The 235,465-nt window shown below is 25.8% G+C and overlaps 24 protein-coding genes and 2 pseudogenes across 48 annotated transcripts; 12 read left to right on the top strand and 14 right to left on the bottom strand.

The window, feature by feature from the left end:
* The first annotated feature begins 2,277 nt into the window (after positions 1–2,277).
* Positions 2,278–11,452, top strand: LOC114125573 (aldehyde dehydrogenase-like). 3 transcript variants are annotated; one of them, XR_007603762.1, is made up of 11 exons: positions 2,278–2,572; positions 5,204–5,308; positions 7,787–8,054; positions 8,875–9,065; positions 9,152–9,265; positions 9,331–9,433; positions 9,528–9,712; positions 9,829–9,993; positions 10,137–10,310; positions 11,131–11,205; positions 11,271–11,442. XR_007603762.1 is itself a non-coding variant. In XM_050199516.1 (11 exons), the coding sequence occupies exons 1-11, from the start codon at positions 2,537–2,539 to the stop codon at positions 11,326–11,328; spliced, it is 1,458 nt and encodes a 485-aa protein (XP_050055473.1). In that variant the 5' UTR covers positions 2,278–2,536; the 3' UTR covers positions 11,329–11,452. The 3 variants fall into 3 exon arrangements, 2 of the variants coding, with proteins under 2 accessions (XP_050055473.1, XP_050055474.1); XM_050199516.1 differs by having other exon boundaries at positions 10,137–10,294; positions 11,271–11,452; XM_050199517.1 differs by lacking the exon at positions 11,271–11,442 and having other exon boundaries at positions 10,137–10,294; positions 11,131–11,206.
* Positions 11,453–13,519: 2,067 nt separating this feature from the next.
* Positions 13,520–15,219, bottom strand: LOC114125556 (uncharacterized). Its single transcript, XM_027989258.2, has 3 exons — positions 14,943–15,219; positions 13,757–13,910; positions 13,520–13,683 (listed from the first exon to the last, which is right to left on the bottom strand). Exons 1-3 carry the CDS (start codon positions 15,068–15,070, stop codon positions 13,615–13,617), a joined length of 351 nt encoding a protein of 116 aa, XP_027845059.1. The 5' UTR covers positions 15,071–15,219; the 3' UTR covers positions 13,520–13,614.
* A 105-nt stretch (positions 15,220–15,324) lies between these two features.
* On the top strand, positions 15,325–18,558 carry LOC114125555 (probable phosphatase phospho2). The gene is made up of 2 exons (XM_027989256.2): positions 15,325–15,734; positions 17,690–18,558. Exons 1-2 carry the CDS (start codon positions 15,663–15,665, stop codon positions 18,389–18,391), a joined length of 774 nt encoding a protein of 257 aa, XP_027845057.1. The 5' UTR covers positions 15,325–15,662; the 3' UTR covers positions 18,392–18,558.
* Positions 16,652–17,485, top strand: LOC126548824 (transmembrane protein 203). The gene is made up of 2 exons (XM_050199519.1): positions 16,652–16,820; positions 16,913–17,485. Exon 2 carries the CDS (start codon positions 17,000–17,002, stop codon positions 17,423–17,425), a length of 426 nt encoding a protein of 141 aa, XP_050055476.1. The 5' UTR covers positions 16,652–16,820; positions 16,913–16,999; the 3' UTR covers positions 17,426–17,485.
* Positions 18,559–19,441: 883 nt separating the features above from the next.
* Positions 19,442–27,092, bottom strand: LOC114125543 (dnaJ homolog subfamily C member 11). Its single transcript, XM_027989237.2, has 12 exons — positions 26,813–27,092; positions 26,625–26,754; positions 26,427–26,559; positions 26,238–26,351; positions 26,051–26,181; positions 25,863–25,959; positions 25,496–25,798; positions 25,311–25,427; positions 25,047–25,238; positions 24,729–24,984; positions 21,217–21,349; positions 19,442–19,608 (listed from the first exon to the last, which is right to left on the bottom strand). The coding sequence occupies exons 1-12, from the start codon at positions 26,879–26,881 to the stop codon at positions 19,574–19,576; spliced, it is 1,710 nt and encodes a 569-aa protein (XP_027845038.1). The 5' UTR covers positions 26,882–27,092; the 3' UTR covers positions 19,442–19,573.
* Positions 27,093–27,301: 209 nt separating this feature from the next.
* LOC114125542 (tyrosine-protein phosphatase non-receptor type 11-like) lies at positions 27,302–33,970 on the top strand. The gene is made up of 13 exons (XM_027989236.2): positions 27,302–27,825; positions 27,959–28,027; positions 28,109–28,231; positions 28,309–28,666; positions 29,001–29,177; positions 31,068–31,221; positions 31,286–31,365; positions 31,426–31,581; positions 31,643–31,810; positions 32,364–32,559; positions 32,634–32,785; positions 32,856–33,148; positions 33,412–33,970. The coding sequence occupies exons 2-13, from the start codon at positions 28,017–28,019 to the stop codon at positions 33,530–33,532; spliced, it is 1,989 nt and encodes a 662-aa protein (XP_027845037.1). The 5' UTR covers positions 27,302–27,825; positions 27,959–28,016; the 3' UTR covers positions 33,533–33,970.
* Positions 33,971–35,285: 1,315 nt separating this feature from the next.
* LOC114125597 (endoplasmic reticulum junction formation protein lunapark) lies at positions 35,286–38,933 on the bottom strand. Its single transcript, XM_050199518.1, has 10 exons — positions 38,743–38,933; positions 38,439–38,662; positions 37,932–37,973; positions 37,658–37,836; positions 37,403–37,601; positions 37,217–37,340; positions 36,979–37,140; positions 36,304–36,516; positions 36,155–36,238; positions 35,286–35,661 (listed from the first exon to the last, which is right to left on the bottom strand). Exons 2-10 carry the CDS (start codon positions 38,463–38,465, stop codon positions 35,612–35,614), a joined length of 1,080 nt encoding a protein of 359 aa, XP_050055475.1. The 5' UTR covers positions 38,466–38,662; positions 38,743–38,933; the 3' UTR covers positions 35,286–35,611.
* Positions 38,934–39,806: 873 nt separating this feature from the next.
* On the top strand, positions 39,807–45,169 carry LOC114125546 (sorting nexin-13). Its single transcript, XM_027989245.2, has 17 exons — positions 39,807–40,252; positions 40,309–40,420; positions 40,491–40,603; positions 40,679–40,977; positions 41,039–41,211; positions 41,291–41,404; positions 41,460–41,583; positions 41,683–41,841; positions 41,905–42,041; positions 42,102–42,227; positions 42,386–42,563; positions 42,621–42,716; positions 42,783–42,925; positions 42,989–43,366; positions 44,237–44,451; positions 44,521–44,633; positions 44,703–45,169. The coding sequence occupies exons 1-17, from the start codon at positions 40,113–40,115 to the stop codon at positions 44,897–44,899; spliced, it is 2,817 nt and encodes a 938-aa protein (XP_027845046.2). The 5' UTR covers positions 39,807–40,112; the 3' UTR covers positions 44,900–45,169.
* Positions 45,170–45,838: 669 nt separating this feature from the next.
* On the bottom strand, positions 45,839–76,408 carry LOC114125545 (uncharacterized). 7 transcript variants are annotated; one of them, XM_027989243.2, is made up of 17 exons: positions 62,532–63,650; positions 54,927–55,016; positions 51,102–53,009; positions 50,855–51,042; positions 50,592–50,794; positions 50,419–50,534; positions 50,247–50,350; positions 50,058–50,075; positions 48,683–49,990; positions 48,405–48,617; positions 48,198–48,327; positions 47,159–47,282; positions 46,995–47,090; positions 46,615–46,929; positions 46,466–46,551; positions 46,337–46,359; positions 46,025–46,204 (listed from the first exon to the last, which is right to left on the bottom strand). In XM_027989243.2, the coding sequence occupies exons 2-16, from the start codon at positions 54,976–54,978 to the stop codon at positions 46,355–46,357; spliced, it is 4,866 nt and encodes a 1,621-aa protein (XP_027845044.1). In that variant the 5' UTR covers positions 54,979–55,016; positions 62,532–63,650; the 3' UTR covers positions 46,025–46,204; positions 46,337–46,354. The 7 variants fall into 7 exon arrangements, with proteins under 7 accessions (XP_027845040.1, XP_050055472.1, XP_027845039.1 ...); XM_027989239.2 differs by lacking the exons at positions 46,337–46,359; positions 62,532–63,650 and adding an exon at positions 76,168–76,408 and having other exon boundaries at positions 45,839–46,204; XM_050199515.1 differs by lacking the exons at positions 46,337–46,359; positions 62,532–63,650 and adding an exon at positions 73,307–73,460 and having other exon boundaries at positions 45,839–46,204.
* Positions 76,409–83,943: 7,535 nt separating this feature from the next.
* LOC114125608 (Golgi integral membrane protein 4-like) lies at positions 83,944–90,088 on the top strand. Of its 2 annotated transcripts, none has more exons than XM_027989333.2 (11): positions 83,944–84,144; positions 84,218–84,405; positions 84,481–84,659; positions 85,854–85,979; positions 86,044–86,175; positions 86,244–86,321; positions 86,389–86,436; positions 86,526–86,627; positions 87,729–87,814; positions 87,880–87,959; positions 88,491–90,088. In XM_027989333.2, the coding sequence occupies exons 2-11, from the start codon at positions 84,237–84,239 to the stop codon at positions 88,553–88,555; spliced, it is 1,065 nt and encodes a 354-aa protein (XP_027845134.1). In that variant the 5' UTR covers positions 83,944–84,144; positions 84,218–84,236; the 3' UTR covers positions 88,556–90,088. The 2 variants fall into 2 exon arrangements, with proteins under 2 accessions (XP_027845134.1, XP_027845133.1); XM_027989332.2 differs by having other exon boundaries at positions 83,945–84,144; positions 87,729–87,820.
* A 7,645-nt stretch (positions 90,089–97,733) lies between these two features.
* On the top strand, positions 97,734–104,676 carry LOC114125576 (juvenile hormone esterase). 3 transcript variants are annotated; one of them, XM_027989293.2, is made up of 8 exons: positions 97,734–97,893; positions 99,782–99,968; positions 100,044–100,338; positions 100,413–100,795; positions 101,049–101,214; positions 102,964–103,151; positions 103,230–103,501; positions 103,710–104,676. In XM_027989293.2, exons 2-8 carry the CDS (start codon positions 99,789–99,791, stop codon positions 103,921–103,923), a joined length of 1,698 nt encoding a protein of 565 aa, XP_027845094.2. In that variant the 5' UTR covers positions 97,734–97,893; positions 99,782–99,788; the 3' UTR covers positions 103,924–104,676. The 3 variants fall into 3 exon arrangements, with proteins under 3 accessions (XP_027845094.2, XP_027845095.2, XP_050057222.1); XM_027989294.2 differs by lacking the exon at positions 97,734–97,893 and adding an exon at positions 98,726–98,916; XM_050201265.1 differs by lacking the exon at positions 97,734–97,893 and having other exon boundaries at positions 99,774–99,968.
* Positions 104,677–105,586: 910 nt separating this feature from the next.
* Positions 105,587–111,770, bottom strand: LOC114125577 (15-hydroxyprostaglandin dehydrogenase [NAD(+)]-like). Of its 4 annotated transcripts, none has more exons than XM_027989296.2 (7): positions 111,587–111,770; positions 111,260–111,446; positions 106,821–106,950; positions 106,617–106,729; positions 106,225–106,392; positions 105,909–106,090; positions 105,587–105,816 (listed from the first exon to the last, which is right to left on the bottom strand). In XM_027989296.2, exons 2-7 carry the CDS (start codon positions 111,371–111,373, stop codon positions 105,699–105,701), a joined length of 825 nt encoding a protein of 274 aa, XP_027845097.2. In that variant the 5' UTR covers positions 111,374–111,446; positions 111,587–111,770; the 3' UTR covers positions 105,587–105,698. The 4 variants fall into 4 exon arrangements, with proteins under 4 accessions (XP_027845097.2, XP_050057224.1, XP_027845096.2 ...); XM_050201267.1 differs by having other exon boundaries at positions 111,260–111,438; XM_027989295.2 differs by having other exon boundaries at positions 111,260–111,429.
* A 4,778-nt stretch (positions 111,771–116,548) lies between these two features.
* LOC114125584 (uncharacterized) lies at positions 116,549–129,932 on the top strand. Its single transcript, XM_050200203.1, has 15 exons — positions 116,549–117,397; positions 117,606–117,791; positions 118,426–118,702; positions 118,993–119,375; positions 119,457–119,622; positions 120,366–120,553; positions 120,642–120,910; positions 121,239–121,452; positions 125,515–125,703; positions 125,822–126,095; positions 126,229–126,611; positions 126,979–127,144; positions 128,688–128,875; positions 128,955–129,223; positions 129,530–129,932. The coding sequence occupies exons 2-15, from the start codon at positions 117,612–117,614 to the stop codon at positions 129,678–129,680; spliced, it is 3,297 nt and encodes a 1,098-aa protein (XP_050056160.1). The 5' UTR covers positions 116,549–117,397; positions 117,606–117,611; the 3' UTR covers positions 129,681–129,932.
* Positions 129,933–131,385: 1,453 nt separating this feature from the next.
* Positions 131,386–142,142, top strand: LOC114125585 (uncharacterized). The gene is made up of 18 exons (XM_027989305.2): positions 131,386–131,651; positions 132,626–132,811; positions 132,914–133,184; positions 133,855–134,240; positions 134,378–134,543; positions 134,727–134,908; positions 134,997–135,265; positions 137,182–137,397; positions 137,586–137,607; positions 138,390–138,617; positions 138,704–138,853; positions 139,153–139,312; positions 139,435–139,620; positions 139,693–139,886; positions 140,110–140,272; positions 140,778–140,959; positions 141,107–141,372; positions 141,436–142,142. The coding sequence occupies exons 2-18, from the start codon at positions 132,635–132,637 to the stop codon at positions 141,632–141,634; spliced, it is 3,417 nt and encodes a 1,138-aa protein (XP_027845106.2). The 5' UTR covers positions 131,386–131,651; positions 132,626–132,634; the 3' UTR covers positions 141,635–142,142.
* Positions 142,143–143,566: 1,424 nt separating this feature from the next.
* Positions 143,567–150,129, top strand: LOC114125595 (acetyl-coenzyme A transporter 1-like). 2 transcript variants are annotated; one of them, XM_050201266.1, is made up of 10 exons: positions 143,567–143,998; positions 145,258–145,443; positions 145,518–145,644; positions 145,796–145,955; positions 146,053–146,207; positions 146,655–146,845; positions 147,889–148,073; positions 148,913–149,039; positions 149,141–149,356; positions 149,488–150,129. In XM_050201266.1, exons 2-10 carry the CDS (start codon positions 145,351–145,353, stop codon positions 149,701–149,703), a joined length of 1,470 nt encoding a protein of 489 aa, XP_050057223.1. In that variant the 5' UTR covers positions 143,567–143,998; positions 145,258–145,350; the 3' UTR covers positions 149,704–150,129. The 2 variants fall into 2 exon arrangements, with proteins under 2 accessions (XP_050057223.1, XP_027845118.1); XM_027989317.2 differs by lacking the exon at positions 143,567–143,998 and having other exon boundaries at positions 144,170–145,443.
* Positions 150,130–150,407: 278 nt separating this feature from the next.
* Positions 150,408–155,260, top strand: LOC114125596 (acetyl-coenzyme A transporter 1-like). The gene is made up of 9 exons (XM_027989318.2): positions 150,408–151,175; positions 151,253–151,379; positions 151,543–151,702; positions 151,803–151,957; positions 153,157–153,347; positions 153,729–153,913; positions 154,428–154,554; positions 154,654–154,869; positions 155,001–155,260. Exons 1-9 carry the CDS (start codon positions 150,972–150,974, stop codon positions 155,193–155,195), a joined length of 1,560 nt encoding a protein of 519 aa, XP_027845119.2. The 5' UTR covers positions 150,408–150,971; the 3' UTR covers positions 155,196–155,260.
* A 5,542-nt stretch (positions 155,261–160,802) lies between these two features.
* Positions 160,803–168,339, top strand: LOC114125568 (protein scarlet-like). The gene is made up of 14 exons (XM_027989280.2): positions 160,803–160,971; positions 161,279–161,471; positions 163,825–163,873; positions 163,952–164,001; positions 164,066–164,199; positions 164,263–164,654; positions 164,716–164,875; positions 164,946–164,983; positions 165,171–165,276; positions 166,588–166,812; positions 166,882–167,005; positions 167,288–167,393; positions 167,473–167,573; positions 167,659–168,339. Exons 1-14 carry the CDS (start codon positions 160,951–160,953, stop codon positions 167,832–167,834), a joined length of 1,875 nt encoding a protein of 624 aa, XP_027845081.2. The 5' UTR covers positions 160,803–160,950; the 3' UTR covers positions 167,835–168,339.
* On the bottom strand, positions 168,328–170,860 carry LOC114125569 (uncharacterized). The gene is made up of 4 exons (XM_027989282.2): positions 170,196–170,860; positions 169,736–169,909; positions 169,089–169,252; positions 168,328–168,709 (listed from the first exon to the last, which is right to left on the bottom strand). The coding sequence occupies exons 1-4, from the start codon at positions 170,223–170,225 to the stop codon at positions 168,565–168,567; spliced, it is 513 nt and encodes a 170-aa protein (XP_027845083.1). The 5' UTR covers positions 170,226–170,860; the 3' UTR covers positions 168,328–168,564.
* A 1,454-nt stretch (positions 170,861–172,314) lies between these two features.
* On the bottom strand, positions 172,315–181,261 carry LOC114125557 (acetyl-coenzyme A transporter 1-like). Of its 6 annotated transcripts, none has more exons than XM_050202318.1 (13): positions 181,100–181,260; positions 180,836–181,026; positions 180,577–180,774; positions 178,704–178,926; positions 178,471–178,597; positions 178,029–178,188; positions 177,799–177,953; positions 175,981–176,171; positions 175,572–175,756; positions 174,926–175,052; positions 174,495–174,710; positions 172,701–172,894; positions 172,315–172,521 (listed from the first exon to the last, which is right to left on the bottom strand). In XM_050202318.1, exons 4-12 carry the CDS (start codon positions 178,908–178,910, stop codon positions 172,706–172,708), a joined length of 1,557 nt encoding a protein of 518 aa, XP_050058275.1. In that variant the 5' UTR covers positions 178,911–178,926; positions 180,577–180,774; positions 180,836–181,026; positions 181,100–181,260; the 3' UTR covers positions 172,315–172,521; positions 172,701–172,705. The 6 variants fall into 6 exon arrangements, 4 of the variants coding, with proteins under 4 accessions (XP_050058275.1, XP_050058276.1, XP_027845064.1 ...); XM_050202319.1 differs by having other exon boundaries at positions 181,096–181,255; XR_007604644.1 differs by lacking the exon at positions 172,315–172,521 and adding an exon at positions 174,152–174,297 and having other exon boundaries at positions 172,709–172,894; positions 181,100–181,261.
* A 2,007-nt stretch (positions 181,262–183,268) lies between these two features.
* On the bottom strand, positions 183,269–193,278 carry LOC114125559 (acetyl-coenzyme A transporter 1-like). Of its 2 annotated transcripts, XM_027989266.2 has the most exons (11): positions 192,596–193,278; positions 192,306–192,467; positions 189,553–189,853; positions 189,325–189,451; positions 189,007–189,166; positions 188,768–188,922; positions 188,215–188,405; positions 187,231–187,415; positions 185,703–185,829; positions 184,738–184,953; positions 183,269–184,619 (listed from the first exon to the last, which is right to left on the bottom strand). In XM_027989266.2, the coding sequence occupies exons 3-11, from the start codon at positions 189,757–189,759 to the stop codon at positions 184,404–184,406; spliced, it is 1,584 nt and encodes a 527-aa protein (XP_027845067.2). In that variant the 5' UTR covers positions 189,760–189,853; positions 192,306–192,467; positions 192,596–193,278; the 3' UTR covers positions 183,269–184,403. The 2 variants fall into 2 exon arrangements, with proteins under 2 accessions (XP_027845067.2, XP_050058274.1); XM_050202317.1 differs by lacking the exon at positions 189,553–189,853.
* Positions 193,279–193,421: 143 nt separating this feature from the next.
* LOC126550520 (acetyl-coenzyme A transporter 1-like) lies at positions 193,422–198,811 on the bottom strand (annotated as a pseudogene).
* A 263-nt stretch (positions 198,812–199,074) lies between these two features.
* On the bottom strand, positions 199,075–202,136 carry LOC126550521 (acetyl-coenzyme A transporter 1-like; annotated as a pseudogene).
* Positions 202,137–202,212: 76 nt separating this feature from the next.
* LOC114125599 (acetyl-coenzyme A transporter 1-like) lies at positions 202,213–203,725 on the bottom strand. Its single transcript, XM_027989322.2, has 3 exons — positions 203,236–203,725; positions 202,984–203,138; positions 202,213–202,528 (listed from the first exon to the last, which is right to left on the bottom strand). Exons 1-3 carry the CDS (start codon positions 203,328–203,330, stop codon positions 202,500–202,502), a joined length of 279 nt encoding a protein of 92 aa, XP_027845123.2. The 5' UTR covers positions 203,331–203,725; the 3' UTR covers positions 202,213–202,499.
* A 669-nt stretch (positions 203,726–204,394) lies between these two features.
* LOC114125598 (acetyl-coenzyme A transporter 1-like) lies at positions 204,395–209,933 on the bottom strand. Of its 2 annotated transcripts, none has more exons than XM_050202316.1 (9): positions 209,598–209,933; positions 208,701–208,827; positions 208,432–208,591; positions 208,181–208,335; positions 207,715–207,839; positions 207,387–207,574; positions 206,631–206,757; positions 205,677–205,892; positions 204,395–204,838 (listed from the first exon to the last, which is right to left on the bottom strand). In XM_050202316.1, exons 1-9 carry the CDS (start codon positions 209,805–209,807, stop codon positions 204,626–204,628), a joined length of 1,521 nt encoding a protein of 506 aa, XP_050058273.1. In that variant the 5' UTR covers positions 209,808–209,933; the 3' UTR covers positions 204,395–204,625. The 2 variants fall into 2 exon arrangements, with proteins under 2 accessions (XP_050058273.1, XP_027845122.2); XM_027989321.2 differs by having other exon boundaries at positions 204,396–204,838; positions 207,715–207,905.
* Positions 209,934–211,446: 1,513 nt separating this feature from the next.
* On the bottom strand, positions 211,447–219,511 carry LOC114125590 (acetyl-coenzyme A transporter 1-like). Its single transcript, XM_027989309.2, has 11 exons — positions 219,024–219,511; positions 217,771–217,966; positions 217,161–217,468; positions 216,835–216,961; positions 215,796–215,955; positions 215,557–215,711; positions 215,230–215,420; positions 214,982–215,166; positions 213,745–213,871; positions 212,473–212,688; positions 211,447–211,748 (listed from the first exon to the last, which is right to left on the bottom strand). Exons 3-11 carry the CDS (start codon positions 217,389–217,391, stop codon positions 211,584–211,586), a joined length of 1,557 nt encoding a protein of 518 aa, XP_027845110.1. The 5' UTR covers positions 217,392–217,468; positions 217,771–217,966; positions 219,024–219,511; the 3' UTR covers positions 211,447–211,583.
* A 2,313-nt stretch (positions 219,512–221,824) lies between these two features.
* LOC114125604 (acetyl-coenzyme A transporter 1-like) lies at positions 221,825–234,828 on the bottom strand. 3 transcript variants are annotated; one of them, XM_050201131.1, is made up of 10 exons: positions 234,652–234,828; positions 227,785–228,055; positions 225,174–225,300; positions 224,877–225,036; positions 224,649–224,803; positions 223,728–223,918; positions 223,337–223,521; positions 222,861–222,987; positions 222,392–222,607; positions 221,825–222,317 (listed from the first exon to the last, which is right to left on the bottom strand). In XM_050201131.1, the coding sequence occupies exons 1-10, from the start codon at positions 234,705–234,707 to the stop codon at positions 222,108–222,110; spliced, it is 1,698 nt and encodes a 565-aa protein (XP_050057088.1). In that variant the 5' UTR covers positions 234,708–234,828; the 3' UTR covers positions 221,825–222,107. The 3 variants fall into 3 exon arrangements, with proteins under 3 accessions (XP_050057088.1, XP_050057089.1, XP_027845128.1); XM_050201132.1 differs by lacking the exon at positions 234,652–234,828 and adding an exon at positions 229,385–229,764; XM_027989327.2 differs by lacking the exon at positions 234,652–234,828 and adding an exon at positions 228,515–228,840.
* Between the last annotated feature and the right edge of the window lie 637 nt (positions 234,829–235,465).

The following is a 235,465-nucleotide window of genomic DNA, read 5'->3' as shown; positions in this document are numbered from 1 at the left end:
AATATGGGTAAGTTAAATAAATATTTTTTTGCTGGTTATTGGGGCTTCAGTGTTGTAATGCCTAGGGGCGAGAAATGAGAATTGACAGTCCGTCTTTGAGTACGAGAATACGAAATTATACGACAGGAGTATCGTGTGGTATCGGCATTTGGCCCTAAGATAATAAAACAGTTTATCATTCCTTATTGTCGTTATTATATAGTAATATTTAACTCAGTAGGTAGTCAATATACCCAATATTTGTGACTACAAAGTACAAACTGGTTTTCATATTTTGTTGTTCATAATTTTTTGGGCAAACGAATTGTAAATTTTAGAAATACATCGCAAACAACTAATAAAAGTCTCCACACACTTGACTAATATTTGGTGTTGGTGGTTACTTGCCATGCCGTCGGATCGGCATATTTGTACAATTATTTGTCACTGGTGCCAAATATATGCCCCTCCCCTAGCATTTTCCCACCGACTGTTTTTAGCGTTGTAGGACATTTTCCCCACTTTTTTTTAAGTTTACTATTTGATAATACATCTAATATTATTTATTATTTAATAAGAAATTAGTTTTTTTTTATATAAAATATGCATTTTTTTCATAAATATAATAAATAATAGATGAATATATTTTTGATCGATTCAACTACCTACTATTGAAACAATAAAATAATACAAATAATTAAAATAGTTTCTAAATAAAATATAATAGTACTAGTATACTGTATTATCAGACATTAGCTAGTAAAATTGAAATCTAAAATTGTATCTAAAATCCGATCAGTTGCTGGGTTGTCAAAAACTAGGTATCTTAATAATTATTTGATTTAGACTATTAAGATGGTATAAGAACTCAGCATCCAAATATTTGGATGTTTATTGAAGCACTCCAAAAATCAAATTCAATAACATTAATTAATAAGTTATTAAAAATCAAAACTGGTACGGTTTTTGAAAATAAATAAATATGAACGAAGATTAAAAAATATGTGTTTAGATATAACAAAAGAATCGGAAATTATATGTTTTTTTTACAAAATATATCATTTTGCCATATTTTTTAACCTATAGATTAAAGTACATTATCTTATACATTTTGTATTACATTTATTATTATTTAATATTTATGAAAAAAAATGTTTAGTTATTACTTAATTATATTTTATATAAATATATAAAATTACATTTACAAATATAATTTAATATATTTATGAAAAAAAAAGTTTTAAAAATTGGGGGAAAATTGTTCGGTTACCATATATGTGACATTGTGACACTGTAATCGTACACTAACCAAATGAACAATTATTTGGCAAGTATACCATTCGTAGGAATCCAGCATTACATATCTTGCCTCGCAGTTAGTAAACAAAACGATTCGATCATTCCTCGTTTACTGACGTCATTATCGGAACAATCGTCGGCTGTAATGCCGTATGTTTCATATCACTTTAACGCCCTATAGTTTGTATTGTCAATATTAAAATAATAATAAATATTTTATACTTTCGTATTCATTTACATTTTTTGATTTTATATTATCTAATTAAAAATATCTTAATCATGTAATTAACCAACTACTTTATATATAGTTTGCATTCCAAATAAATAATATTTAATTTTTATAAATTAAAGCTATAATTTTGAATAAATATCCGATAAATTGTGTACTGTGTACATAACTTTTTAATATTGCTAGAAAAAGTAATTTAAATTACTATTATGTATTAATAATACAGAAGGGTGAATTAATTTTCAAAAAAATCATTGAAATTTGAAATATACCTAATCATTGTAATCCAGAATTCCAAACTTCCAGAGTAATCAGTAAACAGCGGTCGACTGGGTCCCGGCAGTGATGCCATTTCCATATTTCTCCCACTGCTGTTTTTCTAAAATTAAGAAAGGTGTCCTCGTCATAGATAATAAAGAATGGATAGGCCATTCGACCTTATCATACGTTCTCAAACAATTATGAATGTAGGTGCTTTTATTATTAATCCATATATATATATATATATATATCAGATTTTCAATAAGGGATAACCAAAAGTTGAGATAACAGGCACCTTTGTGAGACAGAAGATATCTGCTCTTTAGGAACGAGGAACCTAATGTTATAAGCATAGGCGTGGCCTATCCATTCTTTATTATCTATGGTCCTCGTAGATAATAAAAGATTTTTTTATTATCTATGGGTGTCCTTGATGTTGGTGATTATCAATATGAGTAATATATTTATTACTCATATTATCAGTTATATCAATGCCTATATATACCAATAGGCAACAATAGATGGTTTCAAACGCTTGTCAGTTTATTCAATGTGTTAAGTGACTTAAGTGTTTACTATCCAATATCCACTTTAAACTTGTATTATGTACTAGTTATTCGCATATTATTGTATCGTTCTGTAATTCTGCGTTCTGCTTAATAAGTAATAACTTCTCTGTACTCATAACTCATAAGTAAAGCATCAGTTTAAATATTTTACAAACTTCGTTTTTTTAAGGTTTATTCGATCAAATTAATAAATATAAATATGGCAAATCCACAAGTTAAAGTTCAATATAATCAGGTAGGTACTAAATACCTATTTTTATAATTCTTCATTTTATACAAATAGTTTAATAGTTATAAAGTTATAATTTTGGTATATACCTACTACCATTGATTATAAATACTATAGTATTTAAAGTATTTTTAGTCAGGGCTATTGTCTATGGCGTTTTGGACTTAGTTTAATTTTATATTTAATTGGAATAACGATTTTTTTTTAAAAAATTGACTTATTGGTTAATTATAAATTATAACCCTCATTAGGTAGTTAGGTACCTACAATTGTAGCAAATGCATATTTTTTTGATAAAATTATAGAAGATCAAAAGTAAGATATAACTTTGTTTCACACTTTCCTGATGTATGAGAAATTTTATTTTGCTAATTTATGCATATTTACATTTTGCTAATTAAGAGTTTTAAGTGCAAGTTGTAGGAATATTTATTATTTTTGTATAATATACGAAATAAACAATACCTATAACTTCAATAACAAAAACATGAATCCATTTTGTTTTTCAAAATTTTAAATATTTATTACTTTATCGGTTGTTATCACTTATCGCCATTATTTTCATTCATGGTTATTTTTAAAATAATATCGCATATAATATTAGATTAGGTACCGCCAAAAAATCATTTGTAAAAAAAAATTATAGTTGTTTATAAATATGGGTAAGTTAAATATATATTTTTGGCGCCAGTTTTTTAGTATTTTTTACCAGATGGTTTGATTAAATTAATAAAAAAAGAAACTAATATATAGGTATTCATACTCAATTATTCGATCTCTTCGACGAAAAAATATTCTGAAACCAAATTCTATTGGGCATACATGAAAACCGGTAAATATTTCTGAAATGTATAGTTTTTTTTTCAATACCTAAATAAATAAATAAATCACATCGAACTATTGAAGACTTATGGTCAAAGAATACATTTTTCATAGCACATTTGTGTTTTTTTTTAGTATACTACCCATGTAGAATGAGTATTACGATCATTGTATATGAATATGTTTTTATATTTAAATTTGTTGGTAAATTTTGTAAAGTACCTATTATAACTTTTTAACTCTTAAAGTAAATACCAACCACTAACCAGGTTCAATTTTGTAACAGAAACCAGTGCAGCTGCCCACCCTGTAAAAATTTGTGTCTACTTTAAATTGTTGATGAAAAATTGTTTTTATTTATTTAAAACTGATTATTGAGAGTAGGTTAGTGTAATGACGTGTAATATATAGTCGACATTTCGAGACCTTACTCGAACCTTGATAACTCGAAATTCTCGAAATCTCAAATAATTATTATTCCCTTTCAAATGATAATATATCACTTTATGTTTAAATAATCTTGTTAATTTGAAAATTAATTTGACAAATTTTCGATGTCTCGAATTTTTTTTATCCAAATTTAGTATCTAAGTACTAAAAATAGTTTAGCAAGGCGATTATTTTTTATTTATATGACTTATTTTGTAAAACCTGACCATTAGAGTCAACTAAATATTTGTAACTTCATACAACAGATTTCAGTTTAGTTTTATGTCGTTTGTTAAATGTTAGTTTAATCATTGTTCGTGTGTGTAACAGTGTTAATACAGTGGTTATTATGGCTTAAAATTAACAACATTATCACTTGCAGAAAAATTAACTTGCTTAAAATTATCGAAAAAGTTGAAAAGAAAAAACCTGAAATAGCCAAAGATTTTGTAATTTCAGCGAGTACATTGTCTACAATAATAAAAAATAAAGATATTATTTTAACAATCTATAATTTAAAATTAATAAATTAATAAATTAAATTTTAAACTTTATTTAAACCCGGCAACTTGGAAAAAAATGAAACTAGGAGAATACTCTGTTATAGAACTCTGTTTATTAAAATGGGTTCAACAATGTCTTGACAAAAAAATGAGAATGTAAGAAAACATTTTTTTTTATTTCTTTAATGTTAAAATTATTTAAAAATAAAAACATACTTTTTAAAAGTTTTTGATAACTCGAAATTTTTGGTAAGTCGATTTTCCCCCTTGTATTTTGAGTTATCGAGAGTCAACTGTAATACGTAAATTAATAATTGTTTTTGTTTTATACAATACCTTGTCAATAGTAATATTAAATTTATATCTTATATTATACTTCTATATTTTCATTATCAATAAAGCAGCGTCTAAAAAATTTTAATTTATTATAAACTAATTATTATAATATAAAAACATTATTTATCTAACTGAATTATAGAAGGTCAAGTAACCCATTTAAAATAATTTTACACACCCTGTGAAAAATTCCTGCGCACGCCTATGGGTTTTAATATTAATTTATTCGACTTACATCTTATAAATACATTATTAACAATAGATATTGAAATGAAGATATTAAAGAATTTTGATTGCTCTAAAAGGCGTTGACACACAAAAATAATTTTAAAAATAGACCTACATCAGTTTTGTAAATAATCAATATATTTATCAGTCATCACTCAGCCCAGAATTTTAAAAAAGTATTTTTTTAATATTTTACTAAAGCTTAGTAGGTGTAATGTGTATTTTAGTTAGCTAAATAGTATGATAAAATAATTATTATACATTTGACATGTTGGTTTTTTTCAAAAATAGTGACAACTTAATTTCTCTACTGTTTTAGATATTCATCAACAACAGTTTCGTCAACTCAGTAAGTGGAAAAACGTTTCCTACTATCAACCCGGCTAATAAAAAGATAATTATCAATGTTGCTGAAGGAGATAAAGTAAGACTACTGAATATTAACTATACATTAATAAATTCTATTTTATTCATTATAATTTACAATCGTCAATCAATAATATAATAAGATATATTATTATATTGAATCAGCCGAGTCAGGGTGATCAATATTTTTCATAAAAAATGTTATAATTTAATATAAATACATTTTATTATTAATTTATTAACATAAATTGATTATTTGGTTAGTGTGTTAAATTATGTCTAAATGTTTGATTATATTAAGTTCTGAAGATAAATACAACAGTTATATTAGTACAATGGCTTATCCGTGATTAGTAGATACCTAGTGGCAAGCGGCTAGCACCAATAGGTATCCATTATTTATATAATTATGTCTTAATAGTTATAACTTATAAAAACAAGCGCACGATGTATGCACTTGCATACCTAGCTGTCTAAGAGCACACATTTTTTATTTGGAAAATTACCCATCCAAAATAACACTTTTTAGAAGAATAACAATAATTTCATATTTGTATAGGTAATAGGTATGATCGATATTTACGGTTAAATTATGTTGTAATAATTATGAAATTATAACATTTTTAATAAACAGATATTTGTATTTTAATTTAACAAAAAAGGTAAGTGAGTGGTAACAGGTTTGGCGTCTTGTGTACAGACTGTACATTAGTTAGGTAATAGGTATCGAGTAGGTGCAAGCCAGATTGAGCCATCGAGCTACTTAGAAAATCTCGATGAGTCGGTTAGGAGTGTTTGGATGTTTGGTCGGATTATAATTTTTTCTAATAGTGTTACATAAGTACAAACATTAGTAGAAAATATAATAGAATTGAAAAATTAAATCGTACAATAGGTAGCTTTAGCTGTAAACAAACATTTTAAATGTCTGTAAGCCGATATTCGATTACTTATTGCTTACCTTGCTTGAAAAGTTTTTATAAATTTCCAACTATACAAAATTCCTGTTTTTCCTTAATTTTTTGTTTGTTTCTCTCGATTATAAAAAAGTACTGAGAAATGGGAATGTTTAATTTTGACCTTTTTAAAATACAAATTAGATTCAATTTGTTATCTTAAAGAACTTAAACCATCCTCAAAAGTTAAAATTGAACTGTTTTATCGTTTACTTATGGTGTACATCATGTCAAACTCAAAGTATCAAGTGGGCTAAATATATTGGATAGTTTACTACGAGGGCCGCACATAAAAATTTAATGAAAAAAAAATATTTTATACAAAATTTTTCTATTTTATTCTTTACGTTTACGAAAACAGTAGGTATAAAAAGAAAACAAAAATACGAAAAAACAACTACCTACAAAAAAATTTACACTAATATTAAAAAAAAACCATTTTGTTTAATTAAGAGAAAGGTGGCTATATTTGGCATCTCTTTTCTCCCACCAACTTTTCAATTTCAAGAGCAATATTATAGACAGTCAATTTTAATACTGAATTTAGATGTGTGTCAGTTAATCTTGATCTAACGGGTTATTAATCACTAATGAAAATAGTTGCTCACAATCACACATTGAAGTACCTACTACTAAACATAGAAATAATTTTACTTGCGAATTTAAAAGTTTCTACATATTGTACTAGCACAAATTTGTAAAAATCAGGTACACCCCCTCATTAAATATGTTTTTTAAATTTAAATAATTTTCAATCTCGATATTTTATTATGTTAATTTTATTTTTATTTTTTTAACCAATTAAAATTGGTAACCGTGGGCCGCAAAAAAATGAGTTAAGAGCCGCGTGTTTGACATGCTTGGTGTACATATTGGTACATAAAAAAACACACACATCGACACTTCATTGTAAAATTAATATATACATTCATCAGTTCACTTAGAATCTAAAATGTGTTTTTATTTTTTGATATAAAAAATTCTAAAAACCTTCAGCATTTTAAATAAGAAGGAATAGGTAATATATTATAATAGTTTATTTTTAGGCATTGATATTTTTGGGGAGCAGACCTATGCAATTCTATAATTTTATTAATCTATAATATAAGTCCGTATTGGAAAACATATTTTATCAGCTCTAAATTCCACGCGCCTATAAAATTACTAACGAATTATGCAAATACAAATTTTTAAAATAATGGACATTATTGTATATTACTATATCATGATTCATGAGTCCTTAACCTTGTAGCCTGACTGCAGCTTACTAGTTAAATTACAATATAATTTAATTATACTTATGATTTATTTTATAAATGCATATACATGTTATTCACTTATAAATAAAAATATAACTATATTATGTCTTTATAAGTACTTTTGTAATAACTTTTAACTAAAGACTATTACAGAATAAAAACACGATAATATTTTATTTATTTTTATTTGTATATTTTATTAATTTATATAACCATATAACTAAGAATAGTTTTATTTAAGACATTAATATATATATATAATTTATAGATAAATTAAAATGAACTAAAAGAAAAATTATGAATTATCTTGTTTTATTGTAGGAGGATGTAGATTTGGCAGTTAATGCGGCAAGGGCTGCATTTCAACCAAATTCTGAATGGCGTACAATGAACGCATCTGCTCGAGGGCAATTGATCTATAAATTTGCAGAATTGTTAAAAAAAAACACAATCGATTTAGCAAATTTAGAATCTTTAGACAATGGCAAACCATATAATAGCTCTGAATTAGATGTAAAGTTGGCTGTTTCAATTCTTCAATATTATGCTGGATTTGCTGATAAAATTCACGGAAAAACTATACCATCGGGTAGATAAATGCGATAATGTCTAATTATTTTTATATCGTTGATCCAAATTATTTAAAATACTAATTAATTTGTTTATACTTCAATATCTAGAGATTTAATTTTAATTTTATTATAAATAAAATGGTTTTAAATATTTGTGATTATGTCATTATGAATCAGTTATGCGGCATAACCTTTATGCGGTCTAAAAGACAAAATGTTCCTGTAAATCGGCACAATATTTTTTCTCTATCTCTAACCCATGCACAAAATAGATAAAATACATTCAATATTTTTTCTTATGGTTTTTGAGACATTTGCGTACCTAATCATAGAATAGATTCATCCGATATCCGCTGTATAAATTAAAGAAAATAATATTTTCGAGGGTTTTGCACACTAGGTATCTTTTTTTTTTTAATAATGCCTCAAACAAGTTTAACATGCCTATATTTTCATGTAAATTCTTTTTTTTCAAAGTCAAATTTAAAGTTTAATGATAAATAAAGCCAATAGGTATCTAGGTATGCCAAATTAGCTTTCGTAAATATTATTATAAATAATTGAATTTACTTAGATTGCTCAAAAAAATATAAATATAATTTTGTACAGGAATATTTTCTGTTCTTAGGGGTTTTTATAATAAGTTATCAAATACAATAAACCTACCTACGTATAAAGGTTAAAATATTTAATGCTGTTATATGTATCATAGAAATACTTAAAGATTGAACATTTGTGACTTTAATATTCAATAATTTTTGAAAAAGTTGCAACTTTAACTTACACTTTTATCAGTTATAATTTGTTAAAATATTTAAATACATATTATTTTTATAGATGGACCATATTTTACATTCACTAAATGCCAACCTGTTGGGGTAGTCGGATCAATTATACCATGGAACTATCCAACTGTTATAGCTGTAGGAAAATTGGCACCAGCACTTGCTACCGGATGTACTGTTGTATTAAAGCCAGCTGAACAAACTCCTCTTACTGCTTTGTATTTAGCTGCACTATCAAAAGAGGTAAAATATATACAATATACATACATATTATATGCATAATTACTATATATTTCATATGAGTTACATAAAGTATTTCAACTTCTTAGGCTGGATTTCCCAATGGAGTCATTAACATTATACCTGGTTATGGTCCAACTGCGGGTAAAGCTATAGCTAGCCATCCAGATATAAATAAAGTGACCTTTACTGGATCGACAGAAGTAAATATTAATCAATATTAATCTGTTTTTATGATTTAAATTCAATACATTTGTGTTTAAATAAGGTTGGAAAATTAATCATGGAAGAAGCTGCCAAGTCTAATTTAAAACGTGTATCATTAGAATTAGGTGGTAAAAGTCCTCTGGTAATTTTCGATGATTTTGATGGTAAACATTTAAAAAATTGTTTTGTGAATTACTAATTTAAGATTACATATTATAGGTAATATTATACTATAATATATATTATTATTATTCACAGTTGATGAGGCTGTTAAGATTGCTCATGATTCTGTATTTGTTAACATGGGTCAAAATTGTTGTGCTGCTTCTAGAACATTTGTTCAAGAAAATATTTATGATACATTTGTAAAAAAAGCTGCAAAATTGGCATCTGGTAAGAAAGTTGGAGACCAATTTGATGCCAATGCAGAAATATGGCCTTTAGTAAGATTTTAAATTAACAATATTTATTACCCATACTTTTTTTCAAACTTAAATAACTTTAATAAATCTTTTAAAATTATTATACTAAATATTATTTTACTTAATTACATTATTAGGTAAGCGAAGAACAGTACAACAAAGTTTTGAGTATGATCGAATCTGGTAAAAAGGAAGGTGCCAAATTAGAAGCTGGTGGGTCTAACGTTGGTGACACGGGTTATTATGTTTACCCTACTGTATTCTCAAACGTGACTGATAATATGAAAATTGCTAGAGAAGAAGTAAATATAGAAATTTATATACTGATTTTAACTGTTGTTTTTAACTGATAATATTAATTAATGTACCTACTTTGTATATACACCTAAGTATTAAGTACTATTTATAAAAAGGATATTGTGTTAATAACATATTAATTTTTCAGATATTTGGACCAGTTCAGCAAATCATTAAATTCAAAACTTTAGATGAAGTGATAAATCGGGCAAATAACACTAAATATGGATTAGCTGCTGGAATATTAACTAAAAATATGGATACTGCAATGAAGTATATGGAAAATGTTAATGCTGGTTCAGTTTGGTAATTATAACAATAGGTATTTTTAGATAAGGTGATTTTGGTTTTGACGGTCTTCCGATCTAGAGTGAATAATATACTTAATCATCACTTTTTAATAAATTCAAATTTAAGTAGAACATTTTTAAAAAGAAATTATTTTAATATACAGACTACCATTATGTACTTTTGAATATTTATTATAAGACTATCCTAATCAAAGTATTTAGAAAATGATAGTATTAATATTTGGTGAACATTTTAAATAGTTACGGTGACTTGTTTTAGAATTACAAAGAAATATCTATATTGAGGAAAAAATATAAATAGTTACTTCATGGGTAAATATCTATAATGTAAAAATGTATACTTTAAGCATTCTTAAAAAACTAATATGAATTACATTAAATATTCTTACATTTTTTTTATTATAGATAAAAAAGCTTATGTAGAATCTTCTATTTAAAAATAAATTTTTTTATGAATTTCTAATTATAAAATAATTCTGAAATTTTTTGACAAAATTCTTATAAAAATTATTTTGATCATGTATTTTTGATATTAATGCATTGGTAAATAAAAACTTTATGTAGAAACCTTGTATAAACCTAAAATTTAACAATAACTGGAAATTTCAAATGTCTACAAATAGGTAGCACAAGAATAATTAAAATATTTTAATTATATACTTAAAATGTTGATAAATAGAATTTTGTGACTCCTCAAATCATTTTTTTACTGTAAAATGATAATACATAAAAAAATTAATACACATCATTATAAAATTAACACATTTATGATTTATTACAACTGCGCTTAATCTAAAATATAATTTGTTAAATGTTCATAATTAATTACAGGATTAACAGTTACCTTGTCTTCGCAGCGCAAATCCCATTTGGTGGATTTAATCAGTCTGGAATTGGCAGAGAATAGTAAGAATTAAAAGTTAGACTTTTTTTTTCAAATTATTAATATTAAACAATTTTTGTGTTTACAGTGGAGAAGATGGTTTAAAGGAGTACTTGGAAATTAAATCTATCTCAATCAAACAATAAGTTTCATACAAAAATAAATAAATAATTATATATCATTACTCCTATGTAATTTAAATATTACTTTTTTTTTTTTTATTAATAAAAACAAATATTTTTATTAAATAAAACCAACAATATCATTGCATTTTTTTATTGTTTATAAGTTGAACTATTTAAGTACTGATTGATATGATCTATAATAAAATACTGAAATAAAAATTCTTAATATAGTTTATTATTGAAATTTAGCTGATATCTATTAATATGGATAGGAATTACTAAGGGACAGTTGGTTCCATGTCTTAAATCAATAGTTATCTAATCACTAGTACTTATTGTATTATATATATATATGTAATTAATGTTGGGATGTAAGGGTTTCATATAGTTATACACATTGATACTTCAATTTAGTCAATAAGTAATACTATAGTACTGTATTAGGTAGGTTAGTATAAATCATGATTTGTTATTTTGATACATCGATATTGAGTGTTCAATTTAAATTATGAATAACATCTACAGCCATGACTTATGAATTTAAATTATTGATGAAAAAATCTAAAAGTATAAAGTGTAAATTTGTATATTTTTGATTTCAAGTAAATACTTATTTGTTTTAAATTTACATAATATATATTTAATATTTTGATAACAAAATAATTGATCAATGTCTACATTTTTGCGAGTCAAATTAAAAATTTTTTTAGTTCAATCATCGATCGTCAAAAAGTTGATTTTAACTAAATATTCATGATCAATAGCCAATAGGTAATTAGATTATGACAACTTTTTATGGAACAGCAGTGTGCGGTAGTATTGAAAGCTGGGTAAGTGCCCAAAAAAAAAAATCCGTTACTTATAAAGTTATAAAGGTAAATTATTTAGGGTTTAGGTAAATAAAAAAAAGTTCTTTTATAATGTATAGTATTTATTTTCCTATTTATAAATAAAATCCATTTGTCTAACTTAATCATAAAAATTTGAACCTTTTTTTATTTTTATTAATAAAATATTATAAAATTATTATAATATTGTGAACAAAAAAAAAAACTCAAGTATCAAAAGTTTGGTATCAGAACAAGTATTTAAAAGTACTTGATGTAGCACTTCCAACTGCTGCGTAAAATTGTGGTCACCCCATCCAACTGTACTCGAACTCAACCATATATACTATACAAAATACGAGTCAAGTAATAATAGAAGTCCAAAGCGCTTCTGTCTATATATTGCATACTTATAAAACCTTAATTTATTAATTTTCTTACAAATTACTATAAAATTATAATAAATACAATGAAGTATAATAACTGATGAATATTATTATATCTAAAATAAAAAAACTTATATTGCTTATTGATACAATTAATTAAATAAATTTATTTTTTTATTTTTTGAGCGGGTATGCGACGCTTACTTCATCTGCTCTAACCACACACCACTGTTATGGAACATACTTTTTACATTTTTACCAAATAATTTGTTACAGCCTTTATTAGTATTTTAATTAGATTAAATTATATGATTAATGAGTATGAATATATTTTATATTGAATGTGTGAGGGAAGCAACTAGCAATAAAAAAAGCTGTAGTTCTTGTCTATTATAAACATTTTTTTGTTCTTTTTTTATCACCCCAAAGACTAGAATATACTTTATCAACTAATAAACATAATAATTCAGTTAATTAATACCTATAACACTAACAATAAACTTTTGAAATCATTTAAACATACATGGATATCGTCATATCGATAATACTTTGATATAATATAAATATAAAAATTCAATTTTTTTTTTATTAAAAATTTCTTTTTACAATTTGTGCTACAAAGTATAATAATATGTAAATTGTAAAATGAAAAGAATACACAACAATGATATATATGAAGAGGGAGACCACCTAGTGATAGAAGCCCAATGTTAATTTTTTTTTTTTTTTAACGGTTGGTTGATCGTTAATCAATACATTAAATCTCGACACTATTTTCAAGATGACATGTAAAAATATTATTGATGTGTATCATATTTTATTTTATCAATTATTTACATATTAAATATATTAAAGGATATTAGTTCTTTAAATTTTGTATTGAATTTTGAATATATTTCAGAATCATAGAACAGTATTTTTTAAATTTGAGTACTCTAATAATATTTTAACAGTTATTAAAGTAAAATTATATAGTTTTAATGTAAAAGCATACAACAATAACAAGCAATGTAATATTTATTTTTGGATAATTCACAATTTTTTTTCTGGATTATGTGTATTATACTACGTTAAATTAATTAAATGATTTATAATTATTCAATTGGTGGTACTCCCAATTCTTCATCAGTCCATTCCGAAGAATCAGGATATTCAAAATCTCCCTATAAAGATACAAATCACACAATAAATAAGTTTTATTACAAAATAATACCATATTATGTTGGAAATACTTACAAGTAAATGTTCAGGTTCAGAGTAACATTTGTATAAAACATATGCAAGAACTATTCCCATAGCAACGTCTGCAATAGTATTATTCCTTTTATCCTTTGCAGTAAATGGTATTTGATCACGATAATGAAAATCATAATGTAAATCCAAAACATAGCTAAAAAAAAAATCAACAAGTATAATATTTACATTAAACTATGATTCAGGAATAACAATAAAACATTACAATTTATGATATAGTTGACGATTTACCAGTGGTGTAAATATAAAATTTGGCTCCACTTAAAGAGCCTTTCTCTTTTTTGGAATAAACATAAAATAAAAATGTAATTTTATATGTCGAATGGGGTATTTTATAAGTCCATTATAGCAGTTTAAATTTTACTTAACAAGCTTTTAAATGTGCAAAGCAGTCAATAATCTGCATAATGTCCATGAGTATTGCTTCTCTTATTTTTTTTTAAATTTTAACACAAATATTTTTTGTAAATGACAAAAAAAAAGAACAGTATTCAGAAAGGCTTCCTGAACTCAGAACTTGAGAAACAAACATAGCCGCAATCTCATATTTATGCCTCAGCAATTTATTATCCAACGCGGCCGTCCACACGACGTCCTAAATCTTTAATCTACTATTGTATTATGTAAATATTGTCTTATATTTTATTATATTTATTATCCGTCTATGTTTCACAATCTTATCCTAATCAGTATATTTTAAACCATAGTTTTAACTATTTATACCAAATTTTGATCTAATTTATAAATTGTTAAAAAATAATTAATTTCTTTACACCTAAGTTTAGATGATGTCAAATGTCAGGAAAACTTTAAATTAATAAAAAAAAAAAAAAAAAAAAAAGCAATTTAGGTATTAAGTAATAATTATTTAATAAAAATTACTTAGTAATTATTACTAACATTTTTAAAAATAAGATAACATAATATTATGTCATTATATTTATACTTTTGATGTTTTTAACTAGTTTTAGTAACTTTAGTTGTCTACAACTGAATACCTATGTATATTACATTTTTTAATTCCTAAATTTATCAAAACAAGTAACTATGTTTTATAACAAAAACAAATTGGTAACAATACTACCTAAAATGTTTCAAAGCTTGCCCAACAGATCATTTTTACATATTTATGTGTTACAGTGATTAGTATAATTAATGTTGTACATACTCGGAGTTCAACGATTCTCGCGGGGCTACCGACTTGGTCCGTGCAGATGACACATGTAGAGGTCGAATCTGTTTTAATAAGCACACATTCCTGGGAACAGCTTTTTTTAACAAACTTAAACTGCTCATGGTTTCGAGTGATGAATGACAAAAAGATCAGACACACGTACAAATTTCAGACAACGAAAAATGAATTCACAGTTTTGGCTGTTTTAATCTGTACTCTATCGTCTGTATTTCTGTATCACAGAAACATACTATTTACTTAATGTAGGTATTATGGATGGGTACAGTTTGGCCTCGTGATAAGAGTTCGACCCAGTGATAAGGAATTTAAGGTTATTAGGATTAATTAGGAGTTGTTTAATCGTGGTACTCTGCTGCTTAATATGTTCTCTAAACATTATCATTTTATCAATAATAGCCATTCGATTAAATACATAATACATTTTTAACAATACATTTTTTTAACGTAAAGGTATATTATTGAGTATTATATAAAAAGTAAAAACGTTAATTTATAATCTGGTGTTTTGGTGATCAGTTACTATCTTGCTTCGTATTTGCGTCTTCGCGATAGACATAATAACCACGAATTAAGATATCTTAATTCGTGATTGTAAGTTATAACCCAGCTACCTATCTGAGCTATCACCATTCATCTTTAATGAGCATGACTAAATAGTAAATTCTAAAACCAAAACTTATAAAATAATTTTCCATGTCCTCCTTATCGGCATCAGACTCGGTTTTGGTGAAAGAACTATTTGTTTCTTCAAAAACACCTGTACAGGTAATTATAATTTATAGTTTGTACTAAACACTTAGTATGTAGTTATGAAAAGAGGATTACAAAAACCAACACTTAACCAATAGGTAGAAGAATATTTGTTTTTTGAATGATTTTAATGCAACTTTTTGGTTTATTTTTATCTGATACTTAATTGAATTAAATCTTTCATATTATGCCTATTCATTAATTGAAAAGTTAATTAACAAAATATTTAACAATAATTTCTATATTGTTCAAGGATTTTTACTTAAAATAAGAAAATGTATTAAAATAATACCTATTGACAGGGTTGTATCAAAGAGGGGGGGGGGGCTATGGCTCCGGGCCGCAAGTTAAAAGGGGCCACAATGTGTCAACTCATTTTTTTATATGTATAAAAATGGCGTAAAATAAATAAAATATTTTAATTTATATATACTATACTACAATATGAAATTATACTTTACTTATTTTAATTAATATTTATTAGAAATGAATATAATATGCCTCATCAAATGTAATAGCCCCCCTTTTACTATGACCATCATTTGGCCCTACCTTTTGTTAGTTGCTTATTATTAAGTTTAATGTATAAACACTTACAATTTATAATTATACAAAAAAATGTTGTTCACTTAAAGAAATAATTGTTGTACATTAAATTTGCATAAGTTTTAAATATCCTTTAGTTATATTACCAACGCTATTTAATTTTGTACAACCCATAGCCATAGCTAAAGTTGTATAACTGATATATTCTTATTTAGTACAGTAATTGTTATGGTAAAGTTATTATTTAATTGTTTAAATTGTGTGAACCTTACATATGTTAATTTAATTAGTGTACATTTAAAATCACGAACCAGAATAAAAAGAAATTATTTTTTAAATTATGAACTTACTTTTTGGTTTTAGTTATTAAATTTAAAATTTTTTAGTGTCATTTAACACGAGCTGCCAAACATCTAGAATTAGATAATTCGGTTTTAATATTAAATGGTCTTGGAAAAGCCATCAATACAACAATTGATGTAGCATTGAAACTTCAGGAAAAATTTCACAACACAATTAAATTGGATATACAAACATCTACAGCAGATATTAAAGGTATATGTTGATATCTTTTATATGCTCATCATTCACATAATTACTTATTCTATTTTTGTATTAAATATATACTTACATGTATATTTTTTTAGATATTTTGGAGCCATTAAATGAAGATGATGATTATGAAGCAAGAACACGTTCATTATCTTCTATACATATAAAAATTACCAAGTAAAATGTTATTTGCATTGCAAGAGTTGGTGAGATGGCTGGGGCTGACAGTGTTCGAAATGTTGGTGCATCTTATTGCCCTGTTGATATTTACCATTTTTTTAGCACTGCGTTTGGATGATGTTGCTTTTGCATCGACTTCACCTGGTTCATACGATATATGGATAGTGTTTTCGCCTTTATTTGTAGCAGATGCACTATGCACATATTTTAATATCATCGTTTTGATACGTCTTTACATTGAAGGTCACATTAAAGAAGCTATTGCAAGGACTATATGGTCATCAGCCTTATTATTTGTGTGGGCTTTATTTAAAGTATTACTCTGTAGAAGACTAGCAGGGCTTTCAAATCTGGATTATTCAGAAATTATGTCTCCTATATTTCTTGTGTTACAACTCATTGCAATACGTGCGTGTCAGCTACATTAATAACATAAAATATATACTTTTGTAAATTTAAAATTTAAATAAACCATTTTTTTTACACTACTCTTGTTGTTTTTTTTTTGATAAATCTCAATACTATATTTTAATATATTACAGTTAAAGTCTTATTGTGTTTTTATTTTTTAGTTATGAAGCAATAGACTTTTCTAGGAACAATATTACTTATAATTTATTCTTAAAAACTATTTTTTATGTTTATTATTTTTTTGAAAATAATTCTTAATAACATGCTCAATATTATTTTAGGAACTTGAAAAAATGTTGGCAGTTTTCGACTTTGATCACACAATAATTGATGGCAATTCTGATGTAGAGGCTATTGGTTTAATAAACCCTACCAGTCTTATTCCGGACAGAAAAATTTTTCCAAATAATTGGACTCAATACATGCAACGAATATTTGATGTACTAAAAACTAATGAAATTCTAGCTGAACAAATAATAAATGTTGTAACCTCAATGAGACCCAATTATGGTATGCCAAAGTTAATGAGAGCACTTAATGAAAATAATTTTGATGTTATTGTGGCATCTGATTCAAATTCATTATTTATTTACAACTGGTTGAAACATAATAAGTTGACAGATGTAGTTTCATGTATTTATACAAATCCAGCAACAATTGTTGATAATACCATTAAAATTGAACCTTACACTGTTCAAACCAAGTGCGAATGGTGTAATACAAATATGTGTAAAGGAGCTATTGTGGAGGAACATGTGTTAAATATTAATAAAAAATATGATAAAGTATTATATTTCGGTGATGGTCACAATGACTTGTGTCCAGTTTTGAAATTGACTAAAAATGATATTGTATTTCCAAGATTAGGTTACATTTTGGATAACTTGCTGAAGACTCACACAACACCAGCAAAAGTAATGCCATGGTGTTCAGGTGAATATATTTATGAGTTCTTAAAGTCTACTAAGTTAATTTCAACTTAGATCAATGTATAAGACTGTTTTCCAATTGTTACTAGCATAGTTAACTTTTGCAAGTACTTATTATTACGTACAAATTATATTTAATGTATTTATAACTTTTTATAATGTATTACAAATAATGATGTAAAAATACTGATTTTACGATGTATTATATTTATATATACAAATTGTTTTCTTCTTTCAACAATATGGGATTATCCACTCTAATTCTATACCTTCTTAGGGAACATTTTTTTCTTAACATATACCAGTTTTTTCCACGCCATTTTATCTTCTGTCTTCTACTTTTTTTCTTTTCTTCAATATTTGAATAACTACTCATATTGCTTTTGATGAGATACCTCAACTCTCCTTTTAATATAGATATAAAATAAAAAAAAACAATATTTTATTATTTTGAAATAAGTGTATTGTAATTATATATATTTTTTAAATGTTTTAAATGTATGTGATTGAACTGATACATTGAGTTATGAAAAAAAATTGAGAATCTATGATTCATAGGTATATGAGTGGCATTTCAGTAATCCTTATATATCCCGGTATTTATCTATTTATTTATGATTTAATGTTATACAAGAAAATAAATAATTTCATAAGATCGTATTTAAGAATAATATTCAAAGCTTAAATAATTTTATAAGATTTTATAAATTGATGGAGATAGGATTTATTAAGGTGATTACTGATCATACAAAATTCGGAAGAGATATTTCATTTACCAGACTATCATAATATTAGTAAATAAACAGATAGATAAATGGTAATAACATTGACTATACTGTTTATAATCAATGGTAATAACTAATAAATTGTTTTATTCAAATTATTTTTATTAATCTTGAGAATAAGTTGAACAAATCTAACTGCTTTGATAGACCTTTTTCTTTAACAATACTTACTTAAATTGTAATTATATTTTGTTATACATTTGCGTGAAGTTAGGAGGTTTATTTATTTAAAATAAACTGCATAATTATTTAATAAAAAAAAGTGTATTGATTGGTAGTGGTAAAGGTCATATACAATATACTAAAGAAAAAAAACATATTGTAAATTGAACAATTTTATTTATTATTATCTACCTATTAACGTATCAAATTTTAACAATAAATTCAACACAAAAAGTGAATAATAATGGTTTATTAAACTATTTTTAAAATATATCATTTGATTCTTCAATCAAGATGGCGGTGTAGAAGTTCTAATCAGTTGAGCTAAAAATAAAATAAAAATTTATTACTATTTAAATTATTTTGAGTTAAATATAATATAGTGTACAGTTATCAAAATATGTATTATTTAGTATTCTCTACATTTTATAAGATAATATTCTAATATACTTATTATAATATTTTATTAATAAATAAATTAAAAAAAAAAACCTATGATGAAATTTGAAAAATAGGGGACTATTGAAATAAATAAATAATGTAAAGATTAACAATAAAATTACAACATATCATATTTAATGATAAAAATGTCTTAATGTAAAACCTAATTAATGAAAAAAAATGCATAATATTTTAAAAACAGCTTACAACTAAAATATATACATACACTATACATATAATATTAAATAAGCTATAACATTTTAAAAATTACTTATTATTGTTGAGAATATAACAATCTATTTGCAATTATATTTGTATTGTATGTGTTATATCATACGGAAATGTATCATGCATGGGTTTCTGGCACTTGTTGCAAATAAAATGTAAACATTTTACATATATTTTGTTTTTGGAGAATAATATATTTATATGAATTAAATATAAACTAATATTATTTGTTATGTGTTAAACAATAGTAAAGAAATAATTATATTGAAAAAATCAAAATTATACCAACATAAAATTAAAAATATGGTACATGCAATAACATGCAAGAATTTGTACATCATCAAATCAGAATAGCACCACATGTTGCCATCAACAAATCTCACTACAAAAATGTTACTTTTGACTAAGATTTTAATTTAATAGAAAATCCTTTATTTTCATAATTTATCTGATTTGTATATACATAAATAATTTGTTTGGTGGAGATGATTAAACATTTCTATTGTGCTGTAGTCTAGATATTTTAAATAATTTTAAGCAATTCTAATCACATTTAGAGCTATTTATGTAATCTCTATGTAATATTATTTTTATTTTTATTAAATATAATATTTCATTGATTGTGTTGTTATCTTGACTTATTGTTAAGCAATATAGGTTTTAGATTTGGAGCATTGTATAATTGTAAGTTATGTTATTGTTAAAGAGCACACAACAACAAAAATTAAAATTCTTTACATATTTTTGAATGTAAAATTATTGTAAAAAAAATATTATTTTAGGGTATTAAAAAATTTAGAATAGTTAGGTGACATCATTGGGGCCTACTCAAAGTAATAGCTTAACCTATGAGTGTAAAAGTTCTTTGTTTAGCACAACGATTTACCTACCTAAAAATTTTATTTTTAAGATTTAATTTACTCATAAATATGTGATCCTGTGTTATAAATAATAATTATTAAAAATTAAAGAGATATTTAAAAAACTAAACATTATTTTTAAATTCTGATACTTGTATCGTCTTAAACACATAAAATCGCACATTTATATGTCAAGTAAAATTCAAAAATAAAATAAAATCACATATTTTTTTAATTCCTCATATTTCATTAAATAATATGAGGAGAAATCATCAACTTATATAATTTTTCTTAGAATTGAACGCTTTTTCAAATGAAAAATACTAATTTTTCATGTTTTGTGCTCTTTTAAGATGTATAAAGATGTTTTTCAAATTAACAAAAGAAACCAATTTTTACTTACAATGTGGTCTTGGTATTCGCAGAGCTTCATTATCATTAATTTTTACTTCATAGTTTTGATCTCTGTGAGTGTATTCAACAATTAATACTTTGTCTTCTCCAATACATGGGTCATAAAATCCAGGCAATTGGCACTAAAATATAGTTTTTACAGAAATGTATAAATTAAATGTAACACGGGTTAATATCTTTTCAGTCTGATTTTATTTTTTATTTACATGTGTGTAATAAATACAAATATATTTTAATTATGATATTATTCTTAGCAATAAGATAATTGTTAGAAACTAATGATATATTTATCTTTAAATATTATAATAGCCTATCTTGGAGACCAGAAAAGAATGTCAATGATATATTACTTCTATATGCCACATGCACTATAATATTTAAATCAGTTTATTATAGTATTTGTGGCTACATGGTTTGAATTATCAACATAATATAATCAATTTTTTTTTTTTGTTTTTTATTATTTACAATTTATATTAAATAATACAATAAGTAAATTCGATCAAAAGAGAAAAATGACATATGGAAGCAGTGCTCGACTTGGCAAAATTAAAGTAGGGGGACTTTGTAAACTTTTAAAAAAAGAGCGTCCCCATTACTTTTTAAACATAACTGAGCCGTGGAGGCTACGCCCCCACACCCCTTATTCTCCCTCTTTAAACATATAAAAAATATTTATAAATTATCAATTACAAAAAAAAATTACTGTAAATATTATATTGTATTTTATAGTTATACCTTTATTACATGTAACAACAAATTTAAAAGTAACTAAATAAAAAAGTGGGCAAGTGAGTACCGCTCTGCTGTACATTAGGTGCCGTATGGATCATTATTATATATTATAGGAGTGTTAAATTTGAATACAATGATAGTTATCATTGTATACGAAAAACGATTCTGAACGAAGATGATTTGTCAGCCTAGGATATAATTTCTAGTGGTTGGTAAAAAAGGTGGTTTAAAAAAACCAGCTTATATTAAAAAATATTTTGAAAATTAAATCACGTAAAGAAAACGCAAATCTTAATAACTGGTAAAATTTTCAAGTATCTACGACTTATACTTTTTGAAAAATAACAAATATTTAAAATCGTTTGAGGATAAATCGTTATCGTTACGCTATTTCGTTAAAATTTAAAATTCAAACGCACTTAAAATTTTTCCTATAATGATGCTTCGAGTTTTCTCTATAGATACTTGAAGGTAAACTTATGTAAAACTTAGTGTTGTATTTTTAATCCTTAGTTATAAACACAAAAATTTTTATGATTTTTCAACTTCAAATATTTCGCAAATATACATAATTTTGACGAATTTTTGTCAAAATTTGAACTTCAAATGCTAATAAAAAAAAATTGTGCCTATGTATTCTTATAATTTTTTAATCACTATAAGAATAACATATGAGGAACTTTGTATTAAATTTTCAAGTATTTTGATAGGGCCAAAAAAATGTTATCGACACTTCAAAAATATTTTTTCAGAAAAATTGAAAATTTCAGTTGTCTATAAATAGCTCAAAAAAAGTCAAAATATTTTGAAATTTAAATCACGTAAAGAAAACGCGAATCTTAATAACTGGTAAAATTTTCAAGTATCTACGACTTATACTTTTTGAATAATAACAAATATCAAAAATCGTTTGAGGCTAAACTGTTATTTAACGCGGTTTTTGTAAAAATTTAAATTTCAAACACTCATAAAAATTTTTTGTCTGAATCCGGTAGAGTTTTTTTTACAGATATTTGAAGAAAAATGTATGGAGAACCTTGTACCAAATTTTCAAAACTTAGTTATAAAAGAAAAAAATTTTATGATTTTTCAACTTCAAAATTACTTGCAAATTTTCGCGTTTTCGACAGATTTCGTAAAAATTTGAACTAAAAACGCTTATAAAAAAAAATTGTGACTAACGATTTTTAATTTTTTTTAGCTACATTAAAAACAACTCATAAGGAACCTTGTATTAAATTTTCAAAACTTTTTGGTCATCCAAAAATTTTTTATCGACACTTTAAAAAAAATTTCTCAAAAAAATAGAAAATTTCAGTGGTCTATAAATAACTCAAAAAAAGTCAAAATTTTTTGAAAATTTAACTATATACGGATACTACTGACATTAACATTTGGTGAAAATTTCAAGTATTTTCAGTAATTAGTTTTTGAATTACAACCATAAAAAAAAATCGATTTGGTCGAAAACTGGTTTTGCGTAAAAATTGCCGTTTTTCCGTCATTTTTTTTTTGTTTTTCTCGATTTTTTTGAAAACTGTTGGAAAATGTTAACTTTTTACCTCTATAATGCACCAAGGATATTCACTTTTACATCGGAAACCACCCCCATTGTTTGAAATTGGAGCATTATTTCGACTAGTTATGCTGTACACAGACACAAAAAAAAAAAAAAAAAAAAAAAAAAACACACATCATTGTAAAATCAATACATTCATCACTTCGTTCAGAATCTAAAAACAATCCATTAACTACTTATTTAAATAGTTCCATAAATTATTATCAATAAATAAATTGTCAAAATTATGATGTTATCTCATGCATTTTGATAAAATTGCAGAATAATGCAGCGTGCCAGCATTCCGTACATTCTCCTTATAAATATAAGAAGAGGTACACTTAAATTTCTGAAAAATTAGTTGGGGTACTCCGTCCCTCCCCAAATCGAGCACTGTATGGAAGACATGAGTAGAGAAAATATCTATTGACATTATTCTATAAATATAATATATACATAAGTAAATTAACTAAAAATTGAGTTCGAGAATTGATTTTTTTTTATATATATAAATTTAAATATGAATAATAATAAAATTAAAATATCTCGAGACCGTTATATTTTCAGTTGACAGGTTGTATTGAGTAGGTCTAAAGAGAAATTAAAACATTATATAGTTTATTTTGGAATTATTTGCAGAGTTTATAAACTAGAATGGAAATAGTTTTTATGTCAAAAACCTATTACTAAAAAGAAATGTTACTTAAACATTAAAAGAGAAGCTTTTATTTTACATAACATATTTGATTTAAAATTATGATTTTTGAAAATAAGTTATTGAAAAGTAGACATCTTTTTTCAAATTCTTTTGCACAATAGATATAATTTTATTTTATTTATAAATCCTGTTTAAGTATTTTTATTATTCTTATTCAAATTATAGTTATTATTTTAATTTGTTAGTATTACATTTTTATTACAAAAACCAAATACTTTTGGGGGTGTTAGAACACCCAAAACACCCCCCTGTGTACTACCCTGGATGGTCACATTTAATTAAATTACCAAATTCATTAATCGTTTAAAATATTATCAATATTGAAGAAAGTTTAACACAGAGGACTAGTTAGACAGAGGACTATATTCATTACTGGAAAAATTTTATCAATGGTTTATCAAGTTCATAAGCAAATGTATAAAAAAATTAAAATAATTTGTTATTTTAGTGGTCTCTGACATTATTTTATAATAAATATCTCAATAATTACTTTTGTAGTGGAGTGAAGTATTAATTGTGAATCTTTAACTAAACACTGCAATGGAACTGTTACATCAATAATGTTTGGTTGCAATGTATCACTATTATCAAATGACTGCACAGATTGATTTATTAGTTCAGCATTACCATACTTTGCAAATATAATAATTAAACCACGTTTTTCAGTCTCTTCCCTCACTATTCTTTCCATTGTGGCCATCATTAAATTGATAGCTGACAATGCTTCTTGACGTAGTTCTGCCATTCTAAAAACACAAAAAAAAAAATATATATATATATAAAAAAAATAACCTAACTTATATCCAACCTTTTTTTATTAATTTCACGCTGTTTGTTAATTTCTCGATTTTTATAATCCTTCATTATTGGATCCAAAATAACATTTTTTGCAACAAACCAGGAAACTATAGGTACAAAGGTTGCGTAAAATATTGGAGGTGTAATTATATCATGACTTAGAAGAATTGGAAAAATATATGTTTGACTAGCTCTTACAAACCTAAAATTAATTTGTAAAATTTACTTAGTATAATAAATAATCACTCATAGTTTAATAAAACTAATAGTTTACTTTATTTTAAGTGTAACTCCATTTATTACATCAATTTGGACAGTAGCTGCGAATGTATTTAGTTTAGATACTTTTTTTTCAACTCCATATTCAAGTTTAGAATTCAAAACACCAGCTCTAAAAATAAAAGAGGAAAAAAATTTTAATTTAATTTTTGTTGTACAATGTACAAGACTTATTTATACCTTGCATAAATTCTTAATAACAAATCTTGTTCGATAAATTTCCAAGTATATAACACACTTATAGCTGGAGCAAGTCCAATTTCTAGTTTACACATACAGTAACTTCTTTCAGTATTATGCTCTACTTCAGTTGACAAACTAGTATGTTTAATCGATGTTAAACGACCACCAAGAGAAATATAACCAGTGGTTCGGGCACCTAAACTTGTACCTAACAACACTCTGCCAATAGGTTTTAATGTACCACTCGACAAATCGTTTAAACTTCCTTCAACTGTTCCAAATATTGTTTTTGTTATCATTCTAAAGTAAAAATTGTGTATAAAATGGAGCAATAGAATAATTATTATAAATAAAATATAGTTACTTGAATATTTTAGCACCCACGTGTAGACCATTTCCAGCAGTAACATCATATTTAACCCATCCATTGGTACTCAAAAGTCTTTTATAGCTACTAGATACTAAAGTTATTTAAAATAATTAATTTTCCTGACTAATTTTTATATATTTTATTGATTATATTATAAATATAATATATATTTGATAGTATACCTGAACCTGAACGCGATGATAAATTACCACTAAGCACAATTGTGTCACGTAAAGTAATTGGTGCTTCAGTAGACATTGACATAGACATTGACGATACTTCAATGGTAGGTATATAAATATAACTATCGTCTCTAAATTAATAAATTAGTTAGTCAACATATTCATTTGGAGAGGAGGAAGACATTACTCATTGTCAAAATCTAAGTATTGGTTGGGTTCAAAAATATCAGTAGCATCAATTTTAGCAATAAATACACCTCTAGCATTTGTTCGAAGTCTTAACATTCTTTCTTCTCGATCCCTACCGGATAATTAATAAGATGATAATGTTATGATAATCTATGTTCATTGTTATATTTATTTTTATGATTTCTACCTGGCTAACGCTTCGTATTCTTCTCGAATTTCTTGTGGGGTTTTTGTTCGATGAACAATTTCCCATCCCTCGGTTTTTAAGCCTTTTACCCCAACACAGTCATAGATTGCCCTTTGATGAGGGTCTTTCAAAACTAGAAAAAAATGTACATTTAAAAATAAAATAAAACTGAAAAGCAACACAATGGCGGTGTTATACCTTCATAAGCCTTTTGAGTTTTGTTGAATAATATTTCAGCCTCTTTTTTCTTGTTTTCATCCACATGTTTATCAGGATGATAGATCTTACTTAATCGTCGATAAGCATATGTAATCTCTTCTGGCGATGCCTATAATATTCAGAATTAAAAAGCTGCGGAATATATGGGTATTAATTAACTGACTAACAGATTTGGGCAGATTCAATACTGAGTAATAGTCTTCTTCTAGAAAATCGTTTTCAGAATTGGAGTCCATGATCGCGACAATTAAAGACTGGAATACAAACAATACTAACGTTGACCAATAATATTGTGGTTCATATTTTTAAAACTATATTAGACTAAACGTATCGTATATGCATAATGATTAACTCTAGAAACAAAACAATCTCAAAAATATTAATTAATAAAAAACTTAAAAATTGTATTACATTATGAAATAATTTTTTTTTTTTTTAAATGATAACAGTTTTCCAATCGTTTCAATTCGGTCTTGTCGTATTAAGATTTATATTGTTTTTAAGGTTATCATGGAAAAATCAAATTTCAAATTTTGTCGACGGCGGCATACCTATTCGATGGTGCAATCATAGATATAATAATAAATAGGTACATCTGTGGGCGCCGCGCAAACGTTTGGTTGGTGTTGCGATGAAGACCTTCGACTTGCTTCAGTGCAGTTCCGCAGCGGGTTGTTATCAATGTTATCTCGTTACGAAATTTCGCTAATTTATTTTGCGAGTCGATAGTCAATTGTCAATACCACTACCACTACAACTCACAATACCATAATAATAATAATAATACGCGTATTATTATTATTATTGTGTTTTTATTGTTTTTAATACATTTTGTCGTAAACTCGTAACAGTTTTTTACTCTTTTGCACACGTTTGAATAGCGTTAGTTTTATTTATTATAACAATATTTAACGTACCGTTTAGACAATTGACTCTAAACACGCAGTCCGGCTGGGTATTTACAGATACTTTGTTTTTCACATCTTGCAATCGTTTCCTAGTTAATTATGCGTATTATGCGAGACGATTGTTCCGTCGTTGTTGTTGCGATGGTCATCTCCAATGAAGGACACACGGCGCATTAATATTCTAAATGTGTAGGAAATCGTTTCTGGTTCACGCATTATTCCGATCAATTTGACAAAACCACCAAAGCGCCTTCCGTAGGCTATGAGATTATGTGAGTATAATAAACTATTTTAAAAGAAAAATAAACTTACTTAGAAAATAATTCATAATTCCATGAAATGTTGTTGCAACAGATTTGTGTGCAATTGTAAATATTATTATTTTTTTTAAACTTATTTTTGCAGTACGTAAAGTGAAAACTAGAAATTTTTGCACGTTGTGCATCTGTTGTATTTCTTCACAATGTCCAGAAGGTTAGACATATTTTTTTAATCAATAATTATTATTAATTTATATTTTGTTCTATTATTAATTTTTATATTTATTTGAATCAGATGGTTCCACTCTCATTTAAATGGTATGGACACTCAGCGTATACTTTTAGATGAAGGCGTTGAAGGGTCATTTTTGGTTCGGAAATCATATAGCAGAAAAGGACAATTTGTCTTATCTGTTAGGTAAATTCAAGTACCGATAAAATGTTTTTATTTTTTTAAATATGCACAATAACTAAGTATTTAAAAATATGTTTTAGGCATGGTAATAAGGTTAACCATATAAAAATTCATAATGATGGTGAGCTTTTTGATCTCAATGGTGGTGAAAAATTTACTACACTAACAAATCTCGTTGAACATTATATGACACATCCACGAGTACTCAAAGAGCAAGGTGGTATACCATTACCTTTATTAATACCAATTGGCTCACCTGAGCCAACCAATGAAAGATGGTTCCATGGTCAAATGTCAAGAAAAGAAGCAGAGTATTTAATTTTAGAAAAAGGACGTCCGGGTAGCTATTTAGTACGAGAATCACAATCTGATCCTGGAAATTATGTATTGACTGTAAATGTTGATGATAAAGTAGCTGAGATTAAAATTAGGTTTAATGTAAGTATTATAATATAACAATTTGAATGTGAAAATACTTTAATAACGACTATTATTATTCATTAAAATTTAAAGGAGAACACAACTTATATTAGTTATATTTTGCACAAATACTAAATAAAAATAAAAATAATAATTTTGCTGATTACATATTTAATAAACTTTAATTATATTTATCTTAAAGACTGTGCTGATATTATTTATAAATTTTAATTAAAGCAATATTTAATTCATAAACTATTATTTTAGTCATTAATAAAAAAAAATAATAATTTTAATTTAGTATTTTTATTTTATTTTTAAATTCATTGTATAACTGTATTTTTATGTTTAGGGAGAAAAGTATGATATTGGTGGCGGAGAAGAATTTTTGTCACTTAATGATTTAATGAAATACTACAGTTTCAATCCGATGGTTGATCATAATGGATCTGTAATGCATTTAATGAATCCAGTAAATGTAACAAGAATAAGTATTGCTGGAATTGTGGATCGAGTATTTAAACTTAAGGTGAATGTTTTAATGGTTTTTGTTTTCATCTCTTAAGTGTTTCGGGACAACCCATTGTGCAGGAACTAAACTTCAATTATTTAAATTTATTAACATTTAGTTTCTTACTAAACATTTCTAATAGAATAACCAACATTGTTTTTATAAATAATAAAATGTTGTATAATAATATTTGGTACTTTACAGTTATCGTACCCTAATAGCCAAGAAATACCGATTCCATTATCATACCCTATGTGCTGTATGATATAATTATTTAATAAAAGTATAAAATTCTGATTTTCACCTAAAAAATGGCATCTATTCTGTTATTACGTATAAAAATATAGATTAAATACTAAAATAAGTAGAGTTGAGTACAATAACGGAATCAAAATTGTTGAGAAGTAATGCAAACATTGCCACTTACTTGCTGCGTTGTGTTTAGACAAAAAAAATCAAAAATATCCTCCGACTTGTTGTATAAAACCATCTTGGATAGGCCTAGGGTGTCAAAAAAAGAAGTATGCCAGCCGTTGGAACTAACAGTTCGTGATAAAACTTGACAATATTGAGATAAATATAATAGGGTACCATAATGGAATAAGAATTTCTGGACCGCCAAGGTGCGATAACCAAAAAGTACCTTATATTTTCCCAATTTTGTGATGACTAAATTTTGAATGGTATAGACATTTATTTTTTATTGTTATTGGTGGTCCTATGTAAAGCTGTGTAAAAATTTGGTGTATACCATTTAGGATTAAAATATGAAATTTTGATTAGCCTTTTTAACTATTTTTTTACTTTGAAATTATTTTTGTAGTTAATTTCATAAATCATTATTTTGTTTTAATAAAATGTATTTAAAATCTACGTATTTGAAATATTTCTAAGATAAATATTTATTTTTATATAGTATAATAGTAGAAATAGATCTAATTCATTTTAATTTAATTTTAAATACTAATTATTTATAAATGTATAATTTATTACAATCATTAAATCAAAGTATCTACATTCTATAATGATAATAATTTCTCTATCGCCTGACATGCAGCACATTATCTAAAAATACAGTGCTTATGTAAACAATTTGAATATACATTTTACATTTTCCGGCTGTTTTTTAAATGAAGCGAAAGATCTTTTGTTTTTTTTTTAGATTTAGCCATATTTTTTTAGGCCCTAGTGACAGTGTTTACAGTGCCAAGTGGTTAATACGGCCCTGCATCCTGCATTCTAGCCATTTAATGTTATGATATATATAATACATTATTGTAAATTTATATTATATTTAATAATTTTTAATAACAATAATATGTAACAGATAACAGTCATATATATTATTTCCTAAAATGTTCATTAAATTAAACAATTAATACAAAAATAGTAGGTAAATTGGATAATGATTTTTTTTTAAATGTTTTATTGAACTATAACATTCGAACCCTAATGATGACTAATATTGATAATTACATTTATTTTTTTCTATCACCTCTAGACAGTTTTTATTATCACTTATTGCTTATTGATAATTTTTTCTGTTACTCATTTCAGTTTGTAACCTTGTAATAGTTTTTACCATGTAAATTTGTATCTTGGGCCTGGTTGTACAGTCTATGATTAATCAGTGATAAATCATAGACTGTACAATCAGGCCTTAGAGAGCTAACCATTGTATGTGGTTTTCTAGTCATAAAAATATGATGATAAAATGCTAAAACTGCTGATTAACCGTGGAGAAGTGATATGATTTTTCCCTTGAAATTGATTGTCCTAGTTAATAAAAGTAAAATAAAATATAGGTATTTTAATTTGCCAAAGTGCTCTATACTTTATGTACAGGAGAGTGGTAACTTGATAGCTTTTTTTATAATATATTAAATATTTATTTGTTTTATATTATAGCATCAGAAATATCAACATTATTCTTTTGGAACTGGTGGATTTTGGGAAGAATTTGATGTATTACAACAATGGGAAACAAAACGAGATTCAACAAAAGATATTGGCTTTTTAGATGAAAATAAATCCAAGAATCGATATCGTAACATTTTACCATGTATGTTTTTGCTGTCAAAAAGTTATTACAATAATTTTCTTACTTATATTTATACCCATTTTAGATGACCATTCTAGAATTATATTAAAATGTTGTGATAAGAGTATACCAGGTGCAGACTATATCAATGCAAATATGATCAAAGTAATTATTTTACCTTTCTTAAAATAGGTCAAAAATAATAATTTTTAAATCATTTTCAAGCTTGAGCCATTTGCTTTGGCTGATAACTATGAAACACGTAATTATATTGTCACTCAAGGTTGTCTACATAATACAGTTGATGACTTTTGGAGAATGATATGGCAAGAAGATTCCCGTATAATTGTTATGATAACAAAATTGTTTGAAAAGTCCAAAGTATGTTCCCATTAAATACTTTAATTATTTTCAAACTATAAAAATAATTTTAATTTTTTAGGAGAAATGTATAAAATATTGGCCAGATCTAGGTCAGACAAATGAGTATAGCAAAATCACCGTTGTAAATCTCGGAGAGTACGCTCATCAACAAGATATGGTTGTAAGAATGTTTGACATATCTCTTCCAGGTTACAGACACAGAAGAATATTTCAGTATCATTATATGGTAAATGAATATTACATGTTATTATATTCCATGCTATGAGAGACTGCAATCAAAGCTCATGGTCTGTGTGTTACTTATTACTAGTCTCATGGCTGTAACCACTTGGTAGTGGAATTCTGTTATTTGGATGGGCCATGAAGTTGCCGTATCTCGTTAAGCATATTATATTTATAACAGATGCTGATTACCTACTATTAACATACAATCTTAAGTGTGGTAGAGCTTTTTAAACCTTTTTTTTATATGAAGAGCTTTTAGAGCTTTATTTTTACAAAAAAAATTTAACTCATTTGATAGATTACTGATTCTCAGTCTGATAATGTTAACTCATTGGTGATTGTCAATTGGTTATTTAGAGTCTTCAAGAAGTCATAATATACGTACAAAAAAAATATTTTAAGGTGCTGAAAAATAAATTAAATATCTAATTGGGGGTTGTCACTTAAAGAACGAGAATCACTTTTATGGATGTTATCTTATTTCCTGCTTCACTTGCCTCTTGAATATAACATTATTAAGTTATTTATTTTCACAAAACTACAACTTTTGGCAGGGATGGCCGGATCATGGAGTTCCTTCTGATGCAGGATCACTTCTTGATCTACAGTTTGTAGTTAATGCTCGTCAGTTTAACATAGAAGCTCGCTCTGACGTTTCACACCCTCTAACTGTACATTGTAGTGCTGGAATTGGGAGAACCGGTACATTTGTTGTTCTTGACCTTCTCATTGGTTTAATAAACCGTAAAGGTATGTTTTAAGACAAATAAATAATAGTTCAGTTCTAATGTATATTATGATTTTTAATTATTTATTTATATTAGGACTTGATTGTGAGCTGGATATTCAGCGTACTACACATTTGGTAAGATCGTTTCGCCCTGGACTAGTACAATCTGAAGCACAATATCAATTCATTTATACAGCTATTAATCACTATGTACAATCAATATGTTCAAGAATATCAGCTGAAAAGGTTAATAGTTAAACAAATAAATAAGTTTTTTTTCTGTTGAATAAAATGGTTTTTATTAAATTGTATTTAGAAAATTGAGATGTTTGGCCGTGAATATTTGAACATTAAGTATACAGACGAATTAGCAACAATTGTAGGTGAAGAAAATGTGCCAACCTTAAACCCTTGTACAGCTCAGAGGGTCTTAAAAAATGCTATTACATGCAACACATACCCTACAACTGATTCACCTTTAGTGTCTCCAACTCTAGACAAATCAAATGTTGTTGAACTCCTTGGTTATGATCCTGGAAAACCAAATATACCAACACCAGCCATACCAACTACTGCAGATTCATGTCCTAATTCGCCTACTTCTAATGTGTTAGTATATCTACATTAATTTTATGTTAGTGGTTAAAATGTATTACCCCAGTTTGGTGGTAAAATATAAAATATAACTTATTACTCAACGATAAATATTTAAGAAAATTGATTGCTCACTTAAGGATACTTGAGTTAGGATATTTATCCAAATCGCAAGTTATTTTCTTATTATTATTGCAATTATGATAATTTTCATTACTTATATAATAACTTAAACTATCCATACAAGTATTTATTTTTTTATTTTATGTCTGTTATAGATTTGAATTACATTCCTACGAAAACATTACATCACCTCTACCATCTAGTGATTGTGATATTGGACCTCCACCTATAGAAGCTCCTCCGCCACCCCCACAGTCACCTATTATAATATTATAATTTTAACTATGCACAAATTTAATTATGTTAAGACAATTTTATTTAATTTCATTACATTTTCATCAACCATTGTATCTCATATTTTTTTTTTATTTAATAATACATTTGTTTTTTAAATAACACATTATTTTTAAATGTTAATTTAATTTTGAATATTGATATCTAATTAACAAAAATGTAGTGTACTAAACATTCCTGGTTTTGGGCCAATTTAGATAAATAACCGCTAAATATGACTGTTAAATTTGATATAATTAAGGTTTGGCTACCCATTTTATGCCAATTAAGTTTGTTAAATTAAATAACTATTGTTACTCATATTCTTGTATTATTTATTTCTATTGTTAATAAATATAGAAACATTATTGTAAAATGTTATTACTTATATCATTATTAAGTTTTTAAATAATAAATGAATATAATTTACATTTTTATTAATTTTACGTTTTTATTATTTTTTTAGAATTAAATAAGAGATATATTTATTAAAATGTTAAAAAAATAGAGAGAAATATTCACTAGAATTGTAGGCATAAATGATATTCATGGAATTATTATCAAAACTTATTTCTATTTGTTATTTAAAAAAAAATCATACATCGGTTACTCGCTTCTTTAATAATTCATATTAAGATTCGGCATATTGAGTTGAATTAATTTTGTTTCTAGATACAGCCGGTTGATTGGAGAAGTTTTAAATTGAATAAAAATTATTGCTTTACTTCAAACAGATACTACAGTATCATGGTACACTTAATACTTGTCAATTGCCATTAATCATGAGGCATGGAGTGTATTGGTAAATAATGTTTGGAGTATATTATAATGAAATGATTTCCAAAAATATTTTTAACTTAGAAAATTACTCAAAACATACAGCTGTTTCTTATTCCTCAGTTATTAATCAATATAATATAAATAATATATGCTATAATAATTTTAACAGGCAATCCATTTACACATAAGCTATATTTATAAATACATTATATGATTTTTGAGTTGTAAATGTTGTGATGTCTTATGACTCACGAGTAACAATAGAAATTAAAAAGAATTAATATAAAAATATTTTAATTTTAATAATAGGTCAATTTGCTTTAATATTAAAATTAATATTAGACAATTGGTTCTACTGAAAGCAAATTGCTATGTAGATGAAGACAACATACTCAGTGTAGTAAGTAGTAACCTTACATTTAACATTTTTTCACTCTTTTCACCCATTTTTTTATAGTTATTAAGATAATACACCTTATATCAGCGGTCCTCACTAGGATTTTAAAATGAGTCAAATATAATTTTTAAAAATTAATTGCGGGCCACATACATTTTTAATGATAATAATTAAAAATATATATATTATAAATGTTATTAGGAAAGGGTACTGTAATTCGGGCCGCGTAGTGGGGACCATTGCCTTATATGATCCAAGTAATATAATTAAAAGTGTACAAGAATAATGGTTATTTTTATAAATTGCTAATATTTTAGGAAAATGAAAGTATTTTGACATCATCTGTATAATTTGTTTTTTTAAACATGGTGTGCAACAGTGGTGGACTAACTACGTTACTACGTATACCATGACAATTAAACAGCAACACTTTGTTTTATAGTTGAAACTATTTTGATTTTTATAAACAATCAAATATTTACCAAAACAATCTATATAATTAACCAATGAATTTATATTTATCAGTCGGTAATAAAAAAATATAGATATATATGTATTACATCAACCAGGTGATAGAAATTCTATCATAGAATACATATAATTTTCCTTAATAGTAAAGTATTAATAAACACTTTTAAAATACATTAGTTTTTAACGAACATTTAAAGTTATGATTGATTATATCATAAAAATTAAAAAACAATATTTCAATACCCTGTATACATTATTAAATTGTGAACAAATGTTATATAAGAGAATTAGTTACAAAAATGTTCTAATAAATATTCCCATTATTATGGAGTTAATTGCAACCTCTGTTTAACATTAAATTTAAACATCAACAAATATTAAATTAATTATTAACACCATTTCATTGATCCTTCCCCATAATGATTGGTTTTATTTTATTGTGATTGAAGTTGCAATGATTCTTCAGCTACTGATGTGGAGTTATCTAAAATATATAATACATAAATATAAACAATTAATTAAAAAGTATTTATTACATAAGAAACTCAGACTTAAAGGACATGACACCCACGTACAATGTATTTATCAGAATGGCAACAAAAACAATTAAACTTTTTTAAGGAATAGTATTTTTTTCAGATATGCATCTCATGATCAGACTAAAATACTAAGTTGTAGATAAATTATTAATAATGAATATTTTTTTCTTAACTTTCACATTTCTAGACACCTACACATCTACCTACATACTACACTACTGGTTTTTGAGTCGTACCTCAAACAATTACTTTCTCACTGCCACTGTTTCATTTTACTCACACATACTAAAAAATAACATACCAACATTGTCATTGAAAAGTTTCAATTTTTTATTAATTTAAATATTAATATGAATTAACTCAATTATCAAACTACAATGACATACATGTAGATATGATATTCTCTCAAATTAACTGTTCTTTTAAACATTAATTTACCTTTTGATTCTTCTTCGTCTTCAATTTTAGAATTTGAATCATGTGATGGATCCACCACCTCTTCAATTGTGGGACCTGAATCATCTAAAACAGAAAATACATTTCATGTTTTAAAAATATATAACAGAGCATATTATTGTTAGTCTTACTAATTATTAAATCTTTATGTTCAGAATGTTCACTCTCATTTGTGTCTGAATCAGTTTTTGATAATTCATCAGTTATTTCTTCGATAGTTTCAGAAGATGTAACACAGCCGTTTTGTGTTAATGCATTATTGACATTATTGACATAACTAATTGCTAACTGAGGTCTAGGCTTAAGAGATGGATTCCATTGAGAACAATATGCACATCTATATGCTATAATTAAACATTACTCAACATAAATTAATAATATATTATTTTCTTAAAACAATATGATTTCAATTACAAACAGTAAAAACTAATAAGTAGACACAAATACATTCAAATTTATATTATATAAAGTATAATGACACCGTTGCATAGAATACATATATATATTTAATTATATTTGATTTTAAACTAAGATTGTTGTTCTTTACCAAAATATTGGAGAGAAATATTACTACTTCTATGTATAACAAAAAGAGTATGTTATATTATACAGGTAGAAATTTCCAGGATATTATCATTTTCTTAATTGATAGAGATATTTATTAAGTGAAGTATCATTGTAGTTATTATTAAACTTGATATTAAGGAACAATAAGATGTTTGTAACAGAATCAACAAGTAAAATTCTGTTCAATAAACACCTACAGCTAGTGATAAATCAATATTCATAAAATGTTATATTCATACCTAGGAAATCAAATTCTTCTTTACGAGCCATTCCATTATGAGAACCACAAGTTCTACATATTAAAGCATATCGATTTTGAGGTCCATCACCTAGAACTTTATCAGCTAAACGATCAAATATTGTACGGTCCCTTGACAGTACTGGTCTTGGAAGAGCTAACCCTGAATAATAGTTTTAATTTAATATTTTAAATAATTTATATATTACAGTATTATAATAATAAAATAAAATGCTAACTCGGCTTAACTGCTGATGACATTATTGCTGGTGGATGATCCATATTCGATGCCCTAATTAATGGTCTACCAGAAGAAGTATAGGATGGCCTATTGTTTGTTGACGGAAGTGCTCTTTGGTTAATCTAAATCCAAAACATTTTCTTACATAATGAATGAAAATATAAATAAATTTAGATCTACTTACAAAGTTTTGAGAAGTCATGGATTGAAGTTGATGAGGAGCATATTTTTCTAAGATTTCTTTCGCAACTTTAAATGTTTCTTTTTCCATTACCTCATCAAGTATTTTTTTCTTTACAGATTTTAATTCTATTAATTTTTTTTTATATGTTACTATTTTTCGATTATAATACCAAACATCAAATTTATAATAATAAAGAGCTCTGAAACAATAATTGTTATTAGAACCAACCAAATATTTAAATTGTTTAAAACTTACATGATTGGATAGGCTGTAAAACCAGCTATTATGTAGTTATTTTTAAATAACTCATAAGAAATTATATCAAAATAATAAAGTATATAAATTAATCCATAAATAATGGCTGAATGGAAAACTATTTTATAATAATTTATTGGTGAAGTATTTGAGGTCATGTTTTCAATATACATAATTTCCTAAAACAATAGTTTAACAGTATAAATATTAAATAAACAAATAGATGTTTATTTTAAATATTAAAATGCAAAAATTGTAGTAATATTTAACTTACATCTTCTAAGGATTCCAAAATTTCTTTTGTATCTTTTTTTTTCTATAAAAAATATATTTGTGAAACATTAACATATTGCCATAAATGTAACATAAAAATACAAATTTTAATTGTTGGAATCAATAAATTTATTTGTTATTTTATAAAGAACAAAATTTTAAATTTCTAATCATAAGAAAATACAATAAAATACATAATATAATACAATTCGGCATAATATTCAAAATGATATTTTTTTTCTATAGGTAAGACGTAGACATTTTTTAAAAAATAATGAATACTAAATCAATATATTATATAATATTTTTAATTTCCATAACCAACCATTAATGATCATTGAAATGGTAACATCACAATAAATCAATTGGTTTACTAGATCAATCTAATTACCAGAACAAACTATGGTGCCTACATATATTACTTTTATTTATTTCTATTTAATTCAAAAAGAATATTTTACTAATAAGTTGTATAATATTATACTAGTTAAATACTTTTAAGACTTACTTTAAATCGCGCGAGTATAATGCCCATTGTTGGCGTTCTAAATATTACACTTTCTTGACATTGAACGTAAGTCAAACTTTAACTAACGTAAGTTAAGCCGTGAGAACTTAGAACGTCCAGACACTACAACTGTCGGCAGTCTGTTGCTATAAATATATTCATATCGCAACCGCCAATTATAATTTTTAACAATTGAAAAACCGGACGACCAACAAAAGCAAAACCTAGCAGAGTAACAAAAAAGAGAATGAAAAAAAGCCTTACGAATACTTAAACACAGCGACACCGAGTAGTGAGTACTGACCACAGAATAGTAAATAGTAAATACTAAACAGTAATGTATTAAATGAATATTGAATAATGACGTTTATAGTTGATTTGGAACCAAAAAGCAAAAATATGAAACCGTAAAATGATAAGGGCAATATTACGATAACGATACGTCATGAATATAAATCAAAGATATTCGAGATCATCGGCCGGAGGTTATCTGTAATTTTATTGTGGTCTACTACTTCTAGTCTGTATGTTTTTTTTATGATGAATTCTGTTCAAAGTTCATTATAAATTATAATATATTCTATTTTGTAGTGGCACATTATCATTCACAGATTTCTATATAACTATTTATCTTACATAATAGAAAGTATTAATGGGTATTAGGTGTTAATATCAAATATCAATGACATATCACATATAGATAAATGAATATGAATCATTTTTGCATAAACATTAATTATTGGTAGTCTAATGCTCATTATTTTATAGCACGGATGTAGATGTACAATCAAAATAATTATTATTCTATATCCGTGCATTTATATAAGTATTTTTTATCATATTGGATACATTTGGTTGTATACGCTTGTATGTTTCATAAGCAATTCGCCAAATACGGGTGGTCGTTGGATGACATTTTTTTATATGAACCATAAGTCCGTAAGGCGTAAGCCGTAAAGCAATAATTTTTATCATTTTTATCATTTCTATCCACCATACAGAATACAGTAGTCACTAGTCAGTAGTTCTGTGGTAGTACACTCGACCATTTCAACAAACCTGCCACCTATGTGCTACTAGCAACTTCCTATAGTAGTGAGGATGATAAGTAAATGTCCGAATCACAGACTTCTTAAAATTATAATATTATAATAATTATACAATGGTCCAAAATCGAAAAAAATATAACCAATTATTGTTAGTTTCCAAGTTCCCGTGCAAATAATTATCAAAAGAGTCAGCTGGCAACAACCACACGGATACAATTTTTTTTTTATAACAGTAGTCTTCATGCATAATCATCATTCATGATTCATCATTTGGTACTCTGATAAACGATAATAACTTGTTGATATAGAAAATAGATATTAGATTATGGTTATTATGATAATAATACAATTATTCGCTGTTCTTGGGCTGCGCCTGCGACTGCCGAAATTCTAGATTTTGACAATTAACATATCTCCCTAATACGAATAACTTATTATTTAAAAAAAGTAGTGTATGCGATGATTTGGATATCGGCTTTTACAAATGTCGTTAAATGAACGAATAAAATACCGCCTGTTATTGATCACTTACTTAAGTTACTCGAAATTTGATATGCCGTCGTTATATTAGTGTTGTTCATCATCTATACACTAGTACACTTGACATGATATTCGCGAACCACTGATGCCTCAAGTAGAAGAGGAAAGGTCGTCAACCATGATCCACTATTATTGGGTCTTGATTTTGACTGTGCTATGCGTAACAACTTTTGGTTTGTGGTTGACTACCATTGTTGTTTCAGTACTCTTAGCGTTTTTATTGAGGTAACTTTGAAGACACGTTTATCAAATTAAAGTATTTAAATTGATTTTTTGTTTAGTGTAATATGGTTTGCTTATATTACTGTCGAAAAAGAAGCTGCTCTGTACGTGGAGTCATTGAAAAAAGACTCAGAATACACAGTCGTCTACAGTCTCTTTGATCCCAAATCTGTAAATTCACATATAGTTAATTGTTCATCTTCAATTTTCTAATGTAATTTTCATTATGTACCTATTTAAGATTTCTACCAAAGAAATAAATGAAGATGATGTGAACTTAAGTGGGTCCGAGTACATAGATCACCAACTATCTGACATTATGGACTATATTCTAAGGGATTATGTATATCCATGGTAAAAACTTATTTTGTATTTAATTATTATATATAATAATTAAGTCGTAAAGTCTTAATATTATAATTGACCAAGGTATGACAAATTAAGCGATGATGAAGATTTTCCTATTCAAATACATAAATCAACTAGTTATTTGATCAGTTGTATGGCCAAACAGTTACAACAGATAGATTTTCTACAATTTGTATGTACAAACTTGTCAGAAGAAGTGGCTAAACATATCCGTATTTATAGAAAATCGTTGAAAGCTACATCTACAAAAAATTCTGAAGAAGTTGATTTTGAAACTTTATTTTTCCAACATGAACAAGATGTTGACCGATTTGGTACATCACATGCAAATGTATGCTTGGATGAAAACTATGAAAGAAGTATTATAATTGTATAAATATCTTGTTTAATGTTACTAAATTTATTATATAATTATTATAGAATGGCTTAGGGATATATCAGAAGCACTGATATACCATATTATTCCTGAAAATGATTTTAAATGTCGAACAATACGCATTTTGATACGTGAAATAATATCAAATAAACTATTTTTAACAACTATAAACATGCTTAGTAATCCTGATTATGTTAATCAATTAATTATATGGCTGGTAAGACTGATAAGTAACTTAATTTAATTTTTATTTTTTATTAATTATTTAATATTGCATATTTTTGTTATACTATTAGTGCAGCGACTATCCAGTAACTAATGAGACATTTCTTACAGTATTAAGGTCAACTAAATCAAATCAACAATTAAATGCTGTTCACAGTTTAGTCAAAAAAGAGATTATGAATCTGGTATGCTATAATAATAGTGTAATTACTTCCTTATTAAACATTACAAATGTTTTAGCGTTCGAGAGATTCTGGTGAATCAGATAGTAGAGCAAAACAACAATTGAGCAGTCTTATATTTTTATCTGATTTAATTAAGTCAATTGTTAATTCTATCCCTCAACAATCAGACAGATCTTTAGGTAAAATATTTGGTTATAGTAGTTCATAAAGTTATAATTTATGTATATTAAATATCTAAAATATTACTATACGTTGATTTTATTATTATTTTTTTTTAGACTTTTTATTATCATTTGAACATTCCATGTCTTCTCCTAAGAATGATTCATTATCTTTAAAGTGGATTCTAGAAAGTAAAACTGCTTTGCCATACTTCATTGATTATTTGACTACAATAAATTGTGATAGTTTTATATCATTTTATATCAATATTGATGGTGAGTTTTTAGTACATATTATATTATGTTATTGAATTGGAGTAAAATGTTTAACTATATTAGGTTGGAAACAATTTGTTCATGAACAAATGCAAAATGTTAGTGGAGATCCTAGTCAGTATTCATCATCTGATTTAGCAACAGTGGATCATATTAGAGATGAAGCAAAAAAATTGTATTCCTTATATATTGGTCAAAAGGTAATTTCAGTTAGTTGTAATTTATAATTTCATTAATAGTAAAATAAATCTATTAATTAGCCTGATATTCAAAACGAACTTGGAGATGATCTTGTAAAATCATTATCAAAAAAAATTCAAGTCGATCCAGTAGATGAAACATGGTTTGATGAAGTTCAAAATACATTGTACAAGACACTATTAAAGGTAATTGTATATATTACTATTCGGTTTTATAAAGAATTTACATAATATATTTGAACTTAAATACACATTTTAAATAACATCATTGCTCTTGATAGTTATTTTTTAAAATTATTGATTATAAATTATCCTATTAAAATTAATTAAAATTGTTTATTCAGCCTGAAAAAGGAATTATATCAGGTTTCGGTAAGCATGAATGTTGTTCAAGATTAATTACTGATTTGGAAATGAAATCATTAGGTTCAGAAGATATTTTCGAACCAGAATTAGCTATGCCTGCTACTGATTTTTTAATACCAATGGATGCTGTACAACAGCTTTTTAAAGGGACTGGTGGTAAGTTGAGTTATGTTTTGTTTTATTCTATAATATTATTTGTGTTATTTTTTTTAGACAAAGTAAGCGATTTCCTCTCAGGCGGTAAACCTGTAAGTCCTGGCCAATCAGAAGATGATAAGTCAATATTGTCAGCAGATATAATTGAAACTGGTTATTATTAAAAATAATAAATTCATATACTTAAAATTATTTTAACTACCACATTTCTTTTTTTAGGACTCGTACATGAGGGTGGCAAGACATTTGGTGTTTATGCAGTTTCTATTACTAGAGTTTATATGTCTGGAAAAGAAGAGAACTGGCATGTTTACAAGCGATATTCTGATTTTTATGATCTCTACCAAAGAGTAAAAGACAAGGTTAAGTAATAGGTTAAGGTAATCAATATTAGAAATTCATAATAATTTTAGTTATTTTTATAGTATTCTGAACTAGGCAAACTATCATTCCCAGCCAAAAAAACATTTCATAATGCTGACAGACGAGTTCTAGAAAAGCGGATGTTGATGCTAAATCAGTTTATACATAATCTACTGAAATCATCAACTGTAGCTAATTATCCTGGGATACAAACAATGGTCGAACAATTCCTCGAACAAAGACCTGAAGACAAAAAAGCACTTTTATCTGGTCATCTTGTTAAGACTGTTGATAATCTCTTGTTTAACCCATTGAAGGCTGTTGGAAACGTTGTGAAAACTGTACCTGATAATATATTTAATACTGTTGATGGTGTAATGGACAATATAAGCAAAGTACTTGGTCCATCAAAACCAATTAATAGAATGTTGGTCGAGGAAGTAAGTAAAATAAAAAAAAATTTAGACATGTGGGGACCCTTTTGATGTATAATTGTAATGATTATATTAAATTAAAATTAATGATATATCATTGTGTGCAATAAATAATTGTGAGCGATATCGGTCTTTTTTCCTATATTGTTAAGTATATTTCATTATATGTTTTTTTCTGAGCAAAGAAATGAATTTATATATATATTAATAAGGTTTTTTCTTGCATGTGGAATAATCTTTTAGAGTAGGTATTAAAAATTTCTCTATATTCAACGAAGGGCGATTTATGGTAGTAAATTGAATTGAGTTGTTACTTTGGGGTGAAAGAGGGGCTACTCAAACAACTAATTGTAGATACACAAACCATCAGAAGTCAGGAAATGTAAGTAAAGTTGAATAAAAACAAAAACTTATTCAAACTTAATATTTTTATATTTAATATTTTCTATAGAATATGCAATTTTATATATGATAAACTTACTAAAAACTTGTCTACAAAAAATATATATACTTTTGTTTAATTAGATTTTTTGATTGTAATTAAATATAATGTTCCTTATCAGTAGTATGAAGTACTTTCATCCTTTGTTATAATAATCTAACATTTGTTACATTTTAATTTCACATACTCAAAAAAATTCAAAATATTTTGAAAGTTATACCATTTGCAGAAAATTTTAATATTAACAATATTGTTAAATTATGAAAATAACTTTAAAATAATTTTTCAATTCATTTTTAATTTTCCTGATAATTTATGATTAAAATTTAATCATACGCATAAAAAAAAAAAAGGTTGACCATTGAAAATAAATACTATTGCTCTGCTCAGAATCTAAAAACATTTATACATTTAATGTTTCAATTTGTTTATAGGATGATGACAATATGCCAATGCGTGCAGTGTTACTGTTATTAACGGAAGTGTTTGAAGTAGATGAACAACAGCAATGGCTTCGAAAACGATTTGTCATGTTACTACAACATATTATTAGGGCTTCATTCGGTCATGTAGTTAACAGGAGGTTCAAAGAATATGTGGCGACTGTCACTGATCCTTATAGGGTGTCATTATTGATTGCTGCTATCAAGTATTATTATAATAACTAATAATATCTCTACATAAATACTGTTTTAATTATTATCAATATCCTATATAGAAATTCATTGTGGCCTGATGGTGTACGTGCTACAGAAGTACAATTTCGAGATGCAGAAGTACAGCTTAGAACACTAGTGGCAGCTAAATGTGCACTTATGTCATCTGTTTCTGGTAAATCATTAGTATCAAACAATATTGATTAAATATATTAATATTTGAAAAAATATATATATTATTTAGATGAGTTGAAGCATTTAATGGGCAGCGATGTCACAAGACGTGGTATTTATTTAGCCGTCGTAATGCTGCAGCACAAAACCCTAAACAAACGTTTGGCATATGTTTTGATTAGTTCGTGCTTCTTATTAATTTTTCCCAATTTTAGTGGCCTTATTGATAAATTACACAAAAACCCTCCCATACTAAGTCGAAATTAGTTAAATTAGTATTATAATGTATACTTAAATAAACTATGTATTTATCCCTTTTTGCATGTAATTAATTGTATGTAAATAATTACCAACTTGAAGAGAATCAGCTAATTTGCAACAACATATTAACATGGGATTAAGTGTATACAATATATAGGATGGCTGTGATCAATTTTTTAGTTTTAGGTTAACTTCAGTCTTAACAACTTTGTGATGGGAAAAAAAAAATATATTGTTGAACAGTTTTTACATAATATATTTCAAATCTAGTACAAACTTGTTTTTTTTTATTATTATTAATGAATAATGATATTTGTCTAGACAATAACAATTTTTTTATTTTTAGTATTAACTAATTATTATTAATAAAATAATAATTACACATAACATAGTTACCCAATTATACATCATAATTATTATGCTAAAATACAAAAGCCATAAGTGGAAGATTGACAGATGAAAATCTTGTTCTATCCTTGACAAGTTTAAGTGACTTTGTAAAATGATATGTTACAACAAAATGTGTAAATAAAAATATTAATAATATAATACAAAGGCACATCAGTTACACGATTTGTAGTTATAGATTAAGTATAATACATAATTAATTATCACTAAAGAAATAATAAATTAATTAGAAGTTAAATAAAGAAAAAAATTTATTCGAGTTAAAATAATTTTTTTTTAAGCTCATTAGATATAATAATTTCTTTGTTTTGTTAAAATCATGATAAAAAAGAACAACACTATTCAGTCTAAAATTGCCTAAAAAAATGATAAGCATTTAGGTAAAAATAAAAAAAAAATACCTTAGAATAAAAACAACAAAACAAAAAAATAATGTCTTTATAGGGAATATTTCAATGAACATAATTAACAAGTAGTAATTAACCTGCAATATCAATTATTTACAGAAAAAATTAAAACATAATAACCTATATATTATCATATCATAGTAATATTGACAAGAAATAAAATAAACGAGTTATGGGTGAATTGAACACAGTTTGGCAATCCGTTAACATGGAATTATTATACAAGGTGACCAGAAGGGCAGTGACAAACAGTCAAATCAATTGGGCGAGGGTTGATGGTCACCAGAAAATGTGTAATGTTTCAATCTGGACTTAATTTCTAGATCACGCAATGCTTGTTTTGCACGCGCTCGCACTTCTTCACTACAAGTGCTATTAAATTTTTTTAGTCCTCTACGGTTCATTGTACCCAATGCAAACATGGGCTGCACATTGTCAGAAGGTTCGGGTGTTTCTTCCAGTACAGTTGACTGCAATGACTGTAGTGTTGAATCGACTGTAAGAATAAAATATTATTTTATACATATATTTTTTAAAAATCTTAAAGATACAATAGTATGAAAATAACAAAATGATGAAACACTAATACAGAATATTATTTCGAATAAGTGAATAAATAAAAAATTACCGTTATCCATATAAAATGTCATACTTCATGCGGATAGAAATAAATCAAAAACAATATGCGTATATGTAGTGAAATTGCCTATACAATGCGCCTGCTAATAAAATGTTAAAAAATTTTCAGACTACTTACGTTGAACAGTCTCCACATGGTTTGATTTCTGTGGGCTATTGTGTGCTCGACTAATGTGCTTATTTCTAGTACTCGTAGTTTCAAATCTAAAATCGTAGGAAAATTAAATATAGATTGCAATAAATGTTTTAAACTTTTCTAATGCTTACCCAATGTCACAAATTGGACATTTGTAAATGTTGGACGAACAATCGGCACGAACTAAAGGTGTTAGTCGTTTGGCAGCCACTGACAATGCAGCCAGACGTGCATTCAGTTGGAGAGCATGAGCCGTATTTGATCTTTTAGATTGAGCTCTGGCACTAGATCCATTGTTGTTACGTCCAATTACTTTGCGTAAGTCTTTAGCAAGAGCAGAATTAGCAACACTACTCGATACAGTTGTGCCCTTTTCATTGTTTCGTAGAGCACACAGTTTGCCCAACAATGTTATTGCACCACCACTCCAGGTTTTGCCAGCACAACTAAAATTAATATTATTGAAATTTAAATATTTAGTATATAATTTTACAAATATTTATGTAATTACGGTTTTTGTGTAGAAGAAATGAGATTTTTTAAGGCCTGGTCCAATATTTCACCCAACTTGTTAACCATTTTATTTTTCAACTCCTTTCCGTTTTCACTAATTTAAAAAAAAATTTAGTTTAAGATTTTTTATTTTTTTTACAAGCTTGTAACAAATATACATACCTATTTGGAGTATCATCAAATTCATGGTCTTTTGCCATGTGCTCGTCGAGTTCTTCTGCTCCTCCTTCTATTATGAGCTTGCAAACCCAACAAACGAGTAGGTAATCAGATTTAATAACATTAACTGCAAAATAAAAATATATGTAAAAAGTATTATTCACGGCTTATACGTTATTAATTTTTTAAAATACTAAATTCTTAATTTTTCCAATAATTATAATAATTTAATGAATTGACAAATTCATTAAATAAATTTTATTATTTGACATTTTATTATTTAACAAAAAATGATCAATAACTATTGGAAACATTAAAAATACTTTTTTAAACATAAACTTACAATTTTTTTCTCGTCCAAATCAAGACATGATTAAAAACAATTTAATATTTTGTAAAAACAAATATATAAAAATAAATTAACATTTTTAAGTTCATTAATGCATATTATCACAAATAATTATAATAGTCAAGGTTAATAGAGCTGAGGTTTAAGGACTGATGTCCTTTAAAATAGTTAGCACAACACAGAATTTTTTCCATGCATAAAAAATAACTACTTATCTATAAACAGTGTACTCTCGATTATCCGCTGCCTTCCACGGAATCATCTACATACATATATGTATAAATACATATATATATATATATAAATCATTAACAGTTTAATTGGGTTGTGATAGCCGATTAATCGATAACAACGTAAAATACAATACGCTCGTTTAATATTAATACATTTTGGTAATTGTTGATACCATTAAATGAAAAAAATGATTATTCGTGGATTATTCGCAGAATTCACTTATATGTGGTCTGTGGGTGCCCTACCACCCTATTTTACGGATAATCGGGAGTACACAATAGTATATTGATATATTTAACTTTTTACTTTTATTTTAAATTTATACGAGAATATAACACATTCAAAATTTTAATTGTTATTTGGTCCAGTAGGTACTAATAACTACTATATTATTTTGAGTGCATACTAATTTTATTTTACATTAATCAACCACTATTTATCTTAAAATATGTCACTTACCTAATTCTGGATCTTCGATGCTATGAACATCAAGTGAATGAATACGAAATGCTGCAACACCTTTATAACATTGATCACATACTTTGCATTTGAAATTTAATTCACTATTAATTTGAGTATCTGTTTGTTCCTACAATAATAAATATTTGTTGAAGTTACTTTATTGAACCTGTATTTGTATACAATATATAAAAATAATTTATTTACTTGATTGCTATTGATATCCTCTCCACAGTCCATGTCTAATAGATTCAAGCAGTTTTCACTAGTTACATTTTGGCCTTCTTCAGATGAGTTAGAACCAAAATTTTGTAATATAGCCATTTCTTCATCTGTGGCCCCCATTGCACGTTGTAACTCTGTCCACGAATAATCATTTACTTCTGTATTCGCAACATTACAGTCAGGACCTTCCAGTATCTATTTAAATGTTAAAATTAGCATATATATATAAAATACTTATATTTTAATCAAAATTAACTAGCCTGATTAACTGAGCTTAATATTGATCCCAAACTAATAGCAGAAGGTAAGTCAAAAAAAGCATCAGACTGTGAATGCCAACGTGGTTCTGCGGCTTCTTCTGGTTCTTTTAACTCAGGAGTATCAGCACTAATTGGAGCTGTGGCTTTATTTTCTTCTTTAACAGTCGTTATTGTGGATTCATTTTCAACAGATTTTTTCAATTCTTGAGATGCATTTTGTACAGTATTATCAGTTTTTATAATTTCTGGTTGAACAGTTTTATCATTATCCAAAACTAATATATTTGAATCAGAATTCTCTAACTTTGGTAATAATAAAGGTGTATCATCAACTTTACTTGAAGTAGGCTGTTGTTTTTTATTATCAGTCTTTAAATTACGTTTTCGTTTTCTACAACCAAAAAAAACTCCTGGTTTTCTTCTGTTTTTAGCTTTTGGTTTAAAAGGATTTACTTTGACTGTTTTTTGTTTTTCAGGAACCTCAGATGAAGTAACTTCTTGACTAGACTCAAAGTCAACAAAACTACTAGAAGATTCATTATTTGTTAAAGAATCATCTTTACTTGAGAGTAATATCTCATTGGACATAGATTCCTCAGTAAAAATTTTCTTCCTGTTACGGGTTTGTATTTTAGAAACAAAATTTTCATCAATTGTTTTTTTTTTGAGGATTTTAGGTGTTTTCTTTGTTGTAACCTGTTTTTTGGGTTTCATAACTGGAGCGGATTCCACTATATTCTTTTTGCTATTTTCAAGATTTTCAGTTTTCAATTTTTTTGGTGGAACTGGCACTACCTTTTCAGGTACAGATGGAATTTCTCTCTTCCTCCTTAACCTATTTTGTTGTATCAATCCAACCTCTACTTCATTCATCAATTTTTTGCCTTTATTTTTTACTACTACAGGAATAGGAATAGATTCTTCAGTGTTGGCATTATTTTCATCAACTTTTGAATCAAGAATTTCATTATGGTCGTGCTTAGCTATTTTTTCAGCTAATTGTTTTAAGTCATATATTGGTCTTTTGCGTTTCTTTGGTAAAATAACAGGGGTGGGTGCTGGAGAAGCCATTAAAGTTTCTTTCATAGCAGCAATTATTTCTTCAGTTTCGGTTTTATTGCTAGGAAGTCCATGTTCAGCAGACTTTGGTGGAGCACGCATGATGTTAAGACTACGTAAGAAATCTGGTGCTTCGGAAATAAGCATAGCAGTTTCTGTTATAACTGGCAATGGCTTTTTAACTTTCTTACTAAATAATGGAGTTGAACTTGAAACAGTTGGATTACGGCTGCTCATATCAATAGGAACCTAAAAAATGTAAAAACTCAAGATAATGAATCAATTTTTAACTATCAAAATGTTTGTCTAAATATACCTTTGAGCATACAGACTTCTTTGTGTTTCAGAGCAGCGTGTAAATTTTTAATTATATATTATAAATCAGAGTACTAACCATTATCAAAAATGTAATAACAAATAGATAAAGAAAAACCAAGAAAAACTTCTGTATCATAATGATTGCATAGTTTACAATTTTATATTTTATTGACAATATTTTACTTACGCTATTTATTGTTGCTTGGTTATTCCCATTGGGAGCCTCAAATACTAAACGTCTTGTAACTCTTTTAGGAGGTAAATCTGCAATCATACGACTAACACTTTCAGCTGTAAAATAAAAAAAATTAGATAAAATAACTAAATAGTTAAACAATAAAAGAATATTGAGTATTTACCATCGCCAGGTTTAGTTTTCACAACTGGTAAAGGTGGAGTAGGTGGAGTACGTTTAAGGCCATGTCTAGCTCTACCATTCTTACGTCTTCGAAAATTAAAAGGCCGCCAATTTTTTCTAATACATATATCAAAATTAAATTTTTTTAAATATATAAAATAAAAGAAACCTTACCTAGACTTTTTGCTATTAGGAGACTTAGTTGTGTGGATCATCGTCTTGAGCCATTCAGTATCACCACCACAATCTAACAAATGTCTATGAAGCTGAGCAATATCATTTTCCATTTTTCCGCACTTTGTACACTGTGGCAAACTGGTTTGATACTCCTCACATTCAGACAACAATCCTACTCTGCTCAAATTTCTTTCTGGCCGCTTCAAATTTAATAATTATTATTAATGATTATGTTTCATAAAGTAAAATGATAAAATTACCCATTTCTGAGATGGAAGTTGATCTAATGGTATGTCATAATGATGGCAAAGTACATTAGGATGCACATTCCACTTATGGTAGAATATATCCCAGATATTAGAACACGTAGCTGGACATGCTGAACAAATATAACTACGTGGATACAACCATTCTCCGCTGAATCCTTCAAGTTTTTTCCTTTCATCATCTACATGAAAAAAAAAATTAATAATTTAAAATAACATTCATAAAACTATTTTTAATTACCGTGAGAACTTGGAAAACCATATGAAGAAGCTGCATCAACCTCTAATGAACTCATATCATCTTCTATTGGTGATGAACTAGGATACAATGATGGTACCATACGTCTGATTCTACTTTGAATCTCAAGGTTCATATAAGAGATATCAAACGGTACTCCTTGTTTTGTGACTAGCTCATTTTTATTATTCAAAAAAACATATTGAGTTCCTTTAGCTGATAAATCTTGAATCTCGTCTTTTAATTCTTTTTCTTGAGTTTTCACAAGTTTTTTGGATATAATTATTTTATTAGAAGGCTGTAATAACTTTTTAGGTTTTTTATACTCTAACTTTTTACCATGGCCTAAACTCATGTGTCGTGCTAAGTTTGGTTGTTGAGTAAATCCTTTTTTACAGTCTGGACAATAAAATGGATAGCTTTTGGTGGATTCTTCTTTCTTTTTTACTTCTTCTCTAATTGGTTCTTCGTGTTTTTTTGGTTCCTCTTTTTTTGGCTCTTCATTTTTCTTGAGTTCCTCTTTTTTAGGTTCTTCATTTTTTTTTATTTCTTCTCTTTTTGGTTTTTCATCTGATAATTCATTTTTAATACTAACATTATTAGGTTCATCTATTTTTAATTCTAGTATTTCGATTTTTGCAGGTTCTTCTTTCAAATGCTCTTTCTTTACATTATCAGATTCTAACTTAATACATAAGTTATTCAAACAAATGGTTTTATGGTTTTTAGCTAATTCTCTAGAAATAAATCGTTCTTTACATTCTGCACAGCCATAATACATGTCTTCATGAGTGGTACACATATGTTTGTGTAATGTGTACAAATCAAAAAAGTTTAGTTGGCAGTATGTGCATATGTGACATCTTCTTTTGGGTGGGTGCATCTTGGATAAATGGCTTTTTCGATCTTCTTCATTCTCAATTTTTTTATCACAATATAAACATAGTTCACAAACTTTGGTAACAATATCGGGTAGTTTTTTCAAAACATTAGATTGTAAAGCAGGAGGATGATTCATCACATGATGTCGTAAATCAATAGCTGTACTAAACGATATACAACACTTGTGACAATGGTAGTAACCTACATGACCTTTTGTATTCTTCCACTTTTCTATTATTTTTTCAAGTCTTTCACCTTTAAATCCAGCTATTTGCAAATCACGAGATGTCAAAAAATGATAATTAATATGTGCCTTTAAATAGTGTTTTTTTAGAGCACCTCTTCGTTGATATATGCCTGAACATACATTGCATGAGTATAATTTTTGTCCATTATTTGTTATACTTATTTCTGATTGATCAATTGAAAAAACATAACTTTTTTTTAGGTCTGTTTTCCCATTAAAACAAATATTTTGAGCTTTTGGTTTTGGAGTTAATTTCATTTCAAGTACAACAGAAGGCTCTGGTATTTTTCTATTATTGAACACATTGGTTTTTGGCAGAACTATGAGACTGGTAGCAGGAGAGTTAGTTTTGAAATTATTTGTTGGAATGCATGAAACAGAAGCACCTTGAGATGATGAAACTGGAATAAGACTCAGTGTTGTTTCATTTCCAATTTCTTCCATTTCAATGTCTGTTCCAAGACGTTTAAGTCTTTGGAAAACATCCAACGGTTTATCATTTATTGGATGGACAACAGGGTAACGTTGGATTGTTACTTCAGAAGTGAGTGGAAACAACGCTGGAGGAGCACGTAAGTTTTTCTTTTCTGAATTTGACGATGGAGCAGGATTCAATAAATTTTGTAAAATAGATAAACGACTTTCTTCAGAAGCTATATCTGAAAAAGTATTATCTGTTGAACATTGTTTTGCTAAGTGGAGTTTGTTCACTACGGCATTCAGTCGGCCACCACCCATTTTTTTACTAACGGTAGGAGGCATATTGTTATGTATCACAGAACCTGAAACATTTACAAAATATACAATAAAATATATTAGTTTATAATAAGAAATTTCTTATTAAATATATTATTAAACAAAGATCTAAAAAAATTAAATTGAACAGTACTCATAATTTATATAGGTATATTATTACACATGTATTATTATTATTATTACACAGTTAATTGAGACTTTTTATTAATTTATTTAACAATGATATATATATCTGTGTACATTGTCTTGCTATAAAATTATATCAGGGCTTAAAATATGAAGTAAATATTCTTTTTAACTATATTAAATATAGTCCAGTGGCTTAGCCAGCGGGTAGACCTGGTAGGCCTGGGCCTACCCACTTTTCTTCAAAAATAAATGTTTTATATCATGTTTTTTATTTAATAAAAATATTCATCAATAATCCTTATTACATCAAAATATCGGGCCTACCCAAGAAAAAATGTCTAGCTACGCCACTGATATAGTCTACACATAGTTTCATTGATTATTATTTTTATTGTTCCTAAACCAACATACAATATAATATAATTATGTACTGTTAACGCACCTATTTCTTTACTTATGAGTTATGATACATACACATTTTTGGAAGTAGGAACACGGTTAATCGAGATTCTTCTGTATTATATTGGTACATCAAGAATTTAATTAAAATTTAATAAGAAATTAAAATTTGTTATAATAAATAAAACAAAATTGAATATTAATTTAAAATCTTATCAGAATATTTAAACAGAAGCACAAACAAAATTAATAAAATAATAGAAATGTATAATAACATTTAATTCACAGACATTTTGATGAATATAATATTGCATTAATATTATCTGCTGAAACTGGCATAATTGATCATTAAATTCAAAATCCAATTATATATTATTTCATTTTTATTCTGTCTATACAGAATCTCTAAGTATGATAATATTATGAACAAGATTAACAATGATTTTTTTTTCATTATATTGATATAATTGTTAAAAATCTAAACAATTTATCTTTAAATAAATAATATAATATTATGTTATTAAACTATATAAATTATTTATAGACCAAACAACATAATATTGTTAATTTTAAATGATCATACATCATGAATTAAAAACTAATTAATATTCAATGCTGTGAAAAAGATTAGATTCAAATTATTAAAATCTAGTTAAAATACATTTTAAGCTTAATATTTTTATGTGTTTTACTGATTAACTAAAATAACAAATGATAAGATGCTAATAATATTGTAATACAGAAGATTTTTTTTATAAAATGGATCAATAATTAACTAATTTTATGTTCTATAATTCATATTCATAAGATAATATATAATTGTGTTTTTCGAGTAAATATAAAAAATAAAGTTAAACATTGTTATCACTATTTATACTAATTTTTCATCAACATTTTTAAATCTAGAAAACATATTATAAATACACTATACACACTAATTTTATTAGTATTTTTCTTTTTAACAAGAAAATTGTGTTTTATTTAATTTATGTGTATAACTCATAGAGTAATAATATAAGTAGTAATAACTATGCGATATACACGACTAACCTAACCTGTGAATAATATCATGGGGGCTGTACTCGACAACTATTAATAGTTAACCAATCTTTATTCTACTTTAGAAGGTTGCACAGTAACTTTTATACAACTCCAGTAAGTACCAAGTAGAAACTATCAAACTTATGATTTTTTTTATTATTATTAAATAAAAAAGCTCGTAAAAAGTTTAAAATAATTTTTAGCAATTACCAAAATAAAATTAAAAAGCAATTCAAAGAATATATTATCATGAGTTATTACTTATTACAATAATTCTAACTTAGATTATAAAAAATGTATACGGTAAAAGGATTGATAACTTAATAATTTATAAGTAATAATAACTTCAATATAATGTGTATAGGTGTACTAACCACCGTGGGGGAACGACATGTTCCGATGATGGTGCAAACTGCTTCCTAACATATTATATCTTTATTGAGTCGTTCGAAATCTATGTAAACCTAGAACATAAAATATACATATACGTAAGTAAATTGATCATACATTTTTATATAAACATGATGTAAACAAAAATATTAAAAATAAAATGAGCGTTTTAATAATAATAAATAAGATGTAGATAATCATAAATACGCTAAGGGAAATAGCTGTAATTTTAAAAAAAAAAATTGTTACATGAGTATTAAAAAACAAATCGATTAATTATTACAAAATGCCTTTGTACAATTCTATAACTTATTAACTAGGAATGATAGAATATATTGTATGAGTGCGACGTGCGGAAAACAATAATTGTTTTGAAAATATTTTTACATTGGTAGTTCACAACATACGCGTTTCATTAAATTCATACACGCCACTAACAGAAAATCTGTTACATAATGTTTTGAGAAGAGAGTAAATTGGAGAACGTCAACGCGATGCAATGAGGTCATAGGTATTTTGAGCTTTTGTTCTTTGTCGTTACAAGATGAAATACTCTAGGTTCAAAATGTCAAATTTAAACAAAACACTAATCTCGGACAGCAGGTTCATAAAAATAAATAGCTGTTTTCTAAAGGCCACCCGAATACACGATAAACCGACACATTATGCGTTTAAAAAATAACTCCCCCATTCGATTTTTTCACCGTCTCAGAATCAAAATACCTACAATAATATAATTTATACTGAAAATATAATCCAATCTTTTAATATCGACTATATTGTATAGTGAACAGGCGTATATATACGGGTATGCAGTTATGAATATGAATCACGTGTTTCTACGCGTGACCTAGATTTCAACAAGTCGGAAACACAGTATCATGAGTACTCCAGTCTCCAATACAATGAATATTGGTTCTTGGGAATTGGAACTGTTCATCCCGTGACGTATAATATTACTCAACCCTTACATTTACGAAGTACAAAAACGTGCATTAAAATTTCTGGATATTGTACTGACATGTAAATACATAGGTAGCCTAAAATAATTAATATTATCACCTTCAAATCTTTTAAATCAAAATAGTTCCAATTGTAAATTATTTTTATTGCGTTAAAAATATTGCAAATCGCTTTAAAATAATATTATTAAAAAACTAGATATAGATACCTAAATAGATTTTTTAAATATTAAAATAATTTAGAAAATGTTTTCTTTTGTAAATATTCATAATAGATCTAATAATAAATTAATAAATTAAGATGTTTATAAAGTTTTGGAATTTTTGAGGGAATTTTGTTATGTTAGTTTAAACTTTTAAAGTAAGATAACAAATATTAATGTGGGCACGTGCGACTAGAATTTGCTACTGATATGATAACATTATTTTTAAAATTAAAAATAAATAAAATAATTAATTTGCAATTTTATAAGTAATTGTAATAAGCAACTAAATGATTATTTGCAAAAAAAAAGTTGTTCGTATAAAGTTTAGTAGCTTACATAATTAATAAATTCAATTATATTAAAAATATTTAGAATGCGTTTAATGAGTGAAGGCATATTAAAAAAACATTATTTTCTGTGCAGAAGAATTCGTTTTACAAGTTGTAAGTTGTTTATAAATCAGTTTCCTGCCGACCAAATATTATGTTTATGTAATAAGTTTCAAAACAATCAGCTTTAAAATTCAATATAAATCAACAAAAGTAAAACTATTTTAACAGTATACTTGCTATAAGTAATATAAAAATATAAATATGACTATTAAACACACAAATACAAAATTATAAATAGGTAAATAATAATGCAGATAAAAATAATTATTTTATTTTTATTTTGAAATACAAAATAATTGTTTATATAAAAATGAAGCTTATCTACTTTATAAGAACTTCCATCTTTATTTGAAAGAGAATTAATAATAATTAAAAAAAATATTTTTTCTTATAATTATTTTTAAAACTGGTGATAAATTATATTTTTGTTAGAATAATATGAAAAAAACGTACGTATATTATTAATTATTCGAGATAATGTAAATAAATTGATGATAAATTTGCTGATCAAATTAAGGGATTGATACATTTTTATAATAAAATATAGTATAATTTAATAAATGATGATTTGAATGTGTGTTCTAAACACAAAAGGCCTTTTTTCTAGCAGAATATTATAACACAAATAGTGTACCTGTCCGGTTGTCTACTATCATGAAGGTCATTGTTACGTAATCATACTAGTTTTCTGTATATTATCCTATATTAATAGGTATATTTTATTTTATAATATAGGTAGAGATATATCAAGTCATATCGAAAATAATAACATAGCTACTTTTTTTTTTTATTAATTAAGGACATTTTTCTGATCTTCAAGTTGAATAAAATACATATATTTATTTCCAGGGTCATTTTCTACGAAATATAAATGAATGACTATTTACAATAATTGTTTTTATTATTTATGCACCCCATTTGTTTAAAATGACTTATCTTTAGAATTTTAATAAATGATATATATCATGAATGTAATTATTATGGGAATAAAATGAGCAACTCTCAAAAAAACAAAGGGGTAGGCAATTATTGATTTAAAAAGTAAAAATTCAATTCTAGCATTTTTTTTTTTAGTTCTGCCTTTGTGTCTCTTATATTCAGGAATTAATAAAATAAAGATGATAATAATTACTACACGACCATTATCAAAGTTATGACCAATCAACTTAACGTTTATTAAATCATTTATAATATATTTATATATATATATATATATGTGTGTGTGTGTATGTCATATGCAATCGTATTTTGAAACACATATAAAATATAGCACACACACACACGTACAATAAGAATAATGTTTTATATTTATTATATCTATTGAATAAACTAAACAAATATTAATATAAATTTACAAAACATAATATACATTAAGTATACAACTTTTATCAATTTTACTATATGCTTAAAGACGATACTAAAATGTAATTATAATTTATAATTGATTTCTCTCTGACTATGTATATCATATTGTTTTATTTTTAAACATTATAATTACACGAATAGTAAAAACAAATATTGGTAAATATGATTTAAAATGCACAAAAATAGCTAGGTTTCATCCAAGTAAGTTTTTAAGTTATTTAACAATTTGTTTAAGTATGAATGTATGATTATGAATAAAATGTAAATTATTTGTCTTTATTTCAAAAGATAATAATTTTCAGGAGTTACCTTCGTCCTTCATATCAGGAATTTCCAATTCCAAAATTATCTATATAATTTGTTTGAAATAAAAACAGTTAGTCCAAGAGTAAGTAAGTCCAGCCGACGGGTTATTTACGTATAAATTTGAGTATTATAGAAAACGTCTAGAAAATATTCATATTGTATAAATTAATAATTATGCTATTTAATAAATATATAAAAAGATAATCTCGACGTTCAAATATATAACAATATTTTATAATGAATATATTTTTTTTTACATATAAAACAATAATAATGGGTAGAACCTTTCTGGAAATGCGTATTTAAGGGGGCGAGAAAGAATTTTAATTTATAATATTTATATTAACTACAGATACTTCAAAGATGAATATAATGTCACACTATTTGTTATTCTTTGAAAAAAAATATATAATATATAATTAGGTTATACCTTTGTTTTTATCCAAAATATTTTATCGATTTACGGCTATGAGTATGAATACATAATATTGAAAAATAAAATTTTTAAAACAATGAAAAATAATCCTAGCATATTTACATAACTATCTATATGCAGTGGCGAAACAAGTATTTTTAAAGAGGAGAAGCGAGAGGGTCTTTTATTTGATGTCCTGAACGCGTTACGAAGCGTTGTTCATAATCGAATTATAATTTTTGGTACGTGTTAGGTACACAAAATTGTTTAATTTGATAATTAATGTATATCATATTATTTTTGATTAAATAAATTACTAATTATATTTTACGAACCAAGATGGAGAGGAGTGGTGGAGAGGTCCAGATCGGGGATTCAATTATTATAATAATTAGATAAATGAAATCAAAATAAACTATTAATATACATTTATTATTAAAAAAAAGTTAAGTAATGTATGTATTAATAAATTCTATTTAATTTAATTGATATTAAGAATTCAGTTAATTTATTTTCAATACCTAAAATCAGAAGTTCTCAAATGGGGTGACAAAAAAGGAAAAAAAAATAAATTTTTGCAGAAAAATCAAATTATTATATTCGTATTAATATTTTATATCAACGTTTTGGACCTTTTTTTTCTGTGTACTTTTTTTTTTTTTTAATAATAGAATAATTTTTAAATATAAAGCCAAGATTGTTTATTATTTTAATGTTAGTTCTAGTGGTCAAAGGTGACATGAATCAAAAAAGATTGAGAATATCTGCCTAAAATGGAAGTCGATTAAATAGATCTAATGTCTTAATAAAAAATATTATAATACTTCCATACTTAATAAATAGATAAACATAATATAGGTAATACTAAATATTGTATGATAAAACTAATATAAATTTAGTGAAAAATGTAGGTATTTTAAATAATAAGCTATATTATTTCTTGAATTTGGTATCATTACTTTAAATCTAAAAAGCATTGCTATTAAACAAATTTTTATTTATTTAATTGATTGCACCTATATTAATAAAAATTAATAATTAATTTAATAAACAAAATAAGAATATCAAAATAATATTTTCTTCCATTTTAATTTTATTTCATGTAGGTACATTAATATAACCAAGAACCACTGATAATCTAGTGGTGGTAATGAGGAATGCAAGGAGCGATCACCTCCCTTGGAAAATAAATATAAAAAAATATATTTAGAGTAATTATTAACGATAAATATTATAAATAAAGCTTTTGAAGTAAAACAATAATAAAACTTAAGTAGGTAATAATTATAGTCCCTAGCAAGAAGATAAAATTATTTTTATGTTTTAAAATACTAAATTTGCCCCTCCTCTCTAGAAGTTTTGTCAAAACTACCTTATGAATCTACAAGTTGTTGAAAAAAGAAACAATAAAAAATAATTATGTAAAAATATTTTTTTACATTAATATTGTTGGTATTAAATGTTTTTGGTTATTAGGTAGATATAATATAAACATATTATGTATAGTATACTTATGTAGATATTAAATATTAAACAAGTATTAAAATTATGGATTACCTATTGTATTTTCTATTCTAGAACATTATAAAACATAATTTTAAATTTGGTTTAAGATAGCAATTCTTAATCTTTTGGGACATGTAAATACTACATACCTACATATAAATTTATTTTTGTCATAAATCCTTTGATCCTATGAGCAAAAAATAATTGATACCTACACATGTATTTATTTATTATAATAGGTGACTAAATTACCTCATATTTTAATAATATTTGCATACTTCTTTATATAAAAATAAGTAAGCGCAATAAAAATGATTAATAAAAATTATAATTAATGGTAAAAGTGAAGTTGCATTTCTGCTACAAGTTTTAGTTTTGATATTTCAAGCTCAATACAAGTATTAACAACAGTTTCTTATGCACAACTAGAAAGACTAAGAGTATAGCGGACCACTCATATGAGTGTTATGTGTTATGTGTTAGTGTGAAACACTAATTTAAGAGATTAAATTAATAATTATTTTTTAAAATCATATTTAAGTAGTAAGCCAGTTAATAAAGATACTTGATAAGTTAGACTACTTACACAATTAAAACATTTTAATTTACCTACTATATATGTCATATAGGTATAATATTAGAGAATAAAAGAAAATAGTAAAAATTAATATCTAGTAAATACAACAATAAAATAATTATTGTTGGTAACCTATATGTATTTAATATTTATTGAAATGTTTTGAAAATTATAATTGCATTAACTAAAATCAAAATTTAATTTATGTACCTATCAAATTATCATACAATATTTCAATTAATATAAATATATATAAAATGAAACTCAAATAAAAGAAAAATTAGACAAAATCATAATAAATAAATTGAGAGATTAATAATTTATGATATTAAAATTATATGTTCCCCTAGAAAATAATATACCCATACAGCTGAAACTAAATATTATTTAATAACATAATAAAAAAATCATGTAGACAAATCACACTTAAGGATTTAAAACTAGAGATTATAAATATTTAATGAAAAAAAAAATATTAGCTTATAGATTTATTTAGTTTTCTCGAGTACAACAATTAAGTTATTTATATATAATCACCTATTTTAAATTTTGAAAGTTTAAATAACATTAAAAAAAGTTTTTTATACTTAATATGTGAGGGTGATCTAACAAAAGTTAATTTATAGACTTATAGTGTACCTTACCATTTTAATTGGCAATTCCTCATGAGAAACATGTTTAAGAAAACATAATTCAATAGATATAGTATCATCAATATATTAGGTATACCAACTATAAAATAATAAATTTACATTAATACCTAATATAAATAATTTAGGTATAGATAAAATGGAAGTTCACTACCTAGTTAAGTAGAATATATTCTAATATAATTAAAAAATGTAAATGTAAAAGTTATAACTTTATTAACTTCAATAACTTAACATAATTGAATATATGAAGAAATTATAAACATTATTAATCGTATTATAAACCTATTTAAACTGAAAACATACTTTTATACAGCTGACTTTTCTTTGTGCAATAATTCATAATATTAACCACTATCTTTAACAAATAACATACATACAACATAGTTGGTACTTTGAACTTTACAACATACACACAGACTGTAAAAAATAGTGACATCCATCCATAACACAATAAAAAATCTTTTAAATGTGATTTATATTGGCTTAATAGAAATTAGAATAATAAAACTAATTAATACAACTCAAATGCAGAGAACACCTAAAGATAGAACTATAGACTATAATTGTTGCACAGTACATACCACAGAACTAGTTACTGTCTTACTAATATAATAATAGCAAATTGATATTGAATTTGTGCCTATTTATCTAATTATAAGCCAAAAGTTTATTTAAGTTGGTTGTGTGTAAGCGAAAGGCTCAGTCAACGCAAAAACAATAACGATAGTGATTTTAAGTGGTAGTCAAACAGCAATAGAAAAATTGACAACAGGAGACTGTTACACTCAAGAACTCGGACAACATCCCTTGTTAGTGTACTATCTCCCCCGCCCGCATAACCTAACAGATATGAGTAGATCATTAATAGTCGCAACAAGTTTGGCAACACAAGATTTCTTGTTTCATTGTCAACGAAAATCAAAACAAGGGTAAAACAAGTAAGTACACGTTATAGGGGGGTTTGTATCACACGAGTGCGCAAGTCAAAGATCCTCGAGAAGACTACCACGAGAGAGCACACGAGGGAGCGACGCGCGAGTGCGCACGAATCGAGTGGCGACGACGTTAACGCGAAAAGCGAAAAATAAAATTCTACTACCGTTTGTTGGTCGGATGCGGCGAACAAAAACACTGACCGTCAGCAATCGAGTGAAAAATAATTAAGTCACTAGTTAAAAAAATAAAGAGTTAGACTTGAGAGTTTTACCTGAGAACCCTCGACGGGCTGTTCGCGGGGCACGGGGTGTCGTGTGTCAGCTTTGGACAGCGCGACCGCCGCACCAACAGCAGCAATGAAACAACGGCGACGACGATGACGACGTTATCACCATTTTTCGCGCACCGTTATCATCACCATCGGGCCGAAACCATTGCCAAGTCACGGCAAACGACGATACGACTTACGCGACGACGATTGTCGAGGTCAAAGTCCGACTTACGGCGCGGGGTGGTTGCTGATTACGACTGACGGGAGGGGCACCGGGAAAACGTCCCAAGGCGGTCGAGCGGCCCGAGGGGGTTGAGGGGATGACGGCGCACACGGTTCCTTTCTCCGAGATATGGGACGACGCGGTCGGGGCGTTGAAATCATACGCGGAGTCTGGCGCTGCTCGGCCGTCGGGCGGACGGTAGCGGGGTAGGTGCTACGGCGGCGAGGGACGGTTTTACGCGGCGCGGACGACGGAGGCGGCGGACGACAAAACGCCTCGCGGACGGTCGCCGTGGACGTCGGCGTACGTGGACATAACACACACGTTCACTCACTCACGCACACGATACGCGGCGTCGTTTACGCTCACCTAGGTCCCGTCCGTTGTAATAAAATCACCACGTCGGGATAATACGACACAACAAAAAAAAAATTGTTAAAAAAAAAAATTAAAAAAAAATAAAAATAAAATATTAAATTAAGCTTCGCGCACACGCACAAAAACGCACACGCGAACGTACACACACATACACACACACACACACACACGACGACGACCGACGGGCACCGCGCGCGCGCGCAGGGGGAGAGTACGATGTGCAGTATATAATATTATGTGCGGTGCGGAACGGCCGCGCGAACGGGAAACGCGTATATACGAAATAATATTATATATAATGATACGATGTCGTGTATGCGAGCACGGGCGGAGAAGCCGGGGCCGCGATACGTGGTGGAGTGCGGCGGCGACGGCGGCGGCAACGACGACGACGACGACGACGACGTCGACGGCGGCGGTGACGGTGCGTGCGTGCGTGCAGTGGCAAAGGGGGTGCGGGCGCGGTGTGCGCGTGGTTGTGTGTGTGTGCGCGCGCGGCCCGAGGTAGGGGAAAGGACCCGCCTTGACGCGTTGGAACACCGACAAACCGACGACGGACGATACGCGCCGTACAATAATAATATTATATTATTATTATTATTATTATATTTTATTATGGTATTATATACATATTATTATTATGATAATGGTTTCGTACGAAACGTTCCTGTTATTTCCCCTCGCACCGAAGTGGACACCCCCTCGTTGCGTTTGGTGTGTGGTATAACTGTTAAGAGCGCGAGCGCGTATCTCACGAGTGTTTTTCTGATTTTTCACGATCGTTCGGGCGCACCGGCTATGCAACAAATTTGTCGAGTTTCGAACCCGACGGGCGGTGGCACGCGGATCCCGCACGTCCGGCCCGGCTCGCCAAAACGACACGTCGTGTGGGCTTAGGATCGCTCAACGCGTGTCGGAGCCGTGTGCGAGGGTGGTGATGGTATCGGGAAAGGTGGTAGAATTAGGACCAGTAGGTTGATAAGTGCACAAAATCGTTGTTGTCGTCGGCGATGTCCGCGTGGCCGTCGTACGTTTTAGATATTTAATATTGAACGTAGTGGTCCGCGTACGCCCCACGGTCTGGTTAACCTTATTTCGATAATTCCGATTTCCTTCTTCCGATCTCGGTGCGCCGACTATATGCACGATGCACGACACGGCGGATACGTTTTCCGGCCAACCGTATCACTCACGCAGTCGGGTAACGCCGCGCGCACGGTTTGGCAACGTTGCCAGCTGCCGAACTCGCGGAGGGGCCGCGGAGGAGAAGTAGGAAGAGGTTGAGAAAAACGGTGATAACATCCCAATCGCGTACATTTTAACGCGTACGAAACAAAAAATCTGGTTGAAAAAATGTGTGCGTGTCTATAAACATTCGTTTACCCCGGCCCGATATTGAATTTGTATTGACGACCATGATCTTCTTGAATATCACCGTGCACAACGTGCACGATATTGGTTTTATAACAAATGTAAAAACAGGGTGGGGGAGGATAGATAATAATTCTTTGATTTGTTTCGGACCGTTATTGTTTTGGGTGTGAATGGTTATAACGTGAAAAATTGTGTTGCGCAGTTTTTTTGGGACTACGCGCCACATGATTTACGATTTTTCATGTAACCTACACGAGGAGTTTAAAAATCGTTAAGTAAAATCACAGATTGGTCGGCGAAAGGAAACTTCTGCAGTTTTGTAGTAAGTGTAAGACGCGCGTCGGCATAAAACTACTATATCTACTTATACATTCGAGCAGCGGGCACACTAGTGCACATTGGAAAGCGGCGTCCTACATTTGTCCCCCTTCCCGCCACAGCAACAAGATAACCTACCCTTTATTTTTAAGGGAAACGTGTTTCCAAACGCAGCACGAATCACGAACCGACCTGGAATAGAAAAGAAAATATATGCGAACGTATATACAGCACGCAGCGTGTGATTTCTGTACAGAGGACCAACAACAATTATAATTGTACAAGCGGTAAGGCATTAATTTCACGATGGCCTCGGAACTGGAGATTAGATAAGCAAACGGTTGTGTACAGGGTAACAAAAACCGATTGTATTTATCCCACTATAACAGTGCTGGCTACTAGCTTATTTAATAATTTGTTATTCCAATTAAGTATATTAGTGTATATTGTTATTAAATAATACACCTTCAATGAAAATATATTGGTAATATTTAAACAATCTCTTGTTCGTACAACCAGTAAACAACACGTGGTTGTAAGATACATAGACAGAACAATAAATTACCTAATATATATTATTGAATATTGGCTTTACTATAATACATCTAAATATTTATTAATAATTCATACAAAAAGTACCTATAAGGCTATAAATAACGAGAGCAGATATAAATATTTTTATTAGGTATGTGTTATATTGTATTCGTAATGACGATAGTTGGAAAATATTACATATCTATATATACATGACTGAGAGTACGTCATTGTGAATTCAAAACGTCATAATATTTATAAGAATTACGTAAATACGATATTAAATAAGATATTTTAATACTATGATTTATCAGTTTCTAGAAAGTTGGGTCAACATTAGAACTTTAGATAGGTATATTATTATATATTTTTACGATCCAAAATTTGTAAAAAAAAAAACTTAAGTCAAATCTATATCTTGCCAGTTTGTACGTCAGTATATTCATTTTATTAACTTAAAATACTCAAATCAATTATACCTACATAAAAATATAAATATGTACTTATATTTTCTAGTTAAATGTTACATATTACCTTATATTTACAATATTAGGTAGGTACTCTTTTAATTATTATCATTATAATATTACACATTGTTCAGTATATTTACTAATATAGATTATATTATACTTAAATTTCAAAAATGTTCAATCTTTTAAACTGGAATTTAATTTTCTTAGACCCTGTACAGTGTAAACTTAACGTATACTACATACTAGATTCATAACCTAAATCACACTAATCGGTATTTAATAGTCAAAGGTATAATTAAAATAACTAACGGAAATAAAAAAATGCATTTTCATGTACTATTAAATATTTTAGACTTGGTATAACATTAGAAATGTCAATTAAATCTGTTAACTTGACTGACCTTAAATAATTCACTGTAAATTTAAACAAAATAATGGTAGGTATACTAACAAATTTGTTTACCTACAAAAACTCGAAAAAATTGTAGTCAATTATTGATATAAATAAATACATAACATTTTTAAAATATAATTTATTAATGTTATTATTCTTAACTAGAACCATTTTTAGTTATCCTGTTTACATATATATGATTTGGTTTTTTATATCTATAGTTTAGTTTGAATTATATTTTTCAATATATCTACCTTTTATAAATATTTTAAAACCAATGATATTAAATGGACATTTTACCAGATACACACAGTGCATTTACTACTCTCCTAAACACAAAATATATGCTTAATAAGGTAAATAAAAGGTCATGAGTAAGCAGTTTATCAGCATTTTATCTTTAAATATACAAATCCGTTTAATTTAATAAGAATTATACTGTTATTATAAATAATGATCACATAATATCAACATAAAAAGAAGATACAAAGAAAACTATGGTACTAGCTTACTTATGTATATATATAAAAAAAATAAGAGTCTATAGCAATGTGCGGTACATTCAATATTAAAGTCTTTTAAAAATATTATCTTCGTTTAACGAATTTTAAATACTCACGAATGACTGACACAAAATATAATAAATTATTGAGGTTTATTATTTAATTGAAATGTACACCACATGAACCACGAAGATTGTTAGCCATTAGATCATAAAATAATACGACTAAAATGTTGATACATAACGTGAGATATTATGACAATGAATGATGAACGATTTTCAACTTGTTTGTTTATAGTTTATGCGAAGACTTCGAATTTTAAAGATAATTATTTACATACTAGATTGTAAAATATTGCCAAAATTACAGTTTTACAATAAACATAATGCTATTGTAATTAATTAATTAATAATTAATAATTTTAATTTAAAGTAGGTATCATTAGTTTAATGTCTTAATTACTTAACCTTTATACAATTACACACATAAACATAATATTGTATTGTATAATGTGTCACCTATAATCACCCTTATATAATATGTATTATACACATGAACGGCGTGTTATAGCCTATAGGTATGCATATCAATTATATATTTATAAAATTGCCAAAGATCCGGCGTCACAATGATTGTAAAAGAAAAGAATTTTTATATGTATATTGTACATAGTAAATAAAACTTTTCTCATTCCGTGTCGGTTTATATTAAACTACCTACACAATTAAAATATTGTGATATTGTCCCATTTTTAAATTTTGGAGTGTATATTTTACAGTTGGAATTTGCTTAAATACGAAATAAATTAATTTTAAGTGGATTACATTTTTATTACTCAAGAAAACCGTATGTGGTTCATTGCGAGATCTTGTCACACGTACAGAATCAAATGATTGTGATAAAGTGAGTACGTATAAAAACCCGTTATTAATTTTGATCTAACTGATCCAAGTCTTTAATACTTAAATCTAACTGTTAAATGGTTTAATCATTGTTAGTATTTTTAAAACGTTTTGAAGCCTATTAACAAGAAATTTAAACACATATTATACATAGTTCTTGAAAAAATTATTATGTACTACAATACTATTCATCTAGATCTAGAAAGCTTTTATATGTAATTAATGTCAACAATCAAGATATCCTAAGACAAGTCAGTAAAACTTTAATTCTAAAAAAAAGAATGTCGATAAAATTTTTATAATACATAATCGATAGACTAGTCTGACTGCGATAATGAGTTGGATTAATGAGCAGTTTTTCATAATAATAAAATCACAAGTACCTATTTGCATAGAAAATTATTAATGTTAAATATACAATTAATCAAGCTTGTAGTAAACTAAACGAATATAATAGAATAATAGATAGACCTATGCCAAAAAGTTTAAGTGGATCTAATTATGCTAATTTAATTTGTACAAAGTTTGTCGTTCGATTTCCTATGTATTTTTGAGTTTTCATTTATTTATAGGTACATCTACACAATTCATTTTTTCAAAAATGAACAACCTAAAATACAATTAAGAACGAAGTTATACAATACAATTTCACTGGAGTTTACTGACATCTTAATATAATATATATTATGTAGTATATGGTAATTTACGAGGGTTAAAACTTAAAAGTAAAAAACCCTATATTTTTCAAAACAATCAGGAAAATTATAAAAAAAAATACGGAAAAATGAATTTTCAATAAATTTGTACTTATATTTTAAGTTAAAATGTATAAATACAATACATATTTTGTAAATACATCGACCTACTACAGTAAGTCAGTAATGTATAGAACAATAATTTATTATTTCTTTATACAATGAAAATAATTGTGCGTTTGTAATCTCGGAAACTACTGAATCAATTTTCACTAAATTTTACGTAGGTACATGTTCTTTGAGACTTGAGGAGTGTTTATTTTATAACTGCATTTTTTTGTTTGTGTATAGAGTTTATATATTGCTTATAGAAATTAAAGAGACTTTTATATAATTTGAATATATAATTATATAAATTAATGTTTGATGTTTTTAACTTAAAAACTACTTGACCAATTTGACGAAAATTTTAGATTGTTCTCATAAATATAAGAAAAATGTAGAAAGTTGTCTGAACCACGTTCGAAAAGTTACCATGTGCTAAATCGCATCTCTGTTAATTTAGTTCAGTTAGCATTCCAATTTTCTGAATTTTAAAGTACCTACATCTTCTAAGATAGGTTAGACATCTAATTAAATAGTGCCATATTTTATATTTTCCCCAGTGAAGTAGTATTATAATATAAGAGCTAGTAAATGCGATGTTTTAAAAAAAAATAGTTCAACATAATATCATATCTATATCGTATTACTATAAGAGTAATAATATAAATAAATTATACTACAAAATATTTCTAGAAGTAGAGACTAACATACTGTCTTTATTAAAAATCGGGTATACTTGGTATGCATTAATTTATTATTAAAATTTAATTTAACACATCCATTAAAATGTACAATAATACGCCGTACACTATGACGAGATATCTATATTTATTAAACAAATACTAATTTTAAGAAACAGTTTATACAGTATATTAAAATATTATTGAATAAAAATATTTTGAATGGTTTAATACGGATTAACAAGTTAAATGTAAAACAAATATGTGATATTGTGATATGTATTATTATTATTATTATTATTTTTTTTTTTAATTTAACAAGTTCAAGTAGTTGAGTTAAATGATTTTTTTTTCTAATTAACAAATTAATTGTAATAATTTATGTATTTATAAAAGCTGTATATAATATGCATTTCTATTACTAATACAGTGTAAGTATTAATTTTTTGAGGGTAGGGATAAACTGTTATATGTATATACTGATAGATGAGAAGCTTAACTAGGATTTCTCATAAGTTTGGTAAGATGATATAAAATGTTAGACTTTAGCAGCAATTTTTATACAAATTACAATTTTTAAATTTACCTGACATTTCAGGGAAAGGGCAGAAATATTTGTTCACAACATCCTCTGACTACCGGCTCTATAATATACGTATTATACTACTTAGGTTGATAATTTTTTTTTTAATTATTTCTAATAATTACTTTATAATAGATATTATTGTATGACGGGTTTCTTAAAATTTTTCAATAATATTATACCATGTATAGTATAGTACCATATTATACTATAATGTCGACGTTGTAATATATTATATACTCGTATATTTAATATTTGCTTTTATACCCGCTGAAAGAGACGAACAAATACAATATATATAAACTCTACCTAATACTATATTATAATATTACTCAATAATATTACCATTAAAGTATGAATACCAGGTAAAAAATGTAAACGATAACGAGTATCCAACGGTCAGTGGTGTCAGTCCTAAATAAATAATAATAGTATATAGATATGAAATACTATACATTGTATAATAAACAATATTAATATTATATTATATTCTAAATTATTAAAATTCTTACATTTGAGATTATATTTTTCTTTAATATTCATATTATAATTAAAATAAATAACAATATATTAAAATACAAGAAAGGAAAATGTATTTATTTAGTGGAGTGTATACCTATTGTATATATTTCCATTAAATTTGTAATTGTAATACTAGTACTTAACTATAAAAATATAAAATCATAAAATTGTTATAGTTTGCCTATAACGTGTAAAACTCAAAGGTTCACTCTACACAATTCCTTGTCGTATGATTTAACTGTCGACATAGGAAAATATTATATACGTTGGTAAACGACCATGCTATCATATTAGAGCCGGATTTAAAGGATTCGTAGATACACTCATATACATTTTAAATTACTATACCTATATATACCTATACAGCTAAATTGTATCTGCTTATAGCGTTCTTAAAAATGTGAGTATAAAAATAAAATAGTTATTATAATTGATATTTAATTATATTATTTAACTTTGATAATAAAAAAAAAAAAACGGTGTTGAAAATTTGAAAATCGGTTAGGTTAGCATGTACATTTTGTAAATTATAGTTGAGTTTATTTATATTTAGATATAAAATAAAATAATTTTTTAGCTTTAAACTTATCATTAGTGAAAAATTACTACCTATTTTAGAATAGGGTTAGATAAGTTAGCAAGTTAAGGATTATCTAAAAAATACTTCAATACAATCATTTGGTTTCGATTTTATTTAGATAAAATATATAGTTTAAAGTTTATACTCACTAATATTATCATTTTAAAATTCAATCACAGAGATTTTTTAAGTTAGTTTCTATTTACATTGTAGCTTAAATTTTTTTTTTTAAATTTAGTCTACAAAGAAAAATATTTTTCCAAACTTTTAATGTATTTACCATTTATGTATAGAAAACTGAACTATCAATTATTAATGAATTATTAATTGAGTAGTGTATGCACTGTATGCCGTATGGTGTAGTTTCTTATGGAGCATTACTACCAATATGGTATCCCTGGTCTCATTTTTAGGGGAAGTGGATTTGAAAATATAAAACTTATAAAAAGCAAAAAATATGTGAAAACTAATTAAACATACGCAATCATAAACCACTAAGTATTAAAATTAAAAATGATAACCTGCTAATGTCCTATCGTTCGCCTCCACTAGCATAAATATACCCTTGACTTTAACTACTTCTTTCCGCTAATATACACTTAAAATAAGCATTTATAAATGATTAACTATTGGTTCTAAATTCATAAAAAGATTTTAAATGGGTATATACATGTATATAGGTAACCATTTGAATAATTGTAAGTAATCGATATCTTACAACGTGAGTTAATGGTATTTCCCTGTACATTTTCATATTAAATTAATATTTATTGAATTTATTGTATTATATACTGTAGGTGTGGTTTATTCACACTGTTGAAGAATGATAAAAATTATGTATAAATAAGTCATGGAAAAAAGGACGAAATATTATATAATAATACACAGTTGTCAGGTCGTTTTGAAATATTTTCCATATTCCGTTTATTGTGTTCGATCTCTGATGAAAATTGAATGTTACAAAAATAGTGGAAATCTTATAAGAATCAAATTACATCTTTTCATCTTTATTCAATTTAAATTCAAATTCACATTTTGAATACATATATTTCAAAAATTGCCACCAATTCATTATTATTCACCATACTATTGTTATATTAAATTGTATATAATCAAACTCAAGGGTTGTATTTAATACAAAGGAAAGTCTATATCATTAAAAATTATACCAGTGTGATCGAACTTGAGTAGGAGTAGCCATTTTACAAAGAATTTATGGTTACAAAGTACAAACATCAAAGTGTTTGGTTAGGGATTAATTTTGAGAACAAGATAAGAAAGTTTTAAAGTTATTGGATTACTGTACAAAACCTAAATAAGCACAACAAAGTTGGGATATTTTGTACACAAAATAAAAAGAATTAAATAAACATAAAATTAGTAATTAAAAATTCGTTGGTAAAGAACATCGAAATATAGATAATAATCGAGCGCTGTTTCAAAATCTGGTGTCATCGACAAGCGCGGACATTTTCTCATCGGACTGGTTAGGGAAACTCGTTTTAAAAATATTCATACATACATACACGTAAGACGCGAGGAACATCAAAAATAATAATAATATATTATTTTATAAATATAAATACGGGACGAACAAATTAGAATAACGCATTGGTCTTTTATACTCTTATATTTATTTTACTACGGAAACATGCGAGGAAATAGGCGCGGTGAACCCCCCCCCCCAGACGTAGTAATGCAGTAAAAATGACCTAAATCGTTTGTTCGACATTAAAGTCGTAGCCGACAATAATACAACGCGTATCGGTCGATCGACTGTCGCCGCTCAAAGCGAACTACAGGGCGAACGGTGGCGGTGGTGAACTGGCGAACGATGGGTAAAGCGTCAACGGAAATACGAAACTTACGGTGTCGGGACGTCCTGTCAAGTATTATACCAGTGATAATAAAATATCCAACCTAACCTAAGTGTGTCCGAGAATTGGATAAAACGAATGGTCACGATATCGGCGAGTATAGGTACCCACCGAACAATATGGACAAACGCCGTCCATCGTACATAGTGGCCCGACGGTCATCGTGGGCGCCGCCGCAGTTATCGTGTGGGAATGACAAATTATTTCGATGGTCCAACGACCCGACTCTACACGAGGTACACGGCCCGAAATTAGTAGATACAGTTAAGTCCGATCGCGTGGATCAATATACGTTGTAAACCATAATATACGAGCAAAGTAAAAATTACGACGACAACAATATTATGATGATGATGATGATATTAATAGTGTAACATTATTCGCGCGATCGACGACCGCGACCTTGTCGTCGCGTGTAGTCTTTCTCCTTGACATAGTACCTATTAAATACTAGCTATATGGTGGCGGACATGCCGATATCGCTCTGCTCGTCGAGCGGACCCGAACGCGAGTGACAACGGCGTTACAATATAATCACTGTTGCCACCGGGAAACGTGTTACGATTGTGATATATTTAAACAGTGGAAAACGTTAATTTGTACACATATTTTTATTTTATTTTACAAACCGTACGTTTTGCACAGAGGAGACTGCGGTTGGCGGCGGCGGCGACGGCGACGATGACGACCAAGAGCAATGTAGCGAGATCTGAACTATACGCATAACCTTGAAAATCACACTCTGTTACAAAACGAATACACTTTTAGACATGCGACACACACACACACCAACAAGTCGGGCGTTCCACCAAAAGTCTTCGAACGGCGGCGGGTTATTCATTTGCGACATGGGCAGCGCGAAATGTAGGCGGAGCACGACGGTTCGCAGTGCATTATTGTGTTTTATTCGCGGTACATTTCACTATCATCGATCCTGCGTGGCAGTAAATAATAATAAGCGTGTGTACCGCGGACGATAAATAATATATAAATACTAATATGTGCATATGTGCATATAATTATATTTCACAAATCAGAATACCATTATCGCCATCGGCGCAATGATAAGCCGTCGCACACGGTAGTTATCGCCGTCGTAGTAGTAGCAGTAGTAGCAGTTGTAGTAATATTATAGTAGTAGTATAGTAAAATATTATAGCAAAAGTATACCGTGCACGTCGATACGTCATTTGTACATTTTAACCGCACACACACACACACACATTAAAGTATTTTAACAAAGAGTACGTATTTGGCATGACGACGTTGCGACAACGGAACGATAGAGAGCGCTGGCCATCTATTATACGAATACACAGTCCACCTTGCGAACACGTCGCCGCCGCCGCCGTCGTCACCGCGGTCGGCTAAAAGTATTGCGTCTAATTGGTTTTTAATCGTCGTAAAAGCGCGAGACTCGTTTGCGCGGTCAAAAGACTGGTCTGTCGGCGCGCGGTTGTTGAGGTTATCGCGGACGCGGGAGTCGTACGAGTCGCGGCACGCCACAGTCGATACCCACCCCCGCGAGCGATTTCCAATCCGATATTCTGACGAGTACGCGCACGACGAGCGAAAAACGCACCGTCTGATAATTATACAGACAAGTGGTCGATGGACGTGTGAAGTGGGTTATCCGTACGACACCACCGTTCGACCGGGTGAAATATTCACGTGTTCCGATAAACCGAGTGGGTGGGATAGAACGGAATGCGTTCGCTCGCCTCCTTTAGATACTGTTATTATTTTTACGTCATCGTTGTTGACTATAGTTTTCCGAGTGGCGGTGGTTTTCGCGGTCGTTTAAAAGGGGTCGCTGGACGGATTTCTCCAAAAGTAAACTGCGACGATCCACCGCCGAGCGGAGTTACAGACTATCATCCGTACACACACGATCTGCTGCGCGACATGTGCGACGATTACTATTTATTTTTTTTTGTACATGACATAATACCGGTGGAATCGGATACTACCGTCGACCAGGTGAAGTCGATAAAGTGACGGACGACGGTGACGTATATTCCGCTGTTAGTCATAAGTCCGCGTAATTATTATATTTTGTTTGTCGGTCAGCGCGTGCGATATCTGCCGAACAGTATGCGTCGAGTAGCGCGCCGCAGCCGATGACTTGGCCGTAGCGGTGGGTGCGTTACTCCGCGGTGTGGGTACATAGTATGTATAACGTGTGCGGCGGCGGTGGTGGTGACGTAAGCTTCATCCGTGACGCCCTGAAGTAATCTCGGAGCACGCGCATGCACGCACGCACACTTTCATCATATTTATTGAAATTAATAAAATATATTCGTGTCGACGCGCAGAGAAATGCATTAATATTCGCGGCCAGACAATCGGATGGTCGGCGGCTTGGGGTGCGTGGGGGGTGAGGGATCAAAATCGGAAAGGGGCGGGTATAGCGACGAAAGAGAGAGAGAGAGAGAGTAAGAGAAAAGTTTTGAAAAATCTTCGGAGACGATCAACGTGTATAGTCACACTACACAGTACATCGGGGGCGGACGTGAAAATTCAGTAAATACAAATTAGGTTATGCAGACGCGCGCGGTTTCGAACGAACGTTGACATCGTAACACCAAATCCGTTCAAGGCCACTGCAGCTGCCGCTGAAAACTTGGTGTCAACGACACCGGGAAAAGTTACGATACGATTGCCAAAAAGGGATCTGCGCACACCGTAGTCTTCTAAAATCTAAAAGAACTACCATCGTGTAAATGTGCATTGTGGTACGACAACCAAACACTAACATTAACACACACACATATAATATTATACATTTAGGGGCATTTAGGCGACTTACGAGTGTGGCCTAGTGCGAGAGAGCGCGTGTGTAAGTACAGTACACATGTATAGGTATCGACCCCGTCGTTGAACTCGTAACCCATACACACCGCCGCCTTGTCGTCGTCATAAGACAGGACGTCACCGACGGTAACCCCAAATAATATATGCACAAAAACGATATCTGTTTACAGTGTATTGATACGTGATAATAGACAATAGACAACGGTGCAGAGAGACAAAGCCCCAGGCCCAGAAATATCGCAGGGTTGACGAAGTATTCGCTAAAGTTTAACGGTTAAACCTTCCTACTCAAAGTTTCCCCTACCCCCCACCGACCCGTTTAGCGACCGCCACGTCCAACTCCACCACCACGGCGATCTACCCCCTTCGGTTTAATTCGGCGTTTCCCACGCGCGTAAACCGCATTTGGACTGTTTATCGGATACGCCGTTGTCACGGGTATTACCATCATTAGTCACTATACAGGCATTACCTCATACAAACGTTGCCAGATATCGTAGGATATCCGTTTACAAGCCGACATCACAGTATAATATATAGACACATAACAACCGAGTGCACGTTATAATTATTATTGTAATAATATTATCATTACCGGGAAACGGTAACGGGTAACGTGTGTACATAAAATATTATAATATAATGTGTAGTATATATTATTATTATTTGTGTTATACTTACGACAAGCGCGACGACGATGACGACGTGTGCGATGGGGGGGAGTGTAAGAAAAAAAAAAACTGCGCGACTACGACGACGACCCCCCTGGCGAAAAGTGAGCAGCGTACTCACCACGGCTGTCGGTCGACAATAACGCCGAACTCGTTGCCGCGACGCGCACACAAAAACGTGAGAGCTGGTTGAACAGCAATGGCTTCCCTCGCGCGCTCGGGTCGGTGGCGGTGTCGGTGACGGTGTCAGTGACGACTGGGCGGCGGCGGCGGCGCTGAGGTGGTGTTGCGGCAACGGAGGAGGGCGCGCGCGTGTACCATCCGTGTTGGCCGCCCTCGGTAACACCGCAGAGACATCTGCCGGACGGTGCCGCGAGGTAATCCCGGACGACAGATAGCGTCAAAGTCATTATCTGTCCGTCGTCCTGCTACACCAGGGGTGGCCAACCCAAATGATCTTGCGAGTCACTCAGGAAACGCATTATAATCCCGTGGGTCACATATAAAATAATACATACGTATATCCCCGTACTAGACTCGGGACCGATAGAAAAAAAAAATAAAAATTAACGTATTTAGCAAGTGGTGGATAGATATAGATCTCGTGGGCTGTAAAATTATTCGAGTCGGTCCACGAGCTGCGGGTTGGACACCCCTGAACTGCACCGATACCGATAACCACGGCCTTAGACTATTATAACTGTTAGGCGGATCGTTTGTCGACCTTTTATTGTGAATAATAATAATACATTCCTACGATTTCAACGTAAACAGCGCAACCATTGATTGAATATATTCAAATATTTATATAACAAATATAATACAATATATTATTTGTTTACAAATGTATTGTGTATAGTATATATAATATATATATTGTTGCAAATATATATAATTATTATAATTATTATTTGTATAGTTAACAAATGACGCGATGAATAAAATATTTATTCGTGAAACTTTTATTTATATTGTAATACAAATTTGCATTTTTTCTCATTTTTCATGTTACAACTAAATAATTTTATTTTTGTAAAATAGGTTAAACGCTTAAACGTTCACATAGGTAGTTATGAAAAGTTTAACAATATCATGTCATAACACACCCTTTGGAAAATACAGGTCTAAAGACATAATATTTAAATACTGTTCTATAAATCGCAGAACTCATTTGATTTACTATAACTTAACAAATCTATGTACGTATTACACTTTATACAATTATGTAAATTGTAAGCAAAATAACTTCTAAATAACAGTCATGGAAATAACGTGTGAAACTACTGTTGCACATTCCAAGAGGAACCTGAGAATAATAATGTGATCAAAATGCGTCATGCCGATCTGTGTGTATTTCCGGAAACAAATAATAGACCGAAATCTGATAATGAATTTTAGAAACATAAATGAAAGACTCATTTCACTAGAAGTTAGTCAATGCACTATTAGACAATGGTCTCAAACTCAAATTACTAACGGGCGGCCCATATATATTTACGTCAAAGATTCGCGGGCAAAACCCGATTTACTCATTTTAATACTAAATCTAAAATCTAAAATAAATATAAATAATATAATAAAGTCTTAATTTAGAAGCAATAAATATTCATTGTTGGTCACATCGAAAGGGCTCACTGACCTCGATATGGCCCGCGAACCGCTTGTTATAGACCACAGCACTACATTGTGATAGTGAATAAAACTGTACAAAGTAACTCATTCTTAGATGCGGCAGGGTGAAAACAAGTCAACCTATTTATAGAATCAAGACTTCAAGACACTTATCTAAAAATCAGAAATACATGCTGAAACAAGTTTCGATCGACAATTAATGACAAATCGTATATACAGATATGATGTAATATACTGTTTTACCTTTTACAGACGGCTGGAATATTGTTATTTGTTACTTACTGATAAGTAGTTATTAATATAATAACATTAATAACATTATACCATAAATATAGGTATTACACATTTATTTTATCTAATAATCAAATAATGACCCTAAATTGCCTATCTAAAGCGCCGTCTTTAAACTTATTTATTTTGTCATTTCAAATTTCAATATCGGGGATAAATACTAAATATTCTCGTATGTTTTTTACTTCTTTATAATATTTCAGGAATGATGCCAATAATCAAATAAATTTATAGTTGAGTCATCTGTGTGTTTTTTAATGTATTTTTTTTTTGTATTGGCGCTTGTGCTACACTGGAAAGGATCATTTGAATACGTCTTGCTATCTTGGACAGGGACGGTGTTTAAAAGATTATATTATTATGAAATGTACTTATAAACAATTTAAAACCACCATATTTAGTTATAGGAGTTATAGGGAAATATAATTATTGTTTTAAAAAAATTGAACATGTTATTAACGACTGTAATAAATACAACTCTGTTTAGTTGGATTTTTATGTAATTGTATATATATTTTTAGATTTTGAAAGGAGTGATGAATTTATTGATTTTACAATGATGTGTGTGTTTTTTTTGTGACTATGTACAGCATAACTTGTCGAATAATACTTCAATTGAAAAACTTCAGGGGTGGTTTCCGGTGGTAAAGTCTTTGTCCATTATAGAGGTTAAAAGTTAGGATTTTCCAACAGTTTTCAAAAAAATCGATTTTTTTATATTGTTGTAACTCAAAAACTAAACATTGTAAATACTTGAAATTTTCACTAAATTTTTATATTAGCGTTATCTATACAAAGTTAAATTTTCAAAATATTCTGGCTTTTTTGATCTATTTATAGACAACTGTAATTTTTAATTTTTCTAAGTATTTTTTTTTTTTGAAATGTTGAATGTTTAAAGTTCAAATTTTTATGAAATTTGTCAAAATTTCGAAAATTTGCTAGTAATTTTGTAGTTGAAAATTCATAAAATTTTTTGTATTTATATCTAAGGTTAAAAAACTCAACACTAAGTTTTCCAAAAGTTTTCCTTCAAATAGCTATACAGTAATTGTAAAAGTATAAAAAATAAATTAGAATTTCTGTAATCGAACAATTATGAAAACAAGCTTACTTAGTAAATTATAAAATTCAATATTATTATTAAGATGATCATAAATAATTAAAAATTCAGATAATTGATGTCTAACCACACATGGAAGAATATAAATATGTAGTGTTTGGAACTATCGAAATAAGTCTCTGAAAATAATAGAATTTAAATAAAAATCAATTGATTTTAAGAATTTATAATAACATTGTTACCCAGTTTACTAGTTGAATGTTGACCCCAGATAAATGATTCAAGCTCTATATTAAACCTATCAAGGGTAAAATATAGCATTATACTAGTGTATTCAGTATTGACGTTATTTACATTTCCAAGTATTTCTTAATATAAAATAAAGCATTTTAAATGCTTTAATTATAAACATATTAGTATCATAGATAATAAAGAATGGATAGGCCACGCCTATGCTTATAACATTAGGTGCCTCGTTCCTAAAGAGCAGATATCTTCTGTCTCACAAAGGTGCCTGTTATCTCAACTTTTGGTTATCCCTTATTGAAAATCTGATATATATATATATATGGATTAATAATAAAAGCACCTACATTCATAATTGTTTGAGAACGTATGATAAGGTCGAATGGCCTATCCATTCTTTATTATCTATGATTAGTATTAATAGTGAAAGATAAATTACTGATTAGGAGAGTATCTAAATCTCTAATGATTCAATTCGATTAGTAATATTTAATTACTAATGATGTTACGCATTTTATAATTAAAATTTATATAGGATAGTTCTTTGTATCGAAAGAATTAGCGTTGAGTTTATTAATTATAAATAATTACTACTAATAAGTTTTGGTGATATCATAATCTAAACGTATCTAGATTTTAATTATTAATTGCGTTTGATTTTTTTTATAATAATTGAATACAATTTAATATCATCAGCAAACATTAACACATTATAACTGAAGAATTAAAAACCGATGACAAATCATTTATGTACTAGTTAAACAATAAAAAATCTAATTTCGAGATCTGGGTATACTAGAAGTTACAATTAAAAATGTATATTACAGAGAATATAACAATTTAACAAACTAACTTCTATCCATTAAATAAGAAGTTAATCAATTAGACAAATTACCATGTCTTTCTAATTTATATATTATGATAAATTTATGAATCATTCTTCAAAAACTTTTCTAAATTGATCGAGAGGAGGGGTGAGATACTAGGATATTAGTATATTAATACGCCACCGCGGATGATAATAGTAGCGCAATCTATACGTGTGAGTATAAAACATGAGTTTATGCACTATAATAATAAAAAACTATAAAGACGAGTGATATTATATACCATGATACTAAACAATTATTATTCTTATCATTTTGTCATGTTACAACATAGATAATAAAGATATGGATAGGACATATCGGTCTTATCAACGGTATTTAAGGGGTCCAGTTGAGGCCAAACAAGTATACCTATATAGAGTATCAATTATCATTATAAAAACGCCTCAATTGCCTTCCCCTCCAGGCACGCGGCCTCAAATATATTTAACATAGGCGTGGCCTATCCATATCTTTATTATCTATGTGTTACAATATTATTTGTTACTACAGAATATATAAAAAACAAGTTATTATAATAGTTGTTTTATGTATCTGTGTTTGCTACATAATATTAATTATTACAAAAATATAATTTGACCAACTATTCAAACGTAAAAATGAAAATAAAATTTTTTCAACCGTAGATACATTTATGTAAAAAATTATGGCAACTAAACATTATTAAACATTTATACTATATCACAATTGTAGTAGCTGTGACCACATTTATAATATATACCTATATAAAAAATAAAAAACTGTAAAACAAATAATTTTGGTACGGATTTAACAAAAAAGATCTCCAAAAACTTTAAAGATATTTTGGAGGTATGGTTCCTATGGCTGATAGATGATTAGATAAGGTCTGTTGATGAAAATTTGATTTTAATCGTGTGGGTTCATACTTCATAATAATATCATTACACTGTGCAATTTATGGTTTTTGACTAGGTATTCTAATGAATAGTAATGATTATTGGCCCTAGTAATATTGTTTGCCGTTCAGCAAAAACTGTTGTTTATTAGCTAGGTTAAGTTAGTTAACCTAACCTATATCACCTACTTTTGTCTTTGGTAATATTGTTTTATATTTGTTTCATTTAACTAACATAATATTATAGTTATATTAAAAGAACAGGATTTAAACAAAATAAACAGTATAATAGTGTCTTGTCCGAAGTTTCCCTGACAATGGGACAGTATGGTCAAAAAAAGAATAATCCCGTTTAATGATCAGTGGTCTGTCCATACTCATATCGCCGAATCTCTATTTTCCGAAAAATGTTTTAGTTTTATAATATTTTTTAAACATTCCTATTTCGCCGACGTTCCAGATTCTCGATAAATATTAAAATATATCGCTTTTATTATCTACTAGCTGTCACCCGCACGTGCTACGCCCAAGTGGATAGTTGTTTGCAAATTGTAGGGCTGTTTTTTGTCTTATAATTATTTCGATCATAAGATTCCATAAAGTGTACATACATTATATCTACGTAAAATAATAATAATTTAAGGTGTTAATAAATTTCCCTAAATATATTAATTATAGATAATAAAAACAATTTTTTTCTCACATTCATAGTATTATCTATACACCCGGGAAATATATTATATAATAATATTATAACGTCATTATAAATTAATAACAATAATAATAATTATAAAACAACAACGAGCATGGCTTTCTGTGGGTTTTCGCATCAGACAGCCAATCAGCGCGCTACTGACTTACTATACTACTTTTCTATTGGTTATTATTATTATTGGATACTTTTAAACCTATTTTAACTACTCGAGTCTCGAGATTAAGTCGTCAGTCGTAGTTAGAACGCAGTGATCTAGACTTCAATTTGAAGTCTTCAAACCCCGCAGGACCAAAGTACTGAGCTGTTGTCACATCTCTTATACGTCGACAATAATAATTAATTCATCGTCGATTCTATATACCGCACATGTCACATTCTGAGGTGGGTCGTGGGCGATTGCTTAATTTTAAACAATTATTTTAGTATAGATTAACGCTAGTCCTTATTCGTCTTAACGTGACAACAGTATTAACGAAACACAAAACTCTATGACAATAATGTCAATAGCAATTAAGTTAAGTTTAATATTTAAACGTTTTTCTAAGCATTGAAAATAGAAATTAAATAGAATCCCAACACTGGTTTAGTGTTAGTTAAATGATAAGTATTATTTTAGTTCATTCTTACTATTTTTATTGTGCATTACTGTTCGTTATTATCACAGATCGATTCATAATTAAATTCATCGGAATATTAATGTTTATCATATATTATATACTGGGCGATTCTTTTATTAAATATCACTTATTATTTCAAAATCTATTAACATTTTTTATAATATTATTTATATATTTATGATATCTTAAACTTCCATTTTTAATTTTATTTTCTGAAATAGAATATTTTTCATCCAATTTTATGTTGTTATTTGTTAGCTTTGTAATAATAGAATGAATTCACCTATTGGCCATTTACAAACTTCAACATAGGTAATAATATTTTAACTTCATTGGTTTTTATTTTAATTTTAATGTGAGCTTTGAGCATTTTAAAATTGTAATATTTTAATATAATTGTCATATTTTATTCTAATTTGTACTTACATTTATAATACATCTATATAGAATTCGTCCATCGAGCAGTCGAAGGTTTTTTCAATAAGGATAATTTTAGGAGTGGTTGTTTTGGTTTTAGAATTTTTATTGTCAATTGATAGATAGTTGATATACTTTTTTTCCGAAACTTTTATTCTAATATCGATAGACGATAGAAATAATATATAAATATTAGATACTGTTACTAGGTAACGTTGGGAATGAACAAAAGTAATTTTAGAAAATAAATAATATTATTACAAATCTTTGTAAGTGTATAGCCAGTACATAGCGTAGGTACCAGCGTATTTATAAAATAAATAATTATATATATTATTTAACATCCATGTATTTTCGTATGTCAAAATAAAAGTTAAAAAAATAAGAATAAACAATAACAGCTCGTAATTAAAAATACATAAAATATGTGAAATAAAACACAGCAATCACTCACACAACTGCTAATCATTTATTATTATTATTGTGACAACAGTTTGTCCTACCTACTGAAGTTCAGCACAAATCCTTATTGGTACTAAAAGAATGGTGAACAAATATTACGTACATAAGCCTTAAGGGATTAGCCGTTCAGGCACAGAATAGTGTTGAAATAGATTTCAACCATAGTTCAGGATCCAATAAATTGATCGTGCCCCAAGCCTTTTAAGAATCTTAGTTGCAATACTGGATAAATATGGTATTTATAACACGATAAGTTTTATCCACAGACTAAGATATATTATCTTAGTTAGTGGTTTTATCTATACTAAAATTAAAATAATTTAATCTATTCAGACCTCCGTGATTCAGACATTCAGTAGTAATAACAACTGTGGAGACGTGGAGTGTGGACTGTGGTAAGGCCATAATTTAAGATATTAAATATTAATATTATCTTTAACTACAAAGGTGATCGTAGGTAGTTTATGAAGATATCGTTACAAGGGGCGCTATCTCGTAATAACTTTTTGGATTTTAGTACATTAGCGTCAGGTTATACCTAATCAAATGTTTGGTGTTCCCACCGTTTGGCGACATAATGATAAAAAAAAAAAAAATAAACTACAATTAATTATTTCATATTTGACAATATTTGTTCATCTCAAAATCAAATATTTATTTTTATTAATTTAAATATTTTTTTTTTGTGAGTAGTGTGTACAGGCGATGAATATGGATCACAGATAATTAAAATATAGTGTACAAACATATATTATATTGCCGATTCGAACTATAGATACTTCCTACTTAGACACTGTGAAGGTAGATAGAGAAACTAAAATGATGTTGGTGTTGCTCTATTCTTATAATATAAACTGTAATTTCCATTTTCCAGTGACAAAGTTTTTTCCATCATGGTGGCTAGAGGAGGCAAAACTAGATTTATTGGATTCATTTGCATGGTTTTGGTTTTATCAGCCGTACTATACGTGTTTCATGAAACTCAAGTGGAATTAGATGGTGCCCGTCATTCGTCTTCATCGTGCACGCATCAGCTAGAATCTATATCATCTCAATTACAAGGTATCATCAGTGTTTGGCATGACTGTAGCTAACCAATTTGGTAATCAGTTATGTAGGTATATCATGATTTCACAGTTATTGTTGAACATAAACTCAAATTGGAGAGGTCATTAGAAGAAGAAAAACACGAACATCTAAAAACCAAGGAGGACCTTAATGCAGTGATTCAAGACGAGAAACAGTTGCGTGATAAACAAAATGTCGACTCTATGAATCGATATAATGAGTTAGAACGAAATCATGAAGTATTACAGGTAGAATATAGTTTTATCACGTGTGTAAACATTATCAACAATATTGTCAGTAAAGTATAGTTCAGTTTTGATTATAAATGTTAGTTTAATAACTTATTATTAATTTATTGTATGTATTATACTTCAATGTTTACTTACCTAGAACAATTTATGTATTAGGTACTGTTTGTGGTGAAAAAAATTATACTATTAGTTATAAAATATGAAATTATAGTTGTATTCTTATAATAATGATCAGTTTATTACAACTTACAAGGTATATTATTTAGTATGTTTACATTTCAATTGTATTTTTATGCATGAGTACTTTAATCAGTATCATTTTTTTTTTTTTTTTATTAAGTAATTAATTGTATATAACTGATTAGGTATTTAAATAATCATTATTACACAATGGCAAACAGGTTAATTGTCAAAGTTTGAATAAGAAAAATTTAAAAATTAGCACAATACATTTTTGACAAATCAGTCTTTTGAATTATTCAAAAAACTTTTCTTATTTTATTATTAACATTCAAATAGCTATTTGAAATAAGCTTACAATCACAGCTTAAAAATAGATAAAACGAAAAGAATATATTACATATTATAGAAATTAAACTGTTAGCAAAGAAATTAATGATGTTATGTTATATATTATTTTTAATATACTATTTTTTAGAGACATAATTATGCATATTATTTTTAATTTATAAAAAAATATTTTTCTTCTTTAATGTAGATAGGTACATTATAACTAATAGATGATAAATATATTAAAATCCAAAGTATTATAATTTCTTGATAAATTTTAAGTAACAATCTTGGAAAATATTTTGTTAAAACTGTATTGGTCAAAAATAAACATAAAATTAGTATGTTGACCTAGTCATTTGGTCTATTAGTAATATTCATTAAAAAATGGCTCGGATATTTGTGATTTGGTGTTAAAATATTATGTACCAAAAATATCCTATTCAAAAACATTGGATAAAACAATAATTTTTATATTATTATGTTTTTAGCTTTAATTGATTATTATTTTTTTATGTTATTTATCGGACCAAATGACATGGAACCTGTACTTGTTATTTTAAACTAGTTTTTAATAAATGAATTTAATTTTTAAAAATATTAATTGTTCTAATGCTATTATATAATATCTATAGATACTTATGTCTAATTTCTCTGATGTTAATTTGATATAATTTAAAGGAAGAAGAAAAAAATTTAAGAGAGGAATTGGAAAAATTGAAATTACAATATTTTGAAGAAGAAAAGAAAAATAAACAACTTACTCAAGAATTGAATGATGCACAAAACGAAATACAAAATTTAAAAGTCAGTAATATATTTTAAATTTTGAAAATATTATCAATTATAATTTTATTATTTTTATTTTAAGAATGAAAAAGTGAAATTAGAAAGTGGAAAAGAAAACTTAGAAAATGACCAAATTAATAACTTACAAAAATCAAATGAATTTTCAAACATAAAATTTATTCAGAAATCAATTGATGTTATGAATGTTACAAAAGTATGTTTATCATAATTAATCATTATATATATTATAATTAAACTATTATTCTTCTTAATTTTTTGTAGTTAAAAAGTGGTTCTGTAACTCCTGCCATTAATCCACAAGCAATTGATGGGGCTACTGCTAAGAGTTCAACACCAATGGTATAGCACTATCTAATTTTAGTTGACTGATTCCATTAATTTAACCACTCATTCTTATTTGTTTTAGATAAGTTCAAAAGTGATTAATACAAACAAATCATTACCTATTGAAAACGTAATTCATTTATTAACAATCTAACATTTTTTTTTGGTTTTAAATTTGACTGTTTTAAATGTATTAAGTATTGTTTGAATATTTTATAGGATGAAACCAATCCAATTAATCAACCTATTGTTTTAGACATCAGTTCTGATAAAGTACCTAATAATGTTTTGGTCTTACTAAATGAAACTAGTTCAACTCAAGTAAGTTACTAATGTAATTGATTTTAGATGCCCAATGCTAATGTCTGAAAGTATACTTTATAGGAATCATTATTTTGCTTATGGATTCAATTTAATTTATTGTTTTATTTTTTTCTGAAAAATGATGTGTATCTATTATACAGAATTTAAAATCTATGATATGTTATCCTCCATACACTTATATTTAATTTTTAAATTTTATCATTAATATTAAACTATTGATTTAAAATGATTTTTCAAACAATATTTTAAATAAAATTAAAAATCTGATCTTTGCGAAAATTTAATTTAATATATATACCTATTATATTAGTTGGTTAGAACTTGTAAAAACTCATACATTTTAATATAGTATACCAATAATTAATATAAGTACGTGTGATGGTAAATTGTATTTATGGGTAGATTAGAAAAAAAAAAAACGTTTTATTGGGGTAAAATTATAAATTGTTCTGTACATGGCTGTTATTGATAGTAAGCTTTTGATTCACACCATTTTTATTATCTAATGCATCAATGAAAGTCTGAGTCTAATTACGAAATTAAAAAACCAGAAATTATCAAAAATAAATAACAGTTTGAAATTTGAATATATACCTATTACCTATGCTAGAATAAGAAAATTACCAGGCGGCAGACATATTCGTGTTCATTTTCGTGGTGCTAGTTTTCGATTGCTTTGCATACCAGTAATAAAGTTTAGGTGTACTTATAAAAGTTGTATTTGAGTAATGCTTAATTTTTTAAATATTAAAAAACTAAATGTTATTTTGAAATGCTGATACTTTTATTTAAACACATAAAATCACACATTAATATTATGTAAAATTAATTTATAATATATACATTATACATGTAATTTTTTTTTATAATTTTCACTAAATCATTTCTTATAACTACAACAGCTTAACATTTAAAAACAATTAAAGAAATTTTTTTTTATTGTTTGGTCCTTTAAATTAAGGTAGGAAAATCTGCAACCCAATTGCTTTATTTTTTCCTTCTTTAGTGGAGGTAATTATATCCTTAACATTGTTATTAGATATTATTTGATTAAAATTAGTTAATATTAGAGTGCATTTATTATTTTGTTTGTATTAGGAATCTCAAGTTGGTGGAAATGAATCCATGAAAGCTATGCCTGCTCCACCCCAAGAAGAGACTGTTAAAAAAGATCCATTAAATAAGTATAGGTAATTTCAAACAAAACAATTTTAATTCTATTAATTTTATGAATAAAATAACATTTTAGTAATGAAGAGGAAAAATTATCAAAACAAAAAAATAATTCCTATAAATATGAGTATGAACAAGAACATAACAAAGAAGATGGTGAGATTAACAGTATTCTATATTTTGTTTATTTAAAAAAAAAGAAATAAGAATTGGAACAATATGTGCTTTATTAACTAAATTTAGTTCATTCATAAGTTTGTTTAAGATAAATTAAATGATATTGTATTTTATTTTTATTATCCGGTATAATGTTAACATGTACATATTTAGTCTGTCTATAGAGTGAGTTATAATTTTTTTTAATGTAGCTTAATGTTTTTAATTTTGAATAACTATCAAACAAATGTTATTTGTTAATTTGTGTCAAATTCAAAAAAAGTCACATAATTATATTAGTTGATCACATATTGTTCTTATTTTAAAAAATTAACTTATTTTTGTTTTTGCAATGTATAATGAATTTCAAAATTAATATTTAAATAAGCTTTATTAAATATTTCATAAAACAATATGCACAGAAAGTCAGTTGGAATATTTAATAAACCTACTTATTTAATTAAATTAATTACTTATTTCATTTCATTTATATAAGTTTAAATTATGTATTTATTATTTTTTTTTTTGTAGAAGACGATGAAGATTTAAATGATTTTGATACTAGAGAAGATGCACGTCAAAATTCGAATAATTAATTTTATTTTTATTTATAATTTAAAGTAGGTACCTTTATAATAGTGATGGGCAACTTAAAATTACATTGAAAAAAAGTAAAATTTACAATGGACATTAACTTTTTATTTTTACAATGTTTTAATACTAAAAAACTTAATAAAATACAAATAAACTGTAAAATGTTATAAAATAATTTGAAAATGTATCACGAGCCAGGAAAAAAGTTATTACTGTCCGCCAGTTGCTCATCCTTTCTTTATAAAAAACTTAAATATTAAAATTAAAATACTTATTAAGAATTAATTGTATTTTGCTTTTTTATTTAAAAGGATAATCTATGATCTTTTTTTTATAAAAGCTAATTTAATAAGCAGTTTATAAGATATTGTTTATTCAATTTTTTTTATTATTAAATGAAAAAAAGAATGTATCATTGTGTCATAAATTATTCAACCAGCTCAAATTATCAAACATTTTGGTTGTAATCCCTAAAATAATAGTATTAATTTATATAAGTGGTTTGTACTTTGTTCTATGATCTTTTAAAATAGTTTTATACTTTCATATATTTTTTTTTATTTGATGTAAATAAATACAACATTATAAAATATAGTAAATAGAGAATGTCAATGTATTATATTATTTATATTAAATGTTAATCTAACTATTACAAAATGTTTGTATTAGTATTCAAATATTAATCATATTATACTTCAGATTCTAAGCAGTTCATTATAAAGAAAACAATTGGTTTTTCAATAATATTGTTTCATATTTTTAATTTGTATTTCTTTTATTTACTTTTTGGAGTAGTAAAAGTGTTTTATAAATTAATATAAATATTTTATTGAAGTTCAATGCTCTTATACGATTAATAAATTAACACTTGAGTAAATATAATATTTTATAATATATTATTATTAATTATTGATTTAACCTAACATTATATTTTACCGATAGTGGCATAATATTATTTGTATAAGAACATATTAGTAATATGGTACCATTTATAGTTTTACAATATTAATGCACTGTTTTTTCTCTCTTTGGTCCACATGCAGTATTAGGTAAAATACATTCAAGCAAAATAATTTTTTTTATGGTTTGAGCAATCTAAAAGTAAAATTATTTTCTACAAAATGTACAGGGTTATTAAATTAATTCATGACAATATTCAAACAAATCAATGTCATACCCTTTTAAATTTTAAATGTTACCCTGAGATTACTTAAAAACATAAACAATAATTTTGCATGAATTGTCTATACTACATGTGGGCTAAAAAAAAAAACAAACAGTGTCTTCTTCTTAACAACACTATATGTGCACAGAATTTATGCATCTTAAATGTATTATATCTATTGCTAGTATTGCACCTATTCTGTGGTAATTGTAATAAATAATAATATACAAATCGTTATAGCATCCAAAATATTTAAACAAATTTAATATTTAATAATAGTTAGTTGTGTTTTTATGTGTTGTAAACTTATAACATTATGTAATAAGTTTGGCTGTTTGCTAATTAATAAATTTATATTAATTAATTATTACATTTTGTACAATTTAAATTTATGGAATTTTATTCATTTAAAATGTTTTTAAAAATTATCAGCTTGATAACTTTTAGCGAAATATTGTGGTTATAATTTATATAAAAAAGAGTCAATAATGTAACTGAACATCCATTAAATGGTATACAAAATCTTAGAATTTGAAATTGTTGCCTTTAAAGTAGATATACCTATATTAAAAAGTTTTAAAATTGAAGAATTTGAATAATTTACTTGTTAAATGATGAGGGTGTGAACACTGAGAAATTATCATTTTAGGTTTATAATTTTGTATACCTACTGACTAGGTACTGAGTAATTCATTTATCGAACAACACTCATTATTTCAAAATCTATAGACAGGTAATGTGTTTGAAAAAATATATTTAAATATTTTTTAGCGTTATACTCTTAAGGTTTTTTTCCCACGAAAACATACATTTTTAATTCATTATTCTGAAACTGAATATTTTTTGAAGTATTTTAATACATACATACATCGAATATTGACGAGTAGTTTATAAGTTATAAGTATTTAAAGTCTAGGTGACTTCTCAATAAGTCCAATTTATCAACCTAATTTAGTGGTTCTAATATTAAAAATGTTCAGGGTAATTCATCAAGCATACCCTTTACTATTTTCTTAATAAAGAATTTATTAAAATTCTGATTTTTAGGCTTTTAAAATTGTTGAGCATACTTAATTGTCATATTTTTAATAATTTAGATTTTTCTTCGATTTAAGAATTTTTTTTTTTTTGGCAGTATCAACTTATTTATTCTTTCGGATTTTGTCTGGAATCGTATACGATCTACCTTCTGACACATAGGTGATTTTAAGTCACTAATTTTCTAGATTACCAGGAGTCCTGGAAAAACCCTTGATTTTTTTTCATTTAATTTCTGTGGTTTTTATGAACAAAATTATTTGTACATCCGGAGATATTATAGTGTATACTATTTTGAAGTGCTTGAAAGCAGCTTTCCAATGATGTCCTTTGAATTTTTTTTTTTTATCATTATCGGTAATTTTTTTTATTTTTTACTATTTAATGGGGTTTTATTTATAAATGGTTCATTTCAAATGGGAATTTTATACATGCTGTTATGAATAAGTGTGTGCAGTGGCGTACATAAGGGGGGGTTTAGGGGTTCAACCCCCCCCCCCCCCCCCCCCCCCGAAATGTTTGGTTGGTATGGGCATTGATTTTGATTGTTATAATATTATCATATATATTTTTATTATTACAATTCAATATTTTCACAAAAATACTAGTTAAACGATTTACAGTAGAAAAATGGGAGGATCTCAAACAGTAGTTTGTATCTCTACAGCCAACCATACTCTATCCATCGAGAGAACGAGCCGCGGGCCGACCAAAATCTGTTTTTCTTCGCATTCCCAGACGTTACTCTGCCACAGGGGAACCGGTCTCGATGGCAGTGCGTGCAGGTGGATGCGCAGAATCGGTGCGTTCTTTCGCTGGACAAAGTTATAGGCTAGTAGCAGTTGATACTGGCAATGCACAAAATATTTTAAGTACCTAGTTTATGAACACTTAAAAAATTATTTTTCACACTATTATCTTATGCACATGTAATCTTGAGTCAAGACTACCTAATAGTGTTATCAACTTGGCTCTACTCACTTTCAATTAGTATTGTTGGAATATTTGTAAATTGTAAATGAATAGACTCAATAAGCTTTAGAAGTACTTATGATTGTACATAATATACGTTCAGACAATATTTATAAGTAGTTAATATAATAATAAAATCCCATGTGTATTTTTCAAACCGTTATTGGGCCTAATCTGAGAATTAATAACCTATTAATGTTATTGACGTCATTCGTCAAGTATTTATCCATTTACATCTAGGTACCGTTTTTATTTCTTGTATTATTTAAGTACTCATTTTTGAACATAATGTATTTTTTTTGAAAAAAAAATCACGAGGGAATCGGCCATTGTCTATATTATTCTCCATATTATCTATTTTGATTCGTAAAATAAAATTTCACGGTATTATAGTTGTGATGGTATAATGGTATATCATAATTTTTAATTACCTAACATTATTAAAATATGCAGAACATTGAAAATTGATTTCAATAATATATTTGTTTTCTTGGGAATCAAAAATGTATTTCAATCAAAATAGTACTGGGCAAGTATATTATTGTATATAGGTACTGTTATACTGTACAGTAAGTGTTGAATGGCTGAGTAGGTCACTGTAATGGATGTATTAATTTTGAATTTAATGTTATAAGTATTATTGTACATGAGAAATGATTTTAAGTGAAGACAATCTATCAGCCTATTTCATAAAGTAGGTATATTTTATTATTGCTGCAGTTAAAGTACCAATTGATATTATTATTACCTATTAACTTTTGAGTCAATACCACCTTATCGTAAAACAGTGTAAATAAGTTCAGGGTACCTCGGTACCTATCTATAAATGGGTAAATTCTTAAAAGTAGGTAATCTACATATTTTGAAAATGTAATTGTGTATAGTAAAATTTACAATTTACCATGTAAAATTTTTAGGTGCCCATGAATAATAATAAATCGTTATAAATATGCACTTTTGTCTAAATTTAAACTTCAACTGTTTATAAAAAATAATTGCGTTAATAAATTTCTTTTAGATCTTTTTAGACTTATGAAGAATCTAGTTTCAAATTTTATAAAAATTTGAATTTAAAATACCTATAAAAAAAAAAATGAGCCAAAGTATTTTTAATATTTTTTTACAGATATAACAACGATTTATATGGGCTTTAGTATTAAATTTTTAAAAATGTCGATCCATCGAATATTTCTTTATAAACATTTATTATAAAAAAAATCATAATGCCTATAAATAGATCAAAAAGATACAAAAAATTGTATCATGTATGGAAAATGATAATATAAACACTTGGTAAAAATGTCAAGTTTTTACAGTTGTTTGTTTATAATTTTAAAATAAAATAAATTAGTTTTGTTGAAAACCGGTTTGGTGTTTTCCTTAATTTTTTTTGCTGATTATTAAGAAGATAAAATTTTTTACTTTTAACTCCTTTAAGTACTAACTAGATCCAATTTGCTATCAGAAACCACCCTTAAAGCTTAAAATCGAATAATTTTTACTGCTCTAAAAGGTGATGATAGACACATGATAAGAAACTAACATATTATATAATAATTGTATCATCAGTAGGTACATTTATTGCTTCGCTCAGAATATAAAAGTATTGGTGTTCTAAAACTTTGTCCCCATAATTATATTTAAATTTTGTTTTTATTTTGTGATTAGTTATAAATTTTATTAATAAATTTAGCATTTATAAATTGATACAATTAAGTGTTATCCATACGAGTATTATTGTTTTGATTTTGTCTAGTTATAGTTTTTGTAATTTAATCTTTATTTTCTATTACTTAATTTTAGTACTCACCAGTTTGTGCAATCTGACTTTTTATGCTTTGAATATTACTTTTTTTCTTCGTTTCGGTGTGTGGTATCTATTTATAGAAATATCTAAAAATTTGAAAGTCCAGTAGATCAATTTAGTCAAGTAATATTTGAAGAGTAACTAAAAAACCCTGAAAATGTTATTCAGCAATGCCCTTGAATATTATAACCATAGGATATGACAACATACACATTATACTTGTTAAGTAATAATATAGTTAGTAGTTACATAGTCTTGTATATCTACTATGGTTGGCGCCTATTTTTGACCTTGTAACATAGGTACCTATAGATACAAGTATACAACATACTTCGTACAGTTTGTAAATGGTAAAAAAACGTTGATTTTATTTACAAATCAGTTACTTTTACTAATAGCTAGTGTGTTATTTGTCAAAACGAATTGTTGATATTTGGTGTTAAAATATTATGTTTTATTAATTTATTTCCATGTGCTTTATCACTTGTGTGCCTATTAGTATATCAAAGAATTAATACGACATGCACAAATAGAGTTACTGTGGCTCCAAACTAAAATTATTTTTCGTCACCCATAAACTTTTGTATCATACATGGCGATGGCCGATGGATATATTATAACTTACTAAAAAAAATATTAAGTTGTGTAGGTATGTTATTTGTCGGCCAGTTGTTTACTCCAATTTTTTACGGCTTGCTAAATATAATTATACATTTATAACTTGCATATAAATAGTATTTTGGGGTACCTACGGATCCCCACTCACTGAAAAAGGGGACGGTCACCCATTTTGGGTTATAGGTTCGGCGAAACTACATATTATAATAGTTGAAAGTCATAGATTCTACAAATACATAGGTACACCATTCACCTATTTACATTTTCAAAGTAAATTTTAATTTGTACACAGCATCTGAAGTTTCAAGGTTTACATTTTTACTTTACGTATTATTGCATATTAATAAGTTTTATTATTTTTATTATTTATAAATAGGGTGCGGATTAATATGTGTATAGTATATACCTACATATTCGTGACGAGTGATGGTAATCGAACGTTCTTTTATAGAAATACATCCTGGGACCATCTGAATCCTTCAAACTATTAACCTATGGTTAATGCTATATATTTTTACATATTCAAAATTACTTACATATTTTAACATAATTTAATTTTATTACATATTTTTGTTAAATATTCCCTTATGTTGAAAAAATCACCGTTTTTGCTGTTAAATCCGGTTTAAAATATATGTTTAAAACGTTCACAACGTCAGCGATACACAATCTTGCCGTGATTTCAGTGTTCAATCCTGCTGAATTAGGAACTTTCAAATTTGCACTTGTAACTTCTGTAGATGTGAAAAGTCTTTTAGTTGCTACCGTGGCTAGGGGGGAGGGGGTCAAAATAAAAATGTATTTTCATGTGTAAGATAGTAAAGATTTAATATTATTTTCACATATTATACAAATGTAAATATGCCATATTTTTTTTAACTATAGGTTCATAATATTTTATGATTAGGAGTGGAAAAGGGCTCTATATTGTCCCCCCAATGGGCGCCCATGATCGCTGCAAGACCATATTCTGCCCCAATCGACGTAAATTTATTCTAGAAAACTTAATTGTTTTTCTGACGACGAGATCCTAATATTGAATAAATAGTTTAATACAAACTGTAATAAATTTTAAATAAGTTTGTATACTTGCATGTGCGTACAATAATTAAAAACTTATGTTCTACTTATATATATTATACTTAATTAGCAAATTTGAATTTTCATTTAAATATTTAATACAAAATTTACAATCTTTTAAATTATTCTTAATAAATATTTAGTTTTGTTAAATATTTTTTTATTATTATTTCTAAACAGAATGAAACATTGGGTGTAACGGAAGTTAGTTAGTAATTCATAAGAATGTGAGAATTCAGCAGAATGAATTGTTGAGTGTTGGTGCATTTTATTTCGAATTATCGAGTGCTCCTATAAATGTATTTTACAGAGTGATTCGCAAAGGATAATTACACGAGTATTTGTACTTCGAATTAGGTATACCGAGTGTTTTGAACGATCGAAGGTTAATTATTATATGGTAAAAATAAAATTAAAAAAAAACTCACGCAATATCGAAATAAACAATAATTATATAATTATAATTATACTCATACTACTCAATACTCATAGAGTATAAAACAGTAGTCCGAAAACTATATTATATTGAAAAAAATAAAGTTTTCGGATTAAAATGGAAAATAGGATTATATTTTTTCAATATAATAGGTATAGTTATTGAACTACTGTTTTTTTTTTTTTAAATTACAACGGTTGCCAATTATCTAGATGAACTGGCCGGATTATACCTAATTATATGCAGCTTATGTAAATAAAATATTAGATAATAGTAATAAAATTATATGAGAAATAAATACCAAATTCAATGATGATATAAAATATTATTACTTGTATTGTTTTCGTACAATACTTATTACTTATTACTTATTATTGATATTGTCAATACAGTTCAAGATTTCCAATAGGTATAGTAGGTACTTAAGTTTAAATTAGTATAAATAAATTATTTATAATTAAATTTATGTTTATTTAACTTGCAGGTTTAAATAATTCAATAATATTGTATAAACATATTAAAGACCTATCATTATTTATATATTTTAATGTTACATATTAAGCTTAATGTACCTATATAAATATCATGAAATATTTTTTTAAATTTAAATTAAGTAAGAAAAATATTTACCGACAACTATTAAACTGAGTATTACATCAATATACTTATATTGTGACAACAGTTAATATGGCAGTATGTATATCATATTATTGTATAATATATTAGTAAAAGATTGTCTGTCAATAGATCGAGCCTTAACCTAGTGAAAAAAAAAGGAATAAAAAAGTGTTGTAGAATCATAAGGTCGCTACATTTACCAACAGATGATAATATTTAATATTTTAAAATTTTAAAATATTTTAAGTATAGTTTAAACTTTAAAGTATTTATACAATTATACCAGGGGTGGCCAAATCGCGTTCGGATTAGAACACATAGACTTTTGTGGCTCGCATCGTATCGTATTGTAACAAAATTTTTTTTTTTAATATGAATTTATTATAATTTATGTATATAATAATATGACCTTTTTTTTTATATATTTTGGCTCTTCCATATTTATTAAAACATTTGGTTATTTGGTATTAGTGTATTACATAATAAATTATAACAATTATTTATTATTATATAAATGTTCAAATAAAATATGTAAATTTAGGTGTTTCGAGACCTATCGAAAGTTCTTCAAGTATTCCGTAGTGTTAAAAACATTGGGAAACACTGCATTAGAACTAAATTCTATTTTTAATAGTTCACCTGAAACTCATGCCAATTATAATATATTTGTCAACATGTGTTTACAAGTACAGAGTACATAAAAATGTTGGTGTTAGGACACTTCCCCCTAGGTTATAAATTATAATCAATTATACCAGACATGAAATTTGTGCAGTTATTAGTTTATTATATTTATTAGAATTAACAGGATCTTCCTACTTAAATTTATTAATGTAGGCAATGTAGCATTAACCATTATATAGAATTACATTTCCCAGCCTACATATTTATTATTTTTCAATTCACTGTAGTGTTATAGACTAAATACTAAGTTAATAAATTATAATCCTCAATTCTAATTTTCATTGATCAATCAATCAATTTTAATGTTTGGTTGACTTAGAAAAATATTAACGGTATTAAAGTGCAAAAATTGACAAAACTGAACAAAGCTGATTCTAGGAAGTCATGCGTGTAATGTTATATGAATTTACGCAGCGGGTAATGTTCGATGATTACGAAAATAGTCAAATTATATTTAAAAAATTAAAATCATTTTTATTTTCGTATGGGAGTATTGTGATGAAGAGTTTGTAAACCACTAATCTAACAATATAATACATTGTATAGTTCCTTGAGTGTATATTTTAGCTTTAATAATCGTTGAAAATGATTATAAAAAAAATTTAGACAGAAATTCAATGGAAAATAATATTCATTGCTCCGCTTAGAATGTAAAAGAAAAAGGAATGATCAAACGGATTGAAAAATGAAGGTATGCGGTTAATGTATATTGTATATATCAAAGAAGATTTTTATTAACTATTTTAATTTGGATATGGGGCGGGTAAGACCAAGTTTTTTTTTTAATCAGACAACCATTGGCCGTCGTCGACAAGTGATGCAGATATCTATAAATTGTTCTAAACACTTTATAGTACCTACCAACAATGCCATTGCCATTCAGTACGAAAGCGGCAACTAAACGAATTACAACTCGATAATAGTAAGTAGTTTGCTAATGATTTACTCATTTACTAATTGTTTTCAAATTAATTTTTACTTTTGAAATTGTTATTTAAGAGCAATTATATTTTTACATGTAGGTTCTTGATTAATATATCAATGTTACATTTTTTTTATACGAATTGCTTTTAAAAACTTGGAAATTTAGACAAATTAAAATAAAGCCATTAAAAGCTAATTACTAAACAACAATAATATTTGTCTAATAATTCGTAAATTAAACTATTTTTATTGTAATTAATTAAAGTTATAAATTTATCTTTATCTATCACCTTTGTGTAATTGTGTTGTATTAAGTTTGATGAAATAAATATTTAATTGATATAATTGTAAGTTTATTTTTGTAAACTTGTGTATAACTATATGAGTTTATTATTATTATTATTATACAGTTTTTTTCTCTGTTAATAATGTTAGAACTGCATAATTGTGACATTACTGACATTTATATTTTAAATTTAAATTTGTTACATTAGATAACACAACATAAACAACTGTAATAGTTATTATTAATACTTAGGTAAATACGTAAAAGTGTATATAATTCATTAAAAAGAAAGAATCATTTTAATTTTCTTATCAAAATGTGTGTATCAACAGGTTAAATACTAAAACTTATTATTTATATTTTATATGCGTATATAAAATATAGGAACATGAAATAAAATTTAAATTAATTTAAGTGGTCGACACTTTATATTTTTTTTAAATAAAAATTGAAAGATAAAATAAAATATAATAATATTTTATCATAGGTATATTTATTTTAGTTTTACTTAGGGATTAAATCAGTTTTGCTTTGGTTTTGTGAACAAACCTGAAGTGCCTAAGGCTCAATAATTTGTTGACACCTGCTCTAAACTCCCCAGTTTTTGTTATTTTACCTTTAAATACAAGAATGCCTTCAGAATGTGGTTAGTTGGGGTCGTGACAGCAACGAAACCATTTTTCATCGTCTTTATGTATCAATATTCTGTGTGAATGTGTGTATGTGACTGAATGAGTATGTATAATTATGTATTAATTAAATATATTATTTAAACATTTTCACAAAATTCTTTTAACACCGATTCCTACAAAATTTTAAATTAGGTAATTATAATATTAAAAAAAAATAAATATTTTAAATTCTTCTTACTTAAAATTATCAATGTGATTTAATTTACTTTTTGTTTAAACTATACGTTGAATAGTTAATTTTTAATTGCAATAATTTATATTTTAATAGTACAATGGTTAATGGTATAATCAGGGTTTACACAATATTTATATTTTTTTTATTTACTTTTTTTCAACTTTATAACATCACAATATCACATTAACACATATAGATTATATTTTCAAGATGTATGTTGACATTTACTCCTGTAAGCAAATAGCTTGTGGTGGAATAAGGAGTCTATTACTATAAGACATACTTACTCTTAATCATGTAAAATAATAATAATAGTAAAAAACCAATAAATATCTAATGATTATAGTAAAATATTTAAAGAAATCGATAATGAGAATGATCGCCTGTATATATTTTTTATAAGTAACTTAAATTTATAATTGTTGTCAATTAGTTTAATATCTGGAGGTAGTTATTGATTAAATAATTTTATACTTTTATTACCTCTACAATAGTTTATCATTAATGTTATTTTAGGTTTACTTAATCTTAAATTACTCTATTCTCCTCCTTATATTATTATATTTATTTTTGTTAAAATATACTAGTTTATAGCGCTTAAAAGCATTTCATATTTTATGTAGAATACCTGAATACATATACACTTTGATAATATAGAAAATAAAAGTGAGAATGCTTGGGAAATCAATTTATATATAAATATATATTTATTAAAAAATTCTTGTATGTTTAGTTTGAAAATGTGGGCGGTTTCTATTACTTGCATATTATTTTTGAGTGCTGTAATTTGTAATCCAGTTGTAAGAATTAAAAACGGTGCAATAAAAGGACAAACTTTAAAATCAAGAGATGGCCGAGATTTTTATTCATTTACTTCCATACCATATGCAAAACCACCAATTAATGAACTTAGATTTAAGGTAAATTTTATTGAAACATTGGATGAGATACAATGAAATATTGTAATATATTGTAAATATTGTAATTTATTGTAGCCTCCAGAAACAGTAGATTCGTGGGATGGTATTTTAGATGCCACGAAAGAATCAAATATGTGTATACAAACTAACCATTTCTTTCCGTCAATTAGCCACCTAATACTTGGCGAGGAAGACTGTTTATATTTAAATGTTTACACACCAAATATAAATGGAAAATTTCCGGTTATGTTTTGGATACACGGTGGAGGATTTCTTGCTGGCCATAGCGGGTCTAACATTTTTGGAGCTGAATATTTTATGGACAAAGATGTTGTTTTGGTATCTATAAACTATAGACTTGGATTATTTGGTTAGATTTGTTTACGCCTTACTATACATTGTTTTGATATTAATATTTTATACGAATAATTTGTTATTATTAAGGATTTATAAGCACCGAAGACGACGTGATACCAGGTAACTATGGATTAAAAGATCAAGTCTTGGCATTACGTTGGGTCCAGGAAAATATTGCTAAATTTGGCGGCGATCCTGACCAGGTGACAATATTCGGTGAAAGCGCGGGTGGTGCCAGTACAGGATATCATTTATTATCTCCATTAAGTAAAGGCCTGTTCCATAAAGCCATACTCCAGAGTGGTACACCTTTGTGCCGTTGGGCTGTTGCTCCACCTGGATTAATTCGTAAGCGTACCGAAGCAGTTGCTGTTATCGCCGGATGCCATTTCAATACTTCTGAAGAAATATTGAACTGTTTAAAACAGCTTCCAGCTAATTATATTGTCGAACTTCATAATAAATTTGTGGTGAGTATTATATGTCTGTGGCTTGTGTGCGCCTTTATCTTTCCTGTCTCTCCAATCATTACTATGTACATATACTATTGTATTTAATTATATTATCAAGTGAGGTACTGATTACAATAAAAAATATTGCTACAGTATAAAAAAATATTATGTGCACGCATTCTTCTGTTGTCCGAACGTAATAATTAATTGTGTAACAAACTATATTGGTTGTTTATTATGTTAATTATCATTAAATTGTTTCATGTTTCAGGAGTGGATTAATCATCCATGCATAATATTTCCGCCTGTAGTTGAATCATGCGTTTCTAACCAAGAATCGTTCTTATGTAACCATCCATTTATTGACTTTAAACAAGAATCTTTTGTACCGACTATTATTGGTTTTAATTCGGGCGAAGGTGGTGTATTTGCTTCAAGTAAGTAGGATTACTTTATTATAGTTGACTTATCAATGTGTTAACTATATAGTAGTAATATTTTCATTAATGAAGATAATATATTCTAAAACAAATGATAATCGTTTATTAGCTTATAGTGCTTTAATTTTAATTTTTATCCCTTAAAAATAAACTATACCAGATACCTAATAGTATAAAACTAGAATATGTATATTTTATTACATTAGGTATATTTCATAAGTAACGTTATTGCGCATTATAACTGTTAGCAAGTTTGAGTTCAAAAACGGGTTTTCTCTTGTTGGTGAATGAAATAAAATCTATGAGGCCTTGAATATAGTAAACAAGTTTTTTTTAATATAAGATATTCAACGTAAGGCATTCATCATACTTCGTTGACTATTAGAATTTTTGAAAATATCTAATTTAAACAATTTTAAATCATTAAGAAACAATATTCTTGAAAAAAAAAATGTTTACGTCTAACAGTTAACAAAAAAATAGATTTTGTTTTACTGGTGTTATCAAAAAACGAATTATTGTAGATAGGTACTTGAAATGTATAATACACATCATAGTAGTTTTAAAGTAGGAAAGTTGCTTTAATATTTAACTTTGAAGATAACTATTAGTTTTAAATATTATATTATAAAATATAAAATAATAATATTATCACCTGTAGATACTCTAGCTACTATTTAGACATCTAGATATACTATTTACGCTATAATGATTATATTACAATTTAAATAACAAAATGTTCATAATGTTTATAATTTGATTATTACTACCTACTTTTACTCACTTTTTAATTTCGTACTGTGCTTACGTTTTAGTCCCAGGCTAAAAGCATTTCGAAATTCAAATAATGTTAGAAAACAACAAGTCGAATTAAAAAAATAGATCGGTATAATTTTTCGGCTTATGAAATATTAATTTAAGCAGCCAACTTTTTAAAACATTTTTTTTATTGTTGAGTAAATAAAGTGTTCTTCAGTACTTATTAATATACTTCCAATAAAATTATATTTCATGCTTGCTCTTAAATAATAAAGTATGTTACAGTTAACACTTATGAGTTAGGTATAATATAGTTTGAAACTTTTAATTTCATAATAAAACACTTCAACATAATACATAACAAATTATTATGGTTATTTCATGATTTTACTTCAAAAACATCTGACATTAACAGTGAAGAAAATTCAATCAATATTAGAGTAATAATCTTCTTGTTCGATAACTTCGTTGTTTTTTTCTGAAGTCATACACGACAAGTTATAAGTACAACATTTTCTAACATATCTTCAACTAGCGAACTTCGCATGAATCACATGTAAATTAAACTTCACTATATTGTTAATTATTAAAAGAACTTTAAAAATTGAATATCGATGTTGCATACTACACAATACACTTAGTTTTAATGTAAATATTTATAATTAGGTAATTGCAAAAATAGTTTAAGATATTATTCACCCGAGTTTAAGGAAAATTTAAAAAGATACTTATACGCAAATGTTTATTTTGGATATTCATTATTCATCGTTTTAAATCTCATACTATACTCTTTAAACAGATCGATTTTATAATTAATACAATTTCTATAAAATGTGATTTTAGAAACAAAATTGTTAGTTATAAATTACTAATTAAGTGGCCCACTTGAAAACTGTCTTATCTGAAAAGTATAGATAAGTCGATTGAAAAAGTTCCCGATTTATAAGTATGCCAATTTATCCCTAAATTTATAATTTATACTTTCAGATTTATTCAACGATACTTCTCTTCAATATCCGGAACTGGCTACCGATTTTAATCGTCTGTTACCTATTCTATTAATGTACAAACATGTGTCAATGCCTAAACATTTGGACGAAATTAGTAATCGGATCATAGAAAGATATTTTCCATCAGGAAAAATAGAAAACGACTCTCATTTGGATACAGTCAAAGTATTATATTATACATAATTTTATAGATAAATCAATTTTCTAAACATTACAATATGTTTTTTAAATAATTAATTATAGATGATTGGAGAAGGCACTTTTGTTACGTGTGCATTGGACATGAGCATTAAATTATCATCACCAGTCTATTTTTATTTATTTGATTATAAAAATAATGAATTTTCATTCAACCATGTATATGGCGATTGTAAAAAACCTCTTGGAGTAAGCCACGCTGATGAATTGATCAGCTTGTTTTCATTGAAGGAATTGAATCCCAAAGGATTAAGTGACAAAGAAATAGAAATGTCAAAGCTCATGGTTAATATTTGGGTCAAGTTTGCATCATCTAAGTGAGTATAATGTTTATTTATTTTTATTATATTTAAAAGTCAGTTTAAAAATAAATATAACAATGTTTACTGTATAAATTACTTAATGATCATAAAATAGTTCAATTTTTGAATAAGATAAAATAAGCTGCACTTATTATCTATAGTTGTGAATATGTGAAGGTACTAATTAAAAAAAAATACACTATGGCAAAATTATTTGTTCTAGAATACCTACGATTGACGGAACGGACAATGGAAAAACTTGGCCTGAATTTACTTCTATCAGGGAATCACTTTTTCTTTACATAGATTCAGTCCAACCAACAATTATAAAAAATCCATTTGAAAAGGAGTATACATTTTGGAATGGACTACCTTTAGTATCGCGTTTCAATAAATTGATATCACCAATCAATTTAAATGTAAAGGACGAATTTTAATATTATTATAATTTTTACCTAACTATAAACATTTTTTTTTTAAATTTTAAATTAACTAAATATCAGGTGATATACTTTAATATTTAAAATGATATTATGTGATACCAGTTTAAATTACCATGCTATATTTTTAACGTTCGATTCAACAATACTAGATATTGTTAAAATTATTTTCTATTATTTTATAGGGATGCTTTATTTGATTTATATTTTTTAAATGTATTAGTGCTGTTTATTTTTAGTTTTTTTTTTTTAATTATCTTATGCTTTAAAAATAAGAAACATGTGTATAATTCTAATAAAATCGTAATAATACATTGCGAAGATTTAAATGTGAACTACTTATATATAAGCGAGAAGAGAAAGAGAGTTGACATTATGCATTAAAATTAGTGTAACTAATATTATTAGTTTGTTAAAATAAGTTATCGAAGTACCAATAAGCAATAGTTTAGTTTCATATTTAGTAAATTGTTATTTATACATTTTTTGTAGTTATCATCATCATTGTTTTCATTGGGTATGGATTAATATTTATTGTGTTAACTGGTTTCAGTAATATTTAGTCGTTTGGTAAGAATACTGTTAATGAGCTTAAAATGTGTGCTAATTGAAGTCGCATTAGTCATTTTTGAATAACTAGAAAATGTTTTGGATTTTAAATTTTTGAATTTCTTTGAGTTCTTTATAAGTTGGACAACTCTATACTAACATTGTAATTGTTATGAAATGAATGTGCTGATTTCATGGTGATGTATATGTTATTTTTTAGTGTACCTATGTGTATATTGTATAGTGTATACATTGAATCGTAGAAAAAATACTTTGATCATAAATTTGAAGGTGATTTTTGATAGTAAATTGGATCTAGTTTATATATATGGAAGGTTAAATATAAAAATTTCCAACGCTTAATAAAAAGGAAAAGATACAAAAAAAATTCAACGAAAAATAGTAAATCTACAAGTATTTATTCTTATATTATTTATTTTAAATAACAATTTTATGAAATCGTATATTTATGTTACAATTTCTTATTTGACGATTTGACGATTTTAGTTTTTTGTTGTTATTATAAAAGTATTAACTATATAAAAAACATTTCACTATTACTTAAATTATCATTTTCTTTACTCAATGAAATTTTCAATATATTAAGATTCAATTTTGACTATTTATAGGTATTTAACATTTTTATATTTTTGTTTAGTGTTTAGTGTTTATTAATTAATGTAATTTTTTATAAGGATTTACAAATTTTTGAAATACATTTGATTTCTTTTAGACATTTTAATGCTACATTTGATCAAGATAAGATATTTAAACAAAAAACAACGGTCTTAGTTATTTTATTTTAATTTAAAAATGTCATTCGTGCATACTTAAAACTTCTAATGTACATCATTATATTTTATTTATTCACGCAATAGCATTTTAAAATGTCTGTAAAACATATACAAAGTTGCTATTTTAATGTATATAATAATATATAGAGAAACGTTAGTGGAAAAAAATATTATTATATGTATACAAAATTTAGGATGCTAGTTATTTAAATTAAAAAAAATAATAACTTACAACAACTATAGTATTAAAATTTGTAACATATAAGTGACAGAGTATTTACTACTACACACAATTGGGATTAAATTGCAACAAACTGTTCTAGTACAAAATTATATTTTATTATAACTTTTTTAGCCAATTAAATAAATGTCTTAATTAAATATTTTATCATAATTTATTAGTATTTATAAAATTAAAGAAATCGATATTTAATATTGAGTGTAGAAATGTGTAAGTCTTGCTGGCTCTTTATTTTCAGCAATCCAAATGTCTCCACTTTGGCCGTTTTTCATAACGTGAAGGAATGCAGCTTTATAATAATCAGAGCTGTAATATAAATTTACAAATATTTTAAGTTTTTTTTATGGTATCTACTTGTCGTATATACATTAACGTAAAAATGTGATCGGATACATTACTTTTGTATTATTATTACTCTATTTGGATTTGGGGTCTCTTCACCACTGGTTATTAACTCCTGGATTTCGTGCTCTAGAGAGTTTTTCTCATCAATGTTATTATCCAATCCGTCAAATGTAGGGCCGGGACAGATAGCCATAACTCTAACGTTATTTTCATGTGCTTTTGTATTGAACGAACACTTGAAACGCATAATAAACCAATTTCATTAGTATCAAAAAAAAAAAAAAAAAATCGACAAAAGTTTCTACACTAACATTAGTTATAATATACATGTTAATATTGCTATTATTAAAATATTTAAGGTATACTCACTCCAATACTTTTTGTGAATTCTATAACGGCTCTTTTGGTCGATTGGTACATGGGTAAGATAGAGTTTGATAGTCCAACTATCGATGCTACATTAATAACTGCAGAATTTCTATCTATTTTGTTTTCAATGTATTTGAGACCTAGTATGGTACCATGAACTACAGCTTTCTATAATAATAAAATTGTATAAAAAAACATTTAACTGATATCTACTATTAAAAATAATAAAATGATTAGCATTATTATTCTTTTATGCTTCTCGATAATTTTTTATTAAAAGTAAAAGAATAATTGTTAATTGAACTAAACTGAAAAATCTTATGGAAGTAAAAAAAATATTACTGATACATGATAAAGGTCATGATTTAGTATATCTGTGTTTGCCTACTTACGTAATTTAAATCGATAGCTAGCTCCCATGAAGTAATATATTTGGTCATGATACCAGCATTATTAACGACAATGTTTATTTTTCCAAATTTTTCAATAGTTTTCTTAAAAGCGTCTAGAAAAAAAAAATAATAAATGTTGTGGATTCTATATAAATTGTAATTTATTATGTTTACATAACATAAACTGTTGATAAGAGTATTTACCTTCGAATTCGATTTTATTGGTAACATCACACTTTATGAATAATAATCTACTTGAAGACGATTTGTATTTGATTTCTAATTCACTTATCGCTTTGTTTCCCGTTTCTTCGCTAATATCTAATAGTGAAACCTTGAAAAAAAAAACAAATAGTAAGAAAAGTTTAATGTAAAAAGTTATTTTTTAATAATAATAAATAATATATTTAAGATGATCTAACATAAATAATGAAAAATGATTTTATGTGGCATAAAAATTGATAAAATTTTCATTTTAAGGTACATTCTGAATGTTGGACCCTAATTTAACTTATAATTCACCTGGCTTAAGATAGCTGTATTTTATCGAATAGTTATAATAATAATAATAATATTATTTATTATCAAGAATTTAAATACGATGGTAATTTTTTAAGGTTGTATATTAAAAAAAAAGATATTCGAATTGATGCTTATTTTACTATATTATTGAACTCTACCTGTTGTATATATAGTCGATAAGTCTTTTATAAAAAATGTATTATATACTATTTAGACAATTTATATAATTATGAATCTAAAAAAAATTGTATGTAATTCAATCTTTGAAATTTAATTTAATTTTTTTTTATAAATACAGAAAAAAAATTATTTGTTAGGTTAATATTTTTGTTAATATAAGATCCTACATAGGCTTTTCTAATTTCTGTATAACACTGATAAAAATATATAGGCAATATTTTATATGTATTTGAAGTTATATAATTCTTTAAATTCGCACCTCAACCTACTATGATACTAAAAGAAAAATGAATTTAATAGTGTTATAAAAAAACATATCTTGAAAATATTCAGTGATTATATAAGCTAAAGTATTATCTCCGCTTAGAATTGTCTTTAGTATACAATAATATCATTGACACGACACTCCCATGTATAATAATATTGCAGTCTGCAGAGCGGTATCCACTCGCCTATCTTTTTTGTTTTATTTTTTATTAAAATTTGTTGAGGTTTATTAGTTGTTTTTAGAATAATTTACTTTAATTTTCTATTATACTTTCGAGTGTTAAGTGTTTTGAAATTATGAATTGTTATAATACAAGTATAAAAACACAACAGAAACACAACTTTCGTTTAGAAATCGTTAGGCTTATTTTTCAGTTAGACACATGCACGTTCAGTCGTTGACCGCTAACCGCTACACACAAACGTGCACTGCGTTTTTCAATGTGTTTCACTTGTGTTTTATTCGTTATCAAAGGTTACTTGCATATTTGTAAACTCACTGCTAATCTATTTATTCTCCAGCTAAAGATTTTTCATACTCACTCTGTGAGATTGAAATTGTATATAATACGCTTACATTATACTTTTCGTGTAAACTATAAGCATATTATTTTCCACAAGGTTAAGTTAGGTATATATATATATTGTTGCAAAGGTATCATGGATGTGAAGTTCATAGTTACTCGAGGGCCAATTTTTAGAGCTTTAAAATCCATTGGACTATACAGAGTGAAAATTAAAATTAAAAATTTACAATTACCTAACATTTTAATTTTAATATTTAATATTTATTTATATTTACAAGTTTTAATGAAAAAAAAAAACATTATAAAATAAAATTTAGATAAACGCTAAAATTGTATAATATTATTTGAAAATGTAATAAAGGCCAGATAAAAAGAAACGTAGGTCATATGCCACTCGTTAGGTCGGCAGTTGTCCATCCTTGATGTATATATATATATATATATATGTTACAGTTAAAGTGTTGAATTTCGATATTTTATGAATTACCTTCGAATGTTAAACTATGAAATAATACATGAAAAACATACTTTAGCTAGTTATTTTATAGACTATCTAGTTATTCTATACGATTATAATTTGATTTCCGTTGAAATATATAATACATTTGAATTAAAAATATTATATTATAATATTTCATTTATTTTGAATTCAATTAACTATTTATTTGTATACGTAAAGTTACATACAACTGGCATTTAGAGTTGCAGGAAACTTCTTTTTTTCCCATACAAAATTAACATGTATGACTATAAAAATATTACTAAATTAGATAATCTTAAAATAACACGACGATTGTGCACGATCATGGCCTATTGGCAGTTAAGCGGTAGGTATTTAATTTATATTTGATACGAATAGACTTTGATGAAAGATAAAACATCGCACGGACGAGACCCAGCGTTATTGGTGAACGGTGATCATATTTTGTACAATTTTATACATTAACGAAGTGATTGCAGGTAATTTATAAAATAACTAGTTAAAGTATAAATTATATTCATTACCTAAACGTTTTAGTTATTTCATAAACACATTAACTGTGACACATACACACAGAGTATTTTAATTATTGATTTATTCAAATTCTGACGGACTTTAAGATTCAAATGAGTAGGTTATTTATCTCAGTTATTAATTTATGTATTATTAACAAGAATAATAGTATTTAAAAATGATTTTACAAAAATATAAGGCATATATTGTAAGTTTATATTGTAAATTTAGATGAATAGTAATTATGAAACTTTTCAAATCACTATATTTTATTTTTGATGTGTCAACATTTTCAGAGGAAATTACTCACTAAATAATTTAAATAAACAAACACTGGCACTAGTTTTATCGTTGAATAGGTTATCATCTTATTGTTTTATGATTATGATGAGTTCCATATCAATAAATAGACGTCACTTACTATAGCATTAACGATTTTAGAACTATTATATTTCATATTATCATAAAGTATTAAAAATACAAATAGTACACCACTCGCGTCTCATGCTATAGGTACATACGTTTCAATTATGAGTGCGTTCGATATTAATACAATTTTCAATTGAAAATAGTATATAAAAATCTAGGATTTTAATTTTAATTCATATTTTAACTATAATATTTCGTAGTATCTTTTAATTATAATAATTGTAAAAAGGTTGCATTTTGATCTAAATTAATGTATACGCGATGGATTTTAAGTCAATCTTATTATTAATATTATGATAAATCAACATATTGTTATGTTCATCATATATATTTACCGCAAAATGGTTATTTATCAATATTTGTCTTAAATCATCATGAAAAAACAATTCGACCTATGTCAAAATATGTATAACAATTTACCACAGTAATGTCATTTCAGTTTTTAATTAAAGGGGAGGGTCAGAAGTTTTACAAGTTTTATAAATATAACCGTGAGTTTATATATTCTAATTTAAGAAGATGAAAAGTTGTTCTGCTGTATAGTCGAGCGTAAGTACCTCGTCATCGAATAAGTAAATATAATGAATGTGTTAATTTTGAATTTAATAATAAATCATTGCTTATAAAAAACGATTTTGAGTGGAGATGGTCGTTAGTTTATTAAATAAATTATTATTTTACTATTAGTAATGCAGTATAAACAATAAATAGACAATAGCAAAAAACATTAATAATAATATTTTTGAAATACAAAATAACAAATATCTTTATTCTTCGTTAAAATATCGAGTTTTATGAATTTGAGCTTCAAATGTATATAAAGAAGAAAAAGCCAGTTTTTATATTTTAAAAATTTTTAAATTCCAATATGCACAGCTGATAAGGAACATTGTACTTATTAAATTAAATTTAAGCCTCATAACTATAAAATTTGAACGCTATATATTTTTGCCAATTTAAAATAATAATAAAATATATGGTGCCTATGTGTTTCAAACTATTTTTAAATTGCTAAAAGTTCAACTTGAACCGAATTTTGTATTTTATTTTCAATCTAAAATCTAAATTTACAAACTCAATTTTTATATTTTAAAGAAAAAAAAATTAAGATAATTTTAAACGCATATAATTAGCTTAAATTAATTTTAAATATTTTGTAAAAATGTTTAAGTACCATAGAAAACAATAATTATTATTAGAGTGTTATGTTTTATGTTTCTGAGATTAATATTTTTTTAATTTCTACAAAAAAATTAAAACTATTTGATGAGAAGTTGTTATTTTAAATAAAAATCCAATTCCATTAAAATTTAACTTAAAAACACACTTGAAAAATGTTATGTGCCTTTACGCAAAACTTTTGATTCCAGTGTAAACATCTCATGAATGTATTAATTTCAAGCTTTTTGACGAAGCATAATATTTTTAATCAAAACACATATAGAAAAAATAATTAAAATTTTATAAAGTCTATAAATAATTTAAATAATTTCATAGAAAATTATAGTATGAATAGATAATATTAATATTCAATTAAACTTTCAAGTATCTGAAATTATTTATTTTTGAATAACAACAAAATATCAAAATAATATCTATTACTGTATTTTGGATTAAGAGTTAAGACCATATTTAATTAAAATAAATAAATAAAGATTTTTATCGCTCCTCTCAAAATCTAAAAAATAGTATTATTGGTTATTACTTATTAGTTTGTTACTTACACAAGCACCGTATTTTAGCAGCTCGTCGACGATTGCAAAACCAATTCCTCGACCGGCTCCTGTCACCAATCCTACAGATCCAGCAAATTCTCCGTTTGGACTTTGCGTGTTCATTGTAATACAGTTAGTGTTAAAATGTCAAATAACACAGAATCGATCTAAAATTAACACTATAAAAACTTTGATCTTGTAAATTAAAAAGCCAAGGGAACAATTTTAGTTATTAAAAGTGCTTAAATATAAACTGTTAAGTATAAAATCTCAATAATAACTTATTTTAAATAATTTTTATAATAAATAATAATATTTATATATTTATATACTTACCAATTTTATTTTTTTAAATTATATTTTTTGTTTATTTAACTTTTTTTTCATTCGAGCTCTCTAAAGATCCAAATAGTTTAAACAAAAGCTTCTATGCTTTTAATGCTTTTGCTATGATTCTAAATGTTTATAAAGTGCGTTTCGTCCCTTTACTCTGAACAGTTTTGATGATTGCGTTCTTTGGACTATATCATTATTATCATATTTTTTATCAAATATTATATCAATTTCAATTTACTCTTCACAAAAATCTAAATTATTATCATAATATTGACCTATGATTTAGAATTGTGTTAGTCATTATTATTTTTTATTTTAATCTCTGTTAGTACTAGGAATGCTAGGACCACTTTAATAAGTATAATTCTATATCATATAATATTTATTTGACTAGTTTACTTGTTTTGTTAAATAATTTTAATTGTATAACGTTACATTATTAATTATTATCTTTTTATTTTGTAAAATGACAACTAATGTAAATATTGAAACAATTAAAATTAAATTGTTTATTAAAAAATAAATAGAAATGATTTCCTTGCAATTTTTTTACCACACTTTGTAGTTTCTAATAGTCTTTAAAATATTCTAATGAGCTAGCTGTTCATTTTAATTTTAATTTATTAAATTAATTGTATCTAATATGTTTTAAAAAAATATTGGCATGAACATTTTTAAAGTAGATTATATATGGTTTAAATTTATTAAAAAAGGAGTTAACGTGACTGAACAATAATGAACATCCATAAATACAAAATTTAGTATTGAAATATATGGTATTTAAGTAGAAATACTGAAAGCTTCCAAACATACCCCATTACCCTATACCCTATTTGGTTCAGTAAGGAATTAATTTATACAATAAAACAAAAAAATTACGCTCATGATTTATTCAAAGCATCAAACAATTTAAACTCATACACTAAATTTGCTTCTCTCCGTACAATTTGTAAAAAATTACGATTTCGAGATTATAATATTTATATTAATAATGTACAAATTTCAGTGAAAAATAACCCAAAGTATTTTTGGAAATTTTTTAACACCGAAAAATTAACTTCCTATTTACCTAGCTCAATGTCTTATTTAGAAAAAGAAGCTGATAACGGAAATGATATCGTAAACTTATTTAAATCCTATTTTTCTAATACATATAATCAAAATGCATTAAATTTACCCAATATCGAATATTCCAATAATACTCTAGACCCAATTTGTTCGATCAACATAGAAAAAAATAGATATATTTAACGAATTATGGAATATTAATTTGTTAACATCACCAGGCGCCGACAATATTTCTGCAATCTTCTTAAATAAATGTGCTTTTGTTTTAGCACCAATTTTAAATTTAATATTCAATAAATTTCTTAATACTGGCGTATTTCCAAATAAATGGAAGACCTCGTTCATATCTCCCGTCTATAAAAAAAAAGTAAAACCTCTGTTTCAAATTACCGCCCAATCTCGAAAATCTCAATCATACCTAAACTATTTTCTAAATTGATTAATAAAAAACTAACCCCTTTATGCAATAATATTATAATAAATGAACAGCACGGTTTTCGTACAGGTAGATCTACAATTACAAATTTATCTATTTTCAAACAATCAATTCTAGATTCTTTTAAAAACGGATTCCAAATTGATGTGATTTACACAGATATTGAAAAAGCTTTCGACAGAGTAAATCACAAATTATTAATATTAAAACTAAAAGCCTATGGATTTTGTGATCCACTTCTTTCTTGGTTCGAATCGTTTTTAACAAATCGCACTCAATTTGTTAAATATGAAAACTTTATTTCGGATAATATCAATGTTGTGTCTGGTGTCCCGCAAGGAGATCATTTATCACCACTACTTTTTTTACTTTTTATTAATGATATTACCTATGAATTAAAACATTCTAAATTTCTATTACTAGCAGACGATCTCAAATTATTTAATACAATTCGCTGTCAAAATGATAGTATACTACTTCAAAATGATTTAAATTCATTTCAAAAATGGTGTGATGTAAATGGTATGTCTCTAAATATAGAAAAATGTGCAACAATTTCCTTTTCCTTAAAAAAAGAACTAATCACCTCTGATTATAAATTAAAAAATATTAAAATCTCACGAGTTAATGAAATTAATGATCTTGGAGTTACGTTTGACTCAAAACTTAATTTCAAATCTCATACTAATAATATTATTAAAAAATCATCATCTAAACTAGGATTTATCAAGCGCACTTGTAAAGACTTCCACGATGCTCATGCTCTTAAATTGCTATATTTCTCATTAGTACGCTCTCAACTAGAATATGCAAATTTGATTTGGCATACTAACTCTATAACCCAAAATAAAGACCTCTCTCAAATTCAAAATAATTTTTTAAGATTTTTAAGCTTTCAATGTCATATTTATAGAGCTCCTCATTCTGATTATAATATTATAAATAGGCTTTTCTCTATATCACCACTTGAAAAAAGATTTACACAACTAAATTTAAAATTCCTATATAAACTGTTATACAATATTATAGATTGTCCAGAACTTGTCGAACGCTTATGTTTCAAAATAAATCCCCTAAACTCTAGACAAAAACAGCTTTTCTATCCACCAAACATTTCATCCAAATATATGTCATTCTCTCCTTCTAATACTCTAACGGCTATAGGAAACTCTATACATAATATAGATTTATTTTACTGTTCACTTAATGATCTCTCTTCGTATATTCATTGATTTTCAACTCTTATGTCTTTTTTTTTTTTTCTATTTATATTATATTATACATTAATTTATTCAGTTTACACATAACTTGATTTATATTTATATATTTTTTTTCTCTCCAAAGTAGCTACTAATGTAACTCTCTTATATATTTATTTAAAATGTAATTGGAATTTATTCCGTAATAAACAATATTATTATTATTATTATTATTATATTATTATTATTATTATAAATAATTTAAATAACTTAATTATTAAAAGGTAAAGGATGTGGCCATACAACAGTATAAGCATGCTAAATCTATGATAATGATTCACGTATATAAAACATGTACATAATAATTAATTTGAAAAATAATTTTATTTATTTATTTATTTATTAAAATAAATTAGATGATCCGAAATTGTTTATGTGATGTTTAATACACTTAAACATGAAGTTATCTGCACTAGTCTTGATAATAAAAATGAAATTTTATTCAACGTATTGTAAGGCGAGTATAAAATGTTCTTAGAGCTATAGAGTTAGTAACGGCAATTAACATGTTTTCGAAGAAAGATTTGATTTCAAAAATATTAAAGAATAAAGAAACTGCAATCAAGTCATCGGTACAACTATCATCGGTGGATCTATTTTTGTACCTATGTTTAAAATACGAAAATGTAATTTAATATTTTTGTTTTTAAAAGTAAAAGGTTTATTCATAATCAGTATTTCAAAAATCTATACAAGAAGCAAATTAAATAGTAATGATACAAGAGTAAAATGATAAGAGAGTTAAAGATGTCAATTGGTACCTGGAATACAGTATTTTATACCATATTATATTAGATAAAATGACCATGATTTTATTAATTTATTTTAATTTTTATAAAATAAAATAACTAGAATAGTAGTAATAGTAATAGTAATGTAATAGTAATAATTGATTACTAAGTATCTATCATATATTTATGTTGCTATATATATTAATTTAAAAATGATGTCTTGTTTCTTTTTCTGTCAGTTATAACTTTTTGGAGCAGTAAAAATGCTTCTATTTTTAACGATGGGAATGGTTACTAGTAGGTAAATATTAAAATACATTTTCAGTACTACCATTAATGATTGGAGAAAAATAAAGAAAAATTAGAATTTTTTTATCCTAAACTAGTTTTTGACAAAATTGATTTCTATATTTTTTTATAATTCAAAAACGAATAATCTGTAAACTAGAATTCAACTCAAAGTATTTAAATTATCATTTTTATATAGAGTATAATTTCCAAAAATGTTCAAAATATATTGACTTTTTTTGAATTAATTAAAGTTACGAAAAATGTTCGATTTCTTTCATAAATATTTAATGTCGATAAAAAATTATTCTTTAAGTTAAAATTTTTGAAAATTTAATTCAAGATCTCATTTAAGTTATTTTTATATTTGTATACAATTATTAAATATACTAAGGCAAATTTCTTTTTATGTATTTAGTTCAATTTTTTAAAAAATTCTTTAAAATTACAAACATTTACAAATTATATATATTTCGTAAAGAAATGTATAAATTAGTAAGGTTTATAGTTAAGACATCGAAATGTTACACAATTTTTTTTTATCCTAAAATATAGTACTCACTTACTTTTTAATTAGTAGTAAAAAAAAATTAACTAAAATAATCTTTCTTCATTTAAATATTTAATTTTATCCAAATTTTAACTTCAATTAATATTTATAAAAGAGAATTAAGTTATACATATTTTTTTTAGATTTTTTGGTTTTTGTATGAAATTCTTATAAGGAACCTTGTGCTAAATTATCATGCCTTAACTACACAAATTGATCATTTATAGATTTTTAACTACTAAGATGTTGTTAAAATTTAGAAATGTTTCTAAAAAAACCATAGCTATGTATCTGTAATGTTTATAAATAAATACAATATCACATTATGAGGGAGATTGTTATACATTTTGTAGTCCATTGACTAAGTGAATATTTTTTCTGCTGATATTTAAAAAAACAAAAGATTGAAAAAAACTCCTAAAATATGTCTATAAATAAATAAAAAAGTCAACATATTTTGAAAATTATAGTAGGCATAGAAAATGCTAATATAAGTATTAGGTGAAAACTTTAATCATCTACATTTATCTATAATAGTTACTTGAAGTATATTTTTAAGTGTAAAATAAGCGATGCTGCATTTTAATATTATTGAATTCTTCATATTAACATAATTATTTATTACAGGTTAGTTTGGGGACCTTTGTCAATATTTATGTCCATAATACACGAGCTTTTCGGACACAGTTGGTGGGAATTCTAATATACTAATCGTCGTGAAGACGCTATTATACGATATGTTTAACGTCGAAAGGAGCACAGCGGAGCTACTCACTCCCGTCGATTGTCCGATGGAACTATATTATATTATTATGTTGTATGTAGTGCGAGGACTGACATGATGTGATCCGGTTGCCATACATGATAATGATACATCATGTTCAAACTTGCTCAAACGACCTATTATTGATGACCTCTAGCGAATTCGAGATAACAATTAATGGTTATTGTATTGTAATACTTGTTATGCGTGTAAAATAACGTCAAATGTTGTGATAAGCTAAGACAGCGCATAATATATTGGATTACTACTATAAACTCGGTGGTTATAAGTTAGAACTAGTGCTGAGATTTTGATGCGATGCCATATTTTTTTCTGGAATTTTAAGAAGTAGATCTGTAGGTAGAAAGTATAATTGGGTTGTATTGATTATATTTTAGTTTTCGACAAATTTAACCTTAACGTAGTAAGATAATTTCAAAAAAAAAAAAAAAAAATGAAAATATTTCCATTCAGATTATCACCGATGTTAATTAATACATATATATATCTACGATTATAAGAGTATAATAATTATATAATAATATATAAGAGCTTGTGTATATTTATTTTTACTGCTCGGTAAACGGATGATCGATAAAAATTGAAGTTCCGTCAGTAGGCACGTCTATTATCATAGCATTCGTTTCTATTATTCATTATGTTTTTGTGTTATTTGTAATATAATTGTTATTTTTTAAGCTATATTACAAATAAATGTAAGTGCATTTTTTTGAGATTTTTAAGTCGTATTCGTATTTTTTCTAAGGGCAATTGTTGAGATTTTTTAGACTATTCAAATTTTAACCTTATACATTATAATTAATATGAGTTATATAATATATTTATAAATATATGTTTTATTTATATATTTAGTATATTGAATATTCGCAATCGGTACTTTATACATCACAGTTATTGTTTTAGATCAACATGAGATGCATTTATATTTTATGGCTACTTTTTTTAAAATTGGTGTGCTGCGAGTTAGAGGTTAGAATTGCGGACGGAATTCTTAAAGGGCAAGCTTTACAGTCAAGAGATGGACGTATTTATTACTCTTATACCGGTATACCATATGCAAAACCACCAATTGGAGAATTAAGGTTTAAGGTATTAACATAAAATATAATATTTAATATTTATAATATATATAATATATTCAAATGCATTGTTTTAGGGAAAAAATGATTTAACTTACTATACATATTACATATAGGCAGTAAAATTAATTTCTTTACATAGTATTAAAAATAAATATTACATGAAATATAATAATTATTTAGAGATATAGAGCAATTGATCTTCTCCGCTTAGAATCGTTTTTTTTGTACAATGATATATCATTGATGATGTATCACATCTATATCAATGTTCCACTCGATACCTATCACAAAGTAGAGAGGTATCCATTTTTCCATTTTTTAAGATCAAGTATTTTTTAAATTTAATATAACATAATATGTATTTCAATAAATTTAAAATAATTTTTTCTAAATGTATTTTAAATTATTTGCAATAAAAAATAAAAATAATCGGCATTTGTTTCAGTACACATGCATTTATAAAGTCTGTAAAACATTTTCTAATTTTTTTCATATAATATCACAAATATTTACTTCGGCTATAAAATATTAGTTGGAAAACTGAAAAATCCTCCTTTCAAAAAGGTGATGTCTGATCACAATAGTCCCAAGTTAAAATTATTGCGAGTATTTTCATGCATTATATTTTAAATGTGTTAAAGGCACCAGAACCAGTCGAACCATGGAAAGGAATATTGGATGGATATTCTGAATCGAACAAAATATGCGTGCAAAACAATTTTACTGATTGCCACGAAGATTGTTTGTACTTAAACGTCTTCACTCCGAAAGTTAATAAAACATTTTTACCAGTAATGTTTTGGATTCACGGTGGTAGGTTTTCTCGTGGCCATGGTGGGCCTAATGCACAAGGACCTGAATATTTTATGGATAAAGACGTTGTACTAGTTTCTATAAATTATAGGCTTGGTATTTTAGGTAAGTTAAGGTTATCAAAGTTGATATTTCGTTTTTGGACCTCCTTTTCATTAAAATTTCGACATAAAAAATTGTTTTCGTGTTTTTATACTTATATACTAAAAAAAAATATGCATATATTACTTATATATTAAGTAATATTATTTTACATATTTAATAGAAATTTAAAATTTTAATATGCTTTACAATAAATATATAATATTATATATTATATATAAAAACTTCAAATTATTTATAAACATTATATGTGTATTTTAGTTATTATTAAATTAATATGTGGACTTTTAAAGGATTTCTTAGTACTGAGGATGATGAAATACCTGGCAACTATGGAATGAAAGATCAAGTAATGGCTTTACGTTGGGTACAGAAAAACATCGTTCATTTCAATGGCGATCCTAATCAAGTGACAATATTTGGTGAAAGTTCAGGAGCCGCTTGTACAGGATTCCATATGTTATCGCCAATGAGTAAAGGTCTTTTTCATAAAGTTATACTTCAAAGTGGAACTCCAGTTTGTAAGTGGGCTATTTCGCCTATTGGACTTTCTCGTAAACGCGCCCACGCGGTAGCCACTATTGCTGGATGTAATTTCGATACTTCCGAAGATATACTGAAATGTTTAAGAAAACTTTCATCCAAATCTATTATTGATCTTCAAAACAGATTATATGTAAGTTTAAAATTAAGTTATACGATTTCATAAATGATTGTTTTTTCAAGTATTTTATTTTTCATATGATACATGATATAGGTATGGCTTTCACATCCGTGTATACACTTTAATCCTGTCGTCGAAAATTGTAACTCTGGTCAAGAATCATTTCTCTGTCATCATCCTATATACGATTTTAAACAAGAGTCGTTTGTACCAGCTATTATTGGTCTAAATTCTGCTGAAGGTGGTATGTTTGTATCATGTAAGTTGCAATTGTTACATTATAATATTTAAAAAATAACGTACTTATGAAAACGGTTCAGTGCTATTATTAGGGCGTGAATTTGAATCCAAAATTATTTTTCTCTTCTATGTTTATACATTGCTTTGTCTACCATACCATAACATATATTCCAGTAAGTGTAGAATTTTAATCCATTTTTTAGTATTTGATTTTTTTTTAGTAATTTTCTGTACAATAGAAATTTAATATAAAAATTAAGGTGATAAATTCTTGAGATAACAATATTATGAAACTACTTGTGTGAAATTAAAACAATCGTATTTTTTGTAGAAATAAAATAACTTGGTATATTAAATGACTAAAAAAAATTATTTATGTGAAATAAAGTATCACTTTAAAAAATAATTACAACATAAGACATAGTAAGTGATCCTCGTGTTATTGACTTATTGTTTAACTATAAGTTACGAGATGTTTGTATTCGTTAAAGTTAGTAATTTTCAATTTTATTTCTATTTATTATTATATACTAGTTATAATCAAGCTTATTCTTGAATTTTTTAAAAACATTTTCAAATTTTTATTTATTACTTGAAGTCATCCATTTTCTATTGGTTGCCCTATGTTTAAAGTTAGGTTTTTAACGTTTATTCTTAGGGCATGTTATTTTGCGCCCTAATTATTAATGATACTAAAACACAATATGTGATTTTTGGTAGACGCATACCTTTATGACTTGTTTTTATGTTCTATTCACGCAGCTTTATACAACAGCACTTCTTTGATAAACACCGATTTTCAGACGTATTTTAATCGTTTACTGTCAATTATGCTATTTTATAATCAATATACAAAACTGGAAGAATTAGATAAAATTGGAGATAGAGTGTTGAAAGAATATTTTCCATCCGGAAGATTAGACGACAATACTCATTTGAATGCGGTTAACGTAATAGACTCAATAATATACCTATATAATGATGGAATAATGACTTTCATTCTTATATAATATATATACACATTATTTATGATTTCAGATGATAGGTGATGGGTGTTTTACACATTGCGTAGTAGATATGGCAAAAAGATTGTCATCGCCAGTCTACATTTATTATTACGATTATCAAAATGAGTTTTCATATAACAAACTATTTGGCTCATGTCAAAGAAGTCTAGGAGTCACTCATGCCGATGAACTAACCAGTCTGTTTAAAAATAGTAGATTAAGTTCAAAAGATTTAAATGTAGACGATCTTAAAGTTTCTAGATTATTAGTTAATGTTTGGTATAGATTTGTGACTTTTGAGTAAGTAAGCGTGTACCTACTTGTTGAATTCTATTTATTATTATTATTATTAAATAGTTAGATATGAAATTAATTTTATGTATTGAACAAAAATGTTTGAATTATCAATCGACATTGTCTTTTAGGATATATTATAAGAGTATGTTCAAAAAAATTTTGATTTAATAATTATGTTTCATCTATTTTAATACTTAACTTGATTAACGACTGAAAAAATAAATAACTAGGTACTTTATGGCTTTCAAAGATATAACTTAACTTTTTGTTGGAATTTTATTTATTCTAAAAATGTGTGTTTCGTAAATATAAAGCAGTAAATTTTTTTCAGGACTCCTACCATTGATGGAACAGATGCTGGACCTGCTTGGCCAAAATTTACTTTCAATGAACATTTTGAAATTTTACACATTGATTCAGCACAACCAAAAATTATACAAAATCCATTTTATGAGAAATATAAATTCTGGAATCAATTACCTTACAGCTTCAATTTGAATCAAACTATACCTCCAAAAAAATCACTGAACAGTAAAACTGAATTGTAATTTTACAATGGTAAATATTGGAAATTGAATGTACATTAATACATTATAGTGAATGTACTAAATTACGTACTAAAAATTATAGTATAGAAAATGCATAATATATAAATGTAGGACATAACGTAGGTATAAATTATTATATCAAAAAAATACAATTAGTAATAAATATTTTAATTATAAAGTATTATTTAGTCATATTTTATTGTTGTTATATTTTATAGGTAACATAAGTTCTTATGTATAATTTTACATTCATTTTCAGTTTTTATACACATCTGGTAGGCTTCCTTGTATTATTTTTTCTACAGTCTACCTATAAAAAATGCTAGAAATTTAAAGTACCTATACCTACCTATATTGGAGAGATTTAAGTTAACATTTGTCGACTCCACATTTCATAGTTTGAACGTACAATTTATACATTGAACGTTGGTTTTTCTTTTTCATGTTATTATTAGATTTCAATCCCTTTATAGAAAATCTTTTTTAAATAATACATTCCGATTAAGTAGTAATATAGTCTTACTAATATATGTCTAAGTTGTAGTAATGAGTTGGTGGGTGGGTGACCGGATCCGGGTTGGTGTCTAATTGTAAGACCTCAACACAAATATATTTTACTTTAATATGTATACGAAAGAAACATTTGCCTAAATAAATATAATTATGTTTATTATATAGAAAATATTTAAAATATACAATAATATGCTTCAAAGACTTAAAAATTTTGCGCCGCCACTGGTAGTTATTATAATAGATAAAATCATATATAATATAATTTTGATGAAATGAATTTGATATATTTTATGTAAAGTAGGTAGGTACTCAATTTGTGTAAAATATTTATTTTAGGTAGGCACTTTTTAACCTAGATATGTTTTTTGAATGGGTTTTTTCTGATCAATTTTGTGCAATGTTATATATTTTCACTGCTTATAATAATCATAACCATTGTTTTTTTAATATTATTCTAAACATTAGAATTTCTATTTAACTAGGTAAAATATATCAAACATAACTACGAAACCTCAATTTTCATTGATGAGTAAAATATCAAGTAGCATTCTATATATTTTTTCCTTCGAGAACATTGCATTTATTATATTTTTTATTTATGTTATTTTTTTAAATTTTCAATTCTTAAAAAATATGTCTACTGCAATTTATTAGGGTAGAGTTAATTATTTTATTCTTATTTAAATGAATAAGAGTTTGTCCTCCATGATTATAAGATTGTCATTCATAATGATAAGAAACATATGTAAGTATTTAAATTTTAAACTTAAAAAAACAATAAACATATTATAATGTGATATGGTTATTATGTGACATGGTTATGGTGGATGAATACTTAAATATTTGATAAAAAATGATAACTAATATCAACAATATTTTATTTTTATAATATATTGAACAAAAAATATCATAGGTATTTTAATAATATTATATCACTAACAGGTCAGAGCCTGATTAACTGAGTTACATTTATTTTGTAACTTTTTTTCTTGTATCATTTCTATTTTTTCAAATTAACTAGTATCTTGTATTTGGATTTATATATTTTTTTTTACAGTTTCTTTGATTTGAGGACTAATGATTCAATAAGATACTTAAATATTTTTTTTTGTGTTCGGTTTTTTGGATTTTTTTTTTACTCTTTTTCATTTTTTTATGAAAGTTACTAGTAAGCAAAATATTAAAATTTAAAAATGGTCATATCTTGCTTTAAAATTTAAATATCTTAAATATAATTAATTTTTTTTATAATTTTCTTAATATGAAGTTTAATAATAGGCATAAGAGGTAATATTTTATTTTTATACTCATGCAATGAGTAACAATACAATCTGATAGGTTGTGCCGTTGTGCGTATGTTATAAAGAGTAAAAACAAATAGTGCTTTGACATTGTTTTAAAAAATAATATATTGAAGGTAGGCTTTGGTCGGTATTAAGATAAGACTGAAGTATTCATATAGTTATTTGATAATTCATTTAGTATAATATAGCTAATTGGTATACTTCAAATATAACTGATATCCAACATATTCACTCGTCTGATAAATCATGTGATAATTTTTATGTTTTTAGCCTTTCTTTCAGTTTTTAATAAAAAGGCAGTGTAGCTTATTATTTTTGCAGAAACTTTAAGTTATTAAGTCAATGTTATTATATACTTGTAGTTAATATATTTTATTGTTTATTACTATATATATATGTATAATAAATTACATTAAGGAAACACCACGTCTTTCAGTTATAGAATTTATATAACATTTATTTTGAAGTAAAAAAAAATAATAATTATAATAATTATAAATATAATATATAAGCAATATTATTTTAACTATGCAACAAAAATAAATTAATGGTATCTGGTTTATTGAAATCTGCATCTTATTAATTTAGAACACACATAAAAGGTAAGACTTATACATAATATTTTATTAATTAAAATATATTAATAAATAATACTATGCGAATTTTAAATTTATATTTTTAAGATTAACTTTTATCATTTTATTAGATAATAAAATAGAAACTTAAATAAATCAATATAAATAATTTTACATAATGATTTTAAACACATAGTTTAAATGTTTAATTTTGACAATTTTTGTAACACTACTGATAAAGTTGTATAAAATAATATTAATACTTCTTCATTTTTTTAAAACACTTGTATTGTTATATACGTTTTCTATGATTTGTATTTTTAAATAATAAAATTAAAGATTTGATAAATAGATTTTTAGTTTTTAAAATAATTAATGTATCTAACTTGTAACTAGTATTAAGATAAATAATTTAAAAGTAACATGAATTCGTATTTGGTTATAATGTATTGTCTATTCCTGATTATAAATATGTATAATTTGTTTATTATAATATGTACTATGTACCTATTATCATTCATCATGAATTTATTATAGGAGTTTTGATTTAACTTGATACTATTGTGTTTATACTATTGGACTAATGTTTATCAAATGCTTTGCGATTACAATATTCTATATTAATTATTTTGAAATTGTATTTGCGTTTTTAATACATATGATATATATGCCAACTTGTTAAGTAGGTACTGATTTAATAAGACAGTTAAATTAATAGTATATGAACTGATTGAACCATGCATACTGTATACATATTGATATTAGTAAATAATTGATTATATTGACCTTGGAATGTTTAAACTTATTGCTGTTTTTTTAGCTTTGATAACAACAGTTTTTCTGCTTTGTTTGATGCAAGTACTTACTAATAACTCAGAATAAATTAATAGTATTAAATCATGAATCACATGTCTCAAATCTTAATGTTTTGCAATTATATTTTTTTGCACTAAATATTATAATGTGCTATTTTTTTGTTTTTACGACAATTATGGTGTAAGATCCCAACGGAATGATTCGATGCCTATACACGTTGAATATAAGTTAATAACTTAAAATTTAAAATAATAAAAAGTTTTGAGGTCATTAAATACGTCTATGAAGTTGTGAATAATACATACGTATATCCGTATATGGTAATAAGCAATAGTTATTTAGAACTTATTTACAATAGATACAATAATAATAATTGATAACAGTACTTTTCAATTAATTAATCAATCGAATATTTATCATTTTTAAACTTAAAAGAATAATTAATAAAAAAATACAATAATATTGATCCAAGCAAAATAGAAAAATATGTCCATTTAAGGTAATAGGTATATTTATATTTACGTATAAAAAAAATCAATATTTTATATTGAGGCAGCTTAAGTTAATTCAACTTTATGTACTCATTGTAATATATTTGTTTTTAATAAATTATAATTAAAATAAAACAAAATTCAATTTATAGCTGAACAAACAAAATGAACCATTGAACTTTTTGAAATTCAAATTGAAATGCGCTAAATTATAAATATTACTATTTATGGAATTTATACCTACTCTAAGATTTAAGATAATATTTAGAAAAATGTCTTTGTTTATTAAAATTATAGATTTGCATTATTATATTAATACATCAGGCTGTAAATACACATAATAATTTAATAATATTTTAGATGATTATAAAATGGGCTTTTATCGCTATCGTGATGTACTTAGATTTAGTGTACTGTATATCACAGAAGTTGGAAATAACTAAAGGTGTAATTAAAGGAAAAATTTTGAAATCTCGAAATGGGCGATCTTATTATTCTTATACAGGCATACCATATGCTAAACCGCCGATCGGAGAACTTAGGTTTAAGGTATCTATATAATTTATTTATGTATATAGTATTATATAACCATAATAATCGGTCTCCAATAAACTAAAATAAGATTTTTTCATAAAAATTGTATTACATTATGTACTTTATAATTTAGGCAGCAGTACCGGTTGAACCATGGAACGGTATATTGGATGCTACGAAAGAATCAAATATATGTATACAACTGGGAAGCACGGACAGTCAGGAAGACTGTTTGTATTTAAATGTGTATGCTCCAAAAACAAATGAAACATCTTTACCAATCATGTTTTGGATTCACGGAGGAGGATTTAGTTGGGGTCACAGTAGGTCTAGTCAATACGGACCAGATTATCTTATGGACAAAGACGTGATATTGGTAACAATACACTATAGACTTGGTATATTTGGTTAGTATTTTATATTATTGCATTATTGCATTATTGAATAATTATTTTAGGCTTTATAATTTTTTCGTGACTTTAATAATATCGCAGAATTATAAGAATTTTCATAAACTAAACATCTCGTTATAATTTATAGGATTCCTTAGCACTGAAGATGATGTGATACCCGGCAACTACGGAGTAAAAGATCAAGTCGCCGCATTACGTTGGGTGCAGGAAAATATAGTACATTTTAATGGTGATCCTAATCGAGTGACAATCTTTGGCGGAAGTTCAGGAGGCGCTAGTACAGGATTCCATATGTTATCACCAATGAGTAAAGGTCTTTTTCATAAAGTTATACTTCAAAGTGGAACTCCAGTTTGTAAATGGGCTATTACGCCTATTGGACTTTCTCGTAAACGCGCCCACGCGGTAGCCACTATTGCCGGATGTAATTTCGATACTTCCGAAGACATACTGCAATGTTTAAGAAAAGTACCAGCTCAACATTTGATAGATATTCACGGCAAATTATTTGTATGTTATTTATTTTAATAATTAATTTTAAACAAAGTGTCTGATTAATGATTGATCATTGATCATATTATATAATAGGAAAAAAGTGAAATGTATAGTTCATATTATTATGACATAATATTTCATTGTCACTTGATGACTTTAATGCGGAATAGGTACTCCAATAATGTGTTTGAAATCTTAAAAATTTTAATTGATTTAATTTAAAAGTGGTATACAATAGATATTCCTATAATCAATTGATATTTTTTTTAAAATTGATTTATCTATAAATCTCAAAACATTGAACAAATATTTATGATTTTTATAAGTTAATTTAATATTTAAATGTTTTTAATGTTTTATCTAATAAGAAAATTCTATTTAGACTTGGATTACTTATCCTTTCATTTTATTTAATCCTGTGGTTGAAAACTGTAATTTTGGTCAAGAAGCATTTCTGTGCCATCATCCGATATTTGACTTTCATCAAGAATCTTTCGTGCCCGCTATTGTTGGTTCAAACTCAGCAGAAGGTGGTCTGTATGTAGCATGTAAGTAAAATTATAAGAACTAAAATACTAACTAAATATAAATAAAATCTATCTATATCACTGGTGAGTTAAATAATAACTGACTACCATATTATTAAATTCTGGAATGAAAACTTATTTAATTAATTATTTGCATATTTTTCTAATTTATTTTAAATATTTTAAAATACTTAAATATATTTTAGATTCTGAACAAAGTGATGAATGTATTGATTTTACAATAATGAGAGATTTTTTTTTGTGTGTGTCTGTGTACACTGTACATCATAACTTGTCGAAATATGCTTCAATTTAAAACTTTAGGGGTGGTTTTCGATTGAAAAGTGTATATCTATGATGCCATTATACAGGTCAAAAGTAAAAATTTTCTAGTTGCTTTTAAAATTGGGAAAACAAAAAAAAAAGTGAAAAAACGAAAAAGAACAATTTTAAAGTTAAAAAATTCAGCACTAAGTTTTCCATAAGTTTTCCTTCAAATAGCTATGGAGAAAACTCGAAGCCTCGTTATAGGAAAAATGTTATGTATTGAATTTTAAATTTTTACGAAATCGAGTAACGATCACAATTTATCCACAAATGATTTTTAATATTTGTTTTTATTCATAAATTATAAGTCGTAATACTTGAAAATTTCACCATTTATATTGGAATTTTTTTATATGATGAAATATTTCGTTTATTTTAAATTTATTTATAGTCATTTGAATTATTCGCTTTTGTTAAAATCTTGAATATTTGTAAATTATTTTATAGGTATAATTCGTAAATTTTTTTGTATTAGTAGCTAAAAGTTGAAAATTTAATAGTAGATTTTCCTTAAGTTTTGTTTACAATAATTATAAAAAAAATTTATCCTTAGTTTAAATTTTTATGAAATCCAAAATTCACTCGTAAAATAACGATTTACTATCAAATAATTTTAGATTTTTGTTATAGGTAAAAATTATTAGTTTTAGAAACTTGAAACATACATCACTTGTTTAAATTCACATTTTCTTTACATGATTTAATTTTGGATTATTTAGGTCATTAAAATTTAAAACACAAACCACATATTTCTTCAACCACTGCAAAATATATTCTTGGCTCACAAAACATCTTTGTTCAGAATCGTTTTTCGTATACAAAGATACCTATCATTGGATTCAAATTTAATACCCTTTTTACATTTTTATTAGCAATCCTTAAATGTTATCAATTGTAATTTTTAACAATAACTATTATGATAATATTTACAAAAACAGTTTACTAGTTATTTTATATAGCCCCACTAAAAATATCGTTGGAGATCCTCAGTTTGAGAATGGCTGTTGTAGATAACGGGTCTATTGTATTAATTATTTACTATTTGTGTATTTATTTGTCCGATGTGGAGATAAACTATGGAGCACACTGATACGTAAAAACATTTTCCATAATAAATTGGTACATTAAAATTAATTTTGAATATATTTATTTAATATAATATAGCATGATTGTAGAATTCGTAAAAACTAATAATAATAATAAGAATAGTCACCTAAATATAATTTTGTTTCCGCAGCTCTCTACAATAATACGTCATTAATACATCCAGAATTTGAAACGGATTTTAATCGTTTAATATCTATCATGTTGCATTATAATTATTATACAAAACCAGAGTATATCGATGAAATCGGAGAAAAAGTGTTTAAAAAATATTTCCCATCGGGAAGTATAGATGATCATACGCATATTAACGCAATTAAGGTATGTACTTTATTCAATCAATAATAGGTACTCAAAATCTTATATTACTATGTTAATATTCTACATCGATCTATTTCAGATGTTTACTGAGTCAGCTTTTACTGAATGCATTATTGATATGGCATATAAATTGTCATCTCCTGTGTATAGTTATTTCTACCATTATCAAAATGAATTTTCTCATAATAAAGAATTTGGTTCTTGTGAGAAACCCTTAGGAGTCACTCATGGCGATGAACTAAATAGTATTTTCAAACTGAATAACTCAAATCCAAATGACTTAAACGAAAAAGATCTCGAAGTTTCGAAATTAATTATTAATACTTGGTATAAATTTGTTACATCTGAGTAAGTATATTTTTTTGCATTTTCAATTGTTTCATTATTTTTACTTGCTACATTTTACGTTTATTTTGAAAGCTAAATATAAAAAAAAATCTCTAATTTAAATTTAAAATGTATCAATAGTAATATTATAACATGTCTATGAGTTACTATTGCATTAAACTATTAAATTGTTAGTACCTACCTATTTGTGTGTATCGTATTCAACTTCTAATAAGTAAAAAAAAAATTAATTAGTTTAACCAAAGATTTGTGTTTTACATAGGTTTAGTGAACTTACTACTTACTGCTATGTTTTATAATTTGCAGTAATCCTACTATTGATGGATCAGAAAATGGATTACCTTGGCCTAAATTTACTCAATCAAACCAATTGATGGTTCTATTTAATTCAAGTTATCCTAGTCTTATTCAAAACCCAAGTACAGATGGCTATGAATTTTGGAATAAACTCATATAATTCTATAAATAATACCTATTTCTAATAATAACCAAGAGAATAAAACAAATTAACACTATAAAAATTAACTGATCATATATTTTTTCTCTTGCTCGTTTATGGCGAATCATTAATTTAGGTTTCTTAATTTATAATACTGTGAATTTGTATTCGTATTTTTGTTGAAAATGTTTAAATGTTTTGTAAATTAATGAAACATAAATTTGTTGTTGTTATTAAATAAAATGTTGATATATAGCCATTAGAAATTAATTATATGAATTTTATAATATTAATAATCAGATAAAATATATAATTTATAAATATATTTTTAAACTTAAATTTTCATTTAATAATCTATAAAATATTTACTTAATTTAATAAACTATAAATGGAAGTGCTACCTGTGACAAAAAAAAAAAAGTTTCAGAGAATGAATAGTATAAATTAAAAAAAAAAATCACTTATTGCAGGTCAAACTTTTCTTAGATTCTTGTATTAAATATTTACTGAAAAACGCAAAAGTAAGTATGTAACTTATTATTGTACTCGGTGTTATATTTTTTTTAAGCATACCTATTAATATTATGATAACTATAAATTTGGTAAAAAAGTTTTTTTTCTAATATTTATTGTTTTATTATTTTATAAAGTTATTATTTGTGTCTAATGTATATGGTAGAATTCTAGTATTAAATAATGCTTTATGTTCATAGTTTTGGTATAACATAATATCTTGAAATAATTAAAAACCAATAACACCATGATATTATTTTCTACCAATTAAGAGTTGTTGACTTTGTTTAAAGTATATATTTACAATATTAGACTATTGGAATATTATTTTAGCCTTATTAACATGTATTATAGTTATAACTTATAAGTTATAAGTAAATTGTACCAACAGATTAATATTATTATAATATGTATGTAGGTATTATAAAAATATTTATCTGTTGGTAGGTACAATTAAACGTAACTCATTTTGAAGTTTCCCTATATACATTTTAGAATCAAAAATAATTTTTTTTAAAACTTGAGTGATTTTAAAATGAAAAACTTACGAATATGGTTTAAATTAAAATCAATTTATTTTTAATAATTCTTAAATATGTATGAATTATATCATATATGATGTAATGTCAAGTAGTGTATACTAATCGATAACATAATATGAGTATTTAATAATTATGTAATATTACCTAATATAAACACATGCACCTACATCAGTTTACTTTTAAAATTATACGTAAAATAGTAAGTCATAATTGATATCCATAAGTGTTGAATAATAATTATCTATTTTCTAGTTATTATTTTTTTATTAGGTATTTTATATCATAAAAATATGTAAGTATTTATTTAGCCATTAACTAATCCTTTATTACTCGTATACCTACATTAAGTATAGTTTATTTAAAACATACTTGATAGTCTTTGTCTAGTTAGTTAATATTAATATTTAAGAGATACCAATATTACATGTAATATTATAATAGGTACTTATTTATATTAATAGGTAGTAAAAGTTGTCAAAAATAAAATATTCTATGATAATAATATGATACATGATCTAATATTATTTAAATACAAAATAAATTATGATACTTTTAAATAGTTATTACATATTAAAAACGTCTACGGTAATTATAATAGAATGTAATAATTCATAACACAAAAATACAATATGTATTTCGGATTAAAAAATATTGAGTGATATTTGAAGTGTAATTAATATATAGGTACCTATTTATACCACATTCAATAATACAATATCTGGTGGGGTCTGTAAACAATTATAATGATAATACTTATTTCTATAAATGCGTATTCAGCCTATTATATTTAATAAATCATCAGCCATCACTTTGATTAGTTATACAATTAAATACCTAATAAAATAAAATATAATATATAGTTTTTTTTTTAATTAGATGACATATACTTATACGTGATAGACGTAGTAGATCAAGGTCGTGGACATTAAATAAAGTAAGATAATATTTTTTTATTTAAAAAATAATTACATTCTACCTAAAATAAGTTCATAATACCTACGTATATTAAGAAAATTAAAGAAATATTGGTAATAGTGTTTTTTCAACATTAATTTCATCGAAATTGATTTTATTTTTAAATTCCTTTAAATATAATATTTATTGACCTTTGAAGATGATTACGTTATAAATGATTTTGAATAATTTATATCTACTTGAAATTATAATTCATGTAAAATTTGCTACTTTATCCAATTATGTTTTATTAAAACAATCATACAAATTTGCTTTAAAAATACATTTTTTTTCAATTGTTATACATGAATAGTTATAGGTATTAAGATTGAAACGTATAGAATGAGATACTATTTAAATTGGTCATATTGAATGTGTATACAGATATTCAATCTAGAAAATAACTATTTTAAACTTATTTTCCTTATAAAAATAAAAAATGATTTTATATAATATATATATCAAACATAAATATTAAGATATTAATATCTATTATTATCATATTAAGATTTGGACTGCTTGTCACATACATGTTCTATAATAGATTAAAAAGTGCTAACATTGTTAAAAAAGATGGCAATATCTATGCATATTGATTAGATTGAAGTGTAATGTTTATGTTATCATTTTTTAACAATATTATTATCTTTGTTGTTGAACTTCTTTTTCTCTCTTACTATTGATGGGTATAGATAGTTTTGGGACTTGGGTTGTATGCTATCATTACTATCTTTTTCTTACAATGTTATCATTCCATTTTTTTAGTTTTATATGTTATCAACAAAACATTTATTGAAACTGATGAATGCGTAATTTTTTAGGTATATTCGTTCCTATGATCACAAAATAATAAAATAGTATACATCACGTAGAGTTATTTACAAAATTCAATACAAATATAAATATATTTGAATATACAATGGAGTTATCGTAAAATTATTATTATTAACACAGGAACAAGAAATGTTGGTAATTGCCGTGATCGTATTATTTCTAAGCCCGGTATTTTGCGAGGTAGAGGTAAAAATTACCAAAGGAATTTTAAAAGGTCAAATTTTAAAATCAAGAAATGAACGACCTTATTACTCGTTTACTGGTATACCGTATGCAAAACCACCCGTTGGAAAACTTCGATTTGAGGTAAGTATCTACTCAATCTTCATAGTTTTTGAAAACAGGATTGTAAACATTGTCAGTCCGTTACAATACCACAGCAAATACTTATATATATATTATATATAGGCTCCTGAACCAGTTGATCCATGGGATGGTACATTAGATGCCACTAAGCATTCAACCGCATGTATCCAAAAACATGTTAATAACAGTAGTGAAGATTGTCTATATTTAAACGTATACACACCAAGTATTGATGGTAATTTTCCTGTAATGTTTTGGATTCACGGAGGAGCGTTTTATTTAGGATACAGTGATTCGAATACGTTTGGTCCAGATTATTTTATGGATACAAATGTAGTTTTGGTCTCAATTAATTTTAGACTAGGCATATTAGGTGAGCTACATATTTATGATAAATACACACACACACACACACACACACATATATATATATATATAAGTAGATTCCTGCGTTCCTGTAAAATGTGAATTCTATAGTTATTAATTATTATACGTATTTTGTTAATTGTAAATATTCTGTAAAAATTTACAGAACATAATCAATTAATAAACTATGTAATAGCTATAGAGTTTACATTTTGCAGGAATCTGCTTGTTTTTAAATGATCTCATACAAAATTATATTTATGAATAAATATAATAAATAATACAATTTTTATTTATGATTTTAATTACTTTTATTTTACAAAATTTGCATTAAAAATATTTGAAAATGTTAATATAAATTTATTTTATAATTGATACTTTTATATACTACCAATACATTTTAAAACTTAGAGTTTTAGCTAACTGCGGTTAATGCTTTTTTAGGTTTTTAGTATTTTTTTTTTTTTAGTTTGATAAAATTACAGAATTCTAATTGGTAATAATTTTTGTTTTAATAAACTTTTTAAAATTAATTTATATAGTTATTAATTATATTCTCTTGTCAGTTTTTTCTATTTTTTTTCTATTTGACAGTATATCTATGTGAGTACAGTGTTAGAGTTTATTTTTAATGTTATCATATAATAGTATGAATGCACGATACATTTCTTTTCTAGGTTTTTTGAGTACCGAAGACGATGTTATACCCGGAAACTATGGAATGAAAGATCAAGTTGAAGCATTGCGGTGGGTTAAAGAAAACATTGTTAAATTTGGTGGTGATCCCGAAAAAGTGACTATTTTTGGCGGAAGCTCTGGCGGAGCGAGTATTGGTTATCACATGTTATCGCCAATGAGTAAAGGCCTATTTCACAAAGCCATACTCCAAAGTGGTACTCCATTATGTCGTTGGAGTACATATCTACCGGGCGTAGCTCACGATCGAAGTAAAATTATTTCACGTATAGCTGGATGTGCTGAAAACTCATCTTCTAATAACATATTAAAATGTCTCAGAGCTTTACCGGAAAGATTTTTTAGTGATGTTTATGAAAAACTTTGGGTAAGAAAACTATTTGGTTTTTCACAGAAAAAAATCCTATTAAGCATTAGTTTTTTATTAAAACCATACACCTATTTTTTCTTAAATATTACTTTGTTCTTAGATTTTTTCGTCTCATTAAATGTACTATATTATAGGAATGGCGTTCGTATCCAAGTGTATTATTTTCGCCAGTAGTCGAGCAATGTGATTCGGGTCAGGAAGCGTTTCTTTGTCGTCACCAGCTGAACGAGTTCAAACAAGAATCATTTGTGCCGGCCATTATCGGACTAAACTCAGCTGAAGGCGGAATGATAGTTTCTTGTAAGTTGGTGCTAAAAAACTAATATTGTTCGTTACCGTCTGAGCAATTCTTACACTATCGACGGTAGTTTCAGGGAGTGTTGGAATTCCGTTGTAAAAAAAAAAAAAATTAAATTATCGATAAATATGTATGCAATATTATTTGATCTACAATTAAACCTAAAGAATATATTTTTATTTTAGCTTTGTACAATGACACTTCTATTCAATATCCAGAATTTTATACAGATTTTAATCGCTTATTTTCGATCATACTATCACATCAACATTTTACACACGATTTAGACGAAATCAGTGAAAATGTATTAAAGAAATACTTCCCATCTGGAAAAATTGAAGATCATTCCCATTTAAAAACTGTAGAAGTAATATTTATTTAAATATATAATAAACGACTTTTAAATGATGTAGGTTCTAAACAAATGTTGACAATAAAATGTATTGTTGTTTTAGATGATTACCGATGGACGTTATCTTCATGGTATATTAGATATGGCTTTTAAACTGGCGTCACCAGTGTATTTTTATTTATATGACTATCAAAATGAATTTTCATTCAACACTTTATATGGCAAATGTAATAAAAAATTAGGGATCACTCACGGTGACGAGTTGACCAGTCTGTTCAAATCGGACATTGTAAATCCTAGGAAATTAAATTTAAGAGATACGGCGGTTTCAAAGCTGATGGTTGATATTTGGACGAAATTTGCTACAGAAAAGTTAGTATTATTATTCAGATAATTATAACTTATAAGTAATAATAATAATAATAATAATAATAATAATAATAAGCATTAATTGAAATTTTTCATTTCTATTATTTAAATTTTATTGTACTATTAGTTTCTAAAATTAGATAATAATAATAATAAGGAACGTTGGATATTTCTAAGAGGCTGAAAAGGGAGGATTTATACAATTATGAAGACAACTACTTGTTTGTAGTTACTTGTTTGAAGTAAGAGGGTTATTAATTAAAGATTAAGTTAAATTGGTAAAATATTTTTTTTGGCAAAATTTAATTGTATGACCAAATCGTAAACACTATTGCGTCGAAAAGGAGAGCGAATGCTTGGTGATAGATCGTTAATTACATTAAAGACCAATATAGAGCTTGTTATTTTGGTAGATAAATTTAGTTTAATAGTATGCGTGGTCGTGAAACTACCGTATCTGTTGAGTTTGAAAGCGATCATTTAATCATCGATTTTTGTACCATATCAAAAGTCTTCTTTTAGGAAAAAAGTATTTAATTTTATAATTCCGTATCAAAATATTAAAATATAAAGAATGTAAGTAGACAACTTATGCTCGATGAGAAGAGATGATTCGAGAAATATGATGTGAAAAATCGATTTGAATAAATTTTTATATGGCAGCGGGTAAAAGTAATGTAAAACGGAGACTGAATGATGTTTTTAATAACGCTTCCTGGTTTTGATGAATTGCTAATTAGGTATGTCATTATCGATTGAGCTATTATTGTCTGGTGTATGTTTGAGTTGGTAATCATTGTGTCATCATACTTGAAATTATTTCCGTCATTCATGTTAAAATTAAGAGTAGGATGATTATCTCTTATATTATGTTGTAGATTTGACGGGATTGGATTGTTAAATGATTTTAAGTTGATAATTTACTGATTTTCCTGTGTATAACAACCTGAAAACTAAGATCCGTTTGATGAAGTAATTAAGTTTTTAAATTTATTGATACCGGATTTTTACCCGAGAAGGTGGCCATTTCCGCTAATCAGTAACGACTTATTGAAATACTTTTAATTAAGTTATAAAACGCTATATCTTCCAATTGAGAACTGGCGAAAGGACGACCGTTAACGATGAGATACCTCTAGTTGCGACTATGCAGTATGCACATCATCATGCATTACATATTTTAAAATATTTGATGATAAAACGTTTTCAATTTATCCATTTAGATAAATTATATCATTCTTTTTTTCATAGTAGTGAAGCCAAAATTAAAATAAAAAAAAAATAAAAAATGCTAATGATTTGAATTCATAGTAAATGTAAAAAAAATTATCATTAGGCAGCAAAAATGTATGCTGAATAATATCCAGAAAAATATAATTCACCACAGTCCACAATATATACTTTTTATTTAAGTTAAAAAATTATTAACTGACCATGGAGAGATTTCTGTAAGAGTAGACGTAATCTAAAAAAATCTAGAGAAAATAATATTAATGAAGATGTAGAATTTCAAATTTCAGCTTAAATTAGATTAAGTCCACGATATTTGCATGAACATATTGAATAGATGTAAAATATTCATATAAATATGTATTTATACATCACTAACCAGTAAAACAATTTGAATTTATTCTAACGTCAACTACTTACTATAATAAACATATATTGATATATTTAACTTAATATTATGATTCAATTGTTTTTGTTAAATTTTCTTATTTTGTTTATTGTATTAACTACAATTTTATTTCAAAGATTATTATTATAATATTTCAGAATTATTTAGTAAAATACAAAAATGTTATACTTCTGGATTTAGTTTAAAATTTCAATAGTTTATTAAGATATTTAGTAATATTCTTATGTATATATTATAATATATTTTGATAGGTTTATTCATAATGTAAAAATATTTATAGGTTACCAACTATTGATGGTACAATAAATGGTACAGTTTGGCCTACATTTGACTCACAGAGACAATCAATACTTCACATAAATTCAGATCATCCAGTTATTATACAAAATCCATTTGAAGAAAAGTATATATTTTGGAATAATTTGCCACTTCTTTCTAATTTTAAGAAAGTAATTTCTAAAAATAAACTTTCTCTAGGTCATATGAAAAATGAGTTGTAATTATATGTAGTGAGTTTTTACAAAAACATATTTGTAATGAATAAATTATTAATTGATGTATTTCATAATTTTGTAAATAAACTAGATATTTAACAATGAATTATTTTGGTAATATTTTATGTTTTACAGGTGAACTACCTATTAATAAATACGTAATTATTTTTATTTTATTTTAAATTTTTAGTGTTATTTTGATAAAGATAATGGTTGAACGAACTAACATTTTGATAGAATAGTTGGTAGTCAACAAGTCAAATCAAATATTATTATAAAATAGTAAATACAAAGATTTATGTTGAATACAATTCAAGATTATCTATTCAATTATTCTTGAACTTCCTCTTTGATTTATAATTTGCACTATAAATATTTTCATTATTCATGATAAATTACAGAATAACTATTCAACATTAATATTATAGCCGAAATACAGAGGAAAAAATGTAACATGCAGGTCAAACTGTAAATCATGAATAATAATTAAGATTTTATTTTAATTAACTGTTTTGCAGGGCAAATATGTTTGACATTGTCATCTTAAAATGTATATTTTATACTTAAATATAAACTGCATATGATCATAAACACTTTGTAGTAGAGTAGACGATTATAAACACAAACTATGTCATGAAACTTCTCTACGACTTACATATTAATTTTTTTTCTTAATATCTGGACTTATTTAAGTAGTTTTTCTATGAGGTAAATTTCTTATTCATATTTTTGCAAAAGTCAAAATTACTTACTTAAATAATAAAATAAAATAAGCTTTTATTACATTAAATAGGCATTTTTATCAAATATTTATATATATTTATACTTTTCGAAATAATATTGTATATTATACTAAAATATTTTATTTCATGTAATATGGTTATTAAAATATTAAATTGATTTTTGTATAGCTATTATAATACTTTAGTTTTATAAACATATTTATTATCAGAAGCCCATTATAGAAGTAATAAATAATTTTTATTTTGCAGTTTTATTTGATTTTTTGATTTTTATTATTTTATATCAATTAATAATCACCATGAAAGTACTTGGTATTCTTATGCTACTAGTCGGACTCGTATTTGGTACGGATAATATTTTGAACTTAAATCAAGGAAAGATACAAGGTAGTATTTTTAAGTCAAGAAATGGACGGGAATTTCAAGCATTCCAGGGAATACCCTATGCCAAACCACCGATTGGAGACCTTAGATTACAGGTATTTAAAGCATACATTTATGCTATGAAATTTTAAATTTATATTAAGTTCAGTTGGTATTAATAAAAAGTGTGATTATTTTTTAGGATCCAGAGAAAGCAAATTCGTGGAGTGATATTTTAGATGCGACCAAGGAAAAACCAATGTGCATTCAAAAAAATTTGTTCATGTATAAAACATATAACACACTTTTGGGTGCCGAGGATTGTTTATATATGAATGTATACACTCCTAAGGTAATTACTAATTAAATTAATTAAAAAAAAAAAAAAACATTCTAATAATATTTTTTTGCGTAATATAAAATTGTAATGATGTTTTCCTGAAAAACGATAAAAAAATGACTATTTTTTATTTATTAATATCGTAGAAAACATAAGCCCAAAATATGATTTTTTTATTAGTTTATTAAAAATAGACAGAATTTTAAAAAAAAGTGATAAAATAATACAGAATATTACTTAAAAATACCTATAGCTAAACGATTAATTTATTTGTTTATCTTTTTGTATTTTTATATTATTGTAATTCATAGGTCAATAAAAAAGATCAAAATGACTTGCTACCGGTAATGGTTTGGATCCCAGGTGGAGGCTTCAGCTCAGGACATGGAGGTTTCAGTTTATATGGTCCTCAATATTTGCTAGACAAGGATGTCGTTGTTGCTTCTTTCAACTATAGAATTGGACCTCTTGGTAAATTGTTGAAACACTTATAAGTTATATTATAATTTATACTTTTTACTTAGGTATACAGTTATATGTTTGATACTTGTTCCTATCAAGAATATGAATAAAATGATTGAATTTTTTTTTAGGATTTTTAAGTACCGAAGATGATGTATTACCGGGAAATTATGGTATGAAAGACCAAGTCTTAGCCCTGGAGTGGATCAAAAGTAATATTGAAAAGTTTGGCGGAGATCCGAATAAAGTAACAATATTTGGTGAAAGTGCTGGATCAGTTAGTGTTGGTTTACATTTATTATCTCCAATGAGCAAAGGTATACACATATTTTTGTAACATATTATTTGTAATTTGATAGAAAATTATACTGTTTAAAATTTACTTTCAGGATTATTTCATAAAGCAATATTGGAAAGTGGAACTCCTTTGTGTCGATGGGCTGTATCTCCACCAGGATGGGCTAAACGTAGGGCTGCAGCTCTAGCTACTATTTCTGGATGTCCTGAAGACTCAAAAAAGTTGGCTAAATGTTTAAGAAATATGCCTGCTGAGTTATTAGTAGATCTACTCTACAATTTATTTGTAAATACAAATTTTTTCACTTAAAAATATATAATATTTCTATTCATGATTTTGATTCTACGTCATAATAGGCTAAAAAATGTAATATCTAAATTGTACACAAATATTACGTTTAAAAAATACTTAAATATGTATAATATAATTGATTATTTTAGGTATTGTTTATTGTTTAATATTATGAATATGTTTATCAACATTTATTCTAAAAATATTTTTTTTATAGGAATGGAAAGTGTTCCCGGCAATTCCTTTCATGCCTGTTGTTGAAAATTGTGAAAATAAAACAGGGTTTTTATGCAAATATCCTCTGACTAATTTTAAACAAGAAAATAATGTTCCAATTTTAATGGGTATGAACTCTGGAGAAGGTGGTCTTTTTGCTGCTAGTGAGTTTTTATTTATTTTTTTTATTATTTAAAATAACAATTATATTTTTAAATTATTATTTATACTCCATTTAAACACTATTTGTAAATTAAAATATGACAATTTTATAGCAAGATGTGTTTAACTTTTAAGTAGTTTAGTTATTATTTATTTATCAGTAATTAATATTCAATGAAAGAAGTTGAACTTTTTTTTTAAATTAGTTTTTATTAATAATTATAGCTCAACAATTACATTAAAGTTGAACTTAACACAATAAATAAAATACAATTAAGATTTTGCATAACTTTTTGACCATAAAATAAAATCCAAAGATTTGTTAACTTTTAGTATATACTGCTTAATAAAATAAAATTAGTTGATGTACATACATGGTTTTGGTTTAATTAAATTTTTTGTTTTTATTTGTAGGATTATAAATAAATAATATTATTTTGAAAATGAGCAAAAAATAATGGATATAATATATAAAATGTATGTTAATATATTTTTTGTTTTTAATAGGAATCTTTAATGAAAAATGTGAAGTTGATCAGGAACTAAAGAAGAATTTTGATCACTATATTTCATCGTTACTTATTTATAAATACACGGCAAAGACATCCGATCTTCCCATAATTAGTAAAAAGATATACAAACGTTACTTTCCTAAAGGCACTATAGATAATCCTTTAGATGCTGTAAAAGTTAGTAGACTGAATTACTTACCAATATATTATATTCAAAATAGCAGAATGTAAAAAATTCAAATTTAGTATAATATATATAATAAGATATTTTAGAAAAAATCATTACCTATAATATATGTTAATTTCGTGTTTATTTTTTTTCAGATGATTAGCGGTGCAATTTTTCTACAAGGAATATTTGAAATGGCAACCAAACTATCATCGCCGGTTCATTATTATGTTTATAATTATACAAATGAGATGTCATTTAATTCATTTTTTGGACCATGTAACAAGAAATTAGGTGTAACGCACGGCGATGAAATGATAAGTCTATTCTTTTCTGAAGGACAGGCTCAATTAAAAGGAGAGGATCTCAATGTATCTAAACTTATGATTGACATATGGACTAGATTTGCTATCAAAGATGAGTATGTAATAATTGTTATGAATATTTAACAACAGTAAAAATTAATATTTTATAATAATAATAGCGAACTCACAATTGATGGTACTGACAATGAAATAAAATGGCCGTTGCTGGATTCCAAAAGTATGCAATATTTGTTGATCAGTTCAAGTAAACCTATCATATCCAAGAAACCATTCATAGAAGAGTACAAATTTTGGAAAAGTTTACCATTAATATCAAAAATTGAGGAGTCTGAAAATAATATAAAAACTGAACTTTAAAAAAAATAATTTAAGCTTATACAAACATTTTTTTAAATTTGTTAACTTATATTAAATTATTGATATAAATTTTTAACAAAACTTTTGGGTTGAAAATATAAAAAAACACCCACATGTTGGGTATATAATTTTACATACAAATTATTAATTTAGATTGGTGTTTCCTGATCCCAAATTTAAAAAAGGCTCATGGGTGATGTAAGTAAAAAAACTCATCGTCCCTTTTAGGCTTTCATTAATCTTATACCACCTCCCTCCAATAATTATTTTAAATTGGTGATAAATTTATTTTTATAACTAGTCATTTAATCAAAGTTTTTTAATTCAATTTAACATTATACATAATTTTTATTTTTTAATGAAAATATGTACTTAAAATATAAATTAAATTAGTATAATTTCGATCGGTATCAAAATATTTATTAATAAATATACCTATTTATTATTAATAAACTATTTTAATTAATTGATGAATACAATATATTATTTAACGTACTTTATTTATTTATCGTAATTTTTGGGTTCAACTTTCACAGGTACTAATCTTTACATTTAGTTTTTAGAATTAAAATAAATATTATAGTATATTAGTGAATTATTATACGACTGTGGCTTACGTAATTTAGTGAGAAATTTTATCATTTACTTATCGTTTTATTCACAGTCAATCTAAAACAATTTCTTTACAAATGAAGCAGGTAATTCGTATTTTAAATACATAAATTTTAAATAATAGTATAATATTATCAACTTAATTTCTTTTATGATAAGAATTCTTGTTATCATTACTCGTATTATTATTACTCATATATACTTACTCATATTTTAATATTTTTACATTTTACTGTCATGTAATAAATTATTTGTATTTTGGGCATACAATTTAGAAGTATTGTTTTTAACATAATACCTTAAAATAAGTATAAACCATAACATTTTATAAAAAGGAAATTGGTTTTTTTTATTTTAGTAAAAAATACTTTCTTTAATACTTAAATGGTTATTTGATTTCATTGATAAAATTTGGCGTACGATAAATGATGCTGAAAGGAGACCGTATTTACTAAATATATTTCATGGTATATTTTTATTATTTTTAGTTGGTTAATTCTTTTTTTATTATAGTAGTACGCAATGGTGATGTGAGTATCTCTAGGTTGAGAAAACATTGAAAATAAAAATAAGGCATATTGACATACTATCAATACTCATACTTAGAATCATACCACAAGTTAATTATTCTTAAATTAAAAAATTTTCACGACAACGAGTTTGTAGTAGTCGATCACGTGACATCAATGACTGAAGTAATAATGATTAATTAAGAGGATATATTATCAGTGCAACATCAGTTTTATTTTTAGACTCGTGGCTAAGATTATTAAATTTCCTCAAAAAAGGTTCGTAGTACAAATAGTTTAGAATGTTCACTCATAAAAATGATTTATTTCGGTCAAGATAATGCAATGGAAAATTGTTAATGAGACCAAATATTTTGAAAACTACATTGTTTATAGAAAAAACAATATTTAATGACAAATGATGCATTATATTTTATATACTACAGGTAGCGGCTGTGGCTACAATATAATATTATTATATATTATACTTCGTATAAATTGAGCAATCTTGTTTTATTTAGATATCGTGCATTAAATAAAAAACTTCGCGATCTAGCGATGAATGCACATACTTTGTGTGTATAGTAATGTTATTAATATAATTCAATAAAATTCAAAGTTTAATTAGTATTTATCACGATTATAATGATTAATAATTGTGATTTTTACCGATTTAATGATAATAACTGAATACTGACAACATTAAAATACAATTATTTAATACATATATTATTTATTTTTTATATATTATTTATTATTATTTTTATTTAATACAGTTATTTATTATTGTAATGAACCTATTGCATTACACGTTTTCAAGTATAAATTGAAGATTTTACTTATCTAATTAACAATTATGAATCAAACTGTTATTTTATCGAATAGTGCATTCAGAGATATAGAATAGATCAAGACTTTAAAAATAATAGAGGAATTTAAGTTTAAAGAAGGTGGTCACGTGAATACTGTTACTGAAGTACAATATCCAATGAACCAAATGGGTATTGTACCATCACTGGTTTTGTAATTAGCCAAACTTCAGTTAGCTTAACACCATACAAAGTTATTTTAGAAGTATGTACATAATTATATTTAAAATTGTATTTATTAATTTTTAATTTGTACGAATTAGTAAATCCTTTGAAGTAAATATTCAAGAACCTGAAAATTACGAGAATTCTTATGCGTTGAAAGTAAAAACATAGTCATTTTTAAAACGAATAAAAACATATAGTCAATATTAGTAAGTATGTACAAAATAAAAATTAATTGATTTTATACAATATTTAAGTGTTTAAATCAAAGTTTAAAATTACTTTTCTTTGATTCGAAAATATATTATGAAATATATTAATCATTTTTTGTTAATTATTAAATGCCATATAATAATATATTAATAATTGTACACTTCAATTATAACTATTATGAATTTATGAATAATGAATGTGTAGGTATCTTATTGTTATTAAAAACTGTTTTTTTCTATGAATAATAACCGATTTATTTAATATATTTATTTGAGCATGGTTTAAATATATATAGACATGTGATACGATAATGATAATACTTATTACCTTATTACTGTGGATAGTTAATAATATGTGGAATTCATCATGGTAATAAACTTCATTTGGTACTGGATGTAACGATTTGATATGAATAAAAAAATCAGGAAATATACCTAGTTATTTATCTTACATTTTAAATTACTGAAAATAAATTATAATACAAATAACATATTCTAGTTTCAATTAAATACGTTATAAATTTATAGTATTCGATATTGATGTCAAAAATAATTAAATAATATTATTCTTAAATATATTTTATATATTTTACGTATTTATATTTTGGCGTTAAAATAATACATAAATATATATTATAAACATTTATATTTATCTTACATTATTAGTTTATGATAATCAATCGTAATGTTACACTTGACAAAATAAAATTTCATTGACGAACTCTATTGGTTACTTTCATTGTAATTGTTTATACTAATTGTAAATATTGTAAAAATTATTTTAAAGTACATAATTGTTCATTGAATTGACCGCTAAATCGATTTTGGTTGTATATAATTATAAGTATTATACTATTATCTATCTCTTCTGCATCTTAGTATTTATTACTACATTAAATAACTCACGTTAAAGATCTACAATTTGTACACTCACCTACAAGGGTTATCAAAAAAAAATATCTAACTAGTTAATTCGCTATCTATTTCCCTCTACAAAACCTTTAATTATTAGAATAAGATTTTACATTGTTCACTGATAAACATAATATAAACGATTATTCGATGATTTATATTTTGTTGGTAAAAACGTATGATTTTTTTATCAATTGAATTGTTTGATTGCGAATAAAATATTACCTAAAAATCATTTTAAACATTTTCGTTTTTTTTAATATGTGATTTACGGTGTGTACGAAATACGAAGTTAATTTATTATATATTCAAACTTTTGAGTAAGCATGACTTTGCCAAAACAGGAAGATGAACCGACTAAATCGGTAGTGAAAAACGAATTGATTTTGGCTAAACCCAATTTGAAAGGAGATTGGTTGAATTTATTTCTATTATTCATGCTATACTTAATGCAAACCATACCAATAGGCTTAGTCACTACTATTTCAATACTTCTGCAAAGCAAACAAAATGTAACTTACAAAGAACAGGTAAATGAACTTAGCATTTTAATATGGAATATACTTATATAACTTAACAAAAAAAATTGTTATGTTCGTTTTAGGCTTTTTTTGGTCTAGTTATGTGGCCGTTTAGTCTAAAATTGTTATGGGCTCCTTTGGTAGATTCATTCTATGTACAAAAATTTGGGAGGCGTAAGTCTTGGCTCATTCCAATTCAGATTTTATTGGGTATGCATATTTAAGTTTGTTTAATCTTTCCTATAATATTATACATATTATAATGTATTAGTTTCAAATTTCAAGTAGCCCTAATATGGCTAAACTAATAACATTGAAATGCATGAGTTTTTTTGTTTTAACATTGATTTGTATTGAATAGGAGCATGCTTTTTTTATATGGCTGACAGTATCGATGACTTGTTACCAGAAACGGGAAAACCAAATATACTTAAACTAACATGTATAGTTATATTATGTAATTTCTTGGCTGCTACACAAGATATAGCAGTTGATGGATGGGCGTTGAATTTGCTACAAAAGTATGTATTTTTATTTTCGTGAACATATATTTGCTTAAAAGTATAAAATTAACATTCGGATTGATGTGTATGTATGTCGTAATTTGGTTCTATACAGAAATAATGTGGGCTATGCATCTACATGCTCATCAGTTGGTCAAGGAATGGGTTTAATGTTGTGTTCCGTATCCCTCATTCTGTTTACGTCAGAAGACTTTGGTAATAAGTATTTAAGAATTATGTCTAGTACAGGAGGAATAATGACTATGAAAAGTAAGTCAACAGAAAAATAATTAACAGTGATTAAATCATTTAGTATATAATTAATATTTAGCTAAACCTAGTTTAAAAAAATTTTTTTAGGAAATCATTCGTTTTAACTTCCGTTTAGAAAATATAGCTCATAATACATAGATAACTGTTATCACTATATTAATATATTATTTTATATGTAGGATCTAATGCATCATATTTAGTTTTGTTGTCAATAATTATTTTATATCAAATATTTAAATGACACGTCATTTGTTAGCATTCAGCATACCCTTCTATAAAGTTCATAAATCACGTAATAAGTGATATAAAATATGTATATAAATATAAAAAACTTTACTAGATACTTAATATTTTTGATGATTTATACGCAATAGACTTAAAATATCAAGAATTTATATTATATTATGTAAATCTGAAATACATGTCTCATATACTTTTTTAAAGGTGTATTTATGGTTTGGGGAATTTCATATATGGCAATTACAGCTTTAATTGCAATTTTCAAAAATGAAAAAGATTACCTAATAGAGAATAATGAAACTAAGCTTACCATTTTTCAAAACTATACTGTTTTATGGGACATTATAAAATTACCCAGTATGAAAATATTGGTAATAGCATTGTTGACATCGATGGTAAGTAAGAATATAGTTAAAGTAAAATTTAAGTTTTTCTTACATAATATTTAACTAAATAATTGGTATATCGTTTTTTCCAAGAAATCAGTGCTTTGATTTTATCAGTGTCTGTTTACGCCTAGAAAAAAAAAATAAAACTCGATTACCATTTCCAAACGAAATATATTTTTGTAAATCGTATTTTAGAGAGAGCACTGACCATACCAACATTTATTTATATGGTGATTAAAGACCCTAGGGTCTTCCGTGTTGAAACCTGCTTTCCCCATCAGTACTTATAACACATTAATAATAGGGTAGGTATACGAATAAATTTAACTTATAGACAATGATTTGATAGTCTTATTGTTCCACATCTATTATCTTCAAAAAAGGCGGTCGTTACTAGTGTCAATCTTAGGTACAAGTTAAATCATTCAAGTAATAAAAATATTTAAGATAAGGTTTGATAAATGTATTTACATTATTTAACAATCATAAAGCACTGTTTAATGTTGTAAATTAATACCAATTTTCAAAATTATTAACACCTATACCTATAGGTAAAAGGTGAAAATGTCTCATGCCCAAATCTTTACATATAATAATACACTTCCTGTTAATATAACTCATTGATTTAAATTTTGTTAAAGTATTATTGGATATTAGTACAATATGTATTTCTTTTTTTTTTAGTTATTACTTATTATATATTATTATAATTCTACCTAACCTATAAGTTTAATGTTATATTAAATGCAATGGGATCAAATGGTTAATTATATTATTTTGGTGGAAACGTGAATTACCCAAATAAATTTTTTTGTAATTATAAGAATTTATATACTATCTTTTGAGTATGGATATAAATAATTTGAACATTTTAATATAACGTTATACAATATTGACTTCACATTATATAATTAATGTTTTTAATTATAGCCTTGATTCTTTATTCTAATAAAAGTATTGTAATAATTATTGCAATATAACTAATTTTCAACGACAGCCGCTAAATTATATCAATTATAACTAAAAGCAACACCTATTGAATTTTTAAGATTGGATTTGCACCGAGTGAAAAATTGGTGAACTTGAAACTTATAGACGTTGGCTTCCCAAAGGAAAACCTTATGATTATACAAACAGGAATGTATATTATAAAAATGATTGTATCAGTGATATCTGCAAAATATACCGCAGGTCAAAAACCGATGAGCGTTTATCTAAACATTACCCCCATCAAGTATGAATAATTAAACATTAATTATTTCTAAAGCATGCTCAAATCTTATGCCAAAGTATAAACTCAAAGCATACCTTATTCTAGAAAATTAATAAATAATGTTGAGAAACTAAAATTGGAATGATTATAATAATCAATAGACAATCATTTTAAATGTTTATTTTGATTAAATTCTATACATACAAATTTCTATACCACCATTATTTCTACATAATATATTTAATATTTATAATGTATAAACAATATACTACGGAGTAATTAAATCATATATTATGTTTATAATTATATTCTTAAAATTTAAAACTTACAATGGAACCTCTTTTACCTATTACTCCGATTAACCGTCTTATTCAAAAATAAATAAAAATTATTTATCTTAATTGAAAATCTCCACGATGCTAAGAATAGAATTCAATAATTCGCTCACAATTTTTATAAATAAAAAAACTATAGTGTTAAAAATTGCTCACTATTCTAAATAATTATTTGATAAATTAACAATTCGTTAAACTTTAATTACCCTCTATAATTTAAACCAACAATAGAACTTAGTTCTAAAATAAAATTATATAGTTTCATTAAATTTCTTATTTTATTATGATTGTAACGATATTAATTAAATTAAATTAAGTTATTCGAATCGCTTTTGTAACTTAAGTAAAGAATATTATTTTTGATAAATTTACTTAAGATTTTGTATTTTATATTGTTTATAACTTATCAGTTAACACCTTTGAAATCAGAAATAAAAAAATCATAAATATCATCTGAATTAAGACAGTTGTATGTATTTTAAATTATTATGTATGTACATTGTACAATTATAATCATTTTTTCAGATTATTTTGGAATATCACGTTTCTTATATTTATTATTTTTGCAACAAATCTAACAAAGAATAACGGCGTCGTAGATATTCCAATATACTACTATGCAATATTAGTGGTTATAGAATTAATAAATGATGTAAGTAATTAAGATTTAGTTTATAAGTAAATTTGATAAAATGGTATGGTAAAAATGTTTATGAAAAAGATAAAACAAAGTAAGAATATTTTATTTTATAGATCCAGTATTACATAATGATAACAGCTTTAGTAGCTTTTTATTGTCGTATAAGCGATGATCGTTTAGGCGGTACTTACATGGCATTCTTGAATACTCTTTCAAATATAGGAAGTTTATCGTCAAAATTGATTTCCTATGCTTTAATTGATTTGCTGTCAGTCAAGGAATGTTCATTCGATTCAAAAAATAATTGTTCTACATCACATCTTCAAAATGTAAGCAGCTATACATTAAACATTTTGTTTAAAATTATCTTTATACCAGATTTTTAAATAACAACTAACCTTGGTAAAATAGTGATAACAAATTTCAATTTTGCGTTTAATTTTTTTATTATTTAATTTAGGTGTGTAAATTAAATGGAGGAGATTGTATGACAATAGTTAATGGCTATTACGTTGAATCAATATTATGTACAATTGTTGGAACCATCTGGTATATTATTTTTAAAAATAAACTCAAACAAATGCAATGTATGAGCCCATCTCATTGGCAAGTTAAAGTAAATATTCAAGAACCTGAAAATTACGAGAATTCTTATGCGTTGAAAGTAAAAACATAGTCATTTTTAAAACGAATAAAACATATAGCCAATATTAGTAAGTATGTACAAAATAAAAATTAATTGATTTTATACAATATATTTTAAGTGTCTAAATCAAAGTTTAAAATTACTTTTCTTTGATTCGAGAATATATTAATTATTTTTTGTTAATTATTAAATGCCATTTAATAATATATTAATAATTGTACACATCAATTATAACTATTATGAATTTATGAATAATGAATGTGTAGGTATCTTATTGTTATTAAAAACTGTTTTTTTCTATGAATAATAACCGATTTTTTTAATATATTTATTTGAGCATGGTTTAAATATATATAGACATGTGATACGATAATGATAATACTTATTACCTTATTACTGTGGATAGTTAATAATATGTGGAATTCATCATGGTAATAAACTTCATTTGGTACTGGATGTAACGATTTGATATGAATAAAAAAATCAGGAAATATACCTAGTTATTTATCTTACATTTTAAATTACTGAAAATAAATTATAATACAAATAACATATTCTAGTTTCAATTAAATACGTTATAAATTTATAGTATTCGATATTGATGTCAAAAATAATTAAATAATATTATTCTTAAATATATTTTATATATTTTACGTATTTATATTTTGGCGTTAAAATAATACATAAATATATATTATAACATTTATATTTATCTTACATTATTAGTTTATGATAATCAATCGTAATGTTACACTTGACAAAATAAAATTTCATTGACGAACTCTATTGGTTACTTTCATTGTAATTGTTTATACTAATTGTAAATATTGTAAAAATTATTTTAAAGTACATAATTGTTCATTGAATTGACCGCTAAATCGATTTTGGTTGTATATAATTATAAGTATTATACTATTATCTATCTCTTCTGCATCTTAGTATTTATTACTACATTAAATAACTCACGTTAAAGATCTACAATTTGTACACTCACCTACAAGGGTTATCAAAAAAAAATATCTAACTAGTTAATTCGCTATCTATTTCCCTCTACAAAACCTTTAATTATTAGAATAAGATTTTACATTGTTCACTGATAAACATAATATAAACGATTATTCGATGATTTATATTTTGTTGGTAAAAACGTATGATTTTTTTATCAATTGAATTGTTTGATTGCGAATAAAATATTACCTAAAAATCATTTTAAACATTTTCGTTTTTTTTAATATGTGATTTACGGTGTGTACGAAATACGAAGTTAATTTATTATATATCCAAACTTTTGAGTAAGCATGACTTTGCCAAAACAGGAAGATGAACCGACTAAATCGGTAGTGAAAAACGAATTGATTTTAGCCAAAACCAATTTGAAAGGAGATTGGCCGAATATTATTTTATTATTATTGTTTTACTTAATGCAAGGGCTGCCACTAGGCTTATACACTGCTATTTCAATTCTTCTACAAAACAAAAAAAATATAACTTACAATGATCAGGTAAATACGTTTGACATCTTAATCTCTAATATAGTTAAATTATTTTACTGCATAAGTGGTATTATGTTTATTTTTAGGCTTTATTTGGGATGGCTACATGGCCGTTTAGCCTAAAATTATTATGGGCTCCTTTGGTAGATTCATTTTATGTACGAAAAATAGGTAGGCGCAAGTCTTGGCTCATTCCAGTTCAGTTTTTATTAGGTATGCATGTATTTTTAGTTTTTTTACTGTTTGTTTTCACCTAAAAATAAACAGTATTTAGGGTATTAGTCTAAGATTTTAAATAGCTCTAATAGCCAAACTAAGAGTTAAAATAGTGAAATACATCAATTTTTTTGTTTTATTATTGCTTTGTGTTAAACAGGAGCATGCTTTTTTTATATGGCTAACAGTATCGATGACTTGTTACCTGAAATGGGAAAACCAAACATACTTAAGCTAACAGCTGTAGTTATATTATGTACTTTCTTAGCTGCTACCCAAGATATAGTAGTGGATGGTTGGGCATTAAATTTACTACAAAAGTTTGTATTTTTATTTTCGTACACTTATACTTTATATTATATAGTAATTGTTTGGATTAATGTGTATGTAATATATTTATCGTAATATGATACTATATAGAAACAATGTGGGCTATGCATCTACATGTGCTACAGTTGGTCAAGTAATGGGTGCAACGTTGAGCGCCATATTCCTCATTCTGTTTACATCAGAGGACTTTAGTAATAAGTATTTAAGGATAATGCCTAGTGTAGGAGGAATAATGACTATGAGAAGTAAATCGACAGAAAATACAATTAACAGCCATTAAAGCATTAAATATAATTATTAATTACTTATTACTAATTAGCATTACCTTGTAATAAACAAATCTTTTTAAGGGGATTGGAAGCGGCGATTTTCTGTCTTTGTCTAACACACGTGTTAGACGTATTCTATTTCCAACGTATCGATTGATATAATGAAGAGATAAGAATTATGAGAACAGGTATGAATTTGTCAAGTCTACTTTTGATCAGATTTCCTATATTTTTGTTTTTTTCATTTAAACTTCTCCAAAAATTGAAATATATCAAGTTTTTAATTTTTTTTTTTTTTAATTTATCGTTTCTAGGAATTTGGATGGGGGGGATAGTATAAAAATGTGAGAAAGTCGATCTAAAATAAACTTGACAAAAAATTCATATTTGTTTTCATAATTCATATCGCTTCATTATATCAATTGGTACGTTGGAAATAGAATACGCCTATGATCTTAAGTTACACGTGTGTTTGACAAAGACAGAAAACCACCGCTTCCAATCCCCTTAAGAAATTAATAATGTTAATCTCTGCTTTAAAAAAATACAGTTCATAGTTCATAGATATTCGTTATCAGTGCTATCACTATATTAATATAATATATTATATTACAATATATAATATATTATACACTCATAATTCTAACGCAGTGGCGCAACCAGGATTTATTCAAGGGGGGGTAAAGGAAAATTTTTTGTTTATTATATATTGTTTTTCTGTTCTCTTCCTGAGTATATACTATATACATTATAAATACATTTCATTGCTTGATAAATACAATTACATTATTATACCAAGTCTAATAATAATTATAATCAATACATTTTGATGAAAACTTTTGGGTAACTTTAAAAATATAAAATAAAAATAAATACTATGGCATAATCCAGAGGGGGGGGGGGGTGTCCGGACCCGAGGTCCATCCCTCTGATTGCGCCACTGAATCTAATGCATCATTTTTAGTTTTGTTGTCAATACAAATATTTAGTGAAACATCATTTGTTAGGCTTTTTGCAACGCTTATAATTCATAAGTAATATAAAATATTACAAATATTTTACTAGATACTTTCTATTTTCTATTTTTAATGATTTACGCGTGGTATACTTAAAACATCAATAATTTAAATATTATGTAAGCATGAAATATTATTATATCGTTTACATTTTTTAAGGTTTATTTCTGGTTTTGGCAATTGTATTTGTGGCAATCACAGCATTAATTGCAATTTTTAAAAACGAAAAAGATTTCACATTAGAGGATAATGAAATTAAGCTTAATACATTTCAAAACTATATTCTTTTATGGGACATTTTTAAATTACCCAGTATTCGAATATTGGCAATAGCATTGTTGACATGGATGGTAAGTATGAGTGCTATTAAAATACAATTTAAGTTTTTCTAACATAATATATTTATTAAATACCATTTTTTCTGCAAAATATCATTCATGCATTTCCAAATGAAATATATTTTTGTAAAATATTGTCTTTTAGATAGAGCAGTTGCTATATCAAAAATATGTTATGTGATGATTAATCTTATAGCTTTTCTTGGTTCAATGTTTACATAATATTGACTTAACAAAATATAATTCACGATTTTTATTAAAATTATATTTCTTCTTTTTCTAATAAAACAAGTTTAATAATTATTACAGTATAACTATAATTTTCATCGACAATCCTCTAGAGTTTAAATCATAACAATTACATTTAAAAGCAATATATATTGATTTTTTAAGATTGGATTATCTCCAAGTGATGAAGTGGTGAACTTAAAACTTATAGATGTTGGTGTACCAAAAAATAACATTATGATTATACAAACAGGAATGAATGTCATGCAAATTATTATACCAGTGATTGCAGTAAAATACACCACAGGTCCAAAACCAATGAGCATTTATCTAAACATTATTCCCTTCAAGTATGAAAAACAAAATATTCATTTTACATTAACCACGGTCAAATCTCAAAATATAAACTCTACACCCACATAATTAAAATAATAAAAATAATAATGATAATAAAACTAAATTCATAATTATGGAATGATTAAGGATTTCTATGTAAAATGATTAATATTTTATAAAAACTTTTCTTTTTGAACGTTTTGAAATATTAACATAATAATAAAGTATAAGTAAAAATGTATAAAGACAATATTTTTCATAGACATTTTAAGCTCCAATATGGACAAAACATTATTTTTGGAAATTTAAAACTGTTTAAAACTGTATGTATTTTATATTATTATAGATTTTACTATATGCAAGAACTTTGTTAGTGTATTTTTAAACATTTTCTATTAATAGCTTTTATGAATCTTATTTTACTGTCTTCTTTGTTTAAATATGAAATTCATAAACACCCAATTAATTTAGACACGTGTACTATGTACATAAATAATAATTATATACAATATTATTTATTTATTTCAGATTATTTTGGAACTTCTCGTTTCTTATATTTGTTTATTGTGCATCAAAGCTACCAAAAAATAACGGTGTCGTAGATATTCCAATTTACTATTATGCGATATTAGTGTTGATACAATCAATAAATATTGTGAGTAACTTAGAAAAAATAAATCTTAATTGATAAATTGGTATTGTGAGAAAATTTCTACGATAAAGATAAAACAAAGTGAAAATAATTTTTTTATAGATCCAATTTAATATATTGATAACAACTTTAGTAGCTTTTTATTGTCGAATAAGTGATGATCGTTTTGGTGGTACATACATGACTTTATTGAACACTCTTTCAAATTTAGGACGCCAATTGGCAAAAACGGTTTTATATAGCTCAATTGATTTATTAACAGTCAAAGAATGCACATTTGATTCAAAAAATAATTGTTCTACTTCGCATCTTCAAAATGTAAGCAGCTATATATTATACATTTTGTAATTATATCTATTTGTACAAAGTTATTTAAACAGTAAATAATATCGATAAAATAATTAAAACAAATTTTAATTTAATTTTTGATATTTTATTGTTTTATGTAGGTGTGTAAATCGAATGGAGGGGATTGTATGACAATAGTTAATGGATATTACGTTGAAACAATTGTATTTACAATTTTTGGATTCATCTGGTATAGTATTTTTAAAAATATAATCAAACAACTGCAATGTAAGAGTCCATCTGATTGGAAAGTTAAGATGAATATTCAAGAACCAGAAAATTACCTAAATTCTTAAGTTTAAAATTATTTTTCTTTATTACGTACATATTGAAATAAATATAAAAATATTTTTAATAAATACTTATTAAGTTTTTGTATTATTTTCACATTACTATTGACTTGCTCACGAATAATAATCATTTTGTTTAATATTATGTTCATTTGAATATGACAGCCATCGTGCATCAAATCAGTTATGTGCTTACCTAGTTATGTAAGACTAGTATTTCGGGATAAGGTTTCTTGGCCTCAAACAATTGAAGCCGAGCATTTCATGCCTGCCGAATACTCATCTCGGCTGGTGTGCAAATAGTAGTAGATATTACGGTGGACATTGACTAATGTTCATTATTGTTAAGTTAAAGATGATAATTATTATTTTTTTAACTAATATAAATTACTGTTATAAACAGTGATTTATTATTTAATGATCTATCTTCTAATTTCTAATAGTTCCATTTTATTATTTTCATTTACTATTTTAAATATTTTATTTGTTAATGGTGTTGAAAGTAGACCGTTTTTAACAAGTAATGGAGGATATTCTAAAAACAAAACTTTAAACAAAAGTTGTGTTAAAACGTTCAGCAAATTGTCAGGTATAACAGTAAAAAGTTTTGTGCGTGATAAAACATCGGGACTTGGTTTTATAGTATAAGTTGTTATAGCGTATAATAATAGACTGCTTGTTATTGATGGACAACTACCGCTATCTATGCCGGTTGGTGACGATTAACAACATAGATAATAAAGAATTATTTATCGCCCTTATCATACGTTCTCAAACAATTTATGAATGTAGGTGCTTTTTTTTTAATCCATATATATATATATATATCAGATTTTCAATAAGTGATAACCAAAAGTTGAGATACAGGCACCTTTGTGAGACAAAAGATATCTGCTCTTTAGGAACGAGGCACCTAATGTTATAAGCATAGGCGTGGCCTATCCATTCTTTATTATCTATGATTAACAACAACAATATTAAATTAATTGTGTAAGTCATAAATATTATTATTTTAATATACCGTCATCAGCAAGAATGTGACAAACACGTCGAATTGTTTTTCTAAATTCATCATAATGAATAGTAAATGAAAAAACAAAAACGTACTGTTAAATTTTTTTTCCAAACTTTCAAATGTACGTTATATTATTTTATAATATTATGTTACTATATCAATAATTTAACTACTGAAACGTTACAAAGCTATTAAAACCTAAATTCAATAAATTTACAACATACCTATATGTTTTGGACAAATTGTAAATACGTACGTAAATCTTATAAGTTTTCTTTAATTTTAATATAATATGCTATTTGATATTATTTAAAAACAATCTATACTGTGGGAATAAAATAATTACACCGAGCAATATTTTTATCATACAATTTTAAACAGTACATTGTTATGGCAGGAACACATTATAATTAAGTGTATGTAAAAGTGTTTCACTTAATGATTTTTCAGTTAATGTCATGTTTTCTAGGGATTTAACCTCAGCGTCAAACGAGGACTTATTGTACTTATGTATTCTAGACAACATGGGATATTGCATTTATGTACCTAGTTTGCCTATACTATGCGCCAGGAAACAGTTTATGAAAGTATGAGCCGCGAAATATGCAAAACAATATATTTTATAAATATCTCATTTTTACGCAATTTACGCAAGGGATATTTAGCGTAGATTATAGAGTCATATTATATGGAAATACATACAGAAGTATTTTACAATTATATTATATTTTTGATAATAATAAGATCATAAAATGGTTGTTTTCAAAGCTCACCGGTAGATTCATTGGGGTAAATATATGAACTAAGATTTCGTAATAGAATAGAAATACTAGTATAAACTTTGCTTTTAAAAAGCACTCTTTTCTGGAAGTTTTCAGAAATAGACATTAGTTAAACAATCGTGCAGCTGGTACATTAGTTAGTACCTCAATCCGTGTGAATTTATCATAATAAAAACTAAACATGTTTTCCTTTAAATTTTTGGGAAAAAATATCTGATATACATAGTCTAGCATAATTATAAAGTGTATTAAATATAAAATTAATAATTATTACATATGTTTATATTTTATATACTTTATAAATATTTTAATAATGAAATTGTGTAAAGAATTAAATTAAAGAATTCATTTTCACTGCATCGATACTATGTCTAGACTCTAGAAGATAGCTATAGAAATCTTAATATAAAATATAATAAGTAAATTGTCAAAAAAACCCAATTATTACTATCGTTAAAATTCTAATCATTGTTAACAAATTTTATTCTAATAATCCATATTTTTATAGCTTTTAACTATTAATAAGTAGGGCTTGAATATTAAAGCATATGATTCTTATTTTGTTATATATGAGTTAGAAATCTAATTTTTATACATGAATTCGTTTCACATCATTCTGATTCCAAATAAACCAATTTATATTTGTTTTTTTATTGGTTTTTAGTATTTTTCAATTATTCCAGATGTGGATTTTTATATGTTAATTATGCGATAGGAATAATAATAAAAAAATTAATAAGAAATGTAAAAACCCGAAATACGGACTAAATGGTTATATTTAGTTATTATTGTGTTCGTTATCTGCTTGATTATTAAATGTATTAAACGTAAGACTTACACATAACCTGCAGTACCTTCAGTCAGTATGTCTATGACATCGATATCGACTATTTCAAAATTTAAAATTAAGGTGTTGTAATTTGAAACCTCTTGAATGAAGTATGTACCAATTAGTTCAGTGGATGTAGAGTGTTCGTTTTCAGTATACATTCTGTCGAAAAATAGAGTCAGTTTCACTACTGAAAATATTGGGAAATACATATGAGTTAGTTATTTTTTTAATTTAAATTAATTTTACAATTTTTTTTATTCATTTTTATAACTTGTTCATGTTAATTTTCAGTCATGCTTTTTTATTGTTTTTTCAAAACAATCGTGTGATTTTGTTGTTGGTTATTATGCTTTAAAATCCAAGCCCTATTAATAAAATTGTATATAGTTTTTATGCTGTTTTCTGTTAAGGTTACTTGAATAGTAAAATTTTTATTGTTGGAAAAAAAATGTTAACAATTTAATATCCATGGTGTAATTCTAAAGTACACCTTTGTTTATATACTTATACACATCAAATTCAAATTTTGATAAAACTAGATATTTTAACGAAAAATAACGATTATAGTTATCTACTTTGTTATAGATTATTTCAACGTGATTCGTTACTATTATTACAAATTAATAAACGATGAACAATATCGCAAAATACAAAATTCAAATACATTATGAAAATAGACCTACATTCTAATCTGTGCGAAAAACCAGCATTAAAGAACAATATTTTTAGTGGTCCAGTTATTTCCCTTCCACAGGCCGGACCAGACCGGAAACTGTTGGTAATTAAGAATTTTAACTTTTAGTTGTTACATTATACTTTTAACATAAAATTGATTATTATTTTATATTAAATAAATTTATTGGTATTGAAATTTCTTTATACTCCTGAAAAAGAAAATGATTGTTAATTTTTTATTATATTTTAAATAGGAATGTATAACTCAACTGACCTCGTATACAGAGACATTGTAGATAATTTCGATCATTAAATGATCATCGTTTTTTTACAAAATAGATATACGACAAAGTATTCAGATTTCAGATATCGTACCTATTTATTAGTGACAAGATGCGTGAACGCAATTTTTTAACGGGAAGTTGGAAGATCCTTTTGAATGTTGTAAAAGTGAGTATATTATTGAAACTTAAGTGGAATAACATAAATATTTCAATTCTATATTATATAATATATAAATTATTAAAGTATAGGTATTTGTTAAATATTTTTGCTATATAAATAACTTAACAAAAATGTAATGAATTCAAATATTTTGACAATATTTAATATGTTTCACTGGTAGTACTCGAAAAAACTTTTTTTTACGACCGTTTCCAACAGTAAAAAAGCTTTTTGAGTGGTATCTAACTTTTTTTAATTATTTAACGTATCAATTATGCTTCTAAACTAAAAATGTATTGAATAAAAGTAATTTCGATTTTAATAACTGCTACATTTTTATTATTTTACAGCTGAATATATTTTTGCTGAAACATTACATTTGAAAATATCATTGTATAATTTAATAGGGACCGGATTTATATGCACAAAAAATCCTCAAAATATGCTTCTAAAAATGCAGTAATATGTTATAAAATATGTATTTATTTTTAAATATGCACTTAAAATTTTGTTTAAAACTATGTAAAAATATGTAAATGTATTATGTAAAATTATGTAACAATATTTATTAATTAATATGGTATTAAAAAAGTATAAAAAAGCTTTTATAGTATTTTTTCGTCTTCGTCGCCATTCAACATTCTGTATCTTCAATCTATAAAGTATTAGTTCACATTAATAAAAAATGTTTATAAAAAATATATATGTTTTTAAATTTTTGATTTCAGTATGGATTATTTATGAGTTATATTATGTTAAATTTTAATTCAATGATAGGTGTATCATTTTATACGAAAAACGATTTTGAGCTTAGAAATAAGCTATAACTAAGATACAAAAAGTAAAGGTTTTATGAATTTTCAACTACAAAATATTTTATGCGAAATCTTATATCCCAGCGAATAATATTTTATCAACAATTATAAAAAAAAAACTTTAAAAAATTTGAAAATTAACCATGCCCATAAATAGCAAAGCATTTGATAACAATTTTAAGTATCACTGTTTTTTTTTTTATACAACAAAATATCAAAAAATGGTTGAGGAGAAATACTTATTTTACGGGAAAATTTCAATATCATAAATTTAAACACCAAATTTTCACAAAAAATTGATTTAGCTTTTTGCTAGAACATTTTTTATACACATAGATTGAATAGCTTATAAAAAATCTTCTATTACATTTCCTAATATTATAGGTTAGGTTAAAAACTAGTTTTTTTTATGAATTTTTGACTAGAAATTGTATAGCTAATATTCATGATATACATGAATTTTGTCAAAATAATTAATAATTCACACAGAAAAAAGGTGGTTTAACTTAACATAAGAATATTTTATGAAATAAAATTGAACTCATTAATCATTGTCCTGTGCTAAAAATAAATTTTTACTTATGTTCGAATATTTTACATAGGTAACTAAACTAACCCAGTGACATAAAATATTCTTATGCATACAATTCATTTTTTTTTTTTTATGAAAACAACGTGGCTTCGATTCCGTCCAAAATGACGAATAACAACAAGATAGGCACATGCCAATATAAAAATACGTATTGGTAGGTATTGAAATTAATCGCGTGGGACTTACGTAACGATAGTAACATAATTAAACTCACCACGTTTAAATTGTATATACAAATATACACGCATGGTAAATTAAAAATAATTATTCAAAAATGTGATTCGGAGTGAGTTTATCTCCCGGACTGACCTCTATAAACCGGTTTCACTACACATACATATATATAGTTGGTGTTAACCATGTTTATATATTATTTACCGTACAAACGGCTATGCGACATTCGTATAGGTATACGTTACTAGTAAAAATGTGTATATAGTGGTGGTAAGACCAGCCGCGCGGATAAAATATTATAGGTAGACGGCGGTTAATCGTCCACTAGAGAGATGTTCATAGACGCCAGTTGAGCTGGAGCTCCGGCGGCGAGTTCATCTCACCGATTACTGTTGAATATAATATTTTTTATTTCACCATCGGCTTTTCAACATGTTTGGCACGAAGTTACAAGTGAGTGTTTATTACGCTATATTACACAATAATCGTAGGCTTAACTTACACGCATTTTATCCGTTTACCATATATTTTTCCCAAATTATGGGTACTTTTTATATCCATTAAACAATGTATTAATTTTTCTCTGCTTTATACTTACAAAAAAATTGTTGTCATCGTGCTAGTATAATAATAAAAAAAAACTATTAAGTTCTAAAAAACGTTTGCACTTGATTGTTTCGTTTATGAATTATTTCATACTCGCGACTATGTCATTATCAATCGAAATCGTCTGTGTAAACCATTAAATTTTACTTTTCAGAGAAGAACGCTGGATTTGCGATACAATGAAATGTGGAACGATTGGGACAACACATATGAACAACAAATGCCGAAGAAGTTTGTACACGGACATTTGGTGTTGTCTTGGAAAAAAATTAGCGTACAAGTAAAACAAACCACCAAAACGTTTTTCCATGGATCGAAGACTTCGTACAAGCAAATACTACATAACGGTGAGTAAGAAATATTAGCTCTTGACTGGTATTGGGATTACGTATAATTTATGCCGTCTTTAAATTAAAAATGTTTGTAACGACATGGGAATGAGATATGGAGAGTGAAGGCGGTATATAAATATGTTTTATAGGCATTAGATATGTAGTAGCCAAGTTTATAGATTAAATTAAAATGTATACATCAAAAAAGGAAATAATATAAGTAGGTTCAAAAGTAGGTAGGTAGTACATATTATAATAAATATTTATATTGACGTTGTCCACCCAGTGTCATGGCCAAAAGGCCATATTTGCACATAATTTTTCATCAACAAATAATGTTTTATGTATAATACCTATTTATAAATATAATTAAGAAATTATATTAATATTTACTAAAATCTATCTAAAAGTCAATATTAGGTATACAATAATTTATTATATTTCGTTGTGTATGAATTGTTTTATTTATTGAGATATTGTAACAACAAATAATAACATGCCTATTAGTAGTATTATGAATAAAGATCCAATGTTTAAAAATAAAGATTTGTTTTAATAATTAATAACATTAAATCGGGGATTGTGTTTAATTTATTTGTTTACATAATTACATATGGGAGCAAAAGTACAGATGTTAATTTTTAAATAATTATACTAAAATAAAAGTTTAAACAATAACAATTTGAATAGTGTAATTTTATTGTATTATACTAAGTAATTTATGTAACACGTTAATTATATAATTTCTTAAATATACTAAAAAATCATAAACTCAAATCCCCTTAAAAACAAGATTCTTAAATACTTAGATTTTTATGTGTTTTTAGGGGTGTTTTATGTCGATATATTAACTATATATTAACTTTCTTTAAACGGATACTAACTTTTTTTTATCGTTAATTGTAAAGCAGATGATTTTTTTTTAAATATTCATTCGTCTTAATAGAATTTTGCACAATGGTTTTATAATTGTATGTTTTAAGGCTAATAGCGCGGTACATAAATTATGTGATTATGCTAACAAAAGTTTCATTAATTAATATTATTTTATTAATCTATTTTATAATGTGTAAAAATGTTACCTGAGTACTCGTATAATAATTAATAAATATAGAACAGGGGTGGCCAACTCATATTATATATTTTTGTTTTTATTATTGAACTATAACACTTCAACGCTTCAATAGAGTAGGAGAATTAACTACAATGTAAAAAACAATAAACATGCAGGGAGGAATAAAAATGAATTATTTATAATGATCCGGTCAACATTTTTTCCTAGTGTGGTAGGATCTGAAATGACGTCATTGATTCATGATTGAGAAATAAGATGGTAACCATAAATAACGTTATAATATAAGTGCATAATATGTGATATTACTTTATCGACATTAAGTAGATTATATTTTTATTTTTTGTTTATCTAATATTTTCCAAAAAGTAGACAGAATTTATCTCAAGTTTTTAATTATAATATGAGTTCATCTTTTAAGAATATTATTATTAGTGGAATATGAAATGTATTTAATTTAATTAGAAAACACAAAATAACTAATAAGTAGTGATTAATTATATTAATTATATAATTTAAAATTATAAATTATTGAATCATAAATTACGTTAGGGAAACAGAGATGTAATTGATTGACGTGATTTTCCTTACAAGTAATTGTTTCGTATATAAGTATGCTATTAAATGTTTCAAATAATATATAAATTAAAAAAATATTGTATTTCTGTATAATTTATTTTTTCTCATTCCCAAGAAACTATAACTTACTTGAATACACTTTGAGATAATTTTAACTTTTGTTATGCTTTTTTTTCTTTTTAATTTAATTTTTCTATTAATAAATAATACTTAACTAAATTATATTATTGACCAACATTACATTACCTATTAATAATTAAAATAGTTAACTTTAGTTTTTAATATAATATACTTTGCTACTCATACTTAATAGATTCGGGAATTCTGTCTAATCTGTTAGATTGTATAAAATCATTAATTAATATATCGTCTAATGATAAAATAATGATACTGCGGTTTTAATTATTATAATTGCTTTTTTTTTATTGAAGTGATATGTTGATTTATGATGATAGATAATGTTAAATGCGGCATTCAAAAGAAACACTGATAAAAATAACAATATTATTTTTATTAGAAAATTCTTATTAAACTAAATTATATAATGTAATTTAAAATTATTTTTATCCATCTATACTTAAAACTTACTTAAATTTTTAAGTAATTCACTGTACATTGAAAATACACATACTTTATTTGTTATTATTGCTTTTCAAAACAAAATATTTTATTCCTATCATATATTTACTAATAATTGGATGTTTTAAATATTTTCAGTTAGTGGGAACGTACAATGTGGAAATCTTCTTGGAATAATGGGTCCAAGGTATTTCATTAATTTATTTTAACAATACCTAAATATTATTTATTTATTTATATTACATGTTTTTTATTTTTTATTTAGTGGTTCAGGAAAAACAACATTAATGGCCACCATAAGTCACCGAACTAAAGGTAAGTAAAGCGTTTTTGTGCAAGTGATTTTATATTTATATATTTATTGTTTATCTATTTTTAGGAAATTTTGAAGGAGAATTATTACTAAACGGACGACCAATATCTGAAGAAGTCATGATTAAGATATCTGGTTTTGTTCCTCAACACGATATAAGTTTTGAACAGTTGACAGCATTAGAACACTTGACTCTGATGGTATTAAAAATTATTTTGTTGCGTTATTATATTTTTACTTTATGTTGATCTTACTATTTCAAGGCCAATTTGAAAGTCTCTCAAAAAACAACTAAAATAGAATTAAAAGAACACATCGATGAGATAATTTCGACATTGGGAATGGCTAAGTTCTTGGACACGAGAATATCATTTTTATCTGGAGGAGAACGGAAAAAAATTGCTCTCGCAGTTCAATTATTAAACAACCCACCTATTCTATTTTGCGACGAAATAACAACAGGTCTAGACAGTTATTCTGCCGCCCACATTGTTAATACTTTGAAAAGTGTCGCACGAATGGGTAAAATTGTGATATGTACTATTCATCAACCAGCGTCTGGTGTATTTGGAAAATTCGATGAAGTACTATTGTTATCAAATGGACTGTTAGCATATCAAGGCCCTGTTACCATGGTCCATCAATTATTCCAAAAGTATATTTCAATCCTTTATATTGCCGAAAGTTTACCTATAATTGTGTTTAATATGATTTAGATTCAATTATGAATGCCCGGATATGTTCAACGAAGCTGACTTTGTAATTTCTATTCTTAATTCTGAAAATGAAAAAGTGAAAGAAAATGTAAAAGAAATGTGCAAGTTAACATCAACAGATCAACTAACGAATTTAAACTATGATTTATATAACAATCAGGTAAGCATAAATAATTTAAGAAATACGTGTGTTCCTTTTATGAATAGTTTATTTATTTACAATATTTCAGACTCAGTTTGATCCTCAACATTTAGAAAAATTAGAAACGTAAGTAAATGTGTGTTTTTTTAAAAGTGTGCTACAACTTTTGCCATAATTATTTCATATTTATAACGAATTGGATTATGTGTTGTAAATAATAATAATAATGAATAAATATTTTATGTTGAAGATTAGGTATATTTAAAATATAAGTAAAAATGATTATTATGATGCATATTTTTTTTGTATTTAGACAAAAACCATCATGGCCAAAACAGTTCGAATTGATTTTGAATAGATCTATCAAATGTTTTGCAAGAAATTACAAAAATAATCTACTGGAACTAGGAACTATTTGGGTAATTATTAAAAAATGAATAGTTTTTTTCATTAATATTATCTTAAATTAACCAAGTTTAAACAAAACCATTTATTTTGTATTTTTTTTTGTGGTGTGTATTTTTTAAATTTACACAATTTATATAAAGTACGGTATAGATATAATAGCTTAATTTTATAAACAAATATTAGATAGGTAAATTAACAATAAACACTAGTTTCGTTTAGAAAAAAAAAAATGTCTATAAAATACATGATTTAAAAAATAAATATATATATTTTAGATTCTAAGCGGAGTGATATGAATGTACTTTTTTTAAAAGTATATATTTTATTTGTTTTTGTGTCAGAGAAATTTTTCATATAGTTAATATTTTTCTTAATATTTAATATTGAGGCTTGTTTTTGGTAACAAATTGTATATTGTTTAAACTTTGCGACATAAAAAGTAATATATTTCTAGTAATTTTCGAAATAATTGGCGTAGGTAGACAAATAAATAGATAACAATAAATAGAATATCAGTTTTTAATAAAATGTTATTTTTGTTGTTAATACATAAATTAATAATTTTAGAAATAGTAAAACTATTGAAACTAATTATTCAAAGCCGTATGTATTAAATATTTTTGAGTTTTTTGAGCTAAGTTTAATACTTAAGCCAAAAGTTTAAAAATCTATTATAAGATTTCTCATAAGTTTTGATTAAAAAAAAAAAATAATAAGCATAAAAGCACATTATATAAGTATAAGGAAATCACATTTTGATATAATTGAATATTTTTAAGAAAAATAACATTTTTTCATATAACAGTTTTTGTTATAAATTAAGTAAAACTAGGATGTCCGATGAATCACCCTCTGTATAATATTAAAAATATTACCAAAATATAATTTAACTATTATATTCAAACAAGTAAAAAACAGGTTTTCATTCGATACATTTTATTTGGTCACAACTACATAAGCCTATACCATCAATAAATTGAGGACGTAACTCGGTCGAAACAATATTTAATATTCTTTTTCAAGCACATTCATTTAAACAAAAATATATAATTTTCTTAAAATTAACTTACGATATTTTTTATCAGACATAAAAGTGAAAACACAAAACGTATTGTTATTTAATATTTATAAAATATATTACATTTTATAGTTTATACTATACATTAACTTAAGCCCCAAGCAATGGCGTTTGTAACAAATTAGTCTAGTTTAGGTATTTTAGTATATTCTGTATATACATAATATAATTTTTTTTTTGTGAAAATTTAGTTATAATATAATATTCTATATGATTGTATTTTTAGTATTTATTATGTTTATAGTTTTTAGGTATCATTATTTCTGCTCCGTTTGCAAATTTGCAGTTTGATACAAAAGCAGTACAAAATTGGGAAGGCTTTTGGTTGATATTTGTCATTAACTTCATTTTCCACTTCAGTTATTCTGCTATCCCATCATATCAAATTAAATTTGCAATTGTCCATCGAGAAATTCACAATAAAGTATATTCATTAAGTGCATATTATGTGTCTGAAATGTTGATAGTGGTTCGTAACATGATAATTAATGTGCATTGATTATATAATAATTGTAAAATGAAAATATTTGTCTTATAGGTTTTTTGGATATTAGTAAAAATGGTATGTTACTGTGTTTCTGGGTTTTGGATTGTTGGTGCTGATCAGAGTAGCTTGCAATTATTGGTGTTTTATTTATTAGCGTTTGCAGCCTATTCATATGGTAATTTTATTATACTTAATTTAACAACATGTAATACGGATTGTAATTTAAAAATGAAAGATGGTACAAACCGTGAATAGCTATAGTAAGATATTTTTACACATTTAATAGTTTATTACCTAAATATATTTATAAAAACAAAAAAATATTTTGAAAATTGTACAAAGTGAAGTAAAAATTAGGTACTAATATTAATGATAGTGATAAATAAATAATTTTTATTTCTTAAAACTTATTCAGTATTAATAAATAGTTATTAAATTAATATTATTGTTATTATAGGAAGTTTGTTGTCAGCATACTTCAACTTGATAGAAAACACTATGATATTTGCAACAATATACGATTTCATGACATTGCCTCTCAGTGGTGCTTATCTATCATTTATGTAAGTTTATTCTTAGTTGATAATATTTATTTAAAGTAATTATTGAATGTGTATTTATAAATGAATATTTGAAATTTAGGTCTTTACCAAAATTGGTATATTCTCTAAGATACTTTTCGCTCTTTTTCCTTGGTTGTGAAACAGTATCAGTTTTATTTTGGGAGAAAATTAAAATGTTACGTAAGTATATTATTCAATTGATAATTATTAATTTATGATTAAAATTTCAGGTTATTTAACAACGGTATGTTTTGTATATTTATAGCGTGTATTGATGTCACTAATTGTTTGAACAGCGGGAAAGCAGTATTAAGAAAATATGGTTTTATAAGCAGTGAATTATATTCAGACATGGTGATATTAGCCATAATTGGTATATTAGCAAATATAATGGGTTACTTCAGTGTTCTTAAAAAGATGAAAAAACAACCAGCCTATTAAAATGTGTATATTTTCATAAATATAACAAATATATATATATATAAATGTAATTAATTATACATACTATGTAATAGAAAATAATAATATATACAATCATTAAAAATGAATAGGAATTCTTATACTTCCAATAACTAAATATTTCATGATTGTACATATTCGATATTGTTCAAAATATTATGTCGTTAATAAATAAAATTATGATTAATTTTGTAAAACCATGTTCAGTATAAGTAAAAGTTTAATGGAAATCATTTTAAACAAGTTAGGTAGAATTCTGGAAATAGTGTTTTATTTTTTTTTATTGATTTTATGATTCCAAATTAAACTGAATTAGTTCATTAATTTAAAATATATATTAATATGATAAAGGTAAGTGATACACAATCTATCATCTATATTATTTATCATATACGTACCTATATGTATGTGTTGATTCCGTACATTGTATACATAAATTATACATTCAAAACAATAAATAAAAAATACATAGCTATTATCTTATAAATATTGTGTTTAATGATTCAAAATCATCGTTATTGTCAAGTAAAATTAATTGTAGTTTTTATAGTTTTTTTAATTATTTTTGAAACTGTTCACTTGGAATTGTTGTGCAACAGAATTATTATTATTTTTTCGTAGAATAATAAAGCATTATAATACATTAGTTAAATAATAGACAATAGATATTATTGTTTACGTACATTTAAATATATATACTTAGAAAAATTATTCAATCAGTCGTTTCAGTGGGTAGTGCGTCTTGTAATCTTTTATTTTCATCTGAGAGTATTGAAAACTTTTCGTCGTACTTGACACGCATATTTTCGAAACGTTCAGATTGTTGTTTATATTCAGATCTGAGTTCATCATTTAATCTGAAAATCGTTATTTTTGTCATAAGAACACGCATAATATAAATATATCGTATTTTGTTGTTGAGTTATGTGTTTTTAATAAATCAGATATTATTGGTGTACGAGTATACAGGGTATATAAACATGATGATTGTTGTTTTGTTATCAATTTATGTTAAGTAGGTATGTTTAGTAAAGTATATTTTTGATTTGGTCATTTATGGACACACTAAAAAATGGTTGTTTTTAAATTTTTATAATATGATTATAAGCTTAATTTTTAAAAGTAAACGAAATAAAAAAAAGTTAAATTATAATGTAATTATTTACTTGTGATGCACCGTGTAATACTCTAATAGTCTAATGGATTCATTAGTATTTTTTTTCATTACATACTCACTTAGCAGCTAAATTCATTTTTTCAATTATTGCACTGTGACGAGTTCTTTCCTCGTTGATTTTGCCTTGAAGACTTTCCAAATCTTCCGTCATACGATTTACTTCTGTGTTACGAATAGCCAACATGTGCTTCGTGATGTCCACAACTTCTTTTAATGAACTCGTCTGCAGAAAAAAATATAATTATATTGTTTATTATTATGTAAAAATATACCAAATTTCTTAATACGTAGTCTGTGAATTTTTTTTAAATTGATTTTTTGAAAATGGCTTATGAAAAATTATTCCAATTCATAATCATGTTTAACTATTTATTTAAACTCGAATATTTAAAAAAAAAAAAAAATTATTTTGTTTAGTGTTGCTAAAAATATTGCCAATTCATTGGACCTTTATAAAGTGAAATTAGTTAAGTGACCTTTATAAATTTATAAAGTGAAATTACTAATTGCTATTAGGTGTAATAACAGTTAGTTATGTAAATTTTTAAGTTTCAGAACTTTAGGGTGTAGACATTGTAAGTGGAATAGGTATGTATGAGTAAAAACACTATTATTATTATTATTATTATCATGAATATTGATATATGATATCGTTTAATACTTAATATGTAATTATTTTAAATTATTAGGTTAATATCAAACAAACTTGTAAAGTGAGCGCTTCAATATGTTTTTCTTGTGTAACGCATCGGTCAGCCTTTTCTTTCAACATATCAATCACTTTAACTAAAAATTTCTGTAGGTTTCTGTTCTGTTTTTTCAAATCTTCAGGTGATAAATCAGTCACGTCACGTAAAACTTCTCCAATGTCTCCCATATCCTATAAAACATTTATAATTTTTATAACAGAAAATATAAATAATCATTAAATTAACAAATTGATTGTACATGTTTATGAAATTTAGTAATTACTAATTAGTATAACAGAAAGTTATAAAAGAAACAAAATTACGAGTAATTACAAAACCGACGAAACCTTGGACGATTGGAAATTGCTAAGATTTTTAAAATTTGAAATTCATAAACAATTTTGTATGGTTATTTGTTATTAATATTATTATGTTTATAGTTAAAGTATATTTTAAAAATTAATCACATAATCATACCTTAACGGATCCATGGTTAGAGGCGTCCATAATTGTTTTGACGAACACGATAGCACACACAACAATATTAAAATAGTAATACTAATGCAGTCAACTATCTTACTCGGTGATATATAAAGTATGCGCGTTAAACGAATGCCGAAAAATCAAAATGTATCATATGTTTTAGAACAGCCAGTGATCCACATTCGCTGGCTTGGAATAATGCCAATCAATTGGCTTAAAAATAACTTCAAGTCAAGGGCCCTCCTTGTAGTATTGTTAGCAAACACGTCAAAACGACCTCAGGAATGATAAAATATTTTAATCATTTGGTTTTTAGTTTATTTAAAATATGAGTATTAAGGAAGTTATGGAGGTCTCACTGTTCGGATTAACGTAGATATAATGGATTTTTAAAATTTGCAACACATATTTCAGTATTTTATATCATCATTCACTATATTATAAATATTTCATAACTGCAATGATTTAAAATGCCGAAAATTATATAATAGGTTACTAGGTAACTAATTTTTTTCAAAATTTACAGTATGAAGATACGTGGTTTTGTCTGAGCCAATCGGTTACTATTACTGAAATATCAAGTAACTATAAATTTAAAGATTGTTTAGGTGCAAAAATAATTACCTACCAATTTGATTCTACGAAATAATGTTAAAATGTTCTTTCTTCAGATTAATGAAATGAGTTTAATGAAGTTTGAAAATTATGTAATTTAAATTTTTTACATAACTTTATTTATAGTCGGTATACTGACAAAGTATGAGTGTATGTAGGAACATAATAAAGATAATATAAGGTATTGTAAAATAAAATTTGAGTATTATTTATTTGAATTAAATTTAATAGTTTTTCTTCTATGCTATTATAATTTGTACTATTTTTTTTGTATTGAAATTAAAGTTATATAACATATCAAATTACAAAATTACGAACCAAGTGAAAATAAATATGTTTATAAAAACATGTATAGGTGTCTATAAACGTTATAAAAGACAATGTAATTATTACTTATTAAGATATTAAATTTTTGAAATTATTCAATATTTATCTGTATTAATTTGTATACTATACATTTTAGTTGAAGTGTTCAACAACGTTATTTTGTTATGGATTATCTACATACTTCAGTTATATTTTATAGTTTATATTGAATCACTTTAAAATTTAATATATAATGATAAATGAGCAGGTGGAGAATCAACATATAAAACTGTTCCAAGAAATCGATGGCTGTAAGTTTCCTTCAGGTAAAAAGGTCATTTAAACGGAATTGATAAACATTCATCGGTCGATTCATATCAACATTGCAAAAGAGCTATTACTTATAACTCCGGATCTTTACAAAGGAAAAAAGGTAAGGTATGAAGTTTACCAAAAGATTAAATAAAAAATACCTATAAACAATAATTAAACGTTTGTAAACTTTGATTATTCATTAGTAATTAACATAATAGTTGTTTTTTGTGATTATAAATGAAAATAGACTGAAGTTTCCGGCTACCACTACAAAATAATTTTAGTGATTTAATTTGTTCTGATTCTTCAAATGTATTTACTTTTACTTGCATACGACCCTGTTTCTCTTTACATTTTCCAAACGTATCAATTCAATTGACATTAATAATAAAATAAATGCATTTTATACTCTAACTGTGGTCGTTGAGTGCATTTACATATTATACATATATGTAAATATATAATAAATACATTAATATACCTAATTATTATATAGTATGGATTTTTAACCTTTTTACGCTTAATAGAGTTTTGGTGAGTTTATAATATTAGACAATAAAAAGATAGCCAATAGCATAACAATAGTTATGAGTATAAATTAAAATATCGTAAAAAACTAACGAGAGAATATAGATAATATTCTTACCTAAAAGTTTGATGATAGGGTCGTTTATTCTAATATAAAAATTAAAAGCTTACTATTGAAACTGGTGAAAGAAAATTTACTATGTTGTACAGGTGTAAGACGGAGAAAACACATGCAAGTGCGACTTATGTATGAGTATTACACTATTACTAGTATAGTAAAGTTATATTAAAAATAAATAGTTCGTAATACATGTTTTCGTATAGCAAAATAATTATGATGAAATAAAAATATTGTAAATTGTACATATTTAATATTCAAAAATAGTTAAGTTCAACATATGTTTGAAAATTTATAATTTTTAAGTTATCAAATTCATTTTAAATATCAAAATAAATATTCCTTAAGTCCAAAGCCAAAACAGATGTCACCAAATTTACATGCCGAAGTGGTTACGTCCAAAAAGTCACAACAGTTATGGTAACATATCCCATTATTCTGAAAAAATTATATTTGATTCTTTATAGCAGTTATTGGTGCCAATAGATATATCGTAAAAAAATAAAACAAAAAATATTATCATACTTGAATACAATTATATTAACATTTTTTCAATTTTCATAACAACCATTAAAATAATATATACATCAAAAAATGAATGAAAAATGTATTTTTACCTTACTCATTCTTTGTTGGCCGTTGCTGTTCTTTTCATATTAACCAGCCAATGAGAAGAATCCAAAGTTTGAAATTTTTTTAGCGTATTTCTAACAGCAAAATACCAAATTATTCCAATGATAGTGCATAAAAGCATTTCTATGTAATAACCATTCACTTTTATATTACAAATGCCATAACTTGCTTTACACGCCTAAATAAATAGGTAAAATAAGTAACATAATACATATAGCTTTTTATAACTAAAATATTCATAAATTAAAAATTGAGTAGGTACCTAATTATTAATCGTTATTATTATTAAATAATCGTTTTATAAAATAAAAATTAAACTGTTTTTACTAAAATATTTATTTTTAAACATAATTAATCACAGGTTTGTTATCACTACATTCGTTTAAAGTTTTAATCAATATAGTTATATATATTTATTTTACTTCAATTTAAATTTTAGATTCTAAGTAGAGCGAAAATTGTATTGATTTTACAATGATATGTGTTATTTTTTTGGATTGGTCGAACTTCGAACCGAATCTTTTTTAATGGAATTTTTATGCAAAATCAGTTATTGACAAAATTGATTTTTTTATTTTGTTGTAATATATAAAAATTAATAGTTTATACGTCATGACATTTTTTACCAAATATTTACATTATAATTTTCTATGCATAATATAATTTTCAATAATTTTGAATCATATTGAGATAGGTATTCATAGGAATTTGATATTTGTTTTATTTAGTTTTTTTTCTATTAATGTTAATAAAAAAATTCATTTTGTTCAAAAAATTTAAAATTGAATATAAATTCTTACAAATTTAGACGAAATTAGATATTAGAACAAAGAAAAATAATGTTTTATTTCAAAAATATTTTTCGTTGTGATTTGAAACTTATACATAAATAATAATTATATTCTATATACACAATAACTTCTAATAACAATATAAGAATTAATACAATGTTTTTGGCAAATATTAATTCAACCTTCGGTATTATCTATACTACTAATTTTAAAATAAATAGAAATATATCATAAAATATACTTATAGTAGTATAGGCTGAAGACCATTTACGCTCAGAATTGTTTTACGTATACATTGATTTAACAGTTAATTAATATTTAACATATACATTACTGTGATTTACAAGGGAAATCATGCAATTTAATCGATAGTTAAAGGGCTGACAGACACCCACCTAACATGATAACTTTTATAACTATTGAGTTTATTTGAATATTTCTAAATATGTTATATAATATGCATAGTGGCCGTTATAATAATAATAATTATTGTCGTAGATGATAATCTTATGTTCTTGTCTATCTAATTTTATGTTATCAATATTTTGCATCATCTGACAGGCTATTGGCTTATGAAATTTATTAGATAATAATCACTGTGGAAATACGAAAGATATAATTCATAAAAACTATAAAAAACTTACAATTATGTTAGCCCATTAGTCGTCAGGACCATCGACCCTTTTTTATGATGATGTACACTCGATACCTATTTTTCAGTAGACCGGTTATTTACTTCTCTCCTTTTTATTTTAAGTATCGGTAATTCCACCAATTTCAATACAATATGCTGATTAATGAATTAGGTGAAGAATATAGTAATTATACTCAATCTTAACTTAAATTAACATTAATTAATTAAATAAAAATCAATGAAATATTATTTTTTTTAATAACTAGTAATTGGCGTCAAAAAATAATCTGGTATGTACTCAATTCTCATCTTATAGAATAATATATTATTATTAAAATTGCATAATATCTTACATTTTCACGAATTTGTGTAAAACAATAATTTGTAGAATCCAGTGAACATTCTCTGAGCGTTAATACATCAATCATTCCCAGTGCAGCTGTAGACGACCACATATATGCTAAATTTGCAAAAGTATTCAATAACGTCATGTAAGTAGAACCGATACGATAATCACTTATTCGAGAAAAAAAAGCTAATGTAGCTACAAACATAGTGTGCATTAGAATCTATAAAATAAAATATACCCTAAGATTATTAATTGTATCACCTTTAATAATTTTAATAAATATTTATACGAATTAATTACAAGTTAATTTAATTTTAACTGGTAATTAAATATCCCGATAACATTTCTCCGACTCGAGTCAAAACGCCTATATTATACTTAAGTAACTAAATGTAACATTTAAGGTATTAATATCTTCTTAAGTAACTAACTTACATGTTCTATTGATAATAGAAATACGAGAAGTGGATAGTAATATATTGAACTTTTTCCATATCCATTAAATGATATCATTGTAGGTGTATAATAAATAAGCATAGCAAATGGGATGTTCAAAAGTAATCTGAAATATATATTTTAAAAGTATATAATTAAAAAATATTAAATCTCTACATAAAATAGATAAAGATTCATAACTGAGTATATCTATACATATAAATGGAATCATTGTCATGAATGTTCTCTAAAACTACTCATCCAGTTATCTTAATTTTTTTTTTTTTTTTAATACTAGAGTACATCATGGAGAAGATATTAAGTCTATTTCTGAGTTAATTAAAAATCGTTATTGATTTTTTAAATGATCGAAAATTACACATATTATTAAGATATATTTTTTTCATCAGTGTCAATAATTACCAGTAATTATTATAAATTAGTATTTTGATGAGTAGTTGATATGGTATAACAGTATAAAACGTTTTCATTGTTGTTAATCACATTATAGAAACTTCATGAATTATTGGCTTTTGATCCAGAATGAGAATAAAATCAAATTTGAATCGTTCTTTTGTTACAATAATATGTAAAGTAAATACTTATTGTTGCTAGCTCTTTAATTTTACTTTGTTATGATATTTACCTTGCGGGTATTATTTTCAAATATAGGCTCATCGGTTTTGGACCTGAAGTGTATTTTCCTATAACGAATGATATGATAACGTTCACTCCAGACATTACTGTATCTATCATTGATAGGTCTTCTTTTGATACGCCTGCATCAATGAGTTTTAAGGTAGATACATTGTCAGTTACAGCATATCCAATCTTTGATAAAAACAAAAACAATAATAAATATAGGTGCGAATTGGTGAGCTTAATTATTAACTTGAGATATTTTTATAATATAGTTAAGTAATGGGCTTTAAATCATATCTGCGGGGGTCGGAAAATAAAATATTAAATTTAAGCATGTACTTTTTTTTCACCAATTGCACAAGTAAGAACGATAATTTTTAAAATATATATTTATATATTCAGATTATATTCACCTTGGAAGTTATAAATATTAGCGCCAATATTCGAACATTAGGTAACTTTAATATGTCCCATAATAGTAAATAGTTATGAGCCACATTGATTTTTTCTTGACCATCTTCAAATGAAATATTTTTTTCTTTTTTGAGTATGCCAACTAATGTTGTTATTAATATGAAAATTATGCCCCAGCAGTATAATAAGTCTGTATAAATCAAATGGTAGGTATATAATATAAATACAGTAAATAATATCATATATCATACTTAGGAAGTTTAGAAGCCATAAATGACCGAAATGCAGTGATCACGTATTAATGGGGGGGGGGGGGCGCATACAACACGGGAAATTATCGCTGAGGAACAACAATCTCTAGGAAAATATTTACTAAGAATATTTTTATCTTAGAAAGTATTGTTGGGGAAAATATTAAACAGGAATAGTGTAATCGGGAAAGTATACCATAGGAAAAAAAAATTAGGAATATATTTCACAGACATAGTGTTATTGGGAAAGTTTAACATAGGAAAAATAAAATTAGAAAAATATTACACAGGAAAGTTATAATTAGGAATATATGTAATAGGAAAATATTGCATAAGAATAAAATTTAACAGGAATTAATATTTCGGAAAAATAATGTGGTCAAGACCTTAATTATTAATACTGGTTATTGCCAGGTTCAATTCCAATTCCACCGGAATCATTTTTTGCATTTTTTTTCGCTATTTTTTTTTTTTTAATAATTTTCATTTTATGGAAATTATGGTTCTAACCATTTCTAACCCAGTGACCAACTCAAGGTGGTGTTGCATAACAAGTCGAGGGATATTTTCGTTTTATTTGTCCGAGCGCAGCGAAGCGAGCAAGTGACCAACGTTAGCACCACTGTAAAAAAAAAAAATATATTTCCCAAATTTCAGTTTCCTATGTTATATCTTTCCAGTTCAATACTTTCTTAAGAAATATATTCCCAAAAAATTATTTCCTGAACTTAATTTTCTCCTGTAAAATCCTTCCAGAGAATAATTTCCTGAAATTTATTTTCCTAAAAATATCTTTCTCGAATATCAGTTTCCTGTGTAATAATTTTCTTGGTTATACTTTACTGTATATTATTGTTTCTGTTAAAGGTATTCCCGGCTTTTACTTTCCCGATTTATGCGAATGGGGGGAAGGCCTCATTACAGTTTATGAGATTTTTATCGGATAGTCGGAGAAGTTATTATCTTATTATGGTGTGTGTTAGCTTGTTTACTCAAGCCTTATATCCCATATTGTAATTATATTTAATATTAATATGTGGCTGGTGACAAACTTGCAGTATATCCGGGGTGAAAAATCTTATCTACGGATTCCGCAGATATCAAATCATTTAAAAAACATTGTTTTATATAATATACATGCAATATTACATATTATATTTGAGTGGAAATTTGGCGCTAACAAGATAATTCCACAGCATGTTTCGATAATGTGGAAATTCCACCAAAAAAACTTTCTGTAAGTGTGACATCAGACTATGGGTTTTCAATTCTGGGTGGTGGAAAGAAGTCTTAATGTTGTGATTCTTTTGAGATATTTCGACATTTGGTGAGAATACAAGGTATAGTTAAATCAACTACCTACTACAACTAAAGCAAAGATTTAGTGCTTTTATATATTATATATTATTACCTAAATATATATTTTTTTCTGTGTACTTTCTTCTTCGTTTTACTATATTTTAATTAAATTAGGTGTGCACGCGCGGTGTGGTATTAGTAACTGATGAAAATCACATTTGATAGAAATATTAAAATTAATAGTTAATATAATATTAATTTATTTACTTTGCACGGAAATTATGCCTCCTGCAGCAGGTGTATGACGTAGATATTTATTACAAAACTCTTCAGACGTAAACAGAATGAGTACCATAGAACCTATCATAGAACCTATTGTTTGTCCTGATGCATTGCAAGTAGATGCATAGCCTACGTTATTTCTGTAAAAAAATTTACTTTTATAAACCATTGTCATTTATATATTTACAATGATGATGTATAATATTAAATCATACCTTTTCAACATCGTAAGTGCCCAACCATCTACTGCTATATCTTGGGTTGCGGCTAAGATGTTAATTATTAAGAAAATGTACATCAGCTTCACTATGTCTGGTTTACCAGTTTCGGGTAACAAGTTATCAATGTCACTAGCAGTATATATTAAAATCAATCCTGTGAAAATTTTTAGTATTACAGGTACACGAAATAATTAGTGATTTACAATAACAATAACTATTGTATAGCTTATAAGAGTTTTCAATAATTACCAATTAGTAAATAGGTACTCACTTCATTATTTCAACGAAAGAAATAATATTTTTTTAGTTATTTCTATTAACTCATATACTTACAAACTTGTTAAAAAGCAAATTTCCATACAAAATATTATCGTTAAATCCATTTTTTTTTAAAATTATAAATATAATACCAATTAATTTAACATGATTTACATACCTATTAAATATTGAACAGGTATTAGCCAAGACTTTCGCCTTCCAATTTTTTTTACATAGAGTGCGTCTACCAATGGCGCCCATAAGAGTTTCATTGCAAATGGCCATTTTGTTATACTATATAATGCCTGAAATAAAACAATATTTGATCAAATGAGGAATTTTTTTTATGTATACCACAATAGACCAATATCTTTATAATCACAATAACTTTATTATTATTTTTTGGTTTACCTGATCTTTGTATGTCACATTTTTCTTGCTTTGCAATAATATCGACATAGACCCAGCTATGCCTAGTGGCAAGCCTTGCATTGTGTACAGTAATAACAACAAAAAAAAGTTTATCCAATCTCCTTTTAAATTTGTTTTGGTTAGTGTCACATCCTTTATATCCTCAGGAGTTTCTTGTTCAATTTTGAATTTTGACGATGTCTTCATATTCAGTGATTATACACTATAATATAGTAAAATTAATTATGATCGAAAAATGACCGTTCCGCAAGAAATGTATTGTTAAACTAAAAACAATTGTCCAATTATATTTTGAGCACTAATAAATGTATTCAATATATTCTTATCGTAATATGTTTGACCTATAAATAATATTCTTCGCTTTGATTAATTGTAAATATTACAAACTAGTAGATGGTAGTAACACACATTACAAACAAAATAAAATTAGATATTAACTTATAGTTATTCATAGTTTAATACACAATGGCTATATTATTTATATTATACTTCATGGAAAGATAAACAAGAAATTAATATTTGCAATTCAGGTAAAATTGGCTTATTATAAACATACCATAAAAACATTTGAAATTAATTAATATCAATTATGTTTAAATTATATTTTAAACAAAAATACCGTAATTGAAAGTGATACAATAATAATGTCATTGTAACTTTTTAAAATTTGTAATCCTTATAAAATAAAATATGAATATAGAATTTTGAAGTATAAAAAAGTCGAATAAGCGATCTGCATAATAATATCATTATATTAAGTAATAAACATTTGTATTAAATAACAACATTTGATAAGTTACACCAGTGATTTCCAAAGTTGGTGCTACCACCTCCTTGTGGGCATTTTTTATTTTGAAGGGGGAGTTATTCTGAGGGAGGCTCTAAAGGGGGCGCTCATATATCATTTACGTTTTTATTATTCATATTATTAATAGTTATTTGACTATAAAATTAACTAAATTGTAGCATTAAAATGTTAAATTATATTTTTTCTTTAACTAAATAGCTTATTAAAAACAAAAATGTTAATGTTTTGAAAAAATTGATTGGAGGGATAGGGGGTGGTATGAGATTTTTAAAATCTAAAAGGGGCGTTGAGTAAAAAAAGGTTGGGAAACACTGTGTTACACAATTTTAAGTCAATTAGCCACATTAAGTATACAGTTTGCAAGTACAAAATATTATATTTTTAAACTATTTTTTTTACGTTCAAAATAATATTAACTATGTTTTCAAAATGTGTTCATGAATACAAGATGTATTGTTAAGTACGTTTGTTATAATATTGTGTTAAGCATTTTAAATTAGTCAGATTCACCAGATATAATACTTATTTATATAATAATTCTAATATAATTAGGTTAATTGAATCAGCATGTAAATGAATAATCGCTGATAAAAGTGTTTCTTATCTTTAAGACTAAAATATTATAGTGTTCGTGTTAATTAAAACAGTATGATAAAATAATCATAAGTAGTAAATACGGAACACATAGGCTTTATACACATTAAATTATAAAACACAATTTAATCACCGTTTTGGTGAATTTATAAATCATTAATTTATTTTCAGCTATGTATTTACGCCAACCAAACATATATTTTATAGTGCATTTAAAAATCAGCTCATAGATGATTTTGTATTTGATGCTGTTAAGGAAACAATCTGAATTATTGACTCATTATGTTTATTTTAATATTGTAAAGGTACAAAGATATATTATTCTGAAGACATTTTAAAATGTATGCATTTATCTAAACGTGCTTTTGTTTATGTAAACTACAGTATTATTTAAACTTATTTCAATATTAAATAATAAATATGATATATATTAAATAATATAATACATACCAAACATGTGTTTTAAATTCAATGCCCATGTTCAAGTCTCAATAGCGCAGCTATTATATGACGTTTAAAAATTGTTTTTGCAGTTATTTTGAATGCTCAAAAGGACAATAAAAATAGTACGTTTTTTGCGAACAACAAAATGCAATTAGTTTCGTATGTTTATGGTACAGATCACGCCTGAAGTTCGTCCGGTAAAGCCTAATATAATGTAGCTTTTTATATTTGTAGTGAGATATTATCAATAATAATTATTGTTTACATGCAATGTATTGGGTATACACCCAATCTGGGTTTAATATCAATTATCACCAATATCGATTGACATCGGCGATTTAAGTTTGTTCTGTTGCACTATATCTTCGTATCCAGATTCAAGCCTTATGAACAGACAACGCGTTTGATGGTTTTGCGGTTAAACTCGCGAGATGTTTGTCGATTGATCGATCATACCTATATATTTTAATATAATATATATAAAAATCAAAATACTTCATATAACAAAACATTCTAAGTACACACATACAACACAAGTTTTAGATCCGTATTGAATAACGTGAGAAGAAATCAAAATCACAAAATGCAAAATGGCTTCTGTAAAGTGTTATGGGCTACGAAATATCAAGACTAAGTTAGTATGACCATGCCTCGTGTCGAGAGAGTAGCATATGTTACTATGACACGTTTCGGAACAGTAAGCGCACCAATAGTTATAGTGCAGTAATGAAGCAATTACGATGTTTTTGCGCATTATTAAATGCAGGTCCGGATTAGCAACAACAATTACAAGGGCACCTGGTTTCACCCAGAAAGCTCCGATTCAATGCAAACAAGACGCATCACAATATATAAGAGAACCCGAAGACCAGTAACGACAGATGTACCATAGCTATCAACACCTGAGCACTTTCATGACACTCAGCCACTTATTTTATTAGTTACATATTGTACTTAATTTATACGTAATAAAAACATTATTTATTATTAAGTTGTAAACTTTCATTCTAAATAACATTTGGATTCAACTCTGATATTAGCAAGCAACAAAAGTATCTGGTGAGTGATAAAAGTATACCTCGAAAAATCACGAATTTACATTGAATCTACCGATTTTTGTGAATATGCAATTTTCTTATCGTTTCATTGACTTATTATTAATTAATAATATCTAAACGTGATTCAGTAAATAAACTACCAGACTGCTCGGTTGTCGTTGACCCAAAGGCATTTGTGTAGCAAATTCCGAAGACGACCTGTGTTGTTCTGCAAGATACGTCGGCGTAGGATCACGAATACATAAATTGTTTGTATTTAGATTAAATTTTCTGTTGTATTATTATTTAATTAAGTGGTAAGTGTTAAAGAACACCTAACTAGCTTAATAAATATCAGGACTGAGAGTGAACATATCAGTACCGGCTTCTTGTATCGTATTAAGTAGATTTGTTTTGTATAGACTAAAATTTATGAGGTTATAAAAATGAAAAAAAAAATGATTCAACTGTCATTGAAATAATCTTATAACGCGTTGTTAGTTAGTACATAATATAGCTATATAGGTATTTCAAAATATACGTTCTGCAACGTATTCGGGGGAATTTATTATCAAGATTTTCAGTAAGTATCCATAGAAGAATTACTATCCCTGATAATGGATACATTTTCTGTAGTTACCATCTTAAACACTTGTGTAAGAGGTATATTATTATTCTATATCAATAAACATTTGGTTAAATAAATAATAAATCTAGAATAATTATTAAAATATAAAATATTATTTTAAATAGTAAATGATGTACTACAGGTGTATTAGAAAATGACTGTTAATAATTGTATATTTAAATTGACCCGTGTTGATAGTGACTGTCGTGCATGTTTTTACAATAAATAATTACTTGGATGAAATTGGAAAAGTTTTAACTTTTGAGTGTGTATGAATTTTGTGGTGATCAATTTCATAGTGTGTATTCATGTATAATAATATCATATACAAATATAGATTGTAAAAAATATTACAGTCATTTAATTATATCGATTTATATGCGGTTTATCATGGAAATACACTGCAGTTATTTTGTGACTTAACTATTGCGTCAAATTAATTATCACAAACAACAGAAATGTCACGTCGCATTATAAAAATTTAATGAAATCTATCGTAGTATACAAATATAACTATAAAATAAAATATAATAATAATCACTTTTAAAACCGGTTATTTAAACTTACTTTATAACCTTGATAGATATTTATCGCCTAGCTATGATGCGTTTCCACCGAACAATCAAAACTCGCCGAAGATGGCGATAGACTAAAAAATAAGCGCTTACATCGCTATTGCCCTAACTTGTATAAGTATAATACGCACTTTATGGATGTTTATTATTATCTTGTACAAAACATTCATCTATATATTTTAACCAAATTGCAAAAAAGTACCTAATACGATGATCTATTTTTTTTTCTACAGTGATTTTGACTTATCCTGCCCGGTTCTAACCATATATTATATAACTGTATGTATAATTTGTTTACCATAGTTACACATAAAACTATCCTATGTCGGCCGCAGCATACGCCACCTACCATCAAGATTGTGGAAAACATTGGTTCCAAAAATATGAAAAAACTTACAATTTACACGACTGCCTTCCGATAATCTATTATTAGGTAATAACAAATTTAATTAAAAATCTTCTCGAAAATAAATATAATTTTTTTTTTTTAACACAGCAGTGATCTATTATTTGTTTCCAAATTCATTTTCATTGTATAAAAAAAAAATATGTCATTCTTATATACGAGTGCATATATGCACATTGTACACTTACAGTTTCATTTTAACTATATAATATATGTACAATATAAATAACAAGTATTAACGACAAGACATGAATAATTCGATAATAATTTTATAATGTTATTTTAAATGTTACGTACTATTCAGTTTTTCCATTTAAATTATTCAAATATGCTACCAACATAAATTACGAAAATAAATTTTTTACAGTGTCTCAAATAGAAAAACCTAACTAAATTAAATAACCGATTACAATATATGTCATATATAAGAAAACAATAAAATAACAATAATAATATATACAATCCATATCTAAAAATAAATACAGTTATAAATTAAAATTATTATAGCTCAACAGTATTATATAATATTATATACGGTGAGTTCAGTGTAAATGACAAATATCGTGATAATTAATTATCTTAAATTATAATAAAATAGCAATAAAAAAAAAAAAAACGATCGTCCAGTAAACTGTGTATAGATAATTTGACAACTCAATAGGATTAGTATCAGGACAACCATGAAATATTGTGTGTTAAAAGTTATTAAGATTTGTATGAGTATTTAATAGTAATAAAATTATTCGTTTTTAAATTTTCTTGAAGAATCGTCTAATAAATATAATAATAAAATTAATTAAATAATAATACATGTTTTATAAAACATTATTGTTCAATACTAATAATGCATATTAGAAGGGGGCAGTTGATATTTTTTAAATTGAAATTTATTTAGATTTAATAATACTAAATATAAAAAGTAATATTAAAATATTTCAATATTAAATACTATTATCGTTGTTAATAATTAGTACCAACAGGTAAATACAAGAATTAATATATTTTATTGTTATAACAATCAAAAATGTGTATCCACTCATTCAAAAAATGCTCAGCATGCCATTGAAATATTATAGATAGTGAGAGTAATACAATACACAGTTCTGAGTAAATATTGAACGTGCACACAGAACGATTGTTCAATAAAAACAATACCTATTTTTCACACAATAAACAATCTAAATGTTTCAAGTTACAGTAATAGTAAATACATTTTTGCTATTTTTTGTAATTGGTTGTTTTACATAGTTTACCAACCACTGAGATGGGCATTTCGTTTGAAGATTTTTGAGAATATTTTTGAAAATACCATACCAAAAGATTCCGAAAATAGTACTCAGTACCATTTCAATGTAATATCCATTCACTGTTACAACACAGTCACCTCCATCTATTGTACATATCTAAATAGTTAATAAATAAATACAAATAGGTTTAGTTAATTATATTCAAATATTGTAATAAATACCAAAAGAATTATATTGTCATTATTAATTGATAAACAAATTCAGAATAACTTACGTTTTGGAGATCAAGTGTAGAACAATCATTCTTAGGATTAAATGAGCATTCTTTGAATGTTAGTAAATCGACCATTCCAAGTGCTGTGAAAGTTGCCCACGCGTTTCCCAAATTTGAGAGGGTATTCAATAATGTCATATAAGTACCACCAAAGCGAGGGTCGCTTATTCGAGAGTAAAAAGCCAATAAAGCCACAAACATAGTATAATTTAGTATCTAAAAAAAAGGATTTTTTGTGAATTAAAATAATTAAAAATTGGTAATTTATTCGTGCATTTAGACTAATAATTATAAGTGGAAAAAAATTTACTTCTAAAAATTCAATTATATGATTTTTAAAAGTATTAGAATTTTCATTAGCTTCTTTTATAAGTTTGTAGGAAATTATTTTTTTTCCTTAACACTACTGTAGTAATTAAGTTAAAAAAATAAATAATAATAATTTGGTATTAATATTAAACTATTAGTACAATAAATCGAAAATTGATTTATTACAAAACCTAGAAAAGCGAACCTGGAATACAAATGTTTTCAAAATTCAAATCGGCTTTAGGTTCTGGTTGAATTTTTCTTCCACTTTTTGTTATTTTCATTTTAAACTTTATTTAATAGAATTCATGCACATTATTAGATTAATTTCTATATACACGCACTAACTGTACAGCACTTTTCATATGAAATATAAGTATAAAATATTATTTATTACCTATTAAAAACAGTCCACTTTCAACAGCCTTAACAAATGAAAATATGTAAAATAGTTAATGAAAATAATGAAATGGAACTATTAGAAGATAGATCATTAAATAATAAATCACTGATAATTACAGTTATTTATATTATTAATTAAAAAGTAATAATAAATATCTTTAACTTAAAAATAATGAACAATAGTCAATCTCTACCATAATATATTTAAAATTCAACTTAACTGCTTTATAAGATAAATGTAAGAATTAACTTACTTCTTGTATTGATAATATAACTATTAATATCACGTAATAATAAGTTGGAATATTTATTACACCATTCATTTTTATCAATTTTGGTGTATAGTATATTAGCATAATAAATGCAATGTTCCAAATTAATCTGAAAAAATCATAGAAAAATATATATAAGTTCACTGTCTAGCTATACATAGTTAAGGTTAACTGAAAAAAAATGATTTTTAATATATCTAGTGTATTCTTTTATAAATAATAACATATTTTAAAAATGAAAGCCTATTGGAAATAATTTAATCTGAGTAAATAAAATATTAATATAATGAATAAAACTGACATAACGTCGATTTATTTATAAAAATATAAAAATTATAATATAATACTATAAAAATTACAATTTTTTATTATATAATATAATTTCTGCCTGTTCTACATTGCTAAACTATAAAAACAAGTCTGGATTTTTTGTTACGCATACAAATCCACACATCACTTTTGTTAAGGAATATGTCCAATATTTTGACATTTTCAGATTTTTACAAAAATATGCTATTTGTATCTAAATACATTATTTGGTGTGAAAACGAAACATATCTACAATCCCAGTATGTGTATCTTTATTTCATTAATTTTGAAAAGGGAACATAATAAGTAACACAAAATAAATTTTGTGTTTTTACTGTAAAATTTGAATTTCGACGTACAAGTATTACATATTATAATAGATTAAAATTAAAAAAATTAGATTAAAATAATTGTCTAAAGTGTACCTATAGCTAAGCAATCGTCCACGACCCACCTCAGAATGTATAATATGGAATCGAAGATGAATCGATTATTATTTGTCGAAGTATACGAGATGTGACAATGGCTAGGTGTTTTGAACAGTGCCGTTGGGTTTGAAGTATAGATCATTGCGTTCTAACTACGACTGAAAAACTTAATCTTGAGACTTGAGTAGTTAAAATAGGTTAAAACGTATCCAATAATAATAATAACCAATAGAAAAATAGTAAATAAGTAAGTAGCGCGCTGATTGGCTGTATGATGCGAAACCCCACAGAATGCCCATTGTTGCTCGTTTTAATAATAATTATTATTGTTATTCATTTAAGGACGTTATAATATTATTATATAATATATTTCCCGGGTGTATGAGTAGTGATATTTATGTTAGAAAAATTTATTTTATTATCTATAAGTACATTTATGAGAATTTATAAACACCTTAAATTGTTATTATTTGCGAATGTATAAGGTATGTACACTCAATAGCATTTTATGATCGAAATAACTATAAAACAAAGAAATAGCCTCACAATTTCAAGCAACTATCCACTGGAGCGGAGTACGCGGGTGACATCTATAATATAATTATAATAATATAATATAATATTATTATTATTGTTTTAAGGATAAAAATAATGAAAATTTATAAGTTTTCAAAATCAATTAATTATTTGAATAACAGTTAATACAATTAGTATTTCACGTGCAAGTTATGTTAATGGTATCAATATATTTTATTATAATTAAATATATTTACTTTATCAGGGTAGCTTTTAAGTATAGACTTATCGGTTTTGGACCCGAAGTATGCCTTGCAATAATGAGAGGTAAAATAATTTTCGCTACGTACATAGATGTATTTATTATCATCATATCGTCTTTTGATACACCTGCATCAATCAGTTTTAAAGGCGACACATTATCGGTTGCAGCAAATCCAACCTTTTATACAAACAAAACAATTTATTAAATTAATAAAAAAGTACGATATCAATATATTTCATCAATTCGTTGACGTCAAAGTAATATTTACAAGGTAGTCCATTTTAAGGGGGAGAATTGTGGAAATGGGAACCTGCCATCCTAGCTTTTCTGTGTTTTTTATACATTTATACATAGTAGGTATATTATAATAATTGATACATTGAATAAAGAAAATCGATGATCATTCGTTACAGTTCTTGTTTTAACATTTAAATTATTCTTAATAATTTAATGATTTTTACTTTTTTAAGGAAGTATAATAATTGTATCAATTAAATAATAAAGTGCATTATTTATGTTATATACTTTACATTTTATTAGAAATTTAACTACCTATTCTTATTTATTTTATAAATAATAATATAATAATGATAAACTAATAAATACTATATTGTATGAATACAGTTATATAATATTATTATTCAAAAGTTATTGAAAAAATATAGTGTCCCACCTCTGGGTTTTCGAAAATGGACACCCCTGAATATTCATTACTTCATTATAAGTGTGAAAGTAAAATAGTATTCGTTATAGTGTTGAGAAATACGATTGTTATTATGTTAACAATTGAAGTATACAACCACTTATGAGCTTGAAAATATTATATAGTTAATTATCTATACTATTTTTGAAGAAATGTTAGCCTATTAAGTAGACGCATCTAGACTACCTAATGTAAAATATTTGTAAAATTTTATCTAAATTATTTAAACGTTTGTATCTACTTATTTCAACTATGATTTAATTTAAAATTTACCTTCACTGTCAACAATGCCATTGCAAATATTTGTACACTAGGTAGTTTGCAGATGTCCCATAGTAGACGATAGTTTTGAAATGTGTTGAGCTTTACGTGGTTTTCTTCTAATGAGCAATCTTTTTCTTTTTTGAATATAGCAATTAATGTCGTGATAGACATAAACATGATGCCCCAAACGTATAATAATTCTATGCAAATTTAATAATATTATATGTTTTTGTGTAATTAAAATTACCTACCTACATTATATAATGCTACCGTAATATGAATTGTACGTAAAAAACATAATTATAATTGTATAGGTTTTGTGCTTATAGTTAAAAATATAAATTAGTATATTTTTTCATGTTAATCGAGAACATAAATATATGGTATATCATTTATAGGAATATCTTATGTGATATTAAAATTTAAATTCTGAGTGTAGCGCGAAAGCTATTTACAATGGTAAAGAATGTAAGTGTAATGTGTCTTTTGAACAACGTTTCAATATGCATTACATAGCATCTATAATTTCAGCGATCGATTGTTAGATTTTTTAATGACTCACGTTCCATGGTAACTATTCCTCCCGTATCTGGCGTAGTCCGTACATATTTGTTGCAAAAGTCTTTAGACGTCAAAAGGGTAGACCATACAGAACCTATCATCGAACCGATTGCCAAACCTGTTGTATTACACATGGACGCATATCCCACGTTATTCCTGTATCAATATAATATATTTGGTGGGATTGTTAAAACGTAAAGGGGTTTTATACACACGCAATCTGAAAATAATGACACTTACTTTTTTAGCATCGTAAGTGCCCAACCGTCAACAATTATATCTTGTGTAGCCACCAAGAAGGTAGCTACGAAAAACACGCACACTAATTTCTCTATGTTTGGTTTTCCCGTTTCGGGTAATAATTCATTGATGTCGTTGGCTATGTAAAGGAAGAATGATCCTGTGCAAAATAAAACCAATATAAATTTGTTAAAAGCGTGAGAGGAAAAAGGTATAAGAAAATACGCTTATACTGGTTGGAATGAATAATTACGTTCCGTTATTACAAAAATTCAAAATTGATAACCTACATATTAAAAAATAATTGAATTTACATACCCATAATAAATTGCACTGGTATGAGCCATGACTTTCGCCTTCCTATCTTTTTTATGTAGACAGCGTCTACTAAAGGAGCCCACAAAAGTTTCAAAGTATACGGCCACATCACTAAACTAAATACAGCCTATGAATAAGCACAACTTGTTAATTTTGATGTGTTAAGTATCGCAAAAACAAATATTGAATATTCATTATAAACAATTTTGATCGTTTAATTCGATTTACCTGATCTTGATAAGATACGTTTTTATTACTTTGCAAAAGTATCGGTATAGCGGTAGTTAAGCCTAATTGTAACCCTTGTATTGTATACAGCAATAACAATATGAAAACGTTCAACCAATCTCCTTTTAAATCCGGATTGTCCGAAATCGAAACTTTTGTCACAATATATTTATGGAGTTTACTTCCATGTTTTGTTGATGTAGTCATATTTAATAGGCGTTATTCATATTTATTTGAAAAAAAAAAAAACTAAAAACGGTGAACAGGTAACGTATTTGTATCGACCGGTGCAGTTGACATACTAAAGAAAAATGAATAAAGTATTTGACTTTAATCTAATCACTATTTGCTGACCCATATAATCGGTATTGTATTTTAGAAAAATATTTTCGACGGTGGTAAGACAATTGCTGTATAAATAACTTAAATCATTCGATATTGGTCTATGATATAATACTATATAAGGTAATTGGTTATTGAATTAAAAATTTAGTTTATTGGAAATTATAATATAATCTAGGTGTATAATATATCTATTTTTGTATAAATATTAGGAATACCTATAATTATTTGCATATTTTATTAAATATGTTCACATTTATACATAAAATATTTAAATATAAGCATCATTATTTTAACATATTATGATTAAAAAAATGACTAGTAATAAAATATATTTAATGGTTTTAATTTTACAGAAAAATTACATTTAAAAGTGTATTGTATTATTATACTTATCTTGTATAGATATATATACATTATACATTATTAATTATTATAAATAAGTTAGAGCAATAATAATTATTTTATTTAGAATACATACGATTGTACAGAAATGCAATACGAAATTACGTATTTGTATTTTGAGTGCTGTGCACAAAATATGACCATGGTCAGTTATACGCTCGCAAATCTATAATTTTGTTAATATATTTTAAATTTTAAATTTTTTTAAACATTTCAAGCAGTATAAAAAAATGACACACAGAGATTAAGTAAATGGCATTCCATCAAAATAGTATTATTTAGTTTACGGTAGAGATATATGTAAATTTAGTACCTATTCAAAACGAACTAAATAAACTGAACGAATTGAATAAAACTAGTATTGCCTAGAGTAGTTAATACCTACTACAACGTTATTTTTTATTAGTTTTGATGTATGATAAATTTATATTAGAGATGTAAAGGTCCAAAATTTATAATAACATAACAATTCATAATCGTTCCAGAATTATTATTTTCTTTCATTATTTTTTATTTTATTAAAATTTGGTGTGTTAAGAGTTTACATTTTAAGATAACATTTGAGCGTAGTATAACTATATGTTTAATATTTAAATTCATACTTGCTAGGTATAAAATGTAAGTTTATCCTCATCGGTTTTATACCTGATGAAGTGTATTTCGTTGCAATCATTGTTATAATAATTTGTAGAACATATACATTTCTATTTGTATAATCATAATGTTTTCTTTTGGTTTCAAGTTCACTACTCTTTCACTTAGTGTAAATTCAACATTCAGTACATAATAAATGCAATTCAATTAAAACTAGTGGTTTAGCGATGAAAATAAATTACAATATAATAATTATAATAATAGATTTCTTAGATTAAAGAAACACGATTTCAATTACAATCACAAATATTAATGTATTAAGTTAATATTATATTAAATTTTATTAAAATACTATAATAATTTACAAATCCATACTTTTAAGTTACGTACCATGTAAATTAATATAATAACATGAATATTTAATTGGGTGATACCTGTTTTCGCTAAAATAATATAATTTATAAACCACTTAGAAATTATTCTACTAAAAATTTTCGCATTTCCGTAAAAGTACGATTTTAAACTTACGGGATAAGTAAAATTATACTGAAAAAAATGTTAGGCAATAAATAAATATTGTCCTAATGTCCAATAGTTATAAAGAAATTTACAAGTATATAAATTATATTGAATTAGTGAAAATTATTCATTTTGTTCCAACTATTTTGAAACGAGACGTTTTAACATATACATATTACCTACATTCGTGTATTTATTTTGCAATTTGAAATTAATTTAACAATTATCAATTTTTAAACTTACGGGGAGCTTTATAATTTATTGTTAAATATTACATATGTACATACGAGTATATCATATGTTATCATAATTATATTTTATTTTCTATACGATAAAATATGTCTGTTATGAATGTTACAGATCACGTATTTTTTAAATAGTAATTATAATACTATTATCGTTTAGTACGTATGACGTAAATGATAGATCCAATTTAAATAAATTTAATATTACACGTAAGTATAGTCTTACAATTATCAAACATAATTTTTTAACAGCGGTTGACCTTGTTAAGTATTTAAAAAAAATTAAAATTTATGGAATTAATTTTAAAAATATTTACAAAAATACCAAACATCATTTGTATCAAGAAAATTATATTACTATTTCTTGAATGTCAAAATTTTTAAATTAAATATATAGCATAAGAGTAGGTTAGGTAATCACATAAAGTATAAGATTTTTACGATTTAATTCCTTTATGTAAAAATATAATATGTAATATTATGCAGTAATTATAAAAGGTTACAAAGGATTAACGGAAATTTTAAAATTTTTTTCACTTTTTTTGGTCAATACAACATCCAGTAAGAGAGAATTTTGCTTTTAAAACGTTTGAACATCCAGTACCAAATAAAGCTAATGATTACACATATAATGTATAATATACGTACTACACTATATGACATAGTAACCATCCACAAGTGATATTCCCAGTGGCGTAGGCAGCGGGTAGGCTGGTAGGTCCTTGCCTACTCACATTTCTTCAAAAATAAATGTTTTATATCGTATTAAATGTGTAATCCATATGACTAATATAAGTAGGTAGTATTAATCTAAAAATTTAAAATAAATGCATTTAATATGCGTATAATATATGTACCTATAATATACGATATTCTGTTACTTTTTTATTTAATAAAAATATTCATTGATAAAATTTACATAAAAAAATTGGGCTTACCCAAGGAAAAGTTTTTAGCTACAGTGGTGTACTGGCCACTGGAATTCCCGACTTTCATGTTTTGGATATATAACCGCGTACCTTACATTAGCGCTGTGTGCTATTCAAGAGACGCAAAGGTCCACCGTCGGTAGACTACTGTAAGTATTAGCAAGCGTCCGTGCATCGTCTGACGACTATATGAGCACTGGAAACTCCTGGGCACTCCCGTACCTTTGATTTGGGTGTATATTGCCTTTCATCATCCTGATCGGTTCGCAAGCTATCCTTACCGCTTCCCATATTTAGTTATGGGTATCCATTGGTGCATATATAGCTCCTTCGATATTCTAGATGGACGTTAGGGAGATACAATAGGCTAAGCAACCACCGCTCGCACCCCACTTTTTCAACATCTTGCAGTCTTCTCCTAGGTTAGCTCTTAGCTTTTCGACCACATAGTAGCAACTACTAAAGTCACTTCGAAACCAATCCACCACCGGTCGCATACCAGTCGAGATGAGTAGTCGGCCAGAGTGGAAGGTCCGAGCCTCAATTGTTTGAGGCCAAGGAGCTCCGCATTATCCCGAAATACCAGTCTTACATCACTAAAAAAGCACATAACTGGTTTGATGCTCGTTTACTGTCACCCCCGCTATGACTTCCGTAGATCTGGGAGGTATACCACGGGTTTGTGGTTGGCCCTTAGTAACCGTCCGCAGTTATAAGATAATTAAAACCATTAGTGCCATACGATTATACAAATTTGAACACAATGTTAAATAAAATGATTATTATTCGTGTGCAAGTTAATAATAATATGAAAATAATATAAAAACTTAATAAATATTTATTTAAATTATTTTTATATTTATTTCAATATGTACGTAACAAAGAAAAATAATTTTAAACTTAAGAATTTTGGTAATTTTCTGGTTCTTGAATATTCATCTTAACTTTCCAATCAGATGGACTTTTATATTGCAGTTGTTTGAGTATATGTTTAAAAATACTATACCAGATGAATCCAAAAATTGTAAATACAATTGTTTCAACGTAATATCCATTAACTATTGTTATACAATCCCCTCCATTCGATTTACATACCTACATAAAACAATAAAATTATCAAAAATAAAAAAAAAAATTGTTTTAATTACTTTATCAATATTATTTGCTTTTAAATTACTTTGTACAAAGATAAAATTACAAAATGTATAATATATATATAGCTGCTTACATTTTGAAGATGTGAAGTAGAACAATTATTTTTTGAATCAAATGTGCATTCTTTGATTGTTAATAAATCAATCGAGCTATATAAAACCGTTTTTGCCAATTGGCGTCCTAAATTTGAAAGAGTGTTCAATAAAGTCATGTATGTACCACCAAAACGATCATCACTTATTCGACAATGAAAAGCTATTAGAGCTGTTATCATTATATTATATTGGATCTAAAAAAAAAACATATTTTCACTTTGTTTTATCTTAATCGTAGAAATTTTCTCACCATACCAATTTATCAATTAAGATTTATTTTTTCTAAGTTACTCACTTGATTTATTGATTTTATAAACAATAATATCCAATAATAGTACATTGGAATATCTACGATACCGTTATTTTTTGGTAGCTTTGATGCACAATAAATAAATATAAGAAACGAGAAGTTCCATAATAATCTGAAATAAATAAATATAATTGTACAATGTAAATATATAATAAGATTAATATACCTACGAGTGTTTAAATTAATTGGGTATTTATGGATTTCATACTTAAAAGGTGATAACTGATAAAAATAATTCTAACACAGGTATCACAGGTAAACAAAATTTCAAACAAATATATGTGAATTTATATTTTGTACTTAAATTACAAAAACTAATAAAATAAATAAGTTATATGAAATTGGATTCAAAATAAGGAAGTAAGTGGGTAATTCTCTGTATTAGTTTTTGAGTATTTCACTATTATAGGTCTATTAAATTCGAATCCAGTGATATAAAATTGTATACGAAAAACGATTCAGAGAGAAAACGATCATGTATCAAGTAATATATATTTTTTTGATATAGTTATTAAAGTCACTTTTTTACTTTAAATACCACAGTACTAGGTTAATATTTTTTTTTTCGAAAAAATTGCATTTATTATATTATAATTTATAAGTAATTAATTTATTATTAAAATAAAATATGTATATTTATACCATATTATATCAACCGTTTTAGTTCAAAATTTAATAAAATATCTTTGAAAATAAGGTATGACAGTAAAATTAGATTTATAACTATTAATAGATAATACTTAAAAATAAATCATAAGTGTTCTTGCACATAGTAAAATCTATAATAATATAAATTACATACAGTTTTAAATTTCTAAAAATTATGTTCTTAAATTATAAAAAAGTAATTACCATTTCGTTTTTGTCCATATTGTAGCTTAAAATGTCTATGGAAAATATTGTCTTTATACATTTTTACTTATACTATATTATTATGTTAACTGAAATATAGATTTAAAAAGAAAAGTTTTTATAAAATATTAATCATTTTACATAGAAATCCGCAATCATTTCATAATTAAGAACTTAGTTTTATTATCATTATTATTATTATTTTTTTTTAATTATGTGGGTGTAGAGTTTATATTTTGAGATTTTACCGTGGTTAATGTATAATGAATATTTTATTTTTCATACTTGATGGGGACAATGTTAAGATAAATGCTTAGTGGTTTTGGACTTGCGGTGTATTTTGCTGCAATCACTGGTACAATAATTTCAATGATATACATCCCTGTTTGTATAATTATAATGTTATCTTTTGGTACACCAACATCTACAAGTTTTAAGTTCACCACATTCTCACTGGGAGATAATCCAATCTTAAAAAATCAATAGATATTCCTTTTAAACGTAATTGTTATGATTTAAACTGTAGAAGATTGTTGCTGGAAATTAGTTATACTGTAATAATTATTACAATTGCTTTATTAGAAAAAAAAGATATGATTTTAATAAAAATCGTAAATTATATTTTGTTAAATCATAAGAACATTGAACAAGGAAAAGCTATTCATTATCACATACAAATTTTTTGATACAGCCACTGCTATATTTAAAAGACAATATTTTACAAAAATATATTTCATTTGGAAATGCATAAATGATATTTTGCAGAAAAAATGGTATGCCAATTATTTTAGCAAATATTATGTTAGGATAACTTAATTTTTATTTTGATAACACTCATACTTACCTTCCATGTCAACAATGCTATTGCCAATATTCGAATACTGGGTAATTTCAAAATGTCCCATAGAAGAATATAGTTTTGAAATGTATTAAGCTTAATTTCATTATCCTCTAATGTGAAATATTTTTCATTTTTAAAAATTGCAATTAATGCTGTAATTGCCACGAATAAAATAGCCCAAACCAGAAACAAACCTTGAATAATGTATACGATATAATTATATATTTCATACTTACATAATATTTATATTATTGTTGTTTAAGGTATACTGCGTGTAAATCATCAAAAATATAAAATAGAAAGTATCTAGTAAAATATTTGTAATATTTTATATTACTTATGAATTATAAGCGTTGCAAAAAGCCTAACAAATGATGTTTCACTAAATATTTGTATTGACAACAAAACTAAAAATGATGCATTAGATTCAGTGGCGCAATCAGAGGGATGGACCTCGGGTCCGGACACCCCCCCCCCCCTCTGGATTATGCCATAGTATTTATTTTTATTTTATATTTTTAAAGTTACCCAAAAGTTTTCATCAAAATGTATTGATTATAATTATTATTAGACTTGGTATAATAATGTAATTGTATTTATCAAGCAATGAAATGTATTTATAATGTATATAGTATATACTCAGGAAGAGAACAGAAAAACAATATATAATAAACAAAAAATTTTCCTGGACCCCCCCTTGAATAAATCCTGGTTGCGCCACTGCGTTAGAATTATGAGTGTATAATATATTATATATTGTAATATAATATATTATATTAATATAGTGATAGCACTGATAACGAATATCTATGAACTATGAACTGTATTTTTTTAAAGCAGAGATTAACATTATTAATTTCTTAAGGAGATTGGAAGCGGTGGTTTTCTGTCTTTGTCAAACACACGTGTAACTTAAGATCATAGGCGTATTCTATTTCCAACGTACCAATTGATATAATGAAGCGATATGAATTATGAAAACAAATATGAATTTTTTGTCAAGTTTATTTTAGATCGACTTTCTCACATTTTTATACTATCCCCCCCATCCAAATTCCTAGAAACGATAAATTAAAAAAAAAAAAAAATTAAAAACTTGATATATTTCAATTTTTGGAGAAGTTTAAATGAAAAAAACAAAAATATAGGAAATCTGATCAAAAGTAGACTTGACGACAAATTCATACCTGTTCTCATAATTCTTATCTCTTCATTATATCAATCGATACGTTGGAAATAGAATACATCTAACACGTGTGTTAGACAAAGACAGAAAATCGCCGCTTCCAATCCCCTTAAAAAGATTTGTTTAGTACAAGGTAATGCTAATTAGTAATAAGTAATTAATAATTATATTTAATGCTTTAATGGCTGTTAATTGTATTTTCTGTCGATTTACTTCTCATAGTCATTATTCCTCCTACACTAGGCATTATCCTTAAATACTTATTACTAAAGTCCTCTGATGTAAACAGAATGAGGAATATGGCGCTCAATGTTGCGCCCATTACTTGACCAACTGTAGCGCATGTAGATGCATAGCCCACATTGTTTCTATATAGTATCATATTACGATAAATATATTACATACACATTAATCCAAACAATTACTATATAATATAAAGTATAAGTGTACGAAAATAAAAATACAAACTTTTGTAGTAAATTTAATGCCCAACCATCCACTACTATATCTTGGGTAGCAGCTAAGAAAGTACATAATATAACTACAGCAGTACAGCTGTTAGCTTAAGTATGTTTGGTTTTCCCATTTCAGGTAACAAGTCATCGATACTGTTAGCCATATAAAAAAAGCATGCTCCTGTTTAACACAAAGCAATAATAAAACAAAAAAATTGATGTATTTCACTATTTTAACTCTTAGTTTGGCTATTAGAGCTATTTAAAATCTTAGACTAATACCCTAAATACTGTTTATTTTTAGGTGAAAACAAACAGTAAAAAAACTAAAAATACATGCATACCTAATAAAAACTGAACTGGAATGAGCCAAGACTTGCGCCTACCTATTTTTCGTACATAAAATGAATCTACCAAAGGAGCCCATAATAATTTTAGGCTAAACGGCCATGTAGCCATCCCAAATAAAGCCTAAAAATAAACATAATACCACTTATGCAGTAAAATAATTTAACTATATTAGAGATTAAGATGTCAAACGTATTTACCTGATCATTGTAAGTTATATTTTTTTTGTTTTGTAGAAGAATTGAAATAGCAGTGTATAAGCCTAGTGGCAGCCCTTGCATTAAGTAAAACAATAATAATAAAATAATATTCAGCCAATCTCCTTTCAAATTAGTTTTGGCTAAAATCAATTCGTTTTTCACTACCGATTTAGTCGGTTCATCTTCCTGTTTTGGCAAAGTCATGCTTACTCAAAAGTTTGGATATATAATAAATTAACTTCGTATTTCGTACACACCGTAAATCACATATTAAAAAAAACGAAAATGTTTAAAATGATTTTTAGGTAATATTTTATTCGCAATCAAACAATTCAATTGATAAAAAAATCATACGTTTTTACCAACAAAATATAAATCATCGAATAATCGTTTATATTATGTTTATCAGTGAACAATGTAAAATCTTATTCTAATAATTAAAGGTTTTGTAGAGGGAAATAGATAGCGAATTAACTAGTTAGATATTTTTTTTTGATAACCCTTGTAGGTGAGTGTACAAATTGTAGATCTTTAACGTGAGTTATTTAATGTAGTAATAAATACTAAGATGCAGAAGAGATAGATAATAGTATAATACTTATAATTATATACAACCAAAATCGATTTAGCGGTCAATTCAATGAACAATTATGTACTTTAAAATAATTTTTACAATATTTACAATTAGTATAAACAATTACAATGAAAGTAACCAATAGAGTTCGTCAATGAAATTTTATTTTGTCAAGTGTAACATTACGATTGATTATCATAAACTAATAATGTAAGATAAATATAAATGTTATAATATATATTTATGTATTATTTTAACGCCAAAATATAAATACGTAAAATATATAAAATATATTTAAGAATAATATTATTTAATTATTTTTGACATCAATATCGAATACTATAAATTTATAACGTATTTAATTGAAACTAGAATATGTTATTTGTATTATAATTTATTTTCAGTAATTTAAAATGTAAGATAAATAACTAGGTATATTTCCTGATTTTTTTATTCATATCAAATCGTTACATCCAGTACCAAATGAAGTTTATTACCATGATGAATTCCACATATTATTAACTATCCACAGTAATAAGGTAATAAGTATTATCATTATCGTATCACATGTCTATATATATTTAAACCATGCTCAAATAAATATATTAAATAAATCGGTTATTATTCATAGAAAAAAACAGTTTTTAATAACAATAAGATACCTACACATTCATTATTCATAAATTCATAATAGTTATAATTGATGTGTACAATTATTAATATATTATTAAATGGCATTTAATAATTAACAAAAACTAATTAATATATTCTCGAATCAAAGAAAAGTAATTTTAAACTTTGATTTAGACACTTAAAATATATTGTATAAAATCAATTAATTTTTATTTTGTACATACTTACTAATATTGACTATATGTTTTTATTCGTTTTAAAAATGACTATGTTTTTACTTTCAACGCATAAGAATTCTCGTAATTTTCAGGTTCTTGAATATTTACTTTAACTTGCCAATGAGATGGGCTCATACATTGCATTTGTTTGAGTTTATTTTTAAAAATAATATACCAGATGGTTCCAACAATTGTACATAATATTGATTCAACGTAATAGCCATTAACTATTGTCATACAATCTCCTCCATTTAATTTACACACCTAAATTAAATAATAAAAAAATTAAACGCAAAATTGAAATTTGTTATCACTATTTTACCAATATTGTTTGTTATTTAAAAATCTGCGTATAAAGATAAATTTAAACAAAATGTTTAATGTATAGCTGCTTACATTTTGAAGAAGTGAAGTAAAACAACTGTTTTTTGAATCGAATGAGCATTCCTTGGTTGACAACAAATCAATTAAAGCATAGAAAATCAATTTTGACGATAAACATCCTATATTTGAAAGAGTATTCAAGAATGCCATGTAAGTACCGCCTAAACGATCATCGCTTATACGACAATAAAAAGCTACTAAAGCTGTCATTATTATATTATGCTGGATCTATAAAAGAAAACATTCTTACTTTGTTTTATTTTTTTCATAAACATTTTTACCATACCATTTTATCAAATTTACTTATAAATTAAATCTTAATTACTTACATCATTTATTAATTCTATAACCACTAATATCGCATAGTAGTATTATATTGGAATATCTACGACGCCGTTATTTTTTGTTAGATTTGTTGCAAAATAAATAAAATATATAAGAAACGTGAAGTTCCAAAATAATCTGAAAAAATGATTATAATTGTATAATGTACATACATAACAATAATTTAAAATGCATACAACTGTCTTAATTCAGATGATATTTATGATTTTTTTATTTCTGATTTCAAAGGTGTTAACTGATAAAGTTATAAACAATATAAAAAACAAAATCTGAAGTAAATTTATCAAAATTAATATTCTTTAAAAGTTACAAAAGCGATTCGAATAACTTAATTTAATTTAATTAATATCGTTACAATAATAATAAAATAAGAAATTTAATGAAACTATATAATTTTATTTTAGAACTAAGTTCTATTGTTGGTTTAAACTTTAAATTATAGAGGATAATTAAAGTTTATCGAATTGTCAATTTATCAAATAAATATTTAGAATAGTGAGCACTTTTTAACACTATACTTTTTTTATTTATAAATATATAAAATATATAAAATGATTAGAAATTTTTATTTTTATATTTTAACATTTTATAGAGGGGTTTGTGGATCCAATGTACAAAATTGTAATGAGAACCTTTAGTTTTTTGCAATCCTTGTGTTAAGTATTTATTTTAGAGCAGCGGTTCTTAACCTTTTTTCATTCACGTACCTCTTGACTTCTCTTACCACTATTTCACGTACCCCAAATATCAATTTAGAATATAAATAAATGAAAAATAATTTTTTCGCGTACCCAAGGTTGGGAACCGCTGTTTTTAGAGTATTCCTATAAACAAAGATCGACATTTAAACGACTAATTTATGAGTTATAAATATGGTGTAAAGTGGTATACGAATATATCTCGCAAAATTTTTGTTTAGAACTATGTTCATTAAAGCTATAAAGTATAAATACTAAATAGTATAAAAACTTAACTATTTAACTACACATCCGAATCTCATTATAATTTTCATTATGTATCAAATCAAATTCTTCCAAAATGTATATTTACATTACTATAAAATTATCATGTTAGATAATTTCAAATAATAATAATTTCGTATTTATGTTTTTTCCTCTTTTATTAAAATTTTACATATAAATTGGTGTAAATTAAATTTTTAATCACTCTGTAGTCTGTACAGTGGAATATTTAATTATTCGTGATTCACCGGACTAAAAAATTTTTTCTAACAATAATAATATAAACCACTCGAATCGGCGATCGAAATCAAACTAATAAGCGAATGAATTTGTCACACAGTATCGAATGAGTGAGCGAATTATTGAATTCTATTCTTAGCATCGAGGAGATTTTTCGATTAAGATAAATATTTTTTATTTATTTAATTATATTTATTTTTGAATAAGACGGTTGATCGGAGTAATAGTTAAAAGAGGTTCCACTGTATAGAAACGTAATAAGTTTTAAATTTTAAGAATATAATTATAAACATAATATATGATTTAATTACTCCGTAGTATATTGTTCATACATTATGAATATTAAATATATTATGTAGAAATAATGTATAGAAATTTGTATGTATAGAATTTAATCAAAATAAACATTTAAAATGATTGTCTATTGATTATTATAATCATTCCAATTTTAGTTTCTCAACATTATTTATTAATTTTCTAGAGTAAGGCATGCTTTGAGTTTATACTTTGACATAAGATTTGAACATGCTTAAAAAATAATTAATGTTTAATTATTCATACTTGATGGGGGTAATGTTTAGATAAACGCTCATCGGTTTTTGACCTGCGGTATATTTTGCAGATATCACTGGTACAATCATTTTTATAATTACCATTTCTGTTAGTAAAATCAAAATGTTTTCCTTTGGTAAGCCAACGTCTATAAGTTTCAAGTTCATTAATATTTCAATCGGTGCAAATCCAATCTTAAAAATTCAATAGGTGTTGCTTTTAGTTGTAACTGATATAATTTAGTGGCTGTCGTTAAAAATTAGTTATATTACAATAATTATTACAATAGTTTTATTAGAATAAAGAATCAGGGCTATAATTAAAAACATAAATTATAATGTGAAGTCAATATTGTATAACGTTATATTAAAATGTTAAAATTATATCCATACTCAAAAGATAAGTTTATAAATTCTTATAATTACAAAATAATGTTTACACAATAATTTTATAATGTCCCATAAAACAGTATAGTTTTGAAAAATGGTAAGCTTAGTTTCATTATTCTCTATTAGGTAATCTTTTTCATTTTTGAAAATTGCAATTAAAGCTGTAATTGCCATTTATAAAATTTCCCAAACCATAAATACACCTTTAAAAAAATTTTTGAGACATGTATTTCAGATTTACATAATATAATATAAATTCTTGATGTTTTAAGTCTATTGCGTATAAATCATCAAAACAAAAATATAAAAATATTAAGTATCAAGAAAAGTTTTTTTTATATTTATATACATATTTTATACCACTTATCATGTGATTTATGAACTTTACATAATGGTATGCTGAATGCTAACAAATGACGTGTCATTTAATATAGAATAATTATTGACAACAAAACTAAAATGATGCATTAGTTCCTACGTATAATATAATATATTAATATAGTGATAACAGTTATCTATGTATTATGAGCTGTATTTTCTAAACGGAAGTTAAAACGAATGATTTCCTAAAAAGATTTTTTTAAACTAGGTTTAGCTAAATATTAATTAGGTATACTAAATGATTTAATGGCTGTTAATTATTTTTCTGTTGACTTACTTTTCATAGTCATTATTCCTCTTATACTAGACATTATTGCTAAATACTTATTATCAAAGTCTTCTGACGTAAACAGAATGAGGGATACGGCACTCAAAATTATACCAATTATTTGACCGACTGAAGCGCATGTAGATGCATAGCCCACATTTTTTCTGTATTGAACCATATTACGATATACATACACATCAATCCGAATGTTAATTTTATACTTTTAAGTAAATATACGTTCACGAAAATAAAAATACAAACTTTTGTAGCAAATTCAACGCCCAACCATCAGCCAAAATCAATTCGTTTTTCACTACCGATTTAGTCGGTTCATCTTCCTGTTTTGGCAAAGTCATGCTTACTCAAAAGTTTAAATATATAATAAATTAACTTCGTATTTCGTACACACCGTAAATAGCATATAAAGAAAAAACGAATTGTTTAAAATGATTTTTAATATTTTATTTGCAATCAAACTATTCAATTAATAAAAAAATCATACGTTTCTACCAACAAAATATAAATCATCGAATAATCGTTTATATTATGTTTATCAGTGAACAGTGTAAAATCTTATTGTAATAATTACTGGTTGCGTAGAGGGAAATAGATAGCGAATTAACTAGTTAGATTTTATTATTTGATAACCCTTATAGGCGAGTGTACAAATTGTAGATTTTTTACGTGAGTTATTTAATTTAGAAATAAATACTAAGATGCAAGAGAGATAGATTATACCAATAATTATATACAACCCAAAACGATTTAGCGGTTAATTCAATGAAAAATTATGTACCTTATAATAATTTTTACAATATTTACAATTGTTATAAACAATTATAATGAAAGTAACCAGTAGAGTTCGTCAATGAAATTTTATTTTGTAAAATTTAACAATGCGATTGATTATCATTGACTAATAATTTAAGATAAATATGTTTATATATTTATATACCTATTTATGTATATAATATATATTTATTTTTTATTGTAACGCCAAAATATAAATACGTAAAATATATTAAGAATAATATTATTTAATTAGTTTTGACATCAATATCGAATACTATACGTTTATAACGTACCTATTTAATTGTTAATAGAATATGTTATTTGTACACAATAATGTTAAAATTAATAATGAATATAGCCAAAGACCTATAGAAAAGCGTCACAATTTATTAGACTGGAGTTTGTAATTATTAAAAATAATAATTTGTTATTACGAATATATTTCATATTTTCCTGTTTAATTGTATAATATTATTTAATTCAATACAGAAATGATATTTAATTGCAATACAAAACTGTGCAAATAATGTGAAATTTAAACTTTTAAAACTTACATTATAACTTACACTATTACAAGTATAAAATTACAGATATAAGAAGATGGAATGAATAAATTAACTACTTTTTAATATTATTCACATCAATACTTATATTAAGATTACATTATAAGAATGACCATCAAATAAAATCATCTAACTTTTTGATTGGTTGGTTTGATACAATTAATTATAACAGTAATAAATCTTAATCATTAGTTTTACAGTTTAACGTGTTTGTCTCAAGAATTTAAGTAACTCAATCAAAATGATTTTTCTAAAACTATATGTTATTTAATGTCGCAGAATAATAGTTTTGGAATTCACTTAGACGAAAAATCAACTGCAATATCATCATTTTGTTCACTTTTTTGGTCAACATACACCATCCAGTAAGAAGAACTTTTGGTTTGAAAACTTTTTAACGTATTTTTAAACATCCAGTACCAAATGAAGCCGATGACCACACATATGATGATTTCTACATAGTAACCGTCAATAGTTACAAGGCAATTACCACCATTTGTGTCACATGTCTGTATAAATTAAAACCATTTTCAAATGAATATAATTCAATATTAAATAAAACGGTTATTATTCATTATAAAATCAGTTTATTATGACGATGTAGATTTCCATATCAGATGATTGAAACAAAAAAATATAAACATAAATGTATATATTTCTATACGGTCTATACGATGAGACATCGTTGTGCGTACCTATATGTACTATTTCAGTGGCGTGCTCAGAATTTTCAAAACGATACTTATATTTAACCAAAGGTTCTAGTTAATTATAATAATTTATCGTTAATTGCATGCGAGGTGAATTAATGTATTTTTTACATTATGACTTAAATGATCTGATGATGGTGATAAATATGGTTTCAATAGTTCACTATAATATATTTTATTAATCAATGTAAATTGTACTTAAAATTAAAAATTACACAGAAAAAATATTAAATAATTGATAGGACTTCCGAAACCCTTGTTGAAACCACTTCTTTATGTTTCCTCAATAGTATCACGTCATTATAAACTGATTTTGATAAATAATATTATACAACTTACAAGGATTAACAAATTTTTTCCTTTTAACAATAATTACAAGTATTCAATGTATGCAGTGGCGGATTTACGAGAGGAAGTCCATCAGACACTGATATATACATATATATAAAATAATGCATAAACAGAGTCGAGTCTGACCCTTAGTATACATACATAAACACAATATAATATAACACAGAACCCTCCCCAGAAAATTTTTGAAAATCCGCCGCTGAATGTATAAATAAAGTAAATAGTTGTATAGTTACCGTAAATAAAAAAAGAATAATTCAACTTAATTTAACGATTAATGTCTTACGTTTTTTAAATCCGATGTAGAACAATTATTCTCAGAATCGTTTGAACACTTTTTAAACGTTAAAAAGTCGATGAATTTTAGTCCTATAGATGATGAATAGGTCATTCCAAAATTTGAAACCGTGTTCAACAATGTCATATATGTTCCACCAAACCGATAGTCACTTATTCGTGAGAAAAATGCTGTTATGGCTACAAGCATTATATAAGATAGTGCCTATAATACATAATAAAAAAAAAAAATGTTAAATTATAATTTACTGTGAATTTCTATAAATAATTATACGTTTTTATTCGGCTATAAAAGAGGATAAATCAAAAATTAAAAATTATTATATTATGAATTTTCAATTTAATATGGGAAATTTATTCAAAATAAATAAGCAAATAATAATGAGTTTTACAATTTTAAACACACATATTTTCATATTATTTGTTAAATATACACAGTACTCGCATAATAAAATAACTAAATAACTAAAAAATTGTTTGGTGATCACCGATTCGGCGGTAATCAATTGTTCTCAACTAATCCTTGTGTCTTAAAATGTAAATATTTCTATTTTGAAATTTATAACAAGCTAAGCTCTTTAAATTATTTTTTACAAAAGCTGAAAAAATAATTTTAAATGTATTATATCGATGTATAATAAATTTAAATATAATTAAATAAAAGGTTGAAGATGATTTCTTTTCAATATAATATAATCTGTGATACGCTTTAAATTTTGGGCTTGATAAAAAAACATGTGTTTTGTATTTGACCCTAAATAATATTATAGGAACATGCTTCTATAGTTTTATCAGCCTATTTTTTATATATATTTATAAGTATTAAGTATATGATACTGTTATTTATTTTACCAAATGTAGTTTTCAATTGAGATTATATATTTTATAAATATGTATAAGCTATTTAGAGTACAATGTAATAATTTCATAAACATTAGCTTACTTCACTTATTGCATTTAAAAATCCTAAAATTATATAGTAATATATTGGTACATTCAATACTCCATTACGGTATATAATCATTGGCGTAAAATGAATGAAAGCAATGTATGTAAGGCTCCAAATTAGTCTGAAACAAAAAATTTTTAATCATAAAAATATAGAAATCATAATTTATTAAATTAATATCATATATTTATATATCGTTACTTTTTAAAATCCTATGGGTGTAATAAACATCATAATAATAATATGTATATTATATGTATATTATACATATTATACAATAGATACTCAAGGTTAAAAAAATAATTACAAAGTAAAAATAGTGCGGCCAGTAAAAAGTTAAAGTAGTTCTAGGCACATACAATTTGTAAATTCTTATGGGGAATCATGATGAGACATATTAATATATTATAAAAACATCTTACAGTTAAATTGTTTTTACGTTATTAATAATTCAAACTTCGATCATTATGATAATATAATACCGATATCAATATTATATTGTCATATGGAAAAAAATTTTAAATCATTTCTATTAGATATATTAGATATCTAAGAGACTTAAAATTCTTATTTGTAAAATACGTTGAATATTATTTACTTAATGGGATATATGAGTAGGTACATAGGTATTATTTATTATTATTATTATTATTAAATTATGTATTATTTGTCATGTTACATCAAAATCTAAAAAAAAAACTATACTATATTAAGTATTATATTTAATTATATTATATTATAACTGTCTACTTGATTGGCATCGACTTTAAACACACACTCATCGGTTTTGGACCCGAAGTATACTTGGATACAGCGAATGGCGTAACAATTTTTACTGCAAACATTGCTGTGGTGAGTATCATTATATCATCTTTGGGTATGCCGACATCAACAAGTTTCAAATAAACTAAAGAATTCCTCATCGCAGAAAATCCTACCTGGTATTAAAAAAAATAAACAAAACAATTTTAATATTAAACTTATGTAATGATTGTTAACAGAGAATTTTTCAAATTGAATATCACTTATTACATAATGCGTCTATTCCTATTTTTTTTCGTTAATAGTCATTAATTACCTTCATTGTTAGTAATGCTATCAATAATACACGAATATTAGGTAGCTTTACAATATCCCAAAGCAATTTGTAACTATTAGTAACGCGTGGTTGTGAATGATTACCTTCCGATCTATCATCTTTTTCTTTTTTAAATATAGCAATTAAAGTTGCTACTAATATGAATAAAATTCCACAAGTAAATAATATACCTATGTAAAAAAAAATATATATACATATATATATCAATCATATCTAGTCCCTATAACAAAATTATATTTTATCATTTTTATTATTATTATTATTATATTATTTTTTAATAATTGTTTTTTTTCCGTTACAGAACCAAAAAATTGAATTATTATCTAAAACAAAATTAATTAATTGAAGAGGCTAAAATATTAAGCACGATGTCATTATAATATTTTCAACGAATCTTAAGCATAAAATAAAAACGATTTTTTTTACTCATAAGGTACTTACTTACTTTCGAGAGTCATAATACCTCCCATTCCGGGTGTGAATCGTAAATGTTTGTTACAAAAGTCTTCGGACGTTAACAGAACGGGAATCACGGAACCTAACATTACGCCAATTGCAAAACCCGAAGAACTGCATACAGACGAAAAACCCACATTGGCCCTATTAAAAACAATGTTCACTATAGGTAATTAATAATGTACCTACTACTGTCAGAGTTGTATTCAAAATACTAAAAGAAATAACTATTTCATTCACTTTTTCAACATCGTCAGTGCCCAACTGTCAACGACTATATTCTGCGTCGAAACCAGCAGATTGAGAACGAAGAAAACGCACGTTAATATTAATATGTTGGGTTTTCCTTTTTCGGGTATCCAGTCATTGATATTATTCGCCGCATAAAGTAAAAACACTCCTGCTCATTTATGACGTAAAAAAAATGTGAATTATAATAATGTTATAACTTATTAATTTACGTAGAATTATGAGTGAAATAAGACGTAATCGAAAAGGATAATAATTACCCGTTAAGTATTGAACTGACAGAAGCCAAGATTTTCTTTTACCTATACATTGTATATAGTGAACGTCTACTAAAGGAGCCCAAAGTAATTTTAGGCTATATGGCCATAGTATGTAACTTAATAATGCCTATAATATAACATTAATACATTATATTAGGTGTATAAATATATATTTAATATAGATGCGTATTATGGATCATAATATAAAATAGTTGTGATAACTTTCTGCGACTGTGAGCCGTAGACTCTATATAACTGTCACATGATATTTTCTTATTGCAAATTATAAGTACAATTAAATTTGGAAAAATAATATCTACACTTAAAAACTTATTAATAAAAATAGATAATTTTATTATTTTGAATATTTCACCAATGGTTCAAAGAACAAATATGTTATTATGTTTATTTAAGAAACCATTTGTAATTATTCTAGTCGATTAATGTGCTAATAAAATTAAATTTACTGTATGATTTTATTAATACATGTTTTTTTAATGATTTACTTTGAATGCGTTTCAATATTAATATTATTATATCATTACTGATCTCAAATTGAAAAGTTACTCATAATTTTATTGGGTTTGAATAACAATAAAATATATTTTAATTTTTAACTTAACATAATTTCTCATTTATAGTTATTGTTTTTCTCATCATTATACGAAAAACAAATACTAAATTCGCACTCTTTTAGAATATTTAATTTTATATTATGTGTATATTATTACTTATTAGAGATATAAGATATTATTCCGCGAAAAATTTCATTACTTTGAATGTTACGAGTTTGTGACCTTTGAAACGTATTAAAAAATAATACCTATGATTTATGATTAAGTAGCATATTTATCAAATCATTATATGTTAATTAGTCAAAGAATTATAATGTATTACCTGTTCTCCATAAGTTACAACTTTTTTGCTTTGCAGAATTATTGGTAGAGCTGAAATCGAAAATCCAAAAGGAATCCCTTGCATTATGTATAATAATATTAATAAAAATACGTTTAACCGGTCTCCCTTCAAATTTGGTCTAGTTGACGTCGAGTGAGGTGTTATGTCAAGTTCCTCAGATGCATTGTAATTTTTCTGCGAGTTTGTCATGTTTGTTCACTGTTAAAATAAGTAAGGGTCTCTGTGAATATATTACTAAACCTAATACTTTTAAAATTATGAAATGTGTTTTAACTATGTGAACACTATAATCTGGATTTGAAAAAATCTAAATAAATTATGAATAAGTTTATCAGAATATTATTTTATCATAATTTCGTGACCTATTGTATGTAACGAATCTTATAACAAATTAAATTATTTTGATAGCTTAACATATTTTATACTTCACGTTATACTAATTAAGGTTAATATAAACACGCAATCGTTAATATTATTTAAAATTGAATGTTTTTTTTCATTAGAAATTATTGTAACAAAATGTTATTACTTTATAGCTTTTGTTTGAGTACTTTCACTTTTATATTTTAAAATTCAAAATATTGTATCAGTTCGTGGTTAGATTTTAAATATATTTTTATCATTAGTTTAATTCACCTCAGGTAAATTTTCATTTTAATATTTATACAATACATATATCCAACTTAACCAGCATATTATTATTTAATTATTAACAAGAATTGACGTTTTAGTAAATATTATTTTACATTCAAGTTATATTAATATATTATATATGTATTATAATATTGAATAAAATATGATTTACACAATAATAACTCATGGAATACAATTCATAGATTAAATTAAAATAAAGATCATATCATTTTTCTATGAATCATGTTTTAATCCTTTCATTTTGTTTTTTATTAATTAACGTAAATTTGTATAATAATATTTAAATTATCTTAGGTATGATTAAATTATTCTACACATGAAAAATATAAACAATAAACATGATATCTATTGCAATAATAATAATATGTATATAGGTAGTAGACACTAGACAACAAAAAAACTATAGTAGTAACTAGGGCTTGGCTTTTGAAGTTTAATACGCTACTTAAAAATCAAAAAAAAAAACATGACCGAAAATTAACAAGAACTAGGTAGTTATAAAAATGAATAAAAAAATTGAAATATTAATTTAAATTAAAAAAATAATTAACTACCATGTACTTCCCTTGATTTTCAGTAAGTAGTGAAATTGACTCTATATTGTCTGGCAGAATATTTTTATACTTAGAAAAAGAACTCTCTACATCCACTCAAGTAATCGGTGCATACTTCATACAAGAGGTCTCAAATTACTACACTAAATCTTAAATTTATTTTGAAATGGCCGATATCGATATTATAGGTATACTAACCGTATAGGTACTGCAGGCTATATTATGTACCTAAATCGATAATCTATAAGTTTTATACATTTAATAAACAAGCCGATAACGAAAAAAATAATAATCCAATATCTATATTCTGGGTTTTTACATTTCTTATTAATTATTTTTTTTTATTATAATAGCATAATAAACATACAAAAAATTCAATTCTGGAATAATTGAAAAAAAAGCAAAAATAAATTAGTCTATTTGAAATCAGAATAACGTGAAACGTATTTATATATAAAAGTTATAGGTTTCTATCTCATATATAAAAAAAAGTATATGCGCTTTAAAATCTGAGCCCTACAGTAGTAACTATTTTTAGTAGTATATAAGTATTTAGTATACATAAATATTTGGGCATAAGACAATAATTAACAGTTTTAATTTTTTAGCTTTAAACAAAATAAAATTCAATAGTATATATTTTATTACAAGCACAATATACATAAATTTTTACATATTTTTGAATGTTTTATAATTAATGTGTTTTCAAAATTATAAGTTGTTTAAGTTGTTAACATTCGTGGTTTTCTTGATCTGATTAACTTAAGTCCAATTGCCAATTAGAAGCACTTTTTGTTTGAAGATTTTTTATGGTTTTTTTGTACGAAAAATACCAAACAAATCCGATTATCATGCACACTACAACTTCTATGTAGTAACCATTTACAATACTGATGCAATCACCATTATTTAATTTGCACGTCTATCAATAAAACAAATTTTAAGTAAAACACTAGCGGGCACAACTCCTTTTGCCTAAAAATGACCTTCCTCTTTTTGCCCACGTCCTCTTTTCAACCAAAAATGATAAAATAGTTTCCTCTTTTCACCTACAAATAATTTCATTATTTTCGCCCGCGGTTTCAAAATTAACAATTTAAAAAAAATTATATGATAATCAAATAAAAAAATAGAAAAATATATAATTATTAATAATAATTAACAATAATTTAAAAAAAATCATATATTAATCAAATAGAAAAATAGAAAAATGTATAATTATTAATAATTATTAATTATATAAATATGTAATTAATATAATAATTGCTAATTATTATTAATAATTATATTTTTTTCTATTTGATTATTATAATATGATTTTTTTGAAAAAATATTGTTAATTATTATTAATAATTATATATTTTTCTATTTTTTCTAAATGATTATTATATGATTTTTTTTTAAATTATTTATTTTGAAACAGTGGTTTCCAAAATGTAAAACGTGAAATCGTGGGTGAAAAGAATGCAATTATTTGTAGACGAAAAGAGGAAACTATTTTATCATTTTTGGTCAAAAAGAGGACGTGGGCAAAACAGGGAAGGTTATTTTTGGACGAAAAGAATACCGCCCATAATAGAAAATTAATATTTTTAAGTCTAATGGGATTATCCTCGGATAATTTTAATACCTATTTTATTCCTTACGTTTTTTAATTGTATCGTAGAACAATTATTTGAATCGTTATTTGAACATTTACTAAACGATAACACGTCAATCATTCGTAATGCCAAAGTGTTTGATAAAACCCATCCAAAACTGGCAATTGTTGACAACATCGTCATGTATGTACCGCCAAAACGTTTGTCACATATCCGAGAGAAAAAGCCTAATGTAAAAAGGTACATAGTGAATGCTAAAATCTAAAATCAAAACAATATAATCACCATTAACTTATTAGTTCACGTTTTAAATAAAATATACATAACATTAAATTATAGCATACGAAAAATGATTCTAAATAGCAAAGTGTATTTTCTTACAGTTGTTATAAGATATTTTATATTTTATTTATTTTTCAATTATTAATAAAAAAAGTTGAGTTTATTATTTCCAAAACCATTATATACATTATATTTTTTAATATTATAACATTGTATAACATTATAGTATTGTTGTTAACTTATATAGGTCAATTCCGACCTACTGTAAAACGGTATGAATTGATATGTGGTGTATAAATAGTTTGAAATTAGTCTAAATATTTTGAAAATATCATTGTATGTAGAAAATATTAATGTACACGATTTTTTTTGATTTTATATAACTAATATTATTTTAATTCCAAAAAAAAATCTATTAATCTATTTTTTTTTTATTTTTTTTGTAAAAAACTGTTGTTTTTTCATTTTTACGTTCCTTGTGTTTTTTTAAAATTGTATTGTTATTTTAAAAGTATTAAGAATTTTCTACATTTGACCTTAAATACTGTTTAGACCAAATTTGTTATCAAAATCTACCTTTTATGTTAAAAAATATAATGAAATTGTTTAATCTAAAAGATAAATGTACAGAAACAAAATATAGTATGTATATTATAATGAAAAAAAAAATACTCCTCGTTGTAAAACTAATTCATACATCGACTCTCACAAAATGCAAAATGCACGAAATTTGTGTGAATTGAGATTAATAGAATGTCATTATTTAATCGCATATTATAAATAGTGTATATGTTATATTGTTTAAGATCAAACCGTTGATTTTTAAATTTATGAATAAATACCTACGTAATAATATATTTTATATATTTTAGTAATGTTTGATTAATTTAAATTTTTAGTGTTGAACAGTGAACACTTTTCTATATTCATAAGTGGTGATAATGTAAAAATAAATTTTAATATTAAATAATACAATTAAATTATATTAATACATATATATATATTAGTTTTAAGTTTAATTATTTATCAACTAACCTCATGTACTATACATATAAATACTAAAATCAAATAATAATATGTTGGTACATTTAAAACACCATTACTTTTAATCAAAATTGGTGTATAGTAAATTAATACAACATAAGGAATGCTCCAAAGTAACCTGAAACATAATTAATTAAAATATCATCATTAATTGTTTAATTTATTTTTCAGATATAACATTAAAAAAGGGGGGTCAAACGGATAACGCTTTGCTGTACGATAGGCATCGAGTTCACCTCGAACATAGAGTACCTATCATTGTATATGAAAAACGATTCTGAATGGAAATGATTTTCCAGCCTAGGATATATTTTCCATTGGGTGGTTAAAAAGGGAGTTTATGTTTTAATGACCTGAATATCCTAAAACTAAATCATTATTTATAGAAAATGACAATTTAAACAACTGATGTAGGTATATTTCAAGTTTCTACGACTTGTAATTTTTAACTATAACAAAATTCTAAAATTATTTGATTGTAAATAATCGTTATTTTATACGTGAATGATTTAGTAAACATTTTAATTTAAATTTTTTTGGGCACCCAAAATTTTCTTATCGACATTTTAAAAAAATAATACTTAGAATTTTTCAGAAATTTCAGTTGTCTGTACATAGTTCAAACAAGCCAGAATATTTTGAAAATATCTTGTACAGATATTACGCTAATATAAAAATGTTGTAAAGTATTTGTGTTATATTATTTATGTTATGTTATTGAGTATTTAAAATGATTTTTTTTAAGTTACAGCTATATAAAAAAATCAATTTTGTGTGAAAACTGGTTTTGTTTAAAAATGTCCGTATTTCCTTCAATTTTTGTGGTTTTTCTCAATTCGTTTGAAAACTGCTGGAATCTTCTTACTTTTAACCTTTATAATGTACCAAGGATATTTCACCGGAAACCAACCCTGATGTTTTAAATTGAAGAATTATTTCAACAATTGTTAACTTAAGTTATGGTGTACACAAACACATACAAAAACACACATATCATTGTAAGATCAATAACATCAATAACATTCATCACTCTGTTCACTATTCACAATCTAAAAAATTATACATGCTGGATATAACGATCAGATATTGGTGGTTAATAATGTTTTATATTTTTATAGAGTTTTATTGTTTTTTTAAACTAATTTGAGAAAACAAATTAAGTATACAAATTTAGATATTATAGACATTATAAATATTGTACTAACAATTTTTATTTTTATTTTCATACCTGATTGGCATTAATTTCATATATGCACTCATCGGTTTTGTACTTGAAGTATATTTTGACACAATGAGAGGTACAATCATTTTAACTATGTACATGGATATAGTTATTATCATTATGTCATCTTTAGATATACCGGCATCAATTAGCTTAAGGTTTGACACAGAATCAGTTGCCGAAAATCCAATCTAAAAAAATAATAGTAATTTATCTCTCCAGTAATTATTCAAAATGATTAATGCAATATTCACCTTCATTGTTAACAACGCAATTGCCAATACACGAACATTAGGCAGCTTAAAAATTTTCCAAAGGAGTTGATAACTTTGAAGAACATTAATTTTAACGTGCCCTTCTTCTAATCTATTATCCTTTTCTCTTTTGAATATACCAATTAATGTTGTTATCAATATAATTGTTATGCTCCAAAAATACAAAAAACCTGAAGCAAATAATATTATAAAAGTCTTATAATTTAAAATGTTTGAAAAAATTCTAAAAATGAATATTTACTGATACTCTGATTTAATGCTTAATTATATAATCAAGCATATTTTGTACTGTTTAATTATACGCACCTTTTATAGTGATAATTCCTTCTCTGCTGTCCGTCGTCCGTAAGTATTTATTACAGAAGTCTGCCGACGTAAGTAAAACGGGACAAATAGTACCAATAAGCACACCTAATGCTACACCCGTTCCGTTGCACGTGGACGCATGACCCACGTTGTTCCTGAAAAAAAAAATAAGTTTAAATCGTTATGTATATATTATTAGTATTCAGTCGTATTTTTAAATTTCAGTTCACGGAACTTACTTTTTAAGCATTGTCAATGCCCAGCCATCTACAACTATATCTTGTGTTGCGGCCAAGAAACTAATGACACCAAACGTAAACACCAACTTTTTGAAATTTGGTATTTCGGACTCAGGCAACCATTCGTCGATGTTGGTGGCGGTATAGTATAAAAAAGCCCCTATTTAGTACATAGATAATGTATGATGAAAATGATTCGAGTAAAAATATATAGTCATAAATAAAACATAAAAAATAAATAAAACGTTGGTATCTATTATGATTGTTATTATTATTATTAGAACCGTTTACAATTGAAATTTCAATTTATCTGATTTTGTATTGTTTTTTATTCATGAAGGTATGGCTTTTTAGACAGTTGCAGTTTATAAATAATCATGAATAATTTTAGAGTTCAGATTAATGTATATATCGTTGAGTATTTGTCAAAAATATAAAAATATTTGATAAATGTACAATTTAAATAATTGTCTATCAAATATACTCTATGTCTAAATTATATTTTATCATACGTATTCACATTTTTAATACATATTCATGATTTTAGAGCGGACGAATATTTAATAGTTATATAGTTCTACTTCTAACTATCAACTGTCTTTAGAAACAATTGAACAATTCTATAGTTTTATCTTTAATGCATAGAGTGTATTGTCGTATAATTTTATGATTGAAAAACCTACGCGTGTTTAATTCTTTAATTAGAAGACTATGATAGTATTATTATATTATGCGGACACGTATGTATTATGCAAAAAGTTAAAACCGATTAATCAAATATTTAGTTGAAGTTAAAAAAAATAGTACACGATATCAACGAAATATTTTCTTAAATTAATTCGTATATTATTATTATTATTATATAAAATATATGATTTTTTAATTAAGTTGAAAAGGCAGTTTCCAATAAAACGTATTAAAAATAGAATAAAAATTATTATGACAGCTGCATACTTAGATTTATTTAATCATCGTATTTCATGTGTTGAATATATTAATATTATCGAGTGTTTAGAAATAAAATAATATATTTGTATACCCATTAAGTATTGAACAGAAATGAGCCAAGATTTCCGTCTGCCTATCCATTGTATGTACAGCGAATCTATTATTGGAGCCCATAAAATTTTTACACTGTATGGCCACGCGACTAAACTGAAAAAAGCCTAAAAAAATATTGATAATTGACATTTAATACTACAATTAAAAGGAGATAATTTACTATTGAATTATTTATAAATATATCTACATATTATTTTGATGATATACTAGTACTTAAATGAAAAACAGAAATCATTATATGAGCATATATTATTGAAATTTAATTAATTACGTTAAGTATAATTTTCTCAAATTAAAATTTACCTGTTCTTTATATGTCACCATTTTTTTACTTTGAAAAATTATCGGCAATGCTATGGCTAAGCCCAAAGGTAATCCTTGTATTGTGTATAATAATATCAATAAAAAAAAGTTCAGCCAATCACCCTTCAAGTTTGATTTGTCCGGCAAAGACTGAGATGGATCTTCAAATGTTCCTAATTTTTCTTTTTCTTCTTCTTCTTCTTCTCCTTCTATATTTAATGATTTTTCCATTTTCACACTACGCACTCCGTTTGATAAATTATATATGAATTGAAAGTTTTAATACTTTGTATTGTACTGACGATAGACTAAAAATTAACGAAAACTCAAGATTTTTATTATTGTTATTAACTTAAAAATTAAGTAATAATAGTGCGATAATTTTTTTTTGCAAGAATACTAAAACTATAATTAAATATACATAATTAGTAATGGCTTAAAAATTATAATTTAGTTTGGGCGGGAAGTATGAAGACTGATATTTCAAAATTTGCTATTCCTTAGAAATAAATTGTTATACAATGAATCATATTATTATCATAAGTTAATATAAATTTTATATTTTTATTGGTTGCCACAAGATATTATTGCTTAAATTATTAATACTCACGCAAAGAATACTGCATACAAATTCTGATGAATTATAGTTGTTCCGTCACTTATAATAGTATGAATAATTAATAATGTTGCTAGTTGCTACACAAATCTTATTTATCGGAATTGTTATGGCGGTGGCAGTTGTTGTTGAGATATTATAGAGACAGGTATCGATCACACCGATCGATTAGTGTTTTCATAATAAATGTCTGCAATGATTATAATATCAATAGAAAGTGATATGGTCGTAAGTGACTATAATTAATTTAACAGATTATATAAATGTACTAAGAGACAAACGATTATATAAGTAATACGCATAAACTTAATGATATAAATGATAATTTTCATCTAGAAGTAAATAAATAGAAACAACCAACACGTATTGAACCAATATTACTTCTTCAAGGTTTGATAACGCAGGTCAATATTGCGTTAAATAGTGCAATTAGTTTGATGTATACAAAATACACAAAATATTGTTTGCAGAATATAATATGATCAGTTAAAATTATGTTGAGAGAGAATTATACTTAAGTAATAAAATAGTAAATCAAATACAAATTTTTATAATAATAAATGTCAATAAGCAATAGAAAATACACGTGCTTACACATTTACGTGACAATAATATTATTGCAATTTTCATAATTTTTACGAAGATTTGAACAACAATTTATATATTACAATAAGCCGTGTTTTTTTTCTGGGGGGGGGGGCACGGGTGTACGAAGACAGGGGCCAGTCTCTCCCCAAAAAATCTTCTAGATTTGCAGTTATATTTCCTCACGAAAATTGAAACCGATCCAGTGACTTAATGTATGATGTATATTTAAAAATAGCGATGGTGATAAAATACTGTCGTATACGATAGGTTTATTTTTTATCTTAATTTAAAAAAAATTAAAAGTAACAGCTACTGTTATTATTATAATAATGTGTAATAGTTTTAAGAATTATGATATTATATAATATAATATTTAGCGCAACTCATGCTCATTATAATATTAGCCTTGTACTATCATTATCAACCATATTATGATGTTTACTATTTTATAGATTTGTTTGTTTTGTTTTGTTTTTCTGTACAAAGTGAAAGGGCTCAAAGTGAAAAACCAGTAGAAAAATATGCGTCTACAAATGGCGATGATAATATTATGATTAATGCTGCCGGATAAACTGCATAATATTATTAATGTCATTAGTCATTTATAAATAATGTATTAATTTATGTATAGAGGTACTATTAATACGTTTATTACAGACCGTTGCGGACACGTTATCGGACGATGCCGTGGGCCACTTGTTTGATGTTACTTGATAATATATAATATTAATATATTATAAGACGGCGGTCACGTTTACTGTCGAGGACGAATTTGCAATTTGCCGATGGCCTCCGCTGGCTCGGACGCATATAAATATAAATATCTGAACGGCGGACGACGTCACGCGTGCGGCCTAAAACTCAGCTGCTTGTGATGGGCGCCCCGACCGATATCGAGACTCGCAAATCCACAACTCGGCATGCCGTGCGACCGGAGTAGACTAAGACTCTGAAACGACCAGTGCAAGCGATTTCTCCAATATCCGGTGGCCACGGTCATATTACGTCTAAAAAATTGTAGCAGGAGATTATTGCAATATAAATATATTATATATATATATACATTCGTACAATTACGTTCTACGGAGTGTGTGTACTCTATATAATATAGCATGCAGTGTATTGAGTGGTATGCGGTTTACCAAAAATAAAATTAATATTAACATTTAATGTTTAGCGTGCCGCGTGCGCATAAAAGTTTAATTGGTTTTTTATGCACTCGCAATAAATACGTATATATAAGTGAGTACCAATAGGCAATAACGAGCAATGTAAATATTATGTTTGATCATCAACGGTAAAGAAAAAAAAATATGCTATTTTATGAAAATACACCGATTGCGATGACGCGTGCGATTAAAACGGATTCAGAAAATGCAGATTATGCGGGTACAGTACGCGCTACTTCACTGTGTACCCGAAATGTTCCAATAACGATTAAAAATTTAAAAAATATAAAATAAGTATATTATACTACATCGCTTTATTGTTTTCCCATACCGCTATTTTCATTCACACCCTTTATCCGTTTTCGTCCACCGTTAAGGAAGTTCAAATATTTACGACATTGAATATTCATCCGTATAACTATTATGCTCTTCAAACGATTTTTGTTTTTTTTAGGAACTCAAAAACAAACAACCATAACTGATGTTATACATTTTCATCATATATTTATATTACCATTTTTTAATATATGTTTAAATATTTTTATTCTTTTCGAGCTATTATAATATATGGTATGAGAAGTTTTGGATTTTTTTTCTATAGACGTCAATCAAAATGTATTCATTAAGTCAAAACTCCTTAAACCTGTAATACAAAATTTCACATAAGATGTTCTTACATTAGTATAAATTTATTAAAAATAAATTGGCAATTTCATTTGTATATTCATTTGAAATTCAAATTTTTATAAAATTTCTTCAATAAATCAAAAACTACAAGTATTTTGTAGCAAAAAATGTATACTAATTAATAATCATAACTTACACTAATAAATCTTAAGAATGTACAAACACAATTATTTTTATAGTTATTTGCAGTTCATATTTGAGGAAAATTATTATGTTAAAAATAAATTTAGGTAATGTTAACTAAAAAGTTAATAACAGTAATATGATATTATGGTATAAATTTATATTATTATTATATAATAAATGCAATGTTTTCGTGAAAAATTATTATTATTGATATTATATTATTAATAATTATTATTACCGTAATATTAATGGTAAAATAAATAAAAAGTTAAAAGTTATATTAAAAAAACAAATCATAAAATATATTTAATGATACAAACTCGTATACAATGACATCTCATTGTATTCAAATTGAACACACCCATTGCAGTTACCCATTTGACGCCTAACATACAGCATAGCAGAACTGCTCATTTGCCCACTTTTTTTTTTTTAATTATATTGTAATCGTTTAATAATGAGAAAATAGCTTAGTTTAGAAAAATATTAATAGACCACATACTAAATAGGACTATCTGTAATTCACTTTGCATAATATTATGAAACACGTTTTATATATAATATGTTACGATCAATTAATTGTACGTAGGTACGCCCGAGAACACTAACCGTTACACTAATTACACCTATTATTTTGATGATATAATTACACTTCTCAAATTATAATAATCACTTTCTATGTGCTAATAATTACAGATATTAAAGTGATCTATTACAGCAGAATTATATGCCTAAAAATTGTTATAATTTAAAACACAAGCCATCATAGTACAAACAAAAATGAAATTAGAAAACTATGGAAATTAAGATTCGAGACGGTTGACCCTATCGCTACGTGGCAGTTCTTTTTGAATAGCCCATGTCATTGTGAATGTTTATCCACGGCGGATAAAAAATTAAAAACCTCGACTGCGAGTGGTAAAATCACTCCGTGTGACCAGTTTTAAAATGTCAGTTATACTGAGTAATAAGATCTTTTTGTGTTGGTCAACTTCATGTGTCACATCAATACACTAATCTCTGACTTAAAAGTGTTTAAAATGGTTTACATCAGCAGTGGCGTAGTTATGGGAGGGATATAGGGATAGATCCCCCCCAGAGCCTTTTTTTTTTTAATGTTTAATGCATCGACTTATTGAGCCCCCCGCTTTATGTTTAACCAATGAATTATATATCTCCTCCCCAGAACAAAATCATAACTACGCCACTGTACATCGGTTATATACATAGGTAACATAATATATATAATTTAATATGTTGTATGGAACATCAAGGCCATATTAAAATATAATATAAAATATGTGGGTGCAAAAAAAAATAATAAATAATGATATAAACATATGACAAGATAATAAATGAATTGGTCGCAATTTTTTGCTAAAATAAGCCATAGAATATTATATTACAAATTTTTTAGATTCCAATCGTAATGAATGATAGTTAACCTTAGTTAACCAGTCCTAAAAAAATCAAGTTAATGAGCAATAGTTGTTTACATTTATTAAACATATTACAAGTATAAAAACAAAAACAATAAAATGAAGCATATTTCATAATTGATGATTAGATACTTAAATTACTATTTACACGCAATTAATTTTTTGTTGATGATTTTTTTTTAAAACGGAACAAAAAATGTTCCAAAAACTGTGTGAGCTGTGATTATTAAAAACGTATTAAGGCCACTAAGTTACATTTTTTACAAAGTAAATGTATACATTATGATATTATATTTAGTAGTTCTAATAGTAATAATAGCAATCATGCGGGCATAAGGCATGATTCGGTTGCTGTTTGGGCTACAGGTCGTTTGATATTTATCATCCAATGAGAAATGCTCAATGATTGATATTTCTTGATTATATTTCTAAAAACAAAGTACCAAATAAATCCAATGATCAAACTTATGAAAACCACTATATAATATCCATCCATAGATATGACACAACTTCCTCCATTTGCACTGCATAACTGCAATAATAATTCAAAATTAACCCTTAATGACGTAGGCTTACTTAAGTATATAAAAATTACAAAAGTCTTACATTTTTTAAATCTGGAGTTGAACAACTGTTTTGGTCATTAGTCGAACACTTTCTGAAAGTTGAAAAATCCACCAGTTTTAAAACCACAGTATTGGATAATAAGAATCCTAAGTAGAAAAATGTATTGAATAACGTCATGTATGTGCCTCCAAAACGAGGGTCACTCAATCGGCAAAAGAAAGCAAACAATGTTAATAACATGAAGAAATTCAGCATCTGAAAAAAAATTATTTAATACATAATAATATTTATTACATTTAAAATTCAAAAATTCACACGATAAACGTAAAAAGAGTTTTCAACATTAATTTGTGTAGTAGTTTATAAAAATGTATCCTATTTAATTAATTTTAATCTTTTATTAAAATAATTGTACTTAAAAACTGATATTTCATAATATCACCTAAGCTAATGAATTAATTAGTTCAATGAATATATGTGTAAGATATAGTGATGAAAATTTACTTACATCGTTTGTTATTAATACTGATGCCATTATAAAATAATAATATGTTGGCACAGCGACAAGGCCATCTTTTCGTATCAAACTCGGTGTAAAATAAACCAATATAACATAAGTAGTACACCAAAGTAACCTGAAATAGAATTATATTATAATGTATATTATATAGTATTGAAAGTTATTCTTTTAAAGGTAAAATAAAGACTTATATAAAAAAAAAAGTGTTGGCATCGTAAGAAAAATTTTTGTTAGATAATATATAAAGTCATTACAAAACATTTTTGATAAAAAATAATTATTTTATGTTTAAATGATCAGATTGGAGTGACAAATCACTAGCAAAATGTTGATCCATTATTCCACTCATCTAAACTTTAATTACTTATTATAAGATTTATTACCGCATTTTATATGAAAAACAATAATAATATGAAACTTAAATTTATTTAAAATAAACAATATAGTTAATTTTTTTTATCTACCTGAAAGGTGTTACTTTGAGGAAATAACTCATCGGTTTCGGGCCTGTTACAAACTTGGATACAAATATAGGCATAATCAATTTTATAATATATAAAGCTGAGGTTACAATCATGATGTTATCTTTAGATACACCAGCATCGATAAGCTTTAAATTTGAGACACTATCCGTTGCAGTGAATCCAATCTAAAAATATGAATTAAATACGAGTAGTATAATAAAATTTGTAATAAAAATGAATACATTTTATCACATAATCATTAAATTTATTTAAATATCTTCGTTTACAAATTTATTATTAAAATTTAAAATTTAAATTCCAATTGATTAATAATTAATAAATTCCAATATTAACCAAATAACAAATTTTATCACACTAAATTAATATTCACCCTAGTTGTCATTAAAGCTATAGCCAATACTCTAATTCGAGGTAGCTTCAAGATATCCCATAGCAATTTATAATTCTGAAATACATTGATATTTATACATCCGTCTTCTAGACTGCTGTCCTTTTCTTTTTTGAATATGCCAACTATAGATGTGATCACCAAAATCGCGAAGCCATAAATGTATAAATAACCTATAAAAATAAAATGTATAAAGTACAATGGGATTTAATTGTAATTCAAATACAATCACATTTTAATTATTTAAAAGCTGTTTAATACTATTGATAAAAAACACATTGTTTTAATAAAACTTGACTCGTTAAATATAATTAAGATTTAGGAATATTATATTTTTTAGAATTCTGACATAATTTTATAGCTTAAACCAATAGTAAATCAAATTCATAAAAAATACATAAGAAAATAGGTGATTTTTTATACATTGGAGTTACTGTAAAGTGAAAAATAAAAATATTCCAAATGTAAATTTAAAAAACAACATTATAGAAAGCATAATTATCATAATATTAGTATTTTAAAATGTATTTTTCCTGGCGTCATTTATGTTAATAGAAATTCAATGCGATCTGAATTAAATAAATTTGTTCTTTTTAAAATTAAACATTTTTAAATTTTAACTATCAGAATTATTACTACCTATCACATGAAACAAAGAATTTGGGATAAATATTTATTTATAAAGGATTAATTAAAATATACGTTTATAATGTTTATATGTATACGATTCTTAACATAATTGTTATAAAATGATTCATAATCAATACATTTTTGGGTAGTAAATGTTATTACTTTTTACAATTAATATACATACAGCGTAGCAACGAACTCAATTATTACACTTTAGTCAAGTACTCAAGTGTACGTTTCAAGAATTTAATGAAGCTTCTTTTATTTACATACTTTTCATACTAATTAGTCCTCCCGCACCAGGCGCAGCTCGGAAATGAGTAACATTGAATTGCTCTGACACAAGCAGAGTGAAACAAACTGATCCTAAGAACATTCCAAACGGTACTCCAACTGAATTGCACGTCGATGCATAACCTACGTTCTTCCTATTAAGAAAATAAATATTTAACAATATCTCTGTAAAAAAATAATATATTATTTGTATTTTGTACTGCTTACTTCTTCAACATAGTCAATGCCCAACCATCGACGACAATATCTTGAGTAGCTGATAAAATATTAACGACAAAAAACATGATTATTAAGATTTTCAGGTTTGGTTTTCCTGACTCGGGTAACCAATCTTCAATGTTATTGGCCATGTAGAGTATCAATATCCCTGAAAAATATTAAAAAAGAAAAATTAGATTCTAATTTATTACAATAATTGCAGTTTGTTGCAGTAAATGAGCAGAGAACGTATAACCAATACTTGTAAAATAGTCCATTATAATGGACAAATTTATTATACCTTACCTAACAAAAATTGAAGAGGCACTAACCAACATTTACGTCTGCCTATGGTTTTCACATAAAGTGCATCTACTATTGGAGCCCATAAAAGTTTCAAACTGTAAGGCCACAATGAAATACTAAATGCAGCCTAAAATATGAAGAACGATACTTAATTATAATACATTAGTATAAATATTTTTAGCACTTAAAATAAATAAATAATAAAAATAAAAAAAGTCACTCTGCCGTATAGTAGGTTTTGAGTGTATCTCGTTATCGAATAGATCGGTGTAATGTATTTGATAAATTTAAATATAATGATAAATCGTTGTATATAGAAAATGATTATAAGCAATGGCCATCTGTTCATCTATATTTCTTGTGATATTATAAAATTTAAATTATAACAGTTAGTTTAGGTATTACTAACAAGTTTAACTCATTTTTGCTTAAAATATTTCATGTTTTTTATATAATAATTATTGTAATATTATGCCATAACATAAAAAGTTAAAGTTTTAAGTCCCTACCTTTTAATCAAGCCATTTTTTATTTATTTTTAACTCATTATAATTAGTATCTAAAGATAAATTTCAATGAATATTACTTTTTAAAAGAGTGTCAAATGTAAATTTAAACCAGTTCCTGAATATTTTTTTTTTTAATTAAGATTATATTTATTTCTAAAATAATAATAAAAACATTGTTTGTTTACACATTTATTTTAATTAATTCCATGGATCACAAGTGTTACTGTTGGACGACTTTATGCTCTTATAGATTAAGATTTTTAAACAATATTATACTTCAGCGTGTTAATAATATAAATTATAAGAGTATCAAATAATTTTCAAACTAGTTTATTTTATAAAAATATTACTAACGAACTCTGTGCTAGCTGCTTTAAAAAATAAATCGTTAAAACACGTTTTTGAACTAGGTACAAAAAACTAAAAATATCGGTTTTATAGTAACATTTTAGTTTTCCAATCCATCAAAAAGCTTAAATATATTTTTTTTTAAATGACAGATGTATTGCTTCTGGCATCTGTTGTTGGTTTAAGAGCTTAAGAGTACGCCACACCTAAGTTTGATACTTTGCTTTTCACATATGTTAATAACGAAAAACAAGTTTACATAAATCATTGAATGACAACTGATTTTAGAGCTAAACTCTTACAATGTGAAATACATTGAGCGATATTATACTCGTATACAGTTTTTAAGCAGTTTTTAAGCAGTTTAAAACTCTTTAGTTACAGTGATTTTTTTTTTTAAAATATAACATCTTGATAAATAAAATGCTGGAAGATACTTATCTAAATACTGTTTAGTATATATATTACCCACTGTATAGTAATACTTGGGATATTTTCATAAACATAATTTTTTCATAATCATTAAACATGTATGATATTGATATAATATAGCATAAATACAGTTATGGTATATGATATTAACTCAATATTAAGTATACTCGTTGACAGATTTATATTTAACTTAACACCGACTATCTCTAATTATCCTATTTTTTTTTTTATGTCAAATTCAAATTAGTAACGATTAAGTATTTTAAAATTTTAGTTATGTTCAGTATCTATAGTCTTTAATATTTCTATTATTATATTATATAATATTTCTCTAGTCAAAATGAAAAAGCAGGCACTTTTGTATTCATCGGTATCACGAAAAAAATATATTTCTCAAACTAAAATATAAATGAATGATTTGATATTATAAAAATGTAACATAATTTAAATACATCCAAATAAAATATTTATTTAAAGTTAACACGATATAAATGATATAAAAGTAGCTCATTGATTAAGTTAGTTAAAAAAAAAAAAACTTAAAACTTATTTTATATTAACTTAATCTTAATTTTTAATTCGTTAATGGCCACCTTGAAATTTTAACTGCAAAGGTTAATAAGGTTAATAAAAATAATTAACTGTGGCTAATTAAGTGAATTCAATTAAATTGAGTTCAGTTATAGTTTAAAAGTTAACAAAAAAAAAAAAAAAAATTAACTAGATAAGTTAAAAGTTAAGATAGAAAATAAAATTAACTTAACTCAGTTAAAAAATAGTTAATTTTTTTCAAATTATAATATTCAACGTCATAAATTGTACTATTATTTTGATTTGTACAAATATTTACTAAAACGCTGAGCACTGTGTAAACATAAAATTTAAAATTATTATTATAGTATGATATACTACATTGTTACTAGAAACTTGTAGGCACATCTATACATAAAAAATTTAAATTTACTTAACTGTATAATAATGATAATTAACTATAAAAAGCTAAGTCTAAACAATATAAAATTTAACTGAATAAGTTAATAAATTTAAAACAAAAATAGCTAACTAGTTAAGTTAAAATGTTAAAAAAGATAACTTTTTAACAAGTTAATGCCCATAAAATTTCTAAATAATTAATGATTAATCCAAGTAAACTTGTTTTTTTGTTATGCGCAATAAACTAAGTGAGATATATAGATACCTAACAAAACTAATAATAATCGTGGCATCACTATCATCAAAGTATTCATAGTAACGTTTTAAATATTTCTAAATTCCCATGCTCTCAAGTTATATATTAAAATTTAAATATAATTCAAACTCACTTGATCTTCATACGTCACCATTTTTCTACTCTGTAAAATTATTGGAAGGGCACCAGACAAACCTACAGGAATACCTTGTATTATATACAGTATTATTAACAGGTAAAAATTTAACCGATCTCCATTTAAATTTGGTTTTTCTAATGTAGATTTGTGTGTCCCTTCAAATTCATCTCGATCCACTCGACTTTTAATTGATTTTGGCATTGTTTTATAATATGCAATTTGATTATTTTCAAATGGTATAAATTGATAAATAAACTTCGAGACTCTAAAAAACAAAATAACTTTTTAATTAACTTCTTTTTTTAATTAATCTATTTTATATAATATAAAATGATAATTTGTATTAAGTCCTGATTTCCTACAACCACGCATCCGTGATCACGCAAATTTTGCCACAGTAGCAACTGCTACATGATTTACGAGCATGGTCATTGTAGGAACCAGGACTTTAACGAGTATAAAGTTCATTATAATATCACTGTTATCATAGATGAACAAAAATATTTAAAATTTTCAGTACTTTTATCTAAAGTATTGTTATAGCACTTAAATGTTAAAGCTTAAATCACAGGACGCTGTTTTATTAAATCTATCTAAAAATGTACGTATCTTATACATTTTATAATTTTTATAAAATCCAAGACCGCAAGCTATATATAAAATATATAGCTAGGTTTAGCTAATCTAAAATTAATATATAAAATATATTTTAGTATTAATTTACCTATTATAAATTAAAGTAAGTAACTTTCAAGCGTTTCTGCAGCAGTTTTCCAAGTTTAAAACAATATTTAATGTTGGCGTGTAGTTCAAATTGTGATATTTTGAAAAAATGCATAAAATCGGTTTCGTACGGACATGATTACGGCTCACACAAGAGTAATAGTTTTTTTAAAGATTAAATCTACTAACAACTTATAATATCTACTTTCAATTCTAATAATCAGATATTTGATAAGGAAAAATTTTTTTCTTTAAATAAATTCCGATAATTTTTTAATCCCTACTACGTATAAGTTGTGTAACATAATATCATTTTTTTTATATATATTATATACAAATGTAACATATATTACAATGTAAGATAATAATATATATACTAATTATAAATATTTATATGTATAGATTGTACAGTTTATAAAACAATTTACTATATATATATTAATTTGATAATAAGTTAATAAATATTTATGAGTTTATGAATGAAAAAAAAACTAAATATAAAAAATTGCATAAAATAAACTATATATTTATTATTAATAAGACCTATGTTATAATTAAAAAATATTAATAAAAGACGTAACACCTGGATATTCGAGTCTCTATCTTAACAAAATAAAACACAGACAATTTTTGTTCAGCAGTTCCAATCTCGTGTTGTTACCTTAATATTAAGATGAATTTACCTGTAATCTAACTTAAAGGTAAGAAAATTACCTAAGTTTTTCGTTGGTTTCTACTTTCTTATAGCGTTTTAATTTGTAAGGTAGTTATTTAGTATTTTTAAATTTAAACATATTAAATATTCATAATTTGCTTGACTGATCAGATAGTATATATAAAATATCAAATGCATAAAATAGTTTTTACATACCTTTAAAATCGATAATATTTGAATTAACTATTATATAAAAAGTATAACTATACACAACATTGGAACTGTTGAACGATAATTTGATATGTTACACTTATATAAAACAAAAACGGCACATTCATGAGTGTATCGTGTCTTCATAAATCAATAGATAATGAAAAACGATCACTTAAATTTTATTATTTTATACAAAACATTTGTGATAGTTAAATTAAAAGCCAAAAGAAATAGGAAAATTTAAAAATGTAAGTATTCAAAGAACTATTCAGTACTTTTATGCATTAAACTATTGTTCGATACCCTTACACAACAAGACATTGAGTGCTTCTAAACATCATAGACTATTTTATTATAAATATTTATAAATTTAGTTAGTATATATTTTATTCCTACCTATTTCCTAACGATGCTAGAGTACCTATCAAAAACGTCTAATACGAGTAGTTTCGAATTGGAATCTATACTTTTACATTCGAAATGGTTATTAAACTAAAAATTCAAAACCAGTTACAAAAACAAGTTGCTCAATATTACCATCACGCTAAAGGAATAGTTGGAATTAGTAGGGTACAATTTTTAATAAATGGATACTTAAAACAATACTTAGATAGCTTATACTTACAGAAAATCGAAATATCGAATAAATTATTCAGTGAGTATCTTGCCAAATAACTAAAATGTTTTATGCAAATGACGATTGGAAAACATCGATACAGCTTAGTTTAGAGTCAAACCTGAGTGAATTTACATTATGTAGTCGATTCAAAAACGAATATTTAGTTTTTAAAGTTTTTAAAAGCAACCATAACGATTCACACCTCACTTATCACAAATAGTTTTTGTGATGCTAGGTGTGTAAAGCTATTTGGGTCTACAAAATCGATAATATTTCATAAATTTTTTCAGGTTTTTTAATAATTTTTAATATTTTCGATTGTGATATTGACTATCTATGACGACTATAAACACCAAAAATAAGAAATTCAGAAATGTACAGGTAAGTAAAGAATGTATAAAAGTTTTATCCTAATATCTCTTGAATGAATACATTGTCATGATTGTTAGACAATTTTTTATGTTCAGATAAATATGTTACGTTAGTATGCTATAAAAATAAATAAAAAATATATAATATTAAATATTTAAATATGAATATAGATTTGTTTATTTAAACAAAGTACAACATTTTAATATATCTTATTAGTATTGAAAAAAATTTTGTTTAATAATATTAAGACTAAACCTATTATCTTTTATTTATTCAAGTCTCAAATCCATAGATTCTAAAGTTAATTACAATAATATTTTGTAAATATCTCATCCAAAATCTTTTTAAAATAATTTTGAGCCACTAATATCATGATATACTGTATGGTTCATTTAAATTATACAGACACATTATCTTTATAAATCTAACCCATTTTCAAAATAAAAATAAAACAATTGGTAATAATTTACAAAAAATAAATGTTGCTGTTCAAGTGTAGAAAACATGAAATATACATATAATTAATTGTTTTATATACAGTAATAGATTAAATACTAATCAGTTGAATTGTTGTTCAATTCATACTAATTTTTTATTTGAATATTTTAAATTTTTTTATAATTTAATGAATTTTTATTTTATTTGTACTTAAGAAAAAAAAATCCCAACAAACTTTTTTTTCTTTTACATCATATTCTCGGAATATCGCTTACTTATAAAATATAATCATAAATCAGACCTTATCTATAAATATTCTTTGTCAAAATAAACCATTTTTCCGAAGGTTATACATAAAATTGTAGTATCTACAATTATTTTTATTGTAATGCAATTAAAATGGAATTGCGGACTGAAGGGGTAATTATTAAATATATTTATGTAAATAAAATAAAACTATCAAAACTATTTTTAATACAAGATTTAGTTTTTTTAATTTAAAAATATTTATATTTACGTCTTTATCATATTATTTCATTCATAAAAAAGTTATATTCAAATAGTCATACTAATTAAATTTAAGTTAATATAATGAATTATTGTAGTATTCATTTTGTATGATAAAATGTTGTTATTTTTTGTTGTACAACTACCTATTTGATTATTATTATTTTTTATTGACGATTAATTAATATTGTACATCAATCTTCTAAAATATAAAATATAAACAAATAAATATAAATGCAGTTTAAATTTATCTTTACTTCTTTTAGAGGATATAAATAAATGTAATACGTGTTATACTTACAGTATGTTTTTAAGGCAATTTACAACACTTTAGGATAGTTTACATTTGCTCGTTAAAATGCTGCGGGATTTGATATAGTTATTCAAATTACCCAGTGGTTTATTGATCAGCATCGTGTATGCTAATATTATACTTATATTTGTCATTAATACTTTATAGACTAAATATTTTTAAAAAAAAGTAGGCAAGTGGATAGATTAGTTGTCGAATGGATCTGTATTATGGATGTATTGAATTTTTAATTCAATAATATACATTCAAGTAGGTATATTTTATAACATGTCTTTTTGGTATAATATATCTATAAAAGTCATTTATTTTACTTTTCATATCATGGTAGGTTTAAATAAGTAATTTCGTCCAAATTTGAATGTCTATGTTAATAATTGTCTGTGTAGGTATATTTTTAGATTCTGAACGGAGTGATGAATGTATTGATTTTACAATGATGTATGTTTTTTTTTTGTGTCTGTGTACTGCAGCATAACTAGTCGAAATAATGCTTAAATTTCAAACTTCGGGGGTGATTTCCGATGGAAAAGTGAATATCCTTGGTGCATTATAGAAGTAAAAAGTAAACATTTTCCAACAGTTTTCAAAAAAATCGAGAAAAACAAAAAAAAAAACGGGAATTTTTATGCAAATCCAGTTTTCGATTGAATCGATTTTTTTATATGGTTGTAATTTTAAAAAAACTAATCACTGTAAGTACTTGAAATTTTCACCAAATGTTTATGTTAGTGTTATCTATATACAGTTAAATTTTCAAAAAATTTTGACTTTTTTTGAGTTATTTATAGACCACTGAAATTTTCGATTTTTATGCGAATTTTTTTTTGAAGTGTCGATAAAATTTTTTTGGCCCAATCAAAACACTTGAAAATTTTATACAAAGTTCCTCATATGTTATTCTTATAGTGATTAAAAAATTATAAGAATACATAGGCACAGTTTTTTTTATTAGCATTTGAAGTTCAAATTTTGACGAAAATTCGTCAAAATTATGAATATTTGTAAATTATTTTGTAGGTATAATTCATAAAAATGTTTGTATAGGTAGCTAAGAGTTGAAAATTTAATGCAAGATTTTTCATAAGTTTAGCTTACAATAATTATAAAAGAACTTAAATTTTGGTGTATTAAGGCCATTAAAACATAAACCACCTTTTTCACCAACCACTGGAAATTATATCCTAAGCTGACAAATCATCTTGGTTCAGAATCGTTTTTCGTATACAATGATACCTATCATTGCATTCAAATTTAACCTACCCAAGTTCGAGGTCCACCCCACCCCCTAATGTACAGCAGAACGGTACCCACTTGCCCGCTTTTTTAGATTCTATTGTATTAATATGAACTACTTATACACAATCTATAATTAAATTTTCAAGCATTTATACACGGTCAGCACATTTTTTGTATTAACATTTAATTTAAAAAAACAAATCAAAAATTTCAATTATCTATAAATAGCTCAAACAAAGTTTAAAAAATGTTTGAAAATTGTACCATACTGTGTTATTCTTTGATAAATACTCATTATCTTCAAATCTATTAAGGTTTTTAAAAATATTTTTTACAAAATTTTCAGTTAAAATAAAATAATGGCTTTTTTTATGAAGTATATTTTTTATCGTTATACATTTTTAAGTTTTAACTTTTTTTGAATAACAACATCATTTTTTTATTTCATATTCTAAACTTGATTATTTTTTAGAAAACTTTGATGTTTTGGGCTAATAGATTAAGAATTATAAATATTTAAAGTTTAGGTAGTATACCGACATACAGGGTTAGTGCAATACAGCAGGGTATCGTTGTACAAAATCCGAATATCGATTTTATAAATCAAAAATTTTGCTTCATAATATATTTAAAATGTATGTTGTCATTCTGAAAAGTAAAATTTAAGAAAATATATGACGAAAAATATTTAAAAATATTATTATTAGTTTTTTAAATTCTGAACGAAGTGATGTGTGTTTTTTTTTTGTTTTGTTTTGTTTTTGTGTCTGTGTACAGCATAAGTAGTCGAAATAATGCTTCAATTTCAAACTTCGGGGGTGGTTTCCGATGGCAAAGGGAATATCCTTGGTTCATTATACAGGTCAATAGTAAACATTATCCAACAGTTTTCAAAAAAATCGAGAAAAACAAAAAAAAAATGACGGAAAATTTTACCAGTTATTTAGATTGGCATTTTCTTTACATGATTTAGAAAATGTTAAATACTTGGTAAACATTTTAAGTTTATGTCTGTAGTTATTCGTTTTTGTATTACAAGAAATAAAGAAATCAATTTAGTTAACATTTGATTTAATATAAAAATTCCCTGTATTCTTTAACTACTTATTGATTTATAAAATAAAGTATTAAGCATTTTGAATAGGTACTAAATTTTAAATTAGTTCCTATTTTATATTCAAAGCTTCTCCTAAAATTCAAAATCGAAACATTTTATAGATAATTTATCATATACTCATATACAAAAAAAAACATATCCAATCAATAAATTCATAGTTTTGCTAAGAATCTAAAAAAATTTAAAATTATAATTTTAAAATTATTAAATTTTTATTATAATAAAATATGCAAAATTAATTTTAAATTTTTAGATTCTGATTAGAGCTATGAATATATCAGGTTTTCAATGTATGCGTGTTTTTTATAATTATTTTTGTAATAATTCGGAAGAATATAATTATTGATTCTAAAAATATAAAATTATCGTCTTTTTCTAATTAATTATTATTTTTTAAATATGATTAAACTTTTAAGAAGCAAAAATACAATATTTTAAATAATAAAAATACTTGTGAAACATAAATACAATTAAACTATAATTAGTATAGTGTAATTAAAAATAAACTAATTTAGTGGATATGTTAAAATTTAAAATATTTGAATGGAATATAGTTATAATATAAAAATGTATGTCCAGCTTTATATGAATAATTATGCTTCATTAGTAAAATGTCCATTTTTTAAACTCGATAATACAGATTATATCACCAAATATCTAAAAATTACCTTTTCAAGACAGTTTGGAATTTTGAAATGAATATAGACAATTTCTTCGATACCATTTATTTAACACTTTAATAAAATGTAAATTTTTTATTTTTCATTCACTGTGTTTTAAGATTGACAAAGTATTATGAATACGAATGAGCTTCGATTCTTACTCAACACATTAGTGTCTGTCTGGATCCCTAGACATTATGCCAATGATAAAATCAAGAAGACCCAAGTACTGTTACTATAAGGTCACTTCATAGTGTTTTAATTTCAACATCAATTTTAGAATAATTACTTTGAATTATAGGATGAGAATAATTATTTAATTAAATATAAAAGGTCATTATAATCGAACACACGCGCAGCGCCGTTTAAAAAAATACTTATATTTTTTCAAACATTTAAACTCAATACATGTCCTAAGTAATTTAAGTATCGGGATTAAAAAAGAATATCACTTAAAGATAAATACGATGTATAAATTAAATAAGTGTTTTTTATAATATAACGATGCTATACCTACATAATATAATATATAGACAGTAATTTGAAGCCCCAGTTCATATATTACCATTATCACCGTAGCCACCCACCAGCCCACCATGTTGACTATTTGATTTGTTTCCATCGCCCGATAATTCATGTAAGGATCCAATGGTGAGTATTGAAATTCTTCACCAATAAATCTTGATATATAGCAAAAACATTAGCAAATCTTGGCATACTGTTTAAATTTCCATTTATAATTCCATTTCAACTTATTTTTAAATACCATTAAAAACCCTTATGAGAAACCTTATATTACATTTATAATCTTTTTGACAAA

This window comes from Aphis gossypii, chromosome 2 (genome assembly GCF_020184175.1).
Source record: "Aphis gossypii isolate Hap1 chromosome 2, ASM2018417v2, whole genome shotgun sequence".
NCBI lineage: Eukaryota > Metazoa > Arthropoda > Insecta > Hemiptera > Aphididae > Aphis > Aphis gossypii.
The sequence above is the reverse complement of the archived record's forward strand: the minus strand, read 5'-3'. Positions and strand labels throughout refer to the sequence as shown.

What these genes read in the sequence shown, in the direction of transcription:
- LOC114125584 (XM_050200203.1), top strand. Translation starts at nt 117,612, where the DNA reads ATGAGATGCATTTATATTTTATGGCTACTTTTTTTAAAATTGGTGTGC. An exon ending in AGGTGGTATGTTTGTATCAT is followed by an intron (nt 119,623 to 120,365) that starts GTAAGTTGCAAT and finishes CTATTCACGCAG; the next exon opens with CTTTATACAACAGCACTTCT. An exon ending in TATAGATTTGTGACTTTTGA is followed by an intron (nt 120,911 to 121,238) that starts GTAAGTAAGCGT and finishes AATTTTTTTCAG; the next exon opens with GACTCCTACCATTGATGGAA.
- LOC114125597 (XM_050199518.1), bottom strand. Translation starts at nt 38,465, where the DNA reads ATGGGCATTATACTCGCGCGATTTAAA. An exon ending in CCATGACTTCTCAAAACTTT is followed by an intron (nt 37,341 to 37,402) that starts GTAAGTAGATCT and finishes TTTTGGATTTAG; the next exon opens with ATTAACCAAAGAGCACTTCC. An exon ending in ACATAAAGATTTAATAATTA is followed by an intron (nt 36,239 to 36,303) that starts GTAAGACTAACA and finishes TTTCTGTTTTAG; the next exon opens with ATGATTCAGGTCCCACAATT.
- LOC114125568 (XM_027989280.2), top strand. Translation starts at nt 160,951, where the DNA reads ATGTTTGGCACGAAGTTACAA. An exon ending in CATAAGTCACCGAACTAAAG is followed by an intron (nt 164,002 to 164,065) that starts GTAAGTAAAGCG and finishes ATCTATTTTTAG; the next exon opens with GAAATTTTGAAGGAGAATTA. An exon ending in GTTTGCAGCCTATTCATATG is followed by an intron (nt 167,006 to 167,287) that starts GTAATTTTATTA and finishes TTGTTATTATAG; the next exon opens with GAAGTTTGTTGTCAGCATAC.
- LOC114125608 (XM_027989332.2), top strand. Translation starts at nt 84,237, where the DNA reads ATGGTGGCTAGAGGAGGCAAAACTAGATTTATTGGATTCATTTGCATG. An exon ending in AATCATTACCTATTGAAAAC is followed by an intron (nt 86,437 to 86,525) that starts GTAATTCATTTA and finishes AATATTTTATAG; the next exon opens with GATGAAACCAATCCAATTAA. An exon ending in ATGAAACTAGTTCAACTCAA is followed by an intron (nt 86,628 to 87,728) that starts GTAAGTTACTAA and finishes TGTTTGTATTAG; the next exon opens with GAATCTCAAGTTGGTGGAAA.
- LOC114125585 (XM_027989305.2), top strand. Translation starts at nt 132,635, where the DNA reads ATGTTGGTAATTGCCGTGATCGTATTATTTCTAAGCCCGGTATTTTGC. An exon ending in CTATAGAATTGGACCTCTTG is followed by an intron (nt 139,313 to 139,434) that starts GTAAATTGTTGA and finishes ATTTTTTTTTAG; the next exon opens with GATTTTTAAGTACCGAAGAT. An exon ending in ATTATCTCCAATGAGCAAAG is followed by an intron (nt 139,621 to 139,692) that starts GTATACACATAT and finishes ATTTACTTTCAG; the next exon opens with GATTATTTCATAAAGCAATA.
- LOC126548824 (XM_050199519.1), top strand. Translation starts at nt 17,000, where the DNA reads ATGTTATTTGCATTGCAAGAGTTGGTGAGATGGCTGGGGCTGACAGTG.
- LOC114125577 (XM_027989296.2), bottom strand. Translation starts at nt 111,373, where the DNA reads ATGAACACGCAAAGTCCAAACGGAGAATTTGCTGGATCTGTAGGATTG. An exon ending in TGCTAAAATACGGTGCTTGT is followed by an intron (nt 106,951 to 111,259) that starts GTAAGTAACAAA and finishes TTTTTTTTCAAG; the next exon opens with GTTTCACTATTAGATATTAG. An exon ending in AATTCACAAAAAGTATTGGA is followed by an intron (nt 106,091 to 106,224) that starts GTGAGTATACCT and finishes ATGCGTTTCAAG; the next exon opens with TGTTCGTTCAATACAAAAGC.
- LOC114125590 (XM_027989309.2), bottom strand. Translation starts at nt 217,391, where the DNA reads ATGGAAAAATCATTAAATATAGAAGGAGAAGAAGAAGAAGAAGAAAAA. An exon ending in TGGTGACATATAAAGAACAG is followed by an intron (nt 216,962 to 217,160) that starts GTAAATTTTAAT and finishes ATATTTTTTTAG; the next exon opens with GCTTTTTTCAGTTTAGTCGC. An exon ending in TTATATGTATAGTACATGAG is followed by an intron (nt 212,689 to 213,744) that starts GTTAGTTGATAA and finishes TTTTGATTTTAG; the next exon opens with ATTTTAGCATTCACTATGTA.
- LOC114125573 (XM_050199516.1), top strand. Translation starts at nt 2,537, where the DNA reads ATGGCAAATCCACAAGTTAAAGTTCAATATAATCAG. An exon ending in CCTTTACTGGATCGACAGAA is followed by an intron (nt 9,266 to 9,330) that starts GTAAATATTAAT and finishes TGTTTAAATAAG; the next exon opens with GTTGGAAAATTAATCATGGA. An exon ending in AATTTTCGATGATTTTGATG is followed by an intron (nt 9,434 to 9,527) that starts GTAAACATTTAA and finishes TATTATTCACAG; the next exon opens with TTGATGAGGCTGTTAAGATT.
- LOC114125595 (XM_027989317.2), top strand. Translation starts at nt 145,240, where the DNA reads ATGACTTTGCCAAAACAGGAAGATGAACCGACTAAATCGGTAGTGAAA. An exon ending in ATGTAACTTACAAAGAACAG is followed by an intron (nt 145,444 to 145,517) that starts GTAAATGAACTT and finishes TGTTCGTTTTAG; the next exon opens with GCTTTTTTTGGTCTAGTTAT. An exon ending in TTATAGAATTAATAAATGAT is followed by an intron (nt 149,040 to 149,140) that starts GTAAGTAATTAA and finishes TTTATTTTATAG; the next exon opens with ATCCAGTATTACATAATGAT.
- LOC114125557 (XM_050202318.1), bottom strand. Translation starts at nt 178,910, where the DNA reads ATGAAGACATCGTCAAAATTCAAAATTGAACAAGAAACTCCTGAGGAT. An exon ending in TTGAAAATAATACCCGCAAG is followed by an intron (nt 175,053 to 175,571) that starts GTAAATATCATA and finishes TATATATTTCAG; the next exon opens with ATTACTTTTGAACATCCCAT. An exon ending in TTACACAAATTCGTGAAAAT is followed by an intron (nt 172,895 to 174,494) that starts GTAAGATATTAT and finishes CTATTTATTTAG; the next exon opens with GCGTGTAAAGCAAGTTATGG.
- LOC114125596 (XM_027989318.2), top strand. Translation starts at nt 150,972, where the DNA reads ATGACTTTGCCAAAACAGGAAGATGAACCGACTAAATCGGTAGTGAAA. An exon ending in CTAAACATTATTCCCTTCAA is followed by an intron (nt 153,914 to 154,427) that starts GTATGAAAAACA and finishes TATTTATTTCAG; the next exon opens with ATTATTTTGGAACTTCTCGT. An exon ending in CTACTTCGCATCTTCAAAAT is followed by an intron (nt 154,870 to 155,000) that starts GTAAGCAGCTAT and finishes TGTTTTATGTAG; the next exon opens with GTGTGTAAATCGAATGGAGG.
- LOC114125576 (XM_050201265.1), top strand. Translation starts at nt 99,774, where the DNA reads ATGTTTAGTTTGAAAATGTGGGCGGTTTCTATTACTTGCATATTATTT. An exon ending in CTATAGACTTGGATTATTTG is followed by an intron (nt 100,339 to 100,412) that starts GTTAGATTTGTT and finishes GTTATTATTAAG; the next exon opens with GATTTATAAGCACCGAAGAC. An exon ending in AGGTGGTGTATTTGCTTCAA is followed by an intron (nt 101,215 to 102,963) that starts GTAAGTAGGATT and finishes TTATACTTTCAG; the next exon opens with ATTTATTCAACGATACTTCT.
- LOC114125599 (XM_027989322.2), bottom strand. Translation starts at nt 203,330, where the DNA reads ATGACTTTGCCAAAACAGGAAGATGAACCGACTAAATCGGTAGTGAAA. An exon ending in GCGTTGAATTTGCTACAAAA is followed by an intron (nt 203,139 to 203,235) that starts GTTTGTATTTTT and finishes GGTTCAATACAG; the next exon opens with AAAAAATGTGGGCTATGCAT. An exon ending in AGGAATAATGACTATGAAAA is followed by an intron (nt 202,529 to 202,983) that starts GTAAGTCAACAG and finishes ATTTTTTTAAAG; the next exon opens with GTGTATTTATGGTTTGGGAA.
- LOC114125598 (XM_027989321.2), bottom strand. Translation starts at nt 209,807, where the DNA reads ATGACAAACTCGCAGAAAAATTACAATGCATCTGAGGAACTTGACATA. An exon ending in GTCAGTTCAATACTTAACGG is followed by an intron (nt 208,592 to 208,700) that starts GTAATTATTATC and finishes ATAAATGAGCAG; the next exon opens with GAGTGTTTTTACTTTATGCG. An exon ending in GCACTGACGATGTTGAAAAA is followed by an intron (nt 208,336 to 208,431) that starts GTGAATGAAATA and finishes TGTTTTTAATAG; the next exon opens with GGCCAATGTGGGTTTTTCGT.
- LOC114125546 (XM_027989245.2), top strand. Translation starts at nt 40,113, where the DNA reads ATGCCTCAAGTAGAAGAGGAAAGGTCGTCAACCATGATCCACTATTAT. An exon ending in ACAATCAGACAGATCTTTAG is followed by an intron (nt 41,584 to 41,682) that starts GTAAAATATTTG and finishes ATTTTTTTTTAG; the next exon opens with ACTTTTTATTATCATTTGAA. An exon ending in ATAGAATGTTGGTCGAGGAA is followed by an intron (nt 43,367 to 44,236) that starts GTAAGTAAAATA and finishes ATTTGTTTATAG; the next exon opens with GATGATGACAATATGCCAAT.
- LOC114125569 (XM_027989282.2), bottom strand. Translation starts at nt 170,225, where the DNA reads ATGGACGCCTCTAACCATGGATCCGTTAAG. An exon ending in TTGAAGCGCTCACTTTACAA is followed by an intron (nt 169,253 to 169,735) that starts GTTTGTTTGATA and finishes TTTTTTCTGCAG; the next exon opens with ACGAGTTCATTAAAAGAAGT. An exon ending in AAAATGAATTTAGCTGCTAA is followed by an intron (nt 168,710 to 169,088) that starts GTGAGTATGTAA and finishes AACGATTTTCAG; the next exon opens with ATTAAATGATGAACTCAGAT.
- LOC114125556 (XM_027989258.2), bottom strand. Translation starts at nt 15,070, where the DNA reads ATGAGCAGTTTAAGTTTGTTAAAAAAAGCTGTTCCCAGGAATGTGTGC. An exon ending in CGAGAATCGTTGAACTCCGA is followed by an intron (nt 13,911 to 14,942) that starts GTATGTACAACA and finishes TTTTTTTTTTAG; the next exon opens with CTATGTTTTGGATTTACATT. An exon ending in CTGAACCTGAACATTTACTT is followed by an intron (nt 13,684 to 13,756) that starts GTAAGTATTTCC and finishes GTATCTTTATAG; the next exon opens with GGAGATTTTGAATATCCTGA.
- LOC114125543 (XM_027989237.2), bottom strand. Translation starts at nt 26,881, where the DNA reads ATGGACTCCAATTCTGAAAACGATTTTCTAGAAGAAGACTATTACTCA. An exon ending in CGTGAAATTAATAAAAAAAG is followed by an intron (nt 24,985 to 25,046) that starts GTTGGATATAAG and finishes TTGTGTTTTTAG; the next exon opens with AATGGCAGAACTACGTCAAG. An exon ending in TACTTCACTCCACTACAAAA is followed by an intron (nt 21,350 to 24,728) that starts GTAATTATTGAG and finishes ACTATATTTTAG; the next exon opens with TGCCAATTGCCTGGATTTTA.
- LOC114125545 (XM_027989239.2), bottom strand. Translation starts at nt 54,978, where the DNA reads ATGTTAGGAAGCAGTTTGCACCATCATCGGAACATGTCGTTCCCCCAC. An exon ending in AGGATATCAATAGCAATCAA is followed by an intron (nt 48,328 to 48,404) that starts GTAAATAAATTA and finishes TTATTATTGTAG; the next exon opens with GAACAAACAGATACTCAAAT. An exon ending in CCATGTGGAGACTGTTCAAC is followed by an intron (nt 46,205 to 46,465) that starts GTAAGTAGTCTG and finishes TTATTCTTACAG; the next exon opens with TCGATTCAACACTACAGTCA.
- LOC114125555 (XM_027989256.2), top strand. Translation starts at nt 15,663, where the DNA reads ATGTCCTCCTTATCGGCATCAGACTCGGTTTTGGTGAAAGAACTATTT. An exon ending in CTTCAAAAACACCTGTACAG is followed by an intron (nt 15,735 to 17,689) that starts GTAATTATAATT and finishes ATATTATTTTAG; the next exon opens with GAACTTGAAAAAATGTTGGC.
- LOC114125559 (XM_027989266.2), bottom strand. Translation starts at nt 189,759, where the DNA reads ATGACTACATCAACAAAACATGGAAGTAAACTCCATAAATATATTGTG. An exon ending in GCACTTACGATGCTAAAAAA is followed by an intron (nt 188,923 to 189,006) that starts GTAAGTGTCATT and finishes ATATTGATACAG; the next exon opens with GAATAACGTGGGATATGCGT. An exon ending in CTACACTTGATCTCCAAAAC is followed by an intron (nt 184,620 to 184,737) that starts GTAAGTTATTCT and finishes TTAACTATTTAG; the next exon opens with ATATGTACAATAGATGGAGG.
- LOC114125542 (XM_027989236.2), top strand. An exon ending in ATCGAGTATTTAAACTTAAG is followed by an intron (nt 29,178 to 31,067) that starts GTGAATGTTTTA and finishes TTTATATTATAG; the next exon opens with CATCAGAAATATCAACATTA. An exon ending in ATATCGTAACATTTTACCAT is followed by an intron (nt 31,222 to 31,285) that starts GTATGTTTTTGC and finishes TACCCATTTTAG; the next exon opens with ATGACCATTCTAGAATTATA.
- LOC114125604 (XM_050201131.1), bottom strand. Translation starts at nt 234,707, where the DNA reads ATGGTATCGAAGAAATTGTCTATATTCATTTCAAAATTCCAAACTGTC. An exon ending in TTCCAAACTGTCTTGAAAAG is followed by an intron (nt 228,056 to 234,651) that starts GTAATTTTTAGA and finishes TTTGTTTTTTAG; the next exon opens with AGTCTCGAAGTTTATTTATC. An exon ending in AGGACTAATTAGTATGAAAA is followed by an intron (nt 223,919 to 224,648) that starts GTATGTAAATAA and finishes TTATTTTTATAG; the next exon opens with GTTATTTATACATTTATGGC.